The sequence below is a fragment of the Oreochromis aureus genome, linkage group 16, assembly GCF_013358895.1.
Source record: "Oreochromis aureus strain Israel breed Guangdong linkage group 16, ZZ_aureus, whole genome shotgun sequence".
NCBI classification, from domain to species: Eukaryota; Metazoa; Chordata; class Actinopteri; order Cichliformes; family Cichlidae; genus Oreochromis; species Oreochromis aureus.
In genome coordinates, this window is record NC_052957.1 from 27,038,173 (window position 1) to 27,303,827 (window position 265,655).

The window sequence follows — 265,655 nt, forward strand, 5'->3', positions numbered from 1 at the left end:
AAGATCATCAACAGCTGATGATAGTTTTCAAACCTAACTCTGAAGGATACTGTGGCTCATTCATATTTTCTCCCTTATGCCACTCTTAACCTTCAATTACAAAATCATTCATAAGTGTCTTTTTTTTTCTTTTTGATTTGGGCCAAAAGCATTCATGACACAGCGTAGATTTACATAGATTTAGGTTAAGTGAACATTAAATACTTTTAAGATTTTTGTGATATAATGTGGATAAGTGTAACTGCTGTGTGATCATCATCTTTGATACAGAGAAGTTTTCTAAAGCCTAAACACTTAAATCATACCTTCTGCTCACCATCCAAAATCTCCACTGCTCAGCCAGTGCCACCATCTAGTGGATATAATCAAAAAATAAAGACTATAACTTTGCTTGTAATCATTAATTCCCCTTTTTTGACAAAAGCATCTGCATGTATTTAAAGTGAAGTCTGAAAACCCGATTTAACAAAATTAACTGAGATGAACTAAGGAGCGAAAGAAAAGCGTCTGGACTTTAAGTTGCTTGAAGACGTTTCACCTCTCATCCGAGAAGACGCTTTTCTTTCCAAGCTCCTTAGACAACGATGACCAGGATGACTGAGAACCAACACAGACAAAAGAGATGAACCTATGTTTGAGGAGTCCCTTCATATTTTCAATTTACAGTACTGAATCCATGTTGGGCTAATGTGGTCAAAGACAAGGATTATAAATCGTACGGTTGGTTACAGATCAGGAAACTGTGATCTGGAAAGACACACGCACAGATATGTGTCTTTTAAGTAAAGATTTAAGTGAATGTGGTAGGTGTTTACATTTGATGCTTGGTGGGAGTCTTTGGTTTCAGAATGGACCTTTATTATGGGTAACTAGCACCTGAGCACAACCCGTCTTCATACCATAAAGGTCATTTTAGATTGTGTCTCCTGTTTTACAGAAACCTGTGCATTTTCCTGTGATATCTGCCTGCATCACAAACAAATCAAATCAAATCAAAATTTATTTATATAGCACATATTAAAAACAACAATGTTGACCATAGTGCTTCACAGTCAGTAAAAGCATGAGACAATTAAGACAAAACAATAAGACAGGACAACAAACAATAGGTAACAACACAACAAGCTAGAACAACCAACTAGTTAGAATCAAAAGCCAAAGTAAAAAGATAGGTTTTAAGACGTGATTTAAAAGACTGGATAGACTCGGTGGTACGAATATGAACAGGGAGGAGGAGCATGTGATTGGACGATCTAAGTGCTCTCTTGGGATTGTATAAGTGGAGGAGTTCAGAAAGATAGCTGGGCGCTAAATTATTCAGAATTTTAAAAGTGAACAAAAGAATTTTAAAATCTATGCGATATTTAACAGGGAGCCAATGTAATTTGGCTAAAATTGGAGTTATGTGTTCATAGATTCTCGTACCCGTTAAAAGACGCGCAGCTGCATTCTGAACTAACTGAAGCTGATAAAGAGAAAAGAGCTGGAGGCCCGAGTAGAGGGAGTTAACAGTAGTCCAATCTGGATGTGATAAATGCGTGGATAAGCTTTTCAAGGGCCTTTAAAGGAAGGAACAGCTTTGCTTTGGCCAAGGGCATCAGCTAACTGGTCTAGCGGAGTGTCAAATATCTATTGTCCTTGCGTAAATGTGAACCTGATTAACAGAACTGCAAAAGGGCACAAAAAGAAAAGACAATTCTGGAGGTTTTATTAACATGTGATTGACCCTGAATATTTCACTTTGAGTTGTTATACTGGATGCTGGGAGCTGGCTGCTTCCCTTTCCTCTGTTCTAGGTAATACAGAGGTGTTAAGTTTGAATGTACACTGAGAAAACATCCGCTGCCACTTCATCTTCTAGATTCAGGGCTCCAAAGACCAGCAGCAGCTCCTGATGAAATTTCAAGCGTGAAGAGGAACGAGGACACTCGTGCATGATCATACTATGACATTTGGGGCACAAAGGGAGCTTTTGTATTCAGTTTAAACTCTTCTTGTCTGTTTTAACCACCCAAGCAGATCAAACTTCTCTAATATTGACAGACATAGCTGTTGTCTTTCTGCTGGTTAGAAAACTGTAAACAAGTACTGAGCGTGTCTGATGTGTGATTTTGAACTTTGATAACCCCTGCTCTAGATAATTACTGAAAAACACACTCGTTATTAAACCAAAAGTGTGGAGGCGTATAATTTTACCCTTATCTTGGCTGCACAATAAAAAGGAAATGTTTCATAGCTGATATCTTATGTGCTGACATGTTTTTAAAACAGGTTTTGGCATGAAGCTTTTCTGCTTTTTCTTTTTTTTTTAAAAAAAGGCCAAGAGTGGTGTAAGGTTACAGTGTCATAAACATCATTTATTTTCTTAAAAAGTCTCCCTTGTTTTACAATACCCTATCAGACACGTGCAATCACAGGAAGTTGTATTGAGCATATAGAACTGCTTCGTGGTGCTTCGGGGGTTGAGTCACAGAGGCTTACACAATCCCTATTCAACTTTAAACTTAGAAAATTCTCAAGAGGCAATTCTTTCTTCGGTTTGCTATAAACCAACAATATTATATGCTACGTGGTTCTTTTCTGCACAGTGCTGACTGTGTCATCACTTCATTTTTTTCTGATAAATGTGTAGAAGGAAACATGATCAACAATTTATCCAGCTATGGTAAAAGCTCTTTGGGAAATGTGTCAGCTTCAGCGTCAGTGTTATCATTAGGATTATCTGATCCGCAAGGTGATGCGGATCTTTGACGCAACGATGGAAAAGTGATATCAGGATAGATGTGCAAATCAGCTTTTTATGTAAAGTAGTCTAAGTTAGTCTGATTTTACTGCATAATGATTTATTACAAAGCGTGGGTTTTTATTTAAAGGTTCATAACAGTTCAGGAACTGTGGATGTGGTAAGTTATGAGAATATTTATGAACCAGACTTAGATCAACATGTGTTGTTTTTAAACCACGTACCCTCGCTGCGAGACAATCCAACTTTTGCACAATCATTGTATGTGACCCTGACCGCGATGACTACAATAAACCAGCCTGTGATGGCATTGTGACTCACACTGCTGCTGTCAAACAACAGCTTAGACAGTTGTTACACATGTGACATTTACAGCTTCAAGTTTGTTTCACTAAAATCCCAACAGGGAATATTTTCTTGTGTATTTCTACTTATGTTTAGTCCATGCGTTTATTTCAAAAGGTGGACTACTGTGATCAATTATGATCAGGTTATCTTAAAAACTCCCAGAAAAGCCTTCACTTGATCCAAGAAAAAAAATCCTTATCATCACATATAAGATCTTGAATATCTTTAAGATAAGCCCCATCTTATCTTAAAGACCACATAGTACCGTATCACTCCATTAGAGCTCTTTGCTCTCAGACTGCGGGCTTGCTTTTGGTTCCCAGAGTATTTAAAAGTAGAATGGGAGGCAGAGCCCTCAGCTTTCAGGCCCCTGGGCTAAATCAGGTGACCCTGAACCCTCCCTTAGTTATGCTGCAACCAGCCTAGGCTGCTGGGGGCTTTCCCATGATGGACTAAGTATTTCTTCTACACTGCCTTCTTTTGACTTTCTGTGTTTATACACCGCTTTGCATTTAAGCATTAGTTATTATTCATCTCTAGATCTCTTCCACAGTGTGTCTTTTAACCAGTCTATCCCAACCAGTTGTTGAAGATGGCCGCCCCTCCCTGAGCCTGGTTCTGCCGGAGGTTTCTTCCTGTTAAAAGGGAGTTTTTTCTTCCCACAGTTGCCAAGTACTTGCTCATAGCTGGTCATCTGATTGTTGGGGTTTTCTCTCTATTATCGTAGGTATTTACTTTACAATATAAAGCACCATGAGGGGACTGTTGTTGCAGTACGGTGCTATATAAATAAATTTTAATTGAAACAATTCCTTGCAAACAGAAAATCTTTCATTTACCTACATTTTCAAATATTTGTTTTTCCTTGTCTGAAACAGAAAAGAATATAACTGAGTCTGTGCTGTTTCAGAACATACAGCATATTTCCAGCAACAGTCTGGGTTTCTCTGGATAATGCACAGACATTAATAGTGATCATTAGAAATACATCTTATATCATCTTCTCTTTTCTCTTTCCAGGGTCTCGTTTTCTGGAGGAAAATGACACCAATATTTTAAGTAGATGTTTTTAGTATTCTGAGCTGAACAAACATAATCCCATTTACTTTGATTTTGTTAGATAGAAGCAGAAAACTCACTGTCTACATAACATAATACACTGAGGACGAATAAAGGAGCTGAAACTCTTGAATCTCACATGTAGAGACAGTTTATAGGACACTGTCCCCAAACTGAAAATCAGCAGTATCATACAAGCTGTACTCAATATGCTGACATAGAACTTGTTCCAAATATTTCCATCTGTGTCCATCTTTTTAAAGAGTATATAACTTGTCCCCTTTCACCTGTTTTTTTCACTTTGCATGTTATTTGTGACACATTTTCATATCTAACTCTAGAAAGTAAATAGACAATAATATGCGCAGAGTTATGGTGGTTAGTGCACACATGTTGAATACAACTGATTTAGCACTAAACAACTTACAAACATGTTTTGGTGTTAGTTTTATTAATTGTTCCTGTAGGTATCTCAGCCCTGTCCATTAACAACACACCCAAAACGAAATAAATGTTGACATGCTACATTTGGTATACAGGAAGTAACTGGGGCACACGTTTTTCAACTAGGTCGTTTAATTTTGGTAGGTGGAGCAGACAGGTTGGATTTGTGTTTGGAATGCAAACCAAGCTTAAGACCTAATTTTTCGTGTATGTCTCATCCACTGATAATCATTTACCTCGTTTCTCCCTGTGTGTATGAGGAAGGTAAAAACAAAACAAAACAAAACAAAGGTTACAAATTAAGTTTGCTTATCGTTATATATTTGATATATTATATAAACCCAATGCACCTACAGCTGTTGGAGACCCTCTTGGCCGTGTCCCTGTGCATATACTTAGCAGCAGAGTCTGTACAACCTTTCTTTCGTTTAAAAGAATTCGGCCTTGTGTGGATTCCCATTACCTAAATTGGGTCACAGCTTTATGGAGTATTTAACAGCACAACAAAAGCTTTACTTGATCCAAAAGATAAGGTCGTAGGCTACACCAGACTTTTTCCCCCTTTGGCTTAAAGCAATAGCTCTTAACTATAACATGTCTTTCACATTTTAAATCCAAAACCAGACTTGACACACTGCTTATATAAAGCATTACATAAAACAATGAATCAGCTCCCACAGATGAAACTATAAGTTAAAGGGCATAAAGTAACTCAACCAGAACCGAAAACTGCGATCTCTTGTTTTACTCGAGGCTATTTTTGTAATATCATGTGTGAGACCTCGTTTAAATTTAAAAAACGTGAAGTGTCTTTTTGGTAAAGCACACAGACACTCATTCAGCGTTGTCTGCAAAGGTTATACAATATCATTGAGTTATATAAGTGAGCCACATAAAGGGCCAATAGGAGCTTGTCTCGTGTGTCACGTGTCGCCATGCGTCTGCTTCGGCGAATTGTATGCGAAATCCCAAAGCAGAACCTTTAGCAGCTCAAAGCTAGCTGGCTAACAACCAAGATGGATTCCTTCGGTGAGGGCTTTGTTTTTGTTTGGGTTTCCTCGCCGTAAAAGACGAAGAAATGACTTTCGAGGTCTTGTAAACGCACATTTTTTGGGGATATCGGTTCGGAAAGAGTTCCGGAGTTTAACAAACTGCGAAGTGGCAGTATATGTTGACCAGTTAACCAGTAGTAACGTTAGCTGGCTCCCCCGGACTTAACTGCTCCCGGGCTCTCTTATATAAACGCGGCCGATCCGCTGTGACTTCTTGGAGAAACGATGAGCTTGTGGGTCTGTGGCTAGCATTTATCCGCTCTATATGGGACTTCTCAGGCTCGAAACTTTACCTTTATTGCGGATATTTACCATCGTAACTACGAGTTAGCACGATCCATGGAAATTAAGCTGCTTATTTACTTAGCTCTTTGGATTTTACCCACCGGTTCGTACCTAAACATGCCGTAGATTCATTTTGTGTTTTTCTTTTTTCTTCTTCTAAAGAAGTTTCTGTCTTTAGACGGGACATAAATAAAACTACCTCCGCTATGTAAAGGGAGCGCTGAGGTCCCCGATACGCTGAAAGTTTGTGTAATAAATAACCCCGACCTTCAACCTCCAGGTGTTTGCAGTGAATCTACATCAGATACTGGGACTTATCGGGGACCAGCCATGCTACACAGGCGCCCCGTTTTATCTGGGTTGAGGTCTTATGCATCGGACTTATGGCCATCACTGAGAGTTGGACACAACTGGAAGTCTGGGTTGACATTTAAAAACGCAAAAGATGGTGTGCATTAACTCGGGGGAATTATTTCTTGTGGTGGAGAGTTTGTGTGCTTGTGCCATGTTCTCAGTGACTCTTATAGTCTTCTAAGCGTCTGATTTTCCAGTCGGGAGAAGAAGATGGAGACCGGACTAAGGTCTCACCAGGGCGAAGTGTTCGTCCACTCGCTCTCCAATCCCGGAGCTGCGGGGATCTGCCCTGAAATGTTGGAGGTAGCAGAAGAGGCCAGCCGGGCCGGGGACTTCAACTTGGCCGTGGAGATCTATAGCTCCCAACTCGCAGATCTCCAGCAGCCTGACAGGGGCTTGTGTTTGAGGAAGGCCGACTCGCTATCCCGTGCTGGCCGGATATCTGAAGCGCTGGACTCGTACTGTACAGCGGCCAACCTTGGCAAGCTACGCCCGGAGGAGCTTCAACTCCTGGTGGAAACCATTGCTCGAACTCTGCGTGAGAAAGAGCTGGGCATCCACGCCACGGTAAACGGGAGCAATAAACGCAGCAGTGGGGAAGACGGGTTTCAAAGTAGTGGGGAGTGTGAGGATGAAGAAGCCCTGGACTTGTTTTCCTGTCGTCTCTGCAAGTGTTTGCTCCACGAGCCCACAACGGTGGAGTGTGGACACACTTTCTGCAAACGCTGCACGGATGACGACTCTGTCACAAACTGTGTACACTGCAAACAAAATCTGAGCAGGAAAGAAGGACTGCCGAACGGCCGGAGAATAAACGTTGTACTCAGTGGCCTCTTGGACAAACTGTTTGCAACTGAGAGTAAAGCTAGGAAATTATGGATCGAAGGAGAGGATTCGTGGAAAAAGCAGAATCTTTCAGAGGCTCTGGAGAAGTACAACGGAGCAGTGGATCTAGGTAAGACTGCACACAGCCTCTACATGCGCACCGAGAGAGATCCATGCGCTAATTCCAGTGCTTAACTTGACAGATTGCAATTAAAAGTGTAAAGTTTTTGTGCAGATGACCTACTTCTTTCAGTCTTAACTTCTCAGTGTCACCAATGAGGGGCGCCACCCCCTCCTATCTAGATTGTACCGAGGTGTGGTGTTACGTGACGCGCCGTCCCTCGTTACCAAAGCCAGTACACAGCCTACCCGTGCACATAAAGAAACAGCAAAGCGGTTGTTTAGTGCTGCTTTTCCCTTTATACTTGGCAGGGCTGTGCTGTTTTCACAGAGCTGCAGAGGGGACGTCTCTATGTAGTTCTCTGGACTTGATGCCCCACTTAGTTTTTCCACTGTTATGTGATCTCCGTTATGTAAACCGAAAATTTTATTTGCTCAGTCGCTGCTGTATGAATACATTCATCAGATTTGTCTGGTCGGGTTGGGCCAGTCTCCTTCTAGAAGAAGGCCATCGTATTGTCTCTGGTTTGACATAACCTTTAACTCCTCCCCTTATATATGGTGTTGGATAAGCAGTGTTGGGTAACGTTTGGGTGAACGGTAGTTGGTCATTAATTGTACTTAAACAGAAAAACAACAGCCTATTTTAACACCCTCATTTGCTTCATCTTTATTTATTCATTTATTTTTTTAATTTTTTTGGTCACTTTAAGGACAGGTTGTCCCAAACATTATAAAACTGAGTGTTCTGTTATGTTGGCACATTACATAAAGGCTGCCAGTGTGTTTCATTAATCATGGGCCATGGCAAGTCTCATGTTGCACAGTTTGAATCCTCAGAAGTTAAAACTGACTCCTCCTTCCCCTCCCACATCTGGTCTACTTATTAAAGCAACTTTTAACTGTAATTCTTTTTTCAGACTCATCTTTAGTTTTCTCTGCTGTTCTCGCTTTAATGGCATTTTATAAAACTGATCAGCCTGATTCAGCTGAAAATCCCGAATTCACAGCTGAGATAAAAGGTCTATGCACCGTCCCTGTGGCATCCTTTCAGACATTTCTCTCCCCAGATCAATACTGATTCATGCCTTCTGTCTTGTGAATGACTCTGGGTGATGGGAGGACAGAGTGCTTTCACAGTTTTGTCACTGCCAGCCAGTGTTTTCCCAACAAAGACAGGAGGAGGCCGTCTGGTATCTGTCATTTGGATTGCATGTAATTGAATTATAAATTTAGCACATAATATGTCCTGATATGTGTGGTTTGCAAGGGTACGGCATGTAAAGCGTAGTCTTAAATTTTTGCAAATGGTCTCCATCTGGTTAAAGAGATGGAGAAAATGCAGAGTCAGATAAATGATGAGAAGTCTCAAAAAATGTTATTAGTTGCAGTTTTTATGGTAATGGAGCCATGTAGTTCTTTCTATACTATACTTTCCCCCAACTATTATGTCACACATATTGATGATAGGCTGGTCCTGTTGTTTGTTTACTGTCATACTTTGGTTGATTGTCCTTATCCTATGGGGAAAGTTTGCCCAAGAGGTTCAGACACCAGATTTCTGAACCCCTTATTAAGCTACACGGAAACTGTAGACACTGCATTGCTTTTTCTGCACTGAAACATTGGCTCTGTTGTGTACACATACACACACTTAGTAATGAAACTAACACTAGAAGACGGTAGCAACTGAGCATCTAAACTTCTGCAAACCTTTCTTCCTGTTTCTTTAAAACCATGTGCCATTTTTAGCTGTTCCACAAATGTCTTTGTTTCTTTCTGAATACCTGTTTAACTTGTATATTATGTTATGAACTAACTATCAGGTTGCTTTGAAATCTAAGATGACAGCGAGTGTTATTTCGCTTATCAAACAACTAAAAACTATGCAGACAAAGTGGGTTAAATACATTTAGGCTGGAACTTTTTCATCCTTCTCAAAGAAACCAGTGATGACAGTTTGGTTAAGTAATGCACGGCAAGTCCAACTTGGGTACAGTGTGTACTTTATCTGATCATTAGTAAAGTGCATAATTTGCGTACGTGATGCATGAAGCAGTGTGTTTATGTAGGCATGCATTCCAAGCAGATGAGACTAAATGTTAATGTCCGCTGGTGTGGCTGATGTCAGTTATTAGAGTTGCTACGTAAGTTACATGGTGTTCTAACACGTGAAACTGGTCTCATGCCACATGTTACATTATTGCCCTACTTCTGCTAGACCTAGAAAAACCATTCTATTGCCTGGAGACCTATCCAATGAACTGATGTCTGTTCATCCCTGTGTATACAGTGCCCTCTTCAGGCAGACTGTTGCATCAGCGGGCTGAGTTGCACCTGGAGATGCAGAATTTCAGCCAGGCAGTGCAGGATGCCAGCAGCCTCTGCAGGCTAAAAACCCTGTGGACAGAGGTAAGATGAAAAATTTGAAATGGGAAAAGTTTGAAGTGATTTATAGGACAAAATTAAATGTACCCGAGTGAGAATAAAGACCAAGACAAAAGATAATGGTCACATTTCATATTAGGTACTGCAGCATCTCAAATGTGACCAAAGTTGCAAAAGCAAACTTGCTTATATTTGCTATTTCATACTATCAATCCCTTTTTATACATTCTCATTGTTGTTAGTTATTGTGTAACCGTTTGTTCACAAGCATCACTCCCAACAGTCAGGCCTCTTATGATGAAATACAAATGGGCAAATTCTGAATAGGAAGCCAGCAAGATTGCAGCATTGCAATGTTTGTTGCAATTTCCTAATCTACAATTATTATACAAATGCTCACATAATCAGCTGTGACTTTGTCCTCCTGTTCGAGGTTTGGCTTCAGTAACGTGCAGCACATCTGTTAGAAACTGCAGGGCACAGAAATCATTTTGGCAAATGGCATTTTTCTATTTGTCTTATTAACATGTGGAACTACTAGCTTACAGGACTCAAACTAGAACCTGATTGAGATCATTATAAACTTAAACTAAAACAGTTTTTAAAGATGAATTGGGCATGCAGTCATGCTTCTTTTATTTTACCTTACTTTATTATACTGCAGTCTCTGCCCCGTGCTGTTGGTGTCTATAATTTGTTGTTTAAGTTTTGTTTTGTGTAGTTATTTTATTGATGTATGGAGAGTTTTGTGTTTGTTTTAAAAGCCCATCTAGGAACAGGTAATGCAAACTAGCTTAGGTTATAAATGCTGTGGTGTGTGGCATGGTTTGCTTAACCTTGTTCTCTGTATAAAAATAAACCGTGAATAAATATTCTGCTTCCTGTATTACCAGTCATTATTTCTGGCAATAAAAAGATGCTGAAACTAACAATGGTGCAATGATGTTCTTGACGACCTGTGACATGCAGGTTCTCTGCTATAGTCAGATAGCCTGGACCAGTGTCTAACCACTCAACACACATTATCGTGTGGTGAGATTTTTAGAATTTGCGTGTCACAAGGAGGAAAAAATGTTCCTATTTATTACTTTATTCAAGGGGTCAGTGCGTGTACCAGTAATAGTTGTGTATCTGGGTCACTAATTCACTAAGCTGTAGATTTGAAAATGTCATAAAGAAGGGACATTTGGTTTAAACTTGTTATTAATAGAAATGTCATTATCGCAGCCCATGCCTCAAAAATCAAACTCGTTTTTTTTGTCATTTTTAGGCTCACTATCTGAAAGCTACAGCACTGAGTAAAGCAGGCCGGAACGATGAGGCCTTACAAGAGTATTTCCTGTGTGTGGCACTAAAGCCCGACTGGGCCAAAGTGAAACTGGAGGCTCAGAAGGTAAGAGAATCATTTGTTGGTGTGAAATATGTAATTTGATACAGACTAAAACATGTCATAATTCTCAGAACCTCTTATCAAACTACAGTCGGGTAAGCTTTTAAATAAACTTGCATGTCTTGGGAGCGTGAGAGGAAACTGGGGATCCTGGAGAAAACTGGCACAGGGAGATCATGCTGTGACCAGTGTTGGGAAGGTTACTTTTAAAATGTATTCCACTACAGAATACTGAATACATGCCCCAAAATGTATTCTGTAACGTATTCCGTTACGTTACTCAATGACAGTAACGTATTCTGAATACTTTGGAATACTTAATATATTATCATGCTGTTTACAACTACGTGAATGTACTATTGCTGTGATTTATTACTGTTACTGAAGGTCCGAAACGTAGTAAAGGGACCTCGGCTAATACGTCGGGTTCGTGTCGGGCTGGTAGCCGAAAACTAGCTTTACTTTGTTGTCTGGGTCAACTTTGCTTGCGGAGAGAGAGAGGCGTTGAAAGGCTGCTCCAACGGAACTTATTTTCCCGGAGGAAAACACGAACACAGTGTACAGTTGAGTCTTAATAGCTTACTTACAAATGGGCTCCTCAGGCTCTCTTCTTGGCTGCTGTGGTTATTATTATATTTACATGCTTCCAGCTCCCGTTTTTGCTCCGTGACAGCTCGGACTTTTCCTTTCTCTCCTCCCTCGCTCACAGACACATAACGGGTATGGTAGTCCATTCTCCCTGCAGCACGGACTACACTGCCCATGAGGCTACATTCTTTAGAGCTATGCCTGTAGCAGTCTGCCTATTAGCTTAGCACAACAACAACAACACAAAGGCGCTCTCTCACCCAGGAAACACGCAGAGAGAGAGCGTCACCCTGTAACCATGGCAACCGTAACGCTGCCGCCTGGAACAACAGAACGTAGCTGTCAAACAAACCCAAACAATCCTGACCCGCGACAATATGAAACAGGGAAGTACCGCCGTGTATTCCATTTATTTCACCAAAGTAACTGTATTCTGAATACCACCTTTTTAAACGGTAACTGTAACGGAATACAGTTACTCATATTTTGTATTCTGAATACGTAACGGCGGTACATGTATTCCGTTACTCCCCAACACTGGCTGTGACACAACAGCGCTAACCATGTGCTGCCCACATAACTACATGATAGAATAATTAGTTTTGCTGATTCTCAATTTTGCAGCTGAAAGAGAAGGTTTCTCATTTGTAAATTCTGCTGTTGCCAGCGTCATTATAAAGCCTCTCTGGATTTGGCTCCACCCTTTAAAGGAAATGGGAATAATATAGATTGGGTTTTGTTTAGTTTTTTTCAAAATATGATTTAAGAAAGTGTAAATGCTTTAATCTAAAGCCTGGTTTCTTCAGTCTTCCTGAGAGTGACACAAATGAGTATACAGCTGTCTTTGACCCTGTTTTTGGTGACTTTCTTATGGTAAATTCTCCTGTGCTTGCTTCTTTGCGATTGTTAATTAGCCCCCTGTTTTGTTTCACCTTGAAGGTTCTGGGCGAGCTGTTCTCCTCTGTTTTTGAGAACGAGGATCTTCCAACGCCGTTGCACCCTCTGCAGGGAGGCCTGGCTACGCGTCTCATCAAACCTCCTGCCTTGCTCAGTTCATTGAGGCCACTCCCACAGAAACCAGGCTCATCCTCCTCACAGGTAACTGTATACGTATAAGAATCTGCCAAATCAAACATGCAGAAATACTCGCTCCGGTTTCGCTTGTGAATAAGGAAGAAGGCAAAAGTAGCTATTTATAAGGTGTTTGACGGTATCTTGATACATGGATATACAAGTGGTCTTAACAAATACATCTGTTGCAACCAACCCCATAACTACTCGAGTGACAGTTGTTGTAGTAGCATCTAATACAATATATAATATATAATGTATATAATTCTGAATATGTATAGATCTTCCACAAAGGCGCTTTTGAACTAATCATACTTTTTCTTTTTTTTTTTAATCCACCTGATATGCTAACGTATTTCTGTCTGTGTGTGTTTGTGTTTCCAGGACTCAGAGTTCACTGTGACTAAAAGCCCTCCAGTGGACGACTCATCCTCCAGACTCTGTGCTCTGTCTGCTGGTAAATCGGACCCTTCTCCAGGGGAGGGCAGCACTAAGAGCCTGGCTGATGTTTTGGCTGCACTACCAGCACCCCCTGGTGGCCTTAAGAGGAAACACAAGAGTGATGGACCTTCAGCAACCTTCAGCCCTCCCTCTAAACTTCTCAGAGCTGGTATGAAACCAAAATAATTCAGTTAAATATAATGTAATTTCTTTATATTGACCCCTGTATTGGAAAAGGGTAAAATATCTATAAAATATACATATAGATAGATATAAAAAAACACTAAACTGCAGTGACCCGATTCTGTTGTTACTTACCATAATGACCTTGCGTCGATAATTCTCAAATCTTGCCAATTTGACAGGACAAAAATACAGTATGTGTAGGAAAAGAAAATGGATTTAACAGACTGACAAAAAGCCTGCTAACTGCAAATTACACTTGGGTAAAATTAAACAAGGTAACAGGATCAGCAACAGAGTCATTCAGTCCTACTTATTGGTTTGAAATCACTGAACGTCACATCCCCTCTGAAACCTGCACTGCAGAACAGTTTTTGCATACATAAAGACATGAATAGCAATGATGTTTTGGAGAATTTCTCTGGTTTCTTTGAAAGATATCAGATATTGAAGGATTCTAAAAATTTCTTAAGGAGTCCTTAATGGGGTTTTTAGGATTCTGACTCAGCCTCCAGTAACTTGAGATATTCTGACTACTCAGGACCAAAATGTCTAATTTCCTAATTTAGTGTATTCATTGACATTGTGAAATACTGAATAGTTCAGTTAAACTGATGAGTTTATATTATGTTTTTCTTATTGTTATATTGATCATGGATTAGGACAGCAGGTTGCTGGCATTTTGTTGTTTCTTCTCCCTCTTTTCTGAGCAGTGCAGAGGCGTTAAATTTGAACGTACACTGAGAAATCCTTAGTCGTCACATCTGTCCAGATAATTTGTGAAAAGCTGGTTTCTATTTCAAGTGTAACAGCAAAATACGAGGGCGTAATTTTACCCAAATCTTGGCTGCATAATGAAAGGAAAATGAGTCACAGTCATGTAATTTTCCAAATAGCATTAGCATGTAGTGTTACTATTTAAAACAAGATCTGTGTCAAGAAAATGAAAAACGGATGTTCAGAATGTAGGTCACGCAAATCGGGTTCGTTAGGTAATGGACTAGAAAGCTATGTTGGTCTTGAACGTTAAGATGCTCAATCATCATCAGCCACGCACAGCTGTTCCATGAGGCTCACATGTATCTACAGATACCTGCGTTACTATGCAGTATAGCTCATCTAGATGGGCATTTTATTAAATCCCCATCTTTGGTGCAATGCCCCCAAAACACACATCTTGCAGGGGTATGTTGAATTTATGACAGCTTTATGATATGGGATTTATGGTGTGTACGATTAGGTTGGATGCTTACATAATCATTATACAACACCACAGCTGAGAAATTCCTCAGAGGGAGTTTTTTGGTCATATAATCACTATTAAACAGTATTTTCTGCTGCACAGTTCTTTTCTACACCGCGTTTTACACATTTGAGTTCATTAACATTTTCACAGTGTTTGATTGTCCTGCAGAGTTAGACTTTCAGCATAACACTTGCCTCTGAGCGTAACATTTAAGACACATTAGACATGCAGCGTGCTAACACTAATGATTTGCCTACTGCTGTGAAGAGATTGGCTTCAAAATAAGTGTCTCTTTGTCTCAGTTCCTCATATAGCAGGAGTGCATTGTGTTTGCTCTTGGTAACAACAGAGCTTTTTTTTTTTTCCTCTCTTCTTGAGATGTTTTAGTTTTGGTGTTAGCAGAAGCTGCTCTAGAGGGTATGACGATGGTGGACTGCAGCTGTTCTGTTTACCAGCCAGGGGCCGTTCTTATTCAGTAGATGAGGCATTAAATTTGATCGGCTCATTTAGAAACAGTTTCTCATCTCTACAGAAATAAGTTTTGGTCTTTTAGTTTTGTTTGAAAACAACGAAAAGCAAATTTTGCATTTTCCATATTAATTAAAATGATTTATTTCAATAAATCATTTTATTCCACTATTGAAGAAAACTCCCCGAGCCTACTTTTGCCAACAATACACATGTTAAAGTTTGTACTTGATGTGCTGCTGAGGTAAAGAGGAATCTTGCTGTGCTCAAAAACTTGCTGAGGATGATGATTTATTGTGCAGATGAGGCGGAGACCTGTCAGACGACTGCTGCTTGTGGCGGGAGATCAGTTCCTGCTGAGCTGTTGGACAGTGGAGACCTGGAGTGTTCACTCTGCATGAGGTGAGCTCACCCAGTTCAGTTTCAGCATTTGCAGTTTAAGCTTAAGATCTGTTAAATTAGTGTGTGCAAGTTTGTCATGTTGGCATTCTGCCGGGTGCTTTTGCTCATTTGTCGTCCAGATTGTTTTACGAGCCTGTGGCCACTCCCTGTGGACACACCTTCTGCCTCAAATGTCTGGAACGCTGTCTGGACCACAACCCCAACTGTCCTCTGTGCAAGGAGAATCTGTCTGAGGTACATTTGTTCGTAGAGGGTAGTGATGTCAGTGTGACTCCTGTGTAGTGTTTTCTTTTCTGTGTTCATAATGTTTAATGTGTTGTGAATGTGATGGAAGGTGTTGCAGGTTTCACTCATTCAGGAAAAGAATGAATGAATAAAATTGACGGTAATATTTTTCTTTGTAATGCTCATGTGCAGGCAATAGCAAACCAATGTGCTATTGTGTATTTTTACAGTATCTAGCTAGCAGGGGTTACAACAAGACCCTGCTGATGGAGGAAGTCCTGCAGCGTTACCTAGGAGATGAGCTGGCAGAGAGGAAGAAAATCCATGAAGAGGAGATGAAGGAGCTGTCCAAGTCAGTTGTACTAACACACCCGTGCACACATTCACAAATGTTCTACAAAATTCTTCAAAGCTATTGATTATTCAAACACATGCACAAAAAGTAACAGTTTCTTCACTGTGTCTCTTGCAGTTTAAACCAGGAAGTGCCCATCTTTGTGTGTACCATGGCCTTCCCCACCATCCCCTGCCCTCTGCACGTATTTGAGCCACGCTACCGCCTGATGATTCGCCGCTCAATGGAAACTGGTACCAAGCAGTTTGGCATGTGCATCACTGATGAGCTCAAAGGCTTTGCTGACTATGGCTGTATGCTGCAGGTATGACTTCCCTCACAGATTTTCTTGTGCGTCTCCGTGAGCAGTCAAATAGAAATCATATCAGTGCTGATATGAAATGCTGTGTTTCAGGTGAGAGATGTGAAGTTCTTTCCCGATGGCCGTTCAGTGGTTGACACCATTGGCGTGTCACGGTTCAAGGTCCTCAGCCATGGCCAGAGAGATGGTTACAACACTGCTAAGATTGAGTACCTGGAAGACAAGAAGGTGGGCGTGAGGAATGATGTGCTGGTGTTCTGTCAGTAGAATCATTTCAGACACTTTACATCACAATACTGACAATCACAGAGTGGCACAAAGCAGAGCTCGGGGGTTTTGCCTGTCACTGTTCAGCAGTGCAAAGAAAAACAAACTTGAGTCCCTGCTAGTGTGCCACTGGCAAATGTAGTCCTTTCATATGAAAGGAGAAAAAAACCATGTCATTGTTTATTGTTTTTTCTAAAACGCATATAAAATATGTCTGTCTGATCAGGTGGAGGGGGAAGAGCTGACAGAGCTTCTGAAGCTGCACGACTCGGTGTATGATCAGGCCAACGGCTGGTTCACATCTCTGAAAGACAACATGAAGAGTCAGATACTCAGCCACTTTGGACACCTTCCCAGCAAAGACCCGGACCCACAGGTCTGAAAGTGTAGTGTAGACTCACAGATTTTCATTTATAAATAAAAGCACAGTTTAATGAACACCGTGATGGCAGGAAAGAAAAGAAATCAGCAACATCTCAGGAATAGCCGCACAAAATTTTTTTGCTTTTGAATGAATTAGTGCATTTTATATTTGGCAAGGTTTCCAGTGTTTGCATGATATTAAATCCTGAAGATGCACCTCATTGCAAAGAAGGATGAATGAAAACAGAAGTCAGCAGACACATATTTGCCCTGTGGGTGACAAATTCAATTCAGTTTAGGTCAGTGTGACATCAGGCAAGATTCAGATCAAGACTCCTTGATACAAACCATCATTTGATTGCTTACAGCTTACATATGTGTGATTTATACTTATAATTGATATAGGTATGATTTTATATTTAAATAGCATTACCAATAACCTTTTTAATACCCTACACGAGTAACTGTTTTGGCTGCAGATGGCAGCCAAAGTCACATAAAATGACTCCATTAGAAAACTAGGCCTTTGCTAAGTCATGTGACCACTGAAGGTTTTTCTAATCAGTGTAAACTGTTTCTAAATTGAACAAATCTTTGTTGTACTACAGGCCAGTCCCAGTGGTCCAGCCTGGTCCTGGTGGCTGCTCGCTGTTCTTCCCTTGGAAAACCGTGCCCAGCTCACAATCCTGGCCATGACCTCCCTCAAGGATCGCCTCATTGCCGTCCGAAGAGTCCTCATCTTTGTCACTCGCAAGAGGCCACGGTGATGGAGGAGCTGCTTGGAAGAACCGCTCTGGCATCTATGCAGTTCAGAAACGTGTTCGGTCATTCGTCCGTTCGTCGGGTCTCTTCTTGACTGGTTCATTCACTTTGTACATGTGTTTACTCGTTCATTCTCTCATCTACTCCTGCGTCAGTTTACTCTCAGATGCTCATTCCTGTGTCACGTAGCCTTCCTGAACGCCCGTGTCAGTTCTGCTGAGAGCATCAGCTGGGTCACAGCACTGGCATGAGGGTGTTCCTGCTTTCTCTTTCTTCATCCAGCATCTCCCAACCAGCTTCACTACTCACGAGTGACCCAGACCACAACACACTTCTAAACCAGTGATATTTGACGTGGCGTTCTCAGTCTTGTTGGAGGAAAAATCGATCGGGCTGAGCAGGGATGCTTTCATTAGGGTCAAGATGGGCTCTCTCTATGAAGGAACAAAAACCTGTTCTCACATAAGCAGTGTGATCAGGTTCAAGAGGAATTTTTCCTACACATTTTAAGCAGTGTTTAACAAAATGGGAACAGAGCTGTGCAGTCTTCAGGATTCACAACTGGGAACCAAAAAACGGAAGAAACCCCAGTGATGTGACAGAATCGGCTTTCTGTGTTTTTTTTTTTTTTTTTTTTTTTTTTTTATATTATACAGATTTCATCTGGCTTGCTTGTGACATTTAGGAAAACACTCCTACAATGCAGTATTTATCATGAAAGGTGTAGCTTATTTTCTAATGAAGACAGCATGGTGGACTAGGAACAACTCGGGCAGACCAACACCCTGAAAAAGCATCATAAAGCAGGAGAGACAAATCCACACTTCCTCTCAGAGCTTTCAGAATAAAAGCAGTGTGTCTTATATTTATAATTTGGCCGTTTACCCTGGAGTTAAATTACTCTGGAGTCAGATTCAGGGTTGTGATTCCATCCACCCTTCAATAAAAAGACAGATACGGGGGTTTCTGCCAGGTTGCCCGGCCCACTTGGTAAGGATTTAAAAAAGCAAAAAAAAGATGTCCAGTAAGCGGACAAGCAGCTGATGCCTCGCTTGAAATCTTCCTGAGCCGAAACTTGTGCATAAGCATCAGTACCTCAGATTGTGTGAAAGGAAGGAATGAATGCCATGAAAGCCTTTGTGTTGAGATTGTGATTTCACTCATGCTAACACTAAAAACCACCACAGACTACAGTGTGTACGATCAAGTGCAACTCTACATCTGCACTACTCGTTCTGAAGAGCGATTGAGCGTAAGACTAAAGCTTAAACCTCCATCACTCAAGTTGTGCTAGTGTTTAGGAAAGAGCAGATAACAATGCATCCTGATAATGTTGATCTGGATATTTTTTAATTATTTTTTTTTTTTTTTAAATGTCCTAAATGTAGCATATCTTTGGGACTTCAAGTACAGATGTAGTTATAGGGGCTGATTGTGTATTTTTGTTTGTTTCTCTCCCTCTGCTATGCCCTTAGGTGTACGTATATGTTCAAAATTTAATTTGGGTGAATTTCTGTGTGTATAAATGTAACTCTGAGGCCTTTTTAATGTTTTATTTAAGGAACGTTTCAACAACCTTTCTCTCTCATCCTCTTCCTGTTCATTTACATGCACACTGTAATGCAATTCCTGGATTTTTCTAATGAGCTGTTGGATATGTTGATATGAAGTCACCCAAGCACTTTATATGTATCTCTGATGCCTGACAGACATGCCAATGTGAACATTTGCAAAGAGTTTATTTTTTTCTTCTTTTGTAAACGTTTTTGCTGCTACAGATCTGTTTCTGTTGGCACTTGACATCAACAGTTGTTGATTTGAAAATCCTGAAATCGGCGCACAATAATGATCCTATAAGCCAAATTTTCATAATGTATAAAGTTTTTTGTTTTGTTTGTGTTTTTTTTGTTTGTTTTGTTTTTAAATTGGCCTTGAATTTCTTTGTATCTGGTTGTTAAATTTGGGTTTATACCCACAATTTCAAGCTCTCACAGTGTCTGTTAGCAATAACATATGAAGCATGCCAAAAAGGGGGGAAGAAAACAAGAGCAATGGAGGTTTTTAAAAATTCACGACATAATTTTGCACGTGTGGATTTTCTTAGTGAGAAAATGAATGTAAATGAGAAAATTCTACTTAAATGTCTGAAAGGAGATTTCTATATATTTATCCTACGGATGGAATTCAGCAGTTCTCAATAATAAAGAGCGTTCTGTGTCTCTTTATGCAGACTTTTAAGCAGATTAGGTCGTGGCTATAATTGCATTGTCAGTGTGCATATAAATGCATATTCTCTCTGTGTTGCTGTTTCCTTTTCAAATGTTTGTGACTCCACTGCAGTCACGTGCTCTCTGCATGGGAGCAGTGTTCACAATGTGCTGCATTTCCCTGGCGTATTTGTAAAGGGAGCTCTTATACCTATTTTTTATTGCAAATAAAGGAAAGCACATTCAGTCGTGTCCACCTGTTTTGTAGCCGTTTCTGAGTTTGTTATCTCATAAAAGTAAGGTAGAGAGGCATGTAGTTTATGTACGCCTACGATGGTGATTTTTTTTTCTACTTGATATTATCAGTTGTCATATAAGATGTGGCCTATTTGATGGTTAACAGCCAGGCAACAACCATAGATGTTGCAGGTATGTTGTTTATACGGTCATGATGAAAAGCAAGTGCACCATTTTTTAGGTATAAGGTTTTATCAGGGAACGGTTAGGGAACTGAAGGAGAAAAATTATTCATGAATGAATAAAATTGAAACCATTTAAGATGTTTGACCGCTTTCCCAGGAGTGGGCTTCCCGGCAGCTTCCCCCCAATGTCAGACTGTGCAATGCTCAGAGAAAGTGCAAAACACAGAAGCACTACCCAGAATCTCAGACTCTACAGGCCTCAGCGTTTTGCATGTTAAAGTTTATGGCAGTATAATTAGAAAAAGACTGAACAAGTATGGCTTTTTTGGAAAGATTGCCAGAAGAAAGCCTCTTCTCTCTAAATAGAAGGTGGCTCACAGCTAATGTTTGCAAAGTCACATCTGAACAAACCTCAAGACTTCTGTCCTGAAGTTCTTTGTGCATCTGCAGGATCCGGGGACCTTGCACTTACTGATTCTTAACTAAATCCATAATCCAAAATTCTTCCACAATTCACAAGTCATTAAGAACATTTCAAGTTTTTGCCTTTAAAGGTGGTTCTACATTGGCTCCTGGGATGTGCTTAGTTTTTCACACACTGCCTTTGCGTCTTGGTTCAATTTTTTGTTAAATAAATGACATGATGTAATATGACATGTGCTCTTGTTCATATGAAGATGACCCAATTTCAACTCCTCCTACGAACAAGATCATTTTTGTATTATGCCCTGATATTTAAAACCTTAGAGGGTGTAGTTTATCTGCACTTTATCCCATTAGGTTCCTGAGAATCCCAGTTTCTAGTCGTAACAGGGAATGAGGCCTGAGACATCCAATGTGAGCTCATCAGACTAGGCAAGGAGAGAGGGAACATGCTGGTGTGGTGCTGCCTTCCTCCTCCCTCAGTGAGACTGCAGATTTGGCTCACTCAGCCAGTGTAATCCAAACAACAAGCATCTACCTGTTTCATTCTCCTCTTAGGCTCCACTGGTGTTTTATATAGTCTGTTCAGTGTGACTGTTACTGGGCAAAATGAATTGTGGATGTGTTTGGGTCTAGCAGCTGTGCGCCACAGGGGGGCAGTGTTTGCTGGAAGATAGCAGGTGAGCTGAATCATGGGGGCATTGAGTTCATACAGGCCTCCAGCTGAGAGGAGGCAGAAGAATATGGTAACATCATCATCACATCCATGTAGAACATCCATCATGTTCTGACACGTCTTTGGTGTTACACAAAGTGCATGTTGTCAACATTACAAAAGCATCCTGACAGCACTGCCATCCGATAAACAGCATCGTTTACAGCCACACAAATAACCACAGTATGCACACAGCTTTTGGTATTTTCAAGAGATGTGGATGAACTTCATTTTCAATCTTTCTCTTGTGCTATCTTCAGGACAAAGGGATCAAAAGTGCACATATGAATCATCATACAGAGACTGAACACACATTTTCCTTTAAAGGAAAAATTAAGTACAACATTTTAGAAGAAAACTAGGTGTGCCTCCCACTTTCTGCTAAAAAAGATAAATATGCTTAGCAAACTGATTTTTGTCCAGATATGTAATTTCTGCCTCCTGTTTTTTAGGTCCAAAGAGCACGAGGTGTTTTTTCTTCCCACCCCAGGCATCTTTTTCATCCATACACCAACACGCCTTTAGTGGTGGGAAGCCATGCTAGCATTTCCAACAGTTACATGTCCTGCTTCAGGTAATCAGTGGGACTGAGGCCTAGGCTGAGGAAGAACTAGTCACTCACAATCCTGCTTTTACCATCGAATGCGACAAAATGGCAAATCTTGCAAATCCAGCTTCATCGACATGCTGACATGCAGTCACACATCACAGCTTCAACGTCACACAAGATGAAGGAGGAAGCTGTGGTAGATCAAACACAAGCAGAGTGTTAGCTCAGTGTTTGACCCATCCGAGTACACAGCCAAACTAAACACACACACAAATACAAATACAATGAAATTCATACTCATACTCAAAATGTGGTTTTAGTGTCAGGGTTACAATTGAGTTATGGTTAGGTTTAGGGTAAGGGTCAGGGTTAGGCATTCATCTTTGATTATTAGGGTTAGGGTAAGCGGCTAGGGAAAGCATTATGTCAATGGGAGGTCTCCACAAAGATAGCAAACCAGACGTGTGTGTGTGTGCCATTATGTACATAATGTGTGACAGACAAGTTTAAAAATATCAGTGTGATGATTGGTGTTAAAGATATTTAATAGCTATCGCTCCGTGAATGGAGTTATGGTTGTGCCTCACCCTATAATAAAACTTGGAAAACCTGCTTACAATTGCAATTTGTTCTTACTCTTATTCTCATCTTATAAACTATTTTTACTTTCTGAACAGTTAAAACTGTTCAGGCTAAAACTGAGATCTTTTTAAAAAGCTACAGACACACACAAAAGGAAAATATCTGGATCAAAGCCTTTTCTGTAATCTAGCTCTTGGTCCCTGTTTGACCTGATTAACAGCCACAGGTGTTGAGTCACTGTGTGTGAGTACCATCTAATGACATTAGAAACACAAACATGAATGTCCAGTGACAAAAGCCACTTCCTCCACCTCCAAGGTGTGGATCAGTGGCAGTGGGTGTGTTTGTCACAGGGATTAAATGGTATTGTTTGTTATTTCAGGTTCAGCCCGGTCGTGCGCGTCGTTAGAAACTTCTCCTTCTGACTTCCCCTCCACGGCGCTGTTTTTGATTTCATCATCATGTTTCATAGCAAGACAAAACTCAGATACAGATGATACTGATGAGTAACCTGACACATGGAAAATTACCTTGTGAGAAGAGCTTGCTAAAAAAGCACACAGACACACGTCTTTGATGCGATCTGACAAGCTCTTTGGTGAAGAACCGTCTGAGATAAACATGCATTATGAAAACCTAAGAGAGAAAAATGAAAAAGAAAATACCTGCAAATGGGCAAACACTGAGGAGCCGAGCTTCAGCGAACACTGAGCGGTGCCCCCCATGAGTCACTCTGGGCAGGCTCACGAAGAGTCTGAGTATATTTTCCAGGTCTAGAATAAACTAAGCAGCCTAATTTACATGTCCAGCCTGGAATCTCCAAAATATCCCTTCTATAGATAACACATGAAAGCAGGGCACACCCAGTGGTTGATACTTTGATGTCTTTGGGTCATCCCCCATCATCACCTTCAAAGGAAAGACTCAATCAAGCGGGCAAGACCATAAGTTTTAGGGCACAGTGCAAAATTATTTTTATCCCCAACAGGATGTGAAACAGCAGCTCTTACAATAAAGACATATGACCCAATTCTTGCCTTCTGATGTCTTCATACTTTGTCCTTGCTACTCCATTATGTTCCTTCCCATATAGTCCTTTTTTCCCCAAATGTAATTGTTGTAAAAATCTGTGAACCTCATTTTCTTATAATGATACAATCAAAGTTGTGTTTTTTGCTTTTTTATTTAAAGTGCCCCTTTTCACAATGGCAATAATATTATACTGAAGGTATGTTTATATATGTTTACTTGTACTCCAGATTCCCGTGGTTTAGTTCCATGTGGGCTGACTGATGTTCTTTTTTTCTTTGTTTTCCTTTTTTTTGGTGTACGTGGATTGACAGTTTAAAGTGAGCGAGGCAAAGCTTTAGCATCTGGATTACCAGAGAAATGTAAAACTGTAGCATAGTGATGGGCATGGATACAGAAAAGAGAACAAAAGTAGCAATCAAACAAACAAACTGTGAATTTGCTGCAGAAAACAGACTGAGGACAAATTGCAGAACAAGAATCAGGAAACAGTAAATACTGAACTGACTGGCTGAAGAGCTGCGGATGGATAAAAACAACAGATGTAAATAGAGGGCTACAATTTAAAAAATACAAAAAGTTTGAATTGTCTTATCCAAACTTGCAAATAAAGTTGTCATTATTGGGACTCTGTTGGTGGCTCGTGAAGACACAACAGTGCATCTACCAAGTTTTGTCATTAAATTTCAGCCTACTAGTGTGTTCTTCCAAGTGCTAAATGGTAAACTTATACACTGAGTGAACTTCGACCTGATTGAGCTAAGGTTATAGATTCAGCATGTGTCTTTAAGGTCTAGCAAATTTCATAGCAATTAGCCACAAAACTGTTAAGATATTTCACCTAAATGTAAAGGTATTAACCTAAGAAGGTGCAGGAAAAGTCCCAGAGTCACCAAGTAAGTAGCATCCATGCCAAAAGGACTATAAACTCACTGGTCATTTGTACATCCTTGTCAAGAATCTCCCATTCTACCACCATATCCTAAATGTGCTGTGTTGGATTGACATCTAGTAATTTTTCAGGCCATTTGACTACAGTGAACTCTCTGTCTTGTTCATGAAACCAGTTAGAGATTATCTGGGCTTTGTGACATGGCACATTATCCCACTGGAAGCAGCCCTCAGAGGAGCACACAGTGGTAAAAAGTGGATAGACATGATCACCAATAATACTCAGACAGGTCATCACCTTTAAATGATGCTCTCCTGGTATTAAGGGGCCAAAAGTGTGCAAAAAGAATATCCTCCACACCATTAGACCATCAGCTGCTTGTTCTGATGACCTCAAAGCAGGATGGATCCATGGTTTCATGTTGTTTACACCCACCATCCAAGTGTCACAGCAGAAACTAAGACTAACCTGGCTACATTTTTGTTTTGGTGTAGCCTCAGTTTCCTGTTCTTAGCTGGCAGGAGTGGTACCAATTGCGGCCTTCTGCTGCTGTAGCCCATCTCCTTCAAGGTTTGACGTCTTGTGCATTCAGAGATGCTCTTCTGCATACGCTGATTGTGGTGGGTGGTTATTTGAGTTATTGATGCTTTCCTATTAGCTTGAAGCAGTCCAACCACTCACCATCAGCAGTGCATTTCACCCAGAGAACTACCACAAACAGGATATTTTTCTCTTTATTGTCTCTAGTGCATTTTTCGTGGTAATATCAATTGTTGAGTTGACCCATTTCAGCCTGGACTGAAGCCGTAAAACAGCAGACCTTTACTTCAGACATTAGTATCCACATCACATCCAGCATTAGTCATCAGGGATGCTGGAGGACAAATTATACAACATGACTTGTAAAAGAGGATGCTGATATCATCGTGATGTGATATGTTATCAGTATGCAGCTAACAAGAGACATGGCTGCTGACAGGTACTGTAAGAGGGATGGCAGCAGGAAATAATGCAGCCCGTCTGCAGAGCAGTGACAGCAGTACTGAAATATTTATCACTGTTTCCATTTCACATGCTCTAATTGCCCTGTATCCCTGTCTGAGAAGTGGGGGGATACAAACAAAAGCTGGAAGAAAAGAAGAAAGTAGGAAAACTGTTTGCGTAAAGGCAATAAACTAGACTTCCCAATAGGTACGCATTTACAATTACTTACATTGTAACTACTGACTAGATTTGTCATTTATCTGATTGCTCTGATTAGTTGTGCTTTTCGCATAAGGGTCCAAAAAGCTATGTTTTGCATGGACTAACCATGTGTGATTAGTTTGTGTCTACTTACTTGATAGGTGCGTGCTAGCTTCTGCATAGCAATAACGGTTATCAGCCATGCTAGTATCAACTCCATCCTCATTCTAGCAAACTTGAATATACACAAGAGTTATTTTAGTTTTGTATTTTCTAGTTATTTTTATTTAATTTAAGTTTTTTTTTTAATTCGGTTAGTTTCAGTGAGTTTCCAGAGTGGATTTTCTTGTTCAAGTATAGTTTTTATTGTTTAAAAATGTTTCTGTTTTATTTTGGTTTTTATTACAATTTAAGTATTATTGCATGTAATGCATATGTCAGAAGCTAAACTAACAACTAAAATGTTTTTTCACATCTAGTTTTTCTCAGGAGGTGCACGTCGGGTTACGAGGAAGCATAAGGAGCAAGGTTAAAAGGCATTTCCTGCAGAGATTTAAATCAGGCAGTGCTCCAGCGCTAATGTTTAGTAAGGTGGGAGCAAGAAGAAATAAGTAATCCTATGAGTTGGGTTGTGTTTGTAACTGCTATATATTGTTGAACGCACTTGTGTGAATGCGCATGTGCAGAAATGTTTCGGGGTGGTGAGGAGGGGGTGAGTTTGGTTCCGGGCCCCAGAAAATCTAGTGCTGTCCCTGGGACAAAGGGGCGGGGAATGAGGAGAAAGAGAGGCAGAGAGACATAGGGACTGACTGCGAGAGAGAGAGGGCGGAGAGAAGCGAGAGAGAGAGAGAGAGAGAGAGAGAGAGAGAGAGAGAGAGAGAGAGCGCGCAGCAGGCAGCGGTCCGGCACTTGGTCGGTATGTTGCAGCAGCAGCGGAGCTTCTGTCTGGGACTATAGCGAGAGAAAAACGCGCCTTGGGTTGAAAATATTAGTAAGGGGATTAAAATTAAAACTACCCGAGGATGAGACATACGGCGTTCGCCTGAAGGAGACTAAAACACGCCGTTATTCCGCTAATTTACCACCTTTTTTAAACGAAAATGGCGAACGACTCTCCGGCTAAAAGTCTGGTGGACATAGACCTGGCATCCCTGAGGGTGAGTGTGTTTCACAGTGACATTTTCACGCTCGCGTTTACCCTCTTTCTCCATCTGTTCTTTTTACAAAAAAATACAATCACACAGCGAGGCAGTGCTGTTGTTGACACAGCCCTACGGCAGCTTTTCTTTGTCTATATCCGCTGGCATGAGAAGCGAACCGGGCGCAGCCGGCTCCTGCATCGAACGAACCCGCTTGTAATTGCTACGGGGAATCAATTAATCCGCTTCTGCTGTTTGTCTTTTTCTTTTAAATCCAGGATCCTGCTGGGATTTTCGAGCTGGTGGAAGTGGTCGGAAATGGTACATATGGACAAGTCTACAAGGTTGGTCTGAGCCTCCATCTCTCTCCCTGTTTCTCCCAGTGTGTGTGTGTGTGTGTGTGTGTGTGTTTAAGTACCATCTGAGAACAAACTGGCGGCGGAAACTGGAGCACAAACATGCATTTATGTATTTTTTCCTCTCTCACGGTCTCAGGAACACGTTTATTATAACATTACCCCCTCCCCTCCTTCACTTGGGACCAGTGCGGTCTGGACTGGATTATCTCTGATAGCGTTTTGACCTCTCTCTCTGCTTTACATCCATTTATTTATTTTAATTATTTCATCTTAATGTTATTCAACGATGCTAACAGCATCCCGGTAACGTTAGGCCTATTTTGGTCCTGAAGAGATCCCTCCTCCCTCTTCTCCTCCTCTCCTCATCCACACCCCAGTGAAATATTCCTTGCACAGTGCACGCGTTGCCTCGCACTGACAGGGCCAACCCAATCCGTGCATGACAGGCTTCACCACGCTGACCGACTTGTGCGCCATTGGGTGGGCGGTGTTTCATTGCGCATTTGTGCACACCGTTGCCCGGCAGGCCCTTCTGCTGGAGCGGCCCTGTGCTGCATTAATGGAAGGGGGGGAGGCGGTAGGCCTGTTCATCCCATCACACTTAGCGGAAAAGGCATTTGACGGAGACCTGGTGCTCTTGCAGCCCAGTTTTCCACCTCCATAGCCTGGCAGAGATGAGCAGCAGAGCAGCGACATCACCCTGTTGTTGTTATTTGGCAAAACTGAGAGCACACGGGAAAAAAAGGAGGAATGGGTTACAGCTGATGGATCTGCCAGAGCTTCTGTTGAGCTGGCTCCTGGAAAATAGTGTGTCACACACATGCAGCTTTGTATCGTATAAAGCTTTTGCGTTTCTGAATGTTGCTGTGGTTTGTTTTCAAAAGATGTCACATGAATATCATGTAAAACACAAAGCAGGTAAGGCTTGGGTGGCTGTGACCTGCAGTCATTTTCAACATCCAATACTTGTGTAGCACAAATTGCAAGTCAAATCTGTGACCCACTCTTATATTCCTGAAGCTAGAAAATAGTCCCCGTATGTTTGTGTGTTTTTCCCCTTCTGTGCTGCATTCTAGCAATGGCATTGGCCCAGCCCAAATCCTTTTGGAATAACTCCAACTGAATTTCACTGAACAACAAACACCTTGACTGAGATTTGTGGTGCACATGCTCTCGCCAATAGTTTTTTTTTGTAGGATTAATTGAAACACTGACTTTAGGTTTTGTCGAGCTCTTTTCACACGTGAACACACATGACATTGTCTGAAGTTGTTCTTTCCTATATGTCACGCACAGTGGGAGGAGTGCGTGCCGGCGCTGTGATTTCAGTGCTGCAAGTACACCGTTAATTTAAGTGTGTTGCCTCTCTGGTACGTGCAGGAGGCATGACTTTACTTGCTAGCTGTGAACAAACCAGTCTTATCACATGAACTGTTCTTAAATCTGCGCATCTGGACGTCACACAGATTTTATAGTAGAGAACTAGGAGGTTATAGTGTGATGGGTGAATGTCTGGGAAAAGTTCGGGGCTGCTATGCATAAGGTAAGCTAGGCAGGGGTTTAATACAGTCAGCTAGCTTAATCAGCTCTTACTAAGCATTAAATCGTGATTTAATTTGGATGACAGAATTGTTTTTGGACAGTACACAGAGGGAGGGAGTAATTCTGTCATTTAAGTATGACTGCAGCTGTCAGCCAGTGTTTTTGAACTGGATAGCAGCAATATCTCAAATGACAAAACTAAATTTTTAGAGTTTGCCTTTATTCCGGTGCCCAAAAGACTTTAACAAAGAGTTACATCAGCCTCATAATATGTTTAGTACTGCTGTTATGGAGGTTGTAACATGTGGTAGAAATCGTGACATGAAGAAGATTGAAAATAGATTAAAGTTATACATAAATATGTTCATATAAGACAGCTGGAACAGGCTCCAATCGTAGACAGTATAAAAAATGGAGGCTGCCTCCCTATCGCAAAAATGAAATTGATACATAAGTGCCTTAAACCTGCAAGGCCACCTGATGGCGATAGCTGTGGTTGCCACAAAGGCTTCTGGTCCTGTAGATGTCTGCGGGAAAATGTCTTTTTACTTGACCTCCATAAATGTTTCCTCCTGAATTTATCGGCTCAGTCACTCATTTCAAATTGAACGGAATAAGTCTATTTTATAAATCTTGGTCAAGCCTGTGTTTTAAAATTAAGGACTGCGTGCTCATTGGCTAATAAGTTGTCAGTCATTAGCCACTTGGCTACTAAGATAAAGAAATGCTTATCTCAAGGCTTCAGTCGGAACTTCAGAATCTAGTGGGTGACATTATTGTAGCCATGTCCATCTTTTATACTGTCCACACCACCTAGTGGTCCTGCAGTCCTGAAGTGGATAAGTAGGAAAAAATAATGGATGGATATATGCTATGTTGTTTATGTATAGCTGGTTAACATGGTCCATATGGTAGCAATGGTATGAGATCGTCTTAAAGCATCGATAGAGTCCATATGGAACAGTTACTGTGGACAAAGATTCGCTTTGGCTCTACTAGTGTCTACAGTCCTAAAGTGTGAATGGAGACCCATAATAAAGGTTTCTTAAGCCTGATTTTAATAAAATCCAATATTCCCATATATTTATATATTATTATCAATTTTCACTTATCGGCCATTATAAATGTCAATAAGGACACATCAGCAAAAGGCTAATATCACCCAATAATATTGGCTGGGGTCTAATCCAGTCTTATGCAAGCATATATCATGAGCTTATGTTCGTCTGACTTCTTGAATTTACACGTTTACGTTAGGCGTTGGTGTTCACAGAAGAGTACAAGGCTCTACTGCATCTTTGCTTTTGGGGATTACACAAGTCACTGGCAGCACCGAGCGATTCCTCTTATTGAGAGGAGCGTCACTTTGAATTTCTAGTCGTGGATGGCGAGGCCGGCCCTGAGGCGAGCCTCTGTAAATGCACGCTCGGTGTGTACAGCGAAACTTCTCCTTGTAATTATACACAGTGGGTGTGTTTGTTTGGCTGTTTTTGTTTTTTCGATGCTGCAAGAAAAACAAGACTGAATGAGATCTCGATTTACTTTGAATTATTATTATTATTTTGTTTGTTTCTTTGTGGTTGGCGGGGAGTGGACGGCAACGGTGGCTGTAAACGTTTCATTAGAGCAGGGGACAAGTGGTTTTGGAAATGCTCTGATGCACTGAAGCACAAATTAACCTTGACATTTTGAGTTTAGTTCCTCAGGATTCAATGAATCATAATTACGTGTGCCAACCAGGGTTCGAGTGAAGCTGAGGCTTTTTTTTTTTTCCCTGTGCTTGTCTGTGCCGCCTGCCTCGCTAACATCTGACCCCAAAACTTACGTGTGTCTGCATGTGTGTATGTGTTTGGGTCTGCACATGTGCACTTGATCCTCCACACTTGGCGATTGGTCAGGTTTCCCAGGCTGGCGAGTAGCTGCAGAGCATGACAGAGTGAGGAGTGTTGCAGCTGTGTGCACCGACAACAGCTGTTGGGACAGAGAAATAAAAACAGGAGAGGGAGTAGAGGGGTTGGGGAGAGAGAGACAGAGAAGATGAAATACGCAAGAGAGAAGATTTCACCATTGAGGTACCAAAGTGTTTTAATTTGCTTGTAGAAAATAAAGACGAAGGCCTCAGTGCATCACTCACACCGCTGTGCGAGCCACGTATTAAATCGAACATCCCAGACGACAAGCTTGCCTCCACACGATGGGGTTTCGAGTTTAGCGTAATGTGTAGGTTTCACTGGATTTCCTTGAAATGAAAAGCTGAAACATCTGCAGAAAACATGAAAAGAAACAAATGAATATGTAGAGGTCACAATGTTTCTGTTTCCATTTAAACAGTGGGAGGTAAGGGAAAAATTCAATCAAAGCTGAAGAGAGGGGCTGGAGGAAAGTTTTTAAACTCCGGGGTAAGGCCGCACTCAGCATGTGGGGCTGGGAATCCCCCTCTCTCTGAGGAAATGGTTTAACCCATTTATAACTTGCTGAGCTTTCGCTGCGCTTCTTTCCTTTACTCACTGTTTCAGGCTCACCGGCTCACACCGTCGTATAAAGTTGTAACAAAGTATCCGAGTCGAGTAAACGAATAAGCTTTTTGGCTTTACTCCCAAAAGATGAAGCTTGTTACCTCACTTGTAGAGTGAATGGAAATTTGTGAGGAAGCAGTGAAACGGCGGAAGTCATCAGCATGGTGAGGAGAAGTTGGTGGCTGTGCTCTGATGGCTAGATTAGAAAAACCACAGCCCTGTTCCTGTTGTTCTGTCATGTATCCACACAATGTATATCAGAGGTTTCTAACATGAGATTTAAAATGGAGTAGGAGACCACACTGTGGATCATGTTCAGCTTATTATCAACATGCTAGAGGGAGTACAAAATATCAGTTGAAATAACATAATTTCCACAAATGTGGAAAGCCTGGAAATATCCAGTTTTTACATGAGCAATTAGAATTTATACTCTTTAAGGCCTTTACACACCCTGAAGTATTCATTAAAAAGTACAGATGGGCCACAAGATTAAAATGCCTGACAGGCACAGTGGGTAACTTGGCTCATCTTGTTATGGTGCCGTGTTCTGTTGGGAAACCTGGCATTCATGCAGGTGCCACCTTAAGTCATAAATCAAAAAGCAAATTAAACACCCCGCCTCAGTGTGCCTCAAAAATACTGCAAAAACTGCAGGAGGTATACACCATGCAAATGGAGCAGGATACGCTGGGACAGGCCTGATCCATGGAAGACCTGCCCAGCATCCCAACCTCAGAGGATCCAGTGCCCATGAGCCTGGTGTCAGCAGACAGCATAGGATGGATTACCACCACCTCGATGGGTCAGAGCTTATTTAGAGGCACTTAGGGGACCTGCAAACTGTTAGACAAGTGTGAGTTTAAAAAAAAAGGAGTATTTATTTATTTATTTTATTTTAATTTTTTTTATTGTTGTGGCTGATCATTGGAAAATGAGTAAAAACCTAAGGTAATTAGACTTTTATGTTAAAAAAACCCACTTGAACTCTAAGTGAATAATTAGAAAGAGATGTGAATAAAATGAAAGCCAGATTGCACGGCAGGCTGTTCTCCTCATATCAGAGGTGGAATATGTACCGCCTCACCCTGGTGCAGTGTTTTGTAATCATCGTTCTCTAACCTGCCATTTCTGTGGTATGTGAGGATTTTATCTGTAGTGCTTCCAATATATAGTGTACCAGTGGAACTCCAGTGAGAGAGATTCTGTGCAGCTAACAAGACCAAGTGTTCCCTGTATTCTGTTTTTGGACGTAGAAGCATCAGCACTAAGTTTCTCCATTTCATCTGCAGTTTTCACCTGCATCTTGTCACCACGTTATGGGGAAAGATGAAGCGGATTTAAAGTTCTAACATTGATTTATCTCCCAGTAGGAACCATCATGAATGCTGCTACTTGTTTTATAATTTGGTTTATTTCACAGGAAGCCAGTGAAAAGAAGTAAGTGTAGATGTGATAACACCTTTAGACTTGATTAAATGTTAGGTTGCAGCAATTTTAACAGCTGCTGTCAGCAAAAATCAATCCTTTTTTTGATTTGTTGCATTTTGATAATAAATCTCTCTGGAGTTTAAGATAATGCCTGCAAAATGTGCAATACTATGATATAAAACACTAAACCATCTCATTAAAGGCTGGAAATAAAAAAAAAAATCTGTTTAGATAGATCAGATAATAAACAGCCCGTCAAAGCAGTTTCACTTCTTGTGCAAGTTTTCATCCTGACTTTCTAACAGGAAAGGTGCTTGTTTTTCTCTTTGCTGATAAAGTGAAGCTGGGTGTGGCTCTCTATCAGCTGCCTGTCATCTGATGGGTAGAGCACCATTACTGCTAGTGCCTCAGAGGAGATGCACCTCAGCGTATGACTGAATGCATAGCTGATCTGTCAGATACATGGATGTCTAAGTACTCAGGCTGTTTCAGGTTTCCTTCAACCTGCTGCAAGTCTACATCAGCATCTGCATCTTCCAGGAGGTTCAGTATGTTTCAATGAACTGACTGCAGTGCTGTTTTTGAATACTAAATATTGCCCCACTGCTTTTAGTAATGCACACAGCTGCAGAACAATTGGATTTTCTTTAAATGTTTTTAAAGTAATTCATTAAAAAAAAAAAAACCCAGTTCATTTGAGTCACCATACCTCATAGGTAGCTGGTATATCTGGCTTTTTTTGTCACTGAAATAATATCAAGAATCTTGACTTTTAGTATCCAGTAGTGCTACAAACTAGGACTGTGACTTATGAGTATACAGAGTACTTGACCTACAGTGAATCCACAGATTTTACAAACTGAAACCAAAAATAATTGGACTGACAATATAAATTTTTTATCAACTAACAACTCAAAGTGATGATTAATCCAAGTGGAAACTTCCACTGATGTGTCTTTTCGTCACTACAATCTTCAATCTTGACAAAAGCCACTTCCTTAAAGAAGGCTGGATGTTTAAATGTGTTGGAAAATAAATATCTTCATTTCAGTGACTCAAAATATCCACAGAAATAATGGTGTATGAGCTTAAACCTGTTAAAAAAAGGTTACATCAGGAGCATGTTATTATTATTATTATTACAACACTCCTCCTTAATTTCTTTTGTTTTCTAACTTATACGCGTGAAGCTATTTATAGCCGGGGCCCCGGCTCTGTAAAGTGGAGGAACTACAAAGCTGTCAGAAGGAATAGGCTCATGCAAAGCTGGCTCACCGGCCTTCCGGCTATTCAAACTGGAATGTTAGTCTTGTCTGCCGCGACCTTTCTCAGCACAGGAAGTGAAGCAGCAAAAGCCTGCCACCTCTCTATGGGGAACTTTCTTTACAGTCAGAGCTGCGCTTATCTGCTGTGACCTTTCCAGACAGAAGAAGTGGAAGCTGTGCCACTGATAGCAGTAACAGGAACCCAACTCTGTCACCGTATTTCATGGAGAAGTTGCACCTGATGGAACTGCTCCTGAGCCTTTCAGTGTAAAGGTTTCCATAAAAGTGCTTCAACACACCAACATGTAGGTGACTTTCTCTGTTAGACGCACTTTTCTTTTTTATTTGACACAAAGGTGACACTGTTACTGTTGTTAATGAATCTGTTAGCAGTAGCCAACCGTGCCTGCTAGCTAAAGTTAAGCTAAAAATAAGCCACAAGCCTCAGACAGTATCTGGGTCATGTTCTTTGATGCTCGCACTTGTGTGGACTGATGCAGTGACTGTACTGCTGCTGCTTCTGCTGGCGAATCTCCGAGGATCCTTTCATCCATCAGCAGAAAGATTTTGTTTTTTCTTTTGTATTTGAAGAGGTTTTGACATGGATGACATTTGCTTCCATTTGTTGCGTTCATTTTTACACCATTGTCACCAGAACAAGATTGACACTTTTAACTCTGCTGGAGATTGAATCTCTAGTCGCAGTTTACCTCACTGCTTTTATTGATCTTTATTTTTTTTGTGTGTGTTCTCTTGAGTACAGCATTGATTGCAGTTTAACTGATCATTAAAACCAACAATATAAAAGATGAGATCGCTGTCTGTGCTAAAAAATATTGATTTTTCACCGAAAATAAACACAAAGCAATAAATCAAAGTAAAATGTAACCAAAATATAAAAATAAAAGGCTTATTCGTTCAAATAATTGATCATTAAGGGAAATGTGCTTGTTACAAATTGAATTTATACCAATCAAGTAAATCAAATTTGACCAGATTCTATTAAATATATTGTATCCATTTTACTTACATGGGAAATTTAGATGTAATCAAATTACATAAAGTCAGCTTCTTTTTGAGCGTACAGTATTCAGACAGAAAGTGGTTTATTCAAGAGTCAAGATTCTTTAGTGTCTTTGTAAAAGAAATATATAATGGAATTAAGTTGCCTTCAAGAATTGTACTTAATGAATCTGAAAATAAAATATAGTTATAAATAGAAATAATAAAATAATAATAATATTATATGATCATTATCATAATTGTCAGTGATTATTTAAAGTATTTAATGTTATTATTATTTAAATAGTTTGAAATACATTTATCAGTTGAGAGAACTTCATTGTAAAATATCTGACTAATTTCAGTTCTTTATCATATTAGTTTTGAAAAAAATTTCAAGCACATAACTCATCTGACCCCACAGGTGAATATTGGTAACTGCCTTCAGTCAATTTCCTCTTACTTGCTGATGTGAGTCAACCGGGGGACCATTGCGACCGATGTGTTGGTTGACCCAAAACTGGAAAACCTTGGCGTGATTACCTCGTAATCCTTCAGCATGAGATGGCATGGAGGAAAGAGAGTGAGAATTAAGTTTAGGACTGATCAGGATAAACAGAAAAAAAGGGGCTACACTTGCTGCTGTTCATCTCTTAGTTATAGTTTTTGAGATGTAATTGTGTATCAGTCCCTTTGTGCCTTTAAGTACATATTTTATGTTTCTGTTAAAAGGTTTTTCACAAAGCAAAAGTTTCTTTTCTCATGAAATCACCTGAAATTTCTGAAGTGCTATTATCAGTTAGTCTGTGGAAAAAAAGGTGGTTCCTTGTTTGTGTGTGTGTATGCTTTTTAAGTCGAGACAAATACCCATCAAAGATGCCATCTTTTGGCCCACGTGGGTCCACAGTGAGCAGTCCACAGTGGGCCCCTCTACTGGTTTGAAATTTAGAGCACATCTGGGCCCCGCACTGCACATTAAGCAGAGCCCCCACAATGGAGCCATGTTCACACTCTTGGTGCGGGACTGTGGTGGGGGAAGCTTTGTATCTGTGTTTTGGCTTTTCGTCCACACGTAAACGAGCGTTTTGGATCACTGGAAAAAAAAAAAAACCTCCTTCCAACTCCGTTTCTGTGTTTACAGAGATTTCATTTTGCAACATCACAGGTGTGCAGCTCCTCTTTTTTTTGTCTTTTTTTAAAACATTGGAGTCTACAACTATTGTTTGTAAGCTTTTGATTGGGCAATATTTCTGTCTGGTTAGGGTCATATTGCCTCCTGTTTCTTTAACTTGCCCTTGACAGTGCTTGAGATGGTTTCTTGCCTTTTCATGTGGACAGAGATATTTTTCAAAAAATTTTCATAATTAGGGCATGAGGGGTTTCTACTGGTAAATCCATCATTCCTGAAGTGAGTAACCAAATACACTCAGACTGACATTAATAGACCCATGAGTGGCCTGACAATGTAAAATCTTGTGTTGATTCATATTTTAATGCCTCTGAGGAGGATCTTTGATATATTAGATGGATTAAACTATATTTAAACTCCCCATTTGTTCCTCTGGCTCAGCTAAATGTCTGAGATGTCACATGTAAATCCAGACAGTAGCATCAGCTGTGTTTGTTTCACTTATGCATGTCTATAAAAACCCATCTTAGTTAACAAATAGCCCTCTTTTATTTTTTTGGTTTTGTGTCTGCTGGCTCCTGGAAAGGTTGTTATATAATACACTCAGCTACAGTGTGTATGCGGTGTTAGGTGGATGGATGCAAGCGTGCAGACAGTGCAAACAGATGGCTTGTCGAGAGCATTAGCTCTGCCTGTGTGCCGTGTCAAACTGTAGATGGTACATTTCCGAAAATGAGTAACAAAAGAAATGAGCCTTTGTATTGTAAATGAGTGCACCGTGGCAGCATTTGGTATGGACTGAAATATCTGTTGCATTAAAGATTGAAAACTGCCATGTACTGAAATCTGACATGGAGCTACTAGCCAGGCTTAAAGTTCTCTGTAATCACATTTTTATTTTGTAATTTGTTTTTTATAGATATGGTAACGTCTCAGAGTGCATCATTGTGTTATTGAAAGTCAGGTTTTGGCATAAGCATGGGGTTTGGCAAAGTCCCCAATTATTATTTTCACTGACGTTCAGCGTGGATCCCAGAGAGGCCAGGCAGTCTCCACGCATGCTATTAACAGGTTGCATCGGGTTCCAGTTAGTATAAAAAAAAAAAAAAAATCAAAGCATAATTTGAATATTTAAATATAAAAAGATTCCATGTGGGTATGTAAACTCTGAGCCTCAAGCTTTATTTAAATATCTCCACCTGTTTGACACGAGGTTTAATCTTTACTTCTTCTTTTTCTTCCCCTTCCTCTTTTTCTTCCTCCTCTGCTCTCCCTTAGTGTAATATGTTTTATTTGCTGATATATATTGCTGCAGTGTTCTGTTACACCTCTGTCTACAGAGGGTTTGAACTACTTTACCCCTTCATTAGTTTGTATTATTTTCAGTCAAACTCGAATTGTTGTTCCAGCCTTAAAAAGAAAAACATCCACTTAATCTCTTGTATGTGCTTCTCTTGGCCTGTGCTGTGTTGTTTCTCTTCTCAGCGTTGGAGTCAGTGAGCCTCAGTTGTCCTTACTGTAAGTATCTACGGATGAGAGCGATAAGAAGGCCAAATGTAATTTAAAAGCTGAGGTGGTGCGGTTGTTTGTCAGTGTGAGGAGGCTGATTAGGTCTTGTTGTGAACAGATATCCCTTTGTGTTTGTTCCTCTGTTCTCAGTTATAGTCACGCTGACAAACTGATAGACACACGATAGGCACAAGAATCCATTTTTCTATGATCCAGCCCATAAAATACGTCACATGCTAGGACTGGCAAGTGATGAGATGTTATTAGTAGCCTTGCTTACTTCAGCTTCACCTTGCTTAATGTTTCCTGTGTGTTATATCAGTCATATTTGCGTAACTGCCAGTGATCTTCATCCTTTAAAACTCAACAACCACAGGGCTAAAGCTAAAATCCAGATGGAAAATCTGCAGGAAAAGCTCACTTTTAGGAAAAGTTATTGCTCGACAAAAGATAACAGCAGATCCATTTTGTTTTATAGAGCAGGCATCAAATGGAATTCTTGGCTTTTCTTCTTTTTTGTGGAAGTTTTTAAGTAAATGACATTATGTTCAAATCCTCTGGTGTTGGGGATTTATAAAAGAAAATTCTCTAAAATATTCAGTCTCATGGGTAAATGCCAATGTGGTAATAACACTGCTAGTGTTGCCCTGATTCTGGTTTTTCTGTTTTGATACTGATAACTTGGCTTTGGGGGAAATTACCATCATATATTTATCTTAATTATCTCACTTACATGGATTTCAGCTTAACCTCCTAAGACCTGGCGTCCACATATGTGGGTTGTCTAGACAACAGTACTAAATTTTGCTCTACAAAGGCCTGATATACACTCACGAGGACATTATTTTACCACTGTTCTATTGAAATTTAAAACGAATGTCCTCATAGGTGGATACCCTTGTAAAGCAAAATCAGGTAAAAAGATTATTCTTTGTTTTTACATTCATCAGGTCCCAATCAGCCCAAATAGCAAGGAGAAATTAAAAATGCATGCCGTGAAAGAGTTCAGGTCTTAGGAGGTTAATGTGAGAGTCTTGTTGTGTTGTTGTTTTTTTGCTAAGTTTCTCCTCTCCCTGCCCTCAGTTTGACTGTCAGCCACACATTTTAGTGACTTTACAAAACTCATAATGTTAGCATGAGCGAACTATAATAATATATTACCATCAAGCCTTAAACTGAACATAATAAGAGTTGGAGTGAAAAGGCGAGCGAGAGAAGTGTTGGTGTAGAGCCTTTAAGAGTTTGTGCTTAAGTGAAATTTTTTTTTACAAACACAAGAAGAAAAGCTGCTGTGTTTAAAATCCTGCCAAACTGATGTTTGCTTCTTTCATACAGTATTCGCCCTCTTATGAGTGCTTGTGTACTGCTGCCGACCCATGACATCGTAAACACAGAAAAACATTGAAGAGAACAGACTTGACACCAATATATGATCAAGCTTTTTGAGTCAGGATCAGACTGATATCTGAGCAGCTTAGTCACCATTGCCTCGATTTACAATTTGCATCAATTCACCATTACAGACTTTCTATTTCCCAGAAATATTTTGATGTTGCTGCAATTATTCACACTGTTAATATCACAATAGGTGTCGTTTATGTGTGTGAAAAATCAACAGGAGCATTTTTTTCATCACAGTCTTTTAGTTTTTTCCCACCTTCAGGTTGGAGCTCAGCTAAACTGTCGTGAGTACAAACACGTACACACAGTCATATTTCCAAGGTCGGAGGATCTGTCACGTTTCTAGATGGGTTTCATGCCCCCCCCCCCTTCCTAGGACTCCACCTTTATTGATTTCCACATAGCACTAGCTTGCATCTTGTACAAAGGCCCCTTCATTATGTTATCTGTGACCTGTTTCTGCCTGATAACTCTGACTAAAAGCCTCTGTTTACAGCCAAAATGGCCACTACCTAGGTAGTGCAGCAGTTGTGGGATCTTTTAGATTTGCTTTGCATTATTTTGAACCTGGTGTACTGCCTCTCAGTGTGGTGACCTACAGGTCATATAACCATCTTTACTGATTATTATGAGGTGCTGCTTTATAATGCCAACAAATGAAAGGCTGTTTAAAAGTTGGATGAGTTGGATATTCACTCAGGTTTTCCACATCTTTGTTGACAACGGACCGCTAATGCTTTTAGATCAGATCTGAGTTTTTGGAATTTGAAATTTTGGTAGATTTTTTTACTTTATTTTATGCATTTGCAAAATAATATTAATAAGCATTTAATATGCTAATGTCATAAGGGAAGTTTCTCATAAGGTCTTGTCCTGATTTTTATAACTATGTTTTCTGAGAAAGCTACCATAAACACAAAGACAGTCAAGACAACAGCTTTGCTGTAATTTCGGCTATATTAGCCCATAATATCTGCTAAGAAGGAGCATTGGATGCTCTAAAAGCCTTAATTTTTTCTCTTTTATACAGAATGCATCTATGTCAGGAAATCAAACCACAAGAATCAGACCTGTGTACGTGCACAGCGCTTGCACACGGGTCTCTAATTGGCATGCAAGGAAAGAAAGGTGTGCCTGTGGCAAGAGAGCAAGATCTCAACTTTACCGTGTAATGCTGTTGACTGTTAGTCGAAAAACTTCACTGAACTACTGAACTAGATTCCCTGTTAAATTCACACTTTAACCAGTGGCCAAAAAAATTGGCAGAGGACATTAATGAACTTGGGAAATTGCTCTGACGGTAAATGATGAGCTTCAGTCTACAGACGTTCCTGAAATCGTGTTTGGAGAGGAAGTAATTCAATTTAAAGGCTTGAGATGCATCCTCGGCTTGGTTTTGACTGGATAAGAAGGGAACTAACTGCACCTCCGGATAAAGCAGAACCCAGTGGCCCTCCTGTTGGCTTATCATAGCCCCCCATCGAAACACACGCGCCATCTAACTCTCAGTGTCTGGTCGCGGCTCTTAATGACAGTTGTTGGACTGTCTGAGCTTCTGTGGTTTAAACGGGTGCACACGGTGAACTTTGTGTGAATGTGTGTGTAGTGTTGAGGTGGGGGTTGAGTGTATGAGTGACCATCTGGAGGGGTGGGTGTGTGTCAAAGCTGCTCTTGGGTTGGCGGGAGGGATGTTTGTCCTGGGTTACAAGCTTAAGAGAAGTCTTAGAGGGCAGACTGATGAAGAAGAACTTTAAAAACTCCAATTAGAAACTTTTCTTCTTTTATGTAGATGAGTGTGTGAACCTGCGATATCACCAGCTTTAAACCTGGAAAAAAAACATGGCAACTGTTCTGGAAGTTATGCAACATTCAATCAACCAAGATCAGCATCTAATTAGACTTGAGGTGCAAAAAAGTCGGTGCATTTGCAAAGTCATGCATGTATTTTATTTTATTTTATCATTTTATTCAATAGTTTTTGCCTGCCTTGCTTGCTTTAAGTGTATAGGTCAGGCTCTTAGCCACACACACACACACACTCACTTGTTGCCGCAGTTATAATAAACCCTGTTTTTGTTTAATCGAGTTCTGTAGCTCCTTTCAGCCCTGCACACAGTGAGGCAGCTGGCTGGCCGGCTGACAGCAACATTAGCTTTTGTTTTCATCTGCTTCAAAACACCGTGAGCCGGTCTGATCTGTCACCTGACCACAAACTTTGCCTCATGATTGGACCACAGCGCTGAGCCTCAGCCAGCTGACCAGAAGCCAGGCCTCTGATTGGGCTAGAGCCTCTCAAAGCACTTCCTCCTGTAGCCGGGCAGACTGCGAGTTCCCATGAGGACTGAAGGGTTTCAAAACACATATACAGGCTGCAGTGAAGAGAGACAGTTACTGATGCAACTATGTAGAGGGAACCTCTGACAGCCATATAAGAAAACATAGATGCCTTACTGTTAAGTAAAAATATCAGTATATCAGGAGCAACGAAGAGCATCTTTAGTTATGAACTCAGCCTGAGTGAAAACCTGAAAATGATGTAACCAGAGGATACGATTTTTTTCATCTCATCGTGCCAGAACCTGGGAAAACAAAAACCTAATTAATGCAGGCGATGTTGTCGTGACTCTAAGTCTGTTTGTGTTACTAGGCAGATACAAATAAATGCATTTCTTGCTCACGCGGGGAGGGAGAAACTGCTGGAACAGAGTTTGAACAGCAGATCAATCTCAGTGTCACATCTGTGCATGCACTCCAAGCATAGGACAGCTCAGCTCATTAGTTTTAGTCGGCAGTGTCAGAGGAAATACAGATAGGAAATGAGAGTGAGGGTGGTAGCACATACTCCTCTAATTCTCAAATTGATGACTGATAATCATATTTCCCAAAGTGCTTTGCTCCTAGGGAAAAAAAATATTTATACGATAAATCACTTTCTGCCCTTAGATTTCATCTTTAGTTCTTCTTATCAATACAATTATGTAATCCAACTTTATTGGAGAAAGGAGAAGCCAGCCCTGCATGCATTTTTACACTCATCCCTGTCACTGGCTTTTTCCTGTATTTGTCTTTCTCTTTGTTATCTTGTCATTGGAAACAAACATGTCACTCACAGTTGGCACCGATGTGTCACACACCATTCTCATCTGCAAGCACTGCGCAGACACACACATTCTCGTTTTGATATCTTAGTGAGGACATCTAATTGACATAATGCTTTCCCTAGCCGCTAGGGCTGCCACGATTAGTCGACATAGTCACGATTCACCACGTCGACTATCAAAATCGTCTTTCCTCGCCCGACGCACTGATTTAATAGTCGACGCGTCCATCGTTTGAAGCTTTGTAAGATCACAAAAGACGCATGGATGGAATAAGTAGTAGGATTTAAGAGTGTAATAACGGACTGAAACAGAAGATGGCAGCACTGCATGTACAAGGATGCCAGCTGCGTTACACTGGGAAGAAGAAGAAGAAGCAGTGTCCCAGAATTCATAGCTGCGGCCCTGCTCAGTTTTCAACAATGGCGGCAGCTAGTTAGTTTTAATATTACTCTTATTAATCTTTCTGGGTCACAAAATAAACGCTTAACATATTTTCAGGAGAGAATGTAGCTGTGTAAACCTCAAATATCTGCTCAGTTTATCAAGACAACGCATATTTTCAAAAGCGCTGACATCCGACGAATAATGTATTTTGGAGACGTCCCTGTTACCCACTAGCTCGATAGCTAGCCTTCACCGGGGCAAGGCTCACTAGAGCCCGTGAGAACACCGGACTCCCGGCAAATACACTAAATATTTATTTCTTTTCTAACCCACCACCGTCTTTTTTCGCTCACTTCTCTCAGGTTAAACATATATAAGTCACTTAGATAACAGGAAAAAATGTTATTGTTTGGCCTTTTTAGTATTTTATTTGTTCCTGAGTAAATCGGTTTGGCTGAGATTAAAGTTATAGTTTATAACTATTTACGGCTGAATAAACGCTCAAGCAGACAACTGATTATCAGAAGTGTGAGATGCTCGAGAATATACTCCGGTGTCCGTTATATTTTAGATAGCAAGGAGTTTATTAAACTTTACCGAAAAAACAATCTGTAAATCTCATTAAATTTAATAAACTATCATCTTGTCTTTATTTTTAGTTAGCACATACCCTAAACACTTAAAACTGTATTAAGCTAATGTTATATAAGAGCAGATGCTGCTGGTGCAATAAGCTGCACGTTTACACGTCCAATGGATGCATGATCCGAGTTTAGTCGACTAATTGCAAAAAAAATAATCGGTGACTAGTCGACTATCAAAATAATCGTTTTTTTGTGGCAGCCCTACTAGCCGCTTACCCTAACCCTTAGTCTAAACCTAACCATAACCTAATTGTAACCCGGACACTAAAACCACATTTTGAGTCTCAAATATGTCTTCAAACTGGTGAAGACAGGCACCTTTGTCCTCATAAGTGACTGTTGGTCCCCACAAGTATAGTACCGTTACCAATTTTTGGTCCCGACAAAGATGTCTAAACAGGTACACACACAGATACACATACAAAATGTGTTAAGAAGCTTTTTTCTGGTTGTTGTGGGAATGTTGGATGCTTTTTGTTGTGCCCTCACTGTGTTGAGCTGGCACACAGGTTACTGTAGGGTCAGCTCTATACACTGTTTTCCTACTAGCCTTTATGACCCTTACTACACACACATACACACACACACACACACACACACACACACACACACACACAGACCTTCATCGTACTATCCAAAGTCAACTAGGTTGCCTTGGAGACGGGTTTGGAAAGTGTTCGGCAGACTGGTGCTTGGTGTAAATGAGGAGGGGGGTATCTGGCAAAAATGAATTGCTGTGTGTGATGCTGAAAAGATGGGATTTTTATGCCGATTTTACATATAAACTAACCAAAATAAGGTGTTAATGGGGAACATTTCTAATGCTTTTTAATGTTCATAATACTGCCTTACAGTATCGTTACTTTTTAAGCCGTCGATGATGGCAATCCATCTTAACCAAAAGCTCAGGCCTTCAGACTAGCTGTTAGCATAGCTCCACCCACTTTCTGTTTCTCAGACCTTCTGGTTTCAGCGGGCAGCCAATCAAAACAAAGCTGGCTTAAATTAAAGGTGGCCTTAAATCAGGGATATCAAACTTATTTTAGATCAGAGGCAACATACAGCCTAGTTTGACTTTAAGTGGGCTGAACCAGTGAAACTCTCTTTTCTATCAGTATGAAGTTTAAATGCACATTTAATGCCTGAGATGATAACGTGATGATCTACATGATAAAAAAATGCTGCTTTAGTAAACAAACCCCCCCCCCCAACTTTTTGGGCTTAAACTGGAAGAAATAAATTGCTCATTGCCCAGACTGTCCTGTAATTATAAAACCGAAAAACTGAGTTTTTCTTTTAGTCTTTTTAAAAAATTTTATATGTTTATTTTTTACTGTGACTCAAAAACAGTAGATGATGAAAGAAACAGGCACTGTTCTAATTTAAATATTGATCTATTACTTATTTACATTGGTGTAGTTTGGATGCTCATGGGAGAGGTCTTGCAAAAGCTGCAAAACATTAAATACAGTTAAAATTCCAAAGTTTATGCTCTCCTTAACATTTTCCAAAGCTGTCCAGTGTGCCACATTGCTGAAGTAAGATTACTGGAAAGTAATAATATGTTTTATGTAGGGATGGGTATCGAAAACCGGTTCTTGTTGAGAACCGGTTCCCACTGTTTCAATTTTGCCATTTTTGCAAACGATTCCCTTATCGATTCCAGTCGCCCCGAATGACGTCACCGCGTTGCGGAGCGTCATTTACCTGGCAGGAAACATGGCGGCTCAAACGCTAAAAAGTTTGGTCATACTTTACGAGAACGGATGACAACAGGGCAACTTGCAATACTTGCAAAGTAGATATTTCATTTAAGGGAGGAAACACTACGAATATGCAAAAGCATTTGCTCACAAAACACGCGATAACCCCAAATGAATGTCGTGTTTTTAATTTCGCTCCGGACTCGTGAATCTCAACCCAGCAGCAGCGGTAACGTTTGCACGTCCTCTCCCGTTAATGCAGCAGGTAAATAATCAACTAACAGTGCATATTATGTTAGCGCGATCTGCCTTATTACAAAACCTGCCATTACTGTGCGCTGCATTTAGGTGACCGTGATGAGAGAGACAGACAGAGTCTGGCTGGTGCTCGCTGGCAGTTCTCGCTGCAGTCTACCGGTAGCGTCTCCTTTCAGGCCAGGATAGATGAATGTCACCGAGCAGTGACTAAGTTTGTGGTAAAAGGCTTGCACCGATTTTCGGTAAGTGAATGTGTTTAATTGTAGGCAGGGACATTACTGGATATTCTTGTGTAATTGCTACAGAATAATTTATGTTATACTTTGTTATTGCTACAGAAGAATATTTATTTTATTATTTTACATTTACAATTTTTTTCCCCTGGGGACCCTGTGACACCCCATTGAAGAGCCGTAGGCTGGATCTCTTAAGATCTCACTGTTGGGTTTGTAAGGCCATGTTACTCCTAAATTTATATCTTGTTCAAAGAGAAGATATAAAACAAAGTTCTAAGCTAATCGACCTTAGTGTTCTCCTTTTTTAAAAAAAAAAAGAATCGATAAGAGAATCGATAAAGAATCGAATCGTTAAACAGAATCGAAAATGGAATCGGAATCGTTAAAATCTTATCAATACCCATCCCTAGTTTTATGCACTTTGCATGGAGCAATTTTGCCCCCTGGGCCTTATGTTTGACACCGTTGACTTAAATAGAGAGAAGCTACTGTCAGATAAATCTAGCTACTCAGGAATTTATTATTTTTTGTTACCATTTATTATGCAGTTTACGTTAAATACGTTGCATTTAACTAGTCTTTCAGTATGTCAGAAGCAAAACACCAGAGCTTTAAAGCAGCATGGTTTAACAATAGCAGCAGCAGCAGTTTGCAGACATCTGAAAAAACTGTAAAAGCTTTTTTGAAACATTTAGCTTCTTAATGTATAAGTTAATGATCCTTTTTTTAATTACATTATACAGTTGCCATTTAATTCCCACAGTCTTACACAGTCTGGGATTCATTGCAAGGCTGTTGGTTTAGAGTACACTGATTTTAGCTAGTTTTGCCTAGTAATTATCAAATGAGTGTTTGTTTCAGTGATTTACGTATTAAAACATTTCTAACTGGTTGCATTGTTTTCTGACATGCTCTTCTGTTATAGAATACTTCCTCAAATCAAAAGTGGGTCAATAGGAACTTTCAGGCACATCACCTGTCTAGGCGCAGGTGTGGTTGCAATTTAAAAGCACTTTCATTGTTCAGTGACCTGTAAGAAAGAGTTGGCTTCAGCTACTTAGAAACACATGATCCATAACTAAGTCTTTTCGTTCTCATCAAACCTCACTGACACACCACAGGCTTCCAGAACAAGCCTGGACATGTCAGTGGATAGCACAGACTGCTACACCTGCGTGCATAACCAGTGGCCCTGCTGCATACTTACCCTTAATTACACCACACATCTATAGTCAGTATAGTTTCTTCTTTTCCTAACATGCCTAAAAGCATATATTGTATACTTTACAAAAAGTAAAATAATGATATATTTTATGTGGTTTTTATCTGAATATTTTGTGTTATGCCCACTATTGTTTTTGAATTTCTGGCATTCCTATCAAGGTGTTATTTTGACCATTTTAAATGATGAGAAAGCTGATATTTTACCTGCATTTATGTGTGTATATTGTGGTTTATTCTGTTCGGTACCCTTTGGAGAAAATTTCACCTCCTGATCTGTGTTGGTGGATTCCCTATTTTCTGTAAAATATCAGATCTGAGAGTTTCTTTAGTTTTTCTGAGATGATATCTGAAGTTTTTCACACAGGTGTTTTAGCACTTTTTACTAACTGGCATGACTGCAGCATTACTGGCATTGCTGGCCTGCACATTAAAATAATTACATAAAAAAGCGCTTAGACACTGAAGAGTGTGCGATAATTTAGAAAAACAAAGACTTGCAATTATTCACCCCAGTTTCTACCCACTGTCAACAATCCCCTGAAACAGATTTGATTAATGTGAAATTAATTTTTTTTAAATGTCATCAGCTTTGACATTTTGAACACTGCTCTCTGTCATGTACTTTCCTCTCTTTGGAGTGGTGTTTGTGGAAGGTGCTGATGGATGTTAAAGGCTTCGCTCTGTGTACTCTGCCCCACATAACTTGGCCTACTTCTGACCGGCTGCTGCTGCACAGCAGTTCAAGGATCCTTCATGCTTAACAGAGTCATAAAAAGCCATGTAAACACTCAGAGGAACACTTCACTGATTACCTGTGCGTGTTTTGTTATGAAAGGTAGCACCTTTTATAGCACACAGCAAACAATCTATAAGTTTTTGATACTTATCTACTTCATTTTGTTAGGTGACAAAAAGGCCAGATTGATAAAATAGTTAATTTTTTTTCTTATCTAAGTCAAATGTATTAGACTGAGGTGGCTCGTGTTTTTCGGCTCTCTAAAGAACCTTGACTCGAATGTAAAGGAATGATTGTGCATGCGTGTGTTTCTCTGTGCGTTTGAAACGTGTGTGTGTGTGCATGAAAACTTACAAGCAACGAAAACATCTGCGTACATCTGGCACTTTTTCAACAATAGAAAGGACAAAATAAATAGAAGATCTGCCTAGCTATAAAACGCCGTTGTCACGTGGACACACACAGGCACACACATGCACACACACTCCCAGTAAATCTCTCAGTTAAGCCAAAGGGCTTATTGTTTATCTTTTATCATCTTGGCATTGCTCTGCAGTGAAATCACTCTGTAATCACCCTCATTCCCCTCTTTCTCCCACTGTCTCTTGTCTTGTCTAACTGCCACCATCCCCTTCTCCTCCTCTTCCTCTGCCACCATGTGATTAAAACAAACGCTTGATGTCCACCCCTCCGCCCTGATCCTATGGCAACTTCTGGGCCTGGTTTGCTGGTTATTTTTGGCTACTCGTGATGAGTTCTGCAGGCCTCAGAGAAGAAATACTTTATGTGGAGGTGCTAACAGCAAAGTGATGCTGAGACACTGTAGAACTTTACATTTTAATGGTATAACCTCTATTACGTTTTATTTGTTTTTATGGCAGTACAGGTTTGGTTGTTGGGGCTCACCTTCTGATCTGATCAAAGTGTGACCTTTAGTCTGATCCAGGAGTAATTAGTATGTTTGTTTTTTAATGAGCATGTGTAAATGCGTTCACGCTTGTCTGCATATGTTCTATCTATCCATCCTTTCGCTGAAGCTGAACCACTCCCAGACCTACTGGGAGGTAAGCTCTCCAATGCATCCTAAGCCACCCTCTGGATCTCGTCCCAGCTGGGTGTGCCTGGTGTGCCTGGTAGACCTCCATCATCTCAACTTGCTCTTCTTATTGCAGCAGAGTAGCAGCTCTAGTCTGAGGTCCTTCTGGACAGCTAAATTCCACAAGTTGTCAAGGAAGAATGAGAAGGGATTGTGTGACGTAAAATGATTAACTACTCTTATCAGTGATGGGCTAAGGGTAGACATTTGAAGCAAAAGGACTGGGAACTATTTGACAAATTTTTTCAAAGATTTGCATTTCTGAAAGCCTGTCATGTAGAGTCTGACTAATATATGACTTATAAGACCAATATTGATGCCGATATTTGGTGATTTAAAAATCTGATATATCGTGCAATATTTTTCTTAAGACATATGAAACAAACAAATTTCCCAAACATTCGATATGTGTAGTTATTTTTGCTCTGCCCGACTCTGCTCGGGTCATCTTGATGTTGTGTTTGTGGCGTTCCGAAAACATTTTTTGCCAACAGGGGAGTTGCAGAGGGCCCTCTGGTGGACGATTATGCAATGTCAACACTTATCAGATTATAGAATGCTGTTCTCCTGTCTCTTCTTTACTGTTTTAACTTAAATTTGTCAGCTGGTATAAATGCCAATACTAATGGTATGGTAAATAGCTACTGATGATATCAGTCTGCTGAGCAATGGGTCAAGTGCTACTCTCAAATTTTCAAATATGATTCAGTATTTATCCAACACCCAGCATGAAAATACTCAATTCACCCTTTTAACATCAACTGGGACTTAGTAGGCTGGACAAAGCTTTGGAGTCCTTTGACTTGAAGATTTAGTTGTATTCAGTTTGGCAGTTTGATTTGTTCAAAAACCAGAATTCAGGAAAAGACAGTGAAGTTTGAGTGGAGATGTGACAAGACGCCAGGAGGCATAACGGATCGTTAATGGCTTCTTTCAAAACGACAACCCGGAAATAAACCCTACACGAATCTGCAGTAAGTAAATAAACTGCAGTAATTATGAAACATGAAATGGGATTGTTGCTGCTAGTTACTTCCTGATGTTTCAGGTGTGTGGGAGCTCGCATTGTGTTATTTTTCTCTCAGAAAAAATGAAGTCTTCCAAATGCAATACTTTTCTTTTAATTAGCATTTCTTTGGTGTAAATGTTGTTACCAAATTCCTTTTGAAAAAGGCAAGAATACTGTGGCACACTTAATATCTTTGAAGTGTTCCTTTTGTATTTGGCCTTCAAGTTTGCAGGGTTTCAGAACAAGCATTTTTAGATTTGCTTTCCCCTGTTTACACCCATGATGACTCAGCCTGTCCTGGGATCACAGTCTAGATGAAAGGCCCTTCGGCAGGGAGCGCGTCTGTTGTTGGACGCGACGGTTGTCTTGCTGCCAGCCAGGACGTCCTACTGTCACATCATTCTTTCAAGGCAGGAGAATACGAAGCAAGTGGGTGACATCTTTCCTGAGGTTAAAACTGAGCCAGAGGCAGATGTAGAACAGATGATGCAAACCTGCGTCAAGCCCACCTGAGTACAAAGACGAAAACCTGATGAGAATTTATTGTCACTCTGTCAGTTTAAGATTCAGGCTCTTGCAGTCTGTCCCATCCTCCTCTCCTCAGGTGTAATCCCAGCTCTCCCCTTACTTGCTAAATAAATCATACTAGGCTTTCCTGTGTTGGACTAGGCGAGGGTTGTCAGATGAGAGGAGCCAGGCTATGGGGATTATCAACCAGAGCAGAACAGAGGGGCTTAACAGTTTTTGCTCTGCTATGGTTGCGTTCACACTGCAGGCCCTAAATCTTGTTTGATTCTTCTTTACAAGAGTGGCACAGGAGTCTTTTTCGACGGGGTGGGGTTGCTTTTTTAGCTGTGAGCTTCAATGTTGTTAACTATATAGTATTTTTGTAGTTTGGAGTATTAAATTGTATCTGAATTCTGGTGCAGACATTTCAAAGCATGAGTAATATGGAAACCTACCACCTATCGTCTGTTGACTTCACCTCAGTGGCAGCGGCCAGGCTTGGCCAAGACTTCCTGTTTAGGTACCAGTTATTGTTCACAGAAGCAAAGACATTTTACAAAGCTAGGTAGTCTGTCACCCAATCACACAATAGCCAGTTTTTTTCTTTTTAAAGATGTTGCATTTTGGCAAATGTCCTTCCTTTTTTATACTTTGCATGGGCTGCTTAAACATGTTCAGTAGTTCAGACTGTAAACAGACTGAAAAAGGGAGGGGAAATTCTACTGGCAGCCATGTGAAACTCACGATTCGTCTCCTTCTAACAGCGCATGCTTGGATTGTTACTGGTGAACGGCCAAGTAACGGATTTTAATCAATTTATAAATGGATGATGGACTTTGTATGTGGTGAAAGATATTCCCAAGGGACAATCCAGACAATAAAATGTAACTAAATCAAAATGAAAATGTTGATGTTTCAGTAGTTTAAAATTTAAGTGAATTAATCAGCATAATTATTTAATAGATCAGTGATTAATGAGAATATTTAATTAGTTCTGGGCAGCGTTGTTGAATCCCTCTTTGCTTTATGCATCATTTAACCTTGACGCAGACGTTTTTTTCCCTTTCATGTCGCCGTGCTTTGGGTTTGTCCTAGTTTTGACTGCGTGCTTTAGAAGACAGAACGCTCACTGCTCTGTTGGCAAGCCTCTACCCCTCACTGTTGCTGTCTGTCTGCAGTCACCTGTATTATGAAGTGCAAAGGCCACAGAAGCCACAACTCTGACTAATGTGTCTGGGGGGGAAAAATAGACTTCTGTGACTTCCTGTGGTTGCTGATTGCTTACAGGTCTTTTCAAACTCGCCGGCACCTCATGTTATCATCAGATATGAGTTATATCTGCAGGAAGAAGATCTCTGTGCTCATATTTGTTTCTGCCCTCATCCCTCTTTATCTTGCTGCACTGCACTGCCCTTTTATTCTCTCCCTCCCTCCCTCTCTCCCTCGCTGTAGGTTAAATCTCTTTCTATTTATAGTGAGCAGCAGCAGCAGTGGAGCTGGATTGTGGGTCAGTATGTTGAGAGGGAGGAGGAGGAGCTGTTTGTGCTGCGTGGTGCATTACAACTTGCTTTATGTCTTGAAAAGAAGAAAAAAGGGGCCCTGTCATGTTATGAATAAGAGGAGAAAAGTCTGTGGAATTTGCCTTTTGTCTTTGGACCAATACTTTCCTTAATTGTTTCTGCTCATGCTTTTGCTGTATAATGCACTGTTGTCCATGCACAATTGCCAACTGTATTTGTCAAATAGCTGGTTGCTAGTGTGTTGATGTTGACAGAAGGAAGGGGTTGGGTGGAGCTCAATCCAGGTCAGCAGGCAACTCACTGTTATTAACAGTGCCACCCACTGACATCGGTCTGCTGAACACAAAGGCAGCACAGTATGGCTTTAAAAACATACCGTAAATTATTAAATATCTGGCATGCATATGGACGTACTACACCTCTACGTAACACCATAAGTTTATTAGTTATATTTCGATGGAGGGTATTTTCTTTGCTGTGTCCCACGGCTAAAAATATTGTCATTTCCAAGTTTCTTCAGGCTGTTTTCACACCACATGATGTTTTGGACATGTGGGTTTATGATGCTAGCCAAGCTAAGCCAAATCAGCCTCCCTCCCCTCAGCAGCACAGCTCATCAAGAAGTGAACCAGCTTTTGTATGGTTACTGTTGACTTTAGGATTTGACTGAATTACTCCTAATTTCTCATAAGCCCACAGCTCTGTGCATAACAGCTCTATATTGCTGTGAAGGAACATTTTTACCCACTAAACTGAACCCTTGACAGTTTCAGCTGTGTGGCCTTTTATTGCTCTCAATAGTCAGTTATGTGGTAATAATTCCTTCTTTTCAATGCATAGAGATTTCAAACAACAGAGCCCTGGAAAAGCAGTAATAACGTTTGTGACATAACTGAGAATGGAGCCAGAAAAGTGGCCGTTGTGGATAAGGTTGACACGCTTGTATAGGGGAGGGTGTAAAGCTATCTGACTTACAGAAAGTGATACAGAATGGAGCTTTTAGATCTGCAGGAAAATTAAAAGGATCTGGCATCGGTATTATGTTCTTAATTTAAATCCATCGTTGTTGACAAGTTGGTATGTGGGGGCACTTTGAAGAGAGAAATTACACACCATTATTACTTTGACCTTTGGCGTCTGTATGTCGACCTTCACTAATGGTTGCCACACAGACCACACTGGAGACAGCCTTCTTTGTGTTTCTAAGGAGCTTGGAAAGAAAAGTGACTTCTTTACGTTTCTTGAAGACGTTTGACCTCTCATCCGAGAAGCTTCTGGGATGAAAGAAGTCCACTCGCTTTTCTTTCCAAGCTCATAGATTTGTATGACCTGGATGACTGAGAACCTACATCAACCTTCCTCGTGTTGATTTGTTCCTTCTTTAATCTTTCAAAGCTAGATTTTTAGACTGCTTCCAGCCAAACAAAGTTTTTTATTTTTGATTAATCTGAAGCTTTGATTGGTTCTGCTAACCAAAAATTGTGAAAAGATCACATTTGAACCAAATTTTCTTTGGCTGTGAGGTATCTAGATTATAGACTTTTTGAAAATGTACAGTTATCAGTGTGGTATCGTTTAGGATGAATAGCTTGGTCATTTGGAAGGGGCTCAGAATAAAGCTGTGGCTCATTTGTACTGAAGGGAGCCAATTATTAGGCATCTGAACTAGGATGTCTTCTGAATGCCTCCTAGGAGAGGTGTTTCAGGCATGTCCAGTCCAAAGAAGACCCCATGGCAGACTCAAGTTATGCCTCATTGCTGGCTTGAGAAAGCTTTGCTGTCTTCCTGAAAGAGCAGGAAGTGGGAGGCTGCTCGGACTGCTGCCTCAGCTACCCATTCACTGTCTTGGACCTGGATCAATTAGTATCCCTGACACTGCAAAAAGGACAGTGTAGTGTTTTTTTGTTTGTTTGTGTTTTTTTTAAATAAAATGCTGAGTAAGATCTGAACTAAATTCATCTAACGTTGTAGCTAATCTTGTTTTTTTAATCTGTGAATCTCCTGAGTGTCAAGCTTCCGGCCAAGTAATTGATATTAGTTATTGAGATTTTGATGTCATCAGTGGACATTTCAAGTTGAACTTCCCACTTTGAGGTAAAATACTTCCATAAGCCCTTTGAGGATTTTATTGCTCTGTCATGTGCATAACTGCAGCAGAACTGAAAAACATGGACCACAGAAGAGACGGCTCTCCGATGACAAATATCCAGTGTCGGCCTACCCTCAGTCTAAAATTTCTCCTGTCTCCTGCGGCCGCCACCCCATTTTTATTTTTTTTCAGCTGTGTGTTTTCACAGGCGGTTAAAACATCTCTGTCTTAATTAAGTGCGCCTCACCCTTCCTTGCACTGAAAAAAAAAGAGCCGCTCTCTTTTATTACAGCCCACTGTGAATAAAACCGCCTTCAGACCTCACTCCTCGCTATTGTAAAGCCCTGTATTTAGTAGAGAGGGGAGAGCCAGAGCCCCCCTAGCTTGCCCCCTCCAAGAAAAACCCCTTCATTACTCTTGCAGGCCCTTTGAAGGGGTGATAAAAAATGCCAGGGTAGAAAGTTCCAGTGGTTTGGAAATCGCCCTGCCCTTGTGTCTGAAAATGGAGGGTGTAGTTAGCATCAGTGGCTGCAACCTTGAAGTCATTGCAGGAAACACCAAATCTACAGGTTGCACAAAATGCTACTCATGGCAGCATTATACAACAAACCACAAATAGCTTCCTGTCTGGAGGCAGGCGATGTCGAAGCTGAGCATGACTAGGAACTGGGCTGAAGGGATGTTTCAGAGGGTCACACGGTCCAGACTTGTGCTTTAAATGACAGAGCAGGAAAAGAAGAAGAGGATTCATGGAGAGGCGCGATCGCTCTCTTTGGTCCTGTTTAAAAAAAAGAAAAAAAAAACTTGGCACACTTCACACTTTCTTCTTTGAAGATACCCTCCCGTCTTTCTTTCTTTGTTTCTTCCTTCCTTTCCTTCCGCTTGTACGTTCAGAGGATTTTGTTTATATGCCAGCTCTTCCAGCACACTAAACACTGCAGTACCCTATGCACCATCTATCAAAGGGCCGAATCTCCAGGAGAGCCAAGGTTTGGTTTGGACCTGGGCCTAGCTGCTTTGCCCAGTCAGATGCATCTATATATTACACACTGCAGGGACACAGCCCTCCCTCCCTGTCGTTTCCTGTGTCTTGTTGTGTATCATTAGTATCAGGGGTTTTTCCTGGCTCAGAATGGGGCCTTTGGGGATGACGCTGCAATAAGTATGATTGTGCTAGCTACAGTAAAGGGAGTGATTTTGTTACCATTTTTGAAAGAAATCTGCATTTCTTGTTATTTCTGTTTGGTAGCAACTTCCTAGGGGGTCTTGAAAATTCCTCTTTGCGGGAAAAAATGAGGTCACCATCCTAAAATGTTTAGGAAAGACATTTTAATGGTGTGAATCATAGGTGCTTAAAAGTCCACAGCCTGACTTTTGAAGCAGCGTAGACCTGAGCAGTGTTTGTCTGGTGAGACTGAGAGGTTTTTAGGGCAAGATACACACAACAGAGAGTGTTAGGCACATCTAAGAACATGTTTATTTGGACAGCAAGTAAACTATTGTCACAATAAGGTGGGTGTTTTGTATTGTGAATGAGCAGCGGGGTGGAACTGTGTGGCCACTTGCAATTACACCCAGTCCTGCTAACAACCCGCACTGTATACATGATGTAATGTGGCTACACGGAGAAGCTTGGAACATAAACTTGACACAGTTGATACACAAAGCATTGGTGAGTAGTATAATCAACATTATTGGCCCAGAAAGGATCATCAGACTCAGGGACTGATATTGACTGCTGTGCTACCAGTAAAGAAAACTATGTTTAGATGCAAATGTCCTTCAGATGCACCTTTTTTTTTTTTAGAAAATCTAACATTGATCCCACGATCATAGCCATGCTTCTGATTTTCTTGGTGTGTGGATGTTTTTTCTTCTTCTTCTTCTAGCCATTGATGTTTCTGCATAGGTGAGAACATGTTGTTGACCTTTGACCCATCTTTAAATTACATTGTTGCCTTCTCATTGTCACAGTTTGCTCTGTTTCCATGGTGACGCCATGTGCTACAGCTGATGGAAAGGCTGCTGCATCATGGGAATGAGCACATTAGTTCCCTGCCACGTGTACACACACACACACACACACACACACACACACGCAGGTACTAAAGCAAATGCCCTACAGCTTTTTCCATACTGGTAAAAGCTAAAACATACACAGCAGTAACACTGCTGTTGGATTTTCATCAATACAAAATACCCACATTACCTCTTCCCAGTTATGTTACATTTCAGTGCACCTCCAGGCTAGACTAAGCTTTTACTATAGTCTTCATGCCAATGTTATATTTTACCTAGAAAAATCATTATGTGGATTTTTGATTTATTTATTTTTTGTCAGAGTCAGTGGACTTTCTCATGGCATGCTCCCGTATTGCTGTGCATGCGCAAGAAAATGTGGAAATATTCACACACAAAAGCAGTCCAATCTCACACTTTTACTTTGTGTTTCACTCATGAACTATTTGAATTGTAATCATTGTTAAAAATAACTCATGTAAATACTGCAGTGTTCTCTAATTAGTCTATAATACACGTACATATTTGCAGGTCTTTGTGCCTAAGTTGCTGGACTGAATCTAAATAGAGCGCTGTAGCAGTGCCCAAATTGCATCAGTGGCAGTGGAAAGTAGGCCACCGGCCTCTTTCGCACAGCACAAACAGGGACACACAGCTGATCACCACAGCACACGCGTGCCATCAAAACGAGCCTTGTCTGACATGGCTGATCGGATGCACATGCTGCACTTCCAATTGCGCTCTGTTTCCCCCTCAGATGGAGCTGAGTGAGCAGCTGAGTGAGCAGCTCGGCTCTGTGTGATGTATGTCAGTCCTTTTGATACTCAATACAGACGTTTTGCAATTGGCTGATTTGTTGCAGAGATGATTTTTACATGGGCAAATTGCACAGATTTCAGTTGTTTCTGTTATTTATTCCATTATTTTTTATCTTGACGATGCAATTTTCTCTTGTTTTTCTTTTTAAACAGCAGTAGTGGTACTTGAAGTATGTATAACCACAATCAGATTAAAGCTAAAAAACATTACGAAATGCAAAATATCTACATATTTTTAGTATGTTACAATCTAATGCTACGCATCTTGGTTAATGTACTTCATAAGTAAACACAGCAATCTTATTAATGCCAAATATAAATATAACAGAATAACTTTACATGGGTGGTAGCTTAGCTGTTAGCACCCCCCCCATTTCAGAGGGTAACCAGACTTAAAGCACCTTCAGCTGTGAGCTAATTGAGTTTGCACTTTAGACTTCCCTGCCCTGCTCTCGTTAGGCTCAGCATTGTCTTCCAGGCTGAATTTTAGCAGCTTCTGGCCTGTGCGGATTAGTCGGCCTTGCTTCAACAAGGTTTAGAGTCAGTTATTATCCTCTTGTTCCATAGCACATTTTCATTCACATCATTTGCATTTTGAAGTGTTTTAGGCTGAAATTAGGCTGGGAGCCCACTGTGGGACACGAGAGCATTTAAATCCCCAAACTACGTAAAAGAAATTAATAGTTTAAGCTGCCGAAGCCCACACAGACTCCCTGCATTAGAATGAGCTGTTTGATTTTCAGAAACCATTAGATACCCAATCTATGGAGATTACTGTTACTTAATATTACAGAGTCGTAATGGTTACGATTGTCATCCGTATTTTTTTCCCCTCCTCTTTCACTGCAACATATGAACATGTGAAAAATCCTGGTTTAATTTTGCTGACTAAAGCTGTGTGAAAATATTTAAAAAGGTTTGAGTCAGTAGCTCTCTGTGTCCCTTATATGAACTCCTGTTCTAGTTTGTAAGCAAAACGTAAACAGCCACAGTCTCTCGTCTGATGTCGGCTTGGTGGGTGGAGGTTTTGTTAAGCCTGGGAGGAGATAAGAAAGATTGTGGGAGTTATGGGTCACCAAGGGAGCTGCAGAGGGCAGTGAGCCAAGCAAAGGATAAAAACAGATGCTGTAGTTTACATTACCTAGATCACTCTAACTGGTCACTCTGTATAAAACCCCCATCAGTCCTCTGTTTTTCAATCACTGCTATTGTTGTTAGCCAAGGAGTGTCTGTGTGTTTGTGAAAGTACTGTAAAGGAGATTTTAAATATGGATAGATGGGTGTTTACCTTTTACAAACTTTACAACATGGCCTGACTGTCCTAAAAGTGTCTCACAGCAGTTACAAGAGAGCTTTAATTCAAAAGGCAGAATATAATTTGAGACTAGACTATTTAGGGCAGCCAACCTGCTTCCTTTAAATTAGTCCAGAAGTCGAGAGTCAAATTGACCCAGTGGAAACAAAACTCCTCCTGAGTAGCTAAGAAAACAGCTCATAACTGACTTTGAATAATAAAACCAATCTTGAACTGGGATTTCCCTAAAATATCATTTGTGACGTTAGGAACAACTGATCCAGTCAACATGCAGCATGTGAACAGGGCTCTCTTTAGAGTTGCAGGCAAAGATGATAATAGCTGGTTATGCAGTTTTTGAGAAAAAGAAGCTTTGTTTTAACATTAAAAAGACCCGGCCATGGCTTTCCTTAGTGACCACAGTGGCGATTTGAAGCAAATACTATGATGCTAAAAATAACAAAGTATTCTGAAAAAAAATGATCATGATTCTGTCCTCGTGATAGTGCCAGGGGCCAGGTGACAACAAAGTCATGTGGAAAAGTCTCCTGGAGACTTTCTGTACAAAAGTCCACAGCAGTCCAGTACTTGCTGAGATCTTCCAAGTCTACCTTTATCTACCATGTTTGTTATATATACATTTTTTAAATGTTTTTTATGGTATTGTTTACGTGCTACTGTAAGGTGACCTTGAGGGTCTGAAAGGTGCCTATAAATAAAATGTATTATTATTATTATTATTATTAAGTCTTAGCTCAAAGCGGGGGTCGGTCAGATTGTCATGCATGAAGCCAGTTAGAAGATAATTGAATCCCATTGTAGAACACGTTCCTAGATGAACATGTACAGGAACAGTATACCCATGTATTAGATCGTCTTTTAAAGGCAGTTGAACTGTGAACTCTGGTATTATCAGTGCTTTATTCAGCTAAACTGGAAGAAGTTGTCACCCACTTCTCCATTTATTCCCTCTTTTCTGCTGAATTTAATTTCCAGTAAGGATGCTCCGATGAGGAGTATTATCTTCTTTCCTGCAAACATTGTGCCATCAGTTTATTAAGCTTCATGCGAGGCCTCCGAGCAGGCCTCTCTAACAGGATTTGTTTAATAGTGTGCTATTCCCCGATTCATATCTCTGCAACCCTCAGTCAGCCAAGATCAACACTAATGAGCCTTTGAGAGAGAATAATAAGCTTCCAGCGGTCGCTCTACTGTGTCCTCTTTGGGCGAGGGAGGACAGCGTGTGGAGGCGGAGTCAGTGGCATATCTCAGTAACAACGGGGGTAATGGTGTCCGACAGTTAGCTAATTCCTCCAGTGTGCTCGGCCGCTTCATTGGACTCCGTCCACAGGCTTCAGACCTGGAGACAGAGTTTGATGAAGCAAAGAGAAGGTGGTTCCCTGTTTTTAAGGCATTTTTACAAAATTAAATGTTGATATAATATCTGAGAGTTGCCTCAGCAGACACGCTCTAAACTCAGTTTCACATGTTACATTTAAACAGTCGTTGTGGGCATTTGTATCAGTTTGGTCCTTATATGCATGTAGGTCTTCGTTAGTGCAGGAGACCACCAAAACATTGGTGTCTTGGGAAGTGCCTTCATGTGCTCATCTTCCAGTGTTTATCACGTCTTCATACCAAATCTGCCTCTCCTCCGCCCTCCATGCCGTGCTCTCTGCCTTTGTCTCCTCTGTATCGGTGTGTTTTTCCTGCTGATCCTCCAGGCTCAGAGGAGCTGCTAGAGGAATGTCGTGATGAAAAGGATGCTAAGCCATCTTGTGTTTAGACGTCCTCAGCCTTCACAATCACAAAATTCTCCAACACCTCCACTCATCTTCATCACTTTGAAGCGTCAAGTGAAGCTGTCTGTCTTTTGTTTGTTTTTTGAGACGTGGAGCCTAATTACCATAGGGTACTTAAATTTAATGTGTCTTTTGGAGCAGTAGGAAGCAATGTTTTTCTAATGTCATTAGCACTAAAATTTGGAAGTTTTTGAGGTGTCAATAGATTTGGGCTCATGAAAAATTACCTCCACTATACTGCTCGTCTTCAGGTGCAGGGGTAAAATTTTTGAGGCACTCAGCACTTTCCCAGCTGCCTGTGAACGGCTTTGGAAAAGCCCTGATGTTGTGGTTTGTCGGCCTGGTCATAAGTGATATCCATTTCAATGACCGTCAGTCCTCCTTGTGTGTCTAAAAATGGGGTGATAGCACATTACGTTATGGAAAGTTGCAGCAGTGCCCAGAATGTAACCCCCTTACTACCACTAGATCTAATTACAGCAGCTATGCAGCGCTGGCCAACCCCCCCACCCCTCAACTGTCTCCCCCACCTATCTGTCCACTTTTCACCGTCTGTCTTTCTGTAATTCTTTAATGTCCTCACTCCTTTCTGTTTTCGTTTATTTCTTTTTTAATGTCTGAAACTTTAAAGATTTGTGGTATCTGTATGTGTGTAGAGATCAAAAGGATAGTGTCAGTCTCTCTGTAAGTGTGTGTGGTCATCATTACTGCAGGTGCAGACACTCTTTGAATTTTAGCTGGATCACAGCAATCAATGGAGATTTATTACTGACCAGCCTCTCTCTCTCTCCCCCTCTCCGTGTCTTTGTGTTGCTCCCCAGAGTGAGACTGTTTTCTTGGCCTACTTACACAGAGCTCCCTGTTTAAACACTAAGGCAGAGCAAAGGAGAAGCAGAAACTGAGCTTAACATCTTATCAAGTCTCTCATTGTTTTCCTTTTTTTGGGAGAAGCAACAAACTGATAAATAGTGATTTTTGTAGATCCAGAAATGATAGAAACAGACATACATTAGACAAAGGAGAAGACAAAGGCGGGAGCCTGGTAGGTACTGTAGATTCATGAGAATCCTCCAGTCTGGATTGCCATAGGAAAAGCAAAAGTGCAGCTCATTCCCCATCTGTGAAGGTGGAGTTTAAGATAAGGGAGTAAAAAGAGGAGGGGAATGAATGGGTCACAAACAAACAAAGCACCACCAAAGTTTTTGGTCTTATCAGGTATGACTCAGCTCTGTGAGATTTGACACTGGTTGGTTGTCTGCTTTCAGACAGAAGGATGTCTTTAGTTTTAAAAAAAATCTCTTCTGACTGTCATTATTCTTGTTTCTTTCCATTAAACATGGCAGCTGTAGTCTACCTCAGGGGGCGCTGTTAAAAATAGCTCAAAAATACAAGCTTTCTGCATTAACTGGGTGTTTGTCACAAAGCAGTAGATCAACACAAGTGACGTCTTCTTCATTTGCACGGTACCCTGTCATAACCAGGAGGAAGTGATGCAGATGAGCTCCTCTGCCTGAGCCACACAACCAAACCTTTGAGTGAATCGTGAATGTCAGATTACAGCGTTGGGAGACACTCTGGGTGCTATAATGGCCAAAATAAGAAGTAACAACTGAGCTTTATCTAGGCTTTAAGGGATAACAAAAAGGATTTTTAAAAACGTTTTGCCTGAAGAATAATATCATTTACTAATAAGACAGTAAATGGTATGAAATGCAGGCTGCTCATCTGCATGTTTAATGCGAGCTGATTGGGTGGATTTTCTGAAATAGCTGCTTGATGTTTTACAGCTTAAAACAGGTGTCAGTTTGTACTGATGGCAGATGGTAGATGGGGAAACTTTGATGTCAAAAATCCAACTGCGACTGTTTGGAGAACAGTTACACACACATACAATATTTTGGTTGTTTTGTGCACTTAATGGACAGATGGATGAGCAGTAGAAATAATCAATTGCCCTGCTTCTAAATAATACACAGTGGTGTGCTTGGAAATTATGTACTGTGACACACACTAACTAAAAAGAGAATTCCTGCCTCATGACACCTTCATAAACTGTGTGTGTATCTGTATTTTTTGTGCATTTCCCACGAGAATAGAAGCACTGTAGGGTTAGTGATCAACACTGTCATTGTTGTTGACAAGAGAACTGAGCAGCAGCTGTGACGTGGAGGCAGCAATAAAAGTTTTAATTCCTCCTCTGGCCCTTGTGTTTTCTTCTTTCTACCTTGTTTTGTGTGTGTGTCTACTGTTATAGCTGTGTTTAGCTTGTGTTTAGCATACAAGAAGCTGCTCATAGGTGTCAAAGCCCATCATTGTCATGATGGTTAAGAGTTCTCAAAACACGCGTTGTTGGTTTGATCAATAAAGACTTGTTAGCGAGATGGTTTTCACACTTGCCGAGCTGCAGAAATAGGAAAGGTGTTTGTCTGTGCACATCTTTCTATATGTGTGTGTTTGTTTTGGGGGTTTATCTGTGCACATGAATGTGTTTGTGAAAGTATTGGTTTGCACTAAAGCTTGCACCTGGCTCCTTCTCTATGCCCTGAAAGCTCAGAGGGGCACAATAAAGGACGCTTTGTCCTGAAACAGATCATGCATGCGCACACACACTCACACTCATGCCCAGTAAAATCAGGTATACATTCAGATTAAAGATAAACATGCACTATGTGTACAGTCGACAACAAATTGTAGTGTGTGTCTGTGTGTGTGTGTGTGTGTGTGTGTGTTGGCTCTAAAATGACTCCACTTCCCTGGCATTTCCTTAAGGGGGAAGTCGCGCAGTTTTTTTGTTTTTTTTTCCCCCCTTGACTTAATTCTATCTGGCTTCTATCTGTAACACACACACACACACACACACACACACACACACACACACACACACACACACACACACCAGCTCATGTTGTTGTTTCTTGTTTTTCCTCATCTTCTAACCCTCTGATTCTCAGCCTTGTCTTGCTCATCTTCGTTCGTCTTTGTATCTCTCCAGACTTCCACTGTTTCCAAGCAGCAGCTGGTTTCCTTTAAAAACCAGGAAATCTGTTTTTTAAAGGAAACCAGCAACACTAAATGTGTTGTCCAAAAAACCAACAGGGGGAAAAAACTAAACAAACAAAAAGTCAGTGAAATAATTGGTGTGTTGAGTTGGTGCTTGGATCGTTAGATTGATTCAACACTGTTGTGGCAAAAGTCACACAGTAGTTGAGCTGCTCACTAATAGTCAAACAGATGTCAATCAATGATAAGAGTTGTCTTTTTATTGGTTATAGGGCAAAAAATATCTTAAACCTGACAGGAAGTGGTAGTGCTCTGTCACAGCCTGCTGGTCCCTGTGGTTCCTAGTTTGTGATAAGCCCACGTATATGAGGCAGGAAATCTAGAGCGTGGTCTTATTTTGCAAGGGTAAAGGGCAGCCACGAGAAAGCAGCATGCACACTCTGCAGTAAAACCTCTTCAGCTTTAAGCTCATTTTGTGTAGGCACTTGTAAAAAATGATACTTTTATGTTTTATTGTAATGTAGCACAGTGAGAACCGTACAATATTCTCTGTTAGGAGGATTACAGGGACCAGTGGGTTGAGAACACATGATTTCTTGCTTACATATAACAGGAAGCCCGTGTGACTTTCCATCTCTCTTGCGTGCACTTTGAACACCTTGAACCTGCAGAAAGTCATTTCAGGGAAGTGAAAATAAGTAACCGTCTGATAAATGATGTCTGTCATTTGTATGTCAGCGTATCCACCAGATAATCGTCGACTTTCTAAACATGACCTGAAGCTTTTTTTTTAAAGCTCAGATTGTATTTATTGTCTGTAAGTAGAGGGGATGTGTGTTGGGACTAAGCACTTGTACAATGAGGATGACCTACAACTGGTTACCTTGCCTTGACACATCATTTGTGGAAACAGATGGAGCAAATGTCCTGTAAACACCAGGCCTTCTATGTGAACATAGCTTTTCACTTCAGTGAAAATCACCTGGATCCCTTGCCCTTGAAGTTGTAGCTTGAGGTCAAAGGTCACACTACCTGAACGATCCTTGTGAACTCTAGGGTCAGGTCCTCATTAAACCGTTGGTGGGATGAACAATGAGTGAAAGAATCCCTAAAGATCAGGCTGTGACTCTTCATCTGTCATGGTGCTCATTCATATTTGATGATTGTTGCTTTAATTACCTACTTTTGTATTTATCAATGAGTATTTGAATGCAAAGCCATTACTGAATGCCTCTTAAATTGTGCAAGCTCTTTTGTCATCCCCAGTATTTGAAGCTGCATAGAACCAGTTTAAGATTGGACACTGGCACCAAAACACCTTTAATGGAAAAGGGGTAACACAGTACATCCATGTAAAAAAGCTTCCAAACCAAGGGTGTATTGTTATCTCAAACTTGCAAAAGTTCCCTTAAGGCTGTCTCAAAAATGTGTTAAGAAAATATGAGCCGAACTTCATTGCTGAAACCAGCTCCTCTCCACTTCCTAAGCCCTGCAGGCTTTTCCATGATGAAGGAAACTCTGGTCCAAACATCCCACACAGAGAATTGACTGAGCGTTGAACGGATAGATCACGGTGCTAGTCATGGGAGAGTCGGATGACAGAAAGATTATATCATGTTTGAATGGGGCATGGAGTCAGCTGGGAGGTGTTAACAGAGAGTTTCAGTAACTGGTACTATTTGCATTCATAGTTAGGCAATAAAGGGCTCTTAAAAAGTCGAATGAAGGCTTGACTGAAGTTTAATGTTTCCCTTTAATCTTCTTTTCTTCTACGAGGAAAAAAAGCAGCAGCAGTCATAATGTTTTTATTTTTTCAGTTTTGATTTAAGTGCTAAAAACCATAAGGTTTATACCCAACGAGTAAATCTTGGTAAATTGTCATCTTTTGTGATAATTTATGTGCTGAAATGAAAAAAACATTGTCTCTAAAGGTCTAAACTGGAAGTTTGGCAAATAAATATATGCCTGAGTGTCTATTAAGGCAGTAATTGATGTTTTAACCCCTAAAATCCAGTGTCATTATTACTGCATCCTACAGGCAGTGATATGAGCAGTCAAACTATATATAAACTGTCTTAACCTCCGGCAGTGATTTTTTTTTCTTTTCTCTTTGAATATGTTACATCTGTGCAGTGACTCAATCTTACCAACACTGAAGATGCTGGGGCTAGCACAAAGCATTTTTCAGTTTTTATCTAAATAAAACAAAACAAAAAACTTAAAGCTCAGACGTCCATGAGTGCTTCCGCTAGGCCTTAAAGACCTGCGTTTGTATGCTGAAGCTGTGGACTGTCAGTAGGGGGCAGTGTTAAAAGTATATAGACTACTCTGAAACATGGGCTACTCATGTTTTCTGTTTTTGACATTGGTGGTTTTTGAGTTTTTCCACTGCTGTGGAAAAGACCATCATCTTTACAGACAAAGAAATGCTTTATAGTGGAGTGAAACTGAGAGTTAAAATCACTGAAACATTTCACTTGTGCTTTTTGAAATGTTGTCCACTTCTTCTTGGACTCTGCCTCAAGAGCTACGTAAATGGACACAACACAGGATCCTTTAAGTAAATCATTTCAGATGGGCCTTACAAGCAGATTTGATTTGAGTCAATTTGGAGGGTCTACTTTTAGAACCACATGTTTAGATATTGTTGCAAAACTGGAGAGCCTGTGTGAACATCTAATTTCTTTTTCTTCCTCTCTGGAAGTCTTTGTTATTTCCAAAGACTGATGATTCTTCCTTCTGGCTTTTTTTCTGTTTTTCATAAAGGCCAGGTGTGTGCGTATATCTGTGTCTCGTTTTTGAACAAAAGAATCGGGGAAGAAGATGATGTCATCTTTTAACCGTTGTATGCTTGTCTGGTGCGGGGGTGAGGGAAGGGGGGGTCTGTAATTATAACAGTCTGTGCTGAGGTCACCTTTCTCACATGCAAAGACGAGTGATGCAGACGCGTAGAAATTTGTTAATAATTTAGTCTGTCTTTTTATTAATTACTTACTTTGAAGAACAGCTTCACCAAATTATTTCATCACGTTATCTTACACACACACACACACACACACACACACACAATTTGTTGTCAACTGTACACACAGTCATAATTATTTTTTTTCACATTTACACATTAACTGTATGCAACAAAAACTCAGGGTGTAAAAAGATGCATATGTTCTCACATATTAGTGTCATGATTTCATCAGTATCTACACAACTTCTATACAATATTTGAGCCTCGGGGTGTGTGAGTGTATGGGGAATGTAAGGTGTGTGTCTGCTTGAGTTTCCATTGTTTGTCAGGGAGTTAATATAAGATGTTTCAGAGTATTTGCTGTGTGTGTGCGTGTGTGTGTGTGTGACACATCCTGCCGCCTTTACAAACTGCATCATCAGCTAAACTGGGCTGGTACTCTACCTACTATTCTCTTTAGGCAGCAAATTGTTAAACACGGCTCGGAGAAAAAGAAATGCAAAGTCTGAAGTGCAGGTGGTGAGGTCAGACTGAGGAGGCAGTAAGCCCGGAGAATAGTGAGGGTTCATATACTTTTGTGTCTGCAAATCTCCTTGGTGAGAGCATTTATTGGTGGCGGTTAGTTTGTGTGCATCGGTACAGAGGGAAAACCTGTAGTGTGGTTGTGTCATGGCTTAGAAACGTTTGACTCAGCAGCGCTGCAGTAAGATAGATACCTAAGCTTGAAGGAGGCTATAATAGAGATGGGTCTGCACTGGCCTTTTGTGGCTAAAATGCAGAAAGATGCTGCACACAGACTTCAAATAAAGAACATTTTCATTCACAGTAAAAGTTTGGACTTTTTGGAAGTTTCTGTATCGCTCAGTTAGTAGTTAACGAGTTTTTGCAGATAAATTCACATCTTCTATGCAAACTACAGGCCACTGCAGCAGCGTGCTAGGACCCAAACATTCACAAGAAAGTTTTTGGTGCATCACAGTATTGGCGATGGATTTAACAAAGTGGCTGACTCGTCACTGTGTTGCAAAATGTAATTTATTTATTTTTTAATGTAACTGATGGTTGAAGTTTATATTCATTTGAGAAAAAAAGTAAACATTTTTATAGTTAATTCGTGTGCTAGAATGTATGTGGGGCTTATTGAACCTAAATTGGGCTACATTTAAGCAACAAAAGTCTTTTTAAAATTATGTCACTTACTTCTGTGAAGCTTGACTGTTTTGACCATTTACATAGGCTCTGCAGTAATGTTTAGTAGCTACTTCATTCTCAGCATTTTCAGTAATGTACTATGTTAATATTCTATCTCCTCTCTGCATTTAAAACATCTGTTTATTTCTCATTTGTTTGTCCTTTATTTCTCTTATGATAATATTTTGTTAAGATTATATAAAGACAAAGGTTTAAGATTTTGAGATAAGAGCCACATTACCACAAGAAGGCATAAAGGTCACAAAATAACAGAATATCGAAATCTAGTACTATAGAAAAGTCAGAGTCCTCCTTTATCCTTTATTGTGTTCCATAGTGTAACTCAATAGTCCCCACCAAAAAGCACCATCAGAGATTTGTTCTCCTGTCAGTTTTGCAGTTTGCTGTCTCCATCAGCCTTGACCTTTGTCGTCAGCCCTACACACAAACACACACAAACACACACTCAGGCAAATACACACACACACGCACACACTCATGCTCACACCCCCCTTGGCTAAACTGAAATGGGTTAATCTCTCATCACTCAGTCGTTGGGGCTAGTGGTTCAGGTGTCACAGCGCCTTTTCTCACATAGGAAACCCGATCGGACGCACACAGACACTACACACATAATACAGTCATAAAGCATTGCATCGTCTCAAATTTTTCCCTTTCTGTGTTTGTCTTTCCTGGAAGAGTTTGTTTATCTCTACACCATTGCTGTATTCAAAAGTGCTTGCTTGTCCAGGCTGTAACAGCTGTGTACCTTTCCTGTAATGCTATGTAGGCTAGTGTGAGAATAAGCTTTGTTCTGTGGGTGTTATTCTGGCATCTGAACACTACTTGAACGGTGTGTTCTTTTGCAAATTTTTTACCTGAAAAATATGTTGGTAATTTTTGTTCTTTTCATGGTGAACTGGAACTTTTAGCTCTCCAAGTGGTTGAAATTTTAATTTTACAGTCTATTTTTTAAACTGCTCGAGTAGCTAGTGCTCCATTAGTATTTGTCAGTGTGAGTATTTATTAGTTGTTTTCTATGGAAGAGGATTAGGGCCACTGAAAAAAAAAGTGGGAATTTTTTTTTTTCTTTTTTCCTGAATTCTGAGAAAAAGTCAGAATTCTGACTTTAATCTCAGAATTCTGGAAAAGAAGAAGAAAAAAAGACATGCCCACTTTTTTTTTTTCTTTCTTTCCCAGTGGCCCTAACGCTGAATTAATTTAGGAGGCTTTGGAGCAAATGCTACCATGTAATGTTAGATTTTTTTTAGGTATACTCAAGTTATTTTTTTAGTCTTTCAAAGAAATTATTTTTGCTTGGCATGAAATATTTAAAAAAGTCTATAAAAAGTGGAGTCTTCACAATATCTTAAAATAAACTATTGGTTTAATTTTCTGAGGGTGTTAAAAAACAAAAACAAAAATTGCTACATGCTAGTTTGCTCCCAAAAGTTATTGTTAGCATATAATCTATTTCCAGCTTCTAGCTCATTTAAAGCCTCCTTCATTTTTCTGTTATATACTTTTGTTGCTGAATTTTACGAAGTCTCAAAGTATTTCTGAAAGCCTCTCAAGAATGAGATAATACTGTTTTGACCACAAGCTTGCGGTTTTCTCAACAATTATTGGCAATAACTTCTTTTCTAAAAAAAAATGGTACTCATGCAACGTTGTGCAAACCTATTGCATGTTTTGTCACATTCATTCTGAAATTATGAAAAACATGCATGCAGTATGGTGGAGCTGCAGGCTAGTTACTCACACATGTAGTGAAGCATGGTATCATTATTGCCTCTTTCAGGTCACATTACTATTTCACGCTATTTATGTCCTTTAAATTTGGAAAAGCTGTTCAGACTGTGTTTGCTCTGCCTGGATAAAATGAGTTTACTGTTTTAATTCTTTGCACCAGTCCATGTTGGAAACACTGTGCTCAGCCTGTTTGGAAATGATAAAGGTTTGGATTATTGCCTGTGATTCTCCACGCTATTGTAGAGACAAATAACTTGTTATAAATGTGGTTTTTATTTTTTGGAACGGCTGAATAAACCTCCATGTGTACTCAGCCTTGGACGCTACCATCGATTTGCATAGTCATATACTTGGCCTTCAATAAAACAGCAACTTTTATTGTCGCATTGTGCTCTTAATTGTCCTATAACCAAGCTTACACTTTAATTACAAACACTGGTAACTGCTGTTTACAATGCAGAAAAATACAGATTTCCACTTTGCTCATCTCTCCTCTCTCCTGTGTTTCTTTGCAGGGTCGACATGTTAAGACGGGACAGCTGGCGGCCATCAAGGTCATGGACGTCACCGAGGTCAGTAACACCTATCAGCATGCGCTTGTAATCTTTTGTTGTCTTTAATCAGGCTTCAATCCCAGCTAAACCACTACTGCACTGTGGGATTGTTAAATCCTGCAGCAAACGCCTGTCACGAGAAGGATTGAATGAAGTAAAATTACTCTGCCATTACAGAAACAGCTATATTCCACTGGAGCAGATACAGTGGCTGTAGGACTATAGGAATACCTGCCTTAGCAATTGTCAACCAATAAATTTTTATATAGATAAAATGATAAAAAGAGTCATTCTGTCAATCCAGAAAACGAATTACACAGGAACACAGATAAACACGTGGGATTTGGTGCTGGAAAGGGGTCTTGTGAGGGAAATTTGATTTGGTTTTAACTGCAAGCAGACACCTGTTTAAAGTTAGTAGGCCCTGATCATGAAACCTGCTGCATGCTGAAGTTGGCACATTAGTACTTTTAGTACTTTGCATATTTGTAATTGATTCCAGGCTAAAATTTATTGCATGTGATGGAATAAATAGCTTTTCTGAAGCATACAAGATAAACACCAAACAGTTTCCCCACTCCACAGCCTCTCTCCATTCCACACCCTCATGTCAATATTTTCTCTCCAAAAATAGTCAGGAATATAATCACATAGCTTCCATCACTCTTAACAGTGTTCTCTGTTCATTAGATGAACTTTGAGGAGGTCACGTTTGAAGCAAACAGATTTTTCACTTCTCTCAGGGCACTTTAGCTAATGATGATTTTAGACTCGTGCATGTAAATGTTTTGAGATCCACAGAGTTAAACTGGGCCCCAGAGGGCTGTTTCTGCCTGTTTAGTTCTGTGTTCCTTAATGTGTATACAAGCAGAAAATGTTATTAAAGTACACCTCATTCTGATATTTTTGGGTTTTTTTACTCATCATTGAATCGATGGCCAAATGAGCCAAGAAGAAAAATATTCCTGCAGATGGCTTAAAGAGGAATGAGTGTACCAACAGAGCTTTAACCTGGGTTAACTGTCATGGTGAAGAGGATTGTACTGTCTGCCTTTCAGGACCCTGCTGGTTTCTTCTGTATAGAAGTCTCTAAAGACTTGCTATCTAATGTGCATCCCACTCTTTAGGCCAGTATCCTTGTTCAAACTGGTCCTCTGTGATAATAAGAGCCCATTTGTAACAAAGAAGGTAGTGCTGTAATCAGCCTCCAGGACTGTTAGAGACATCAGAAATGTTGTAGTATCAGTTAGTTCTGAAGTAGAAAGAAAAGAAAGTGTTTCAGCCACTGATTTTTTTGTTGTTGAGTATTTAATTTTAATGATCTATTCAGTCATTCTGTAACACCTCACAAGTTAACTTCTGGGACCACCTCTGAGTTATGGATGAAAGTGACAGTGTTAAAGTCAGCGTCTTTATGCAGGGCTGTCTAAAACGTGGTTCCACTCAGAATCTGGAAGGCTGTTTACAGGAAAAAGCTTTAAAGCACAACATTATGTGCACTGTAAATGGAAGCAGTGTAGCAGACTGAGATGGTGCAGTTTGACATACTTCAAGAAAATTAGTTTTTCTCGTGTTACAAGAGAGCAATAGGGACATATTGCCAGCATATTTTGATGACCCTTTAGGAGGGTCTTTCAAAGTATTCTTCAGACATGGCCACTCAGACAGAGGTACAACAGTCCAAAAACATGACAGCCTCTGTCATGTTTTTGGACGGCATTTGAGCCAGTGGTGTTGGGAATCTTGTCAACATTGATGGACGTGTGAATGCAGAAAAGTGCAGTCAGATTTTGATCCACTGTGCAATACCATCTGGAAATCATCTGGTTGGCAACAGCTTCATTTTTCAGCATGACAGTGATCCCAAACACACTGTCAATGCAGTGAGTGCAGGTCGTGTTGAAGAATAAAGACGGTCATACCAAATACTGACCTTAAAGTTTATTAGAATTGTAGAAACTATAATAGCGTATTACTATATAATAGAGCTGGGCGATAAAACGATAACGATATGTATTGTGAAATAACTTTTTCTCGATAGAAAAATTAAACTATTGCGATAGACCTCATCTCTCTTGTCCTCTTAAAAAAAAAAAAAAAAAGAACAGCCAATCAAAATTAAGTAGCGCAGAGCCGAACCAATCACAGCCGCAGCGTCACGTCACGTGACTTGTTACGTACAGCACAAGTGCCAAGGCGCATGTGTGTATTTGTTTGGGAAGCAGCCAGCCGGGCTGCCCAGGTAATGGAGGAAATGAGTGCGCCGACTAGAGAAAAATCAACCGAGGCGTGAGCGAAGGTTACCGAAAAAAAACAGATGATGGTTCCAATGCGGAGAGCTTGTCGAACAGAAGGGCCACAGAAGTTCCGTAGTGTGAAGGTATTTCGCTATTTCAAGTCTGACAAAAACAGAGTAGCGCGCACTGTAAATTGTGCCGAAAGCAAGTCTGGAAATACAATAAAGCGGTGCATGCTCGATCTCTGACTGAAAGCGCTAATTCGTCATTCGGCTTTTGTCAGACTAAAGTAACTGTTAAAGCTGTTTGAAAAGCTAAGCTATACAACAAGGAGAGATTGAGAATTTTCTTTTAGTTCTCAGTTTATTTGATATCGACAAAAGTTAGTCAATTTTGTCTGTTCTTCTGTAAAACAAACTAAGATTTATTTTTAGAATTAATATTTTGTTTCTAAGTGGAATTGACAATTTAGTGGTCTGTTTTGTTTGTTCTATTTTGAAACTTAAACGCTTTAGCGGCTGCCTTTTGTGTAGTTTGCAATATTTGCCTTTATTTATCTGAAACTGAAGTCTCATGTTCCTTAAGTACATCTACCCTGTTGAACTTATTATGGGAAATAAATATTAAAATCAAAACAAGCTGCTAATTATTTCACATTTTACTTGTGAGCAACGGCACATTTAAATCTTACAAATATAGTTATTTGGCTTATATCGTGATATATATCGTTATCGCCTGAAATGAAAAAAACATATCGTGATATGAAAAAATGTTATATCGCCCAGCTCTAGTATATAATACACTATACTATATCTAAACAAAAATATAAAGACGGAAATGGTGGCTTAAGACTTTTGTATAGCACTGTTAATAGATTATAAATAGTTATCCTGAAATTCATAAAAAAAATGTTTTTTGTGTTGTTTTTAAAGTCAGATTCGTATTAGTGCAACATTGTTCAAAGTACTCTGGCCTATTTGACAGTTTTGATCAGTAAACAAAAAGATTACAACAAACAATCAAAATTCCTGGCTCTGGATAATCATGACGCAGGAGCAGCTGGAAACCAGTGTCTGGAAGCAGTTTGGGTTATACAGTCAATGGCAGAATTCTCAACAAACATAAGGCTCTTACTCTGCAGCTTCAGCACATCTGGGCTCTCACATGCCGCATATTGGAGTTGCCTTTGAAAAATCTAGTTCACGGTAAAACATTAAAAACGGCAATCACGAGCTCGGGGTGTAACTCTGTAGCCTGCAGGAACAAATCTACATATTCAGCCTCAGAGATCAAAAAGAAGGGAACGAGGAAGGATCAAGAGCATTTGATGGGGACATGTTTATGTATTCATACAAGATGAATCACTGAAGAGAAATACACATGTTGAGGAGTCTTGGCAGTTACTTTTTTTCCTCCAGTTCCACCAAAATGTTTTGAGTGGTCCCTTTTCCACACGGTTTCAGCCATTTTTATAAAATAAACACAGTCTGTTTGGCTGGACACTGGCCAAGAATGACTGTCAGGCAGATGAAGTTGTTTGCATTGGGAAAACTTGAGATACTGCACATGTACGCAAATTCAGTATAACAGTTACTGTCTATATGCATATGCATGTCTGTGTGTGTGTCTGTGAGAGACATGATGGGAACCACAGGAGCTTTCATGCACTCACATGTCATGGATGGAAAACATCCCATTTATACATCTTCTTTCCTATGTGTGTGCGTTTCTGGGGCCGCTCTCGATTCCCTGTGCTCATCTCTGCATATGTGCTCTGACCCACATACCACTTCCTGTTCTGTATAGAGAGTGTGGGAGAGAGAGAGTGGGTGAAAAATGGACACTTAAGAAAACAGTAGGGCTATAGAGTAACAGTGTACAAGGTTGGGCTTTATGATATAAGCAAGTCATTCTGAGCCTCTGTTGCTTTAAAGTTTCTGTTAAACCTTTAAATACCCCATTAAAAGACTGAGAATGTGAAAAAATAGGCTAAAGATGAGTGGTCTAACTGTAAACTAAAATGTTGATTTCATGCAAATTGTCAAAATGTGAAGGTTACAGCAGAGCTAAATTGCCTTTGTAACTCAATAACTTTCATCAGCTCCTTATTGGCACCACGTCTTTTGCAATAAACAGCAACAGCATGGATGATTTCTTGAGGCTAAAACACATTTCCTCAGGCTGTGCTCAGCTGAACTTCCAGGGCTGCATACAGAGATTTTCATATTACTTCATATTTTTTCTGGTTTGATAATTGTATTATTCTTAGACTTTGTTTTTAGCAACATTCACTCATATTTGACTGCTTCAGACAGAATGTAACCTTTTTAAAGTTTTAAAATGTCTGTGTTTTGATTGGTTGGACTATAAAGGCAATTTAAGGGTGCTGATTTGCACTTTAAATATCTGTTATGAGCATTTTTGTTGTTGTTTTACTTCTGCTAACAATAAAGAATATTGAAGAATAAATCAATTATAACTAAATATTTATTTGCAGTACCAATTTTACAAATAGCTTCAACACAGACTTGCAAACCTCTGAAACCCTCAGAAACACTGTCTTTTATTTGGGCTAATGTGGTAGAGCTGGGCAAGCGAAACCAGCGTTTAACACACAGATTCACAGTTGGTTCTGGTTATAACAGGTAAAACTAATTTAACTGAAGCTTTTGTTTTGACTAGAAACATCTGTGTCTTCCTCTCCATCTCCCACAGAGTGAATAAGATGAAAACAGACATTAAAGATTCTTGCTGTTCAGATATAATTGTAGTTCTTTTAAAACCAGTCAAAGTGGCATTAACATAGATTTCTCTTCCTCCTGGCTCCTGCAAGTGGAGCAGTACTCGTGCCTTTTATGTGCACATTTATGCACAACATTGAAATACAGCATCCTTTCTCTCCATAAGGTTGAAACTGTTTACCACAGTTTTTTGTTCATTTAGTTTTGAGGAAATTAGCCTGAGCTTGCTTCCTGTGCTTAAGACTGAGAGAGATGGTGTATGCAGGCTTCTCTGCAACACGCAGTTTGTTGTGATGCTTGTAAAATGCTATTACATCGTTTTAGAAGTGTGGATGTGCTTTTGTTGTAGTGTGCCGTGCTGGAGATAGTACAGTGCGTTGCTTCCCGAGACAGCTGTAATTGCGGTTTCTTTTTTTCTTTTTCTGTTTATGTGTTTTACTGGGTGGTAATGCTTTCAGGTGGCAACTCTGGTGTTTGTTGATCCCTGTTTTCAACAGAGTTAACCTTGTGCTTTACTCAGACCAGTAATGCCACACTGGTGACTTTGTTCATCCAAAGCAACTGGCAGTTTAATGTCTGTCAGTTTAATGTCTCCTGTGCAGGAATCCTTATTTTTGCAGTCTGTTTAAGTTGAGATACAAAAGCAGTACCAATGCTGCGTTTTAGAAATGTCTGTCCCCGTAGTACAGCTGTATGATTAATTGGAAGAAGTATTTTTGGATGTTTGTCGATTAAGTAAGAGAGTAAGCTCAGATAAGGAGAAGAAATCAGTGATAATGCCCCCCCACCTTTCCTCCAGAGAAGGTTCATGTAAAGTGCAGTGGGATTATGGGAGGGGCTATCACTGCTTGCAGGCTCACCCACATCCATTCTCAAGATTCTTTCATCAGTCGTCTCCCTGCATTTTATGTTCTTTTTTTTCTTACATTTGTCATCCTCGCTTGTGTTTTCACCCCTGCTCTTCCAGTTTCTGGCACAAATATCCCCACTGTGTTCTCCCCGTTTCCATCATTCACCATCTTCCACCAGCCACCACCTCTGTTTTGTTTCCAAAATGAGGGAAAGCGTGAGAGAACTGACAGAGGGAGTGAAGTCATCATCATCCGTTATAGGAAATTGGAAAGAAAGCGGAAGAGGTAGAAAGGGAATTGTAGCTGCAGCATGGCTGCATTCTGCATCTCCCACTGCTGCTGTTGACTTGATGTAATACAGCAGGACTCAGAATTTAATGGGGGGAAAAAATCAATCTTGATTAGAGGAAAAACTCCACAGCAAGCATGTTTCTCTCTGCCTTTCGCTTCCCTCGGGAAATAAATTACTATTCTAGACATTTTTCCTCGCATCCTTTTGTCTCTGTAAATTTTGTGTGTGAACTGAAAGACATCACAAGCCAAGAGAGCTCTTTCTCTCTCCTCTCACTCACCTCCCTCTCCCACTGCTCCCTGTACACTCAGAGGTGTGAATGTGGGAAGGTGTGGAAGGCGCAGTAAGAGTGAATGGCATAATAAAACATTTTGAAATGTCTGGCAATATAAAACCTATTACACTGAATTCCAAGTTTGAACTTTTGAGTTTCAGTTTCTGAAATCGTTCCTCCAGTTTGGATGTGTTCAACAAAAGAACTTGATTCTGGGTTGAGAAAACTTCAGAGTAAAACATCAACATCACTGAAGGATTCCCATAAAAACTGATGCAGATATTCATCAGATATTCCCAAGTAGTTAAAACTGAAAACCTTTGAAACGACTTTCAGTGCTACCAAAAGTCAGCATTTTCACTTACTCACTGAAATATCTAGAATATCTTTGGTTAAGACTATTCATGTTCAATCTAGGATCATTTTTAAAGACTTTGATTTATCATATTACATGTTATCAATGTATGTAACTCAATTGTTTCATATATTCTAACATCAAAGACCAGTTTAAAACAGAATTTGTAAAATAAATCCATTTCCAACACAGTTTTAATTTCAGCGAAGCTAAAAGTGAGATGAATCAAATTGGGATCTTTCAACCTTTCAGCCTTTTTAGCTCTTCCTTCTCTCAAAGTGTTTCCTTGCTGAGCCACAGTGATGGGATGGTAGCTTACGCAGAAATTGAAAATGCATTTGTAAGACTTTAATACTGTGGATTTTGTCCCTCTATCACCCTTCTTCATATATGAGGAATCCACATGGGGCATTTTCAGATATGACAGCCAACCCAGTAATGCCTGGAACAAGTCTCTCCATGTTCCCAGTTGTCTGTTAGAGGGATGTCAACCTTTTTTGGCCTCTGAAGAAGTCTCCCTGCTACTCTGCTTCCATTTTCCATTATGCTTCCATTTTGCGGCTGTCTGCTCCCCTGGGTCGGTAGTTCTGTTAGCGCTGCTCAAATTGTGTGCTGTCATACTTTAGAAGCAATATGGCTGCAACAGTCTCCCCACCATTTCATGCCCTGGAATGATAATGAGTAGTTTCAGGACGCCTTGTTTTGAAGGACTGACTACAAATCAGGGAAAGTGAGACAGAGAGCGAGAGATGGCGAGAGTGAAAGAGAGAGGCCGAGGTGAGGCGCGTAATGACGGGATGGATGAACGTGAAAGTAAAGAGTAGAGTCATTATAGAGGACAACTGGAGGTGATGTTGCAAGGAGGACAGAGGGTGGACAGGATAAATGTGCAAACAAGATGGAGAGAAGGAGACACGATGAACATGTGACACAAAGAGAGGGGGTGATGTCATCTGCTCGTTAAAGCAGCTGTGTCCTGACATCCTGGCTACTTTCTGCTTTTCACCCCATCTCCCTCTCTCTCTCTCTCTCTCTCCCCCTCTCCCCCTCGCTCTTTCACACACACACATGCATTTGTTGAGTCCAAACTACGCTTTCTGATTTGGACAAACTGATGATGATGATGATGATGATGATGATGATGCCTATTCATTCATAACTGTATATCAAAGTAATCACCACCAATCTTGACTGTAGATTAATTGTTTTGATCATTTATCAAAGGTTGTAGTAATGTTGTTATGCATTTTGTATATAGTTTAAATAAACAAAAATAATAATGTGTACACTGCACCAAAAATTATATGATAATAATAATAAAATACTTTGGTATTTTAAAGCGTGAGTGCTTAAAGATCGCATGCATTGGATTAGCTGGTTCTGTCAATTCTTTTAAAAAATAAAGTAGAAATTCAGATAATTATTTAAAATTTAAAGTACAGAATCAGAATCCAATCCTGGTGTAAGAAGTAAAAAGTGATTTCAGATTCTCTATTTGAAGTCTTTGCTGTCATGTCTTTGCTGCGTTTTAGTGTACAATAGGTGCGTTTTATAGATGCATTGTTGTATTGAGCTTTTTCTCAGTGCTGCCTGTAACATAAAGAAATGCCACCACTGTTGTGTTTTGTCAGTTTAGGGGATTCTCGTCTTCCTCTCCTTTAACCGCTGTTTGAGCTGTGATTCATGTCCCATATTGGATAATGCTTAAGAATGTTCCTGCTGCGTTCCTCCGCCTTCACTCTGGTCTCCGCATCTGTAATTACTCTCAGTTGTTACAAAAAATGTTCACATGACTGACATTTTGTGGGCGATGGGATGCTCAGTTGACCATAGATGGTACTGGTGTCTGTGTGGAACTTTCTCTGCATCCTTTAGCACCCTTTATAGTTTTGTTTTTATTTTCAAAGTATAATTTACTCATCTAACCGACCGATTGGTTGACTGACAGGTTGGCCGGCTCACCTGCTGGGTGAGTAGCTGGACGGCTGCTGGCTAGCTGCAGGCCTGCTGCTGATGAGTGGATTAACAGAAGGACTAGCTGGCCAGCAGTCTGGTTTGCTGGCTTTCTGACTGATTGGTTGGCTGCCTGCCTAGCCAAATGACCGGCTGCCTGGCTGGAGCAGTAACCAGCGGGCTGCCTGATGGACAGTGACTCAAGGGATTGGCTTGCTGGCTGTCTGACCGACTGACCCCATCATCTTTATGACAGTCAAAGCTCCCGCTGAAGCCCTTAGAAACTCTCAGCATGTTAAAGTAAAAGTAAATATCAGAAAACTTGTCCAGTGGAAGCTAAAAGTAAACTAGCTTTCATGTTTAGCTGCAGGAAGTGACAGAGTATATAGAGCTTTACTTAAAAGCTGCTTAAAGTGCAGAAATATTTAAATAGTTAAAAAAAAAACACTGCTTCTGAAATACTGTCCACATGACTCACAGCATGAAAATGGCTTCTTTTAAAGTGATCACGAACTTGTGCACTGTCAGTTATCCAAACGTGATGTTTACTGGGTGTTCTGTATATCAGAGATAGTGAAACTGAGCTGCTCGCTTTTATTTACCCAATGGGGTCGCCAGTGAACCCATCTCTTATCTTTTAAATGCTGAAGTCTGGCAGAACTGCCCTTTAACTTCTGGGTCTGATTCAGAAATGGTAGCAGCCGTCAGCTGCCTGTCATTTGTTGCTCCTGCAGTTCTCGATAAGACGTGCATGTTTTAATTTCTTTCAGCTCCAACTTATAAGATTGAACCTGCCGTTAAAATAAAAAGCCACTCTTATCCCCTTTGACAAGAAAGTTGAATTTGACAGCCAACAGAGTGAGGTAGCTACCTGCAGGGATAAATATAAAGGTCTTGGCAGTCATCAAGCGGCATTAACTTGCGAGTAGGAAGAAGATTTTTATTATACTTGCAGTAAAAGCAGTGGTGAATTGGCCACTATTCTTGTTTAACTACAGTTAGAAGATTTTCTGTTGGTAGCAAATCATCTGAAAGTGTGAGATGGTGTCTTTAGTACAGAAATGTATTTTATTTGTAAACTACAGGCTCTGGGTTCTTGTTTCTCTTAGTGTTTTTTAATCTAATGAACATACTCATTTCTTCTTTTACTTACCTATTAAACCAAAGCTTTCGTGGTTGAGATCACCATAGTCTGATCTCAAATTTCTTTACCAATTCTTAACTTTAGGCGTCAGTCCATACTAGCTTGTTATTAGCAATGTTAGATTTACAGGTGTTTGGGGAGATTTGATATCCCGGTTGCTGCAGTAAATAGCCTGGGGATTTTTACCTTGAAAGGTTGTTAAACAGGTACTGTAGGGTTCAGGGGAATTTAATATTACGCTCAATTAATGTTGTGCTTGGTACAGACAGAACAGAGGAGCTGTATTGGCCTAAGTGCATCTCTGTGTGTGCAGTGAGTCACTGTGTACAACCTATACCACTGAGAGCCGTGAATCATAGACCTTCATCTACCTATACAGTAATAAGTGACAACATACAATATGCTAAATTATATATTATTAAAGCATATTAGATTTTTTTTTTTTTTTTAAATCCTTGGTACTCCCAGGTTACTTATAATACATTAGAGGAAACCCTGACGGTTATTTGTGGCCTAGCTATAGTTTGCATTGTTACATTTTTTGCTCTTCTCTTGCACAAATTTCAAGTAACGTGCAAGTTTCCACTTTCAAACTCTGCTGTTTTCAAACCGAGGCTGGGTGATCGATATGCAAATGTGCATTACATAATACTTTTTTCCCCCTATCTGCCCATCTCGCTGATGTATGAAGATATTTGGAAAAACTTAAGTAATCAAACAAAGGCAGTGAGTGGTTTAATGAGTAACTGTAATAAGGGCTACTATTTCACAAAGGTCGCTCCACATGTTTGATTTGGAAGATTTCTGACTTGACCCCAAAGAGCAGGGGTTTTTCTCTTGTTAGGTATATTTGTCAACCACTGCATTATGGAATCACTTGCTAAGTAACCGATTGCCAGATTACTCACAGACAATGTAGCATGATTACAGATTAGCTGAAGTTCTTTGGTAAAGAGCATCCAGACACATTGTGCAGAGTGATGAAGTTCTTCTTTACCAGCGAGGGACAACCATTTCTTTCTGGAAAGTCCCCAAACTGTCACCACAAAAATTGTTGTCTAGCACTGTATTATTATAGATGAAATATATGAAGTGGTGGTAGCTTCTGGGTCTAAAAAGTGAACATCATGTGCCTTAAACCTGCATTCTTTCGAACGGCCAGCGGGAGGGACTTTGATGTTTGCAAAAATAGGTCTGCTTGTATGGACGTTTATGGGAAAATCACCCTCGGCTACTTTGATCTGTGTCCTCAGTAGACACTTTCCACATGACTGTATGATCTTAGTTGCTAATTTCTAGTAGCCTAAGCATGATCATCATTTTGTACAATACAGTCTCTATTAGAGTTGTAAACGAGGTTAAGGAAGGGCAGGCCAACCTTGTGATTGACAAGTTTCTACCTTGTATATGTCGTAGTATGAAGATGTACCTGGATTAATGTGTGGAAAAGGATGTCTGCATACATTCTCCATAAAACAGAGCAAATGTCAATCTTATTGAAACACAACCAGAGTGCGACAACAATAAAGAGAGTGGTTAGTAGAGTTGCAACATCAGCAGTGTACATGTTAAAATGTCACCATCTTCGATATGAAAAGCCAAACCGTTTGCCCAGCACTTCCTCGGGGCCTTTCCTCTGTGGACATATGATGCTGCTGCAGTTTACTAAGGAGTCCAGGCTGCAGCTCCTGCTTATCAAGCAGCTGCCATTCGAAAGAAAATGTCACGTCATGTCACTCCCGCTTGGGTCGCTAGATCAAACGCACGTGCTCAGCTGAAGCAAAAACACTCAGGAACAAATGTCACCCAGCTTTGTCACAGTGATTGAGAAATAATCACTTGATCTTGTTATGTGCCTGAACGTGTGTCTGAGCCTGTACTGTAATATCCTGTGAGTGTGACGGGGAGACATGGGGTGGGGGGGTTTGTTTGGCTCAGTTATCATTTTGAATTCAGGCTGTGTCTCCATGTTTGTTTGGAGAGGTATACATTTATTAGATTTTCTTTTGGACACTGTTTGGGTTCTTGCCTGACTTGTCTTTCACAAGCAGATGCCAACAAACAGCAAAATTAGCTTCTCTTTTAGTTTTCACTACCAACACAACAACCAGGTTAGTTACAGCCCATTTTATAAGTTTCCCCACTGAGACCACATTTTCATATCCAAGTATGAAAACCATTGGCCAGTTCTTACATAGCAAAGAATCCTCAAACATAATCAAATGTGTTTCCTACCATTTAAAATAAGGAGTCATATAAAGACTTTGAGAAGTAGAGACTGAGAGCTGTGCAGATCTCAGCTGTAAATCTGCTATGCAGGAACACAGCAAAAGGTGGTGCTGTAAAAGCGCACAGTACAGCTCTGCAAACCTTCAGACAAAAACCCCCCAAACATTTAAGCCTGTACACAATAAGAACTATTTAATTTATGAATACATCAGCTGACACTACTGTCTGGCAAATGATAGTAAATATTCCTCTAGATTGCTTGTTGTTTTGTTTGGCATTTTTACAGCCCAGCTGAGACTTGTAAAGTCTACGCTTTAAATGCCATCAATAGATAAAGCAGTTGCCAGTCAATTTATACACGTTCAAATCATGTCTGTGTTACCGTAGTTCTTTCAAACAGTTGGCACTGATTGGCTGTAAAAAGTGTTACATGTACGTGTTTACAGGTGCTCCTGTTACTTGTGTGTGCAATCTGGCATTCTTTTGCCTCATTAACAATATTTAGCAGTGTATAAGCTGAGCATTTACAGATTCAAGATCATTATCATTATTATCATATGACACTGATACCCCCAGACTCTGCCTGGGGATTGTCCACACTAGGAGAGTGTTGACTGAGCCTGAAGTCTGAGCGTTTTGTCGCCAGCTTGCGACGCTGGAAAGATGATGGTGATGTTTGTGGAGAAAGTGCTGGGAGAGACAGCTGTTGCACAGCATGGCCCTCTCCTCTCCAAGTCTGGGGCCCCAGCTTTGCCCGAGTCCGAAGACAAGGAGTATCTGATCGATGTACCTGCAGTTAGCTGGGCTGACCACATGAAATATGTTGATGTGTTAACCGAAGAAGAGCCGGAACCATGCAGGAGTGCTGACTGGCCGGCAGCCACTAGTAAGATGATGATGTGCTGGACATTGGCCTGGACATGTTTTGTCAGAGGATGAGCAGGAGAGCCCATTGTCAGGAGACCCCGGCCAGCTACGATGATGCGTCTCTTTATCCCTGTTTCGCTACTGGCCCTCTCCTCCACCAGTTTGTGGGATTTTTCCTTCCACCAGAGCCCATGGGGGCCAAAAATTCATCTTCCCATTTACTTAGAATTTGTTTGCAAGCTAACTGCATCATGGAGCAAACCGCCATCCAACCATGTCAGTACATGGAGCTGGGAAGCATGGAGTACATGGATGATACCAATGAGGCTGGCTTAGCTAACACACCTCGTATGGAGCCATCCCTGGCTGCTTATCTGGCACCGTCCCACGACCATGGTGTTGGTGGCCCCACAACTCTGCCGTACAAGCAGTGCAGATTCTCCACATTGCAGCTGGACAGTTTGAAATGCAGGCGGCGTTTCCAAATGACATAATGGTTGTTGGGCATGATGGCATCTCTGATTGCCATAGTGTCACTTGTGATCTGTTGACAATGACAATCTTGATGCCCAGCTGCACCAGGGCTCTCAGATTGGGAGGGTGTTGTTTCACAAGGGTGCCACAGACAGGGAGTGGCGCATGAGAGGTGTCTCACCACCACCACGCTAGCAGTGTTCTTAGCTCTCTTCAGGACCCTGTTACAAAGCAGGAGGGATACGCTCTCTTCCCCTGTTAAAGCGGTCTCGCTCTCTGCTTTTATGGTGCAGTGTTCATTTTCTGTCTCTAAGAGCCACCCATGTTCTAGGCCACCTGAACCTGGGGCCAGACCTTCTCTCCAGGGGGTGTCCCCCTGGTGAGGGATTGGAGGTTGCACCCTTTCATAGTGGCCCAGATTTGGGATCTATTTAGCGAGACGAAATTACATCTTTTTGCCTCCTGGTACAACACAAGGCTGCCCTGTTACGCAGCTTGGCTCGGTGAAGAGCGGCTATCGAAGTCGGGGTTCATTGTGATTACAGGGAGTGAATGTACAGGCGAAAACCATGTCATTACAGGTCATCCGCCTTTAGGGTTTGAATAGAGGTTTCTTCAGCCAGGACACGGGGGGCGTGATATGTACCTCGTTCCCTCCTTCAGATAACAGAACTTATAGACATGACTGTTTGTCTGGATCTACTTTGTTAATTCAAATAATTGCTTCCCAGCTGATCCACAGCCAATGATAGTGTCCTAACTCTGTTTTTCCACTTTTGTTTTTTCATAGGATGAAGAAGAGGAAATTAAGTTGGAAATCAACATGCTGAAGAAGTACTCCCATCACAGAAACATAGCCACCTACTACGGAGCCTTCATCAAGAAAAGTCCACCAGGCCATGATGACCAGCTCTGGGTGAGTTTAACATCCCATTTCTATAATGATCACAGAATTACACACATTACAGGTACAATTTAAACTGGATACAGCAGTCATTCTTCACTCTATCTTGACCAATCACAGAATCTGAATTGTTCATATAACTTAATCAATCAAATCTTGAAGAATCCTAATTGAGAACATTTGTGGAGTTATTGAGCAAAGGGACAGAGTAGGAGTAAATTCATATTCAAGCAGGAACCATAAGACCACTTAATAAGTTTTGATTTTGCATACATTCAGTTTGTTATCATCATACGTTAGAAGGTATTTCGATACTACAATGAAAAGATTTGCCAGGCTAAAAAAAACCCAAACAATATTAGGGGTTCCTGTATAACAGCCAAAGTGTATACTGTTATTTTTAATAAGTTGTTTGAATGTGTGATGACAGATAAGAGAGATATTACATGCCATGAAGTCAGCAAGCTCTCCAGCAGATATGGAGTTGAAGTTGCTTTATGCATTTTCCTCATTACAGCCAATATGCTGTTCTTCATATTTGAAGAGCAGTAAAAGAAATGACAGCAATACAAAAAAACAAAACAGATTTCTAGAAAAGAGCAACAAGACTGTGGAATTAAATAAATGGTGCATAAGTGAGAAACAAAAGGAAGAGAGTCAATCAGAGAAGGGAGAGGTGGGGTGGATCAGGAGGTAGAGAACAGCAGCAGAAGAAATTTACAGCTGGTCGTTTGTCGAAGGCAGGATTACCTCGTTTTATGACCCGGAGGCTCTGCTGTTCCTGGAGAGGAGGAGGGATCTCACTCTCACTTCACAACACAGTCCTGTATTTGTTTTTACAGCTGCTTCCACGGCCCCTTTTTACAGCCTCCACTGTTGTGGATTCATGCTGTCTGCCGTGCGTGGGGGTGACATACAGAGTGTGTGTCTGTTTTATGATATTCATGATCTGTGCTGACCACCACTTAAGACTACTGTCTCAAGAAGATCACTTAATGTGTTTATGAGGCATAAATCCTTTAGTCAGCAAGTAAGAGACATGGTATCAGAGGCTTAGTGACCATTAAGATATAACACACAATAAAGAGGTGAATAAAGCGAGGGGTTGGCCTCAGTGGAGTTCATATTTAACAAATGTGGATCTTAGAGTTTGTCCTGCTTTCATTATGTTTGTCTATATTTGTCCATATAATATCTTCTCTTTTTTCACACATCATCAATAAAAAAAACTTTAGCCTGTTAAGCCCATCTTTAGTAATTATTATTTAATAAAATTGTGTGATTGTATGTTATCAATTGTGTTATGTTATACACAATTATTTTGTGCAGTTTTTGATTAAAAAATCAGTCTTGACATTTTTTTAGGAGTTTTTATGTTTGTCACATATGTAGTACTAAAATTGAATCTGATCAATCCCCCAGGTGGCAGCATGACAGCTGCCACCTGTTGAGGTGCACAGAAAATGCTTTCCAACTTTAAATTTATGGTAAAACAGTGACGAGGGCACTACATGAGATTTAACACATGCACTTCTGTATTTGTATTTGTTTGAGTCTCCAGCTTCCTACACTTGTGGTTTTGCTAATGCTTTTCTCTTTTGCATTAAAACCACATTTCCTAATAGCCGTTGGCTTCCTGTCTCAATCACGGCACAGAGTAAACTAGTAGAAGTGATTGCATTTTTTCCTTCCGCATTCCCTTTTATTCTTTCTGCCGTCTCCTGTTACAATATACTCTGAAGTGCTGCACAGCACTCCAGAAGATTTGCATTCACATGAGGCATGGTGGCTGACAGAAGGAAAATACAAAGTTAACTGGGACCACTGAGTTTCTCAATAATTGCTTTGTTTGCTCAAGGTAGCTCTAATACGATGAGATAAGCTACCTTATTTATTCCCCAAATTTGGGGAATTCCTATATTACACAGGAATTTCCCATTAAACACAACAAGCTGCAAATGTTAAATAAATTAGGATGGATTATTAAAATAAAATACAATATGACAAGATTGTCAGAGCCCAGTAAGCTAGAATAGCTCAATAATGAAAAAAGTAGACAAAATCAAAGGTATGTAATCAAACAGATTAAAGTGAAATAAAAAAGAGAAGATCGTTAAGTAACAAATCTAAATAAAACACAATAAAGCACATTTAAAATCTTAACATTGCATTACAGTAATACATAATAAATGTCTTAATGGTGTATCGATAGTAAAACGCTGCATGGCGTCTTAAGCTGATGGTAGAAGAATGATGTGTGTGTGTGTGTGTGTGTGTGTGTGTGTGTGTGTGTGTGTGTGTGTGTGTGTGTGTGTGTGTTACAAATGCATCTCTTTCTCACCTCCAGCTGGTGATGGAGTTCTGTGGTGCCGGCTCCATCACAGATCTGGTGAAGAACACCAAGGGCAACTCCCTGAAGGAAGACTGGATCGCCTACATCTCCCGAGAGATCCTCAGGGTCAGTTATTTCTCACAGTCTGCTGCCAACATCTTCACTAGATTATATACTTTGTGTCCTAAACATTGCTAAAAGTATGATTTTAAATAATTTAACTTTTGCATTTAATCTAAAAACAAACAAACAAACAAACACTTGTTTGACCGTCTGATACAGCCCATGTTTCTAATAAGTTGTTTTCATTTTTCCTTTATCCCAACAGGGATTAGCTCACCTGCATGCTCATCATGTCATTCACCGCGACATCAAAGGACAAAACGTGCTGCTGACTGAAAATGCTGAAGTCAAGCTGGGTGAGTCGGTTGGCTTTAGACCGGGCCTGTAGACGGGAAGTGCTCCCGCGCTGTGGTTTTGGACCGGTGCATGGAAAAGTGATTGCACCAGCAGATCTGAGTCAGCACTGTGGCGATGCCAACTGGAGCTTTCTCATTGCCAGTGTTTTGTTTTCGAATGTTTCACATGATCAGAGGCCTGTGTAGAAGCCAAATCCTTATGAAACATAATGTCTATATACAGCTCCAAAATTTGTCTTTATTTAGATTTCTTCTGATTACAGTGTCACAATAATTTCTTGCAACTAAACTACCTAAACATTTATTTGATTTCATTTATGATATGTGCACAAAAAGACAGAAGAATCTGTTCTGAGTTTTGGAGCTTTAGTGTCCAGTTGTGGTTTTCTGTAAATAAGCCTCCGCAGTGTTTTTAACTTTCAAAGAAAAGTTTTAACTTCTGCATAAAAATCGCTTCTTTGTTCACCAAACCTTTGTGTGAAACCACTGATTAATGCTGTTTTTATTCCCTTTAATTGTCCACAATTCAGTTACAACTTATAATCAGGCCATCCTGTGTTACCTTGCTTATTAATGTCCCGTGACACAGCATTAAACAAAGTGTCTCCACCGTGGTTAAAATACAGCATCTTGATGCTGCTCTCCTTTTAGCTTTACAATGCTAAAAAGAGAGCAGCACCTTTTACATTCTTTTACTCTCCTTTTACTCTCACAGTTGTAGTTTGCCTTTGTGCAGGATCTGAACGGTTCTAGTCTGTTTTCTTTATTTGAATGCTTCGTGTTTCTTTCAGTGGACTTTGGTGTGAGCGCTCAGCTGGACCGGACGGTAGGTCGAAGAAACACCTTCATCGGGACGCCATACTGGATGGCTCCAGAGGTCATCGCTTGTGATGAAAACCCTGATGCTACCTACGATTACAGGGTGAGCATGCAAAACTGCATCTGGTCCCAGATGTTAGTGGGATTCATGGTGCAGAATGAGTTTGAAACCAGTCAAATAGGAGCATCATCCATTTGATAGAAAAGATTATAGTTTTAATCATTAATATGACCAATGAGAAGACTGCTCTGTCATTTCCATCACGTGTGTTACTCAGAGAAGCACACAGACTTTAATTAATCTTATCTCTTTGTGTTTCAGAGTGATCTGTGGTCCTGTGGAATCACAGCCATTGAAATGGCTGAGGGAGCTCCTCGTAAGTACAATAACTGATTTCAATGATATAATGAGTAGAAACTGGTACTATTACTGTAAACAAATTTACTGGTGTATTTGTGTTTCAAACCTGCATGATCAGAAGAGAACTCTGTTTACTCTGTTAATTGTAGCTTCACTATAGACTTACATTTTCTATCTATACCTCTTATTTTTATGCAGGCAATATAGATGCAAAAAAAACCCATCATCTTAAATGTATGACTTTGACATTTAGATTAGTTTTTTGTCTGATCTCTCATTTGGCTTCTCTTCTGTTGTTTCCTGTAGCTCTGTGTGACATGCATCCAATGAGAGCCCTCTTCCTCATTCCCAGAAACCCACCTCCTCGACTCAAGTCCAAAAAATGGTGAGATGTTTTCCATCTTTTATTCTTGATGTCAGTAAACCATGCCGATCCGAACTCTGTACGTGACAACTAACTGCCATCATAGGTCAAAGAAGTTCTTCAGCTTCATTGAGAGTTGCCTTGTGAAGAATTACACCCAGCGCCCTCCCACTGAGCAGCTGCTGAAACACCCCTTCATTCGGGACCAGCCCAACGAGAGGCAGGTTCGCATCCAGCTCAAAGACCACATCGACCGAACCAAGAAGAAGAGGGGCGAGAAAGGTGAGTCCAGGACGAAGCTCTGTCAGTGTTAATGTGCAAAAATGAATATGGATAAAAATCAGTAATAATTCACAAGCTACTCCATCAAAAGGACATATTTTGTGTCTTTAAAAAAAAATACATATATTATGATGAAGGTTTAATGAGGACTTTAATTTTTAGACTTTATTTTTGTTAACTATCTGCAGATGAGACAGAGTATGAATACAGTGGCAGTGAAGAAGAGGAGGAAGAGTCATCTGAGCAAGAAGGAGAGCCAAGGTATCTATCCATCCATCAAAATAGTTTTACAATTTCCAGTACATAGTTTTAGCTTTTTACTATAAGCTAAACATCATGAAGTGAATTCTGACCGTGTTTTTGGAGTCATCTTAGTGATTCCTTTATATTTAGACACATACATATGCACGCTACACCCTCAGTACTCGTGTAGCACAAGGTCGCATGATTACACCGCTGATATGAAAAGTATTTTATGATGTCATACGGGTCAGTTTCTACATCCTTCTCATCGGGTCATCTGTACAGTTCCATAGTCAACGTGCCGGGCGAGTCGACCCTGCGTCGTGACTTCATACGTCTGCAGCAGGAGAACAAGGAGCGTTCGGAGGCCCTTCGCCGCCAACAGCTCCTCCAGGAGCAGCAGCTCCGTGAGCAGGAGGAATACAAGCGCCAGCTGCTGGCTGAGAGGCAGAAACGTATCGAGCAGCAGAAGGAGCAGCGGAGACGGCTGGAGGAGGTGGAAACCTCATAACAAATTAATAGAATTTTTATGTTAATCGAGTAGACACAGTGCTGTGGTAAGACGGTGTGTTTAGAAGAGGCGATAGACTGCTGTTTGACTGTTGTGTGCCTGTAATGTCATAATCCAGTGTAACTGCTGAGATATAAAGTGGTGATATCACCAGAACAGAATCCAGCAGGACAACCTAACAAAACCTCATATATGTTAAAATGCCCAGCTACACAGCAGAAGTCAGTATATTTACAGCCTGTACCAAAAGGTCTGCATAGCTAACCTGCCTGTTTGTGACCACTGCACAGGAGGTTCAGCTTAATGTGAGTCATGTATTTGAGTGAGTCTTAAGGCTGAAAGTTCGGGCCTGACCACACTGTGTCACAGAGTCAGAAAAATGTTGGCAAAATCTGTGAGGGAAAAAAACTCCTAAAAGAAAATGAAGGATGTAAATTTGCCTAAACACACAAATAAAAACCATATTTTAAATATAAGTTATTTATTATTAATTAAGCATTTACCCTGGAAGTTTCAATAGGACTAAAAATAATCCTGTTGCAGGGAAAGATTTTTAATTATTTATGAAGTTTTGTACACAGAGAGGTTCTCCCATGAAAATGAATGGCATCACTGTTTTTACAAAACCTAAGGTTTTTCAGTAAATTTGGATGTTTTCTGAAGTTTTCTTAAGAGTTACCTTCTATATATTTGTTTAAAATACTAAGAAACTGATGTGGCTCATTTGATGCAGGAAAAAACTTAATATATTTATTATGCTAAATATATTATTTAGATTATGGATAACATGATTCTGTACTCTCAGGCCCAAGAAAAGGACATTTCTAACCCATTTGACTTCATCTGCTTCTCCAATAAATCTTGATTGAGGTTATTATGTGACACAATCCTGACATCATAAAAAGATCAAAAGATCAGTCTTAGATCTTATCATGGCAACAATATCCAAACTACTGCTCACACGTGTACTACTTCTTCTTTTTCTTTTGACTACTCCCATTAGAGGACGCTACATCCTCATCCTCAGCCACACCACCCCTCTGCATGTCCACCTTCACTACATTTGTAAACCACCTCTGTAGTTTTTTTCTCCTTTTCCTCCATTATCCACTGTCCTCCTTCTTCACATGTCCAGACCATCTCAGCCTTTCCTCTCTAACTTTGCCTCTAAACTGCTGAACCTGAGCTGATACAGTCACTTTCACTCACAATCCAAATCTTTACATCTTCAACTCTGCCACATTAAGCTTCACCTGCTGTATGTTTTTTAGTGCCACCATCTCCAAAACCATCCATCGAAGCAGATCCCACTTCTGTCTTGTAAATCTTCCCTTTCATTCTTGACGTTATACTTGTCACACATCACCTCTGACACTCGTGGTTTATTATAAAAGTAATTTGACTTGTGAAAACAAGACTTTTGGCAATGAGAACTGCTAACTGAGTGATCTTTTCGGCTTTGATTCGTGCCATTTTCAATTAAATTTGGAACTGACTGTTGGTCCTTCTTGGGCTTTGAATTATAAATTAAAAAACATAAAATTCAACAGATCTGTAACACTTTGCTGTATTTTCAAAGTGACAAATTCAGCAGAAAGTTAGAATGACTAAGTAGAAAACAGCTCATCTTGTTTGGGCAGTGAACCCTGGGGGGTTAGCCAGTTTGTCTGCTGCAGTTAATATGTGTGTACATTATGTTGGTGTAACAAGATTAAAGCTGTTTTACTCAGGGGGGGATAGCGGTTAGATTTTGTACTTGATAATTTCATATAATGCTCCAAAATCAATTTTTGACTAGAGTGGAAAAAAAAGTTAATTGGTTTCCCCAGAGAATGAATTTGAACACCTTTGCTGTAATTATCTGTTATCTCTTTGAGCTATAATCACTTTTCTGAACCTGGCTTCATCCTCTGTTCTTAAGAGAGAGAAAAATGTTCAGTAACACCGAAGAGGAGTAAAGGAAGTGTAGGGAGGAAGCTTCAAATAGATGATTATAAATTTGGACAGGACTGGACTGAACTAAATTCTCTGGAAGAAAAGGAGAAGAGACAGCTCTAAATGTTAAAAGAGGGACTGGGGAAACACCCCTCACCCACCCAAAAAAATCAAATTTAAACACACTCAAAAATTCACTGAGCACATATAAATTCACTGCACTGCACAAGTGTAAGGCCTCTGTGGGAAGAGAGAGAAAAAAAGTTGTATTTCTGCTCGTGTTTTCCCACTGCACTTACAGCTCAAGGCTCCGTTTTTGATTCATGACGGTGCTTGTGGATGAATCAGACAGCGAGAAGCCGCAGTTGAACGCCAGCCACATCAGTGAAATATCGGCGTACATGTGCTCTCCTGTTCTGATAGATCACCACGTTTGGAAGCTTGAATGCTGAGCACAGAATCTGTGCAAACACGATGCGTCATCGTACGCAATCCGTGAACTGAAGTCCCGCAGCGTTCCCCGCACCCTGTCACAACTCGCTCACAGACAGAAATCAGTGTAATTCCTTCATGTGTCTGCTTAGAGAGCCAAGTTAAAAAAAACACACAAAAAAACACGCTGCCTGTCAGGCCTGAACTTTCACACTGATTAAGATATCCAGTGTTAATGCAGTCCTTGAAATGTTGACATGTTATCGTCTTCTTACTTGTCTGTCCAGCTCATACACCTCTGTAGTATTTATGTTTTCTCTACTCACATAAATAAGACATTTTTGCCATAACCTATACTGATGTCTATCTGTTCAAAAATACTTGCAAACTGAGTTTAAAAGGTCCCCAAAACCCCCAAATAAAAAAACAAAAACAAAAAAAACCACACCACAGTTTGGATCGCTGTTAAAATCCTAACTCTGAGCCACATTCGTAGAGCTGTGTAAATCCTTGACAGCTGTGAATAAAATAGTTAAAGAGATGACCTGCAACAGTGCATTCCAAATTAATCTATAACTCATCCTGTTTTGAACCCAGCAGGGTTAAAATTCATCCTTGATGGCCTCTAAAAAGCTCCTACCCAGCCTTAACCTGCTGGTTCATACTTTCAGATTGCTCTTCTGTCAAATTCATGGTTTTATCTTTGTATATCTGTGTGATAGAGAAATCTTAACATAGCTGAACTCAGAAAATGATTGAAAATTGATTCTCTTGAGCCTCTTGATTGTTTTGCTTTGAAGGGTGTAACTTCTATAAGCAGCCTTCACTATGTATCTCCTTGGTGTGATGAAGCAGACACACTTGTGGAGTCCCATCACAGTGACACCGCAGACTTTATCTAAAACATGAAGATTATCCACTAACCCATTGGTTAGCCTTAGATTAAGCCAAAAGATGCTGTAATGTTGGGCCTTTTAGCATAGGAGTGTGTGAGGTTGAGTGTGAGGTTGAGTGTGTGAGGTTGAGTGTGGCAAAGAACCACTATACACTTTTAGAGCGGCTTCATCTTTCTGCCCCAGACGCTGCCACTCGAGTGGCACCAAAGGCAGTTATCGTTATGGAGGAAAATTCAGAGCAATAACCATGTGCGCTATACAGCAGTGTGCTGAATGTTTGAACAGGGTTTTAACCGTTTCGTGTGAGTCGCACACTTTGTGGTCTCACGTTGCTTCTCTTACCAATCCAGGTCAAATTAAAATATTAATACTGTGCCAGTCATGCAGATTCTAGTTCAGCACTGATTAGGAAACATGAGGTCAGTGTCTCGTATGACTTGACAAAATCAGAACTAGGACAATGAGCAGTTTTTTGCTTTTTTTTTTTTTTTAACTCCTCCAGCAACAACGACGTGAGCGCGAGATGAGGAGGCAGCAGGAGCGTGAGCAGCGCCGGCGCGAGCAGGAGGAGAAGAGGCGCATCGAAGAGATGGAACGACGCCGCAAAGAAGAGGAGGAGCGCAGGAGGGCCGAGGAGGAAAAGAGGAGGGCTGACCGCGAGCAGGTAGGAGGGAATCAACTGGGCAAGACACTGAAAGATTTGTTTTATAAACTTTAATTAGGATTTGGATTAATTTGGATGGATTTTTAAACCTACCTTTCTGATATTTAACTAATGGCTGTGGACTCTGATTGACAGGAGTATATACGTCGACAGCTGGAGGAGGAGCAGAGGCACCTGGAGATCCTGCAACAGCAGCTCCTCCATGAACAGGCCATGCTTCTGGTGAGTCACATTCAACTTCATTTTTTTCCCCCTTTTATCATTTTAAAAAAATCTAAATGAGCTTAATGCTGTTTCTGCTTTCATTCCCCAAGTGGTTATGTTTTAAAGATTCTGCTCCCAGGTTGTTAAATTTCTTAACGCAGGTACTTTATTCCTCCGTTACATGAGTTTTCCTGAGTCCATTTGCCTTCTGTGCTAAACTTCATCAAGTTTTTAGAAATAAATTGTGACTTTTGTGAAGCCGAGGGGAGCCGTTAACGGTTGAGGTCAGAGTATAATGAGCATTCTCAGATTTTGCCGGGGAAGTCAGGATGTTTACGAGCCTCTCAGTGATGGTGATGTCATCAGCAGGAAACTAGTCATCCCACGGAAAGAGAGGGCTTCCCCTCTTCCAGATGTTAAAGGGTCAGGGGAGGCGATACTGATACTCAAACCATGTTGTTATTTTCTTTTTCTTTTTAAAGTATTCTGTTTCTCTTGGGGTTTGGAGCGGATATTCACATAATAAAAGGATATGACCGTTAACATCCTCACTTCCAGTTTCAACCATTACTTAATCTCTGACCATGTGGTTCCTGCATAGTCACCATTCAAAAAGTCAAAAAACAAGCTGACTTCTGTTTAAACTGTGAAACATTTTACTTTGAGCTGTATTATAGGGATGAATGTTACATGTTTGAATTAACAGCCTATATTTAGATGGAGCCTCTGGCAATGGGCACAACTGTCCTACTGCATAAAACTGTATTAATGCTTCACTGGTTTAATTGCTTTTCACCACAGCAGTCTAACAGGCGTGCAGTTGGACATTTTTCCCCCACCAGTATCCATCAGATTGTTTAATTTTTTGTTTTTTTTTGTTTTTTGAGACTGCAGGAAAATCATTAGGGTGAGGTGTAAGATTGAAGAGGGTTGAACAGTTTGTTTAAATTTCAGAGTCTCCTCCCATTTAAATTCTCCACTAAAGCCTGATTCAGCCTGAAACTCAATGTTTTAACAGAGCACATTTTTAAACAGTCAAATCACACTGTGAGTTGAATTAGCAATGTTTCAGTCATAAAGGGTGCATTCAACATTTTTAGGACCTGAGACACTCACCCTAATAGAAACTAGAATATAAAGCTATGTGTGCCATGTTTGTTAACAGCTGTGATGTCACTGCTCACAGTTACAGGATATATAATAAATATTAATATATCCTTAAATATAAGGATAAATAATATGTATTGAAAGTAACAAATGAGTTAAAAGCCTTGCAATATTATAATGCCATTACCACCAAGAGCCTTTCAAAACAAAGTGCTCTCTCCTTCTCTGATGCTAAGTTCTACACAATAGTTTTCATACAGTCGTATTCCTGCAGTCACTGCTGGCATGTGACTCCAAACTGATGGTTGGTGTAACTGTATGGGGTCATCTAAATGGATCCTTAATCCCTTAAAGTACCAAAAATAACTTTTTTGGACATAGTAAGTGTCGACCAGCCTCTGTGTGCTAGCGGTTTTAGTTCAACTTGACCCTCCCTGTACTCAGGAGTACAAATGGCGGGAGCTTGAGGAGCAGCGGCAAGCTCAGAAACTCCAGAGACAGCTGCAGCAGGAGCAGGCCTACCTGCTGTCGCTTCAGCAAAACCAGAACTTGGACAGTAGCAAAACAGCCCAGCAACAGACCCCCAAACCCCCACAGAACCCCGAACCCGACAGGGTAAAGCCTCTGCAAGCCCCTGAGCAGGAAACAACAAAACAACCACAGAACACTGACAGTGAGAAGACACGGCCCAGTCCAGCCTCCAGTCTGGAAAAAACTACAGAAAGCAGGCTACCAGTGGCTGACCTTCAAGGCCCCGCCCCTGACTCTGAGCCAGTCAGAGAGGTGAACCTCGTTAGCTGATCAGTCACAGTGACTGCTTGTAAAATGCTTCCTTTGCTTGTGTATACTCACTCCCGCTGTCTTTAGTGTATCGTGTGTAGATGGTGACGGTGAGCTGATGGTGTGGGATGAATGGCTTTGTAGACGAGCTCTGTAGCTAGACTGTTTCTAAACTCACGTCTAATAATTAAACAGGTCCATGACGCACATACATGCCTGTGTTACAGGACCATCAGCAGTTATTTTATCTATCTAGGTGAACTTAAATATGAAGTTCTAATAATTGAACTCAACTTGAGACAAATCTTTAAAGCAAGTGATGTTATAGATCTTTTCAAGCTGACTTTGGAGAAGCATCAGCTCCTCCAGAGACAGCTGTAGCAGGAACAGGGCTAACTGAGAGAGAGAGAGAGAAACAAAAGGGACAATAATGTTTAACGTAGGTCCAATATGGAGCATGAAACTGATGTGCTGCACATAGAGTTTATAGTATTGCTAATTTCCAATACTTGTGAAATCCTCATAGGAAAAAAAAGCCTGAAAAGGGCTGCCAATGTTGAAGTGCCTTAAATGTGCATTCTTTCTAATGGCCAGCAGAGGGCAACTCCTCTGGTTGCAAGATAAATAAGATTGTACAGAAGCCTGTGAGAAAATGAACCTACTTCTCCCTTTATGCATGAGCTCAGTAACCAGTTTTTTAGGGTCTTGCTTGCCAAGTTCACATTTTATTAAATAAATCTTGATGCTCCCTTTGCAAATGATAGCCCCATTTCAAGTACAGCAGATGATAAATCAGGGTACAACTTAAAATCCCTGGTTTCTCTTTCAGATCCACCCCCTTGCTCCTATCATCTAGTTTCAAAAACACAAGACATTGATAGTGAAAATGACAATCCAAACGTTGGTGTCGTGGTGGCTATGTCAGCGTTCTGTTTACAGTGTATGAGCAGATGTCATTTGAGCTTTTTCTCGTGAGTTTGCAGTGAAATGCTCACTTGGACACAACTGGTCTCTAATTATCCTCACGGTAGTCCTTGTCCCCACATTAATAAAAACGAGCCACCTCATTAGTGCTCAGCGTGACTTACAGCCTCTTTCGTCTTTTTGGCATTTGGTATCCCTTTTTAGTGCCTATTGGGAAGGATAATGACAGAGACGCTAGCCAAATAAAAGCACATCATTGGCCAAAACAGCTCAGACGCCCTAACACTGGTGGAACAAACAGGATAGTCATCTTTTGATAATTCAGCCATCATTTTTGTTGTAATGATAACACTGTAATCACAAAGTTTCTGATAAAGTGGCAACATGAAGAAAAAAATCCACAAATGGAAAAGAGATCCAAATATCCATTTTGAAGAATAACCAAAAAAACCAAAATCTCAAAATCTGACTTTCTATGGTGAACCGTGTCCTGGACCTCAGCGTGTGACCTAACCTTTCCTTTGTGAATGTCTTCTCTCCACATGAAAAATGCATGACAGTCTTGCTGGTCATGGAATTGCTGTCCTCGTAGGGATGTGGGAATTCTGCGGTGCCAATAACACTGCTGCCTTTGAGGAGGTGCTTTGTTGTCCCTGCTGGTGTGCCTGTATCAGCAGATAACTTTCTGATGTGCTTGAACTACTGCCAGAACAAATCACCTCTTCTCTGTTGGAAGAAACTAACAAACTGTAGCGGCTGATGGCTTCTGTCTTTTCTCCTCTTTGTGTACTGACCTGCATCCACCTTTATTCTCAACTTGCTGCTAATACTGCTGTCTGCACGTGTCCTTCTTAGGCTGACGAGCGATATCGGAAGAACATCCAGGGTTCTCCCCAGTCAGCTCAGACCAAACCACAGCAGCCTCCGGTGCCGCCACGATCTGAGTCTTCATACCCCAATGGGAACTCTGCTTCTGAGGCCATGCACCGGCCTGTGGAACCACAGGTAAGAGTGACTTCTTCTCTTAAACTATTCTGCTTTTACATTTACAGCTGTGAGTTGGTGTGGACTAGGAGCAGTCCACTGGTGATTTACATCTTAAAGGATTTTGCTGTGTATGAGCATATTGAGCAGGGGATGGAGTTAAGGATGACAGCACTGAAAAAAATTAAAAAATTTATTGCAGAAACACCAGATTGAGAGACCTGACGTCAGAACATGAAAGTGATCTGATCTCTTATCTGTTCAGCACAGCATGTAGTCCTGCTAAACTGAAAATGTAGCTGCTAAGGCTACAGAGTTCAGAATTTAAAAAAAGATTTATATATATATATATATATATATATATATATAATATATATATATATATATATATATATATATATATATATATATTATTTGATATATATTCATATTGTTTGCATGATACAAGATCTGATTGTAATTTATCAAGTTTCATATTGTTTCATACATGATTGTAATATCAACTTCCCTTTTTCTACATGGAAGTAAGTAATAGCAGAGCTTGGTCGGGCTGAGCATGCCTGAGGACTTTATGGCTGCTAACCTGTCATTCAGTTATGTGAACAAGCCAAATTAGGGCGAGAGTTATTAGTTCTTGGGCCACAGTGTACCGGACGTGATCTGCAGTGGGCGTGATAAGTAAAGTCATAGCGTAATGACTTATTTAGTTTTCCCCTCCTCCTTCCTCCAGTCAGTTCACTGTCACTAAAATGAAACATTACTGTCATAAATCAAAGAGCCGAAGCTTAACCACCTTATGTCACTGTGGTATTGTAACCTATAGTTAACATCTTTGTCTGTAAGAAGGCTGCAAAATTAATAATGACTCAGGTCTCGAGCTTTGATGAACAGTTGAAACACACCCTTTGGAGAGCTAGTTCTGACCCTCTGGGCATGTGTTCGGCACCCCTGGTTTAGAGTATGCTGTCAGCCTTATATTGCCCAATTGCCTTGCCAACTTTGAATGGATTAAGATGCTGAAATGTATTATACACCCTTGCATGCATGCTTTGAAAAGCTCATTTTTCAGAAAATGCTGGTTTACTCGAAAAGTCCATTTACCTTCTTAATAACCTGAATGGCCTCATTGCTTCAAGTTGTTATCTGTGATTTTTTATGTTTTTTCCCCCTGATAATAATTCATTAGGTTTCTCCTTCAGGTGACTCGAGGAAAACCGAAATCTTTGCACTTTGGAAGATTTATTGTTTCTCAGTTTAGGAGTTGTTCTGCTTTTTTTCTCTCCCTTCATGGATTGTGTCTTTAGCTTTGAGGTCGTTTCATCTGAATAATGTATCCAACTGTGTGCTGCTGCTGAACTTCTCATGACTCTTTTCAGCCTCGGGCTTGTTATTACCTCTATTTCATTTCCCTCATTTTAACCAGCTAAAATGTGGAACAGCATAAAACTCTTGACTGATTTGGAAAGAAATCTCCCCTTTTTCACCCAGCTTCCCTGTGGTAATGAAAATCAACCAAGTCCAACCTTCTGCCATAATTAACTCTTTGACTGACAAGTTGTCCTCCCAATATGTAAATGCAAACAAAAGCCCTTTCACCAGATGTGTGTTTACCACAAGGTGTGCAAATGTGTGTGTTTATGGGATTTGCCTGATGCTGTAATGGGGGGTTTGAAGATCTCTGCTCTACATGCTGTAACTCCTTATTGTGTGTTGGTGATTAAAAACATTCATAATTCATGGGCATCCAAATTTTGCAGGGTGACTCAGGCAGTATTAGTCATTTTCCCAGTGAAGGATTGAGCACACTAAGCATGAATAATCACAGTTCATATAAGTCAATCTGTTTTGGATATGTCACACAGATTACATTATATAGAAATGATGCTGTTATTCAGTAGGATGGGGGTTGTGTTGGCCGCGGGTGTGACGATGTAATTCACTAGAGCGTTATTAACCCATAATGTTAAAAGTGGATTACTCTCATTAACAGAGAGCCTATAGAGTATTCACCACACAAAGGTCTCATATCATGATGCCTAAAGACCAACGTAAGGTGTTTGTATTAGCTGCCTTCCTAAAGAAATCTCACTGCTGTCAAATATGGAAACAAAAAACTAGTTAAGGTTAAGATGGTGATTATGAATAAGGTGAAAGGCAGGATGTGCAGTGCCCACTATCAAAGTCACATGTTTTCCTCCACTCCCAGCCATGAATGTGTGCATGCTGCGTGGACCGTTGTGGTTCTGTTGGCACGCCTGTTTGCATGTCAGCCTGTTTTTACTCCTTATTCATGCATCATCTCCATGTTTGATTCATAGATAATTTTTTGAAGGTAATCTAAAAGGACCATGCAGTATATCAAAAGGACTAAAGTGTCCAAAAAAAAAGCCGATTAAAGCCAAGCCAGTAAAAGCATGACTCGATATTTTTTTCCTGGATCAATTCAGCTTAATCTCTCCATTCCCTGTGCATTATGTCTTCTTTTATATTTTGTGTCATTCCCTGATTTATCCAGGCTACCCTTTTTTTTTAAGATAAAAGCTTTTACAGTGAAATTTCTGCTCTCCAAAAAAAGGGTGGCCCAAGTGATAATAGGTATGACATGCAGATATGTCTATTTCACGAGTGCTCTTTCTCCCCTCCTGTTGCACTCTTGGGTTCTTAAGGGGATTTGCAAAGATTCAAGTCATTTAAAGATGTGCCTTTAAAATATCTACAGCTCTTCTTTGATTTTGATTGAACTGAAATCAGCTTCTGTGGCGTTAAAACGATCTAGTATTTCAGAGCAGTGGTTGTTAACATCATGTTGGCCTCTGCCAAGTTGTCAGATCAACTCGCCACGTCAGGTTTCTGACACAGTGTGTTATTATAAATCATAAATGCTCTGTGCACAAATGACCAAGACTGAAAATCCTTGCATCTGAGCTGAAAGAACATTTCCATCTAGAATCCCTGATTGAACTTAATGCCACTGGAAAAAGTGAATACTTTTGCAGCAAAAGGTTTAAATACATGTCATCTTCCATCTACTTTAATAGCAATATAATAAATCTATCATTTAATTATATCCTCTCATTTACATCTTTACCAACTGAATATGCAGCAGAGCTCTTCAGCTGAAGCCTGGCAGCAAACAGGAGCTAAATGACAGCTGCAGTGTATGGATGTGTCATTCTGTTAAGTCATCGCAGCTTTTCTTTGTTGTTTTTTACTTTCTGCTCATTGCTGGATCCTTTTCGTGCTCTAAGACCACTCTCACTGCTCCACATCTAATTATGAATGACCAAAAATAACCTTACAATAACCAGTAGGACCTGCATCGCCCTGATTTCCACATTTGAGAAGTCTAATGTTAGTGTTACTAACATTAGCTCAAATGTGACAAACCCCTTAAGATACCCTGCAGTCCCTGAGCTTGTTCCTTGTCCGAATACCCTGCATGCAGACTGACCTGCGCTCCCCCATTGTGTTCTGTTTTGTGTCGTCCGCAAGGTTCGTTCTCATCTGGCTGCTTTAAAGAGCAGCAGCAGCGTGGCCTCATCAAACTCCTCCACTGCCACTCCGCCTGTTGTGTCGCGATCGCACTCCTTCACAGAGCCGCTCACTCCTAGCTTTGAAAATCTCCACCTTCAAAACAGCCACGAATCCCGCCATCACCTTCCATCATCATCATCACCATTATCATCCTCATCATCAACGCCTGCTCGCACTGACCCACACCCCCATCCCCAGCCTAGGCAATATGAACCAGCCCCTTCAGCGGAGGTCCCACCGAGGGTAAGGACTAGAAGAAAGAAGCCCAGTGTGGTAGCAGTAGTTGAATAAGACAGTCTACTGTAATGATTTCCCACCTTTTGTTTAATACAATATCAGAATTTAAACAGCTGTTATTTTTTTTCCTGGTATGGAGACCAAGAAACACAATATCCGCTGTATGTGAGGAAATCGGATATTGCAGGGCATTTTAGTCCAATTTTTGCACACAATATCTGACAAAAGAGGAAGTTACTCTGTGTGGTGAAATTTCATGTTCATGCAAAAATAGCTGTTAGTTAAAATGCATCACAACATTTAATCTGTGGCCTTTCTATAACTCAACTGTTGTTCCACTTATAGGACGAGTCGAGACAGTCTGCCTCATGTTGCTTTTTTCTTCCCTCACCACACTAATTTAGACTTTTGCTGCACCACCGCAAAACAACATAAAAATAACAAGATGAGGAATGTAAGCCTTAAGAAGACAGTAGTTTCCTAAGAGAATGCACCCTGTCAATGAAACACAATGGGAAAGCTTCAAGTAAACAATGGTGGACCTCACAAGCAGGTTCAGCCTTAAAATAGAGGAAAATGCTACTGAGAAAAGATTGACCAATCAGTAACATCAGTTCATACTGTTCCCATTTTGTCCCTAACTTAAACTCTTAAATAAATAAATGGCTGAAGGTTCTGTTGTGCATGGCTGTGTTGCTCTCCTCTGCGTTGGCTTCACTGAATTTACATGTGACTGATTTAGGGGAAAATGTGCTTCACGTGCGTGACCTGTGACTATGATGAAGGCTTTAGTTGGCCGGGTGGGGCTTGTCCAGAAGATTGTTTTGTGGTTGTGGAAGCGTAATTTAAAAAGTCCCACACTGTCGTACGTACATTTATACATTTCAAGTTAGATACTGTAAGAACACAACAGGCAGTCACGTCAGAGATGCGCAGTTCATGAGCAGCAGAGATGCAGCACGCATAGATCCTGTGTTTTTGTTTCAGTCACGTCATCATCGAAATGTGAGCTTGTTGGTGCCTTGTTTAAACAAACCCAGCTGTTTAATTTAGTCTGGTTTGTTAACAAATTCTAATGTGAACACAGTTATTGTGTATTCTATTAGAAGGCAGTCTACTTCCCCTTACATTAAAAATAATAAGATTACTTCTCCTGACAGTATACCAGAACAAAATTTAAGCTCGTTACAAGATTTGTACCAACTGTCCAGCTTCCAAAGCCTTCCCTGCTACTTTTTTTTTTAACACTTGTGTTTTATGCTGGCTAAACTCATGAATACTAAAACACTTCAGTTACTCACACCTTCCCCCTGATAATTCTGATATCCTTCTAATATGTGACAATTATTACTTGTTGGACATTTTTTGAGCTTTAGGTGTAATTTTACTGCCAAGTCAGACTTTAAATTGACTGACTGGAGCTTTTATCTCTGGGCCTGAATTAATTACACACAATCTGTACTTTTATATCACCGACTGAAAGGTATCTCTACAAAAACAGTAAAGGTTATGAATCTTTTAATATGATTTATTCAATGCCTGCAGAAGCTAACAGATAGTAATTGTGAAAATGTAACTGACGATAATCGGTGCAGTAATTAAGCAAACTATTGAACCCTGGGCAACATCGAGGGATACAAAACTAGAAGTTTTATACCATTTTATTGTTTCTATTTGGGAGTCGTGAGTTATCAGAAAAATCAAAAGGGATCTCTGATGATTAGTCCAGCCAAATAATGTGTTTACCTTAGTCAGCCTGACATGTTGTGGTATAGCTACTAGTTCTGAAGTTTTCCAATGGATTATAATGGTGACACACTCATGTGATGGTGAAGTTTAAAAATATGTTATTTGCATATTTACGGCACATGGCAGTACATCCATGCCTAAAATATGTGTATTTGTAAGCTGGTTACTGTTTTTATCATGAAAAGGTTCCTGTCAGGACTACATCAAGGTCCCCAGTGTTGCCGAGGCGAGATTCGCCTCATCACCTTGGCAACGCCGCACACAGCAGCCAAGCAGCACAACACAATGCTGCCAGGTAAACTTTCGTAACCTGTGTTGTGTGAATGTGTTTCCTTTCTTTGCTTTACTACTGCGTTCTTCTTCTTGCAGTCTTTTTTTTTTCTTTTCCAAAAAAAAAATCAAAATTTGGAAACGTGCCCTTCAAAAGATATGGCTGACATTTGTGAATAATATTCTAGATATGTGATATTTAGAAAAGAAAAGCCAAGCTGGCTATTTTTAAAAAGCATCTGTGTAGTATGACATATGAGACATCTTTGAAATAACAAAAATATAATTCATTAAATGACAGGAACTGGGCCCAGAATAGTACCCTGTGGCACTCCACTAGTGTCTTAAGCAGGAGACTGGATTCAACGTGCTCTGAAGCACATTGAATCCAGTCTCCTGTTTTCAACTCTGCAATTACAAAGACATCCAGAAAGAAAAGACTTTCACAAAGGCTGTGCAAAAACACTTCATTTAGTGATGGATCTGACAAATTAATTCAGCGTCTTCACTGTCTGTGCTGTTACAGTCCCAGTCTGCGGAGTTGTGTGGGAGGCTTTATGTAATAGTTCTAGCTGTCTAACCTTGTTGTCTCTACTTCTGTACTTGTGTGTAAATGTGTGTCTCTCTTTATTTCCAAACCACAAACCTTTTCATGGAGTGTCATCTCTCTTCCTTCCTCTTTACCCTGCAGTGCTGTTTTTAATATCTAAAACTCTTGGCTTTCTGTAATAGGCTTTCAAGTATTTAGCGTTTTTGCACTGCTCATTAAGAACTTTAACTATAATCCAATAACATGTCAGTAATAATTAGCAAATTTAAAAAGTTAAATTAGCTGTGCTCTATTTACAACATTTTAATTTGCTGTTTAAAAGGTTCTGTAGCTATGATAGTTTACCTGACTCTCTTGACTCTGTTGCCTCTGCAGTGCAGCGGAGCCTCGGCTGCTGTGGGAACGAGTGGAGAAACTGGTTCCCAGAACGACCAGTAATAGTGGCAGCGGAGGCTCCAGTTCCTCTAGCAGCTCCAGTAACTCCAGCTCTCAGCCCGGTTCTCACTGTGGCTCAGGAGAGAGGTTCAGGGCCCGCTGTGAGTTCACACATACGTTAACCAAGTCAGCAATTAGAAACATGCAGGAGGTGGACAATATAACTAAAAAATCACCTCAAAACATAGCTGTGCTAAAGTGTGTAATAACATGTAGGTGAAATCACTAACAACATTAGTTAAACGTGTAGATTTTATTCCAACATTTTCCAACATGCTGACCTTATCACCTCCACCTCCTTTAGCCTCTTCTAAATCGGAGGGTTCACCCCTCCAGCGGCCAGAGAATGCTGGGAAAAAACCAGAGGAGAGGAGGGACGTGCTCAGGCCGAACAGATCAGCGGTGAGAGTGGACTCGGAGCTGACTAGCCAGTAGCTCACTAGGCGGGATGGGTTTAGTTAAACTCTGTGTGCGTGGTGACTGTTAAATGTGTTGCTTCCAGTTAGTTGCAGTTAAATAGATGGAGAGTGTGATTATTAACAAATTGTGACAGGGATTTTGCTGCTTCAGTCTTTCTGTGTGTGGGTATATGAATGAAAATAAACTCCACCAAACTGACTGGTCTGATCAGGCTAAGAAATGCTTGTTTTATCTTTGGATTGAGCTCACTGGCTGAAGGGATCTACTGCACGTATTATTTGCATTCTCTTCTCAGCAGTCTCTTCCTCAGCGGTGGTCGTTTTAACTCATGACTTCTCTGAACTTAATAAATTAACCATTTTTCTGAGCTGGTTTAACTTTTCATCTTTGCAGCTCTAACAACTGTTTCATTATTAGAATTAATCCACTAACCTTACCTACTGTAGCTTGAGGAGCACCAGCTGTACTGCTCTGGAGTCATCTCTTTTTTTCTCTTTTCTCTTTTGGCTTTGCTCCTCCGTTGGCTTCTCATCGGCTGGCGCACATCCATAACCATTCTTCTTCTCCAGCAGCTTTCTCTTTCCTGTGTTGCTTAAGAAAGATTAACAGCAAATCTTACGTAGAGCCCCTAGCTATTTGCATGTAATATGCAGTGATGAAGAACGGACAATACATCAGCAGAGGAAGAATGACTGAACACGTTAAAACAAGCGTTCATACACGGTTCACCTTTTATGTCTCGGCTTCTAGGACCTGACGGCTCTGGCCAAAGAACTGCGTGCAGTGGATGATGTTCGCCCCCTAAATAAGGTGACAGATTACCCTTCATCCTCCAGTGAAGAATCGGACACCACTGACGAAGATGACGATGAAGAGGTGGATCAGGAGGCAGGTGAAGAGTCGACCTCTGGCCCGGAGGACTCCAGAGCTGTGTATGTACACAACTTTCCTGCAGGCTTTACACTTTCAGAGCAGAATGCATCGGTTCGGGTTAATGGATGAGATTATGCTCCTGCTTAGCAGAGCTGCATTTTGATTTATCTGAAAGTCTTTTTAGGCAAGTTAAGCCAGACTGCAGCCCTCCTGGTAATGCCTGCAGGCTGACAAGACCAGCCCTGTCTAAATGAATGTGGAGGAGAGGCTTGTGTGCATAAAAGAAAGCAGAAAGTCTACAGTCATCAGTCAAATCACATTTTATTTTTTTAATCAAATGCTGTACTACTATTCAACATTTAAGCTTTAATTATCTCTAAGTCCAGATACCATCTAAAGCACAAGTACACACTGCAGTAGTTGCACACATCCTCTACAAAGAAAACAAATGTATTGATAAGAAGATCACCTCAGTTTTATCTATATGTATTTAATTTGTGTGATATACTGGGATATTTATAATTGGAGCTATTTTTTATATTCTATTATATTTTGTAATATATTGGATTATTTCATTTCATTTAGTTATTGGTCTTACTCTTCAGGAGCAACTGTGACCACATAATTTCCTCTGGGATTAATAAAGTATTCTGATTCTGATTCCCAAGATGATCAAGATGCACTTGCCACAGGACTTAAACTAAAGTCACGCTTAGTCATGTTATGGATGTAGTCAGCATATTCACCTACACCTGTATTACAGCGAGATGTAGAAAGCCTGCTAGAGCACAGTAGAGACTGCTTTGAACCTATGTGCAGAGGACATTTGGCTAATTTGTTGTCAGGCAAGCTGTTTGTTGGCTCTCTGGGTAAAGGCCGGGGCAACCATCACCTTCGTCTCTGCAGAGTACCTTTGAGTGCCGTGTCTGTCTTTTATAAAGCTGCTTTTTCTCATGGCTTGCACGGGTGTGTAAAACCATATTGGAGCCCAAACATGATGTGTTTGTGTTGAACTTCTCCCCACACCTGCAGTTCTTCTCGGCTGAGTAACGGAGAAACGGAGTCAGTGAAAACCATGATCGTCCACGAAGAGGGCGAGAGTGATGCAGGCACAACGCCATGCAAAGACAGCACGCTGATTGTCAGACAGGTACTGGGAGATCGGAAAAAGAATCACCAATTGTTCACCTCATACCTTTTATGCTTTCCCTTTATTTGTACATTTTGTTTGTTCATACCCCGACAGTTTATCCGTTTTGTCTGTATGTTTCGTTGATCATGTTCTCTTACTTTTTGGCCAGTGGATAGCAATTCAGTGTTAAGAAATGAAGCATAAAAGGCTGACAGAGTTTAATAGTGCATACAGAGTATTGTTGAACAATTCCAGACATTTAACTTTTAAAAGCCATTTGATCAGGTGACAGAAAAAGAATCAAGTACGTAAGTGATCTTCACATACATTTAGGACCAATGCAAACTACAAAAGGTCAGTTTAGTAATGCCACAAAATTACTTAAAATATTATCTTACCATGTAATCAACTGCTAACAAGAGTTTTCTTTCCGCCTGTAGAATAGCCGCTCTAGTATACCCTTTGTTCTAGCTAATACCTTCCCTTCCCCTGAACTCATCAGGAACACATCTAGACCCAAAGCTGTGTACCCCTCTTTCTACTTCCAGAGTGCAGGTGACAACAGAAAGCGTACGGGCCCTGGCCCAGGCCAAACGCAGACACCTGGCATGCATGCAGGCTTTGCCCCGAGCCCCGGCTCGGTGTCGCTCCAGGGCCTCGCTCACCACACCCCCAGCCCCCACCACCACCATCATCATCACCATCATCACCCCATACAGCATTCGGAAAGGAATGGCTTTGCTGGTCGCATCCACCATCTCCCAGACTTGATCCAGCAGAGCCACCATTCCTCCCCCTCCTCCTCTGCATCCAACTCCCCTTCCTCTTCCAGCCTTGCCAGTCCCTCGTCTATGTCCCCACAGAGTCCCTTGGACAAGCTTGGCATCCTCACAGAGGTATGTCTTCAAGTCCCAACGCAGACACTGGCTTAGGGTATTCATTTCTTGCACAGGAGTGTCAAAGGGAGCTTTTATAATAATTGCCATCAATAACACTGTAACTCCCCAAAACAACTAAAGTCATTCAAATAAATAAGATGAGTGCTCTTTTTTTTTTTTAGTTTTTCAGCTTTTTAGAATCTCTTTTAACCTCTTCTGGCACTCTGTCTCTACAGAGAGATGCTGGTGTTGGTGGAAGCTTGCATTTTTGTGAATATCTTGTTGATATATTTATTATCGCAACAGATCTGTTAGCTCAGTTTTTTTGGTTGTTTTTTTTTTTTTTTGCCAGAGTGTCCTCTGAGGTTGTCTTTTGTCTTAAAAGCACTCCTCAAAACGTTTAAATCAATTTGTATGCCTTGATGTTGCCTATTTTCAGCAAACAAGCTATATTCTCACATTCTCCAGACAATAGATGGTAGCACACATGGCAGTTAGGAGTGAAACCGCAAGTATGTTTTCCAAGGAAATACTTTTTAAACGGCATTTTTTTCCCTTTTGTGTTATTGTTTTTTATTTGTTTTGTCAACAGTATTCGTATTTTTTTAGCCTTCATCATCATTTTTGCCCATTTCACTGTTTATACGTTTACCTCCTGAATGATTGTCCACTGTATTTGCATGCAACACATACCAAAATCCTCAGTTTGCCTGCCTGTGTTTGCTCTGTGTTGTTAAGTGTTTCCATTTATCTTTGTCCGTAATATCTGCATATGTTTATGGTCTTTGAAAAACAACACTTAAACCTTTACAAAACTCCTTCTTTGCAGAGCCAGTCTAGTAACAACATGCAGAAGCACAAGTCTTCTTCCTCCTTCACTCCGTTCATTGACCCACGACTTCTCCAGGTCTCTCCATCCACCGGCAGTGCCCTCAACAATGTCGGTAAGGTCACTTTGTCTCGGTGCAGTAGTAAAGTTCAGCTGGGGTTAAATTAACACTTCCGTGAGAGATGACACGGGGATAAAGGTCACAATAAAGGTCGGCAGGCTCCAAAGTCAAAGAATTATTAAGCCCACTGATAAGAGCCTAACTACATGTTTTACCGCAGGCAGAAGAGAAATCCAAAAAGCATTTCTGGTTGTTGAATCAAACTTTGAAGAAACTATGAGGAAAAGTTGTCACTCTGGAAAAGCTCAAACACAATGACTTCAATTCTGACACAAGCCAACTTTTTACTCACAACTCAAAGTCACTGAACTGGAATAGAAGCTGCAGTTCTGAGGTTTGACTGTTGTTCAGGAGGGAACAGCCCTTGTGAGTACATCCAAAGAGAAATCCCAGACTGAGCTGCACCACTGATCTCATGCTCACACATGGAGTTCAGGTGTCTCAAAATATGATTGCAAAAATTCTTAGCTGTACAGATTGGGACTTGAGTCTGTGAGCTTTCAAACAGTTGACTCATGTGATGACTGACGGCTGGTTTTCTTTACTTTTCTGACAGTTTACAAATGTTTGGGACATTTTAGTCATTCGGATGAATTTTGGTAAACTATTACTGTAGTTATTAAACAACTGAATCAAGGTAGTAATGAAAAAAATATAATAATAGTTTAGTGAAATTCATCCCAAAACGCTAAATATGAAAGAGGGACAGCTCATGTTGAGCAGTTTGGAGGCAAGGCTGAGATTTTTGGAGATATGCAGAGAAGAAAGAGTGGATATATTGGAGAAATGATGTATCTGCCAGCAGGGGGAGAAAATCAGAGAGAAAGATGTAGTGAAGAACATGCAGAAGGTTGGTGTGACAGAGGATGATGAAAGGGACAGGGTGAGATGATGAGCAGATGATCTGCTTTAATGACCCCTAATGGGAGCAACTGGAAAAAGAAAAAGAAGAAGAACTGAAAGAGGATAAAAAACTGCTGATGAACAGCTTTGCAAAATTGAGGCAGTAGGTATGTGATTGACCATAATCAACTATAATCAACACTAAAGACATTAATACATGGAGATCGGACTGGATTCAGAAATTAAGGCTTTGTTTGAAATAATATAACTGAGTTATTGTAGTTTACAATAAACATTTTGAAGTGCTGTTCTTTCCCTGGATGCTGAATAAGCATTTGGCCAGATGAGCGGTAGTATGAACATATTAATGGTTGGTTGCAATTGGGGTTTGGGAATTAATTAATATTAATATCTTCTTGATGACCAGGTCTCAGACTTTCTCATATTTCCTCCTCCAGAAGTCATAAAAGAGGTTCATGTTGTCCAACACACTTCTTTCAGTAATCATAAGTGAAACAAAGAGATCTTACTTGAATTTTAGTGTGCTAAAAGTCATCGTTAGGAAGCTTTTGGTTGTTTATTTTTGTTGATTTAATTGATGATTATCATTCATCATTATTAACAACCAAGTTTGACACAACTTTCTTCGCCAAGCCACCCCCTGTGATGGCTCTCTGAGAACTGTTCCTTTAGATTAAACCCGCCGCTTCAGTTTTGACTTGTGTCTGAGTAGCCGCCAGTGTCCACAGCTGCACTCAGATACACAGAAGCTCTGAAAAAAACAGCTGCTTCTTTTCAAGGAGTAAAGAGGCTGAGCACGTGAAAATTTCAAATCATTAACAAACAAAAAGAGTTTGTAAGTGTGGACTCTGTTTCACTCAGGTCATAGAGTTCATTAGCTATCGCCATTTACAAACAAAGCTTTCTTATCACCGCAGCCCTGTTCTCTCATCGTCATCGTCAAGGCCAAATCTTAAGCCATTACCTCACCTGATGCAGCTGGTGACCAGCCATTGACCCCCTTAAGTATACTAGATTGTTCAGTCAGCATTTAATCACTGATTTGAGGCAGTTAAGATTTCCTACAGATGCCTGAACCTAGAACCAAATGCATGTAAGAGAGCTGGGATAATGAGTAATCCACTTTACAACAGACACCATAAAAACTCTTGCATTGGCTGCAGAGGCTTTCTGACCTTGCACAGCTTGTTTTTCTGTCCCAGTGTAATCAGCAGCTGAGAACTATTCTGTTATTCTAATAATCTCACAGTCTCTGATGGACGGTTGTCTTTGAACGTCACATCAGCTCCCTTTTTTACTGGTTTGAGTGGAGCAGTAGTGGGAATCATTACATTGATATTTATATTTCTGTATACCATTCCAAACTTTCATACTTACAACATACACAATTATTCATGGTAATATAACATGTACATCAATCACACAATATTGATATTCCATTCTTAAATATCACAGTTCACTACACAGCTTTCTAATGCTGATCATGTGACTGACCCTCACCCTGTCCGGTAAACTCTACAATCCTACGCCATCCTACCTAAGCCCTTCCCTTTGACCTTTTAGGCTATGGGAACGATGCCCGGCTGGCAGAGGCACTGAGAGCAGATCCATCCCGGAAGGGCTCCGTGGTCAACGTCAATCCTGTCAACACCCGCCCTCAGAGTGACACCCCAGAGATCCGCAAATACAAGAAGAGGTTCAACTCTGAGATTCTTTGCGCTGCACTCTGGGGTAAGAACAAAAAGATAGGGCTTAAAAGAAAGGATATTTTAAAATAATTACCCATCAGTTGATCAGACTATGATGTCACCTTGAATGACAGGGTGGGGGTGGGGGGATAATGGTACTTAAAGAAAATGCTACTTATTTAACAAGGATTTTTTGATGTAAATTATTATTAAAGGTAAATTTGTTGTGCCAATGTTTAAGTATTTGTATTAACATTCATCAAAGTCCAGCTTTTTACCAAAAGTTGTAGTTATAAAGGCCTTCACCACATGGTGGCAGCAAAGCTCTAATAAGGCTACATACTAGCGCCGTCAGGCCAAGCAGCAGAGCTCCAGTTGAGGTCAGTGGCTTTTTTGGAGGTTATCCTTATGGGCATGTTTGTTCGTTTGTGTGTAGGAGTGAACTTACTGGTGGGAACAGAAAGTGGCCTGATGCTGTTGGATCGCAGTGGTCAGGGGAAAGTTTACCCTCTGATTAACCGCCGGCGCTTCCAGCAGATGGACGTCCTGGAAGGACTCAATGTCTTGGTCACTATATCAGGTACAAACACAGGCGCACTTTAAGCACCCTGATTAGTGCAACTAGAATTAGGACCCGATGAGAGATGGACTGAAACCAACGTCTAACATTGTTCAGTATAAACAGGGGTGCACATAAGTGGTCCACAGGTGCGCATTCGCTGTCAAAATAAAAGACGCGCACCAGATAAGAAGTTGCAACACGCGTCTGCGTACATAAGATTTTCTGGAGGAGGACAGACATTTCTTTAGAACTCTTAAAGATGTCGAAGAAGCAAGCTCCTTTAAGCAATTACTCCACCTCCAAAGAAATGTTAGAAGGAGTCTCCTCAAAAGAAGCACGTATTCTCGGAAAAGTGGTTGCAGGAGGTGAGTTGGCTTCAAACAAACGATGAACGCACAGAGATGTGGTGCAGAATATGCCGCGAAAATCCCACTCTAGTGGACAAAAACAGGGCCTTTCATATGTACGCAAACGCGCGTTGCAACTTCTTATCTGGTTGCGCGTCTTTTATTTTGACAGCGCATGCGCACCTGCGGACCACTTATGTGCACCCCTGAGTATAAAGCACAAACTTGCACACAGAGTTACCTTGACAGTACAGTGCTCGACAAACACCTTGAGCCACCCCTCACTATATTTTGCTAGGAAAATGAGAAATAGGTGTAATGATAAAAGATGTGAAAACAAAGTATATATGTTTTCAAGTAGCCTTGGAAATTAGTATTGAAGCTCTTCTTTGGCCGCCTCCCTCTCTCAAGTTGATACCACACTGCTTTAATGGTGTTGAGGTGCTATGACTGATAGTGTTTCATTGTGCTTTTTTGTCCAGCTATGCTTTTACTGCATTTGCAGTGTGCTAAAAAGTGAAGCCACTGCCAATAATGTTATACAGATTGCATTGTGGTTGAAAATCTGGTGGTATTTTCATTTTTACCTCAAGTCTTCTGTATGTATGATGATGATTTGGACCAAAATTTATATTTATCTCTCCATCAGACCTGTTTCCACTGATTTTCAGTCCAGGTCTTGTATAATTTGTCCTTAAGAGTGGCTTCTTGACAGCCACACTTCCACTGAGACCACTGGTGAGGCTTCATTGTAGAATAGATGGATTAGCTGGAGGTCCAGATACATCTTTCAGGTCCTGTGTCAGGTTTTGCTGGCCTTTTTTTCCTGTTTCTTAAAGACTTGACTTTCAGCTATCTGCAAATTCTTTTGTTCTCTACTTGTCCAGTTTCACCAAAGTATTTTAAAGATGTACTCCACACTGTGCCGAGATATGTCAGGTTTTCAGGTAATCACTCTTGAGAATCACTTTGTAGAATCAAATATTTTATCAAAGAGGAACAACTTTATTGACTGACCAACATGTTCCGAAACACGTTGGTCAGTCAATAAAGTTGTTCCTCTTTCATTTTAAGTGTTGCTGGAGTTCCTGCGTTGTGAGTTCATTCTCCTCTCCATGCACCTTGGAAGTAGGTGAAGTTGTGCCAGAAATTTCTGCTGTCAAATATTTTATGCCAAACCATTTTATGTTGTGTTTCATTGTATTCATTTTTCCTGGATTCAGCTTCTAGTGACAAAAGATACTATTTAAAATTGAATTTTTGCACAGCTGTCTTTTATGTTTAGACACAACACTGGCACATCCCAGGAGTTAATGCTTTTTTCATGCTTGAATGATTCACAGACCAGTGATGAGTAGCTCAACAAACAAACTCAGCAAAGCAGCAATTTCAAAATCCTACGTTGTCTTGTTTCCAAGTAATTGCATTTGCAAGATTGTCAGAGAACTTGACGTCTGACCACTGACCTTGAGGTCAAGATCACTGAGATTCGAAGTCGTCTGAGAGTTTTAGCAGCTACACCTATGGTAGAGCTGGGCGATAAAACGATAACGATATGTATTGCGAAATAACTTTTTCTCGATAGAAAAATGAAACTATTGCGATAGACCTCATCTCTCTCTCTTCCTGTCTTATAAAAAAAACCAATAGCCAATAAAAATTAAGTAGCGCAGAGCCGAACCAATCACAGCCAAGAAGGCGTCACGTCACGTAACTTGTTACGTACAGCTCAAGTGCCAAGGCGCACATGTGTTTTGTTTGAGAAGCAGCCAGCCGCCGTGCCGGGTTTTGGTGACCAGAATACCGAGGGAACACAGATGATGGTTCCAATGTCGGAGAGATTGTCGAAAGGAAAGGCCAGAGAAGTTCCGTAGTGTGGAGGTATTTCGGCTATTTGAAGTCTGACAAAAAACAGCGTAACGCGCACTGTAAATTGTGCTGAAAACATGTTCCCACAAAGTCTGGAAATACAACAAACCTTTTTATCACCTGAAGCAGTGCCACCCACTGAGCACGCTCAATCTCTGACTGAAAGCGCTAATTAGTCATCGAAAACAACCAGGGGAATCCTGTGAAGCAGCAACAGTCAATTGAGTCGGCTTTCTCCAGCGTCTTACCATATGACAAAAAGGTAAGAGCCATAGCAACATAACGAATGCCATAGCTTACTGTCTTGCTAAAGACATGCTACCAATAAACACGGATCGAAAATGAAGGATTCAAGCAGCTAATTAAGGTAATGGATCCTCGTTACCAACTCCTGGACATAAACATTTCTCTCAGACAGCGCTTCCAAAGCAATATTATGTAAGTTGGTCAATTTTGTCTCTTTTTCTGTAAAATAAACTAAGATTTATTTTTAGAATTAATATTTTGTTTCAAGTGGAACTGACAATTTAGTAGTCTGTTTTGTTTGTTCTATTTTGAAACTTAAACGCTTTAGCGGCTGCCTTTTGTGTAGATTGTAATATTTGCCTTTATTTTGCATAAAACTGGTGGTGGTCAGAGGGCCCGGTGGCGCCAGTGTCCGGCAGCCTCGCCTCTGTCAGTGCACCCCAGGGCAGCTGTGGCTACAACGTAGCTTGCCATTGCCAGTGTGTGAATGTGTGCGTGAATGGGTGAATGACTGAATGTAGTGTAAAAGCGCTTTGGGGTCCTTAGGGACTGAGTAAAGCGCTATACAAATGCAGGCCATTTACCATTTTACCATAAAACTGAAGCCTCATTTTAAGTACATCTGCCCTGTTGAACTTATTATGGAAAATGAATATTTAAATCAAAACAAGCTGCTGATTATTTCACATTTTATTTGTGAGCAACATCACATTTAAATTTTACATATATAGTTATTTGGCTTATATCGTGATATATATCGTTATCGCCTGAAATGAAAAAAGCATATCGTGATATGAAAAAATCTTATATCGCCCAGCTCTAACCTATGGTATACGTTTGAAGCTCCTACTCCTACTTATCTTGAGTTATCGCCTTCACAGACTTGGGTGTCGTTGCTGCCTACCTAGCGGGGTAATGACAATACCCAATCAGCCTTTAACGACTAAGGAGTAAAAGTGAAAAATTTGGCTGCTTGGAAGTAAATTAAAAAATTAGGAGTGGCTCAAGACTTTTGCACAGTACTCTAGTTTGTTTATTATGTGGCCAAAAAAATGTTCACAGACTTAGTCTGCTCAGTATCTGTTTGACCGTCTTTTTCTAGTCTGCTTCCTACTTTCGCACATTGAAAGAGCACCCGCAGTCGTACTTCTCCTTTCACAATTTCCCAAATACACAGAAATGACACAACAGATAATTTGAGTGAAAAGGATATTGAGTAAAACTCTAGCTTGCTGAAACCACGTCATGTATGTGCATGCTATGTAACATTGACACACAATTGAGATTTCCATGATGGACGGAAATGTTCTTCCATGTAACTGATTTGCAGTAGAATTAGATTTCTAGGAGACAGTGTGAAAGAAGAAAATTACCAAGATTTCAGCACTCATTACTCTGAGAAATGTTACTGGGTCTTCATAAATCCACTATTATAAACACATTCTGACTAAACTCATAACACAAACACTTCATAGTAAAAGCTCTTGAGTGATTACTCACAGCTTTGGCTGAAAAAGGGATGTGAATCTTGGATAATGTTCAAGTTATGAGCATAAGATCGGAAGTGTGGATTGTAAAAGTTTGCGCATCCCTATAAATTAAAGCACATTACAGAGCCGTGAAAAAGTACTGGCTCCCTTCCTGATTTGTTATTTTTTTGTATATTTGTCACACTTGCATGTTTCAGATCATCAAACAAATTTTAACGGTAGACAAAATGCAGGTTTTAAATGAAGATTTCATTAATCCTCAATAAGGCAGATTGTCCGAATAATTCAGGGCTACTTCTGCTCTTCCTAAGATCTGGTAAAAAATCAGATCAACAACATAACATGCTGTCCTACAAAAAGGAGAATGAGAACTGGCTCACAGAAATGTTTGGATATTTTATTTTAAATATATATAATCTTTGTTAACTTTACCACAATATAAAACACTGTGCCATTGCTACGTGTCTGAAGCCAGAGATCACTTGTATTGTTCCACAATCAGATAATATGTAAGCTGAACTTTTTGGCAAGAGTGCACAGCACTGTGTTTGGAGGAAAAAAGGGAAAATCCACTGCAAACCAAAGCCAAGGCCTCAGTCCAACATGTTTGAAACTCTAAAACTCTTCCATGCAGACATAAAAGACATGCATGTTCTTGTGTGCTCTGCAAGAATTTGGTCATAAATGAAGTGACACAGATGCAGGAGAAATCTTTCTTAATATCACAGCTGTATTTTACATATATATAATTCTATAATGAGAGAGGCCGCACCCTGAAGTAGAATACGCAAACTTAAGTAAACTGATTAGACAGTTACTTACCTGTGCCATATAAACTGTAACTGAGGTGAAGTTTGCACTCAGTGTTGGGGATATTTTTTATTATGGATTAAAGTAGTTAGTTTGGTTATAACAGATGCAGTTAATGTGCTTTGGGTGGTTTCTGCTGCTGTCTTAACTCAAGATATGTTTCAAAAAGTCAAAACACAGTTTATAGTCATTTCTTCAGAGTCTTATATTATTTGTAGCAGACTTATCTTTATCACTGTACACCTTACCCTAAATTTACCTTTTTATTTAATTAATATTTCAGGTTAGGTTGGTCCGAGCTAGTAATTGGGATATGGGGAAAAGGGACCATAAGTGCTCATATATACAGTAAGGGCAACAGATTTGGATTATGTCTGAGTTTGGGGCTATTTTTTTTACCTCAAATTCTGGAGTCGTTGAGTGAATCATGAATAAATAAATTTAAAAAAGCATTTTACAGGAGAAAATCAGAACCATTGTCCATGACTTGAAACTGAGAAAGGTTAAGTGGTGCAAGATAAACAAACAGAATCGCTTAAAAAGAAGTAAATTGATGTTTTCAAATGGTCAAGTCAAAGGTCAGACCTTAAGGCAACTGAAAAAGGCTGTTCCATCAAGCATCAAGATTTGATGCAGCAATCCTGCCAACCTGAAATTATTTTGTAGGATGGTGCAAAATTCCTCTACACACACACACACACACACACACACACACACACACACACACACACACACACACAGACCACCTCATGAGTTTCAAGCGGCTTCAACAGACATTTCTCAGAGCCTCTGATAAGATCAACCGCATAGCAGTTCTTACATTTTGTTTTTGCTCTTCTTTACTTCGGTGTTTCTCAATCAACTACAGGTAAGAAGAACAAGCTCCGTGTATACTACCTGTCCTGGCTGAGGAATAAGATTCTGCATAATGACCCAGAGGTTGAGAAGAAACAGGGCTGGACAACCGTAGGAGACTTGGAGGGATGCGTCCACTACAAAGTTGGTACGTAATATCACAAAAGGACATGTTACATTTAAGAGTTTGGGAAGATTTCACTGTATTTATGAGCATAAATACTCCTGACAGACTACCAAGGTGGTAAGTTTGAGATGAGGGGCTTCCACAGTGCAAAAGTGCTGAAAAGTGCATGGGGACAGTGTGGGTGGCGATCACAGCAGGGACTGGTGTTGTTTTTTTTACTGACTTCACACCTGGGGGTTACTTGCACACCACTCCTAAATGAAACTATTAACTGACCCCCTCACCAGATTGCAAAATACACAAAGCCACAAAAAGGAAATCAAGAGGGCAACATGCAGTGAACAAAGAGACAATCTGACAAAGACAAAAGGAAGACAGGACTTTGTATACACACACATGGGTGATGTTTGGGATTAGTAGAATCTATAGTTTTTACTGATTGAACAATTACTTGGAAACCTGCTGGCAGCTGTAGACACGATAACTGGTGCCTGATATTGGTCACGGCCACCTCTTAGCTCAGTGCCTGCAAAACAAGCAGCTTCTCCCCACCAGTTTTAACCGGTCAGACAGATGCTCATTCCCATGTAAAACTCTGTGAACTACTAGGAGAGGTTACTCTCTTCTGGGAAGTTGGCTGTAGCTATGCAGCTTTCTGAACAGAAGAGATCCATGTACATGATACCTTTTAAATATTCAGTGCTTTAATAAATAATAAAATAAATAAAGTGAGTCCCAAATTTTTCTGAGACATGAAGACTAAAACTAAATGTCACAGGAGAAATCTCTGACCTGTCTACCTCCCCTCACCCCCAACCACTCACGGGAGATGGCTGCCCCTCCCTGAACCTGGCTCTGCTGGAGGTTTCTTCCTGTTAAAAGGGAGTTTTTCCTTCCCACTGTCGCCAAAGTTCTTGTTCATCTAGTTTTGCGGTTGTCTGATTGTTGGGGTTTTCTTTGTATTATCATAGGGTCTTGGCCTTACAATATAAAGTGCCTTGAAGCAACTGTTATAGTGATTTGGCGCTATATAAATAAAATGGAACTGAATTGAAACTACAAATACAAAGAAACAGAACAAAACAAAAAAAATAAATTAACAGGAAACAAAAGGTCAAGGTCATGTTTATTTATATAGCACAGGGGTGTCCAACTCCAGTCCTGAAGAGCTACTGTCCTGCAGCTTTTAGATGCATCCCTACTCCAACACAGCTGAATTAAATGGTTCAACATGCCATCAAGTTTGGCAAAGGCCTGATAACAAGCCATTGATTTGATTCAGGTGTGTTGGAACAAAGATGCATCTAAAAGCTGCAGGACAGTAGCTCTCAAGATCTGGAGTTGGACACTGATATAGAACAGTCCATGCTGCACAAAGTTCTTAACAATGCAAAACAACAACAAACACATTGCAACAAATTGGGAACAAGGTTGCCGCAATGTCTATCTATCAGTGTCTATGAATATCAGCTTTTAGTTTCTGCTTTGTGCTTTTCATATGTGGGAATTCAAATCGGGTATGTGCTTCAGGAACCTACATGCCATTGATAAATCGGGGAATGAAAACCCTTGATTAAGTAATAATGTGGTAAAAGCATCCGAGTAGACATGCAAGCAGACCGTCCTGTCTAAAATTCAGAATGTCCTTCATGATTTTATTGCCACTGTGCAAAGACTGGCACTTCCTGTTGGAAACTCCTATCTAGTGATCAGAGCAGTTGGCTGAGGAATCCGTTTCCCGTCCAACAGCTTTATTCATGGATGTTCATTATTTTCTTGAATCAGCACTTGTGGAAAGTACAGGCCTTTGCAGCAATGATGAGAAAATCAATATTAAAAGAAGTAACATTGTTGCAAAACACAGTGAGTTTATGTGGACGTAGGGAAAAAGAGCTGAGAGTGCACATTTAACTGTGTTCCTTAGATGATTTGCAAAACGTACGCTTGTACCGGGGTTGGGTTTAGAGGACATTTCTGTTATTCTACATAGATGTTAGCTGAAAGCAGACACTTTCTGTTAATTTAATTCTGCAGGTATTCTGGGCTAACTGTTTTCTTTTTAAGTTGCCAGGACTTGTTGTTTCTGTGGTGCAATACAAACTGCTGTGAATATTTCAGATTAAACCCAAATAAACATCAGTTAAAATAATAACTTTCTCCCTCCATTTTTTGCAATATTAAGTTAGTAAGCAGAGATGAGTCCACACTACTCTCCCGCCCTGTGGTAATCATGCTATTTTCAAGTGATTTATTCAGATTTTTATTTCCCCAGTGAAATATGAGAGGATCAAATTCTTGGTTCTGGCTCTGAAGAACTCTGTGGAGGTCTACGCCTGGGCACCCAAGCCCTACCACAAGTTCATGGCCTTCAAGGTAAATAAACTGACCAGCTAATTGTTGGTGCTATTGCTTGTTCTTTAGAGGACTGTGCTGTTTGTGTTTTTTCTTTTCCAAATGATAGCAATCTATCATCTCCGTGTTGGCAAATATTTACTGATATTAAGCTGAAAGACTAAGATTTCTGATCTGTGTGCGCCTCAGTCTTTCGGTGATCTGGTGCATAAGCCGCTGCTGGTTGACCTGACCGTGGAGGAAGGTCAGAGGTTAAAGGTAATCTATGGCTCGTGCTCAGGCTTTCACGCCGTGGATGTCGACTCTGGGGCCGTTTACGACATCTACCTGCCCACACACGTAAGAACACAGCTGTAAAATAACGCACGTGCTCGTTTGTTGTATGTGTTAAAAGAGGAGTCACTCTTATAATGTGTGTTGTTTTTCCTCCAGATCCAGACGAGCATCCAGTCTCACGCAATCATCATCCTGCCAAACACTGACGGCATTGAACTGCTCGTGTGCTACGAGGACGAGGGTGTTTATGTCAACACCTACGGACGCATCACCAAGGACGTCGTGCTGCAGTGGGGGGAGATGCCCACCTCAGTGGGTGAGTAACTGGGTGAAAAGGTACACAAACACCTGCCCTATAATGTTTTCTTGTCTGTCTAGGTCAGTGTTGCCCTAGACAAGAACTAAAGTGTCCCTGCACAAGTCTATTGTTTTAACTCATTTATGTTTGACACCTCTGGTCTAGGGATTTAAATAAAGTTAGATATCAGTATACTAACTAAAGCATCTTTTCACAGCCTACATTCGGTCTAACCAAATCATGGGTTGGGGCGAGAAGGCCATCGAGATCCGCTCGGTGGAGACCGGTCACCTGGACGGCGTCTTCATGCACAAGAGAGCTCAGCGACTCAAGTTCCTCTGTGAAAGAAATGACAAGGTGAGATTGGCATGTCGGCTTTCTGATGCGCGGCTGTCAGTGACCTAACCAACTCGCATGACTCGTGCACATCTTTGGGATTAGTCAACTTTGTGTTTGCTCAATAAAAATAAAACACAAGAAAACCCTCCTCAGAGCAAATAAGACCAGCTCCTCCAACTTGACTGCAGGCCATCTGAGAAGCATCTTTTAAAATCAAACTGATTTTGGTTACAGATTTTAAGTGATGAAACATGAAAATGGCTCCCCTTATGTCTTCAGTTACATGCAAACACACGGTGACTACATACATCAGATATGCCAGGTTAGCTGTGAAGCTAAATCCTGGCACCAAATTTGTTTGCACAGTTTCTGTTGACTCAGCTGTGAAAGTAACTTAAGGCCGCTCTAGTTTCTCTTCTCTCTTTTTTTGGACTGTTTTTCCTTTTTTGCTTTTTGTGGGTCTGTATGTCTGACAGCATGTGCGGTAAATAATGGGAACTTTCGAGTGCTGGTAATATATGAGAAATGTATGAAGAAACTTTTAACCACTCGAGGTTTGTTTTTGAATTTTAGTGACTCGTGAAATCATTTAAGACCTCCCCAGATAATTTTATTTGAATATTCATATATACAAGTATATATATTTAAAGTTAGGTTTAGGTTTTTAACACTGTATTTAATCACCGGCACTTTCAGTTACAACATCTGTGCTCAGACTGTGCTGAGCAGTAAAGTTTCACTTTGTCTCCTCAGGTGTTTTTCGCCTCTGTACGTTCTGGAGGCTCCAGCCAGGTGTACTTCATGACTCTGGGCCGAAGCAACCTGCTGAGCTGGTAGAGGTCCACGGCCTGCCCTCTTTCTCCTCCTTCTCCTCATCTTCCTCATTGTCCTCCCCCTCTCTCTAACACTGGATCTCAGAAAACCACCATTGATGTCTTGTCAGCCCTCGGACAACCAAACGAGAACAAACACAGCAACCTACCAGCCGTCTGGAGCAGTCGACAGCAACGCCCTGTAGCTGCAGCCTTGCTGGGTCTGCCTGCGACGCAGAGACAGCCGGTCAAGTCGTTGGTCCCTTCCGTAAAATCCGAAGCGACGACTTATAAACGCGCATAATGAAATCAAAGGTTAATAAATGAAAGGAAGTAGTAATACAGTAAATGTGAATTCAAGAAAAGGGAGGGGCAAGCAACGTTTTGTTTCCCTCTCAGTTTTCTTGGTGCTCATCGGATGCATTGCGATGGGATAGATTTTTGTACCTCTGCATCCTTTCCCGGGTTGGTCAGTAAGCTTGAGGTCTTCTACTACTATTGCTACCGCTATTGTTCTTACTACCACTGCTACTACCTTCTGCAGGTCTGCCTCTTGTAAGGGAGTCCCCCCCTCTGCTCCATGTTCCCACCATCCGCCCCTTGTAGTGAGCGTGGGGCTGGTGGGGCTCTAGAGTGTGTTGTATTAATGCTACAGTAGTGTGCGTGTGTGTAAATGTACTTCTGTTTGGTCCGCCTACTGCTAACATGCTGGTTTGTCCAATGAGCTGAAGGCTCAGTGACAAGCATGAGAAAGGGACCTAATATTGAAGGTTTTTACCACAAAGGTCAGGTTGACAGGACTCAAACATGAGGGTGTGTGTGTGTGCGTGTGTGTGTGTGGTTGAAGTATAGTGTTGTATCGGACAGGCGCTTTAAAAAGAAGGGGAGGGCGGAGAGAGAGTTGGTGTAGGTGATGGATTTCAGAATAGTATTTTTTGAATCATTATTATTCCTTGAAGATAAGTGTAACTATGTGGAGTTAAACATGTCTTTTACCTTGTTTTTTTTAATCATTCACACACATCCACCTACACAACTTGCTTGCTCTAAAACCACAGAAGTGTAAGGTGTGTCCGTATGAAAAGAACGCAATGCGGGTGTGATCCAAAATATTAAATAAAGTGTCTATGTACAAATAAAGCTTTGGGAACTTTTGTCGTGTCGGACCGGCGGCGGGGAAGCATGACGACCTGATCTTAACTCGAGAAACTTGAACTGCTGTGAATAAACAGATATAACGTGGAGAGAGGTAAAAAATCGAGTGATAATGTAGATGAGAAAGTTTAGTATGTGTATGTGTGCGCGCGTGCCGTCAACAGTTCGGCATCGCTTCGGCAAATTTGGGTTTAAGTGGCAGAGAGGTAAACACGTGGTCAGCGGGTTTGTTTTGGCACAGGAGGCGGATTTCCATCTTCCATTTCATGATTTCGACTCATTTCATGCTTCATTTAGAACATTTGTATGTATTCAATGCACTAAGTGTCAAGAATGTAGAAAGACTTATTACTATGTGGTGGTCCAAGGCATGAGATGATGTTTTTGCTTTGTATCTTGTCACAAGTGATCAATCCTAGGTGTTCGGTTGCGGAGTCGAAGCTGCGGCGGCGGCAGCAGAGCCTCTGCGTCAGATGTACATATTTCGATTCCGTATTTGTTTTGCAGCCTCCGGCAATCTGTGTGTCAGAGCTGAGGAGCGTTTCTCGCGGCTTTCCCGTTCAAACGAGAACACGCGCGCCTTTATTGATTCAGCACTCAGACTCTGGATTTCAGTGTTACTGTGATGAAGTGTCTCCAAACAGGCAACACTGAGCAGAGATTTTTCCCTCACTCGGCTGTTTGTGAAGAAACTGATGAGAGAATCCCCATTTTTCTTTTTTTTTATAGGAAGGAATAGTTTGTCTATTTTGTGCCCCTCCCCAACCCCCTCATGTCCTGCTCCAGCTGGTATTGAAGTATATGCGAAAGACTGAGCAACAACCTTCAGCATTGACGATCTCTGCCCAGCTGGATTTTTTCCTTCCTTTTTTGCAATGATTCTCATCGTTTGCTCACAGGAAGAGCAAGGGGAGAGTCCGATCTATGACTTCATATCCAAACACACCTTTTGTCAGGACACAAACAAGCTTATCTTGGGTGTTTTCCCTCCTTGACGATAAGGTTACTGTTGGTCACTTAGTTTATGTCTCTGTATGGAGAAGCCGTTCGGGCCCCAGTGCTTTTGTCTGAGGTCTGTGTGTGCAGTAGTGCTCGGTGTGTGTGTCTCTTCTTGCATCAAGGCCTTGATGAGTGGCTGTATTGAATTCATGAAAATAATTTGTGGCTATTATCGATATTCTTATTGATCTAAAGACAGAACGAGCTCTTCAGCCGATTGAGACGAATCAGTCGCTTGCAGGCTCATGTTGGAAAAAGTGCCAAGAAGGCAGCATTTAAAACGTGTAAACCTGTTGTTATAAGAACCACTACTTGGAAATCCTTTCTTTCAAAAATCAAAAACAAAAAAAAACTTAAAAAATCACTCGAAGCATTGTGTATTCTTAAGTTTTAGAGCTAGTTGAGAAGCTTAACAATAGGTTCTGTTGTTTCTGTAAGTCTATGTAAACGTAACTATGCGACTGCGGTGGTTTAATATTATTACACTCACCTTAGGTGGAGAAACTGTTTACAGAGGCAATGTTTTGTTACACTAATGTGCATCATGGTATTTATGTTTGAGAGCATAATGCATCTTCGTTCTTTAACTCATACTTTCTGCTTTTTGAGCCCACTTTTTATTGGATATTTTAAATTTTTTGTTAGTTTTTATTTATTTTTCTTTGTCATTTCTCCCACCCCTGCTAACTTTTTCCACAACAAAGAACACACGTGTTGTTCATTTCAGGTATTCACACAACGCTGCTTCAACATGGAAACATTACAGTAACGTTCCCCGCAGGCTTGGACGTGAGGCAACGTGTTTTTTCCTCTGCTGTTTCTGCCGTGCTACTCTAACTTATGTCCTCTCTGTGTATGACAGGAAGTCATGTATTTTCCTGATTTTTTTTGTTTTTGTTTTCTTTGAATAAACTTTAAAAGTAATTTTAAAACAACAATGTTGTGCCCTTCCGTCTTTGGCCTCTCTGTGATGTTTGCTCACCAAGTACACGCACGCACGTATTGAAAACAGACATGTTGTAACAGGTGTTGGCCAACAGACTAAAATGGAACACATCGGTTGCATGTATGGGGCGATTTCGACAAGTGCTTTGTTTGTGGAAAACTGTTTTCAGACAAAATTACCATTTCCGCTCAGCTACACGATGCAATGCACTAAAAAAAACTCAGATTATATTGATTGTTCCTTTATCCATGACACAGAAAAGTCCAGTTACCTTACTGGCATGTTGTAAATTCTGAATTCTTGTTGAGCTCAGCTAAAAAGGGAAGTAATAAGAAAAGGTAATTTTCTCAGAATATCTTGTGCAAGAAGGCATTCATTCACACGAACAGCTTACTCTCTGAAAGATAACAACTTTTTGAATTATTTATATTCAATTCAATTTTATTTATATAGCACCAAGTTATGACAGTTATGACAGCTGAAGCTGAACATTAGAATGGCAATGTTATTAATGAAGCTTATGCGCAAGTTCAATAAGGAAGATCTGAGTGACTTTCCCACGTATACAACATTCACCCATATACTTTTTTTATGTCTAAGTGCTTACTGCGTCACAGTAAGACACATTCACACTCACCACAATGATGCTAAAAGTCAAAAGCGAATGGCCAGACTGTTTTGAGCTGAAAGGAAGGCATTAATAATAATAATGCACTCCTCTCACAGGTTCACTTAAAAGTTGAAGATTGTAAGAATGCTGGTCGGATGAGTCTGCTGGATGGTAGTCGCATTGGTGTGGGTGGTATTTTCCTGCAACACTTAGCCCATCAGTACTGAGCATTGTTTCAAAGCTGCAGCTCACCTGAGTATTGTTGCTGACCACGTCATGCCTTTATGAGCACAGTGTACTCATCTTCTGATGGCTGCTTTCAGCACAAAGCTCAAATCATCTAAACTTTACTCAGGTTTGGGGTCAGCTGTATGCTCTTGTTGACTCCATGCAACCTGTACTTTGTCACATTGGGTGATGAAACAATGGCATTTATTGTCTGTGTCGTTTCCTGTGAGCAGCAGGTTTTACAGCACATGGGGAGTCGAATCTCCCCTTCTTAGATGTTTTTAATATACAAATGTCAGTATACATACTTTATTCACAGATGGTAGTCCTGTAATAATAAATAATAAAGCTGAAAAAATATGAAATCAATTAAACGTGTTTTTAAGCTCACTTCTTGGTTCTGCATTTTTGTGTGCCCCCAAAAGGAAGTGCTGTTTTCAGTTAAGCACGACATTGTCAATTAATATTCAGCTGATCAACAGGTTCTTAAACAGAAATTGGCCTGTTGCTGGATGTCGACTTGCTAGAAGGTTGATTTCTTGGCACTGGACAACAAAGCCAACGTGTCAAACTGTTTAGTCATCTATCCAGTACTGGCATCTACAGATGCTGAGGCGAACTCGAAAATTCCCAAAACACGCAACATCTTCCGCTTCCTCAATGTCTGGTCTTCAAACGAACGGCATGTTCTGTCTTGGTCACCTTTTAACCTGCATGGGTTAAAGATACTGGCTAATTTGGATATGTGTGTGTGTGTGTGATAAAGGCCTGTGCATAGCTGTGCAGTATCACCCCCGTTCCTGTCTTCTGATACCAAGTGTGTAATAAATATTATTTTTGTTGGATAAACTATTTAGAAAAGGCTATAGCAACCATAAAATGTTTATCTCTGGCGTACATGTCAAAGCTCACACGTTTGCATGTTTATTCATTCCATTTCTCGAATGCATAAATATTACCTTAATGGGAAACTATCGTAGTTTTACACAAACTGTCACATGTGACACAGCTGCTAAAGCAGGTTTTGATAAAGGAGATGGTAGAGGATAATGGGACTCATGAGTTTGCAGGTGGAGGATTATAGGATTACACATATGGATACACTGGGCTAAAGTTCAAAAGGACTGTAACACAAAGTTGCCATTTTCTAGAATGTACTCAAGTACTTTTATTTACATGCGCTGGTCTCCCTTGTAATCAAATACACTGAATCTAAACAGGAACCTTCTCCTGTGTTGCAAACACTACCCTGATATGAGACTTCAGTGTTTTCATGTCATACAGAGGCATATTTCTACACTGGAAAATGTCCAGTCAGGATCAAAGTGAGCAATGCAGGAGTTACGCGCAAGAGATGGACACTGTATTTGCTACGCAAGGAGATGACAGAGCAATGAGTCACTGCGCTACTACGAAGCTGTGTTTTAATAATAATTGCAAAGCTGAATGCCAAGTTTTTCTTCATCCAACACAGTTTATACTTGTGGATTTTGGAAAATCTACTACTATGATATTTCTCCTTATAAGACTAGATGAAATAAAATAAAACTATACTGCAATTGTCTTTTGTTCTAGTTATACGGAGGGCAAGCTTTGTGGACATGTGCAGAACTTATGCATATCATTTTCTAAATGTTTGAGCAAACAAATTTGGCCGAGGGAAACAAAAAACCTCAAAATGGAAAAGTTTGGATCCTTTCTTTTCTTTTCTTTTTTTTTTTTTTAAAACAAATTACACTTTTTAAATGTAAAATAAATGTATAATTTGTAATGCAGGATATAAGTACGTTTCTGTTTTTCAGTAGTATATTGTGTGACCTAATGTAAGCTTATTGTGTTAAATTGCAAATTTATTAGGAAAAAGCCTTTAAAACTATTTCAGTGCTCAATCCAATAACACTGCCTGGCTGATTGTCTGAGGTATCCACCTCTGAGCTAGATTATTCTCTCAAAATACATAATATAAATAAAAAGTAGTACTTTATATCAGTGCCACACTGTTAAGCATTAATAATGTATTAGCGAGTACTTTATTCAGCATTTATATATCATTATGCCTCCTCAGTATGCCATTTATAAAAAACAGATATATTTATCCATCTGTTACTGTTACACTTTGTACAGCCATGAGTGCTACTACATCACTGCTAGTAATAATCATAATCATAGTCATAATAATATATCTGTATTTATAAATGGCATACTGAGGAGTAATGATATATAAATGATGAATGAAGTAGTTGCAAATGTCTTTAGATCCCTCGAAGAAAAGCTTATGTTTCTTATAATAAGAACATTGAAATCCAGAATTCCAGTTATTTTATGACTAAAGGTTTAGATCCCAAATGAGTAACAGTTTCAGCTATGCTAACATTAAATGATTGATCATGTCGACATCAGCAAAACTGCTGCTCCTTTCATTTCTGCTTAATGAAATGTCAAATGCTGCCTGCTTATGTGAAGGTGTGCACGTTCACATACTGTAGAAGGTGTCGCCAGAGCAGGTGAGCTGTCCTACTCCACCAGTTTAATCACAACTGTGAGTAAACAAATTGCCTTATTGTGTCCGAATTGCTTAGAGCTCGTCCATCGAGTGGTAAGAAAGCAGAAAGGCTTGGGTGGAAAAAAGTAGTCCTTTAAATGACAGCTTTTCGATTTACACAATTTAAAAAAATAATTTCAGAACCACAATGAAAGTACAAACCCCTATTATAACGGGGGTGGCTAAAGGCAGCTCAATATCTCAACAGGAGGAACTGCCTGCATGGCTCCACACAGCATTGCTGGCTGTGAGTACATTGTGACGTTCGTGATGATGTGTGTTCATGTGTTAAAACAAACAGAGATGTCCATGCAGACAAAAGCAGCAGCTCGTTCCAGTGAGCGCCTGCTGTAAACAGATGTAAGACAAGAATGCTGCCTTTAGACTCAGGAAACTGTTTGGAAATCATTATAGGTCTTTTCTCATAGTGGATCTGAGTAGGTTTGTGTATATACTGTGTGTTTTGGAGACACCAGACTTGAGTGGTGAGCTGTGCATCACACTGCATTACATTGGGAAACCTGAGAAATTTCCACCTCAGAGGGGTGGGAACATTGAAAAGAGACTGCAGGTTTCCCCTGAGCCAATAGGAAACTGATCATTTGCTGCTTCAGTCCATGCTGTCACCACATCTACCTGTCACCAGTGTCACACTGCCAGGACCACCACCGCCACGCTCGCCTTTACACCGTGAGTATACTGCATTGCTGTGTATGTTATTACAGGAAAGTAAGGTTAAGTACACATGTGCGACGTATTTATATGTACACACATATGGTTGCTTATATAACAATACTGCCTAACTATTATATATAGTATATTTTAACAATAATATGCTTGTTATGTGCTAATAAGTACTGAAAATTCCATATTTTATTCTGTTTTTTATATTTGCAAGCATTTACACTCCCATGCAGGGCTTTACTGTCACAGCATGGTTACTTTAAATATTTCCTTTCTTGCACAAATGTTTAAATCTAGTTAGTTTACAACAAATCGAGACTTTAGAGTTTATCCAAAACTACTAAAATAAAATATTTGTATGGGTGCACTGTAGGGAAAAAAATGTAAATGTTTCTATCTCAGACCGACAGTTCTACTGAATCACAACAATGAAGACGTGCATACTTTTTTTATCCTAAAAAAGTGATTTTCACAATAAATGCAAAGGCATCCACAACTTAATGTCGAATTAAGTCGCCATCATTGTGTTAACAATGTGAGATATATTTTTGAAGTGGAGGTCAAATGCTCTAGTTTCGGCGTAGACTGTGTACTGTGAATACAAAAGGTTCATTTAATTATGAAATATTGAGCTTATCATAAGAACACATGTAGTATTTATAATATAATAAACTGAAAACTGAAGGAAACTACATATAGCACTGTAAGCTTAATATGGGTTTGGCAGTAGCAGTAAAAAAAAATGGTCATAATAAATGAGTTATAAAATTGTTCTCGGCTTTAATCGAAACTCTTAATCCTGGAAAATGTGTCAGTGCATTGTGACTCGTGTATCTATATTCATTTACAACAATGGCACTCCCACACTTTATGGGCCTTCCTTTTAATGACACATGGAAGATTTCAGCGTGGAAAAGACTTATCACATGCGCATGTGTGTGGCACTCGTGTGTGTGTGTGTGTGTGTGTGTGTGTAAGAGAGAGCAAGAAAATGTTCACTTCTGTCAGCTGATCCTTGTAATCGGAGGAGAAAACAGAAGCGAAAATTCACTTGTTTCCACGGAAACAAAACTATGGAAATCTTGCCTAACAAAATGCATTTAAATACAATACGGAAAACTTTGAAAGTACATTATATACTACTATATGTGTGCAAATAGTATACAGTAAACGGACTATATCCAGAAAAAATTAAATACAAGTAGACCTTACACTAACGTTATTATGTAGCACTTTTATATGCCCTTAAATCACAGGTGTCAAACTCCAGGCCTCGAGGGCCGGTGTCCTGCAGGTATTAGATGTGTCCTTGATCCAACACAGCTGATTCAAATGGCTAAATTACCTCCTCAACATGAAATTCTCCAGAGGCCTGGTAATGAACTGATCATGTGATTCAGGTGTGTTGACCCAGGGTGAGATCTAAAAGCTGCAGGACACCGACCCTCGAGGCCTGGAGTTTCCCACCACTGCCTTAAATGAATATTTATTGTTGACTGAATATGCAATATATTACCAAATTGTTGCCCTGATCTTAATAAAAATCACTATAGGTTACACCTGTCCTCACTACTAGTTTAGGTCTTTAGTATTAGAATAAATAGTACACATTTTAATACTACATTCCTATTCCAGTTACTATTGTTATTCATTTTACTGACCTATGATGTGAGTGACTTTAGAAGGTTTAATATGAGTCATCCCATGTGGTGCCATTGGTAAACTCCCTAATTTTGACTCTAGAACGTGGGGGCGAGATGAAGTGGATTGCCAGCATTTTGATGACGATCTGCTGATGTCACAACCAGTACAATCTGAAAAGAGTTTGCATAAAAGCCGATTTGGTTAAAGCTTTATGAGCAGACAGCATTTAAAATACCTCAGTAGCCCAGTGTTTAGAGGCTCCTGTACGGATAACATTTGAAGTTTTTCCTCTGTTATTTTTCTGAGCTTTAATGCCCATTGTTTTATCCTCTCTGGGTTATTTTTCTCTTAAGCCTTTTCTTAAACGTTTTGCTGGTGGATGTTTTATTTCAGACGTTTGTCTCCCTGCAGACTGCCATCATGGTCTTTTTGCCATTAACATGTGCTGTGGTCATCATCAGCTGCGTTTATGGAAGACCTCCATTACCTCCTTTGCCAACGAAAGGTGAGCTTGCAGCAGCTACACTACACACACTGCATACTGTAAGAGGCAGTAGTATACATCACAGAGAGAATGCGTTGTGATCATTACAGTATTATAGTGGGTTGATCTTGCTTTTTAGACCGATATCTTACTACAGCAGACTCCATGATCATCACCCAGTCTACATATGTTTACATGTAGATGCTAGGGAGCGATCTATCTAAAAACCTCATCCCAAGGCCTACAGGTACAGCCCTTACCAAATTTATTAGAACGAGAAAACACAAAGAAGGCTGTCAAAAAGTTCTTTAAAACTAAAAATTATAGTTATTTATTTGGCAAATCATTAGGTACGGCATCTTCATCAAAAAATAATAATGTGCTTTTTTGTAAAACTGTAAAAAAAAAAAATCTGATAATTATATTCTACAATTGAAAAATAGAATTTGGATCTCAGAGCTTGATCATAGTGGTTGCTTAACCATTACAGAAACATAAAAAGTGTTACTGTAATGGTTAAGCAAGACCAACCTTACACCGGGTGGTGGTCTAATAAATGTTGAGCATTGTAGGTGGTGTGTTGGAGGGACTGAAAGGGGTTTTTGCTAATACCGACTTAATGCTCATGTGACAGTGTGACTGTCTTGTGAGAATCACACTTTATGAGTTGCACTGTTGCATGTGTCGTTTCTAATTACTACATGGAACTAATATGTACTATAAGGTACTAATTTTGACGTCAGCTGTTACTGAAGTTTGCTCATATCAGCAAATGGGATGGCACTTACTGATGTCTGTTGCACTAAAACTGAAATGTTAAATGTTAAAAAATAGTCAGAGCTGAAAACAATCTTAAAAAGGTCAGCCACTTTTAGAATGAAGATTTCTTGGTTACCTTGGTAACAATAAACAAATACATACATAGAATTTTAATAGAAGATACTGGGATCATCAAAGTATTCTTCTAATCATTGGTATTGAATTTCTTCATCAGTGCATCCCTAGTCAATAAACTTTGCTGTTCCGAGAAAATGCACATCTTTACACAGTTACTAATTTTGAGTGATGCTTTTGTTGCAGATGGCTGCTACCTGGTCAATCCAGAGGTGGGGATATTCAGAGTGGAGGGTGAAGCAGTTATCCTCTCTTTCCCAATGTTCGGGCGTGCTCTTGAAGTACGCAACATTGCCCCCCCAACCGCCGAGTACTCCATCACCAAGGACAATGAGACGGAGGGCACAAACTATCAGGCTGAAGGCCGTGTTCAGCAGCAGGATAACCAGCTGTGGCTCCTCCCAGCTCTGGCTTCAGACTCAGGGGAATATACCTGCACATACAGGTAGTTAACCAGAGTCAAGAGAAATGATCTCTCCAAGTAACAAGACCATTCATTCCACAGGCGATGCTGGTGAAACTAGCAAAAGCTGATATGTAATCTGATAGGAACAAATGACAACATTGTTTAGTTTTTATGTCCAACACTTAAACATGCAATGATTACCTAAAATAAAAGTATTATTTTTCACATTTACATTTTTACATTTTTACTTGCTGTTTTGTTAGAAATTAAATGGAAAACCGCCCTCCCTCCAACTTACAGGCAGGGTGGCTACAAAGCAACATATCAGAAACTAGCAGAAAGTATGTTTCTTTTTATACTTTCTTCTCCGGATTGAAACTTTCAAACTGGAGAAAACTTTGTCACTTGTAACACTTTTTTTTGTTTCCAGAAATGAGACCTACTGCGTAACTGGAAGTATCAAGCTGCACGTGTACGAGCCCACTTCAGTAGACATGAAAAAGCTGACGTATGAAGTGAGAGCCGCAGTGGGAGAGAAGCTTGAATTGGACTGTCCAATCAAGTTCAACAACATGGACAGCGTGATAGAGTGGTACAAGGTGAGTGAACAAACCTGTCGGCGCTTGGCAAGGAACTTTCTGCCTGATGCGTTTGAAAGTCTTATTTTTTACACTCTTTTAAGGTAATAGGCTAAGGCTGGTAGTGATGAGTCATTTAACCACATGCTGGCTTCTTGCAGGACTCCAACACCACTGCTCCTCCACCAGGCAAAGCAGGGTCCTTCCAACAGAACACAGGCAAACTGATGATCCCAGCTGTGAAGCGAGCCCATGCAGGCATCTACACCTGCAAGCACAGTGTCCGCATTAACAGCCAGCAGTACAAAGTCAGCAGAGTCATTCTTCTCCATGTGCAAGGTTTGTGACCTGCAAAGTCATGCATGTGCTGAGAAATGTGGGTTAAATAACAGTTTTTATCTATAACATAGTTATTACTGCATATATAGTTTTAGATAGTTTATATAGTTTTAAATAACCAATCACTATAGTTTTATGATAATGTGCAACGGTAAAGTACTCTACAATAAAGATCATCAATTTGCGTCTTTACAACTAGAGCATTGCTGTGCACTGCCCTCTACTGGCCCACTACGGACATAGCATGGGCTTAACCGAGCCGCACAGAGAACTCCATTAAACACATTAATGATTATTACTGTGCCAAATAGTCCACTGTTGTTATTATTTAAGGAGCCGTTTGTTTGGATGTGTCTTCCAGGCCCTGATCCTGAGATCACAACCAAATCCACTGTGCCTAACTTCTCCGTGACCTCTGACCCTGGGTTAATCAGCACCAGCACTGTCAACAGTGAGTTTTTTAATATATATATATTTGTAAATTTGATTAATTCAAATTCCCCAGAGGGACTGTTCATGAAGAAATCCCTTGTTTATGTTTTAGCTCCAATAGTTCAGCCACCTGTGATTGTTTCACCACTAAATGGGACCATTTTTGAAAGTCCACATGGTAAGTGATAAAACTTTTTAGTCCTAAAATAAATAATAATGATATAACCTCATTCTTAAATAAACATACAGCCAAACAGACTGTAAATATATATTAAATGTCTCATTTAGATTTGCCTCTGACTTTCTTTAGGTTCAGGACTGGAACTGTTCTGTAAGGTGCTCACCGAATGTCAAACAGCAGATTCTACTGAGGTCACATGGTTGGTAAACAGCCAGACAGTGGAGTCATCGTACCTTGACAAGCGTGCTCTGCAGGGGGGAAGAAGGTAATTTTTGATTTTGTCTGCACTGGTTCTAAAATTACATGTAAACTTTATCTAACTTAAATGTAAGTATTATTACGAGTTCAACTGATGCTACTTTGAATGATTTTAGCTTCTTGGATTTTGACTGCAGGTTAGAGAATAAATGGATGTAACCATTATGAGAAAAATTGCAAAAGAAAATTCAAATGAAAGGCCAACAGACAAACATGTGTATGTGCATGCTAAAGATAAGCCCTGTGCTCCAGGGTCAGAGTGCTCTTCCAAACCCACTTTGCAATCATGCCCATTTCCAACATAACCTTTTGCGCTCCTACAGGATCTGGTCTTTAAAAAACTGTGATGGTGTCTTGCCACTTCCTCTCAGACAAGTTAAATAACACATTTCTGAGAGGTTGTTATGGATATTTTTCAGTATTGAAATAATCTACTACCAGTATGGTGTTGCTAACAGCTCTGACTCTAATGATTACTCTTTATGTGTAATCATTAGAGACACGCCTCGTTCACAGCATTAAAAACAGATGGCTGCTTGTCTTGATGTTTCCAGGGTTACCAGGGTGTCCAAAGGCTGCCAGATTGAGTTGAGGCTAATTGTCGAAGCAATAACAGAAGAAGACGAGAAGTCGGAGTTTAAATGTGTCACTCAGAACAAAGGAGGAAGACGAGAAGTTGTTGCTCAGCTTCGAGTAGAAGGTGAGCTGTTCTTCACATCAGGCTGCGAACTCGCGCAAAATTGACGACACACACAAAGTGTTAAGTTATATTTTTGTCTTTTTTTTGTTGAGACCACCTCAACAAACCAAAGACAGGACAACTAAACCTTAATATGTAAAAACACTAATCTACCTTTGCGTCTCTGTCTACAGACTCCACCTTTACATGGGTGGTTGTGGCTGCAGGGGCTGTGATCGCATTCCTCACAGTGGTCTCTGTGTTTCTCTACGTCCTCTTCAAACCTAGAAGGAAAAAGAACATGGATTACTTTCTGGCTCGGCAGAGCAGCACCTTCTAGCTCTGACGCTGTGCGCGCTCCCTCATCAGAGACCTCCTTTTAAACGTTACATTTTACATCAAATTGTTTTTGTTATGCATTATTTCCGTGTGATATCCAGGAGCAGCACCACATCTTTTTTAGGGTTGTCCATAAAATCCACTGCTAAAGGCTGCTAATCAGCAAATGAATAACTTTATGTTTGTCAATGACGTTATAGTTTTCGGTGGGGATTTACTGGAATGAATGAAACAAATACCTCTCTGACACTCACAGATGAACAATGGTTTTTTTTGTAAGGTTGGAAGCATGTAATAGATGAGCTGTTGTTTTCTAGTTCTTTTACACCGATTCAAGACATGAAATCCAATTTAAGATAACACGCCAGATGTTTGAGATACACACTGGCATCATTGATGCTTTGACACATTTGGATAATGATATATCAAGAAAATGAGTGGAATTTTAACTATTTCCCACCAAAACTGTATTAATGTGTTTGTTCTGATTCAGTTGGCTTCAATTCCTTTTTCCGCAAAGTGTCAAGCATCATGTCCCAGATTTCAGGTCCATCAAAAACACCTTCCTTAATTTTGGTTTCCGTTTTCTCAGGACTAAACTTATTTCTTAAATGCTGAAGTGCTGTTTCTGTCCAGTTATCCTCATTGTCCAATGCTTGGAACATCATCAAATTTGGTATGGGTGAAAAAATTCCAGTAGCAAAATGCTTGTTTACCGGTGTTATTGATGTGTTTATACTGTGTATGTGTTAAAAAGTGCAATAAATGTTCTCAGGGAAGCATCGTGTTCAGTTGAAGAGCTTAATTTTCAAACTTTCATATCTACACATTTAAATGGCAAAACTGACTTGACCTATGTCAAGTATGTTACACATTTTTGTTTATCATATCCATCCATTGCCATGCCTCAAAATGCCTGTGTCTATCTTTTGAAGGGGTGAAACAGAAACTTGCACCATTTCATCGAGATTTTAAGATGCAATATTTGCAAGTGCCATCCATCCATCCATCCATCCATCCATCCATCCATCCATCCATCCATCCATCTTCTTTCGCTTATCCAGGGCCAGCAGAGAAGCCCAGACCTCCCTCTCCCCAGCCACCTCCTCCACCTTGTCTGGGAACACCAAGGCGTTCCCAGACAAGCCAAGAGATATAATCTCTCCAGCGTGTCCTGGGTCTGCCCCGGGGCCTCCTCCCGGTGGGACATGCCCGGAAGGCCTCACCCAGGAGGCATCCTTGTCAGATGCCCGAACCACCTCAACTGACTCCTTTCGATGTGGAGGAGCAGTGGCTCTACTCTGAGCCCCTCCCGGATGGCTGAACTTCTCACCCTATCTCTAAGGGAGAGGCCAGCCACCCATTTCTGCCACTTGTATCTGCGATCTCGTTCTTTCGGTCACTACCCACAGCTTGTGACCATAGGTGAGGGTAGGGACGTAGATCGACCGGTAAATTGAGAGCTTCGCTTTTACACAGCTCTCTTTACCACAACAGACCGATACAGCTTCCGCATCACTGCAGCCACAGCACCAATCCGTCTGTCGATCTCCCGCTCCCTTCTCCCGTCACTCGTGAACAAGACCCCGAGATACTTAAACTCTTCCATATTTGCAAGTGGTTTAATTTAATTCAAAAACAAAAATACATCAGATAAAATATAATTTTACCTTAAGCATTTAAGTTAATTTAAAAACATTTAATGCAGGCAGGACGATGATGCCTCAGTGAAAGAAGGACCTGGGTTCAAACCCTCTGCCTGGCCAGAGCTTTTCCTTGCCTGCTCTCACCATGCCTGTATGGGTTACTGCTGGGTACTCTGGTGTCTCCCATCATTCAAAGACTTGCTTCTTTTTAAGATTAACAGGTGATTCTAAATTGGCTGCAGGTATGAATGATTACCTGGCTCTACCTGCAACTGACTTGACACTTGGGATAAATTCCAGGCTGGAAAAGTGGAAGAAAATGGATGGATGAAATTTAATATATTCCAACAATTCTGTATTTGTGAGTTGTACTGGTGGCAGAGGGGTTAACACTGTTGCCTCAAAGCCTTTTGAATAGGTATTCTGGTTTCCTCATGTAGTCATACTACACTTGTTCTCCTGCGCTCAAACCATTAGGGTACAAATAAGTACCTCCTATCGAGAGTTCAATATTATAGGGTACTCCGATTGAAAGACTAAAAGTACGTTTTCTAAAGGTGGTTGTGGAAGAGTCACAACCAGGGAAAACTGGGACCTGTATATTTACATAGAAAAGACGCAGAAAAGAATAAATATAACAAAGCCAAACTAACTTGGATGGTGCTTGAATTAACAAGGTAACACCATAGTCAGTATATACTTATGAATAAACTGTGTTTTTATTGACAGATCTTACACTTACATGTATAATAAGAACATCTTTACAACATCACAGTCTCCTTGAGACACCCTGCCTACCAGTCATTAAGCAGGAATCGTGACACAGAGCTGAAGGCAAACATACAAAAACATCTCACGGGAACTGTCTTTCACCAGTTATTGTACAGTATCTCTCTGCGTTATTTGATGCAAATATTGTCAGAAATTCATGTATTAACAATAACCTCTTCCAGATACGTACAACTACAGAGATATTACTAAAATTCTATCATATTGGTAAAAAGATTTTTTTTTATTTGTTTTTTGGCCTTTAGCCTTTATTGGATAGAGACAGTGTGGATAGACAGGAAAGTGGGGAGACAGAGAGAGGAAGACATGCAGCAAAGGGCCATGGGTCGGACCGCAACCCGGGCCTACTGCTCTCTGGCCATATGGTCACCTGCTCACTCACTGAGCTAAACCAGCACTAAATGGTCAATGAATTTAAAAGGTAAAGGATCTATATTTTTAGACTTTGTGGTGATGTACCTGTGGTCTGATTGGGGTATCAGAGGTACAGCTGCAGAGGAGTGCCTCGTTTTCTGCAGAGTAAACATGATTCATCTGCAGCGCACAAGAAGATTTAAACATGTCTGAGTACCACAGAGGCCTACAAAAACAAGGCCATGGAAACAGTAACCTAATTTTAAAACCACATCCTTATTTCACATACTGTTTCACATACATCCAGCAAAGGGCCGATACAGACAAACACCGCCACACCAACATCTAACTGCCTGACTGACTTTGGACTGTAACAGGGGAAAGCACACAGACACAGAGAGAAACACGCAGTCCACACAGAAAGTTCTCGATTCATCCTCTCACCAGAAAACAGGCTAAGAAAGCGCTCAAAGTGCAGCAGGACCATTAAAAATCAAAGTTTAGCATCAATTGGAACACATCTAATGGCTAAAGCTCGACTTTCATGTTTGTCAGGGTTTCTCATGTCAGGCCGACTCCCCGTGCAGCCACAAGAGGGCTCACTGTGACTGTCATAACACGCAGAAATGTGGGAGGCAGACACACTCAGGCTGCTGAAACCACTTAATGTGACAGAAAACGGCACACAACAGATACACAATAACGATTCTGGTGACACCTCTGTGTACTGGGGACGCCCAGGCGTCACCTCTGTATAACTACACTTTATGTTTACACTGGTTTTTTTGGAAGAAATGCTATTTAATCAAGAGCCTTTAGTCTGATTAACATTGTGTATTTTTTTTGTTACTTTATTTAAATACTGACAGTCAGGATTGTTTGACTTAATACCCACCAGGGCCCATGCCTCTGTTATTGTTGATAATACTGATTAAGGATCATTTATATATCTACTATAAACTGTTTTCATTTTCTGATCTTATTGTTGTTAGATTGTAATCCATCCATCTATTCGCTTCCGCTTATCCTTTTTCAGGGGCGCTGGAGCCTATCCCAGCTGTCTTAGGGCAAGAGGTTGGGTACACCCTGGACAGGCCACCAGTCTGTCGCAGGGCTAACACGTAGACTATGGGAGGAGGCCAGAGTACCCAAGAAGAACCCATGCAAACACAGGGAGAATATGCAAAATCCATCCCGGCCTGATGGTGGAATTGAACTCAGGACCTTCTTGCTGTGCGGCAACAATGCTAACCACTGTGCCACCCGTAATGATAAAATTTAGTCTTTTATGGGCTCCTAAGATCCTCCTTTGTTAGAGGCATGTGATGGGTTGAACTTCCAACTGCCACAAAAGTAAAAGGACGACCGATTCTAAGATGAAAGCTTCTAAGCTGAGTAACAGAACAGCTTAGAATCTGCATGTTACACATTTGTGGAGTTCTGCACTGATACGTTTCTTGGCTTTCTAAGTGCTCTGATTGCACCTTCTGTCAGGTGATGTTTCACCTGCTCATGGTGATGGGTTGTGAGCCATCATCATGAGCAGTTGTCTCAGCTGGTCCTCGTGTTGTCTCAGCTGGTTTGACTGGCTCAAGTTCATGAAACTTGCACAGGCCGAATGGCGACCACTTTCCAAGATATGAGTCTTGACCACATTGATTGTACATTACCCAAGCACACCTCTCCTATTACTTCCCAACCCAGATTGCAGCGTTGTGTGGTCTATCGAGCTGACCTGAACTACAGACTTCTGTGCAGCTTGTGCTGATGACAGCAACATGAGATGGATTTTCTTCCTCCCTGCCATTCTCTTCTGATGGTGAAGCAGCCTGAGCTCCGTCAGCATCAGGACCAGGATGCATAGCTGTATCATGATAACTGCTATAGCACCCAGAGCACTTCACAGATGACCTGCGATCTTAAGCCATGTGAGAACTTTAAGCACAGTATTTGAAACATATGCCCTTTTGTTTGATGAAGGCTTTTCTTTCATCCAGAGATTTGTTTCTGAATGACCTACACTATTAGTTTTATTTTGGAGAGGATGTGGCTTTGTGTAACAGGCAGGTCTTGCTAGGGTCATCTGTAATGGACGAAACTGTCACGGCTGCGACGCAGACGTGTTGGGTTATGAGTGAGGGCCCAAGATGCAGGCACTGCTGATGTGATCGAGCTTTATTGTGGAGAGGGACATACAACAAAAGGTGAGAGCAGAACTAAGAATTAAACAACAAACCAGAACACAAGGAGACGGAGAGCAGAGGTACATGAAGCATAGAGGAACTCGGGGAGAAAACGCAGACGAACCAGCAACATACAGGAAAAAACACAGGGCTCAAATACACAAAGGAGTAATCAGGGAATGAGAAACAGGAGGGAGACACAGCTGGGGTAAGATGGGCATAACGAGACATGGGGAAGCAAAACTAGACACACTAATGTAGGACTGGGACTATCAAAATAAAACAGGAAACGAGACGATTCACATAGACGCAGACTTGACACCGAACTAAAAGGGACACATGGATAAAACCTAAGAAGAAGAAATCACAGAACAAAGAACTAGAGCACTAGAAATACAGAGAAAGAAACCTAAACACTAGTGATGGCCAAATGAAGCTTTCCTGAAGCATTGAAGCTTGTATTGAAAAACGGTTCATTACTCGAAGCTTTTCAACACAGTCCTCTCTGGTGACATCTTGTGTCCAAAAATATGAAGAGCAGCTTGAATCCACAAAATAAAACCAACTGCTTCATAATGATAGCCCACTCTACAGAGTGGAACTCTGTCTCATATTGGGCTGCTGTTGTGTTGCTTTGAACGCGTATTTTTTGGTGTTTAAAAAATGTAGCTTATTTGTTTAATAAATAGTTTTGCCCAGTAAACTTTCCTTGTGTGAACATGTACCATGGTTTGGTCTTTATTTGCTTGTGACTTCTTGATGTTGGTAAATACAATAAATGAAAAATACCACGTTACATATAACATACATATAATAATGCACATTATGCAGTATGCTTCTGCTGTGAGGTCCTGCCTCCATGTACTTATGCAATTAATCGCTAGACGGGTATATTTAGAAATAATATTATATTAGGGAAATTTTCCTTTACATAATTTTGACCAGGGGGTAGAAATGATTGTGAAATGGAAAGGGAAAATGCTTATGAACTTGCAAATTAAAACCATGATGCATTTAAGGAAACCCTTTTTCATTTTTATTTAAGAAGAGAATTTGTCCCACTGTGCGATGGCCGAACCTCTTCCTTTTCGTGGAGATAATTTCTCCTGCTTTAAGGAAAATCCCTTCACATGGCACTGAAGAGGCTGGAGTGCAGAAAAACCGGTAGAGATGCAGTTATGCAGTCTACCTGGGCCCCACAAACTATCAGCTGAAGGGATTAAATAAATTAAATTGCGGCACATTTTGTAGACTAACGTTTTAAGATTATTTTTTAAAATAAAATATATCTTTTTATAACATTAAATGTTACGAGTCAAATGGAAGTTTTTCTAAAGTTATTTAATGATATTTATATTATGAAAAGCAGATTTTTGACATTTTAAGTTTTTCCCGTTTTCATATAAAATAAACACGCGCAAAACAAAAGCAAACAGCCAGAACACAAAGCTGGAAAACCCACCGACCAAAATCAACTCAAAATACTCCCACACAACAGAACCAAATCTCTCAGTAGCATGATCAGTGGTTCGCTATCTGTCACCATCAAAACACTCCACAAATCCCGCGAATGATTCACTTCCTTCCATTTGAATCAGGTACCGAAGCAGTTACGTGCGTAATGAAGCTTCGGACGTCACTGGTCACGTGACTTTTGCCAAACGAAGCAAGCCTCGACACAGTGCTTCTGAACCAGTGTGTTGTTTTTTTCGACACACGCTCCGGAGCGTCAGCTTCAAGCGGGCCATCACTACTAAACACTAATAGTGAAAATCAAACATCAAATCAGAACACAAGTCATTTACAGCAAAGAAATCATAGAACAATAATAATAACAACAAACAAAACACTGGACCGTGACAGAAACATCTGTTCTGTGCACTCCACTTTGTTGGTGTTGAAATTCTTCACTGGTTTTGTCACTGTTTTAGAGATACCTTGGGTTGTTTCAAGCAAACCTCTTAGTTCACACAGTTTAGAGTTGTCTTAAGTTAAACATAGTTAAACCAGGTCCAGTGAAGACACAGGATCACAGTAAGATTTACTGTACCTTAATATATTCTCACCGACATCTTGGTGAAAACTGGGAATAATACAAATAAACAGCACAAAACAATCAACATCTGCGTTTTTTAACTCTCAGATTAACTGTAGCTACTAGCTTGTACACTACCCTTTGCTTGTTCACCGTCGTGAATTAACCTCTAAACAAAACACTTTCATATTTGAAAGAGTGAGTTCAGCAAATGGTCAGCATGGTTACACTGATTTTCTCAAAATGGGAAGTGATGAAATTTTTTGGACAGGAAGTGATGTCATCACAAGTTTACCCAGACAAATAAAGTTACTTTTAAGTAAAACTAAGGTAAACGATCCAATTCTTCTAGACTTTAAAAAAACCCACAATTATCAAGATGTATTAAACACAAAAAACATTCTCAAATAATTGCCTATAGAGCAGCACAGCCTTAGACAACAGTAGGATTGTAGATCAATTAAACTGACAGCTTTAGGGTCACCTGACGGTGTAAACATACAATAATGGACAGTTGTATTCATCCAAACTAAACTCCTCTCAACTGCTTCATACTGCAAACCAGCTTCAAACCACCCCGGTGCAAGCTGGAGGCCACCACTTGAAGAGCCCAAGAAAACAACAACATCTGCAAGAAGCAGACACTCTCTGGTCCTTGCCTGTGGCAACAAATTCCTGCATTCCTTAAAAGTTATGAACAGATTCTTTGACAAAGGTGGTCTCTGCTAGGACTGCCTTTTATCAAGTATAGAAGACCGTTTGAATTTTTGCTGGCAATGTTAACCAAGCTCTCACTGCAGTTGTGCAGGGACCAGAAACAACTAAAGCTAAACACATACTACAGGCAGTTACAGCACACAGTTTTGCCTCGTGCTATTCTTCAGGTATGCTGGCATGTGATTGGAGAAACAAATATTTACAAAGAGTTCCATTTATCAAACTTAAAACACATCGGATTGGGTGCTTTTGATTGGGGTCCCCTTGGAACCCAAAACATTTGGATTTTTAAAGCACTAATCAAAGTAGAAATGGAAAGCAATGATGTGACATTATTAGGAACAAACTGACTGACAATACTTCAGCGGTCTGTGTTAACCCCAGTCGCCAGGATGAGGGTTAAAATAATAAGTAAAGCAGGTTTTTTTTCTCCAATGCTGACAGAGTTAGGCAGTCACTGACTGCAGTGGAAAAGTGCTGATAACTGGCTTACGGCCATACCACCCTGAACACGCCCGAGCTCGTCTGATCTTGGAAGCTAAGCAGGGTTGGGCTTTGTTAGTACTTGAATGGGAGACTGCCTGGGAATACCAGGTGCTGTAAGGTTAGGGGTGGCTGTGGCTCAGGTGGTAGAGCAGATCAGCTACTGGTTGGAAGGTCAGGTGACACGGTGGTTCAATCTTTGGCTTCCCCAGTCTGCAAGCCAAATATTCTTGGGCAAGATATTAACCCCAAGTTGCCCTCCGATGCGGTCATCGGAGTGTGAACGTTTATTAGTTTGCACTTGAGTTTAGAAGTGCTTGTATGAATGGGTGAATGAGGCATGTTGTATACAGCGCTTTGAGTACTGCGGGAGAGTAGAAAAGCGCTATATAAGAATCAGTCCATTTACCGCTGGAGACTTGGAGACTGTATTTTTCAATTTACACTTGAAACTTTCTCTCTCAGCTGCACTGCAGTTGTGGAGACTTTGCATTGTTAGTTTCAGTCTGCTTTTCTTTACAAGACAGTTTCCTTCTTCCAGTAACGCTTAAAATTGCGAAGTTCTGTTCCTGCTCAAAGAGCATTATGTAGCATTTGAGGTTTATATAAACAACTCCTCAAACGCAAGAGCGCAAGTCATTCATGAGGAATGAGGAGGAGGGAAGCTAGATTGTGAGAGAACAAGAAAGGGAGAAGCAAGCAGAGGAAAAATCTGAGGCAGAGTAAAGTTTGGTCGTTCACTTCTGCTGATCATTGCTGGATTTTAAAGGCTCTGGTAAGTTGTTGCTTCCACTGCCTAAAATTTTCCAGTTGTTACCTGATTTCCATTTTTTGCTGTTTATATATTTTCTAGCATGAACGCTGAGTTGTACATGTTGTGTATCTGTGTGTTTTTCAGCCATGGACTTAAGTCTAGTCCTGGTAAGCTTTGTGTTTTTCTTCAGGCTGTGTGGAAAATGTAGAGGATCTGAAGAGGGTGAGTTGAGTAACACTGTTTTACACAATACACACACACACACACACACACACACACACACACACACACACCAGCACACTGCACACACACCTGCACACACACTTTTACACACACACACACACACACACACACACACACACACACACACACACAGCATGATTTTTATGAGCTACCTTATGGAGCTGCTGGTCAAATGTTGGAAAAGTACAACCACTAAAAGGAAATGTTAACTGTACACTAAAAATTCAAAGTATTTTGATGAGTGATGTTTTTTCTAATCCATGATTAGAAAAAAGAAAACTGATCCTAGGTGAAGGGCCAGAACAAGTGCAATTCAATAGACTTTCATGGAAAAGTCAACATTGGACCAAGTTACCGAGGAGTTAAAGTGGATGACATGGATGATGTTCCAGCACCTTCAGTTAAATAATAATTCAATCTGACACACAGATTAAAGTATATTACTGTGGAGTTAAGTTTTTAGTGTCCTGCAGCTTGGCGTTGTTTCTGGTGATAGCATGGACATACTTATAAGAACGGTTATAAGAAAATAATGACATCCCACGAACCACTCTGTGCATTCATAGTCCACATGACGACTGGTCTTAAATGGATTAACTTTGTGTATTTTCCAGGGAGAGAAAACAAATTTATTACTATGTATATTTAAGGTGATCATGGTGATTTCACTGAAATCCGGCCACCTTTCCATGCTCCTTGTCCCAGCCTACACCCCCTCAGGCTGAAAACAAGGCCCATATTCAAGACTAATAAGACATGGCCTGAACTCTTGCCCAACTCCAAGAATGCTTTGCACTAGCTACATGGCATTGATTTGCATATCAGAACATAGAAATGTCAGATGTCAGATGTCCACAAACTCCTCAGAGCTTGTGATGCTTGCTTCAAGTCAGGTGACACGGCCCTGTACAGCACCGCCACAGCTGAACTGAAGGTAGGCATCAGAGATGCTAAATGTGTTTACACCAAGACAATGGAGGACAGCTTCACAGACCACGATGCAAGGTGAGTATGGCACCTCAAAGCTACCACGTGTTCCAACACAGATGCCTCACTGGAGGAAAGGAGTACAATCGACTCTTTGCCCAGTTTGACAAGAACACACCTGTCCTGAGCACAGCAACAACACCCACACCTGATGCACACACTATGGGCCTCTCTGTGCAGGGATATAAAGCACTCCAGGTGCTAAGGTCAGTAAACAGTGGAAGGCTGCTAGCCCTGATGGAATACCTGGGAGGTCCTGAAGGTGTGCTCCAATCAACGAACGTCTGTCTTTACATTTATCTTTAATTTAGCAAAAGCCAACCACTCAGTGAGCCACTATTATCCAAGTTCTTACAAAGCCTGCTGTGGACTGTCTGAATAATTTCAAAGCTGTTACGCTCACTAATAATGTAGTGTTTTGAAGTGTTTGATAGACTGCCAATGAGGCAAATTAAAATTGACCTTTGTCCCACTTTTGACCCTACATCAGTTTCCATACATCTCAAACAGGTAAACAGGGGACACTGTTACGATCCCTCGCGACCTCGTACCAGTTAATCTAAAACAGAATGGGAAATATGTACCAATGCTCTTCATCCATTATATTTCAACATTCAACATCATCTTTCCAGATATTTTGATCTTACTGGATTTCCACACTCTCACTTGCACCTGGATCAAAGATTTTCTTACAAACTCACAAAGTCAAGCTTGCTCTCCACCTTTCCTCCACCATGTCATGTGTGTGTAATGTGGCTCTTTTGGCTTCAGTCTTGGTGACCTCTAGCTGGAGAAATTTGTGGCCGAGTGTCAAGCATCTACAATGAAAATTAGCACCTCAAACATTGAGGCCATTGTTCTCAGTAAGAAAATGGTGCACTGCTGACTCTGGATCAGGCACAAATTTCAACCCAGCTGGAAGAGTTTAAATATCTCAGGATTTTGTTCATGAGGAGACAGCGGAACGGGAGATCAGCTGAAGGATTGATGCAGTGTCAGCAATGATGTGGACACTGTTGGAGACAGTGGTTTGTTTAGACTGCTGCCCCCGTGACCCAGACCCACATTAGTGGTAGAAAATATATGGGCGGATGGATGTATAGATGGATGAACATTATCTTTGACTTTGAAATGTTTGATTTCTCAGCATTAAAATGTTAAATAACTTTTTTTCTCTATTCCACACTTCCATGTATGTTGCAGAGAACTGTACTGACCACAAACTCCAGTTTGAGTGGGTTTTCTCTGTTCCTGGAGATGTGGCTATGCTGAGAAGCACACTGGTCTCCTCAGACGTCTTTGACTTCAAAACTGTCCCGTACAACATCACGTGGTACAACTCAGTGTCGGGCCAAGAAATCAGCAGTCAGGCTGGTCACATCCTGGTGCACGAGGACACCCTGTGGTTTCTAAAAGTAACCATGAATGACAGTGGGGATTATGTGACCATACTGAGGTAGGAAGCACTAGCGTCATGGTTCTGGGCCTTGGACCCAGTATTTTGAGTTTCCTGTGTTTTTGTGATTGTTTTACAATTTAATGATGATATTTAGGTTCCGCTAGTCTTGAGTCTGTTCTTTTCAAGTTCCCGAGTTCCCAGTTTAGTTTCTTGTCTGTTAGGTTCCTCTTGTGTCTTGGTCACTTTCCCTTTGTTGCCTGTAAGTGTCTGTTGTGTTATCTGTGTTTACGTCTCTTTCCTTCTGTGTCCCTCTCACTCAACACCTTTGTCATGTCTGTGTTCACCTTACCCGTTTCCACGTTCTCCTCCTTGTGGTTGTCTCACCAGTCTGTCTGTGTCCTTGTGTGGGTCTCAGTCTGCATGCCACTTCCTGTTTTATTTTGATGGTCCCTTGTCTCATTGTGTTCAGTTTTGCTTCCCCTGTCTCGTTGTGTTTAATTTGTTCCTGCTGTGCTCCCATGTGTTATCACTTTCCTTATCACCTTTTTGTGTATGTATTGTTTCAGTCTTCTCTTGTCCCTCCTCCGAGTCTCTGCTCACCTCCTCATTCGTCTCATTGTGTTTCATGGTTTCAAGGTTTCCTAGTAGTTTTCACCAGTTTAGGTTATTTCTGCATGCTGGTTTTTCCTTATGTTATATCCTGGTGTTCAGCCCAAAATAAACGGCTCGCTATTTGTTCCTAAGTTCACATTTTCCTGTGTTGTCTGCACATGGGTCCGCACCTCACCTCACATGATCTTCACCCGCAGATCTTGAAATATTAGAAAATAATAGAAAACAGTAAATTACACAACCGATGTGACTGCTTAGTTTTGATTATGAGAACTCGTGCAAGAATTTTGTACACGAAAAATCAATACTGTTAAAAAAGCAAGAGCTACATGCAAAAATATGTAACTCAATTTCAATATAACCTGAAAGATTCTATTATACTATACAGCGGTCCCTCGCTGTTACGCAGTTCACCTTTCGCGGATTTTTTTGTGCAATTTTGCATGCTTTTTAAAATTTTGTACAGCGCATTGTGTTCTGGATCCTGATTGGCTGTAGACCATTGTGAATCAATCTTGTGCCATGTCTCCTGTACAGTACAGAATGCATGCAGCTTGTCAAATTTACATAAATCTTCGATCGCTAGCAGTGTGACTCTGAAGTGCTGTATGTAAGTTTTCTCCCCAACAAACACAACAATGTCGATGAAAATTTTTGCACTGTCAAAGGCTCCTGCGGGTGCCTTTGGTTTCATTCTATAATACTGGACTTATTTTTCTACAAAGGTTTGTGTTTGAGTGTTTAAACAAGAGAGAAAAGCGTGAAAATGTTTCCGCCTGTCTGAGAAAAGTGTATAAAGCGTGTAGTGAGGGGTTTTACAGCCTTAAAACACTATAATAATTGTAAAAAAAATAAAGTTGGCTACTTCCTGGATTTCACCTATCACGGGTTATTTTTAGAACGTAACTCCCGCGATAAACGAGGGACCACTGTATTCTATTTCAGAAGCCTAAAATAAATATAGGTGGTGAACTAGAGACACGATTCTCTGGGGGTTGTGACTAAACAATTAGTGAACTAAACCAATCTAATAAGAATCCAGTATAACCTATTTTAATATTTAGCCTGTAATGTAAGGCAAACATATTGATAGTATTAAAGTTAGATGGCTTTTCCACTACACTGAATTTATATTTAAATGCTGCACTTAAAGTATACATGCATACATGCCCATTACCATACTTTCCAGCTTAGATGTCTTGATATCTACTATAGCAGGTAATAAAGATTTTACACATCATTTCAGATTTATGCAAATTTAAAGCACTTTTTAATTGTCATTTGAGTTTGAGGGTCAAAAATCCCCCTCACTGCTAAGACTAGTGTGCCTAATTATCCATTCATTCATAATATTTCTAATTTTCTAATTTTCCAACAGGACTCCTTCCCACTGCTATAGACAGGCCTGCCGACTGGTGGTGGAGGAAAGACTTCCAGGAGAATGTGGAATGCCAAGGAAAGCTGAGCAGCTACTTACAAAAGGAGTGACTGACAACCTGAGCTGCCCTCTGAGGAACGAAATGAATAAGCTGAACAGCTACAACATCTCTTCCTCCATCAAGTGGTACAGAGTGAGTTCTCCAGAATTCTTGAGTGCTGGCATGAAACTTAATGGTTTTAATGGAGAGAGTGCACAGTAGCTGCAACCTCAACTATTTACTACCACTATTTCAACTTCCATCAATACCAGGAATGTATTGAAACTCTGACACCAGTGTTTAAAATCTACAATTTGACTGAAAGCAGATCCCAGTATCCATGTGTTTTTTGTTGGTATATTTTCATCTTTTGTGCAACTGCAACTGTTTTGAACTTTCACATTTTAAAAGTACTTACTCAAAAGATCAATATCATCCTGCTATCAATAGTAGAAATGTAGTTGGCAATCGCCTAGTGGCACTCAAATGGGATCCCAGCGGCTGTAAACTCACCAACTGCACTGTTTATCATAATTTTGAACAGATACTTGTCTTTTGTTTTGTGAATTTGAAAACAAGACCCATTTGTTTCTCCTTCTAGGGTTGTGACCCCATAGAGGATGGGACAGGCGGCTATGAGTATTGGGGCACCAGACTGAAAATTATCAGTGTGGAACTTCAACACAAAGGCACCTATACCTGTACTCTGACATTCACTCTGGGTGGAATCAAAGGGTCTGTATCAGAGTCTATTAAAGCAGAGGTCAAAGGTGAGATAGTAGAAACAGAAAATGACTGCAGCAGTTTCTTTGTCCATATGTAAAGGTGATTTTTCTAATAACAGTGATGACACAGTAAACATTGTTTAAATTCTTACCATTGTTGCTGCCGCCATTGTTTTTTCTATGGAACATAGCATGGGGCAAATTGGTTTACAAGACAAAATAGCAAAATCAACAACTTGCCAATGACACGTCATTAGCTAAGAAGCATACCGTGAGTAATTACCCTTTCTGAAACTTGTACTGAGTATTTCGAGTAGTATGAACCAAAATGTTAGCTGAACCGATAAACACATCTTTACTAGGGTCAGAGCATTTCCCCCAGGACTCAGAGTTTCTGCAATCACGTGCATTAAACCTCCTTAGCCCAACATGAGAGAGCCATCCACCATCCAGACATCTAGAAGGGAGTCTGTTTATGGGGGTCCAGGTGGTCAGTGATCTTGTGATGGCTTAGGTTTGCTTACTGTAAACTGCATAGTGGAAAATATCATTCCTTTCCAACATATCTTTGTGATTGTCCAACCTCTACTGTAGACTACTGTACTAGAGATGGCACGATACCACTTTTTTATGTCCGATACCGATATCATAAATTTGGATATCTGCCGATACGATATAAATCCAATATAGCGTATTTTATAATCAATAAAACGTTTTGTTTAATATCTTGCTACATTTTTTATAAGTTCATACTCAAGTTTAAAAAAAGAAAACAAAACTAAAGCTATTCTGTTATACCTGTATACAAAAAATACACTGCACCCAAAATATTTCATAGTTCAGCAACACTGATCAATCTAACAAACTTAAACCTACTCCATCCTTCCTTTTCTGGTATTTTAAAGAGTATTTAGCGGAAATATTAAGCAACCTAACAAACAGGGTTGCCAATTCCCAGCAAAAAAAAAACAAAAAACAAAAAAAAAAAAAATAGGGAACCACCCCTCACCCTCCACCTCATAATGCTTAATTGACGTAATAAACTTTAATTTAATGCATGTGTAAAAAAAAAAAAAATGCACAGAAATCAATAATTTTCCCACAATAATTAAATAGATTCAACATCTTTCTTGAACAGAATTGCAGACTGCACACATGGTACCTTCCCAAAGGAAAAAGTACCACAGCTTACTAGGTTATAAATTTGACTTAATAGTTCCTATATACAATAATGGATTTCTATACATTTTACATCTGATGAAAACTTGTGTAAGATTCAGATATTTATTTATTAAAAGCTAGACATGAGAATAAGAAAGAAAAGTATGTCTTTGTGCCCCCTTTTCCCTGTTAATGCCCTATCTGGCCCCCTGGCAAAACTTTGCTAGATCCGCCCCTGCACAGTTACCAGCCGTCAGCTACGTAGAAAAGGATCCTGGTGTAGAAAGTAATATTAAATAAATTCTAACAACAGCTTATCACACTTAAACGCGCTGCTGTTGTTTATCCGCTGGTTTCCTCTTTCTGGCGCAAAGTGGGCGATAAACAAACAAGAGAGACGGACTCGCGACAGAAAAGCCGATCAGCTGATCATTGATCAGTTTCATGAAGTAGCGGCAGGAGAGGGAGGGAGAGGCAGTCGCTCCATATATAGGTTGTTAAGCTTAACGTGGGAATGCTTTACAAACATTCAGAGATGAACTTACACACTTGCTTTACTTCTCTGGGATAACTTTCTGGGAGATGAAATGCCGGTTTGGTAGCGAGGCTCCAAATGCTCAACCAGACCTCCGACAGGTCTCCCACGCCACAGCCGCTCTATCATGTGAGGCATATTCCTCCCACCTGCTAAGGTTATGAGCTTAGTTACGTCATGTCGCAAGTTTTGTGGGGTGTGTTGTGATTTTTGTGATATTTGATGGATCGGATTCCTTTTTTTGTTTTTCTCTGATATCCGATCCAGTAATTTAGGTCAGTATCAGACCGATAGGTAATATCGGATCGGTCCATCTCTATACTGTACACGGTATTTGATGTTTTCTATTTCAGAGAGTTACTCTTTGGTTCCACAAGTGCATGAACCCTCCAATGATGTAATCAAAGCACAGAGAGGTAAGTCTTCTAATCTATGATATTCTGAGAAATTTAATTTAATATTTAATAAATTTAATATTTATGCATCTCAGGCTTCATTTAGGCCAACATGTGTTGAAAGTCAAAGACTTCTTCTTTAATTTTTTCCATAGTGCAGGGAGAGTCCATATTTTAGGATGAACATAACAATGAATATAAAAATGTTTCAATAAATAAATTTTTTGGTTGATAGAGCTTAAAGAAATACAGTTTAATATATATACTGAGTTACTGTTTGTGCATGTTTTCAGGGTACAACTTCAGTAAAAGGTGCCTGGTGTTTGTGCCGGGTGTCGGGAAGCCTTCTGCTTATCTTTATTGGTTGGACAAAGATGGATTCATTGAGACAAACACCTCTCACCGTGTCCACATGTTAGAACAGCGGTCAGTACCTTAAATCTCCATCAATTTGTTTTATGTGGTAACTTTTGAGACTGTTGACACTTTTGGGAATTTTTGAACCATCTCATCTGATTGTCCTCAACAGTTTGCTGCCCCAAGATGGCTCCAGTAAAGGTGCGTGGTTAGAGACCTGGCTGATATTTTCTGAGCTGAAGGAGGAGGACTTCTACATAAACTACACCTGCCGTGCGTACAGTGACAGGGGCTTTCCTGAAGCATATTTCAGTCTGCAACCAGCAGGTAAAAACATTATATCTCACCTTACTTTGCTTACTAACCTTGAGGACTAGTGTATTTTCTCACAATCAGTTAATCAGGTAATCTTTTCTCTAAAATATAAAAAAGAAAGAAGTCAAACTGACTGGTCAGTAGGTGGTGATTTCTCTTATCAAACAGAGCTTTAGAGCATCTTAGGACTGTTACCATGACGATGTACCCCAGTAAGAAGTGAACCACCTTTGTAACAGTGAAAAAAAAAAAAAATTGAGCTTAGTGAAGTTACCTCACTAAGCTATTAACTTCTTTCATTCATGTAGACCAGTTGTATACAATTTCACATGGGATAATTTTATTACCATGACGACAGATGTTCAAGGTAAACAAACTCCCAGTCAGACTAATCCCAGGTCTCAGCACAACAGCATTTAATATTCAATCTTTTAACTACAAAATATTAAAGGAGTCTATATCTAAAACATTATCTGTATAAGATATTTATGAATTGTTACAAACATGCATGAATGACAGATTAAATTGGAGGCAATTTAATTAGAATTAGTTAAAGTGACAGAAATGTGACTGTATAAGAGTTATGATTATTATTTAGGCTTTTTATTTATTTAGCTTATTTCATTATATTTTTAAGATTCAATCACTGTTTTGACATTTAATTATCTTGGTTGTTCATCTCCACAGATTCAAACATCATCGTTGTGATTGGATCTGTACTCGGTGGTGTGATGGTTGTCCTTATTATCACTTTCATTGTCTACTATATTTCTAAGATCAATGGTGTGCTGTGACTCAGACTAGCATTCCCAGTCCTCTTTATCAAACACGGGTAAGTTCAGCTGGATAATTATTAATGTGCTGCTTTATACATCTTAAAATTATAATGATAGTAACGATATTGTGAGTTTATATTAAATACTGTGCTCCACAATGGGATAGGATGTGACCAATGCTTTAACCTTACTTTATAAAATACACAATAACCCCACACTCATGTGCTGGTGTCCTGACACTTCCTCTCAGACCGCTTGAATAACACTTTTCTGAGAGGTTGTTATTAATATTTGATCCAATGGTATTAAAACATGTCACCAAGCTTAAATGTCTGTCTTAATCCACTACCATTATGGTGGTGCTAACAGCTCTGACTCTGCTATATACTCCTCTGTGACACGCCTCGTTCACACAGACAGCTGTTTGTCTCGATGTTTCCAGGGTTACCAGGGTGTCCAAAGGCTGCCAGATTGAGTTGAGGGTAATTGTTGACGCAATAACAGAAGAAGACGAGATGCGGGAGTTAAAATGTGTCACTCAGAACAAAGGAGGAAGACGAGAAGTGTTAAGTTATATTTTTTGTCTTTTGTTTGTTGAGACCACCTCAACAAACCAAAGACAGGACAACCAAACCTTGATATGTAAAAACACTAATCTACCTTTGCGTCTCTGTCTACAGACTCCACCTTTACATGGGCGGTTGTGGCTGCAGGGGCTGTGACCTCATTCCTCACAGTGGTCTCTGTGTTTCTCTACGTCCTCTTCAAACCTAGAAGGAAAAAGAACATGGATTACTTTCTGGCTCGGCAGAGCAGCACCTTCTAGCTCTGATGCTGTGCACGCTCCCTCATCAGAGACCTCCTTTTAAACGTTACCTTTTACATCAAATTGTTTTTGTTATGCATTATTTCCGTGTGATATCCAGGAGCAGCACCACGTCTTTTTTAGAGTCGCCTGTAAAATCCACTGCTAAAGGCTGCTAATCAGCAAATGAATAACTTTATGTTTGTTATTGATGTTATAGTTTGCAGTGGGGATTTACTGGAATGAATGAAACACTGACATCACTGATGTTTTGACACATTTGGATAATGATATGTCAAGACAATGAGTGGAAGTTTAACTATTTCCCACCAAAACTGTATTAATGTGCTTATTTTGAAAACAAACCTGAAGATGATACACGCTGTGTTCCAGCAGATTTCTGTCAATTTAGCTCAAATAAGGTCAGCGTTCTCAAAAATGTTTGAGGCACTTGCTTTTGTGCTTATACTGGACATCCGTCTCTCTCTGTAAGAACCAGCAGTAGTCAGCTGTCATGCTCGGTTTAAATTTTACCTGATATCAGTTTTCCATTACAATGTCACAATTACTCATGTCGCTCAAATTTCGTGGAAAAAAGTCAAGATGAGACTGTAAAAAGTGTATCTTCAGTGACATTGTGACGCTCATTAGTCGATATGCTTTCAACATCTTATCCACAAGATCAAAAGGATCCTCTGCTCCGTGGCTGCCTGCACGAATGCTTCCCACGTGCCGTGATTAAGTTGGCTTCAATTTCCTTTTGCACTCAGTGTCAAGCATCAGGTCCCAGATTTCAGGACGATCAAAAACACCTTCATTTTGACTTGACTTTTTTCCAGACTAAACTTCTTTCTTAAATGCTGAAACTCTGATTCTGTCCAGTCATCTTCATTGTCCAATACTTGGAACATCGTCACAAAAAATTGTGAAGTGTTGTATAAAAATGGGGTTCACATTTGGAGTCAACAAGTCATATTTGTTAAATAAATTCCAGTAGCAAAATGCTCCCTGATGTACTCTGTGAAATGGCTACTGAGTGTTTATACTGTGTATGTGTCCATTTTAAAAAGCGCAATAAATGTTGCAAACTTTCATATTTACACATTTAAATGACAGAACTAGCTATTCTAAAAGAAATTGTTTAAGCAAACCTAAGACAGGTAAAGTGAGTTTTTTACTTATATCAGTACAACATCATTATAACTATAATACACTGCTGTGTATTAGCTTCATTTGCTATCATGCAGTAAGGCTGGATTTTGCCTGCATCAAGTACATTTTGGAAAGTTTTAGGACGAATCAAAGAATCAAATCCCCAGCATTAGAATAAAAATACTGGAAACTGTCAGTGACACCAAACAGTTATATCTTTAACTTCTGTTCCCCAAACAAGAGCAACGAGGTACAACACTTAAGTATGGGATATCACGCCCCTGCGTGTCCTAGCTGAACACACTTATGCTTATGCTAGCATCTTATGCTAGTCAAGAAGCTAAGCATGGGGCACACTTGCTGACGATGCTGTTGCGACAGTGTTTCCAACACTGGGTGCAGCTAATTTGTTGCTTGTTGCCTTCTTTCCAACTATGAAGCATTAAGTGCAACTTTTTTCACCTTGTGTTTTTGTGCCATGTGTTGGAACACGAACTAAACACCTAGTAAAACCAGGTCCAATGATGACGCAGAATCACAGTAAGATTGGCTATTTACTGTATCTTAATACATTCTATACCGACATCTTGGTGAAAAGTGAATAATACAAATAAACAGCACAAAACAATCAACATCTGCATTTTTTAACTCTCAAATTAACTGTAGCTACTAGCTTGTACACTACCCTTAGCTTGTTCAATGTCATGAATTAACCTCTAAACAAAATACTTATTCATGTTTGATTTACAATGTATACATTGTAAGAGGAACTACCTTATGGCATACCATGATGCTTTAACACAATGAAAGCACATGGTCAACATGGCAACCCTGATTTTCTCAAAACAGGAAGAGATGTCATCACATGATACCCAGACAGATGAAGCTACTTTTAACTAAAACTAAGAAAAATGACACATTTCTTCTTTTTTTTTTTACACAAAATATAGCTTTTAAAAAACACAATTATCAAGATGTATTAAACACAAAAAAAACATTCTCAAATAATTGCGTGTAGCGCATACAGCCATAGATAATGGTAGGACTGTAGCTCAATTAAACCGACAGCTCTGGTGTAACCTCCCCACAACAAACATTTTGTTTGTAACATTTACACCAATCTGTATGTCAGGCAACATCACTGCAGACCCATCACACCCCAGTCAGAAGTTGTTCCAACCCCTGTGGTATGCACTACAGAACACTGTACACCAAAACCAGCAGAGATCTGTACAGTTTCTTTTCACAGTTACACTGAAAAACACTAAGGACACTCATATAATGTCTGTACTTAAAACATATATCATACCTGCTGCTGAATCAAAGTGTACTGACGATGTAAACATACAATAATGAACAGTTGTATTCATCCAAACAACAACAAAAAACTCATCTTAACTGCTTCACACTCCAAACCAGCTATGTTGCACTCCGGTGCAAGCTGGAGGCCACACCTTGATAAGGCAAAGACAACAACATCTACAAGAAGCAGACACTCTCTGCTCCTTGGCTGTTTTAAGAAATTCCTACATTTCTTAAAAGTTAAGAATGCATTCCTTGACAAAAGGGGATCGCTGCCTTTCACTGTTAACCAAACTCCCCTTGAACCCCAAAACATTTGGATTTTTTAAAGCACCAATCAGAGTAGAAATGGAAAGCAATAATGTGACATCATTAGGAACAAACTGACTGACAAAGTCATCAAAAATATGATGATGGGGGAAAAAAAGCACCTATGAAAAATATACTTCAGGGGTCTGTGCTAACCCCAGTTGTCAGGATGGGGGTTAAAGTAATTTAAGTAAAGCAGATTTATTTTCCGATGCTGGCAGAGAGTCAGGCAGTGACTCTCTCCAATGCTTTCCAGTCTCTGAAAAAAAAATTGTTCCTGCAGTGGAAAAGTGCTTAAAATCTTTGGGTAGTAGACTTTGTATTTTCCAGTTTACACTTGAAACTTTCTCTCTGAGCTGCACTGCAGTTGAGGAGACTTTGCATTGATAGTTTCAGTCTGCTTTTCTTTACAAGACAGTTTCCTTCTTCCTAAATTGTGAAGTTCTGTTTCCACTTAAAGAGCATTATGTAGCATTTGAGGTTTATATAAACAACTCCTCAAATGCAAGAGCGCAAGTTATTCATGAATAATGAGGAGGAAGGAAGCTAGATTGTGAGAGAACGAGAAAGGGAGAAGCAAGCAGAGGAAAAATCTGAGGCAGAGTAAAGTTCGGTTGTTCATTTCTGCTGATCATTGCTGGATTTTAAAGGCTCTGGTAAGTTGTTGCTTTCACTGCTTAAAATTTTCCAGTTGTTGCCATTTTTTGCTGTTTATATATTTTCTAGCATGAACGCTGAGTTGTAAATGTTGTGTATTTGTGTGTTTTTCAGCCATGGACTTAAGTCTAGTCCTGGCAAGCTTTGTGTTTTTCTTCAGGCTGTGTGGAAAATGTAGAGGATCTGAAGCGGGTGAGTTGAGTAACACTGTTTTACACAATACACACACACAGACACACACGCACACACACACACACACACAATACACACACACAGACACACACGCACACACACACACACAGCATGATTTTTACATGTTTATGCAAGCAGAGCTCCAACCTCAAGGGAAATAGTCCCTTAGCATTATAAACAAGAGGTATATATCATATTACATGTCGTGATCCATGAATTCAATTCAATTGTATTACTGGTGATGAATCATTTTGGAAAAATACTAAGAGTCAATCATGAAATCCTAAGAGTAGTTGTATCTGAGCTACCTTATGGAGCTGCTGGTCAAATGTTGGGAAAGTACAACCACTAAAAGGAAATGTTAACTGTACACTAAAGTATTTTGATGAATGATGTTTTTTCTAATCCATAAAAGAAGAATAAAAAATGCTAAGCAGAGAGCCCAGATCTTTCTTTCTTTCTTTAAATGTTAATGGAAATCAGTAGTTATCAGTTTGCCTTTTACTACCATTAGTGAGTATTAGCCATAAAAAGTTGTATAAATAAGAATTCTTATTATAAATTATCTTTATATAATACTTTTTATGACAAATGCTTACATAAGCAATTTTTGACCCCTACATGTGTCATGTATTTTCGAATTAGATTTAGTGTCATTCATAGTTTTGACTTATGTTATATTTACAGTTTTTAGTGTGTTTTTCCCGTCACCCTGCCTTCCTTGTGTTCCATGTTTCCCGTTTTATTATGTCTCCGTGTTCCATGTGGCCTCTCTGTCTTGCAAATCATGTCCCCATGTCTGTTTCCCTCCTGGTCTCAGTGTTAAGCTTGCGTGTCTTGTCCTCGCCTACATATGTGTCATGCAACCTGTTTTATTTTGATGGTCCTTTGTCCTCTGTCTAGTGTATTTGTGTGTTTTTAAATCCTCAGTCTCCCTCTGTTCACTGTCTTGTCCTCCACATTAGCTGTGTGTTCTTGTATGTGTTCCAAGTTCTCTAGTCATGCCATGTTGGAAGCTCTTAGTTGCCAGATTCTTAGTTTTAGTTTAGCTTTTGTTTGTTTCTTATCATTTTTCTTTGTACAGCCAATAAAGCTGACGCTTTAAGTATTTTGTCTGCGAGTCCTGCGTTTGGGTCCAACCCCTGCCTGCCACACAACTACCTTATCACGGTGGAGGGGTTTGTATGACCTAGTGATCCTAGGAGCTATGTTGTTAGGGGCAATCTGCTCCTGGTAGGGTCTCCCAGGCCAAACTGATCCTAGGTGAAAGGCCACAACAAGTGCAAGTCAATAGACTTTTGCAGAAAAGTCAATATTGGACCAAATTACTGAGGAGTCAAAGTGGATGACATGGAATGACGTTCGAGCACTTTCAGTTAAATAATAATTAAATCTGACAGGAACATTAATGCATATTACTGTGGAGTTATTTTTTTAGTGTCCTGCAGCTTGGCGTTGTTTCCAGTGATAGCACAGACATACTTGCAAAGTAATTAGAAAATAATGACATCCCACGAACCACTTTAACCTTCAAAAATCCCTTTTTTTTCTCATCTCTGTGCATTCATGTAAAGTTGTGGTCATGGTACCTCCTCACACTACACAGGACGACTGGCCTTAAATGGAGTAACTTTGTGGATTTTCCAGGGAGAGAAAACAAATTTATTACTATGTATATTTAAGGTGATCATGGTGATTTCACTGAAATCCGGCCACCTTTCCATGCTCCTTGTCCCAGCCTACACCCCCTCAGGCTGAAAACAAGGCCCATATTCAAGACTAATAAGACATGGCCTGAACTCTTGCCCAACTACAAGAATGCTTTGCACTAGCTACATGGCATTGATTTGCATATCAGAACATAGAAAGATACACACAATCTGGGTCTTTCCTGATGAGAAACGCTGGATGATGTCATGTCCACACACTCCTCAGAGCTTGTGATGCTTGCTTCAAGTCAGGTGACACGGCCCTGTACAGCACCGCCACAGCTGAACTGAAGGTAGGCATCAGAGATGCTAAATGTGTTTACACCAAGACAATGGAGGACAGCTTCACAGACCACAATGCAAGGTGAGTATGGCACCTCAAAGCTACCATGTGTTCCAACACAGATGCCTCACTGGAGAAAAGGAGTACAATCGACTCTTTGCCCAGTTTGACAAGAACACACCTGTCCTGAGCACAGCAACAACACCCACACCTGATGCACACACTATGGCCTTCTCTGTGCAGGGATATAAAGCAATCCAGGTGCTCATGTCAGGAAACAGTGGAAGGCTGCTAACCCTGATGGAATACCTGGGAGGTCCTGAAGGTGTGCTCCAATCAACGAACGTCTGTCTTTACATTTATCTTTAATTTAGCAAAAGCCAACCACTCAGTGAGCCACTATTATCCAAGTTCTTACAAAGCCTGCTGTGGACAGTCTGAATAATTTCAAAGCTGTTACTCTCACTGCCTAATAATGAGACTGGCATGAGGCAAATTAAAACTGACCTTTGTCCCACTTTTGTGCCTTGATCAAGGAATTCCTTACAAACTCACAAAGTCAAGCTCCCACCTTTCTGCACCATGTCATGTGTGTGTAATGTGATTCTGTTGGCTTCATCTCTTGGTGACCTCTAGCTGGGGAAATGTGTGACCGAGTCAAGCATCTACAATAAAAATTAGCACCTTAAACGTTGAGGCCATTGTTTCCAGTGAGAAAAGCGTGGACTGCTGACTCTGGTTCAGACACAAGGTTGAACCCCAGCTGGAAGAGTTTAAATATCTCAGGATCTTGTTCATGAGGAGACAGCGGAACGGGAGATCAGCTGAAGGATTGATGCAGTGTCAGCAATGATGTGGACACTGTTGGAGACAGTGGTTTGTTTAGACTGCTGCCCCCGTGACCCAGACCCACATTAGTGGTAGAAAATATATGGGCGGATGGATGTATAGATGGATGAACATTATCTTTGACTTTGAAATGTTTGATTTCTCAGCATTAAAAGGTTAAATAACTTTTTTTCTCTATTCCACACTTCCATGTATGTTGCAGAGAACTGTACTGACTACAAACTCCAGTTTGAGAGGGTTTTCTCTGTTCCTGGAGATGTGGCTATGCTGAGAAGCACACTGGTCTCCTCAGAGGTCTTTGACTTCAAAACTGTCCCGTACAACATCACGTGGTACAACTCAGTGTCGGGCCAAGAAATCAGCAGTCAGGCTGGTCACATCCTGGTGCACGAGGAGACCCTGTGGTTTCTAAAAGTAACCATGAATGACAGTGGGGATTATGTGACCATACTGAGGTAGGAAGCACTAGTAGAAATAAAAAAAATTTAGAAAATAATAGAAAACAGTAAATCACACAACCTATGTGATTGCTTTTCATTATAAGAACTTTTGCAAGAATCTAGTTAAAAAGTACTGATAAAAAAACAAGAGCTACATGCAAAAATATGTAACCCAATTGCAATATGACCTGACAGATTCTATTATACTATATTCTATTTTAGAAGCCTAACATAAAAATAGATGGTGAAATAGAGACAATTTGTAAACAACAAACATATTGATAGTATTAAAGCTAGATGGCTTTTCCACTACACTGAATTTATATTTAGACTCTGCACTTAAAGTATACATGCCCATTACTATCCTTTCCAGCTTAGATGCCTTCATGATTTACCAGTGAACACATAGACTTCTTAAAATTAAACTTATACTTAATTACCCAACAGGACTCCTTCCCACTGCTATAGAGAGGCCAGCCGACTGGTGGTGGAGGAAAGACTTCCAGGAGAATGTGGAATGCCGAGGAAAGCTTATCAGCCACTTACAAAAGGAGTCACTGACAACCTGAGCTGCCCTCTGAGGAACGAAATGAATAAGCTGAACAGCTACAACATCTCTTCCTCCATCAAGTGGTACAGAGTGAGTTCTCCAGAATTCTTGTTGAGTGCTGGCATGAAACCTAATGGTTTTAATGGAGAGAGTGCACAGTAGCTGCAACCTCAACTATTTACTACCACTATTCCAACTTCCATCAACTTCTATGATGTTAGAGCCAATCCATATAAGAATATTTTTGTACTGTTTGGGTTATTGTGCTACATGTTTGATTTATATAAGATGTTCTGAGGGAAATAGATGCTGCGTGTTTAATTTACAGCGCATCTGTGGTAGCGGGATAGAATGAGCCAGCAAAGCATTGGAAATATGCGCTATAGCAGTAAATGTTTTCTGACCGTGACATCGTGATATGATAGCTTTGGACAGCTCACATTAAGAAGTCGAAGAATTATTTTTTCAAAGCTTGGGACAGAAATTCGCCGCTACACCAGGAATGTATTGAAACTCTGACGCCAGATTTTAAAACTACAGTTTGACTGACAGCAGGTCCCAGCATCCACTTGTTTTCTGTCGGTATATTTTCATAATTTTCATATTTTGTGCAACTGCAACTGTTTTAAAGTTTCACATTTTAAAAGTGCTTACTTAAAAGATCAATATCATCCTGCTATCAAGTGGCACTCAAATGGGATCCCAGTGGCTATAAACTCACCAACTGCACTGCTATCATAATATTGAACAGACTTGTCTTTTGTTTTGTGATTGTGAAAAAGAAATAAAGCTTGCTTATATGTTTTTCCCTCTAGGGTTGTGACTCCATAGAGGACGGGACAGGCGGCTATGAGTATTGGGGCACCAGACTGAAAATTACCAGTGTGGAGCTTCAACACAAAGGCACCTATACCTGTACTCTGACATTCACTCTGGGTGGCATCGAAGGGTCTGTGTCAGAGACTATTAACGCAGAGGTCAAAGGTGAGATTGTAGAAACAGAAAATGACTGCAGCAGTTTCTTTGTCCATATGCAGTAGCGGTTTTTGATAAGGGCGACATGGGCAGTTGCCAAGGGGGGCATCGTTGTGGGGACGGCATCACGGGCATCGGCAAAAAAAAAAAAGTTGCTCGTACTCATGCTGCCCCAACGTCATGGCAGTCTCACACACAACCTGTCGAAAGGGGAGGGGGGGCAGCTGCTTCCAAATAGAGCACATTTCATTCATAATGTTGTAAATCCAAGCCCATTGTGTATTCATGATTTGAATCCTGGGTTGTACGAAATCCCAGAAATAAACCATAGACAAAGTGAATCTGTGAACTAAGGTGTAGGTCTATTAGGTTACGTTGTGGTGATCCTCTGGTTGAGGGATGGGTGTTCATATTGGTGTGCAACATTAAAACCAATGGAAGATGGACAAGAAAAGTTCAAAGCCATCAGGTGCTCAGTTTAGAAAAAAGAGAAAAGAAGAGGAGAAACGAGCAAAAGAAACAGGTAAGCAGATGTGTGATTGGATAATGGCAGGTCATCCTGAAACAATCAGAATCAGAATACTTTATAATCCTTAAGGAAATTATGTGGGTTACAGTTGGTCCAAGAAGAAATTGTAAAAATAGTAACAGTAACAGACTAAACTCCAAACAATACATTATGTTACAAATTTTACACATTTAAGAAATACCACTAATATATACAGATCACTCACTTATAAATATCAAGGATTAACAGAGGTGATTATTAATAAATATCAAGAAAATTGACAAGAATATTACAGAGTAGAAAAGAGTGTGTGTAAAAAGGGTGTAACTATTGCAGTGTTTACAGTGTGTTAGATGGAGTTGTATGGCCACAGGCAGGAATGATTTCCTGTGTCGTTCAGTGGTGCTGTTTGGTAATCTCAGTCTCTCACTGATCTGCTCCTGTGACTGACCAGCACGTCATGGAGTGGGTGGGATCCTGGACAACATCTGCCTCTCAGACACCACCCTGACGGAGTCCAGCTCCATCCCCACAACATTACTGGCCTTGTGGATCAGTTTATTAGTCTGTTGGCATCTGTGACCCTCAACCTGCTGCCCCAGCATGCAACAACATAGAGGATTGCACTGACTGTACAACAAGATAACATTAATTAAGGTTTTACTTAAGGTTTTGTGCAGGCACAAAACCCTGTTTACTCTTTCCCTCCCAGGCTTCTGGGCTTCTGATTGGCCAACATTTCTACCCGGTTAGGATGTGGTATGTTCTTGACAGCGTTTGACTTGATTTTTGGCGTTTACATGCGGATGGAGAATTTTTTTTTAAAAACTGAAAATCTTCATTTTCAAAAATACCCGTGTACATGTGGACGTACCTTATGGTCAGAGGGTTGTTTCCCCTCAGTCTTTCTGCAATCACATGCATCACCCCCTGGTGGCAATCAAAAATAATGCAGGTTTAGGGTACCTCTGCACTCGCTGCACTTCACATCCACATGCTATGTCTGTCTTCTATACTGCCTATGGTGTATACGTACTCACATACAAGTAATAGTAGTAATGATAGGCATCAGGAAAAGGACTGGTAGAATATTTGTGTCTGTCATGGGCTACAAGGACCAGGGTGACTTTTACCACCATCCAGAAACCTGGAAGCGAGTCTATCTATAGAGGTCCAGGTGTTCAGTGATCATGTGACTTCAATAATAAATCCAACTGGAAGAAAAGAAACGAGACCTAGCTTACATCCACCACACTGCTTACCCTCGAGGTTGCCTCTGGTTCTTTTGATACTGGCCAACATATACTGAACAATATGACGACATTACAAAACATATTAACAGTGATTTATTTTTTACGTTGTTTGGCTGCTTGATAAAAATAGTCTATAAACAGCAGAACAACACACACACACAAAAAGAAACAGTAACAATGGCAATAGGCTGGCTAAGGTTTGCTTACTGTAAACTACATAGTGGGAAATGTAATAACATTTCTAACATATCTTTGTGATTATTCAACCTGATCTGTAGACTACTGTACACAGTATTTGATGGTCTGTATTTCAGAGAGTTACTCTTTGGTTCCACAAGTGCATGAACCCTCAAATGAAGTAATCAAAGCACAGAGCGGTAAGTCCTCTAATGTAACATCTTCTGAGAAATGTGGTGTTCTGTTGATTTAATATTTATGCATCTCAGGCTTCATTTAGGCCAACATGTGTTGAAAGTCAAAGACTTCTGCTTTAATTTTTTCCATAGTGCAGGGAGATTCCATATTTTAGGATGAACATAGCAATGAATATAAAAATGTTTCAATAAATACATTTTTTGGTTGATAGAGCTTAAAGAAATACAGTTTGATGTATATACTGAGTTACTGTTTGTGCATGTGTTCAGGGTACAACTTCACTAAAAGGTGCCTGGTGTTTGTGCCGGGTGTCGGGAATCCTTTTGTTGATATTTATTGGTTGGACAAAGATGGATTCATTGAGACAAACACCTCTCACCGTGTCCACATGTTAGAACAGCGGTCAGTACCTTAACTCTCCATCAATTTGTTTTATGTGCTGTGACAGTTTAACAATATTCAGATTTGGTGTTTACTTTTGAGTAAAGACTTTTGGGAATTTTAGGACCATCTCATCTGATTGTCCTCAACAGTTTGCTGCCCCAAGATGGCTCCAGTAAAGGTGCGTGGTTAGAGACCTGGCTGATATTTTCTGAGCTGAAGGAGGAGGACTTCAACATAAACTACACCTGCCGTGCGTACAGTGACAGGGGCTTTCCTGAAGCATATTTCAGTCTGCAACCAGCAGGTAAAAACATTATATCTCACCTTACTTTGCTTACTAACCTTGAGGACTAGTGTATTTTCTCACAATCAGTTAATCAGGTAATCTTTTCTCTAAAATATAAAAAAGAAAGAAGTCAAACTGACTGGTCAGTAGGTGGTGATTTCTCTTATACCAACCATTACCTACTTCAGAGCAGCTTAGGACTGCAGTGCAAGTTACCATGGCGATGTACTCCAGTAAGAAGTGAACCACCTTCGAAACAGTGAAAAACCTGGATTTGAGCTTAGTGAAGTTACCTCACTAAGCTTAAACCGTGCTTTGAGTAACAGTCCTCAAAGAGTGAACAGAGACAATGAAAGAAAGATGTATTAAACACTTTTTGAATAACGTCCAGTCAGTGAAAAAATGATTAATATTTAATCCACCAAAGCATTTCTATTAACTTCTTTTATTCATCTTGACTAGTTTTATATGATTTCACATGGGATAACTTTATTACCATGACGACAGATGTTCAAGGTAAATAAACTCCCAGTCAGACTAATCCCAGGTCTCAGCACAACAAACTTTTAACTACAAAATATTAAAGGAGTCTATATCTAAAGCATTATCTGTAGAAGATATTTATGAATTGTTACAAACTTGCATGAATGACAGATTAAATTGTAGGCAATTTAATTAGAATTAGTTAAAGTGACAGAAATGTGACTGTATAAGAGTTATGATTATTATTTAGGCTTTTTATTTATTTAGCTTATTTCATCACTGCAGTCGGCACGCTTCAAAAGGACCAACCTGAATTGGACTGCAAGCCTTCGTTCAAATTGATAATAAGACAGGAAAAAAGTTAGCATCATTTAAACATTTATTAAACGTCTATTTAATATCAGTAATCACAGCAGGTGCAACATTTTCATTAAGGGAATTGTGCCAGCTGAATGATGATCTTTTTTTAATGAAAACTGAAAAATAAACTAAACTAAAGGGAAAACTGTTGAAAAGTAAATTAAATGTTACATTTTTTAAATTCTCTTGGTTGTATATCTCCACAGATTCGAACATCACCGTTGTAACTGGTGCCTGACTGTAACACACAGTAACCAAACTGATGCATCAGCAAAGTACTCCATCTTTATTAGGTTTGCCTGTAAAATCCACTTGTAATGGCTGCTAATCAGCGAATGAATAATTTTATGTTAATTATTGAGGCTGTAGTTTGCAGTTTGGGGATTTACTGGAATGAATTAACCAAATATAAACAATGTTTTCTTTGTAAAGTGGGAAACATGTAATAGAGCTGTTGTGTTGTACTGCACCAGATATTACTGCTGCAATCAGTGTCCACTGAATATACATATATATATATATGCAATAAATATTCTCAGCATGTTGTTCAGTAGTCGAGTGTTGTGTTAATTTACAAACCTTTATATCTACACATTTAAACGGCAAACCTAGCTATCCTAAAAGAAAGTGGTTTGAGGAAAACCTCCGAGGTGACCTGAATGTTTGACTTACTGCAATGCAGTCATGATGCTTTGTTGCTATAAGTTAAGGTTTTTAAAGGTGGTAGTGAGACAATCCTTCTTATATGTGTAGTCACACCCGAAAAGTCAGTTAAGGGCCCTGCAATGTCTGTGAGGAACTGATATTACAGGGCCATCGTTACATGTGTTACGAAAATTATCACTGAACACTTGGACATTTGCTGGGTTAATGAAGTCCATTGAGCAGGTTGAGGAGGAGAGGATGTTGTCTAAGCTAACATCCATCATGGACAGCCCCTCCCACCCCTGCATGAGACTGTACAAGCACTGAGAAGCTCGTTCAACTTTTACACCCACGGTGCAGGAAGGAGCGCTACCGCAGGTCATTCTTACCAGCAGCTGTCAGACTTTATAATACAGTTTAACATTTTTTTGGTTATCTTACTCATCAGCTTGTTTGTTCACTGTACATTTATATACGTTGCTTATGTGTACAGGACCACTTTGTGTCTTGCATCTATATTTTATATCCCTCTTGCTATAAGATCTGTGTAACCACCAAATTTCTTATTTGTGGGATAATAAAGGTTTATTCTATTCTATTACCAAGGTGAGCTGACTCTGATGTAATATGTATCCTGCTGTCCACATCATCCTCCACATGAGGGACCCTGCAAACCAGTCATCGTTGGGCAGGATGTGACACAGAGCAGTGGGCAAACAGACCCAAACATTTCACAGGAACAGGTTTTCAAGTGGGATCTATGGAAGCTTGTTTTCACCATTTACAAAAAAATTCCAGTCATAATATTTGTGGTTATTAGCTCACAATTCCTTGTTAGGTTAGGTGTCTTACAGTTTTTACTTAACCCCTAGTTAGTAAATTGAAATTTTGAGATACCTAATTTGACATTTTGATGCCAAGTATTTTTTCATTGGCAGAAAAAGGCTTCCATAATGAGCCCTTGTGTACAGTGTACAGTGCAGGCAGTGTCCCTATTCCACAAATGTAAGAGTGCCTTATTTTTTACGGTGTGAATTTCCAGAGAATAAACATGATTCATCTGCAGCGCACAAGAAGATTTAAACAGTTCATTTCTGAGTACCACAGAGGCCTATAAAAACAAGGCCATGGAAACAGTCACCTAATTTTAAAACCACATCCTTATTTGCCCTGTTTCACATACATCCAGCAAAGGGCCGCCACACCAACATCTAACTGCCTGACTGACTTTGGACTGTAACAGGGGAAAGCACACAGACACAGAGAGAAACACGCAGTCCACACAGAAAGTTCTCGATTCATCCTCTCACCAGAAAACAGGCTAAGAAAGCGCTCAAAGTGCAGCAGGACCATTAAAAATCAGTTCAAACACAGCTCGACGTTAATGTCAGGCGGACTCCCCGTGCAGCCACAAGAGGGCTCAGTGTGAGCGTCATAACACGCAGAAATGTGGGAGACAGACGCACCCAGGCTGCTGGAACCACTTAATGTGACAGAAAACGGAAAAAATCAGACACACAACAACGGCACTTAAAATAAAGATTGTTTTAACAAGAACAAAAAAGGTGCTCCACAGTAATTGGTGTAGAAGAGATCAGTGTATGTGTGAATCACCCGAACAGCACGCTCTCCTCCCAAAGATTGCCCAACATGTTAGGACATCATTTGGCTTTCAAAAGATCCCCCAAAAAGGAAATTGCCACATGTGCTTAAGTCCTCACAGAAAGAGGAAGTAGGAGCTGCGAAGGACACGTCTAAGATGAGATTTTTTTGTTTCCACCTTAGGATGTTTTTACAAGACTTTCACATAAACTAAGGAGGCGGTTGCCTTTGCAGAAGGACTGACATAACAGCAGTCTGGTGAGTTTCCTGTGTTGAACAATGGTAACTAACACCATAACATCAAAACCTCTGAACTCTAATCATCCTTGATGTCTCTGCTGCTGCATGTGTGGCACTCAACACCGTCTCTTTTCAAGATCAGCGTCATGTTGACCAAAACAGATTTGGTACAAAGTCCTGTCGGTCACGTAAGCGCCAGACAGACTTTAACACATTTTTTTTCTGTTCCTTCAAGAGACAGATTCAGATGATTTTCCTACTTTCCATGCTTTTACGTACATGTGCCCAGATATTTTACAAAGCATTACTCACTGAAGTAAACCAACAGAAGACTCAGAAATAAAGAAAAAACACATGTTATTTATTTAAGCTACCGGTCTCCTTTCTTCTCACAAGCACACGCCCACAAACACGCTCACAAATGCAGTTGGCATGCTCCCTCTTAACCGCTGTCATTTAAACATGGCAGACCAGTGGCTGGATGAAGGATGGGAGTACAATTTTGCAGAGGTGGCAAAAGTATAGACATTATGTACTTCAGTAGAAGTACAGATACTAGTGCTAAAAAAATACTCCAGTAAGATTTGAAGTACTGATTCAACTTCTTTACTCAAGTAAAAGTAAAAAAGCTCTGAAATGTACAAAGTAATGAAGTAAAAATTAGCTCTTTATAGGACTTTCTACCATCCACCTCTTTTTGGGCAAAGAAAACTGAACCTTGTGCTTTATTAATGTAGTAATAAAATAATATTAAGAGATGGGAATACAAACTTTAGTCTAATTTTGAATTCTAATTGTATTCAGCTTGAATCTGAGGAAAAAGAAGAAGAAAAAATAGCTCTATTTTCTGTTGCCTACATAGTAAGAGGTGTCTTTGTTTCTTAACAGAAAAATTAGTACAGTCAGGGGTTAAAGTGGGATTCAGCAGGTGGTGAAATCTTAAATTGGTTTTAATGGGTCAGTGTGGGGAAAAGAATCATAAGTCACAATAATTTCTATTGAGAGCTCCAGTAGATTTTCTTAGTGTGCAGGCTGTGATCAGCTGATCTGCTGCCCTCTGTGGACAACTGCAAACTAACCTGTTTATCCTGCACTAACCTGTAGAGCAGGGGTGGACAACTCCAGGCCTCGAGGGTGTCCTGCAGGTTTTAGATCTCACCCAGAGGTCAACACACCTGAATCAAATGCTTAGTTCATTATCAGGCCCCTGGAGAACTTCAAGACATGTTGAGGAGGTAATTTAGCCATTTGAATCAACTGTGTTGGATCAAGGACACATCTAAAACCTGCAGGACACCGGGCCTCGAGGCCTGGAGTTGCCCACCCCTGCTGTAGAGGATTGTCATGCAACCTTTAAATAACATAGTTCGTCTACTTCAGTTTGTTTTGCAGCACGTTTCACATATGAAAAAACATAATGTCACATGTACAGACCCAATATCTGATTTAAAAACATGAGGACTTACATGTGATTTTGAAATTTCCAGTTTATGAAATATCACTTAGCAGCCCTTACCTTTACATCTAACCTCTCTCCTTCCTCTCCTCTCTTTCTTATCTTTCTCCATCTCTGAGTGAAGTTAGCTCTCTTTCTTCTCTCTCCCTCTGAAATACAACAGCTGAACCTTTAGCTAGCAACACACTGTGAGACAAACTGCACACAAACTGTTAAAAAGCATTATTTCTTTTATGATCGCTCCTCTTCTGTAGCGCTAGCTAGGCGCTGAAGTAATGATATTTATGTAAATGTAGTGAGCAAAAGCAAAAGGTTGCCAGAAAAATAAATACTCAAGTAAAGTACAGATACCTGAAAATTGTAAAAACAATCACCAACAGTCTACACAGTGAGTAGGCAGAGAAAAAGGGAAAAAAAGGGAAAAAACCTTCAGGTTACTCACTTAAACAGAAAAGAGAACATTTGATGTGTGAGCTCGGGATATGTCTCACTGCTGAATTGTAGCTTTGAATTGGTACACGGGGGACCGCAGCACATCCTGTTTGAAAATGTGACATTTACTCAGGGATTGTACTTGATGTAGGGCTTGACTCATAACTTGATGAATGGCTGTGGCTCATGGGGATTCCTCTATCCACTGGGGAAGCCCGGGTGTGGCTTCACACCTCTGTATAATTGGTTTGGGCTTGACTCAAGAGGCTTTAATTGAATTTCCGGAGGAATTTTTTTCCCCTCATCATTTGTTGCTTTGATGGACTACCTCATCTCAACCTTTTGAATGGGCTCTAGTTAAGACCCAGTATGTCCGGATGCTAGGATGTCTGAGTCAAGTGCCGTATACACAGATATGCTGAGGCATGTCTTAAGGGTGCCTTCCTGTGGTTTGTGTGCTTTGCACTTTTAGTAAATATTAATTATCTAAATCAAGAGTAAGTAGTTTAAGAAATCAAACTTTTATATTTGTGTGCGTGTGTGTGTGTGGGGGGTTACAGTTTCTCTGAGCATCTTGGGATGAATTTGCTGGGACGTCTACTTTAAGATTGGCAGTTGTCTTGAATGTTTTCCATTTCTGAATTATGTTTTCACTGTATAATGATGGACTTCATATCGTTTGGAAATGGCCTTATAACCCTTCCAATGTTGACATTCCTCCTTTGCATTGTGTTGCAATCTGCATCAAGTCAATTAAACCTCTGCGACATTGATCTTGTCCAGTGGCAGAGGGGGGTGTTAATTAGTTTCAGCTGCTTTGGTGTTAAATTAATAACAGGTGCATTAGAGGGGCAACAGTGAAACAATGGCATCTTCCATAGAATACCAGAATTGGTTGGTTCACCAGTGATGCCCTGTGCTTTTCACAGATGAGAGCAGGCTCACCCTCAGCACATATGACAGACACTCAAGTGTCTGGAGAAGAAGGTTTTGCTTGCTGTAACATCATTCAGCATGACTTTAGTGGCGGGTCAGTGATAGTCTGGGACTTGTCCATGAAGGGATACGCAGACCTTTAGAGGATAGGCAACTGCACCCTGACTGCCATTAACATGCCGAGTCCAAGGGTCCCTCTCCACCTGCGCCTCAGCTTGAGTCCATGGATTCGTCTCTGCAAGTGTGTGAGCACAATCCTGAAGAGTTCCAAACAAACAGCCCGAGTACCAGAGTCTCTGTCTTAAATGCAGGACACCTGCTGAGCCTTCTGTGGAGTTCCTACATTGTTCCTACCCCCAAGACTACACCAGGGTCTCCTTTGTTGTCAGCGTCAGCCTTATTGTTGTCAATCACCTGCTAGGACATCTGATTGCTCCATCTCAGCTCCTGGGCTCCCATCCATCTTTCAGCGTATTTCTGTCTCAGTCATCGCTGGCTTCCACCCAAGCCTCTAGAGGAGTCCCGTGTCCTCCTTCAACACAGTCTCTCACCGAACCTCCACTCATGGCCTGTTGTCCAGCCGCCTGATGTGTCCCACCAATGCCTGTCTCCAGTCAAACCATCAGAGGGTTTCAGTCACTGGTCTCTCAGCCAGCCCACAGAGTTGCTTCATCTGCACGATTGGCCACCCGGCCGGCCGTACGAACCGCTGATCCCAGAACTGTGTCTTGTGTGCTTGATTTGGTTCCCTGCTGTTTCTCTTTGTGTTTGTAGTCCTGCTTTGGGGTCTCATCCTCATTAATTCTGACAGTAAGGATATGCACTTTTTCTGTTTTCTGCTTCTTCTGGCTTGATCTTTTCAATTATAACAGTGTGTATTTTCTTTTCCACCACAGTAAAATGAAGCGTTTTAAACATGCTTAGGGTGAGTTTAGTTCTTTTGTTAATTCATTTGTTTCCTTTGAAAACCAAAACTTTTTTTCTTTTGCAGAAAAAAACAACACAAAGATTTCACATTTCTTGCTGAAATCTTTGGAGCTTTAACATTTTTTTCCCTGTTTTGCAACAGTTAAATATCCTATGAATGAAAAGCAAGTTTTCAGTTATATTTAACAACAAATTTTTGCCTCTCTATATAAATGTGTTTATGCTCTTGTAGAGAAAATGAGCAACTGAATATATTGTTTATATTTAACATCCATCTTTATGTTATGGGCGTTTTTTCTGGTTAACAGTTAGTGAACCAGAATAAGTTATTTTTAGTTAACATAACAGTGAGGGATTTGATTTCGGGAAGGTTTAGCTGATTTAACGATGTGTTGAAATGCAAAGGAAGGAGAACAGAGAGCTGAGAGGTGCAATCCAAACACACTCTTCCTCCTCTCTGTCTGTGCGTCGTCCTGTGGAGGTGGAACAAAGCTGTTGAGTCACTGGCTGGGCAGCACGTTTGAGATTCCTCTCTGCATGCAAGGGTCAGAGGTGAGATTTCCTCTCTTAGTTCTGCCGTGTCGAGTAAACTCTCTCATCCTTCCTTCATCTCTGTTGTGCCTCGGTGTCTCTTTTCTCTAGGTGAGTCAATATTTACCACTTACTTGTTCCTAAGCTGTTTATGTTTGTGACAATTTCTGACTTTTCTAGGGCAAACTCTGCCACTGGATGTGGCCTCGGTGCTCAAATTCTAAGAAATATGAGGTCTACCATTCGCCTGTTTACTTTTTCGAAAAAGTGCGTTTGTAATGCTTACCACAAAGGAGGCACACTTCCTTTCACACTATATTAAAGATGCCCACTGCAGCCAACACAAATGTGTGATTTTTGAGCGATGCATAGATCTCATAGAGCAGGAATAGCAATACCGACACCTTTTTTCTTGTATAAAACTGACAGATGATGAGAAGAAAGAGGGACGATTTTCATGCCAAATCAAAAACCTCACATTAAAGGAGTGATTCATTTAGGTGCATTCTGGGTGGTTGTTCAGTGTGGGCTTAGTGCGGTCTTCTCGCAGTTTGTCATTTCCAAAGCTTATGTAGGAGTTGTTCTTCCTGCATTACCGTGAGTGAACTTTGTCAACATTGTATGTGCTTTTTCACATCCTGCAATGCCATGCAGCTGAGTAATTCCAGACCAACAGACTCATCAGGAATATTCTGCCCTAAAATGCCTAGAAATGTCACTTTACAGAATATAATATAATGATGACATGACATTAAGGTCAAATTTCAAATGAATGGATTAATGAATTTTCATTTATTTTCAAGAAAGGTAAAATAATCTTACGTGAACACTTTGCTGTCGGTGCACTCTGGTAACATGTCCCTGTAGCCACAGTGCTGTTTGTTTTGTGTGTTATCAGTACCATGTACCCTGCACAAATATACCCAATGAACGCTTTGATGACACCAGCAGGAATGAGAGATTTGATTTAGGGAAGGTTTTTCTGATTTAACGATGTATTAAAATGCATATTGTTAAATCAGTTCAAGAGTTACACAGAGAGGTATTTGTTTGTCATGCTGCGAGGATATTTCAGCTTCTGTCCTTCCCCTTTAGACCTTTTTACCTCCCTCGGGAGTTTGGACAGTTATTTATAACTGTTATTTGTTTTAATCCAAGAGCAAATGCTCAGGCTGCTGCAGATGTAACATATGCACAGTTTTTTGGTTAGAAAATAAGAAAAAGTTCTGTGGGACTTCAGTCGTTTTTCTGTTGGGTTAAAACAGTTTTTGGCCCATGTTTACATTGACTGTACATTGACTCTCCTGCTAAGAAAGAGGACACTGGATTTATTCTTTAGCGTTATAAATGGTGCATATAGGGATTAGTCAATACACTTGGTCCAGCTCTATAAACAGCAGCTTAAACACCAGCTTGAACTGTGAACAATCCTCCTGCAGATGTATGAGAGGGTGTTCTGGTTGGGATATTTTCATAAACAATAGACTTGGAATACCTTTGTTAATGGCCTATGAATATTTCAGTGTTGAAAGACCAGGGTTATGAAGGATAGGCTAGACTGATGCAGGAGGAAATTAAGCAATTTGTCAGAGGGGGTAAATATTAGTATAGGGAGGAGAAAAGAGGAAATTGAAGCAGGCACAGCTTGCTTAAGGCAGGGATGGCAGGGAGTGTACACAGTGATTTGACAGCAAAGGGAACAAAACAAAACACTTATAGGCTTCAGCTTCTCATGTGGATACGCTGTATAATCCCTGAATGAAATCATGTAATTCTGGAGCATTCGTCTGCATTCCCAAGCCTGCAGTTTGTTCGAGTTTAGACGACTTGGCTCATTCACAGCTGTATGCTACTGCTGCTATTAGAAACTGTGTTTACTTGGAAATTTAGACCCTTCTACATTATGTTCTCTTGCATGTTTAAGAGGAAAAATAACAGAGCCACAATAGAAAAACAACGAGATAAACTACCTGCAATATTGTTTCCACAATGTGAAAAATCACAGTCACACTATTCATGCTCTCAGGCTCGGCTGAAGGAAGGGTAACTCCCGCTGCTTTCCCTTTTTCAGAGCTAAATGAGTCATGTATTTTCATAACCTCCCACAAGCTCCATGTCTTAAACTTAAGCCATTAATCCTTGTTCAAGGATGGCACGGTTTCTGCAGGCTAGTTTTAGAAAACCATTCCATCACTATTTCTGAGATGTCTCCCTTTGCGCTCTTAAGGGCTGAAATGTCATTTATATTAGAAAATTCCCACATTGTTCGTCTCTTATCAGGCCAGCAGGGACGGTCATCCTCACATTTCCGGGAAGGCTCCGTCATACCGCATCTTTAATTTAAAAGAGAATTTCTCTGACATGGTTAAAAATAACTTGGTTTAGCAAACATGAGAACAAGATTCAAAGTGTTCTAAAGGACAGCGTGTTTCCTTTCAGATGCTTAACAATCAAGAGGCTTGAGCATCCTGAATTGGAGTGCAGAAAATTCTCTGGCTGCAAATAAAAACCTAAATACTTAATAAATATAAATAATAGAGATATTTGGTTAAGAAAGGTTATGCAAACCATGAAATTTAGGTGGCGCTTGAGAATGCAAACACTATTTATTGGATTTAAAAGCAGCAACAGAAGGTAGAAACTTGGAGGTGCAAGAACAGGCGCACAGATTCTCTTCCTCTGCAAATTTTAACAAACCCACAGCAACTATGCAAAGAAAAATAATCCAAAAGTCTTAGGCGTTATTTGCAAATGCTAGGCTGTGTGCTCAAAGATAAATAAATCATCTTTATGACTGAACTACAGGGTGTGTCAGTCTTCTGAGCAAGTTGTTACTTTTATTGCTGGTTGATGCGATTCATTGAAGATCCGGGTTTCAATTCTCCATCAGAGTTTGAAATCACATCCTCTTCCCCTTAAAATACAAAAATAATGTTTATTGTTTTAGCTTAGCTAAGGACTTTTCCATCGTTCTAGGAACATTGAAATGTTAAAAAGCTGACATTGGCCATGTTTCCCCAAAGCTTGTCTGTGCTGCTCAAACTATTCACAAGATGGGGTTAAATGAGGTTAAGGGCAAATTGGAGGAAGAGCAAACTGAAATTGAGTGAAGACCAACATTTAAATGGGTTAAAATACTGCTCAGATTTTTTTTAAGGACAAACTTTAGCAACTTAACGTTGGTTTCAACTGATCAGTAAGTCAAAAAGATGAACTCTGAGCAGTGCTTGAGTTTTGTGATATTTCCCTTCCTGAAGTCCAGAGTTCGTCTCCCACAGCTGCGAGTTGTTTGTTAAGAGCAGTCGAAAGAACATTTTGTTGCTGTTGCACGTTTATCTGAATCACAGCCGGAATCTGTATGTTTATGATGACTCATACAAAGTTTGCAACCACTGTTTAAAGCCAATCACTGCTGACCTCACTGCTGTTTGTTTCCACATCATCCTTGATTTTAAAGATTTGACTGCCCTACAGAATGCACTTGTTGTTTCAGGCTCGTGCAGTTTTATGCTTCTACACCAAAACTGCTGACAAAGTAATTTATTACCACGTTTCCAACATAACATGAAATTGAAAGTAAAATCCTGAGCTACGTATGCACGTAAAGTGGCTATCTCTTCCCGAGATGTTCGTGTTATCAGTACCTTGGACCTGTGACCACTCTTCAGTGTATGTGGCAATCGCTGTCCTATAAACAGATGGACAAAGTTCACATGACTGAACAGATTTGTAGACCAAATGAACATTTAACCAAACGCAAACAGAAAACAAACGCTTGTTCCTTTCTGTCAGTTTGCTGTAGCGAAATTTAAACATTGCACAAATTTGGTCTGTTAGCAAGGCCCATTTCCCAACAGCTTCTGTAAGATTTCTGCCATGCAAGCATTTTCAATAACACTGCTGTGGTTTACAACATACAGCTTGACTTTATCCAATGAATGCAAACAGAAACGGTCATGCTGAAGATGATTAGCAGATTTTATAAACTGTAGGTTATTGCTTGAAGATATCTTAAGATAAGAAATGATTTCCAGCAGCCTTGCCCCTCTTGCTTCCTTCCCTAAAGTGGTTATCAACACTATGATAACAATATTATCATCAGCCATTCACTCCTTCCACCATCATCTCTTCCCAGAAGCAGACATCTTTAGTGCTGTTTGCTCTGGAAAAACTGCATCACTCTCTTGTTTTGTGCCTTCACCTAACTTAATCAGGGAGGTTTAGATTCAAAATACTTCCTGGTTAATTCATCCAACACTTTACAGGCTGCATAATATCAATAATATGAAATTACTGTACATGTAACAGAATGTTTATGGATGTTTTTACATTAACAGGCTCGAACCTACAATTTTTTATTAAAAAATTATTAATAATTTGTTAAACCTTTGCGAATATTTCACTCAGAATAAAAACCCACCTTAAAGAAGGCCTTTCATGGGCCTTGGTACAACTCCTTAGTATTGGTATTTTAGCTTCTGTCCCTTTAACTCACTTTTGCTCTGATTGGCTACCCCTTGCAAACGAAAGGTCTGAACAGCAGGCGAGTGGATACACTGTGCTCAAAGCCAGATTTGTGCGCCTCACTCCGGATTCACGGTCCTGTGTTAAATTGACTGAACGACAATAGATCGAATTAAAGAGAAAACTTCACTAGCTAGTGTTTTCGCAGTGAAAATACAAAGTAATGGAGGCGCACGATACACAAAACTATAAATACTGTCATTGTGATCTGTAAAGGCTACATCATATGGGAGGTCTGCGGTGAACTGCGCCTCGTGAAGCTAGCATGTTATGAGTCTGTCATAGCTGTGTGGCCCTTTGTAGATGACTGTGATTTTTGAATAACAGTCAAATAGCTCCCAGTGAATATTAAACAGTTATGAACTATTATGGATGATCCCTTTCTACCTGATCATGAAGATCTTAAAGTAGACCAAAGACTGAAAAAGTGTTTACCTCTACTTTTGTTTCACTGAGAACCATATTTAATATGAGCTTCCACAGTTATTACAGAGTATTTATGAGAAAAAAAGCAAAATAAAGAGCATAAGGTGTCTGCTTGAGGTTTATTATTGACTGTAGCTGTAATAGTGCATGAACTGTAGGTGCCTATGAGAAAAATGACAGAGAATTTCTCTTCCAAAACCCAAATAGTGCTCAAAGTAGGCAGATCTTGGCTGGGAAACCTGCTTCTTTCCTGCCAGGAAGCAATATTTTGAGCTGCACTGATTAGCCATTGTCTGCAGTTAAGGACGTTTCCAGTAATGTGTGAAAGTGGTACCAAGATAAGGTGCTGAAAAGTGTAATATTACACAACTACAAATCTATTTGGAGTTTAGGTGGTACACCGCCATTTTACAAAGAGTGCATGTGTGGCTCTGAGTCATTCAAAAGCACAGAAAGAAAGAAAAAGTTAAGCGTCATCTGACTTTTGGTAAACATGAGCCCAGTCTGAATCCACTGCGCAGCCAACCACTGGGATCCCTGACCTGCCCGCTGGTTTACACCTCCGGTGACTCACTCGGTTCTGCCTTCTTCAGCCTCATGTCTGCAGCGTGACCCGATGAACCAGTTCACTTCTTCCCACGCTCGCTCCTCTCTGCCTGAACTTGTCTAAATAGCTAAACTATGCACTAGAAGCAGACACAGTCTAAAATGAACTCAAATTCAGCTCTCCTTTCATACCATGAAAATACGTTTTTGTTTAAATCTAAAGACCACTTAGCCAACTTTATTTTAAGCTACGCCGTGCTTATTTTCCATTATTTGTTTTGCTTTTATGAACAAAAACTGAGTGAATATAAGCCTTAGATAGATGAAGCCTGCTTTTGCATGCCTGTTTCTCACAGTCAAAATGTTGTGAACCTTTTTTTTCTTAGAAACGAGATTTCTTCAGAAGAGCTTCTGCTCAAAACAAACAACAACCACTTGAAAGTTACACGTCTAATCGGGATCCTGTGTGGTTTTTCATGCAGTGTAAAAAAAACACAAGCCAACAACAACATTCATGTTTTTAATGTACATGTAGAAAAAAGTACATCAAGTGGTAGCTTGTATCAAAAAATGTGAGATGTACCCCATCTAGCAGTAACTAGCTCCCAAAATGTTACTGTAAAAAGACCATTTGTATCATATTTACTTTTTAAAAATATTTTTAGATTATACTGTAATAGCTTTTTCTTAATGAGAGAGCATCACAATCCTCATCAGAAGCTAAAAAATGTGATACATAACCTGCTGTCTGACACTGGAGTATTCTGTAGGCATGCACTAATATTAGCCAAGTCTCGATACTAACCAATATTACCTTTGACGGTTGGCCTGTGAACCCAGGATAACACTTATCGAAGGCATCTTGTTTTTATCTGTGGTGTCACGTTGCATACTGGTTAAATTTTTCCCTGGAAGGTGTGAGAAATTTTGATGAAACAAAACAAAACTAATCAAACCCCACTCAGTTTTAAGATAGGTTCACAGCTTTCACTGGAACCCTCTTTAACCACAAATAATCTCCCATTCGTTATAGTTTTCCCATCAGCAGTAGCTCTTCCTGTATCGTGATGCACAGGTGAGAATTTTGTGGTTTAGATCATTTCCTTTCTTCTTCCCACAGCAGCTGCACACATTTCGTTGCTACTGTGTTCTTCTAAAAGCCTTTGCTTGCCTTGGTGCAGATTGTCAAAACTTACCATATCGATTTGTGATATTATGTACCAATTTATTTCTTTTTACTTAAAATTGAGTCTAATAATTGCAAACGACTCAAGATTTGCTGATAGATTCATCATCGGACCATCACAAAACATCAGGTAGACGATGCAGTGCAATAAAATCATGGTCATATACACTAAAAACCAGTTTCTGCCCCAAAGCTGTTAAAGCATTATAAAAGTTTTTTAATTGCTACTGATGGGAGGGGGAGACAACACACATTTGTTGAATATCTGTCATTTTTTCCATTTATATTTCCTTTTATCTTTTTTTCTATATTTTATTTATCTCCTTTTCAACACAGGAAAGTACTGCACTTGTTTCGTGTGAAGTTTCCACATTATCTGCAGCTACAGACTCTGCGGGTGTGAAGTCACACAATGTTAGAAAAAAAATCAGTCATTATATCTCATCTGAACGTGACCTCATGCAGCGTATTACAGCTGCTGTTTCAACCAGTTCAAGCATGTATGCTAAACTACTATTCATACAGAGTTTCAGAAGATGGGTGGATGAAGTCGGTGTGGGCGATGGAAATTTCTGAAACAATTTAGATTTTATTTTAACTGCTTTTGTACTGTTAATGACAGGTTTCTGTTATATTTAGGAAAGCAATGTTTTGTTTTGTTTTTTCCTCCGGGGCTTTCGAACCACATCCATTCAAATAATTCAATGGGAAGTTAAAACCAGCAGTAACAGTCCTTTCGGATCAAACATGAATGGATCTGAATGCAGTGTTAATTAGTTGTTATTTGAGAAATCAGTAGTTTTGTGTGCATGTTTTTGAAGCTGTTAATCACTCAGTAAATCAGCATGTTTGATTCAGATCCATGTAGAAAACATACTCAGTCAGTCTCTCCTTACTCAGTACACTCATGTCTGCCTTCTGCTTTAGTCATGTACTTTAATTGTAACTGAACCTGATGACTGGACTCATGACTGGACTGATTGCGTACTACCAGTTCTAGTTCAGTGAAAGGCTGGTAATATGTAATTCTAAGGGAAATGCCATTTTTTCTGGTCTTCTATCGGTTTTAATAATTGCCCAGACATATGCGTAAACCACACTGAACCGATGAGAAAACCATGCACATTTACGAAAACTCATGAACTGATGTCAGCCAGAAGAAACAAGGTGCTCAGGTGTGAAAAAACCCAGATGTTGCTACTAACGGCACTAAAAGCTGGTAATGAATTCCTGGGAAATTTTTAAATTTTATTGCTTCTTTATTGGAAAATGTCATATGCTGGGCTTCAACTCAGATTCTCTGGAACTTTCAGTCACAGGAGCTGATTCAGGGAACTAAAAGGTCCCTTTAATCCACTGTTTTTACATGTGGGAACTAGGTTACAGGTCAGCTTTCGTCTTTTCTAATCTCTGCTATTATGTCTCAGTCACACAGCAGGTAAGCTGAAGCCTGTTGGTCGGTTACATTCACACAAAAACTGATGAGGCAAGACCATCCCTCTGGCTTGTTGGGAGGTGTAGGCATGTTTACTTCTGCTTGAAAATGTAACTGCTGGGACCATAACATTTTATTTCTCTGATTCACTGCTGTGGTTGTGACAAGCACCGCACCTTCTTTACATTCAACCTCTCTCTCACTCGACCACACCCTGCCCTTCTGTCTGTGTCCCTGTCGCCTCCAGAATGTTTTCATAGAGGTGGCCATACAGGGGTGACACACCATAAAAACAGAATTTCCAGTTTTAATATGCTGTCGTCAAATATAGTTTACTTGAAAAAGTATGAGAAAGAGCAAAAAGAATGTTATGCCTGGTTAATTGTCGATATCAGTTGATATCACTAAGAATAGGTACATATCAAAACCAAATAAGATTTTGAAATCCATAATAATCTGTTTTAATTGACTGATTGATTGACTGGAAGTTCCATCCATCGCTTTAATGATTCTCAGCAGAGCTGAGCAGAAGCATCGGCTCTCCCAGAGTCACTCATCATATAAGAATTAGAATCATAAATATTAGATCATGCAAGACTGTGCACTGTTGCCTGTCTCTATGTTATGTTATGCCCTGAGATGCACCAGTGATCTGTCCAGTGATTGGCACCAGCTTTTCTGCAACCTTATTACATTATTACCAACATAGGGCAGTCTTGCCCGGGGGCACTAAGGCGGGGCAGCACATTTCGGGGGGTGCCCAGTGGCCCCCTTGACCCCCCTTGGTAGCGCCCATGCCCTGTCGGATGACATTTTGCACCTTTTGAAGACAAACTCTGGTTTATCTGCTTGTAAACACAGTCACTGCTTACATGTTGTTTAAAACTAGATGAAATGCTCACTGCCAAACACAACGGGCTAAACAGCTGCAATCTATCGCAACCTGTCACCAGGTTACCTCACTGTGTGTAAACAACCACATTAAAACTATTGACACATGCAGCTAAATCAAATCGGTCTCAGTGCGCACTTTTTTTTTTTTTTACTACAAGCCACATTCACATTCATATTCATACAATACTTTACCAGTCACGTGCATACTCGCACTCATCACGATGGATGCGATAGGAGCAATATTAAAGTGGCATTTGTTATTTTATTTATTTCAAATTACGGTGCTTTTATTTTGAAGGTCAAGCTTTCCTGCGTAAACAATCATTGCGCTGCACGTGTGTGTAAGTGGGCGTAGGCTACCGATGTGCCAAAAAGTGATCGTCTGCCAAAAACTGATTTCTGGCATTTGCCAAAAAGTAACTGCAAGTATTTAAACTGCTATGAATAAACTTTTGGCCTTTAAACAGTGAAACATATCAGATGTATCTCTCATGAAAAATATAAAATAAGTAATCTCAAGCCACAAAACAACATTGCTATCACAAGCTAGAAGTCAGTTTTTGGCAAAGTGACTAAGTGGCTAAGAGGATAGCAGAAATTGCAACTATATAACAATAGTTCCATCAAGATATTTTAAGTGGCCAAAAGGGGACTGGATTGGTTTTAATATAGGTACAATAACGCAGAGTCATAAAGATTCTTAAAAACAGGTCATTTAAAATATATATATATATATATATATATATATATATATATATATATATATATATAAAAAAATCCTTTGTAAATCCTGTTCACTAAAATCTATTTACCAATATAAGTAAAGACATTACACATAAAACAAAAAAAAAAAAAAAAAAACACACACACACACACGGCAACACTGGAAATCAGTTTTGGCAAACGTTAAAAAGTTAAGGCAACCAAACTGTTCTATAAGCTGATAATTGTAAAGAAACCTCGGAAGAATGCCGACTATCTTTGTTTATTTTACGTGTTGTTGCCAAACTAATGGAGGCTCGAGTTGTGCATTTACTCAGGCCAAATTGACACTTTACTGTCTGGGGGTATGATTTGCATAGCAACAAATCTGATGTTGTCATAAAAATTCACCAGTTTTGAGGGGTTAATACATTCCATGCACAAATGTAGAGGCTGGCCAGGGGAGCAACATTTAACACTGGACTGTTATCAGGAATGCTTGGTCTGCTTCCAGTCATAAAGCATTACGCAGCATTTTGTCAGAGGCTTACACAAGCAGCTCCTCAAATACCAGAGCGCTAGTCATTCACGATCAAGAGAAGGAGCTAGATGGTGTGAGAAAGGAGAAGTGAGCAGGAGAGGAAACATATCAGGCAGTGTACAGTTAGGTCTTTCAGTTTCTCTGGTTATTGCTGGATTTTAAAGGCTCTTGGACTACTCACATTTGCTGGATGTAACTGAAAGACGCAGGAAGACCTGGCCACTAGGTCAGCTGATTTCCATTTCAGGTTTTTGCTGTAACTCTTAGCATGTTCACGCTGGCTTGCAGTAGATGTTCACTTCTAAATGTTCTGTATCTCTGTTTTTCAGCCATGGGTTCAAGTTCAACACTGGCAATCCTTGTGTTTTTCCTTTGGTTGTGTGGAATCTGTAGCGGATTTGAACAGGGTGAGCTGAGTAACACTGCTTTACACACACACACTGAACACATTAACACGTTTTTAAATGTTTCTGTAAATTTATGATATGTCATGTGTTTGCCAAGCTGCAGTGTGAGCCGCTAGTATGATCTGAAGTATTTTATTGCCACCTTGTGGCCAGGGATAGAATTACAACAACACTGATTTTTAACTCTGCATTTTAGTTCAATTCAATTAATTTCAAATGAAAATGATTTATAGCACCGAATTATAGCAACATTTGCCTCAAGGCATATTGTAAAGATGCTACAATAATATAGAGAAAACCCCAACAATCAGATGACCCCTCTGAGTAAGCACTTGGCAACAGAGGACAAGAAAAACTTGTTTTAACAGGAAGAAACTCTAGGAGGGGCAGCCATCTGCTGCAACCATCTGAGGGTGAGGGGAGGAAGATGGGACAAAAGACACTGATGAAGGGCAACAAAGTGGTGTATATACAGAGGCAGTTAAAAAATAAAACAAAGTGGTTTTGATTTCTTAGGCGATGGCAGTATGAGGTCTTTAAGATAAGATGGGGCCTGATTATACGATACATTCTATGTGCCCCTGTGACCCAACCCAGACAAGTGGTAGAAGATAGACAGATGGATGACAAATGTATGGATGAACATTGTCTTTGAATTTGAAAGGTCTGATTTCTCAGCATTAAAAGGTTAAATAACTTTTTTTCTCTATTCCACACTTCCATGTATGTTGCAGAGAACTGTACTGACTACAAACTCCAGTTTGAGAGAGTTTTCTCTGTTCCTGGAGATGTGGCTATGCTGAGAAGCACACTGGTCTCCTCAGACGTCTTTGACTTCAAAACTGTCCCGTACAGCATCACGTGGTACAACTCAGTGTCGGGCCAAGAAATCAGCAGTCAGGCTGGTCACATCATGGTGCACGAGGACACCCTGTGGTTTCCAAAAGTAACCATGAATGACAGTGGGGATTATGTGACCATACTGAGGTAGGAAGCACTAGTAGAAATATTAGAAATGAATAGAACACAGTATTAATTTACACCTTACACAACTCATCTAACTGCCTCCATGATCTATCAGTAATCACAGTGAGCACCGAGTGGTTTATGGCTTTTACTGTATTGGAAATTGTAATAGGAGAATGACGAAACCGCCCACATCTCAGTACTTTCAAACACTTTTATTCCGATTGCCATTCACACACGGGCTGCAGCTTTGCAGCCTGCAGCCACACACTCCAACAACAGCAACAACAACAACAACCGGATGCCGCCTCCCCTGCAGTGGCACTGCTGCAATATTATCTATCCCCGCCACAGAAATATATTTAGATTTCCAGAATCTTTTGAATTACCTTAATGATCCCTTACAATTCAAACAAATTTAATATTAATATTGTTTGATTTTTGACTGTCAAGAAGGTTAAACAATGACCCTCACTGCGAGGGCGAGTGTGCCCAATTATCTATTAATTTATAATATTTCTACTTAATTACCCAACAGGACTCCTTCCCACTGCTATAGACAGGCCAGCCGACTGGTGGTGGAGGAAAGACTTCCAGGAGAATGTGGAAGGCCGAGGAAAGCTTATCAGCCACTTACAAAAGGAGTCACTGACAATCTGAGCTGCCCTCTGAGGAACGAAATGAATAAGCTGAACAGCTACAACATCTCTTCCTCCATCAAGTGGTACAAAGTGAGTTCTCCAGAATTCTTGTTGAGTGCTGGCATGAAACCTAATGGTTTTAATGGAGAGAGTGCACAGTAGCTGCAACCTCAACTATTTACTACCACTATTTCAACTTCCATCAATACCAGGAATGTATTGAAACTCTGGGGAGATACGAGTGTTTAAAAATTATAGTTTGACTGACAGCAGATCCCAGTATCGGTGTGTTTGTGTCCCTGTGTGCTTCAATTTTGTGGAAGGGAAACAAACAGTTTAATAATATTGAAAATAATGGAACTCCTTTAAAGTCTATCTGAACAGATTAGGAGCATCAAAACTATCCCAGTGGCTGTAAACTGTTCTCCATGATAAGTTTATTTTTCTTCATGTATTGTTCATTTGAAAAAAGACTTATGTGTTTCTCTCTCTAGGGTTGTGACCCCATAGAGGACGGGACAGGCGGCTTTTTCTATTGGGGCACCAGACTGAAAATTACCAGTGTGGACCTTCAACACAAAGGCACCTATACCTGTACTCTGACATTCACCCTGGGTGGAATCAAAGGATCTGTGTCAGAGACTATTAGCGCAGAGGTCAAAGGTGAGATTGTAGATTAAGAGAAACACTAAAATTAGCATAATAGACAGACTGAAATGAAGTGAGGGAGCTTTGAAGAGGATGAAGTGTGGAAGGGCAGTCGGTCCAGATGACATACTTTTGTATGCGAGGAGAGGAACTTTGGTAGTGAATGACTTAGTCAGGAATGATGAAGAAGTATGTGAGGGAGGCCATGTATGAGGACAACAAGACAGTGGTGCAGGGCGCATTCGAAGTGATAGATGATGGACAGGCTGAAGATGAGGTCAGGCAGGATTATGATGACATGGATTATGATGTGTGCAGACCTGTAGTGAGAGCAGTGAGCAGGTGGAAGACAACCTAGAGCAATGGACGTATTGACTGGAGGGAAGATAATGATAATGATTGTTTGGAGATAGTGGCAATGATAAAGAGACAGGAAGCCGAGCTGGGGGATTTGAAGATCTATATAGGTTTATATTGGGTGTGACAAAAATGATGAAGATTAGCATTGAACATATCAGAGAGGCTGCTAATGTTAACAGTTTGGAGACAAACGTAAAGAGGCAAGGTTGGGATGGTTTGGACGTATGCAGAGGAGGGACAGGGGCTATGTTAGACATATAATGCTGAGGGTGGAGCTGTCAGGCAGGAGGAAAAGAGGTAGACCACAGAGAAGATTCATGGATGTAGTGAAGGAGGGCATGTGGAGGGTTGGTGCGACAGAGAGGGACACTAGGGAAAGGGCGAGATAGAGGCAGGTGAAGGGAGCAGCTGAAAAAAGAGGAAGAAGACAATAGAGTGATTTTTTGTCCATATGTAAAGATGAATTATCAAATAACAGTGATGATACAATAAGTAACTGCATAGATGTGCACAATGCTCTTCAGTCATAAAGCTGGTATTTCCGAGCACTCAACTTGGTTTTCATTTACTTGGGTTTGACTGTGTCATAATTATCCCCCGCTAAGCTTCATGTAACTTATAGGTTAGCACCTAGATACCTGAAATTATGATTCACAGATTCACTTAGTGAAAATTGTTATGTTATGTCTTGAACAAGCATAAGACGGAGAAATACAAAACCCAAACTGTGTTTGCCGTGGGCTACACAAGATAAAGACCTCGTCAGGAGCCCCCACACAGCTGAGAAGAGCAGCTGTGTCTTTGTTCTGTTATTCAAACAAGGTTTATGTTTGACTGTTAACTGACCATGATTGGTATCCACTTCAGTTATTTAGTCAGGCATAGACAGTAACGCCCTCAAACACAAACAAAACAAAACAGAACAGCACCCGAACACCTGCAAGGGAGCTGAGGTATCGTGACTTCTATACTGAGCGCAGTTGAGAGGACAGAATCAGTGAACTGGCACGGTTGCCCAACACATCCCACCCCAAAGGTCTCAAAGACCATCTTGACACTACTGTAAATTGACAAAAATCCAGTGAAAAAAGCATAATCAGTTCATTTTAATAATAAAAATAATAACAGAAAAAGAAACATCAGTTGTGTTAGTAATAATGGTTTCTTAGGTTTGCTTACTGTAAAACTGTGAAAGAGAAATATGATTCCATTTCCATTATATCTTTGTGATTATTCAACCTCTGCTGTAAGCTACACAGTATTTGATGTTCTCTATTTCAGAGAGTTACTCTTTGGTTCCACAAGTGCATGAACCCTCCAATGACGTGATCAAAGCACAGAGAGGTAAGTCCTCTAATGTAAGATCTTCTGAGAAATGTGTTCTGTTGATTTAATATTTATGTATCTCAGGCTTCATTTAGGCCAACATATTGTGTTGAAAGTCACAGACTTCTGCAGGTTGAGTAAATGCTAAATATACAGTTTCATGTTTATACTGAGTTACTGTTTGTGCATGTTTTCAGGGTACAACTTCAGTAAAAGGTGCCTGGTGTTTGTGCCGGGTGTTGGGAAGCCTTTTGTTGATATTTATTGGCTGGACAAAGATGGATTCATTGATACTAACACCTCTCACCGTGTCCACATGTTAGAACAGCGGTCAGTACCTTTTCACTCTACATCTATTTGTTTTATCTGCTTTATCGGTGAACCAATGTTCAGAGTTGATGTTTTTTGAGACTCCTGCCTTAACAGGCACAGAGCACCACATTTTGTCACATCACCTTTTAACTGTTTCATCTGATTGTCCTCAACAGTTTGTTGCCCCAAAATGGCTCCAGTAAAGGTGCGTGGCTAGAGACCTGGCTGATATTTTCTGAGCTAAGGGAGGAGGACTTCTACGTCAACTACACCTGCCGTGCGTACAGTGACAGGGGCTTTCCTGAAAGATATTTCAGTCTGCAACCAGAAGGTAAAAACAGAGTCTCCCCTAAACATGATACTTTAGTTTGTCAAAGTGGACGTCTCTAACCTTGAGCAATCAAAGCTTTACATTTGAGAATACCACTGCATGTTCTCACAATTAATTAATCAAGTAATCTTTTCATTTAAGTGATTATCTTATACATGAATAAGAATTAGTTAATTACAATAGAGTAAATTTTGCCTTCAATGTAAAAGTTTTGCCTCTTGATAGCTGTTAAACCACCAGCTAAACCAAACAAATTAGCAAACTTTCTACTTAATGAACACAGTTCATAATAGCAATGCAGTCAAATTGCTGTTAGGGTCCCACAGCTGAATAAATAGCTGAATGAACAGTTAATATACAGTAATTGTTATGACTTGGACCTGTTAATAACTAGTATGAAACCTGAGCTGCTTTAGTCAAAAGCACAGCAAAATGAAAATCTGTGAAAATCTTTTGAGGGCAGTCAAATAACAAAATATTAAAGCTTTGATAAATATTTTCACAATTTGACATATTTCAATAAGTCACCATGGCGATGTACCTCACTAAGAAATCACGTGTATAACAGTAAAAACCCAGGATTTGGCGCAGGCCTCAGAGAGCAAAGGTTCATCTAAGAAACATTTATTACCATGACAACAGAGCCATGTTCAAGGTAAATAAAGTCTCTAAGTCTCTAAACTCCAGCATAGCATCTAATATTCAGAAAAACATTTATCTACAAAATAACAAAGGCGTCTATATCTAAAATATTATTTGTAGAGGATTAGAAATTGTTACAAACATGCATGAATTATAGATCTCGGAGGCATTATTAGAACTGTGACCAGCAGAGGGAGCTGTTCAGCCTGCTCAATCTGCTCAATATACATAATTAAACCAGACGCAAAATTTAATGCCAAGGTTTCAAAGATACTGGTGAAAACATGAGCATTACAAAAGAAAGTAGCTGAAAAACAGTTACATTTTTACACTGCTATGTTATGCTGTTATTATTACAGTAATCCTGATATAAATGTTCATTTGACTGAAAAGTAATGTTTTAGACATTTGGAGCCATAATGAATTTGGAGCCAGTGCATGAGCAGCAAATATATAATCTAAAATTTTATGTCTGGTATGTTTGCTGTTCATCTCCACAGATCCAAGTGGCATAGCTATCGGATCTGTGCTTGGTGGTATGATGGTTCTGTTTATCATCACCGTCACCCTGTACTACCTTTTTAAGATTGAAATTGTGCTGTGGTTCAGGAGAGCATTTCCAGTCTTCTACAAAAATAAAGGTAAGTTCACAGCAGCTTTGTAGTTATTAATGTGCAATTGATTTACATATTATAAACAGAGAACAATAGCAACAATAATGTCATCTAACAGTACAGTACTTTGCAATGGAAATACCCCAAGCAATGTTTTCACCCTGCACCTTTACTTCACACACAGTACCCACATATTCACAACAACCTACAGAGTCATGAACTTTACTTGCCTGACACCTCACTGCATGTGTCAGCAGCGAGAGCAAACAAAGGAAACAAGCTAACCACAGGACTGCTTACTCTGCTTCTCATCAAATGTCATTTGCTGATTACGAAAGAAAAGGATATCAAACACTGGACTGCTTTTGCTAAAAGTCGATGATTGTTAAGACTTCAGAAAGCATCCATGGCTGAATCAGTAAGAAAAGTACTGTTTGAAAACCCAAACAAGAAGGAAAACAGCGTTACCCACACAGTTTGACATGTGTGAAATCATATATGCAGATAGCAAAACACAGAAGTACCACTTAGTTTGATGTGGTAACACCTGAAAAAGAAAGTGCCAATGCAGTAGCTACGTTAAACCTTAGCTTTAACACAGGTACTCTTCGCTGTCATCATCGATGAGCATATTAGTAACTTTATTTGTTTATTTATTACACTGTTGCTTGAACAAATTGTTTCACGCTGAATTTATTCAGTGAATTTAAATGTTTTTATACATGTTTGACGTAATGTCTCCAATTTGCTTCCAGTCTAAGAAACACTGCGTGATAGCTGCACATGCTCGGTGAACTCCAGGCGTATCTGCCTGTTTCCAGATAGCTTGGTGTCTTGGGGTCATTTTGCAATAAATTACATGCAGTGTACCTGTCCCTGCCTGCTTGGTAGCAAACTGTCTGACAATATAAATCTAACATCTTGCTGCAAAGCATAAACAGAGCAATAATTAGAATAACCGAGTTTATAGATGACAGCTCTTGGTGTTTAATTGAAAGATCAAATTTTAGTCAAAACTATGCATGTCACAAACTTTTCCTTTTCTTGTGTTAGACTTGGATGGGAAGCTTTACGATGCCTATGTGGCATACCCACAGCCCTGTGACCTCGGATTCAGCAAGGATGTGGAAACATTTGCCCTTCAAACACTGCCTCATGTGTTGGAAAAGGCCTGCGACTACAAACTCTTCATAGCAGGCCGCGACTGCCTGCCTGGGCAAGGTAATTTACCCACAGCAAACAGTACGGAGACATGTGGCCCAGAGCCAGTTTTTAAATCACAGAGCCTAACCTGCACTGTTTGAAGAAGGATTGGCATTTAGTATTTTAAATTATAATAATAACAACAATTTTATGCTTTTCTTTAATTTAATTTGTGATTATTTATTTTATCCAACCCGTTATTGGCAGATCACACAGGCTGTGTTTTACACGTAGCAAGCTTAAAATCTCGAAAGACTATCCAAAAAGCTTCTGTTTGCATTTCGTTTAGCTGTTCATGGTGTATTTTTAAGTAAATACCATGAGCTGTTGGTGGTAAAAGTTAGCCTCTTTTCGTCTTCACTTTCTTCCTTTACGAAACTGCATGACATAGAGTATAAATGAGAAAGGGTCTATATAGGTTGTTTTGTGGTGATCTTGTCTTGCCTTTTCAGGGCAGTCAACAATAGCTGCTAGCTAGAAATGCACAAACACAGATGAATTCTCCAGTGTTGTGCACATCAGCTTGTTTCGTTTTCAAATATTTTGCCAGTTGCTGTGACTTCCTAAGTAGAAAACATGTGGCAAAGCCAAATTAACCATATATTTATTTTTTGTTCGTGCAGTTGAAAAGAAGCATTGCATTAGCTTGTGAAGAAAGGCAATTTTTCTGTCTGATGCGATGATTGCATTTACTTCTTTTCAGTTTAAAAAGGAATAAACTTCTGAATATAACTGTTAGAGCTGCATATAGCTAAGTTTAAGTTCACTTATTTAGCTCCTATTTTCTAACCATGTGTTTTCATTATTTGTTCCTTCCTGCAGCTATGGTAGACTCTGTTGAAGAAAACATACAAGCCAGCCGCCGCGTCCTCCTTCTCTACACTGCTTCCTCTTTTACCACCAAAAGACATACAAGCAGCACCAGCAGTAATAATAACAACATTTCTAAGAGCGGTGAATGCGGCGATGAAAGTCAAAGACATGCCAGTGACAGCTTTAGCATTACGAGCTCTGATGTCAGTGATAAAGTCTGTACAGACACAAGGCAGCAGCTGGAGTGTGTGGCAGCAATGCACCGAGTGCTGATCGAGGGCTCCCTCAAGGTGAGGAAATAGACACTCTTTAGAGGCACGTGTCTGAAAAAACCGCCAGACATCAGACTAATGTCAAACACAGGCAACTGCATATCTTGCTATTAAACGTGAACTCCTACACGATCAGAAGCTGAGGAAAAATTGGCACACAGGTACATATTAGGTCCATTCTTATGTACACTGCCGGTCAAAAGTTTTAGAACACACCAATTTTTCCAGTTTTTTATTGAAAATGATGCTGTTTAATGTTTCATGCACTCTGAAATAAAAGCATAGTAAAAATAAGCAATTGGAGTTAAAAAAAAGAAAGCATGGAATCAATTTATAGACCAAAACTTTTGACTCATCAAAGTTGCCACCTTTGGTAGATGATAGCTGAACACACCCGTGGCATTCTTTCTACAATAAAAATCAAATATTCTACACAAAGTTCTTCCAATATCTGTTGCAGTTCAGTTCACTTGTAGGTTGCTTTGCTTTCACTCTTGTGTGCAGTTCATCCCAAACCAGCTCAATGGGGTTTAAGTCTGGAGACTGTGCTGTCTGCTCCATGTTTTCAAACTTATCATCTCTTTCTTTTTCCCCATGCAGTTCTGGCATAGCTTGGACTTGTGTTTTGGGTCATTATCTACCTGTAGGATAAACCTTGTCCTACTAGGTGCATACCAGAGAGTATTGCATAGCACTGCACAATGGTGTGGTAGTCATTTTGGTTAAGAGGGCCTCTCACTCTGTAAAAGTCACCGACCATGAATTTGGCAAAAAAGCCCCAGACCTTCACACTTCCCCTCCATGTTTGATGCCACACACTTTGGAATCATCCTTTCGCCAATTCGATGTGCGTGAAGATTTCAAATTTTGATTCATCAGTCCATAATGCCTTCTTCCAGTCTTCAGTAGTCCAATGGTGGTGTTTCATGGCCCAGGCAAGCCTCTTTGTCTTATTCTGACGTCATAGCAATGGCTTTCTTTTTGCAACTCATCCAGTCAACCCTGCAGCTCGAACTCTTCAATTGAAATTGCTTACTACGACCACTATTAAGCTGTGCTTGAAGCTGTTGTCCTGTGAGCCGCCTATCACACAAGCTGTTAACTCTCAGAAACTTGCCCTCTGATTCATTTGTGGCATTTCATCTGCCAGACCTCTTCCTGTCAGCATTTGCCCCAGTTTCTAGGTGCCTTTTGATGGTGAAGGAAACTGTACTCACTGAAACCTTTCTTTGTAATTTCTCAGTAGGAAAGACCTACATCTTTAAGTGTTATGATGGTCTGTCTCTCTTCCATTGTTAATTGCCTGTTTTTTTCTCGCCATTTTTGTAGCAACACACCACTATCTGCAGTACAATACTGTTCACAGATGCTCAGGAGGGTTTGGTACCACAGTGTGTTCCAACATTGCTTCTATGCAGAACGAGGGGGTTGTCAGTAATCCAGAAAAACTGGAACACCTGTAGGAATTAGTTGCACTAGCTTAGTTGCACTAAGTTAGCTTGATCAACCTCAATTGCAGCAAAACAGCTTTAAATTGTTAAAATATATTGTGCCCCCTGAAAAAGGCTTTTTTGTATAATTCTGATATGTACATTATATTTCAGTTTTGGTTAACCTTACCTTTGTTTTAAGCCTCTGACAGTTCACCCCTTCCCTTGCACCAGTTCAAGCTATGGGGTGTTCTAAAACTTTTGACTGGTAGTGTATGTCAGATATTATGAGGTCTTTGTGTTGCCTAGAAACCACAAGGAATGGGCTAAAATGACAACAACACATAATTATTCATGTAGAAATGTGAATTTTGTACAAGTTTGTATTATACAGTATCTATCTATCTATCTATACATTATACATACATATATAGATATATATATATATATATATATATATATATATATATATATATATATATATATATATATATATATATATATATATATATATATGTATGTATATGTATATATATAAATAAGGGGAAAGGGAAGGAAAAAATATTACATCATAATGTTGCCTAGCAACAACATAACATGGGCTAAAATCAAACTGTGCTCTAGAAAGGACTTCTAAAAGTTTATCTTAAATTCATCAGGTTAAGACCAGTCCAGTCACATTCAGATTCCTGACTGTGTGAGCTAGATGTGCAAAAATGAACTGCAGATGCCCAAATTAAATTTATATGGCTCTGATCCTGATCAGATTTTTTTTGTATGGATTTCCATTCTTACAACAAGTTGATTGATCAGCTAAAGAGGCAGTTGAGAAATTTATTTCTGTTCTAAATTTTGTGATGTCGAGCATGAGTGTAACAGGAGGACTGATGGGTATTTCATAAGTACTGACTACAGGTTAACAAATTACTTAAGATTGCAGCTTCATATAGTGTACTTCTATCCCAAAATCAAAATATATAATAATAAATGTAAGAAGTGAATGCAGGATTACTGATTAATGTGAAGTTCAGAGCCCAGAGTTTATTTCCTGTATCTGATTCTAACTACAACTCCTTTAAACGGAAAGATACCCTTTTGCTTAATGTGTATCAAATCATTACACCGAGTCTAATCTAAGCTCTGCTTTGCAGGTGGTTCTGGTTGAGCTGGAAGAGATCACGCCAGCTCAACTGGCTCTATTTCCAGAGTCAGTGCGTCATCTGAGGAAGAAGCAGGGTGCCGTGTGTTGGTGGAAGAACCAGAGGACGAGGCAAAGGTGGAAGACGTGCATGAGTGGAGCTGATGTAGAAAAAACAGGAAAAGACTCACAGCTGTCAGCATCCCTCTCCCCTTCCTCTAGGTTTTGGAAGGAACTGAGGTATCACATGCCTGTCCGGGGCAAGAGGGTAGTGTATCCTGAAACGATAGCCTTTCTGTAATTCTAATGGCGATCTGTGTTTGTCAGATATCGAACCAGAGAGTACCTGGTTTCTAATGTAAATGTGTCAGGTGCATTTAGCCACTCACAGGTAGATCGTTATCAGAAGCATTGACACCAGTTTACAGCACAGGCAATTCCCCATGTTCTCTCAGCAGAGATGTCACCTTTACCTTCTGTGGAACTTTCCAAGTCACACATGTGGATAGCATTGGCTTAAGATGACAGCTGGTCATGGACAGATCGTTGCAGTGTCTGGACTGTCCACAGTTTGTATGTGAACTGTTGACAATCAGTAACAGAAGGGGCCTGAAAAATAATGTAGATGAAAAAGGCTTGAATGATCGTACAGTTATTTTATTAACCACAATCCTCAACACCCCAGCTGACACTGAGCGATAGGCATATCAGGAAATGTACATATGTATGATTAAACGTGTAAATATGTAGAAAAAATGTACAAATTAACATGTAAAAACTGTAAAGAGGACCAACCAGAAAAGTATACATTCATGATGATTTTTTTTATTTATGTATATTATTTGTAAAAACAACATCATGAAATGAGGCTGCATAAAAATCTAGGTTAAAATGTATGCGTTAACATTTTTAATCAATGATTTTTTTACTGATGATTCTGGGAAATTGTAAATATTCTCTGTTTTCCATTTGAATTTTGTTTTAAAGTGGAACTATTTTGCAAATAAATAGATTATTTTCAGTTTCTACTCTTTTCCATTCCTCCTCAAGAAACATAAACCATAAAGACATTGGGTCTAGTATTATAGCATGTTGTTTTTTTTTCAATTTACTTCACATTTCTGCTACACAAATTTTTCTTAAATATAAACTTACCTCCCAAAATCTTAAATCCTTGCTTAAACCATGTAACATGTTCTTTGGGAGCACCATACTTTGTGAAATAAAACACAGAAAATAAAAGAAAATGTTTGTCATCTGGCAGCTGTGCATGGATGCTATGTTAAAAATGGCTGAACATTTCAAATAGCAAGACAGGTTAAGTATCATGGGTCAACAAATCTACCTAACTGCAGCGGGTAAATCACACAAAGGGGCTAAAGAAATTATTGGGTACATGTTATAAACACACTTAGGATTGGAAGTGCCTTTAATTTGGTTACAGATCATTTAGAATATTTGGGTTAGTTTGGGTTCATTCACCAACCAACTTCCTGTTAGTTTAAAGAGCAAGCATAATATAAACACTCAGTCGGTCACTCTCAAACACTGGCTCATGTTAATTTCTTCCTTCAGCTTTCAGTCCCTGCACTGCTCTCACCTTGCGTCTCTGGTCAGTCACGAATGGGAAGCGCTAAAGGCCACTATAGTTCAACCCTGTCGTGTCTAGTCCAAGTCTCGTGGGCGTAGTCATTCATTCCCTTTCATCATGCTCAGACATGTTACTGGATCTCACTGGTCATAACCAAAAAGAGAAGGAAACAGACGAGAGTGAAACAGATCCAAAGTTGGATTTTACAACAACGTCAAATATAGGAATTTTTAAAAAACAAACATTTGTTGATTTTTGTTTTAACGGTGCTTTGAAAATCAAACATTTTTGTAAATCTTAGAAGTCATCATTACACTTCCACAACCACAGGATTGTTGTGAACTTAACAGTGACTCATGAGTTACAAATCATTGGAGACCTCAAGGGAAAGAGCAGAAAACTGCATTTTTAGCACTATTGCATGTTGAGAAAACTGTGATTGCTATTTCCTCATTGATGAAAATAGTCTTGTGATGACTGTCTGTAAAATTCTTTGAAACTGAAAAAGAAATTGTGACATTGTAGGATTATTTTTTTAAAGGTTTGGATAAAATCCAATATGTTGAAAGCTGATGTCACAAAGAGCTTTGAGGTTTGAGAGAGTGGATCCTCGGGAACGTTTACAGTTTTGTTTTGAAAATCTGGCTGATGATTTTCACTGCTTGACGAGCAATCAAACTGTGCATTGTAAATGTAATAATCTGAAAACACTGTTCTGATTCAGGCTCCAACAGATTTCTGGGAAGTTTCACAGCTGTATACGGGAATCTTCCGATAACAGATTTGCAGCCGCATCCATGTTTGAACAAAAAAGTGTTTTATCGCTCTTTGAACAACTAACGATTCCCTCGTTTTTATTCATCCTTAAAACTGTCGCACTAAGAAAAAGAATACGAAATACTAGCTTTGAGTTTCACTAAATAAACTTTCTGTTTTTTAGAAGGAAGCATTTTTTAAATAAATAGTATTATGCAGCTGTCTTAATGGAATATTTCCAGGAAATGTACACTGCTTGTTTGTTAAATGCCATTACATTATTACACAAAAACAACTGTCAGTTTCAAATCTTAACCACCAAAAACTTGACCTATATCTTAACCAAAGTGCTACTTAGCTGTGGTTGAATCACTGTGCCGCACCTGTACTGCAAAGCAAGTTGTACTTTTTTTCAGTTGAGAGGAAATTTCATACCGGGGTAGTGGAACAATATAAAATAATGCAAATACAGGAGGAGGAGTAGGAGGACGGAAAATCCAGCAAGTCACTGCAAGTTCACTGTACTGTAAGTGACAGGCAGACTTTCTGTCTCATAATTCATAGTGCAAAGTCAAAATTATCATTAAAACTACAGCTGTACTTGTTCAGCTAGTTCTTTCTGTTTTTGTAGTAACTTCATATACGTCACAGGTGAGTTTCGATTAAGCTTTATGATTACATCTTTTTTAAATACTTGGTGCAGGCTTCTTTGAATTTTATAGTACTGGTTTCAAATTGACGTGGTTTCACTCCGTTGATTTTATCTTTTCTTTCTGTTCAGCAATATTTCTTTTGATTGCTTTTACACAAAATGTATTGGCAGCAGATTTTCAATTTTGGTCTTGACATCTATTTATTTAAGGCATTGAAGTTTAACTGCTCAGCGACTGTGATTTTCACTTGCTTCTCTGAGCTTTGGAAGGTTACCACTTCACAATATTGCAAACTTAAAGAGGGATATCTGAGTAAACTGTGAAATAATATAGGAGGCTGACAACAATTGCCATGTAAAACATATATGAAGTGATGACTGAAGACCATTCAGGGTGGTAAACCCTTACTTTTAGTATTTATCACAGCAGATGTGACATGTAAGGCTTACCCATTTCAAAAATTGCTACAAAGTTTATTATTATGACATTTTTATAGGAATGTCATCATTGCTTTTTCAAAGCCCAGAAAGCCCAAAATTGGCATTATATTTTGGGAAATTTTGATTTTTTATTAATATGAAGTATTTTTGAAGAAATATGTGCTGCAGATTAACTTCGTCATAAATTCCCTTATATATAACCTGACTCCAATCCATTTTATTTTAATCACAAAACTGACTATAATGCAGTGCAATTCATATATGAATTATAACTTTTCGATGACGTAACAAAGACGCATGAATGATTTACATGAGCTCAACAGAGAGTTACTGCAAATGACAAAGAGAATTTTTTTTCTCAACCTTTGACAAAGAAACACCAATCAGTGGAACTTCCTGGGACTTTACTGGGAGTGTTTTGGCTCTGACTTCCTTGTGAGAGCTGAGAACACTCCATCTTTCACTTCCCTTTAAGGGAAGCTGTCCTCCCCAGGAAGTATGTCAAGAAACTTGTATACACTGCGAAGACTACGTTCGCATGAGAGGATGGCTCGTGTTCTCAAGAAAATCACACCGGACTTTACTGAAATGCAGTCTGTCGATTCCCTCAGATAAGAACTATGGCAGCGGCAGGTTGGGTCTGCTTGGTGACTGTTCTGCTGTCTCTGTCATTTGTTGTGGCACGTGGTAAGTACTGATTCTCAAACTTCTTCTGAACATTTAGTTTCAGCTGAGTGACAAGCTCTGTCTGCTTTACGTTAGCTGTCATGGTTTATAACCAGTTTAATGGTTTCTAAACCAGTTAAACTGGTTCTAAACAACAAATGGCACTTGAAAAAAACTGTTGAGATTCTCCTTAACAGACAGGGCAAACTGTTTCCTATAGCTTTACCAAATACATGTATATGTATATATTGTTGGGAAAATACATTTTCTAACGCTATTGTCTATATGTATCCTAACTCAAATGTTACCATAAATTAATCAGTAATCAATGATCAGAATAGATATTGGAATAGAAGCTGATTCTTCAGTGTTCCTGGTAGTGGATTTATCTATTCATACATCTGTGGCAGGGGACTGCACAGAATGCATACGGCAGTACCAATGATAAAATCTCTATTCAGCTGATAGGTTACCTGGGTAGGTTTTGCTATCAAGACAGACAATCAAGACAGAAAAAGATCAACTGTGGTTTGATGAGTAAAAAAAGCGTACCCCTCAACATTCCTCTCACGACAATGAAGTGATTCTGATAGACGATAACGTCAAAAAACTGAAAGGTCTGTGGGTTTTTGATAATTATATAGGTCAAGGAGACCAAACATTTACACTCAGACTTTGATGTGTGAATCTCCAGGAAGCGTCTTAGCTAAAAGATGTCAGCGTTAAAGTTGCACAAATAAAGTTGCAGCACCTGTGCACGTCAGGCTGAACATAAAGGACAAGGTTTTATAAAACGCTCCAGCAAAGCCAAGGATCCCTCGCCAAGTGTGGTGCCAATAATAAAACAGTTGACTGTAATAAGCAGAGCAATAGTCTTTTTACAAACACTACTCTAAATATTCTGGTACACCTGAATACTTTGATACAGGCTAGCTGACATGACTTACCTCTGTATTATTACATGGAGGTAAGTCAAGGAGGTAAGCTATAGACAGATAAGCAGTATTAGTGTAAGACAAACATTAACAGCTATCTGCTAAAATTACAAAGCGTTGCTAAGATACGGCTGCACGTTGCACTTTTGTCAGCTGGGTTTGACTAGCTGTGACGAACGAAATTACCTGAATTTCACAAGGTTCGACGGCGCAGCCTTACAACTTGACTAACAGTGTAATACAAACTGTGTAATACAAATTTCTTCTTCTTCTTACAATAAACTGGCATGATGAGCTGAAAACAGTGTTTATATCTTGTTATTCCTTTAAAGCCTGAAACATAAAATAATTTCCAGAAAATTAAATGTTTTTTAGAGTGTTTGTTGAAAGTTTTGATCAATTAAAATGAAAAAAAGAAATGTGCAAAAGTGCAATTTATTGTTCATAGTAATGTGAAGTACAGTATACGGTTAAAAAAGAGATGATGTTGAGGTCTAAAAAAACCCCGATGAGGGTTATGTCTCATCAGTTAATGCTGTATGAGGTGTTTCACTGATGACAGATTAACAGCTTTGACAGGAAGTGGCAAACAAGACTCTTCCTCACTGTTTGAATAATCTGTGCCCAGGATGCAATCTTGAGCAATACTGGAAAAGGCAGAACATAAATTGCCTACAGTTTTTACAATCCCATAACCTTTTGTCATTAAACAAGCGAAAATGCAAGCATTAGCAGCGGTTTCTATTAACACTAAACGCTTAAACATTTAATGTAAAAAGCACCAATTTAGAACACAACTGCACATTCATGAAAAACACAAAAATTCAGGAAACACAAATCCAGTTTACCTACTGTCCATAGCTGAATACACACAAGCTGTGGCAAGTAGTGTGAACATAGTGTGTAACATTTCAAATCAAATTTGAGATATTTTGATATTTATTTTAATTCTGTTAAATGACGTTCTACCTATCTGTATGAAAAGCTTCAGAAAGCTCCTGCACATTACCATAAACAGGAGGGAGCTTATAGTAATATGTAATGAGTGCCTGTTTGATTGTGTGATTTTAATAATAAAAAATACATCATTGGGCTGATAACCTCGTTTTCAGGTATCGTGTTCTCAGCCCATCCACCAAAAATTCTTTGTGGCTCTTCAACTGTGCCTGAAAACTAAATATGTTAAAACACGTGGGTATTTTCTACCACAGTAACAATCTTGTTAACCACAAACGTCATGTATCTCTGACATTGTGAATAGCAAGAATGGTATTTTAGATAGCTCTAAAAGCGCTGACTAATCAGACCAGTCAGAATATAACTAGATAAAAATAACTTTGCACATATCTGCAACATCCGTTTGACTAAGTAAAACTTAGATAACTAAAAACTAAATAAAAAGGTAGAAATGATATTTTGACTAGTTGGTATAGTTTGTGCAGCAACTGCTCTGTGTCAGAGCAAACATTTAACCACTTCCCACAGGTTGCTGCACATCTCACACTGTTTGCTCAGCACAAAAGTGGCACAAAATACGATCATAGAATTTCATTTATCATATAAAAGTCTCTTGAATATAAACTCAAAATGTATACACCTGTCTTTTACATCCTGTTTCATTTTGACTGTTTTCTGGGTGTTTTCCTGTTTTTAGATGAGCAGATTTTAGATTTAAAGCTGATTGATCCGTTTTTTCTTTATTTCTTCTCATCTTTTCATTTATACTTTGCAGATGACCATACATGTGCAGACAAACACACACAATACACCATCATAGCCTTCTCCTTGTCTCCCGTATGTGCAATACTACAAAGTGTAAATTTCCGATGCAACATACCATTTTATTCTATTTATAAAGTATTATATTCTATTGTTTTTCTTAATTTTGCTGCTTGTAACTTTGTACTGTCCCCTTTCTGCCTTGACCCAACAAATTTCCCACGTGTGTTAATAAAGGTTTATCTTATCTTATTAACAGACGGGGAAGAAAAACGGGAAAGCATCCATAGTTCTGTTTACAGATGGCAAACAGTTACTATTAAATTCAATAATGAAGTGGTGGTGGTGAGATATCTTTGCACACCTGCATGAAAGTGCATAGCCCTTCTCAGTGGTTGATAACCTGCAATATTAGAAGTTAACAAGTTGCATTAGTCATTGATACGAAATGTTTGCTCTTTGACTGTACCGAGACAAACATTTCCAGGAATCCATATTGAGGTTGTTGTACTTTGGACATGGAATTCACAGCTTGCAACAGAACGCAAAAGTCTTTTCATGGAAGTTTGGAAGTTGGCTAACAGCTAGCTAGGTCCACCAAGGTGTGCTTGTCCTAAAAATATCTTCTCTAAACAGTATGAAAGATGGGAGTAGCCACCATCAGGTCACCTATGAGTTTTAAACTTTTGAAACTTCAGTGTCAGCATTTTGGTCCGACACTAGCTGGAGGTATTGCTATGCCTCCAACCAGTCATTTGGAAAACTTTGTTGTATATTTATGGCTTTGGCTGTAATGTTTGATGTCTTCTGTTATGGAAGTTTTTGTCATCATTGTTGTTGTTGTTATTTATCTTTATGAATGACCTAACATTGGTTGTGTCCTTGACATGCCATTAATGAAAAGAAGACCAGAAAAGAACAAACAGTTGTAAACAGAAACTCTTTGATCTTTTCACACATTTATTGTGAGGAGAATTAAATTTGTTACTCACTTAGAGCAGAGGTAAACCTCAGGTGTTATTTGACACCATTACTGGAATTATTACTCCTGCTCCACCTGCTGCACCTATTTCTTCAAATGAAGACATAGTGAAAAGTTTCTTTCTTTCTTACTAGGAAAAAATATTAGTAATGTAAGAAAACATTTTTCCCCATCAGCAGTTCCTACTCCAGCTCGGCCTGTTATTTTAGACAGCTTTTGACCTGTTTCACTAAAATTAGCTAACTCAATGAAAGCATCCTCCTGTTCACTTGACATTTTACCTGCATCGTTACTCAAAAATGTCTCTTGGTCCGTGGGTGCTCACCATAATTAACACTTCACTGGTGTCTGGTAAAGTCCCTGCTTATTTAAAAGATTTTGCCATACACCCCCTTTTTAAAAAACCCAAGTTAGACCCTTCTCTTACTAGCAGTTACAGGACAATCTCAAAATTACCATTAATTGCTATGATTTTAGAAAAGGTTGTTGCTAAGCAGGACAAACACAATATTTTTGACAAATTTCAGTCTGGCTTTCGTAGAGCTCGTTCTACTGAAACAGCCCTTCTTATAGTCTCCAGTGACATTTTGATGCAAAACGATGCAGGAAAATGTTCTGTTTTGCTGATGTTGGACCTGACGTCAGCCTTTGATACAGCTGACCACCAAATTCAGCTTGAAAGGCTGAAATATTGGGCCAGTATATCTGGATCTGCCTCGGAGTGGTTCTCCTCATATTTGTATGAACGATGCTTTTCTGTGGCGGTTTCTAAGTCATCTTCCACTTCCATTACCTATGGTGTGCCAAAGGTTCTGTTTTGGGGCCTTTATTGTTTTTAATATATCTACTTCCTCTCCAGCATATTTTGAGGCCCTTTGAGGACATTTGCTATCACTGCTATGCAGATGATATCCAGCTATGCATTCCTTTTAAGCCCCAAGATCTATCTAAGCTGCAGATTCTGAATGAGTGCTTAGAATCCATTAAAGGTTGGATGGCTGACAACTTCCTCCAACTTAATGAAGGACAGACTGAAGTCCTTGTATGTGCTCCTAACAGACTTGTACCTATGATAATGAATGCTGGTCCCCTTTCGATGTTTGTGAATTCATCTATCAGGAACCTAGGGGTAACCTTTGACCCGGCTCTCACGTTGGATGTTCATGTAAAATCTCTTGTTCAGTCTTGCTTTTATCACTTAAGAAACGTTGCCAAATTAAGTCCTATTGTATCTCGTACTGAACTGGAGATTGTTATTCATGCATTCATTTCATCACATTTGGACTACTGTAATTCACTGTTTACATGTTTAAGCAAAATCTTGCTGGAACGTCTGCAGGTTGTTCAGAACGCTGCAGCAAGGCTCGGTAGTCTCTTTTAAAAACAACTAAAACCACATCTTTTTAGAATTGCATTTCGTTAACTTTTTGTCTGTTTTTGTTTCATACCTTGTTATCTCTGTGTGACGCACTTTGTGATCTTTTGTCTAGAAAGGTGCTATAAAAATAAAATGTTACTTACTTTACTTATTTACTTACTCTGTCTAGTCCAAAACTGTTCTATCTGTTCTTCCTTTGGAGTAACATGTCTTCCATGTAGATTGATAATTTTTTTTTTAACATCTTACATTAAATGACAAATAGTTGGTCTCCTGTTGCACTGTCACCTACAGACCACCGTGGGGAGATAGATACCTTCTATGTGAGTGCTGGCCATTTCTTTTTGCTGAATTGCTACACAGCAGAGGCTCATGACATCGTGATCTGGAGCAGAGGGGAGAGTAAAGACAACCTGAGCCTGCCCACTGGAGTGGAAGTGAGGGACAGGTTACTGTGGTTTCTACCTGTCCAGATGTCCCACAATGGATCTTACACCTGTCAGATAAGGTATAAAAACATCTGTATGACTTCACTTGCATGAGTTCTTCTGATCCCTGCAGACCCATGCTTCTAGTATATTTATAAATGTGCATAAACACACGTGCACAGACAAACACAACCCACTTTATAATAAATAGCTGTAAAACCTAACAGTTGTATGTAGGCTATGATCAAGCTCTGTTGTATTGGAAACCCTTCGTCACTCATCCAAGTGACTTCTTCAGAAGTCTCCACTGAAAATGTTACATCCAGATGAACAAAATCAACCTTTTGGGCCTGTTTTATAAGATATGCCTACTAACCTACTAACTGGATTTTAACATCTGTAAATCTTTGATGTTGCACTTTTAAGAGGCTGTATGGAGGTTGTACTGGGAGGATATGGAGGGAGACCTGATTGGCCATTTCTAAATATGAATGTGTTATTTATCCAGTAAAATTATCAAACTATTAAGAGCAAATGAGCATCTGGATAAATATCCAAGGATATATGAGAGGAGGGATATCAAATCTCCTCAGTTCCAGCCTTCAGGCAGTCTGTGTACGCGTGTGTGCACTAATTTATATTCCTAATGGATGTTATTTTCTTATCTTATATCTAATTAGTGCTGAACAGATATATAACTTCAGCTTATCAGTGGAATAGTGGCATAACTGAAACATCAATTCAGATCTTAATCATATTGTCTGTAACCATTTAGGATAAACAAAAAGCACAGGGATATTTCTTACTGTTGGCTTTACAATTATTTTTTGCTTCTTTTCAGGAATCAGTCCGGAGTATTATTACGGAGGTTAAAGTTTTGGGTGTCAGTGTCTAGTGGAGAGTGTCCTTATACAGTTGAGAGCATTTCCATCACAAAAGGAGTGAGCGACAGTCTTCCTTGTAAGCAGAAAGAAATCTTCAGACTGAATAGCGTGGTGAACGTACGATGGATGAAGGTATAAAGAGGCCCAATACACTTGTTTTACTGCATTGTTATGTTTGCCTTGTTAGCACCTGATTTGGCTGATTTGAGTACAAAGAAAACTGTTGCTCATCAATATTATTTTTCACCTAAAAAAGCTGGCTGAAGGATGTTCTGGCGGTCTGGTCTCTGCCCTCCATATACACCAATCAGGCATAACATTATGACCACCTGGTCGCCCTTTTACTGCCAAAACAGACATTACCCGTCGAGACGTGGACTCCACAAAACCCCGGAAGGTGTGCTGTGGTATCTAAGCAACAGATCCTTTAATCTTATAAGTTGGGAGGTGGAGCCTCCATGGATCAGGCTTCTTTGTCCAACACATCCCACAGATGTTGATTAAATCACAGTTTGGCACTTGTCAAACTCGGCTCAAATCCTTACGCGTGCCCATTTTTCCTGCTTCTAACACATCAACTTTGAGGGAAAAATGTTCACTTGCTCTCTAATATATCCCAGCCAATAACAGGTGCTAATTAATCAGTTTTATTCATTTCACCTGTCAGTGGTCATAATACTATGCTATCGGTGTATAATCCCATTTTATGGAATATAATATCATGAAGAGTGGACAGAAACAATTGCTGATAAACTATCAGTGGAAACAGCAGATATAAACTAGGCTAGTTTATATACAATCGCTCCGCCTAAAGTGCTTAGCGAGGCCAAATCCCAGGCTTCTGTTTTACAACTTCCATAAATGCAACACTGCCCCCTTCTGTGGATATCAGGGAAAAATGTGTGCCAGATCTGCCCCATTGGCAGATAAGGCTGGTTGCCACCCAGGCCAGCAACAATGTAGTACTATTCGTTTCGTCATCTGGAAACTTGCGATCAACACATTTTAAGAAATACACTTATTTTGTGATTTAGATCAATATGCCAGTTTTTTGCTTTTTATTCATATTTTTTTCATTTCTGGCTCTTGTTTGTTGTCTTGAGGCTCAAAAATATGGCACTGCGAAAACTAACTACAGGATTGGTTTCTGTCTGCAGGATTGCCAGCTCATTCAGCGACAAGGGAACCCCATCTCTGTTGATATGAAAGGCAACATGAGGCTTCCTCAAGCCTCAGAGGAGGACAATGGAAAATATACCTGCCTGATAGACATTAACTTGGATGGCAGGAATTATACCGCTTCACGCAGCATCCTGTTGACTGTTAAAGATGGTAAGTACTGTAGAGCTCTCATATTGAATCCTTAATTGTTCTAGTGTCATTTTCAATATATTACTCTGGCTGTACATAATAATTATTATTTTTTGTTTGTTTGTTTTGTTTAATCATAGACTTGAAGTTTTAATTCAGGGGGTTTAACAAAAAAAAAAAATACATTGGATGCTTTGGCTAACGAGCTGTATCTCTCCATTTTCATTATTTTTCTCTTCTCGTCATTCTGGTTTAAGTTAAATATGTCCAAAGATGTTTTTCACCATCTGGTAAACCATCTGTATTTACATTCATAAAGACACTGTTTTTTAGACCACTCTTAATTGTATAGTCTCTAGACTCTGATAACGACACCATATTTCCTTGAGTGTTTACAACTGTGGTTAAATGTTGTTTAGCCTTTTTTTTTCTTAACCACAGGAAGACTATTAAATCATGCACTCTAGCAGTTTTGTGTGGTCTTCTGGGGCCAGATTCATCTCCTTAATTTGCATCAACGTCTCTTTGAATTTCACAAGAAGTTCCAGTGAAATTTTGCTAAATACAAGTTTAGCTATTGAACTCAGATCAAGATCTCTTTGCTTATCATGGAATGATGAGGCAGCAGGCCTCATCTCCCATACTTTTGAGACTCTGAAAATGGGGGATTATGGATAAAAACGAGTGTCATTCCTAAAGAGTTCATGCAAAACTTCGGTTAAACCTCTTGAATTAAAGCTAAACATCTGCACTTCAATCACATCTTGTTTGTCTGATTTAAATTAGCCTGTGATGGTGTACAGAGGCAATATATACAAATGCTTATGGATCTAAATGTATATTGTCCCACTTTCTGTATTTTTCCTTCTTTCTTTCTTTCTTGCAGACCTCCCAGAAAAAGTTTTTGTAGAGCCACAGCTGGTGACCCCTGAAAAGCAAGAGATTACAGTTGAAGTAGGCAAGTACACATATATATATAGTATACACACACACACAATGGTTTCCCATTAAACTGCATTAGAATAAATGTTAGTGGTATGGAAAAAATATTAGAAACACCTTTAAATATCATGTAGTCATTTACACCATTATCCATTTATTGACATTTTTATGAAAGTGCTTATCTGTATGATCTTTATGATACATACTTGACAAACAGGTTTTTTTCAAGTCAAGGCAACAACAAAGTCCTTTAAAACCTTTGCAATGGTGCTTCGTCATCTAGCGACTGAACAGAATTAGTCAGAAGCCTTTTGAAAAGTTTCAGTGACGTTAAACTTAAACATTTGAGCTAACGATATATATTTTTGTTTTATCAAAACCGGAAATATAGACTGAAAGTTTCTTTGTTTTTTAATCTCACTGCTGACCAGGTTTGAGAGTGGAGCTGCAGTGTTTAGCATTCATAGGCTACAGTGAGGATAGCGAGTCTTCAGTGCACTGGACTGTCGGCAAGGATTACGCTGAGGACCTCGAGGAGATTACTGTGTCCCGGAAAACGTGAGGTTTACATTACCATGGATGGGGCTATTAATAGTGAATACAAAACACTGTATTATACTGCACTGAGATTAAATCAAACCAACACCAATGTGTCAGACATTAAACATCACTTGGAGGCAGAACTTCATTTCTGAGTAATAGACTGTAAATGCTGCAACTGTAGCAGTACAAAAAAGTTAACACCTAACATTTTCATATTATTCTTTGATTCCATGATTCATTCTGACTGACTGATTGGTTCTATATCCTTTAGTATTCACAGAGAAGGCAAAGTCTATGAACTGGTCATTCTGTCCATCGCTAAAGTTCATCCCAAGTTCCTGAATTTTGAGTTCGAGTGCCATTTGGAAAGCCTAGCGGGACGAAAAGTCAGTGTGGTGAAGCTTAAAAAAGGTAATAAAGATATATATAGACATATGCATATATATGTGTTCAAGAATTATAGTCGTCTGAGACACTTGCCTTATGTTTGTCTCCTTCCTCTCTCTAGCTGACCGCAGTTCTTTCCACATGAGCTTGGCTGTTTGCTCTTCTGCATCTCTGGCTGTTCTAGCCTTGGCTGCGTGCTTATTCGTCTTTAAAGTAAACCTGATATTGGCTTACAGGAATCTGTTGGCACATTTTCCCAAACAACAAGGTAAGGCTGTTATCAGTTGAACTTAAGTTTTTGTGTGGCATCATCGGACCAGATACTACTAACCTTACAGCACGACTAACACAGTAAAAGTACTTTTAAATGAAAGCTGGATGTTGATTCACATTTTAAAAGGATCAAACTTTATAAAATGAACACAAACAATCATTTAGATTCTGTCAGTTCCAGATGGGAAGCTCTATGATGCCTACGTGAGTTTCATCCATTCCAACGCCATGAGCTCACATGAGGGCGCGAGGTTTGCCATGCAGATCCTGCCTGAGAAGCTGGAGGAACAATATGGCTACTCTCTGTTTATCAGAGGACGGGATGACTGTCCTGGCGAAGGTAAGACGCAGATATCCATAATATGTAAACAGAGGTAGAAAGACTTGTCTTTCTAGATATAGTGTAATTCTTGAGGTTGTTAAGGTCATTCTCCAACCCCCAAAAGATGGGAAAACATACAAAGGCTTTTGAGCTGTTTATTGTCACAAACTGCTGTTCACAGTTTTTATTAAATTAAGACATCAAATACATAACCAACGAATCTAAATCAGTTGCTATGATGCTTTCAGGTAAAAGTCAAGTAGAACTAGTTGCATTTTAAATGTGGTTAAATTAACGTCTTTAATGACTTTATAAAACAAGAACTGGTTGCTTGATTTTCATTTTGATTTTCTCTAACGCACACAGACTCAAACATTCAAACAAACATACATATAATACACTCACTTAAACCTCTAATGAGTGGTGCTGAAGCCTCTACAACAGGGTTCTCAAACTCCAGGCTTCGAGGGCCAGTGTCCTGCAGGTTTTAGATCTCACCCAAATGATTAGTTCATTACCAGGCCTCTGGAGAACTTCAAGACATGTTGCGGAAGTAATTTAGCCATTTAAATCAGCTGTGTTGGATTTAAATGGCTATTAGATTGACCAATACTCAGGTCTCAGTGAAGACCTAAGAAGGACAATTTTAGATTTACAGTTGGGAAGGGAAGGTCTGGAGTTATTTCTAAACAACAGCAAATTCCAAGACCATCAGTTCAGAACTCTAACTACACATAAGTACAAGTTTTTTGGATGCGCCACTGCTTTGCTACTATCTGGAAGACGACCAAAAAATGTTGTCCTCACATCAGAGAACATTAGTTAGGAAAACTTCAGAGGAACCACCAGGACTCAAGCCTGCCATGACCTGGAAGATAAAGTAAAGGCTGCTGAACCAAAGAACACTGTAACAGCTGTCTAGCATGGTGGTGGCAGCGCTATCACATTCATTCTCATGATGTGTGTATATAAACCTTTGACCACAACTGTATCTGTAAGAATTCTGTTTATAGTTGCAAAAAAGAAAGAAAGAGAAGCTTGAAAAGAAAATAAGAGCTTCTTGGTTAAACTCGTATAATAGATGGGAGAAATTGGATAAAAGCCATGTTTATTAAATTACTGGAACACAGTACAGTACAGTTGAAAACAGACTTAATACTTTCTTGAGCTGATGTCTCGCTATCCTCTGTATTTCTGTTTTTCCCTTTTCTTTTTTTGTTCTTCTTATTGTTATAGTTTATTTCCTTTATGTTTGTATTGGTGATACATTGCAATTCAATTCAGTTTTTATGTATATAGTGCCAAATCACAATAACAGCTGCCTCAAGGCACTTACAAGGTTCTTTAATTTTATTAATGCAGACTAAACTGGTAAGTTAAAAAAAGAAGAAATGACTCCCTGGAAGAAGTCGCAGTTCTCCCCAAAAACATATTTTTTGCTGTTGAAACGGGCTGTTTTCAGTTTGCAGAAAGAGTTTTAACCTGCAGTTTTGTGTCTGGCCATGAATCTCTTGCAGCAATACACGATGCAACAGCTGCTGCAATGCACCAGTGCCGCAGACTGCTTATCATCTTATCACCTGAGGGGAAAACAGAGGAAAGCACTTGCATATGTGACAATCAAAGCCAAGTGTGGTATGAGCAGAAAGTTGGCCTTCATGATGCTTTGACGAAGAATGATCCCACAGTTATTCTGGTGGAAATTGGTAAATGATTCCTCATTTTTCAAAAAACTCTAGCCACATGAATTCTGTTAAGTCACGAGTTATATGACTCAGCATTCACGCCCTATTTAGTCATGCATAATGCTTTGCAGGCATCAAGTCCACTTTTTAGAAATTGCGTAAATTTATAGACTGGAGAAAGATGGAAACAATTAAAATTTTCTCTTTCTGACCTTTAAAACTTAGCAATTCAAATTGAATCTTAATATCTTCTTTGTAACAAAAGAACAATTCTCAGAGTCTACTTCCAGCTTTTATGCTAAGCTAACTTGACAAGTACGTTTTGACAAGGAGTAAAGTGTGTTCATCTCTGGACTTGTTGCACTCGGTCAGCACTTCATTTAATAAAAATTAAAATGTCAGCTTATTAAACGTGTTTATTTTCATTTATATTTAAAATGTTTTTCTTTTTTGCCAGATGGTCCAGTGGATTATAGTCACTTGCCAGAGTCTCTGCGTTATATCAAGAGGAAACAAGGAGCCCTGAAATGGAAGAAAGACTTTCTTGAGACACACAAATTCTCAGAATTATACTCAAAGAGAAACTTTTGGACAAATCTCAGGTACCACATGCCCCCAGTACCTGCAAGAAGGCTCCAGACTGTTGTCTAAACGAAATCTTAAAGTTTTATTGATGGGATTCATCCATCAGGCCTGTTTCTTGGAACACTTGACACATGGAAACTTTTACATGTTTACAGCTGTCGTCACCTGTATTTTTAAGACTCACTAGGACTACAATAAGCAAGCCCACACATTCCTCTGCACAATGAATTTCACAACATGTGCAACAAGGATGGAGGGCATCTGCTGGACTTTTCTATTGGTGCATGTTTGCTATTACTTCCTTCATAAGTGATAGCAATACATTTTTTCTACATTTGAATTGTATTTTTTATACACTTATAATATATCATCAGGCGTGATAGCAACTTTTAAAATTGCACCTTTCCTTTATGGAAGGGAGCAGGCTATGTACATATTTGAAAGGATAATTATTTTTTATGTTGACAGCATTGTTTATTTTTGTACTGAATGATGCATTTTTGAATGATACATATTTATATTCTGTTATTTAAGTATTTGTGACTGAGTATAAATGTTTAAGTATTATATATTTTGTATTCTTTTTTTCCAAGTTTCTCTTCCAAGTATTGCTTACTGATTGTGTCTCTTCATCACAACAGTTTAATCAGAATAAAAGATTAAAACTTATTCAGTAGAATAGTTTTAGGCAATGGCATTCCATCAGGACAAGCACCTAGTCAAATTCAAAATTCGACATTAATTAAAACATAGCAAGAGGAAGCGATATCTCTACTTTCATGTCAAACAGTGCTCTGTCATGATGCATGTCGCCTGTTTGCATCCATCCCTACATCACTGGAATCTTGTGGACGCTTTTGGGTATGATTGTTGAAAGCTGCACTTGGCTTGGATCCCAATGGAAGCAGTAGCGTGTCTCCGTTTTATGAGCATGTCTGTGTCCCATGAACGATAGCTGGAGCTTGTCAAGCCAAGAGATCAGCAGCTTTTTCTGACTGATTTTGCATGTTCATTGTGCATAAAGTCCAGTTTTTGATGAGAGACTGATAGAATATTAGCGTACTAGACAAGATGCTGCTGGATCTGCTTCACTGCTGTAAGATCAAGTAACAGCTTTGCTTTGTGTGGAAACACAGCTAGCATTAGCAACTAGAGTCTTCTGTGATAAGTTTCCTCTTACTGGCTATCTTGGACAACATGTGTGATGTAGAGGAATTAGAGTGCTGTATAACGAAGTCTTCATTACTCCTTTAGCACATTAGCAAGGAAAAGCTTGATAATAAAGAGTGGGTGCAAGATCCAGTTTATTTAAACAGAAGAGGTGCAGTCTCATGTTCAGGGACAGCCACTACAAATATGATCAAATAGGGAGTATGAAGCATTTAAAAATTAGCTCAGCCTTAATGACTTTGGCAGTATTTTTAATCTATACAACACAGATGAGGAACATTTCACCACAGTTTTGTTTATAGTGTTTAATTGCCACTTTTGCAAGAAGAATGGTTTTAAAAATTCCCTCCATCCCTCATTGTCACCTAATAGTAAATGAATTTCAGTAATGTAGAAGATATTTAACTATACAGGTAAGAATATTTACAATTTTCAGCCAGGTTTGAATATAAATATGAACATGTCCATGTAACGAGGCTGTTAGCATTTGAAACATTTAGTGCTTTGTATGCTGAAGAACAGGAAACCAGTCATAACTGAATCAGGTCATTTTAAGGGCAATACACCTTAAAAACAAGATATCATGATCTTGAAGTGGAAAAACCTCTAAATGGAACCCCCCCCAAAAAAAACAGTGCGCTAATATTAGCCAACTGATGTTTTGGAACCCTCCAAGATCCTCCATCTGATGGAAAGACACCATCTAAATACGCATAATAACCATAATGCTGTGCTTTTTCTTGTTACCAGTGCTGTGTCCCTTCCAAAGGTCAAATGGAGCTAGGGGAACCAGATAATAATAATAATAATTTAATAAAAATCAGTTTGTGTGTGAAGAGGGCCAGGTTTGTAATTTAGATTTATCCAAAACACAAATATATCCAGATATATGCAATTTAAACACAGTAAAAGTTTGCAGGTTTGACACTGACCCAATCTCCTCCTAAATAAGTACAAAATGCATATGTTACCCTCACTGTATACATGCAGAAAAAGACAAATGAAAAATTAAACATTCAGAAAAGTAAAAGCATCTCTAAAGCTATTATAAAGATTTTATACTGTACTGTCGAAGACTTAAAGACAAAACATAAAAATACATTTAATGACTTAGAAACCAGTGGCATATTTAACAGTTTCTAATTAGTTTCAGACTAATCCTAACTGATACTTTCTGTGCACTTTGTGCAATTTGTTTGAAGTCTTTAACCAAAAAATCCCCTTTTTTATTTATCTTGGTCATTTGATCTCCCTGTACTGGCAACATCCTGTGTTTGTGGTTTTATGCAGGGGGAGTCGTCTCTCTCTTTCTGTTTGTGTTGGCTGTCACCTAGACTTTATTCCTGACAAAACAGATTTTCTCAGAATTTTCCAAGCACTGACTGCTATGAAAGGCAAGAAATGACAGATCAAACCATGTTACCACTGCTTGTCTATATATGGTTTATATATATTGGAGGGGTTCTACTTTTGGCTATCACTGAACCCATTTCCATGTCTTAAATCTGATTGCCCGAAAACAGCAAAACCTAGTGAGTTCACTAATGGGTCACTCATGTAATAAATGTTTCGCAACAGCATATCAACACACTTGAACAATGTAACTCTGCGTAGCATCAGCGTATTACGAGCTTGTATACATGTTATCGTTCTCATAGTGATATTTAGCTCAAGGGATCCAAATTTGGCTTCAGCTTCAGAGCTGCTGTGCGGGCTGAACTTGGTGCTAAATATTGAGTAAAGACTGGTGAGAAAGAAATTAGTCAGTTATGCACAAGTATTACTCATAAATGATTCTCTGACTCTGTAGATGGATGTACTGCTGGAACCCAAGAAAATATAGTGCAACAATTTTGCATCTTCCTGAGAAAGGCTTTCCACCCACATTAACAGACTTTGAGTTCTTAGGGAGTGGGATTCTTTCCCCGTTAAACTCCCATAACACACAGGTCCAGCACACCAACAGTTTCCAATCCAGTCTCTTTTTCCCAACAAATCCACATTAATCCTAAATAAAGTGAATCAACCTCCTGATGTCACTGATTATTTTAAGAGCAAAACCCTCCAGACCAGGTTAAAACTATTTTACTTTAAAATGTTCACTTCTCTCACTGGAGTCTCCAATTTCAACCGGCTTCCCTACTCCAACTGTGTCCTACAGAAAAACAAAGAACATCCTTCCTGTTTTCTCTCCCCTTTATTGAGAAGGGCTCAAATCATCACCAATCAACTACTTTCTGCACTCAACTCTAAATAGCTGGCAGCTGGAGAAGAGCTGCAGAACACAAAGACAAAACACAAAAACACCAAAGCATGCAATAACTGAAATGGAAGATGATACCAACCCAATGTTTAGTGGAGATTCTCTCAATTATTCCACCATGCCACATTCTACAACATATATACAACCTGATGTAAAATCACTTTGAACGCTGTCTTTAATAACCACTGAGCTAACAGTGACTATATCGAAGCACGTGAAGAATGAAGAATGAGTTTCGATTTAATTATTTAGCAGTGGCTCACTTGGCTAGCATTAGCAGAGCTAACAATTTATAGCTGTGGAGACACATTCAATTCTCATACCTGGAACAATTAGATAAATATAACCTGAGATGAACAACAACACACGAGTGTGCCATCATGTGTTGAACAAAAACGAAACCAAAAAGCAGTGTGTGTGAAAAAATAAGTACACCGAGTACTACAGGCCTCGGTTAGCATGTTAAATGTTAAAGCTAACGACAGTACGAATGGAAAAAGTAGCATTAGAGGTAGTAAATAGCTTTTTTGGAAGGGTTGCTAGGAGAAAACTTCACCTCCTTAAAAATAACATGAAAGCACAGATAACGAATGGAAAAAGTAGCATTAGAGGTAGTAAATAGCTTTTTTGGAAGGGTTGCTAGGAGAAAACTTCACCTCCTTAAAAATAACATGACAGCACAGATAACGAATGGAAAAAGTAGCATTAGAGGTAGTAAATAGCTTTTTTGGAAGGGTTGCTAGGAGAAAGCTTCATCTCCTTAAAAATAACATGACAGCACAGCTTAAGTTTGCAAAATTGCACAAGAAGTTTTTAAGAACTGTTATCAACAGTGGGCCAAAATTCCTCGACAAAAATGTGATAGACTGATAAAGTCACAGTGAAAACCATTTCTTCAAATTTGCTGTTCAAGTGGTTTCTATGAGTCATAGGGTGTGCCTAATATTTCACACTATGCAAGATGCCATGTGTTGCCGTTCATGTGAAGCTTTATTTAATTATTTATTTAAATAATTTTATAACCTTGTAAGGACCAGATGATTTTTTATTATGTTCTTAAACATTAAGCCTTAGAATTGAAAGAGGGTGTGCTTCTTTTTTATAAAAAATACATACTATGTCATATTGGTGTTTTAGTAATATTTATTAAGACATTCAGGAGCAATGATGGTGGTAGAAGTAACTTCTAAGTGGGAAAAAAAATTAAGGTCTAATTCTGGGGCAAATTTAAAAAGACCTTTAAAGTAGTTTCGCCGGTTTTTGTTTATATTCTGGTAAAATATCAGTTACAGTGTCAGTTATGGCAGAATGCAGGTCACAGATACATGGGTTGCCACTAATTCATACTAAGTTGTGCTATAAGAAGAATAACTTTATTGATCCCGAAGGGAAATTCCTATGTCTGATATAACTCATCTGCAGTATGATATGAGAATTAAAATATATGAAGTCAGCTACTGGCTGACTGATAGAACATCTGGAGCTGATAGAACATCTGGAGTAATGTTCTATCTGTAGCTGTTCTTGCTAAATAATGCTATGTAAGAATTAAAATCAAAAAAAGCTTTTCATGATTTCTGTGCTTTTGAGGCAGCAAATGTTATTATTTTCAGATTAAGTTTTTCTGACCAACAATTCATTTTTAATTCACTGTCATCATTTTCCTGATAACAACCCAGCCAGTGTACTTCAGGCCCGAATTTTGATCAGTGGGGAGGGTTTATTGACTGGAAGTGGTGAATGTCACATCTGCTTAGGGAATTCCCTAACTGGAAAAACCCACATGCAGTGCTTACTTGAAAGGGCATATTTGCCCATTGTGTGTAGTTTCCAGTCATGGAAAAATGTGATTATAATTCCCAGAGCGGGATAAGCCAAGCATTCCTTGGTGTTTGAGCAGGTCTCACTTTAAGGTGCGTGTATGGGCTCGTGATCCTGTTGTAAAATGAATTTCACAGTGTGAAAAGTGTCTCTGATGTGGTAATGAACTTCACATGTAATTTTTCACCTACAAGAAATGGTAGAAACTGTATATTAGATCAACTGGACTAGAGAACACCAAGCTATCGTTTCAGTGCCACTTTATCTGCTATACCTGAACTAATAATAAAAATATTGCCAGGAGGCGTTACAAGACAATCCACCAAGTGGGGGCTCAAGCATGTGACCCTAACATTACTAAGTCAGAATCTTGGTATCGATACAATCGATATTTGGATCGATCCGTCTGTTCAGATCTGTATAAACAAGCTCCCTGTGCAGCACAATACAGATATATTACACAGGTACACTGCTGAAAGTCTACATAAATGCTACGAACATCTGTCATCCATCCATTCTCTTCTGCTTATCTTTATCTTAAGGATTTGTAACAAATTCTATTATGGCTGAAACACATTTAAATAACAAAAACAAGAAAATGTGCCTAAACGTGTGTGTTCATTTCTAATTTTGATCTGCCGAGTGGCTTTTAGTGATATGGATTTCTATGTTACGTCTACACTATGTCAGCATTAATATGTGGTTGCTTTGTTCAGGTGAATATGTAGTTTTTCAAATGTGCCTGTTGAAGTAACAGTCACACTGCTGTTGTTGTGACTGTTACGTAAGCATGGGCCCACCCCGGGTTCATACGTCACAGGCTCTCATTTGGACAACGTGAGAAAAGAGAAAGAGGCTGGTGACGAAGCGTGTGTGAGAGAGAGAGAGAGAGAGAGAGAGAGAGAGAGAGAGAAACCATGCCAAACAACCATACCGGCAGCATCGAGCTGATTACACTCCAGCGGCCAGCACACACACTTTTGTGAGGTAAGCAAACACTTTCATCACTACTAACAATTTTAACTTCCTTGCTTTAGGATATGCTAAGGTACTAAATAGGTATACTCCAAGTTAAGTGACAGAAAAAAGAACTAGGGTGAGAAGTTAACTTATAAACTTTATAAAGGCTTTACAGATCTTCTCAGATCTCTTCCATAGTTATTTCCACAGCATCTGGAAAACAAAACTGTTAAAGCTAGCAATACTTTAAACTCATAGTGGATCGAATCATTATTCAATTTGAATTATTCAAGAATTATTATAAGAATTATTCATAATTTTAACACTTTGATTTGATATGAGCTCAAGCTTCAAAATTAGGAACTTCCTGTATAGAAGATATGACTCAAAGTGCAACTTGACTGAGCGGTTACAAATATTGGTGAACATTTGTAGCAATTCTATGTAAACAGCCTCTCTACTGAAGATGAATGTGGTGTGTCTCTGTTGCTACAACTAGAAACTCTTGACAGGTTGTTATACTGTCGGCACTGTAACATGATGTGACTTGTGTTCACTATCTCCTTTTGCTGTTTTTTTAACTGTTATTTCTTATTCAGCCACTGAGTCTGTCAAGGACATTGTGAGAAGTGTTGCACCATGCGAAAAGTCCTTAAATGACAAGATGATTAAGTTTGATAACCAGGAATTACTTGATAACAATCTTCACAACTGATTCGTGTTATATTCTGCAATCAGTCATCAATTTCTTCTGCAACTTCTTCCGACAAGTTCCTGTGTTATCAGTCCACTGAAAGGCCGCTAAGGTGATAGCTTTCTCAATCTCCAGCTAACGGCTGGGTCAAAACCAAAGGAAACATGCAAGCCTGAGAAAAACAAAACACACAGCATTCTGTTCTTCTTCATAACTGTCATAATATCTGTGGAACAGACAGGGAGAAGCACTTTGAGCTATTGAGGCTGTGGTAAAAGCTTAAGTGCAGGGCTGAGAGTGTATGAGTAAAGCAAGTTAATAAGTTAGTGTAATTAAATATGAAATATGTCACATGATTCAGAACAGTGTGGTTTAACTTTGAATGTCCTTTGTCTCTCTCTCTCTCAGCTAATGGATGCTTTCCAGCTTCTCTTTCTTGTTGCAGTGGTGACCTCCATATCAGAATGGAAATCAGGTGGTGTATACTGTACATGATTCAGCTGCATGTGCGGTTTAACCTTGCAATGAAACCATGGTGAAGCTGTGGTTTCATTGCAAGTATTAATCAGGCTCATACAGCCACTGATGTGAAATACATATCATGACAATTTTGAGCAAGCTGTAGGAAAAGTCAAATCAAATGTTATCATTGATGGGTTAGCAAAACATCAAAGCCAAGACGCAGAAGGTAAAAATGTATGGCAAGACAGAAAGGCCAAAAAATCTTTAAAAACATTAAGGCGAAAAAGAAAAGGAGCATTTCATAAACTTTTTCATGTCATGGTATGGCATTGTAGCATCTGCAACACACCTTTCACATTTGCATTTGCACTTATCATCACCTCTATCTGCTTCTCCCTCAGTTTCAGATTCCTGCAATTCACAATGTAAGACCATGAATGAGGAGAGCTTTAGAGTTCTTGAAGGGGAGTCTTTTTTTTTTGTACCTTACATTATTTTCAAACCAAACTTCAACAATAAAAATTTTACATGGTACAAATATGTCACCCAAATTCAGAATATTTCCTCTGATAAGAAAGCCCGGGTGCATTACCAAGGCGAAGCACTCTTTCTCTTAAACCTCAGCATTTCTGATTCTGCGTATTACACTGCTTGGTAAGAATCGTCTCTACAAAATATGTTACAAAATTTCTATCTAGCATCTAACATTAGTGATGCTCTGGGTTTTCTTGAACTCTAAAACAAATTTCTTCTTTTGTTGTCTCCTTTTTTGTTAATGTGCTTCCCACTCATTGATTCTCTTTTAGGGAAATCAAGTCTTCAGGACGATGTGTTAACCACGCTGTAAAAATTGAAGTGTACAATGCAAGTTACAAAGGAAGCAAGATGCTCAGCTACGGAGAAATCAAAAACTCTGATCAGAGCAAAACGGTCAATTGTCCAGATCCAGTCCAAAGGGCATGCAGTGAATTCAAAGGAAACATCACCTGGTACAAGGTAGGCCAAAAATCCGAGGTCAGCTTCCTGTTTGTTTGGCAAACTTGCAAACCTGCACCATTGCCTTAAGTGCATCCAGGAAAGTCTACGGGTCATCCACCTCTGCCATTTTAAATAAGGAGACATGAAACACTACACATACAAAGGCTAAGTGACATCATGGAACCCTGCTTTCAAAAACGGACATATGTGACACTGTCTGTGAAGCTGGATTTAAGAAATAAAGTTTTAAAAATCATGTTCCGCGCCATCTTATGCCAGTATAGAAGTTGATACATTAGTTTATGTTAGCTAACTAGGGACAGAATCAAAACTCAAAGGAAAATAACTCCACTAAAACTAAAAAAACAGTTTAACGGAATTACCTTTGTGCTGTCCCTGGCTGCAACAATGAGTTTAAATGTTTAAATGTTACATTTTTAAAAACCGAGGACATACTGTCCACTTGCATCCTCTGTCTCTTTAGCAGTAACTGGCCCTCGTTGTTTGGCTAGCTGCACTCAAATGGAAAAATCTAGCTGTTAGCCGCAACGTTCGGGTTTATAAAGCACTTTTTAAAGCAGGACTCAGAGGAAGAGATGCCACACTTTTTAAAACCCTTTGTGTTTTCCTCACATCATCTCACTGACTGGATTACTTCATATTAAAAGTGAGGAAAAGTGAAGCCCAAATGTAAGTGAAAGAGTCTGTAACATGGGGATTTTTTCCCCTGTGGACATGCTGATGGATGTTAGGATTTCCAATCCTATTGTGTAACAAACAGTTATGTTTTTGGTGTGATACGCATGTAGTAACCTATACTGTAGTAAACTGTTTGGCTGTGTTGGGAAAAGAAAGAATATTTTATTGCATAAAATAGAACTGATCCCATCTTGCCAACATCTGCTTTGCTAGCTGATTGTACCACGTGGTACTGGACCTGATGAGGAAAGGCTTTAGTGTGAACTTCAGCTTGTGAGTCTGGTGACTCAAACAGGCTCTCCTCCACACTGTCCTCATTTACAAACCAGAACAGTATGGCTAACAGCTGGATTTGGCAGCTATTTGGCAGCTAGCCAAACAGCGAATAGCGACTTGCTGCTAAAGACACAGACAATGAACGTATATACCCAGTTTCTTAACAACAAACTCATTGTTGCAGCCCAAATGTGATCCCCATAAACTGATTTTTATCGTCATTTTTAATTTTTAATGTCATTATTTTCCTCTGAGTTATCCATTCTGTCACTAGTTAGCTAACATAAACTAATGTCTATTAGCCACAAACAAACGACCAACCACAGGACATACTGGCAGAAGATAAACATGTTTTTAAAACTTAAATCCAGCTTTTTACAGATAGTGTTACATCTATGTCAGTTTTTGAGAGCAGGGCTCAGTGGTGTAAATTAGCCTTTATATGTGTAGCATTTCATGTCCCCTATAAGGTGTGTGTTTGCCAGTTGTTTGTTACGCTGAATGTTTTGGTGCTTGGTCATTTTGACTACACGTCATGTCTGGATTTTTCTGATCGTTTTTGGATCAACGTCATTGGATTAATTGATGGTATGACCCTGCCTGGTTTATGACTCTGGATACTTTGCTAAAAAGGTGCAAGAGCTAGTTGCCAACCAGCATCAAGCTGCAAAGCTAAGAGGTGCCAGAACGTTGATGACATTAAAATGTTGCTTGACTTCTGAACAAAGGAATTTTATTTAACTTTTTAAACATTGTCAATGTTAATACCAGTGTACATTTTTATGTAAGATAATAGTGTTGGTTTCTTTGCTATAGCAAGAACCTGATTACAAGTTAGTAAAAAGGGAGCTACTTTAATAACCTCCAAACTTTGTTGTATGCAAGAAAACTAAAGATGGAAACAACTTGTTTCACCACTTGGGGCAAAACGATATTGTCCAAAAAACCAGGCTATGAAGGATGTTTATTAACAGACTTGCCAACATGAGGCTTAGCCTATGAAAAACAAAGTTGGCCAGACCTCGTGAAGGCCTCTGTCCCTGAATATAAATCCATAAAGCCCTCACAAAGAGCTTACAGACACTCATGTTTAAGGGAGGAGAAAGGAGAAGAGAATAAGGAGATTTTTTGTTAAAAGAGAGAGTGATAAAAGAAATAAAACACCTCTAATGCTAAAGGAGTGCATCAGAGAGAAAGGTTTTTGTGTGCAAAAGTTGAATTTGGCCTGATGCATCCCTGGAATTGACCCATGTGAACTGGTTGGGGTGTTGACATGAATATCACTGATGCATTTCACTAATGAAAAGGCCAGCAATACCACAGAATGTTTCTTTCAACTCAGCCTAGTGGTTCAAACGGAGGCTGCGAAACTGTGTCTACTACTGGGGATAAATCCCACGTAGGGATGAGCGGAGTCATCGTCCCCCCTTTGTAAAACAACAACCTAGCGGTAGTTGACTCAGTTTTCACAACCGCTCAGATTAATTGCCATATCTGCAGCTCGGTTTAATGGACAAACTTTGAACTGGGATGTTAACACTATTTACATAACGCTATTTATACCAATTCCATGTGCAATAACTCAACTGTACATACATAACACTATTTATTACATATTACTTACGGCTTGTAAATTGTACATTTTATATATATATACACATCTTCTTCCATATGTTAATACTGTCCATATGTATATAGCGCTGCAGAACTGTACCCCCCCAGCATGTTTACACTGAGTAGGAGATGCTCTGTATCTCATTGTACAACTGTATAGTGACAATAAAGGCATTCTATTCTATTCTATTCTATTCTATTATGAGCTCAGGACAGAGGAGGAGGGGCTTTGTATGTGGACAGATCTTTCAAATTTAAGAAGTTACTATGGTAACAGTGATTGATAATGTACCTGAATGCATAACAGCTGCAATCCACAAAAAAATAATTATTAGTTGTATATATATGGAGCTCCAGGTACTAGCACTGAGCTCTTTAAAGACTGGATGAAGGAAACAATTACAAGACTAAGCCACAATGATGTAATTGACAGGGCCACTGTAATGAATTACAAAACAGACCACGTTCTTTTAAGTAAAATGTGTTGCTTTCCCTATTTGTGCCCTTCTCGGTGCAGGACTACACTCTTATAAAAGATCAGCATGAAGTCAAAGTGAGAGTGCATCATGCTACCAAAGACCACGAGGGCCTCTACACCTGTATTTGTACCTGGGCATACAATAACAAGGTGTACAATACGTCAGGTTCCAGAGAACTTGTACTTCAAGGTGAAACAGCATACTTTGGTGTTTAGTTCTGGATACCAACATAACACGTTGCGACACCAACATAAACTTGACTATATAAGTGTAATTGTAATGGTCTGTACATTTAACATGTTTAGTAATGAACCAGAGCTAAAGATTTGTATGCCACAGGTTTTCCTGATTTTTCAAACCAATACCCATATTATAGCATACCAAATGTCCTATCAGATACGGTGGCCCTGAGAGGCCAAATGGACTGCAACTTAAGAAAACACCAGCAATAAGAAAAACGCTGCAAAAGCACACAAAACAACAACGGAAATTGGAAAAAACAAAACACAAATAGGAGATACGACAACAGAAATAGAAAAAAAGAAAATGGAAATAGGAAAAAACAGATTTCCAAAAACACAAGGGAAGTGTTTCTGGGGAGACAATAACCCGACGGACCAGCTGCAGGAACTAAAATATGCTAAGAATTGCGCTGGGAGACACTTAAAAGAAGTGGAGGATCTATCGGTTTTGTGAGGAAAGAAAATATGAGAGGTAAGTGTGTTAGCCTGACTATTAGCCTAAAAATCCGTCATCAGTATTATATTAATCATGATAAAACACACCAAGCATGTTTTGGGTTCCTGCAACTGGTCCGTCGCGTTATTGTCTCCCCAGAAACACTTCCCTTGTGTTTTTTCCTATTTCTGTTTTGTTTTTTCCATTGTCGTTTTTCCTATTCGTGTTGTGTTTTGTGTGCTTTTGCAGCGTTTTTCTTATTGCTGGTGTTTTCTTAAGTTGGAGTCCGTTTGACCTCTCAGGGCCACAGTAATTAGAGGATGAAAAACGGCTTACTCTTTTTGGTTGCTTGCAGAGACAGCTATGCACCACCTAGAAATTCTGACCCCAGCTGATGAGTCGCGGGAGCAGTTTGCTGATGAAGGTAATAAAATCTCATCTTCATGTCAACATGTTGCTGTCATAACACTGCAAATACTTGGTTAATAACAAACACTGATTCTCTGAAAGTTACTCAATTAGCACTTAGTAGGACTCAAGTTGCATCCACACAGGGAGTGACAGACTCATCACTTAAGAAGAGTGGAGGTGGAGCAGTGTGTTTTGGGGACCAGTGCCTGATGAGGAGGGTAGCACACCTGTCTAATTAACCTCTCCTCTGGCAGTAGGTGTGGGGGGCAGAAACAAGACAAAGCCAAATACAGAAAGAGAGAAAGATTGTGTGTAACGCTTTGTGTGAATAAAATTGTTTGTAAAATGCAGCCCTCTATCCTTCCTGGGGAGAACTCACAGTGCTCCTGCAACTGCCACACTGGCGCTTTCTCCAGCACTGTCACCTCCACTCTCTGAGGTGGTCTTATTTAAAATGACAGAGGTGGATGACCCGTAGACTTTCCTGGATGCATTTAAGGCAATGGTGCATGCTTGCAAGTTTGCCACCTTCCATTTAAGGGAGTGTTGCTGCAGTCAGCGCTTACAGGTATCCTATAGTGCCAGTAGAAACTAAATACAGGAATAAACATATAATTAAGGCTGTGTTGCACCCCCTGATGTTTGGTACAGATTGGCTGGGGTTTAATAAACTGGTGGAGGTGTTATCATGACGACTGGTTATTGGGAAAGATTTTCCAGGCGTCCTATTACAACTCCACAGCTGGTCATATGGAATATATAAAAACTCTGGAAAGAATAATGGCCCAGTTTTACTGACTGTGCATTCAGGGGAATGTGCGCCTTTGTCATGCATCTTACCCTGTACTCCAGTGGGTTAACCCGCCCTCTTTCTTTCTTCTTCCTTCCTTCCTTCCCTCCTCCCTTCCTCCCTTCCTTCCATCCTCCTTCCTTCCTTCCTTCCCTCCTCCCTTCCTTCCTTCCTTCCTTCCTTCCTTCCTTCCTTCCTTCCTTCCAGGCTCTGAGATTAAGCTGAATTGCTCAGTTTTGTGTGGGACTAATGTGAAACATGACTGCAATGCCAGCTGGTACATCAACGGAATTCCTTTCAAAAACAGGGATGGTTATAGTCAAACTACCAAAATGTAAGCCTCTTTATACTTTACACAATGTACACTTAATGTTTTGCTAATCCTTTGGGTGGATTTCAACATGTATTTTAAGGTGCTTCTAAGGTATTTTACAGAATAAGTTAACATGATGACCTCTTTGAGGGCTATTGTTTAAGACTCACACTTAAGAGAATCGCAAAGATCTGTTGAAAATATGTTCAATAGTAACTTTTATGTATTTCCTATCCTTTGTCTGCAGCGAGCCTTTCTGCTGAACTTTGTCTCTGACCCTTTGTCTTCTTTAACAAAACAAACTCTTATCTTCTTTGTTAGAGCAATTGCGGAACCTTCGAAGAATACCATTGTCACTGCAATCCTCACCATTAAAAAAGTGTCTGCTAAGGATTTTCAACAGAAGTTTGGGTGCTTTGGCGAGGGCTATTACGGAAAAGATAATACCACTTTAACTCTTAAGCGGAAAGGTCAGTGACAGAGCCACTGATTGTTTTCAGTGAATATGACTGTTCAGCCTTGCTAACAAAGATGTCTGTTGACTTTTAGCGAACCATGGAAATGTTATTTTAAACAGTAATTTTGTGTTTCCTAGAATCCATAATTCCACTTGCCATTGGAGGAGTATGCGTGTTATTCATTGGTGTTTTTGTCGCTGTGTTGGTCAAATACTTTGCCATTGACTTAGCTCTGTTCTTCAGACCCTACTTCCCACTAAGCAGTAGCAATAAAGGTAAGAGAGTAAATATTTTTCTTGGGTGCTTTATTATCTTAGTTCTGTACCAACAGTAAAGAAATGAAGTACAATGTGTTAATTAGTCAGTTTCAGAGGATGGACTGAGCCAGTTTAGCTGCTACTCCTGCTCCCTGGCTTCAGCGCTATACTTTAAGGAAAACTGCACCAGTTTAACACATCCAAGACTTAAAAGAGGAAGATGTTGTTCCCTGGGCCAGGCGTGACTGGGAAGGATGTGGTCATAGACCCTGAATCATTATGTCAAAACAAAGGCTACTTCCTAAAATATTCATCAGCTTGTTTGCTGCAAAACAGTGATATCCAGTGGTATCCAATATGACAAATTAGAAATATAAGAAAAACACAAGAGTAACCTTAGTAAATGTAATTACATGCAAACTGAATCACAAATAAATAAACCTGAAACAAGTGTTCTGGTTCTACCTGAACGTTCAAACAACATAAGAAATGCTGGTTCGCTTTGGCTATGGTGAACAAATAAGCCAAATGCCTTCTGGAGAAAGGTTTTGAGATGGCATGACATAGACTCTATTAATCCCACACTGTGGGAATTCACATATTACAGCAACACAAGGGTCCATAAAGTGCAGTTGGAGCGATAATATATACACAGTTTTTAGCAGCCGTTTATCATGTGTGCATATTCCACAGTCTAAAAACTGGTTTTGGAAAGGTTAAACCAGGCTAATATTAAGTTTCTAGATTGGCCTTCCCAAAGCCCAACCTCAACCGTATTGAAAATTTGTGAGTGACACTTAAAAGCGAGATGATATCACAAATTTAAACCTCTACCAGTTCTGCCAAGAAGGGTGGTCAAACATCCATCCAGAATTGAGTCAGAAACTTGTTGGGGGCAGCTAAAAGCATCTGGTCAAGGTGCAACTTACCAAATATTAGTGGTAGTATTATCATATATTTGAGCCTGTATGCATAATCGTGACTCTGCATTTGTGGGATGTATTAAAACCTGTCCTCCCAATTGTTGTTGTTTTTTTTGTATGTTTTAACTCATTAAAGATGTATGCTGTACAATTGTTCCACCCTGGAAAAAGAAAGGTTCAAAGAAGTTAAAAATCACCATGACATTCATGTCAATGATGAGTGTTTGTAACTTCTGACCACAACTGTTTTACGACAAATGACTCATTATAGTGACAGGGTCACATTACATCACAATGAGCCAATAAGGAAGAAACATTAATAAATAAAAAAAACAACTGAGAAAACCTTGTCAAAGAAAGTACACATCAACTTCCACTGATTTGTTTGTTTGTTTCCCAGACACAAGTTTATATGATGCCTATGTGGTCTACCAGACACCAATGGACAAGATCACTGAGGACAGACTCTCTCAGTTTATCATACAGACTTTGCCCTCTGTCCTTGAGGATAAGTGCGGATATCGGCTCTTTATCCACGGGAGGGATGACATACCAGGGGAAGGTCAGTATTTTGTATGCTTTAATTGTAATTTTGGACATCGAGAACCAATATGTTTTGTATTTGTGATTCAGATTTTATTGTCTGCAGTGTTCTTTGTAGCCCAGCTTATGTGCTAAAGGGATACCAGTGTTGTGCTGCCTAATGTAAAGAGCCATCATATACCTGTTTTTTTTTGTTTTGTTGTTTTTTTACTTTTTGTTGTACCACAACAGATCGTCTGGAGTTGGTGGAGGAATGCATGAATCAGAGCAGGAGGCTCATGGTCATTCTCACACCAGATCTGGGATCAGGCTCCGTGACGACAGAGCGATGGCCTGCCTCACCCCAAACCTCAGTGATGGGAGGGTTTGACTGGCAGGTGAGAACTGAGACAGGGGGGAGTATGCTCATTGGCCTAATGACCTGTGATTGACAAATCATTATTCAAGGACTTGTAAAGCACCCAAATTATGCAAAAGTGCTCATCCAAAGGCTTTAAAATTGGACTTCACAAACCAGTGAGTGGGGTCGAGGTAGCTATGTTCATCTTTCATGCTGTCTGTGAGCCGTCTGTGAACAGTCAAGTTTGAGAAGACTGTACACACACAATCCACACAGAATTCTCTGGCTCACAGAAAGCTGGCAGGTTTGCATACCAAGAGACTCACATAAATATCCAGCAATTCCCACTTTCTCTGTCTGTCTTTCTCTGCTTTGCAGGCAACGTGAGCAGGGGCCTTTGTAGCATCTTTTTTAAATGGGGGTGGGAGTTGTGGAACCAAGAACAAGGCACACAAGGAGGTCCACAAGAAATCGTAGGGCCTTGCGATATAAAGTGCGTTGAGGCAACTGTTGTTGTGATTTGATGCTATATAAATAAAATGTAATTTAATTTCACTCAAACTGGAATATTTAGTCAGAGGTCAATTCAGTGCAGAATAATTTGCTGTAGAAAGCATTAGGCATGCTGTGAGGACCTTGCCAACTGCTCGGCCCTTCTCCTTCTGGCTTTGTAGGAAGCGAGCAGGGCAGGAGGCAGGTGAGAGGAAATACACTTGTTGCCCCTGGTTAATGTTTAAAAGGCTTGGTGCTAACATCCTCTCTATCTTCTTCCCAGTAGGCAAATTTGTTTTGTTTAATTATCTTTCTTTAAAATATGACTGATTTAGCCACTTCACACTTCTTCTCAATTTAATTTAATTACATACATTTTTGTTCTTTCCAAGAATATATATATATTATATTATATATATTTGTCTGTTTGAAATTTTGAGCTGGCTAATGACAAAAGTTTTCAGAAACCTGTGCGGCCCTGTGTCCCATTTCAGATTTATTACATGAAAAGTTGTGTTGCACAAGACTTCAAGTGTAATTTTGTGTTGGATAATTATTTTGCAGTGTGGAAAAAAGTATTGAAAAGTTATACTTCTACTTAATTAGCTTAATGGTGCACAGGTTGTATAATCAATATAACTGCATAATATATTTTAAATACTTATAGTATATACCTATTGTGTGGAATGACACTTCAGATTCTTTTTTATCATTTTAAAAAATACCTACAAGTGGAATCCAAACTGTAATATTTGCATCCAAAATATAGTGGAGCAGAAGCAGAATATGGTACAGCAAAGAAATACTTAAATAAAGTGCAAGTAAAGTAGTCAAGTAAATATAATAAGTTATATTCCTGTACTCTAATTTATTGGTATTGCATGATGTAAGATACTGGTACTCTAGTACAATACCATCGGTGGGAAAAGTACAATATTTTTACAACAAATCTAAGGAAACAGGTGCACAGAGGGAAAACAACCTTGTGGAGAAATGTAGTATAACCTCCGCACACTGTTACCATTATTTAGTCAATTACAACTTTTTGGTCCATGCAAACTTTGTCAGGTACAGAGATAAAGTGTCCATGCAAACATTTGCACCTATGTATGCATTCAGTAAGGTTCGGCCAGTTAAGGATGCCTGGCTATTAGACATATCACACAGACTGAAACATTGGAAATGAATAAACATAATGGTAAACGGGACAATGTGTGGCTGTCATACTATATTTCTCCACAAAGACACTATTTGAAGAAACAGACATTTGAAGAAAATTTGATGATCAGATAAAAAAGAGAGAGGGAGGAGAGAGGGAAAAAATGAAACTGAGTTGCAGCTAAATAAGTACCACTTGGGGACCAGGGCCATGTGCTACAAGTTCAATACATCCACTCCATATGGCTTTGTACGTGATGACCATCAACTTTATTTGCTGGTCCTAGCCCCCAAATGGCTGCCCTTCTTTAATCCTGGTTCTGCTGGCGGTTTCTTCCTGCTAAAAAGGAGTTTTTCCTTCCCACTGTCACATAATCCTTGCTCATAGGAGATTTTCTGAGTGTTGTGGTTTTCTCTCTATTGTCGTAGGATCTTTACCTTAGAATATAAAGCGCCTTGAGGCATCTGTTGCTGTGTTAATAAGGAATAGATTGATTGTTGTGAAAACAAATGATTCTATTTATATGTGTATCATGGCACAATGTTTTTATACTTAAGTTTATTCTAATTGTTCAATATACAGCACTACTTGATAGATAATACTGATGTAAATAAAAATCCAAAGCGTTTAGTGAAGGGGTGACTAAAGTGTTGTTGATCATTTACCAGGTGGGGCTCCACCATGCATTGGTCCAGAGGGAACTGAGTGTGATTTTGATCCAGCTAGGAGACACAGGGCCACAGCAATACACCCACCTCCCCCCGGGCTTGCAGCACCTGATTCGTAAGAGTGCCCCTTTGAAGTGGCCAGAGGGCTCTGGAGGCGCTGCAGCATGGAACTCTCGCTTCTGGAAGAGAGTGAGATACCTGATGCCTGCCACACCTGTCAAAAAATGTGCACAGTCTACTATCGTCTAATACATCTTTTAACACGTTTTGTTAATTTTTTTATACCATTATATTCCTTTTATGCATTATATATTATCATATAGTTTCCATTTCAAAGTCATTTTGTTCTGTGATGTTATTTTATTGAGCTAAGTTGTTTTTCTTGTTTTGGCTCCTAAAACGGTAATTTCCCACCTTGTGAGAAAAGCAAAGAATTTCTTATTCTTTTCTTTTATATAATAAAAGTATTTGTATTTAATTGCTCACATGCTTCTCACTCCATAAGGCTTTGTACATAATGACCATCAACTTTATTTTGGTGTAAGTAAGCAAACAAGCAGTAATAGCAGTTACACATACTTGAATAGTTGGTGCACAATTGAATATTTTGAATTTCATTTTGAATTTTTCCTTTCAGTTCCATTAATGGTGCCATTAATCTATGGTTAATTTTTACTAATTTCATTGTCAGTTTGAACCTTTTTATTAACATAATGTGGGTGACATGTTGAGAAGTTTAGAAAAGGCATTACAATTCCTGGATTGGCTAAAGTCTATCGTCGAAAAGATTTAGTTATTGTTTAAAGCTACTGTTTTTTATTTTTATCCATTTCAAAAGTTGATGAAAACATGAAATTGTTTTCATCAACTGAAGTTCTAAAGTGTTTATCCAGTAGAGGGAGACAAATATCACTGTTACTGTGTGTGAAGTCAATGGTTTCTACCCTGTGTTTAACTTTTTAAGAACACAGGGTTTATCCAGATAGAGGGACAATAGAATCATAGAAGATGACTGCTGCATGCAAACCACAGAAGTCACATGAGTCACATTGTGACTACGTTGCTGTTGCTAAATGTTTGATATGAATGTACTTTTTTCAAAACCACATATAACTTCATTAATAATGTTTATGTCAGGCTGGTGTTCATCGACGTAACTTTGTGCTGAACATCGGGGGGGTCAAGATCTCTGTCTAAATAAATGAATAAATCTGGGTGAATTCCCAGATGATTAAACATGCAGCTATTTTGCTGGTAATACCTGAAGTGAGTGAAGAAAATCAACAGCCTATTTATGCAAGATAATTCATAATTTTATTAGGGGGGGTTATATTGGTTGGGTCTGATTATTGGGGGGGTTATAACGCCCCTAACCCCCCTGGAAATTACGCTCCTGCTGGTGTTGCATATTCTTAGTTTGTTGCTCTTGTCTTTCTTCCAGATGTTTATTTTCTGCTTCTATTCCATTGTCTGCTCTTCTCCTCGAAGCTTCTCTTCTTCAATTTGTTTAATTTTGTTCTGTAAATGTTTCAAATGTTTCTCTGGTCGAACATTTGAAGGCTGCAAAAACAACTGCTGCGAACAAACCGACTAAAAATTGCTGCTTCTCACTCCTGTTTATGCAGAATTTTCAAATGATTTAAGATTCTAAAGGCGTCCTTGTGACATCATCACTCCCTAAGCCAATGGGATTGTCAATTGACATTTTTGAATGGGGATATTTTTTTTTAACCGGTTTTCAAATTTAAGGTAATATTTTAGTGTTTCTTAGTTTTAGATTAGTTGGTTAGTCTATTTTTTGTGCTTAATTTAATGAATAAAAATAACTGCAAGCAAACTAGTGACAAAGATGATGATGAATAATGGAGGGAACATGAATGTCTGCACCCGATGTAACTTGCAGATGTATTGAATGATGTTAAAACTATCCATTAAAAAGCCAGACAACTCCCAGGGTCAGTGGGTTTGCATGCCATACATGCAGTGCTGTGCAAAAGTGTCATTGCTTTGGAACTGAGTGGACTGAGTATTGATCAGAGCAACTAAAACAACTAAAAGAAACTTAACATGAAAGGAACTAATATGGGTTAACTGGTAGTTGATACCAATCAGGATTTAAAACCAAAACTGACCTGGGAAGAAAGAGAAATATATTTTTGTTTTATTTATTTATTTATTTTTAAAATTTGTCTTCTTCTTCCTTCTGGGATTTGGATACAACGAGTAAAGTATGCATATTATACACAAAAATACACTATTACCCATTTCTTGTTTTTATAATTAAGATGAAGACTTGAATGAAGACACTGATCTGACACGTAAAATTTAGACAATTGTGTTTATTGTTTCCCCCCATCTCTCTACCCTGTGGTTTAAAAAGTGAACACAGGGTAGGGAGATGATGGAGGAAATGAAAAGGGGTGGGTGTGGGGGGTAAAGAAGAGGGTAAAGGAAAGGTAGAAGGGGGGGGAAAGAGGGAAAAAGACGGGTTAGAAAGAAGGAAAGAGACAGGGCAGAAAAAATCCCAACAATCCCCTCTGAGCAAGCACTGGGCGACAGTGGGGAGGAAAAACTGCCTTTAAACAGGCAGAAACCTCCGGCAGAACCAGGCTCAGGAGGGGGCAGTCAACTGCCGGGACTGGTTGGGGGGTGAAGGTGAAAAAAGAAAAGGGATGAAGAAGGGAGGGGAGAAAGTAATTGATGGAGAGGTGTTTGGAGAGAAGGGGACAGAGGGCAGAGGAGAGCTGAAAATTTAGATGGAACAGAGGAATTGTGTGAATTGTGTATTGATCTTGAAAGACTGGACTGTTTCTTTTTTTCAAGATTAAAAAAAAGTTGGTAACTAAGTATTGCGTCTGAATGGCTTGGCGATGGCTCTGCCCAGTGCGCAAAAGAACCTGACAATGGCAGAACGCTTCGCTTTTGGTTTTCCCAGACGATCTTTTAAACTTGCCACAATGCATTTTGCAGTTTCACTTTCTTGTAATTCCATTGACACTATAACACGTTCTATAAAGCCCATGGTGTTGCAGAGGTCTTTCAGAAGTTTTTTGTCAATTGTTTTAAAAGTTTTGGATGTAATATAAAGCTCTTCATCTTCCAGTTCTGCCCATACATAATCCAAGAGCCAAGTGAGGATGTGATTTGGGTCTTGATATGTGCAGAGCAGGTTTGCCTCTTTAAAGGTTGTAGAGATGAGCTTGTGCAGGATGAGCTTAAGCTTTGCTTTTTTTTCTGCTTTTCTGGCTATACAATAAAACTCTGCCACTGGGCTGGGTTTTATAGTTTCTGTGGTAACTGATGGCAGTGATAACATGAGTTCCTGCTTATCTAACAGAGCCAGTATGACTCTTTGGCTATGGCTCTCTGCCTGGGTATTTAACCACCATCTGAATAGTCCCAAGAAGCGCCTTGCTTTAGTTTGCAGATCATTATGCAGAATCTTCTGTCTTTCTGCCATGACGACTTGCTCTGGGACAATTTCAGGTCCCGTGCCTTCCGAGGTATATTGGTGCAGAATATCTGTAAGTAATTCTGTAAACACCAGTAATTTACCCTGTGAAAGGCAATCTTGTAATCTTTTGAACTCATTTTTCTCTTTCTCCAGTGTTTCCTTATTTGTAATTAGAGAGTTGACATGTTCAACCAGTTTCTGCACTGACTCACTGCTTTTAGCAGCGGGTGTGCTGTGGCATCTGCTCCACAGTTGTATGGCAGTGCGAAGAATCATTACTTTTGCAAAACGTTTTGCAAAGAATGACTTAATCTTATCAGCAGCTTTTTTCAATGACTGCTGAATTTTCTCTTTGATTTGTGCAAGACTCCAAGAACCACAGGGCCCTTCTGAAATATCTTCAACCACTGAATTAGCAAGACTGGATGTAAAACTCTCATTCTCTTCAGCAATATCAGATAGAAGTGGGCTATATTCGGCGAGTTTAATCAGTTCCTCGTCAATAATCTCACTGAGTTCATTGACAGCCTCATGGATAACTGCACGCACAATTTCAGAGGTTTCAGTCTTTAAGCTGTCCTTGTGGCCAGTTACATGCATTTCTTGTTCTTGTTCTTTGCCTACTACTTTCTCTAGAACATTCTCTAGGTCTACTTTAATGTCCAGATGTCCTACCTGTGTAGAACTATGTGGTTCTTCGTCTGGACTTGTTGTCCGCCTTTTACATGAGGGCATACAGTCTAATTTAGAACAAAACCCTCTGATCATTTGGACGGCAGAATTAACCATTTCCTCCAGTCTTTTTGGAGGAACAATGCGCTGACTTATCCTTTCCTCCCCAGCTGACTCGCTGTCAGCAGACTGAAAACTCTGTACAACCTCTTTTACCATAAGATCAGTTAGTTCCACAGAGCTGCTTGTATGGTCTCCGTCCTTGACTTGCAGAACATTTGCAAAGGCCTGAGAGACGCTGTCAGTAAATAAGGTTAACAGATCCTCCTCTGTCGCTGGAATGTTTGCTTTTTTACATGCATGTACGATATGATTACGTATTATTTCTATTAAGTCCACAATAAACTCGGCCAGGAGAATTTTTGTTGCAAAATCAGGATTTCCTGATCTTAGTGAATTCCACTGTTTACATGTTATCTGATCGAAAAATGACCGGATAAGAGGGAGGACGATTTCCGCTGTCACTTCCTTAATTTCTGTACTATTAGTATTTTCGAGCATGTTGGCTATTTTTATTTGGACTATTATGGCTTATTTTGACTTATCGTATCAGTAACTTTCTGAAATGTATTTAGTTTTTTTCCTCCCTCCCTAAACGTCAGTTCAGTTATGCTGCGCTTAGTCCTATTTAAGACCCTTGAGAACGCTAGGGGCGGGGCCAAATACAAAGGATCAAAGAAAGCCGTTACCGCCCATAGCAATTGTTGCTATATGACGAAACCTTTGATTTCTTGTTGTCGCTGAAACAGCAGCTGAAAAACAAGTCACGGCGGACGGAGTATTTTAACCCTGTGTTTAACCCAGTCAGGTGTGAGGGCGGACCTGCAGGTATAACAGGTCAGAGCAGAGTAGTTCAACCTGCGGAACTCATCGTTGGTTTGGGCTGTGTTGGAAAAAAGGTCACATCAAAACCTGCAGGACACCGCCCTCGAGGCCTATAAGTATTTATCTGAAGTGTATTTTTTGGGATTTGTGTTCGTTATTTTTTTGTGTTCTTGTTTAGTTCTACACTGGAAGATTATTGTGATCTTGAAATGTAAAAATAAAATTATATGTTATTATTTTTCATCGCTCAAAATAAGTGTCATACTCATATAAACCATACCCGCTGAAATGCCGTGCAAGCATTTATCGAGAGTTTCAACCCCAGGCAGGCCAAGTATCTTCGGATCCACATATGTATGTGAGCAGCTATTCTCCACCACGAACTATGGTAAAAACAAACACAGCTCACGCCTCACAGATGACAGCTTACAGTCCTGTGTAAAGATGAAAGTGACTTCGTACAGCCCCGATTTGCAGACGCTGTGCGCAGAGGTTCAGGAGCTGAAGTCCCATTGTAAACATACCACGGCAGACCCGACGATGTTTGCATGAACATGCTTTTCAGCATTTCTTTATTGACCACTTATCACACATGGTTGCTGTACCCACACAGCCGGCTGTAGCTTTCCAACTCACAGCCAGACACACACCAACACAACAGCAGAGAGAGCACAGACTTTAAGCCGGTGAGGCATGATTGCGTCCGCCTCCCCTGCAGCGGCACTGCAGACCACGCCCCGACACGCACATTAACCACGTAAAATAAATATTTATCCAGACATTTTGCAAATATGTATTTTTCATTTTTTAGCAGCATTGTGCTTTTTTCCAATTATTTTTTAAATTCACGTCAAGGCTCCCCTACAGGCTGCGTAATTCCAAAGGCGATATAAGGATGACGGCTCACTACAGTTTTTGTTTGCTATATGAATAATTTAAGTTCAGCTTCAGCTTCATTTAAAAGGGCGTATTTCCTTTTTGTTATATTTTTTAGGAGTTCAAAATGTGTTCATTACATAAATTAAATTTTCTCTGTAGCACTTCATGGATTTCATAAGCAACACAGTTTAGTTGTTTATACAAAGCATAAAGGTAAAAAGCAATAACAGTGTTATCTTCATTTTAGATGTCAAAAAGTATTTGCGGCTCCCAGTGTTTTCTTTTCCATGGAAACTGGGTCCAAATGGCTCTTTGGGTGTTAAAGGTTGCTGACCCCTGGGTCAGAGCAATGTGACGTCACAGGGTTGGTTTGTTTGTTTACATTAGTTTATGCTAGCACAGTGGTTCTCAAACTTTTCACAACGAGTACCACTTAATAAAATATATGGCTCCCAATGTACCACCCTTATTACCCGCATTAAAGTACAGTATAGGCCTTTTAAAACCATATAGAGTTTACACAAGACAATTTTATTTCTTATATGAATGTTATTTATCTTAACTGTCATAAACAGGATGTGATAAGAGATAATAAGAACAACTGTAGTGCATTAAAACATTCACAGCAGGTGGGATATCCGGGCTTTAAGTGATGACGTATGAACAAACTACTCTGCGTTTATCAGGGCTGTTGTGTTTTTAACATGTTTAATGCTTTGTGTCTCAAGATTCACGATTCTTTGGGAAATGTGACCTGATACGCTCCTCAACTGTGCAAAACAGAGAGAGAGAACTTTATATACACCGAATGAGTATATACAAAGAGGACATTATGTGCAAGTGGGTGAGTTATATACATTGTATAAATAAAGATAAAATAGAATACTCTGGAAATTTACAGCTAGTGTATATTGGGTGGAAAGGGTGTTAATGTGTCTTGTGCCATAGTGAAGCCAGAAGGATGAGGATGATATGAGAATGTGGTAATGAGTCCTGTCTCAGTCACTTATGGATGATTGGGATGGCCTCAGGATAAAAGCTTCTCTTGAGCCTCTATGTTTTTGCTCGGATGGTGTGGAACCTTCTGCCTGACTGCAGAAGCTGGAACAGTTTATTGCTGGGATGGGACGGATCCTTCAATATCTGAGCTGCTCTAGTCCAGCATCTCCTGGTGTAAATGTCCGGTATGTAGGGAGGGGAGAGCAGCTCTGCAGCAGCATTCTGCCGTACGGATCAGTCTCTGAAGAGCTTTTTTATCCAGCTGTTCCCATACCAGGATGTGATGTTCTGTGTGTGGATGCTCTCCACAGCGCCTGAGGATAAGTCCTGAGGATCCCTGGAGAGACCCTGAACTTCCTCAGTTGTCGGAGATGATACAGGCGCTGCCTAGCCTTTTTGGACTGGATCTGAATGTGGGCAGACCATGTCAGGTCTGAGGAGATGTGGTCACTGAGATACTTTAAGGACTGGACCCCCTCCGCTGGAGCTCCATTGATGATAATGAGCTTGTAGTCTCTGTGCTTACTCCTTCTGAAATCCACCACCAGCTCCTTCATCTTGCCGACGTTCAGCTGGAGGTGGTTTGTCCTGGCACCACGATGCCAGATTCTTCACTTCATCCATGTAGGCCGCCTTATCGTTGTTGGAGATGGCCCCCAAAACCACTGTGTCATCAGCAAACTTCACAATGGTATTGGAGCCATGGGTGGTCACACAGTCTGAAGAAGCACTATTGTGTTAAACGCTTAACTGTAATCAACAAACAGCAATCTCACATAGTTACCCTGTTTCCTGTCCACGTGGCTAAGGGTGGTGTGCAGGACATGGGCAATGGTATATGTATATATATATGTATATATATGTATATTTTATTAGGTGATACTAATAAAACGTCGGTAGGCGAACTGGAGCGGATCTGTGATGTTTGGGATGGGGGAGGAGATGATGTTCTTCAACAACGTGTTCTATTTAATCTGAACAAGCCACTAAAAAAAGTCAGTCATCACTGTCGGCCTCTCTCGTTTTTTATTACCACTATTCTTTCTAAAGCTCAGTTCCCAGGTAATGCAGCAGTATATTAATGACTAACCTCCCGTTGTGGATGGATTATCTCAGTTGTTCTCTTGACTGAAGTTTATTCTGTTTACAGCATCCTGCCATGCAATTGCATTTGTCCCTAACCATCGAGAACCCTTACGTTAACTTTTATCAATTGGAGAAAGTTAGTGTTCATCCTCCAGCTTCACTGTGTTTATATTATACTAACATAGCTGTGTAGCTAGCCACCACGTAGCACACCATTATATACCAGGGAGCTCAACTTCAGTAACCCTACAAACGCCACTGCTGTTTAGTTTCCTTTCTTAATTTATATCTGATATAAGTGATATCAGAGTTGTATGTTTTAATCAATGTATTTAATATTTCAGCAATCCCTCAGCCAGAACATGGTATATTATTATATGGAGACTTCCCGCATACCACTAGATGGAGCCCAAGTACCACCAGTGGTACGCATACCCCAGTTTGTGAACCACTGTGCTTGCAAACTAGTAAAAGAACCAATAAGTCGGTGGAAAATAAGGACGCTGAAACGAATAACTGGTCTAAGGAGGTCATTTCTGTGCCGTCCCTGGCTGTAATGACTCCCTGCTGTAATATTTGGGTTTGTAACATTATTTAGAAGGCTGACACAATAACATGTTTTTTTCCAAAATGTTCTCTGTCACTGATATAAAAGTAAAGGTTGTGAGAAAACTGAATGCACAGAAACTTCTGTGTTTTCCTACAAATTTCATTACCTAAGAAAAACAAATGAAAATGAAAAATATATATATTTTAAAAGCAAGTACATGCACTGGTGTATCGAGAAAAAAAAAAGTTCTTAATTAAAATTTCATATGTTCGATATTCTTATATGCAAAGCAGAATATTGAGTGTTGTACTTTCATATTTTACAGATTTTCGTCTGATTGGAACGTCCACAGAGATGAAAAGCGGGGTCCTTTAGTGCTGCAGGCAGACACTATCCAGGGACAGAGAGAGAAAATGTGGAGCTGTTGGCGACGCGTAGTACTGCTGCTGAATTTTAGAAAGTGACTCATGTCTAGGCGTAGGTTTTTGTGTTTATGTTTAAAAAATGGGTTAGGGTTAAATGCTACAATAAATAGTTGTATGAGTTTAGCTTGGCACAGTTGACACAGTTTATAGATGTTTATATTCTGGTAAAATTCAACAGTTGGCCTAGATTTAGTCAGGTAACATTGTAGAGTAGAGCAGATAAAGTGGATTATGTAGGCTAGGTATCGTTAAAATATATAGAGTATTTGTAGGAAAACAGCCATTGTAGGCTTTAAAAAGTGAAAATACAACTCATTCATATTATTTCATACATAAAACAGAGCGATAATAACATGTATAAATCTTTATGCCTCTATAAAATGTTTCTCAGCTGTATTATTATTTTCAGTTGGTCACATTTGTTTTGGCTGATTGTTAATTGAGTATTTTAAAATGTAGGTATTGACTTTTTCATTGTTTTTTTATTGCTCATATGACAATTCTTTATAATTAAACATTATGAGAGGTATACAGCAATTTGAAATACACTACTGTTTAGTTTAATTTTCCAAACTCATTGTTTTTGTACAGAGTATCTGCATTGGCCAGTATCGTCAATACTTCATGGGCTTCATGGGAATTTTACTTGGTATCAGATCAGAAAGGAAATCAATGGTATCACACGTTACGTCATATTTAGTATTTGGCTAACTGTAATGCTTAAATTCCCAAACTTTTGAAATAACTTATTTCTTATTCTGTTTTGTATTGTTTTATTTAATACAAATGCAAATATAAACAATAGTAATATAATACAAATATTACAAAGATTGTAAATGGTTTCTTCTGCTTTGTCCTATCCATGTCATTAACATGTAGAAAGTTATACATGTTTTTTTCCTGTAGAGGGAGACAAACATTACTGTTACTGTGTGTTCATCTGCCTTCTTGACAGAATATTTGTCACAAAGTAAAGTTCCTTAAAAGGAAACGGGAGACTGAAAACATCCGATTACTTGTTTTAAGTAATTAGCATTTATGTACATATATATATCTATATATAGATATATATGGAAATTATCTCATATTTAAAAGTAGAGTTATCTGGTTAAATTAAAATGTGGTTTGACAGGAACAAACTATCACTAAATCTAAGTAAAACTAAAATCGTCTTATTTATACATTCCCAAGGGAACTCACAAGTGCAGATTTGTATCAATGGTGTGGAAATTGAAAGAGTTCTTGAACACATGTTTTTTTGTGTGATAATAGATGATAAAATAAGCTGGAAGTCTCATTTAAGTCATACAGATAACAAAGTTTCAAGTTTTCTATATCTTTTGATGTGTTACTGGGGTTATTAAAAAAAATTAAATAAATAAATAATACATGTAACAAATTGTAATGAACAATTTATGATGAACAGCACATAAACAGGAAGAAAAAGTGTAGGCTGGTAGTTACTAAATAGTGGAAAGAGGGTGGGATTAAATAACCTTATGCTTCTTCCTACTCCGTTTTGAACATGTAAGACATTTATAATTATTATTGATTTGTTTTCCTTTTGTTTCGCCTTGTTTGTTTGTCTCTTTTTCTCAGTTCTTCTTGTTATACTTTTTAAACTTGTTCAAAATAAAGATTGTATTCACTTCAGTTATATGGACTTGATTGTCTAAATGGTGGATTCAATAATGAAGTCGTCTGTTTTAAATGAAGAAATATTGGATTAAACTAACCTCGAACTTTAGATAATGTGTGTTTTATTCTTCTAAACACTGCATTAGGATGCATCTCCTTAGTACCGATGACTGTTGTGGAATTCTTCTTCTTATTGTTCCTGTATTTTGCCTTGAGCATTTAAACATCACAAAATCTGTTCAAAGGAATAGATTTCCACTTCCTTTGCAAAAATAAACAACATGACAAAATCCCAGATATAAAACTCCTCTCTCTCAGATGGTCAGTGATGTGTAGTTTATGTGATATCATCGTGTGTGTGATGTCACAGATCTGTCATGGTCCTGGATCTGGTGACCCTTTGTGTATATTTTGATTATCAATATTCTGTGATTTACTGTTTTTTCATGGTTCATCCTTTTATGTTTCTAGCTCCCTTCGTTATTCCTTATTATTTTGTCATTTCTAATCTTTAGGTTTTGTTACTGTGCCTCCCCTGTGTTCCTTGTTTTACATCTAGTCATCCTTGTCTCTATGTTCGTGTATTTCCTGTTTTACTTTGACAGTCCCGTGTCCTGTGTTATTATACTGTTTTGCTTTCCTCCCTGTCTCGTGTGTGTGATTAGTCCCAGCTGTGTTTCCCTCCTGGTCATCATTCCCTCGTTACCCATTTGGATATTTAGTCCTCTGTTCTCCTCTGTCTGTTATCGGTTTGTTCTGTCACATCTGCAGAGGTAGGCGGTGTGGAGAGGAGAGAGTGTGGAAAAATGAGCCTTTATTTTGGCTGAATGAAGCAATAAGCACAGCAGGTAACAATTAAAATTGAGTTAATGAATACTGAAAAAGCTAAACCTGGAACCTGACACATTCAACTAGAAACCTGGAAGAACAGCAGATGAACCGACAACAGATGAGAACAAAACAGTGCACTGCAAATGGGAATCCAGAGGTTTAAGGAGGAACGCAAACACACAAGCGATTTGATTCAGTTTTACGAGTCTGAAAAACAACAAAATATCGCTATTAGAAAGGAAAATGAAAAGTTGACAAAAGACACATTGTGAAGATACAGACAGATGTTATGTGAGTTTCTTTGAGAGATGATTTGGCCTAATCATCCCTCAAAGAAACTTATAATATGGATGACATCTCTTGGGATTTATTTTTATCTTTAAGGCTAATATCTCATAATTAGCATTACATCCTGTTTGTGGCACATAATAAAAAATATTTACAGCCTGGGTGTGGCAGCCTTTTGTCTCTGAGCCAGAGAGAGGAGGTCAATGGCGCCATGCAAAAATAATTTGAAATTCTAACAGTTTTGATAATAAATTTTGAAAACTTATAATTGGCGCATATTTGTCTTCTCTCTCACAAAAAACCCTAAACATCGCGATTTTAACCTCTCAAGGCTCTCAAACTGACTTGTATGAGAAAACTGAAAAAAGAAAATGAGAAATTGAAAGCTCAAATACGTGAGCTAAATAATCGTATAGAAATGAGAAAAGCTTTAAGAGCACTGGAAAATGAAGAAAAAGGCATGCTGATGTCTCCAAACAGGTTGTTCTTGAAGAAGATTGGAGGCAAAATTATACCATAATAAACTGAAAGAAAGAAAGAAGAAAATAACAAAATGTCTAAAGAAATTGATACTGTTCATGAAAATCGATGGATGGATTATACGATCTAAAGGCTGTTAAGGCAAATTATAATACTCTGTGTGCAGAGTGGTATCTTGGCTGGTAAGAGACTTTTTCTCTTTGTTCACAGCTTGAGGGGCCGTGGTCAAAGCTTGTTAAGGAACAGACTTTGCATCAGCAGAATAGTGAACACTAGAGCAGAGATCGACAGCCTCAGGATTTCGACTTCTGCTCTCCAAGCTGAAATTGCAGAACTCCAGAAAAGCCTACAAGGGGAAAGAGTTTCTAACCTCGAGTACAATTGACTGAAATTTTTTTTTTAAAAAGAACATTACACAGCACAACAATGTCCGGCAAAAATAAGTGAATAAACCAAAAAAGAAAATGAGAAAAGAAAAGGCTCTGCAAGAGCAATGAGAGTGCAAAAAGAGAATGTATGCAGACAATGATATACTCTAAAAACAGAACTCAGCAATTTCACAGACTCAGTAAGTTCAGACTCAGAAAGCACCTTTTATGAGCAACTGCTCAAAGAAATCACATAGATCTCTGATTTTGAATCTGGGCAACATGGTAACAAACCTAAACTTCATACAAGAAGGTTAGCATGTCAGTCTACTGTGTGAAGTCTGGCTTTATTATGTTGCATTTGCTTTATACCAGGTGCTCTATTTTACCCCTAATCTCAAAAATTAACTTAAATTTGCATTTAATTCAAATTACAGTTACGCAAAACCTCAACCAGTCCTGGCAGATGGCTGCCCCAACCTGAGCATGGTTCTGCTGGAGGTTTCTTCCTGTTAAACCAGAGTTTTTTCTTCCCACTGTTGCCAAGTGCTTGGTCACGGGGATCATTTGATCGTTGGGTTTCCCCCCCAACGATAGTATTAGGGGGGAAACGTAGTCATGTTTTTAGTCAGAATTTAGGTATTGAAAGGTTTTCCAAATAATGGTTGAAGTGACCTCCCTAGTAGTGAGTCAAGTCTGTCTGAAACTCCTTCATAGGGTTCTGACTATCCCTGTAAGGAGTGTTGTTTTTCTTTTTGTCTGTGTTAAATTAAAGAAGAAATTCAAACATTTTGCTCATTTTTTTTTTCAAGAACACCCTTTACATGTAATAACAAAGCAGTTCAAATTTTTAAGCACTTAATATTGAGATCATCACTGAAAAGTACAACACATCGTCAGTAAGAATAGACTTATTTAGGGTCTGATGTGCAAATAGTGTGAAATTATTCAATGCACAAACTGGAGCATAAAGTGACATATTTTGTGAATATGCTTTCACAATAGACTGCGAGGCATAGCAATATTGTCTCTAGAGCAAAGTGCAAGAAACAGATTTCATGCAGATGCAGATCATGGCCGCTAGGTGGAGACTCTCAGGCAGTCACGAGGAAACGCTCACTGCTCGGCTGTTGTGTAGATTTCCTCTCTGACAACCACGAGATCCCGACAGCAGCAGCAGCAGCGTCAGCATGCAAACTTTGCACTACCACGAGAGTTTTTACCAGGACACTTGTCGTAACATGTGATGGAGAAGGAATTCAACACGGGAGGATGCTACGATAAAGTAAGCGGACATTTTTTGTTTTTCACAAGATTTACAGTAATGAATAGTCATCGTTAACGACAGGCATAAGAAATGAAATACTATATCATGAAGTACTACATATAATAAGGATCATATATGAATCTTTTCACACTGCCTGAACACAAATGCACCGAAAGATTCCTTACTGATTCCCGGCACAGTTTACATTTAGGGAAACCAGAAAGTTTGCTATTAATAAACTAAATCATTATAAAAACTGGAACCAAGAATACAGTATGCACAGGACATATTTTAACTAAAGTAAAATCAATATGAAGTCGGTGTAGCAGCACAGACATATCCAAAGATCGTTAATAGATTATATGGGACAAGTATATAGTTATTCTATGTTTTTTTTAAAAAAACCAAATTAATATTTCTTTAAAGTGATAGTGCTGAATGAACTCATGCTGAGTGCAGCTTATAGTCTGCAGACATCAGTGCAGTATACAATATAATTAGCTAATGTTGGGATAAAATTTGCTTACTAAAACAATTCCTCATTAAATATATTCAGTTTCCTTGTTCTTGAACACATACAAACACACTGTCGCTCACTTTCTCACTAAGCCCTTTGTGCTCAAGCATGTCATCTAAGCTGGGAGCTTGATGAATTGAGCAGGAACAGGAAAAACTGATCGGTGACATCATACAGTGGCACAAAGGCAAACCGTTGTGAAGAGGTCATTGATTTTCTACACATTTTGTAGCATAATTTTAAGATTCTTCTAGTTGTTTATTTGAGGTATAATCATGTTGGGCATTTGCACCATACACTGCAGATGGTCACAGCAAACGTTAATAAACGAATGAATGAAGGAAGGAAGCCTGAATTATTAGGTTTTGGTGAGTGCTGTGTTTTGCGACAAATGGCCATATTTAGACATTATCAGCTAATAATGTCATGTCAGCCATAAACTGCATGAGTGCAACATATGTGTAAAATATTAGAATTTATAAAGCAACTGAAGCACAAATTTCATGGGTGGGATGTACCACACAGCAGACCATAACATTTTTCAGGTATTGCAGTTAAAAATGCTCCAGAAGGCACCAACACCACAAGTAAAGAGATGTAGCTCAGTGATTTGAATTAGCTGCTTGTGTTGCTTGTGTAAATATAATAACTGTGCATGAGATGATTTTATGAAGGGCAGAATAGACTATAGAGAGTTTTATATCACACCGTTAAGCATGGCTGATGCTGAATTATGAAGACTGACTAATTTTTGGAGGCAGACTCGTGTGACTTTTAGAGAAACTTCACTTTTTTTTGCACTTCAGTGATGTCTTCACTTTTTCAGCCACAGAGGTTTACACTTGATTTGCACCCATACATCCTCTGCATTTGTCCCCATATGACCTTTTACCTCCTTCGCCTGCTGCACTGAGCTCCAGACATGACTGTGGCCCGCCAGGCAGAGCATGTGTGTGTCTGTGTAAATATGCATGTGTTAGCAGAAGTAGGACCACGGCACGCTCCCATTGAAAAGAAAGGGTGATGGTAAGGCCAGAGGTCTCTGTGGATGACGTTTGGCCCTGCAGCTGCTGGAGCTGCTCCATGCTTTTGTTTCTCTGTGACCCTTCTGACCCGGCACTCGCCCTGATGTCAAACACACACACACGCACTTTCGCACACCTGCACATAGTCAGACACATGACCCCGCATACACACACACACATGCAAGGATGTGCAGGCATATATGTAAATTTGAATATTTGCTAAAGCGCCCTGTAGACACATACACACACAACGGTGCTCAATAGGCCAGGCCCTGTGGGGACGATCCATCATGACTTAATCAGAGAGCTGTGAATTTATGTGTGAAACACCATGTACATGTGTCTGATTCACTTTATGTAGCATTACGAAAATCATTTAAAAACAAACTCACTTCCTGCTTCAGATCATTCCCATATTTCTTTGTTCTAATTCTCAAAAAAAGTGAAAAAGAACTCCTCAAAATCCCGCTGGCATTACCATAAACATCAAAAGACTTGGAACATTGAAATAGTTCTGCAGGTCTGAAAATTGCCACAGGTAACTGGCAATACAGAAATATGGATGTTGTAGCACTCTTATCGCTTTCAGTTCTTTAGAAACAGGGGTGCACTGACAGCCCCTGTCGACTGTTTGACTGATATTAGCCTGCGGGCAAAAAGGACCTGTATCAGTGTCAGTCGCTGATGTTTCTCTGTCGAGTCCTGGCGAGCTTTGCTGGTAGCCAAGTCGTGTGCTGTTTGCCATTATAATTTGGTTTGTAATTTCCCAGCAAACAGTTCAATCTGATGCAGTAATACGTTGCCAGTGTATGTTTCAGTTACCAAATCCTGCAAAAAGGGACATACAGAATTTGCGATGCTTTATGTGGACCAGGGATGAAACTCTTTAACCGCTTGCTGCCAAACCACCAGTGAAAATTATCCTCAGTTACGGCCCTAATGTGCTTTTTGAAAACTACAATTCCAAAGATGCTGGCCAAGTTGCCATGGAGGTTTTATTGGCCTCAGTTATGTGGTAAATCTCAGTAATGTGTGGCTGCAGAATCACTCCATCTCCATTACACCAAATACAAGCCTGCAGGAAACAGCAGGTGGTGTGTGTGCGCACTAACATGTTTTCATGCTGCCTCCTTAAGTGACCCGGAGGGCACTGGCCTGAAGGCCAAGCTATTGTTCTTTCAAAGTCCTGAGTGACCCCATCCCCCTCCACACCCCACACACACACCCGACACACACTGGTCTGGTTTGTTTGACTTCCCTCTTCAAGGTAGGAGCATGTGTAGAGCCTGTTAGCATAGTATTGTATGTGTGTGTGTGTGTGCGCGTGTGTGTCGTTGATACCAGCTGGACTACCTCTTCCCCTGCCTGTTTCCACCCCTCGGGCCTTGTTAAAGGGCTGGAGTAATCCTTGCAGCCTGGATCAGTATTTATCCAGTGTACTGTTTGAAGATCTGCTGCAGACGCTGCTCCTGGCACTTACTCAGCCCTCAGTGTGGATTACCTTTACACCCACACTTATTTCTATCCTTTTTGCTCTGTCCTTATTTGTTTTAATCACTTAGATCATTGATTTTAGAATTAAAAAGACTCAACTGGATATTCACTGTTCACGGACATTAAAATAACCTTTAAATGGACGTACTCTGGGTGGTGTAGACAGGTTAAAGGCTATTTAATGTAATCTGCAATCTGAGCTCCAGAACTCTGAAGTGAAACGCACACGACACAGACCTGCATGTTTGGTGCAAACAGCATCAGAGACAATAACAGCCATCTCTAAAAGTTTAAATTTACCCAGTTGTTGAAGTTTTAATTTTCCTGTTGGAACTCATTTGATACTGCAGATATCCTAGGTTTTTAAATAGGGACATGTATTAATCCCATGCAGTTATATTTATCAATCAGTTGTTATTGTTTCCAGATATATTGGACATGTTTCCCATAGTTACATCCAGTTGCTGGGAGTTTAAATGTTTAAATCTCTCTTGTCTGTATTTCCTCATATGAATTTTGAATTCAACAAGACCCAGTGCAAACTAACCATAGACATCCTTTGTAGAGGAACCACTTTGTAGTGACCCACTATCAGACATGAGTGAGATCCTGTTCCACAGCTGGGTAGAATATAGATGAGAAATATAAATGTGCATTTTCTGGATTATGGACACAATATAGGAAACGCTTATTAAAACACAAAACCCTAATTTTCAAAATGCTTTTAAGAACAGATGCATCAACCAAACAAAAAGAGAGCAACTCTGACTCAGACGTGCAGTAACAGGCTTTACTGTCATGGCTGTGATCTTTCTGTCAGATTAGGTAGCACATCCATATGCTTCCTCCTTTGTCTGAGGCAGAAATGCTGCTCAGGTCAAACAAAACTACTCGGATTTATCTTGTGTACACAGCGGTGGCGGCGGCGGCTACTACACCGCGCAGCACTGTGCCGCGCTACGTTTCGACAGGGTTGGCAAGGTGCGGGCAGGCAGCCGGGAGCAGGACACCTGTTCATCCTGCGACTAGAAGCAGATGGTCCACATGGCGCCTGCTCCCCCGAGGGGAAACACTGTCAGCTGAGCCCCAATTAAGAAGTCACTGCAAGTCATAAGGGAGCGGGGAGTGGGGGTGGATGATAGAGACTAGAGAGGAAAATCAGTCTGATAATCAAATAACTGTGACGTGATAATTGAACAAATCAGACTGTGGAATTAAAAGACATGATACTGCTGCTTAAGTTAGGAGCCCTTCTTTACTTTACTAATTACTAACCCCGACACATGTGAGTCATCCAATCAGCATACACAGATATATGATATACTTAGCTATGCTTTTGCTGTAAAGCACTCTGTTACTTGAAACTAAGCAGTTTGTTTTTCCAAGTAAAAAAGTTTCAGATAATTTAATCGGACGTTTTTCTTTATGGTGAATTGGAAAAACTTGTGTGAGAAAAATGTGCCGTATTGATGTCCTCTTAAGTAAATCTGTGCAGTCACTTTCAAATGTTTTATGTGCAAAGATTCAAAAGGGAAAAACCAAAAGGTGTAGTCACAGTGTATTCATATCTGCAGTAAATAGTCACTTTGCAGTGTGACATGTCATAAGTTCTGCTTTTGATTGCTTTTCTCTGAGCCTGTTTGAGTCAGTTATTTTTGCTGGCACACATCAGGCTTAAATTCCCTTCTCAAACAGTTTCACATAATCCAGGTCACAGTTATGTTGCCTTTTGTCCAGATGCAGCATCTTTTTATCTGAAGGGATGTTTGTTGTGTTTTTTTAAAAATGCTTCTTTAGTTTGTTGTGAAGGTTAGAGTTCGCCAACTGTCCCCAAGTGGCTAAACAGAGCTTTGCAGAGGCGTGAACTGTCACTTGTTTCAGAAATGGGTGAAACAGCCGGTCTCGTCTGCCGTTGGTTTTTTAGCTTGGCACTTGTTGCAGGGAACACAGAGGCAATAACAGACAAAAAACTTTGCTGAAGTGAAACCTTGTTAAAAACAATCAAGCCATTGTCATCGGTGGAGGTTTCTTCCTTTCCCCTGTGCAAGCCAAACATCTAGCATCCAGCTTAGGCATAAAGTTAATGCTGTCAGGGAATGTTCCTTTTGGAGGGCGGCACATCTCAGTAGCCTCTGGATTGGTTGAATTATTATTTTCCCACAAAAATGTGGGAGGATAAATCTCAGATTTCAATTTAGTTTTATTTTATAGCTCCAAATCACAACAACACTCCAAGGCGCTTAAAGTTACAATAATACAGAGATTTCTCGGCGTAGGGGCTGTTGACATCCCTAGACTAGCTGTACTGTAAGACACGTTGCCTTTGTGATACTTTTTCTCTTTTCTAAAGGTCACCGCCAATCATCTGTGCTGGTGAATCATGATGGCTAACGCCGCATAAGATCCTTGCTGTCATTCAGGGCCTTTGAATTTCCCATCATCCAGGAACCATGCAAAGGGACCGGGGCTCTCTTTGACAGACTTTTTTTGTTTTTTGAGGAAATGAGTGTGTTCAAAGTGTGTACACAGTAGACAGTACAGTAACAATTCACACCATAAGGGAACCAACGGCTTAGACAATGGATAATACAATGAAGCATTTCTTTAGCAGAAGAAGTCCACATTTCATACTATAACTACCACTTATGTAGATATCAGCACATAACACACCTTCAACCTGAGGTTTCAGTCATCATTGGCGATGACTCCATCTCAAATCAGTCGAAGGAAATAATCAGTCTAACTGACACACATTTAAAAAATAAAATAAAATCCACACGGTTCCCAGAAAAAAATTTTTTTTTCAACTTTGTCCAAAATATGGATTTATTTAAGGGATAGGTGCAGGGTTAACGCCTATGATGACTCAGAGGGTTCTTGCTTTAAAACTTTAACAAACTCCGCACCTACATCTTTTTAAAGTCTTCCCTGTAGAGGGAGAGACACCATTATGCTGCCTGTGTTTATCATGGGCGTACACAGAACAGGTATTACTGCTTGATGTGGTCAAATTTGCATGTAAAGAACCAGTGATGCCTACTGTAAAAACATAGTGAGTGCTCAACCCTGAGGGATAAATTCTGAGGCTTTAGACAACAATGGGAACAGGCCAACAGTTTTGCATGGCCTGGACTTTCCAGGTGAGCCAGGTTTGGCTGCTTTTCATGCTAAGTAATTTAAAGTAATTTTCCTGGATTAAGAACCATGTTTACCACATGTAAAGTTGTTTACCATGGGTTTTTCCTAAGCAAGCAGAGGGCGGCCTTATATATTTTTTCTCTTTTTGTTTTTGGAAGACAAAAGACAGAAGATTAACTGGCCAACCGAAAAGTAAAACAAAGAATAAGGGTCACTTAGAAAAGTTGAGACAAAGAATGAGGGGGATGCACGTTGTGGTTGTTGTTGGTAAGAAGTATGTGAGATGGGGGAAGACAGACGAACTAGAAACAGCTACGGGAAAGCATTGTCTTTGTAATAATTGTCGTCATTTTATTTATTAAGAGAATTAAGAAAATGAAAGGAGATTCATTTTTACTTTTGGGCTCTGATAAAATAAAGTTCAAAGTAATCTTTATTTATCTTGTATTGGTGGAGCGTGGGTGTCGAACATAAGGTCCGGGGTCCAGAATTGGTCTGGGGTTAGAATTGGCCAGGCAAAGACTCGAATCTGGTGCAATGGACACTTTGGAAAATGTGAAGGAGGGCATAAAGTTTTGGACATTTTAACGTATTTTAGTTACGTTTTTCAGCATTTTCTCCTTACAGAGACATGATCATTCATATTGCACCACAGTATTTAAGTAAGATAAACAATTAAATAACAGAAAAGTTCCTGTTTTTTCACTGTTGACTATAGAAATTTTTTTCACAATGGGTGTCCAAATAACAACATTTTCTGTGAATCAATGGAAACTTTCTGTTTTATAGTTACGGGACAATCTGAGCAATGAGCTACTGCAATTTTTTCTGTAATTTTTCACATCTCTTAAAAGCGTCATATTGAAAATTTCTTATATTATGTGGAAAATCTAGGACATAATGTTGGAGTTGCACTTCCTTTTCTTATATTAAGCTGTCTCAAAGATTAAATATGTGGTTAAACTTCTTCACACTGTTAGAAATGGGAAGTTCAGTGGTCCAGCGCCTTGAAGATCAAAGTGGACTGTATTTGACCCCTAATATGAAATAAGTTTGACATCGCCGGTGTAGAGGTTGAAGCCCCTCAGTCCTAACGCCCCACCCTTTGAGCCAGCTTTCTTCTAATTGGCTGCCCCACAAAAACAGTTTGAACAGCAGGTGGCTGCTGTGCATCCACAAAATTAGCCAAAGGGCTACTTTTCATTTTTAGTCCCCAATCAGACAAAAACAACAACTAAGAACACAGAGGTACACACCAGATCGCAATTCAATAGCGCACTTCTGGGATCTGAGGAATATTTCCCACATTCTCACACACATTTGACAAGAATTCAATTTGCAGAGTCATGAACAATTAATGAAGTCCTGAAAGCAAAATAGGATCAAACCTGGGACTAGTAGTATGCACCTAACCAAGTGTTGTTAGTGTAGCTTTATGAGTGGCATGCCACATAAATCACTTTCCACTGAGACTGTGTGGGCTTTGCTGGAACATCTTCCTGACTGTCGTCCGCTGGCAATATTGACGGCATTTCAAATGGAAACATGACACATATCACTCTACACGAGACAAGACAGATGTTATCAAAGAGCCATTAAAGGTCAAAGCTCCACTACATGAGGTTCAGTTTGGATTTAAAGACCTGAGATTTGGTATTGAGATTTTTTTTTCCAAAGAATTTCAGAAATTCGATTATGAAATGTCTCAAATCTCAACAACAAAGCTACTTTCAGCTGCTCCCTTATTTACAAGGGCTTGCCAGCAGGTAGCTCCACCATGTTTGATTTGGCAGAGTTTTTTTTATATCGGATGCCCTTCCTGTCTACTCCCAGGATCTAACTGAGATCTTTTGCTTTTTGCTAACCAGATGTGTATATAGAGCACGCGTAAAAAGTGTGATGTGAAAATAGCACTTGAGCCCATAAAATGTTCAGTAATGTTTAAACCAAGGTCGCTGATGAACAGAGCTGAGGGGTCTTTTTTCTAACCTAGACTTCTACGCAATTGGAAGTCTTTTTGCAACTATAACAGTCGCCCCCTGCTGGTCATTAAGAATACCTCCAGTTTGCTTCACTTTTCAGATTTTGACTCTGGTATACAGTCTGTTATTTATATGTCAATCAACCTTCCCTCGCTGACATCTACATTTAGATTAAAGGAATTTAATCTGCTCAGGAAGGTGGAGCACAGTCTTCCCCTTAGGTGTTTGGAAGCCTCACACAGAAATTGATAAAAGATTAAGTTTGTTCACAGAATGTTTTAAAATGTGTTTTTATTATTCTCAGGAAAAATAAAATCATAAATCTTTTTCTATCTAAATGTGAAATGACTGGTTACCTTGAGCTGTTCAAGTCCAGCCCGACCTCCTTTGAGACTGAAAAATTCCTCCTAATTGTAATGGCTGGGGATTTTTTTTGTTTTTTTACTGCGTTAGTTTGGTGTCTTTTGCTCACTGCAGCTTCCTTCCCCACCTGCTAACTTTCCATCAGAGAGATGCATACGCACTCGTAGGCGATCACACTCCTGACACCCATTTTGGGAAGCACACACTACTTTTAACATAATTGTCTCATTGTCTGAGTCAAGCCAGTCCTCCCACCATGAAACAAAGATGTAGAAGGCAACAGCCGTCTCCACCGAGCCAGGTGTTACGCAGGGCTCAATTCTGGGTGCTGTTTTTTTCTTTCTTTCTTTTTTTTTTACTCATTCTTTCTTGTTGTGTATCTGTTTGTGTGTGTGTGTGTGTTTGTGAGTGCATGTGCGTGTGTGTCTGGGTGTAATAGCTCTAAGGACGGTGTGTCCGCGTGCAGCTGCCCGCTGAGGGCCCTCCTTTGTGTCCCCCTCCCCTCTATTGTCAACTCATGCCTTCTCGTCCATTCATGGCTGATGGTCGGCGGATGGTCTGGTGATGTGTGCGTGTGTCTGTGAGGTTTGGGAGGGGTTGGGAAGGGGTGGAGTTACCCTACTACAGCTCACAGTCCCTTTTTTATTGGTGGAGAGGGGGATGATTGGCGTGTTTACAGAAGGAGATTTGGTGAAGAGAGGAAAGTGAGCTGTGTGAGGAGATTTGTGCTCGTATTGGTGGGCAGACTCACAGTGAGGAGGGGACAGTAGGTGCCTTAAACTCCATCTGCTGTCAGTAACACTGCTAGCCCTGCAGCTTCAGGACACATCACTCTGTTTTGCAACAACAAAAAGAAAAAAAAAAGGAGAACTTCATGGTTGATCACTTAAGACTGCTGCCAGACTCGACCAGGAAACTCATTTTTTGCTCACCCCCACTTGGACTGGCAGCTTTCTCCAGTTCTCTAGTGGATACAAGACATTTAACTTCCTTTTTTTCCATTAAAAGGAAATCGGGCCATACTCCTGGGCTTACTCCTCACCACTTTACTGGGTCATTTTCTTTTTTAAAATTTTTCCCACTTTGAGCTTTGTTGCTGATATGATCCAGAGTAGCATGTCAGGAGACACCTTGTAGGAGTTCTTGGTTCTTCTGTGCTTTACTGCCTTGCTGTTTCTCGTGGAACTGTTCGGTAAGTCTTACTAAGCTACTTTTGTGCGTTTAGCTTGGATTCGCGTTTGCCCGTTAAAGATGCTGATAACACTGCTGTCATACTTTATCCTGGATTATCTGCAGTATTTTGATGTTTTTCACTCTTTTTTTTATCATGAAATCTCTGTAACCATATAACCTAATGATAAACATATGTGACCAGTGAACAGACGTGCTGTCATACTACAACAGTTAAAGCTGCACATTCTTTGTTGCTGTAACGCTCAAACGGGGACATTTATAGACAAATAATACCTGTTAGTTACTGAGTGTGATTTTTACGACAGCGCAGTTCACTCTGGAAGGTTGTCGTATACATAAGCATCACAGTCTGAGCTCACCAGTGAAATTAAGACAAGGCCGTTTGTGGTTTTAAATCAGGGCTCTTTGGGGGATTCCTTGGGTTTCCCCCCTCGACGGGTCATTGGTTAAGTTTCACTTCAATTAAATTAATGTAAACAAATTATAGATTATCATATGTACTGACGAACGTTAGCAGGGTCTGGACCACTAAATGTCTCGGTATGATGGGCTTTAGTTGAGCAGCGAGGGAGGCAGAATCAGACTCTGCACAGCTTAGAGGTGAAACCGAGTGCCACCCACTACCAAAAAGCGCCACATGACAGACAGTGGTGACATGTATCAATGAGGATGAATCTGGACACCACCAGTTGCAGTCAGGGAGGGTGTAGGAACAGGATGCTTTCAGGGAGGTCCCCTGTGGCTTCAGCAGGCATCTGTTGTCCCCACCACTCCCCCCAATCCTATATGCACCCCCACCCCCACTCTCCGCACCCTCTTTGTCCCCCTCCCAGCCGGTCGCTGGCGTGGCAGACTGGGTCACTGCCGTACTCAGCCGGCAAATGGCAGCCGTGCGGTGGCCCTGAGGGACTGGTCGGGGTCTTTCCTCAGGGGAGCTCATCCTTCCACCCCACACCCAAGGGGGCTAACCCGGGATCACGACACATATAATGATACGCACAGACCACTGTCAGGATGGGCAGGGTAGGTCAACGAAGTGCAGACTGCAGCATCTGCTCAGTATGGAAAGACTCTCAGCTTCCCCTCGACGAAACACTGACTCACCGAAGTTTGGTAGACAAGTTATTCTTTCCAATAAAATATACACTCGTAATTGAAACTCATGGTAGCTGGCAGTTTGTGAGACTCTTTCTTTCTTTATTTTATCCAAAGGGACTTAAAGGATCGTTACAGTTCTTTGAGATTTTGATGCATGTAATTAAGTTTTTTAGGAGACTAATCAAAGGCTATGCATGCTCAGCTAAAAGGTTCAATCTGATCTGTCACTGCAGCTCATCTTGTAATATATGGCTGCTCAGAAAATCAACAGTATCAACCAGGAATTGCATTTTTTTTCACCTGTCTCTGATATTTCATACTGAAAAGAGCAAAAAGGTTGGTGATTTGACACTGTGTGGTGGCAGAAGCTAACAAACTCACCCTGTAACCAAATATAAACTATGTAAACTCTCCCAGTGTATATTAACACTATACAGTCATCTAATAGGCTGAGCTTCCTCTCTGCAACCAAGTCCACGTTTAACCAGGAGACAATTGCTCGTTTTCTGTACTTCAAGATGGGCTATTCCGGACACACAGCAGTGAACAGAAAGTTCATTCAAAACTAAAGTTTAGCATGTGTAGGGATCACGCCAACTCTGAAACCACTAAGCTGTTGGAAGGCACCCACTCTTATTTTCATGTCGGCTGCACACCTGTGAATTATCGCGACTGCATCTTGCATTGTGGTGACGTTGTCATGTTACCAAAGACTGACAGATATACAAACACCTGCCAACGTACTCAAAAGTCTCCTTTGTAGCACTTCTTGCTGCTGTACAGGACTATTGAAATGCATTCTTCGTTTATGATCCACACCCACAGCATCAACACGTATAAAACTAAATGAAGCAGTAGATGCTGCTGTTCAGTGCTTCAAAGTTTAACTGGAAATTTTTAGATATTGTACAAATCCAACAGCGATATTATTTATTTATGTATTTAGTATGTTTGAAACACAAACTATAATAGCTTAATTGTAATCCAGGTCTTTGTGTAGTAATAAGTTAAAATGGAACTGAAATATTATAAGAAATATTACAAGGCACAGCTAATGGCATTCCTCATGAGTTATTGGAGTTTCTTTTTTCCCCCTTGGTTTTCCCAAGAACTTCCATGCAGATACATTTGTGTATTCACACTCCTTCATATGGCACACGTATATAGTGCAGAGATCACACCACATGTCACCGGACTGCCTTATGAGTGGGTTTTCACACTTGCTGTGTCACTCTCACATTTCTGCTGACTCCTCAGAGATTCCGTCTGGCAACCTGCGACTGAAGTCCGCGCGGCTGATGCATTAGCAGGCATGCTCTGCATGTTGATGTGTTGGTGTGGGGGGTGGGGGAGTGAATGGGTTTAAAAAAAAAAAGCCCCAGCCTCCGTCTGTGCATGCTGCTCGGGCCGAGAGAACAATACTCCCATCACAGGAGGACAGATTGGGTGGCAGCTGCATTGTTGAAGGACGGCACGCCAGACACACTTCTTCCCCCCCCCCGACACACACACAAACTCACTCTCGCTCCTTTCCCCTTTGTGCCTCTTTTGTTTTTTTTTTCAGGTTTTTTTTGCTGGACTAAATTATTCCGGCTCTCTTGTGGCATTCAGGATGAAAAACAGCGGCGGTGCAGCTTAGACGTCGGGGGTCGGGACATTAAGAGACCCCTGCTTTCCGGTGCTTTAGCGTGCAATCCGACAGATTCTTCTTTAAATTATAACAATAAATAGGAGCGCATACAGAGTGCAGAAGTAGCTCTTTTGAAGTGATTTGCAAACAACTGGTGAAAAAATGTATCTACCAGCCTTTTGAAATAAATGTTCCGTCTTGTATGACGAGCAGCTTCATGAAGTAAACTTAAGTCTTCAAATACTACCAGACAGTATTTGTTCACCTTGTGTCAGCGCATAAAAAAATCTGCATCATTAGTCCAGAGGAGCATAACAGAGTAGTTTTCTTTCACAGAAATCTTTTTTTTTTTGACATCGTACTTTGTTGCATCATCTTCAAATGTTGTTCTTCAGACTTGTAAATAACATTCCCGTTCACTTGTCACAGATCTCAAGGCAGTTTCATGCACTGGAAGTACCCTCTGTGGGTATTTCCACAGATAAACAAGCTTACATGCAAACACACAGTTGTTGGTATTTGTTTGTGATGTGAACCGTTGTCACTAAAAACTGAAGCAGGCCCACTCTGTCCACATCATACCAGTTACAGGTGGGGTGTTGAAGCAAGTCATCATATGACTGGTTTTCAACTGCCACTTCCTTTTTGTATGCCTCTGTTTGAAGATCAATTTTTTTGTACCTTCTCGAGCAGAGGTACCTAAAAGAAGGATCTTGGCTCTGTCTGTCCTTTTTATGCATGAAGCCAACAAGACTAAACTAGGTTAACGGGTAACTTGTATACGATGCTTTTTCTTGCTTTCCTTCATATATATGTTCAGCTAGAACAGTGGATGTTCATATTCAATATGAACCAAGCATGAAGCTTCACGCTCCGATTCACAGAATTTTGATCTACTTTTGGATCTGTATGTCAGTGAGAGTGGATATTATTGAAATAGTCATCTCTGGCATGCAGCTTGGGCTGAAGAAGCCCCTCCCACCCGGTGTGCAAACCTGCTGTTTATGAAGGGCAGGAACTAAGCCGAGCATAAATAATAGATTTTATCTTTCTTGACTGGTTCAGTTTTGAATTTTATTTATTTTATTTTATTTTGTGATCTGCTGATACAAACAAACACCATTTTTTAATGTAAAATATTAAACTTTACTCGATAAAACTTATTTCCCCCCAATCTTGAGTAAGTTGGAGCATTTTTTTCTCGCTTAAACATTTAAAAACTACGTGCTCTGCTACTGGAAAGAGGTGTAAAAATGAAAGCGAGTTGCTTTAAACCACCTTAATCCAACATATTTTACCTTACCAAACAAAAGCTGGTGCAGCAGATTCACTTAAGAAAACTAATGTCAGGGACTTTGTATGTATTTATAACCTTTTTCTCTTTTTCAATCTCTATAATGTTTCCCTTGCCTCTGTTGCTCATACCGAGGCTGCTAGCAGCTAGCTGGTGGCTTGCTCTGAGCGCTGGACAGCTTTATTTCTTATTTTTTTCAAATGTTCATGTTTAGCTGAGGGTGATGTAAGTGTGATTTAAGAATATTAAATATCCAGCACTATCAAATAAAAGTACTATTTTGAACTTTAAAATATGCCAGGCTTATTTAGTATGCTAACAAAAAATATGGAACTAGACATATAGTATTTCTGAGGAAATGAGCAACATTTAAAGTCAACTTAAAAAGAGGTTACAGCAACCAAAAGCATCGGTAATTTAGTGGATGTTTTGTGTCAATACACTGGAAGTAAACAAAGACATTTAATTTCTTTTTTTAAAAGTGGTCACTGAACAATTTACAGATCACTCTTTGTTTCAGCCAGTCTGTGCAGCCCCACACAACCAGCAGGCCACACTCAGAGGAGAGACTGAGGCTTTGAGCAGCATTAGGGGTTTCTCTCGTTTGCTACCACAGAGGGAACTGAGAAACATTCAGGAAGGCCACATAAACACAAACACTGACTGCAGTGTTAGCTGTTCTATCACTGACTGAACTTCATAAACATTACTTAAGATTTTATTTTGTTGATTTAAATAGAAGTACAACTTTATGTAATGTAGTTTATGTCCAACTGTGAGGATTTCTTCTGGGCTTTCAGTGATCAGTAAACTAACTGGAAAACATAAAACATGTACTGTGTTTGTGTTAATGGGCAGTTTGTAATTTTTCTTTGTCATGGTAGCTCACACAGCTGTAACAGCAACGTTTGTTTGTGTCAGAAAGAGACGTCTTTTTATGATTTTGATAGGACACCCCACCCAGGTAGTGGCAGGAAATTTGAAATAAGTGGAAAATTTGTGTTTTAACGCAAATACCACTTTTTCTGACTTATGTCACAGCCTGCACCTCCTTCCTCTTAACATTAGCTTTGTCCAGTCAAAATGAATTTAATTTATCATACATGTATCCATGGCTTTTTTCATAAATTATTCTTAATTATACTTAATCTCCTTTTCTAGGGTGTTGATCATTTTCCTAAATCCCTCGCTGCTCATGTGATAAGTAATAGCCTCCGTGAAAATGTCATTGATGTTTGGGTGGTTGACCTTATTTTCTCCTGTCACTTTCTCGTCATCCCTGACGCGTGTTCTTGCCAATGCATGTTTAGATTTTGAACGTGGATCAAAATGTGCCAAATCGTTGTCATTTGAAATGAGTTAAAAGATCGTGATTTTCTAACGATTAATCGATTGTCACAGCCCGCACCTCCTGCCTCTTAACATTAGCTTTGTTCAAAATTTTAATTCATCATACATGTACTGGCTTTTTCATAAGGATTCTTAATTATACTTTTAGTCTCCTTTTGGCTGCTCATGCGCCAAACAGGGCTTTTGAACGTGCAAAATGTGCCAACAATAAAAAAATCACGTTTATAGTGGCTTTTCTCTCACTTACTCTGAGGATACAGATTGAGACAGAATAGTTAACACTTACTCATTGAGACAGAAAGTTAACACACTCTGTCGAGTTATCACACAATACGTGTCCAATGACTTGCCACAAACTTTGTAGATCTTTGTACTTACTATAACGTCGTATCGCCACGTTCATTTCGGTTTCCATTAGTGAATGCAATCACTAAACACATATGAATGAATTTTGCTCATATTTGTTTTGGAATGATGTATCAAAAAGAAGCGCTTTTCTATGTTTGAGTATGAAGTCAATGCACCACAATATGAGGAGACAAACAATGTCAAACCCATTTTAGAAGTTACAGCTAGTGCATGCATTGATTAGGTAGCGGAGAATCTGGCTGTTGGGCGAAAAAGCTTCAAAAAGACTTTTATTTTATTTTATTTGTATTACTGGTATGAAGCAGCAATGAAGTGTTGCATATGACAAGATTGTTGGCCTATTTCTCACTGAGCTGTTGTTTCAAAACGTAAAGTATTTCACAAAATAAAATGCATATTTTATTAAGAATAAGAATGCCTGCATATGCCAGAGTCAAGTTTGGTTCTTTAAATATATAAAATGAGGTGCTTTAAATCGTAAAGTATCACACTAAACAATTAAAAATGCCTTAAGTAGAGGACTGGATGTTGATTTAACAGTGTTTCTGACAGTGCTGCTGTTCTTTAGCAGATCAAAATTGCCCGTGCTGTACAGTTATTACGTCTGTGCTGGCTTCCCATCACTTGCTCGGTGCTCGGGTGTTTAGCGTTTTGTCCCTGAGCTGTTATTTCTTTGACAACGCAGCCCATCAATGTTAAAATGCAAATCAGTAGAAGTTGGTAAAGATAGTTTTCAGCCTGCATGTTTTGAGCATCATAAAGCGTGTACCATCAGCAGTCTTCTCATTTGAATCTTGCAGTCAGAACTTAATACGCAAATTAGCTAAGTGGAGCAGACAGACTCTGTCAAGACACATCCCAGGGCAGAGGAGGTGTTGCTGCTCTGGGCTCTGCGTTTTTTTGTTTTTTTTCTTTTGATGAAGAAGAGGCGTGCTTGAGATGGGAGGAAGAAGCAGAATAAAAAGGCCCTTATAGCTGCTGGGGAGAATTTTTTTATTATCATTGGGCCATACTTTAGATAAACAGATTTTTGGGGGTTTTTAATGTATATGACATTTTAATTGTTTTCTATGTAGAAGTTAATGGAGTACTGACCAGGAGTGTTTCTGTATTTGATCATAAACACAGTGTAATGTGTAACCCTGTGTCCTCATGTGATGGTATCACATGACAACTGAGTACATATGGAGAATTTAACCAGTTCCTTTTTATGTCTTAATTTCCAGGTACTCTCACAGGACTAGTTAGTGAGTTAAGTATCAGCAGTAACAGTGGGGTCAGTCAGGTGTTTGGGAGGTCACGGAGGTAGTGGAGCTGGATGTATGAGAAGGATTCATGGGCCTGAAGGACCATCTGGAGGATGGGACAGGCCACATCCTCAGCCCAGGGCTGGATCTGGACTACCTACACGTGGAAGGTGCTGAACGGCAGGCTGGGAATTTAGGAGCGGGTGTCACTGTTAAAAGCAGCAATACTGTTGGTAGCAGAGGCATTAGCTCTATCATTCATTCAAGCAGCAGTAGCAGTTGCAGTAACTTTTCTGAAGAGAGTGCTATCTCTGACAGTGAAGATGAAAGGCTCCAGACTGGGCCTGGTTCTGACTCTAAAACACCGCACCACGATCAGCTTCACCTACACCAAAGGGAGGAGTCCTCAGTCTTTCAGCCAGTCAGGCTGGACCTGGCACCAAATACGTCTCCTGGAGACCCCCCGGAAAGATTTTTGACTGACCCCATCACACACTGCCGCACGAAGGTGGAGTTTGCTCTCAAACTAGGCTACCCCGAAGAGCTAGTGTTGCTGGTCCTGAGGAAACTAGGCCCTGACGCACTTATCAATGATATACTGGGAGAGCTGGTTAAACTGGGAACCAAAATAGAGATGGATCAGCAAGGAGGTCAAGCTGTCTCACAGTCTCCATCGTCCTCTTTGTCCTCCTCGGTGGCCTCCAACTCCTCTCTGGATTCTTCTCGGCTACTGTGTCCATCCCACCTGCTAGAAGACAAAGAAAACCTGCGACCTGTTGTTGTGGATGGAAGCAATGTAGCCATGAGGTGAGGAAGACCATCTTTGGGAAATACTAGGGTTTTGTTCTGCTTTCATGTATCTACCTCTTTACCTCACAAAGAGTGTAGCTTTATTACTTTATATTAGCTATTATCTGGCTTAAGAGCCAACATATATGGCTAAGCTGGAAGCCATATAACACACATTAGAGAAATACTTGTGCTGAAAACATGCATTAGTTTAGTTTTCTAAATTTTTGTAAATCCAGTTTTTGCCAAAACCATTTAAGAAGATATCAGTTTAAAACTATCAAGGTTAGTTACATGTTACATCCTATACATGCTGAGAGAAGCATCAAGATCCCAGCATGCAATAGAGGAGACATCGGTGAAAACAGGTGTAAGACTGATTTAATCAGATTTACTAAGAAAGGAGTTGGAATATAGATGGGTTGCAAAGTGGCTTGCAGTGCTTTATATTGCCAATTGGATGCATAGAAGGGTATGAGCTAATTCTAGCTGAGATTGTGGCCTGTGTGAACTAATGCTATGCCTTTGTAATTTGTATCACTGGTTTGTAATTAGTGACACAAAGTGAAACCATTGTTCATTGTGGGAAAATTTAATAAGATTATGTAATTTTTGTTTCTGTTAAATTGTTTTTCAAAGTCAGTGAAAACATTTTTTGGACAACTATTTAAACAAAACCGTTGTCTTTCTCTGAGGGTTAGATTTACCACCTTAAACCTCAGAGGGTTAAAATAATTGGTAAAATGCAAAAGACATCGTTATCAACAATGTCAACCTGAGGATACTCTACATTCAGATGCCTAATTCAGGAGTTGGACTTCTAAGCTTTTACATGCAAAACCTGCTGTATTAACAATATGACTATGACAAGGAAACAGGTGAAGATTGTTTAATCCTAGCTGTGGGGCTGATGCTTGCCTTCTGTTTGTGCAGTCATGGGAACAAGGAAGTTTTTTCCTGCCAAGGTATTAAGCTAGCAGTTGATTGGTTCTTGGAGCGAGGCCACCGTGACATCACAGTTTTTGTCCCTGCTTGGAGAAAGGAGCAGTCGCGACCTGATGCTCTTATCACAGGTAACAATTACAGTCGCTGTCACAGTTGAAAGTCCCAGAATAACAGCAGTGTAAAGGATGCGATTAAATATCCTGCTCTTGGAAGCATTTCTTATTACTCTATAACTCTATAACTCTAGTCTTTCGCTCTATATTTAACTATTGCACCTCTCCTTGTTCAGACCAAGAGATCCTGCGGCGTCTGGAGAAAGAAAAGATCTTGGTTTTCACTCCATCGCGACGTGTTCAGGGACGTCGTGTGGTTTGCTACGATGACAGATTCATCGTCAAACTGGCCTACGAGTCAGACGGTATAATTGTTTCAAACGACAACTACCGTGACTTAGCGAATGAAAAGCCAGAGTGGAAGAAATTTATAGATGAGCGCCTGCTGATGTACTCGTTTGTAAATGACAAGTAAGGAAATCGCACCAACACAAGAAGCAAATCTGTTGGATTTCCTTTTAACTTCTTTATTTCACTGCACCTTTGAACATACTAAATAATATATTGTTTAATTGTAATAAAAAAGGGAGAATTTCAACTTATGTCTGGTTTTGAAAGAACTCATAATTTGCATCTAATTTCAGTCTGTTAACTGTATATTTAGATTCATGCCACCTGATGACCCGCTGGGACGCCATGGACCTAGTCTTGAGAATTTCTTGAGAAAGAGGCCTGTTATTCCTGAGCATAGAAAGCAGCCATGTCCTTATGGTAATAAAGAAATGTTTATGTATGTTTCTTATCAAATGTATGCTTATCAGCTATGCCGCAGAAGATGTATGCTCTTGCATAGTGAAATTAGATAATTTGTACGAGAATAAATGCTTTTTATTCCAGTACAATGTTGCCGCAAAAAGGTCTGAGTTCAATTCCAACATCAGGCCAGGGTTTTCTGTGTGGAGTTTGCATGTTCTCCATTTGGTGGGTTCCCTCCGGTAAAACCGTCCAAAGACATGCACTTGTGGGGATAGGTTAATTGGATAATCAAATTGCCACTAGGTGTGAATGTGTGAGTGAGTTTGGTTGTCTGTCCCTGTGTGTTGGCCCTGCGACAGACTGGCGACCTGTCAGCCCCCTCTCGCCCTATGACAGCTGTCCAGCGCCCCAGCGACCAGGATGAACTGGATGCTTTTTATTCCAGTACAATAACAAAAAAATCTTCATATTTTTTCTTCCATTAGGAAAAAAGTGCACATATGGCCACAAGTGCAAGTTTTATCACCCTGAAGAGGCCTGCTGTGGCACATGCCCTGCCATTTCATCAGTAGCTTCAAGAGGCCTGCTGGAACATGCCCTGATGGTGAAGAGCCAAAAGAATGGTCAATCAGAAGGAATGGCTGAAGCCCAGCTGATTCGGGATACCGGAAAAAAACAGCCAAATCGGAGCCTTCAGAGCTCCTTCAGTGAGCTCTTGGAGGACAAACCTCAAGTCAGTTCCAAAGTGGAGGAACAGAGGAGAAACTGCAGCAGTAGTGGCAGCTGTAGCAATAACATTGTAGGACATCCTGCTCCAGGGGGACCGCCTTCATCGGGACATCTGGAAAGATGGGAACACCCTGACGGAAGTACTGGAGGCAGCTCCAGTATTGCCGGGGCTTCAGGACCAAACAAAGTCGAATCTTATTACAGATGCAGTTCTCCAGAGGTGGGCTACAACTCTCTGGTAAAGGCTTATTCAGGACTCAGTCTTGTAGTGCCACAGACTCCTGAATGCTTCTTTCCAGGTGAGCTCCGCACAAGTTCACTGGCTTCAGATTGTAGCAGTGAAGGCAGTGTCAGCTCAGATTCTTTCTCTCCTGACCCCGTGTTAGATGATAGCCCCAAATGCCATCACCATCATCCACACCACCATCATCATCACTACTCTGGCCAGTACCCCCACCAGGCAAGCCGTGTGTCTCCTAGACTGAGCCAGCATTCTCCTCGTGGCTATGTCCATCCTCAAGGACTTTGGAGACAACGTGATTTTGGCATAGAAGATACTCCAGCATCCGCCACCTCTCACGTTTCGCCACGTCACGTCAACACCGCTTCCGTCTACATCCAACCCCAGCTACAGCTGCTCACCAATTTTCCAGGGGACCCACCTCATCCACAACATCCACCCCAAACACCCACTGCTCACGCCCGGTCTCAGAGCTTCCCTCGCAGCCACAATACGGTGGGCTCCCTTTGGCCGGAACACGGGCTTCAGGACAGAGTGTGTGAAGGTTCACCAGTTCATTCTAGAAGAAACTACTCTGTGCTAACCCAACAACCTCAGCACCAGCAGAACTGGGACCCTAATTATGAGCCACCCCCTAAGCCTTACTATGATCTGTTTTCCTATAAGAGTTTTCCACAAGTCCATGGACACTCTCCTTGGGGCCAGCAAGTTCATTCATCACCACATGGCCTTTTAATACCAGGTCTTCCATCGCTTTCGCAGCAGTCTCTTCCATCTGTCCCTACCCACAAGAGCCACATGCCCTCAGCAACCCAGCACGCAAAGCCAACTGCCTTGGGTCGATACCAGGACCTTAGGGAGAGGGTGTTTGTTAACTTGTGCGGCATCTTCCCTCCAGATTTGGTGAGGATGGTAATGACCAGGAACCCACACGTGACGGATGCTCAAGAGCTTGCAGCTGCCATTTTAATGGAGAAGTCACAGCACAGTTCTTGAATAAAGACAGTAAAGTTTTCATCTTAACTAAACTCGTATTTGCGGGTATATCCTCTGTAAGCTTAATAAAAAAGTCAGGTTGGGCATACAGAAACCAAAATCACAAGATACGAGACTCCTTCAGCTGTTAACACACTGCCTTTTTGAACTCATTTATTTTAATGCTATTATTGTACAGGGAAATACCAAAATTGAACGTAACATAGGAAAAGGTAGGGGTGCATTTGCATGTTTCATCTTTTTTTGGTTATGAGTCAAAACAGCACTGTATTTAGGGAAGCTTTTAAGGTGTTTCAAGGGTGGCAGTATTGTTGATTTTAAACTTATTTATTTGTTACATTTAAGTTATTTATATAATTTTAACATGATTTTAGTTTTGTGGCACTTTTTGTTCATTTTTCTTGCTTTCTTTAGATCATTTCTTTTGGCAATCATATTAGGGTATAATTATAGCCGTTTGCGCTGTTTCTCTGTTTCTTATTTTTTTAGTCACTGAGATGACAACATCGGGTATGTAGCTCTAACATTTTCAGCATTAATGTGCCACGCACGTATTTGCCACATTGCAAATACAGCCCGACCATAGTTGACGCTCAAGTAAGCCCAACAAACGGCTTTCTTTCTGTGCTGACAGGTGGCAGATCAGTTGTTGCGAGATTTTGTGGATTTCCCCCAACAAGGAAGTGAAACTCAACCAGCACCCACAAAAGAAGATAGCAAAAACTCCACTTGAAAACCCCAAGCTGTTGTTCACTTTTGAATGAGAGTTGTTTCCTCTGTTAGGATAGCCCTGTCAGCTGACTTCACGGTTCATCACGCGCTGTTCCTTTCCATCGCTAAACAATATCAGTGTGCTAAATCAGGTTCAAAGTGTGGCAACTGGAAATGTTTATGAGGAACAGAGATTGTTGGTATTGTTTTAATTTAAATTATGTGTTAATTTATTATCCTTAACGTGTGTGAATGTGAGACATGGGGTCTTCTTTATCAGTGGTGGAGGGTTTATCTGCCTCTAATGCTTTTCATACAGTTGTGTTAACTGCACAGAGATCCAGTTTTTTTTTTTTTTTTAGTTTATGGGATATTGAAAACAAACAGGCAAGCACCGGGTAAAAATCATAACCTTAAAATCACTACATCACCACTAAACTACATGTTGGACCATGGTAGTTTTTTTACTTTGCAGTTTTTTTTTTCTCAGGAGATATTCATGTTTGACCATCACTGTTAGACATTAAAAATAAATAACTCAACTGGGCCTGACCATCACAGACCTCCTGAAATGTCAGCAGGGCTTGTATAGGTTTCCAGTGGTTGTTCAGCTATTTAAGCATCATTTGTCAGTCTAAAATAAGTTATCCTTACTTTTTTAACCATATTTTTTATTTATATATTTATACTCATAATTTTGCAGTGCCCAAGGTGACTTCTGTGAATTGCCTGTTTTCTCCCAAAAATCGGGGGCGGGGGGGATTTAAAATATATTTTTAGTGTTTTAAAATTATTTTTAAGTTGTGTCTTCTTAATGCAGCTTGATTGGAGCTGTGTGTTTTTGAATGAAATTACGATAATTTATTTTTACTATCTCTGCCAGTGAGGTTATTTTTATTACCTGAGGAACTGTTTGGAAAGCTAACTCTCTCGCCTGGTTAGCTTAATTTCAAGTAGCCCGATGACACCTCTCTTAGTTGATACAAATTGTATCCTATAAGGTTAAAAAAAACATTGTTTTATATGAAAATGTGAGAACAAGTTTTCAGTTGAATATTTTTATGTGGCAAAATATGTCGCCCGTGGTAGTTCGGCTGTAAGGGGGATTCTTGTTCCCTGTTTCCGAGTGCAGTAAAGTCTCAAGCGCACTTTTTGGATATAGTTGTGTGTATTGTCGGTGAACTGAAAGCAAGGTGGAGTTTAGCTCAGAAATGATTAAACCTCTAACACTGGTTGGCTAGAGGCTAAGTTGGCACACGCTCATAAAACAGTAAAAGTGATCAGGGTTAAATGTGTTATAACAGAAAGAGCTTGTTAAAGTTGTTTTGTGATGTGATTGGCCGTTATTAAAGTTTCCTAGCATCACACTCCATGGGAGAAGCAAACGCTGTAGCTAGCTTGAATGTTCCAAATGTTTCTTAAACACTTTACAGAAAATGTATTTATTTATTTCTGTGGAGCTTTCTAACATCAAGAAACTTTATTCTCAAAACCTGGACGGTCATATGCGAGGCATGAACAAATGTGAGTAACAGTCTGTCAGTTTTTTTTACATTTTTTCTCTTATCATTACATTGTTATCCGCTATGATGCTAAAGGCTAAGTCTGTCGTAACCCTGCTAGTCTGGCACTATGTGCTAGTGTTTGCTAAATGGGTTAAGACACCCTACAGCAGGGGTGTCGAACTCCAGGCCTCGAGGGCCGGTGTCCTGCAGGTTTTAGATCTCACCCTGGGTCAACACACCTGAATCAAATCATTAGTTCATTACCAGGCCTCTGGAGAACTTCAAGACACGTTGAGGAGGTCATTTAGCCATTTAAATCAGCTGTGTTGGATCAAGGACGCATCTAAAACCTGCAGGACACCGGCCCTCGAGGCCTGGAGTTAGACACCTGTGCCCTACAGTATAATTTAACAAACTTCTAAAGTTATTGTGTTTACATTCTGATAAATATTAACAACTTTATTCAGTGTACAAATGCATATTTTTCTATTACTACAAACTTTTTTAAAAAGGTATTTTTCTAAATGTATTTTTTTTTTCTCAAAAAAAAAAAAAATCCTAAGTATGTGTTGCTAGATAACGGGATAAATCATGTCCTGACATCATGCTGTGAATGGATTTCTTCTTAGCTGTTGCTTGAAAAATTGAATTCCGACTGAACATGAAGCAAATTTCTGTCTTGAATTTTATACTTAAATTTAAGTATAGCTAATGTGCTGACTACATAGATGTAAATGTTCATTAGCTAGCAACATACAGGCCACATTTGGACTGACTA

General features: G+C 39.8%; 9 protein-coding genes, 1 long non-coding RNA gene and 1 pseudogene across 26 annotated transcripts; 10 read left to right on the plus strand and 1 right to left on the minus strand.

Moving 5' to 3' along the window:
• The first annotated feature begins 5,535 nt into the window (after positions 1 to 5,535).
• Positions 5,536 to 20,143, plus strand: lonrf2 (LON peptidase N-terminal domain and ring finger 2). The gene is made up of 12 exons (XM_031732902.2): positions 5,536 to 7,240; positions 9,524 to 9,642; positions 10,889 to 11,011; positions 12,536 to 12,694; positions 13,052 to 13,277; positions 15,308 to 15,407; positions 15,527 to 15,641; positions 15,863 to 15,984; positions 16,105 to 16,291; positions 16,382 to 16,516; positions 16,782 to 16,931; positions 17,527 to 20,143. Exons 1-12 carry the CDS (start codon positions 6,496 to 6,498, stop codon positions 17,683 to 17,685), a joined length of 2,340 nt encoding a protein of 779 aa, XP_031588762.1. The 5' UTR covers positions 5,536 to 6,495; the 3' UTR covers positions 17,686 to 20,143.
• Positions 20,144 to 26,562: 6,419 nt separating this feature from the next.
• Positions 26,563 to 123,513, plus strand: LOC116314764 (mitogen-activated protein kinase kinase kinase kinase 4-like). 7 transcript variants are annotated; one of them, XM_039599699.1, is made up of 32 exons: positions 26,563 to 26,842; positions 27,103 to 27,168; positions 68,842 to 68,898; positions 83,088 to 83,213; positions 85,549 to 85,659; positions 85,862 to 85,952; positions 86,744 to 86,874; positions 87,094 to 87,148; positions 87,439 to 87,517; positions 87,603 to 87,778; positions 87,967 to 88,039; positions 88,307 to 88,517; positions 92,298 to 92,459; positions 92,595 to 92,681; positions 94,215 to 94,553; positions 96,330 to 96,479; positions 99,951 to 100,235; positions 102,164 to 102,273; positions 103,174 to 103,334; positions 103,538 to 103,635; positions 104,404 to 104,585; positions 105,559 to 105,676; positions 106,207 to 106,554; positions 107,366 to 107,480; positions 109,914 to 110,081; positions 110,475 to 110,618; positions 116,231 to 116,365; positions 118,617 to 118,717; positions 118,886 to 119,035; positions 119,129 to 119,288; positions 119,488 to 119,627; positions 120,363 to 123,513. In XM_039599699.1, exons 1-32 carry the CDS (start codon positions 26,786 to 26,788, stop codon positions 120,444 to 120,446), a joined length of 4,470 nt encoding a protein of 1,489 aa, XP_039455633.1. In that variant the 5' UTR covers positions 26,563 to 26,785; the 3' UTR covers positions 120,447 to 123,513. The 7 variants fall into 7 exon arrangements, with proteins under 7 accessions (XP_039455633.1, XP_039455635.1, XP_039455634.1 ...); XM_039599701.1 differs by lacking the exon at positions 106,207 to 106,554; XM_039599700.1 differs by lacking the exon at positions 99,951 to 100,235.
• Positions 123,514 to 126,865: 3,352 nt separating this feature from the next.
• Positions 126,866 to 134,599, plus strand: LOC116314763 (interleukin-1 receptor type 2). Of its 3 annotated transcripts, none has more exons than XM_031732894.2 (10): positions 126,866 to 127,591; positions 129,623 to 129,734; positions 130,794 to 131,052; positions 131,444 to 131,612; positions 131,753 to 131,930; positions 132,292 to 132,381; positions 132,475 to 132,540; positions 132,673 to 132,808; positions 133,356 to 133,501; positions 133,675 to 134,599. In XM_031732894.2, exons 2-10 carry the CDS (start codon positions 129,650 to 129,652, stop codon positions 133,818 to 133,820), a joined length of 1,275 nt encoding a protein of 424 aa, XP_031588754.1. In that variant the 5' UTR covers positions 126,866 to 127,591; positions 129,623 to 129,649; the 3' UTR covers positions 133,821 to 134,599. The 3 variants fall into 3 exon arrangements, with proteins under 3 accessions (XP_031588754.1, XP_031588752.1, XP_031588753.1); XM_031732892.2 differs by having other exon boundaries at positions 129,641 to 129,734; XM_031732893.2 differs by lacking the exon at positions 126,866 to 127,591 and having other exon boundaries at positions 129,291 to 129,734.
• On the minus strand, positions 130,907 to 145,800 carry LOC120433624. Its single transcript, XR_005608671.1, has 5 exons — positions 145,759 to 145,800; positions 133,655 to 133,764; positions 132,707 to 132,791; positions 131,627 to 131,859; positions 130,907 to 131,040 (listed from the first exon to the last, which is right to left on the minus strand). It is a non-coding gene; the product is annotated as an uncharacterized LOC120433624 (long non-coding RNA).
• On the plus strand, positions 142,031 to 142,149 carry LOC116314810 (annotated as a pseudogene).
• LOC116314761 (interleukin-1 receptor type 2-like) lies at positions 142,675 to 152,525 on the plus strand. Of its 3 annotated transcripts, none has more exons than XR_005608669.1 (11): positions 142,675 to 142,801; positions 142,925 to 143,002; positions 145,214 to 145,466; positions 147,400 to 147,592; positions 148,041 to 148,209; positions 150,214 to 150,276; positions 150,549 to 150,681; positions 150,785 to 150,939; positions 151,615 to 151,759; positions 152,146 to 152,268; positions 152,384 to 152,525. XR_005608669.1 is itself a non-coding variant. In XM_031732887.2 (10 exons), the coding sequence occupies exons 2-9, from the start codon at positions 142,927 to 142,929 to the stop codon at positions 151,719 to 151,721; spliced, it is 1,149 nt and encodes a 382-aa protein (XP_031588747.2). In that variant the 5' UTR covers positions 142,675 to 142,801; positions 142,925 to 142,926; the 3' UTR covers positions 151,722 to 151,759; positions 152,146 to 152,525. The 3 variants fall into 3 exon arrangements, 1 of the variants encoding a protein (XP_031588747.2); XR_005608670.1 differs by having other exon boundaries at positions 152,146 to 152,185; positions 152,384 to 152,520; XM_031732887.2 differs by having other exon boundaries at positions 152,146 to 152,525.
• A 3,108-nt stretch (positions 152,526 to 155,633) lies between these two features.
• LOC116314762 (interleukin-1 receptor type 2-like) lies at positions 155,634 to 165,121 on the plus strand. Its single transcript, XM_031732891.2, has 9 exons — positions 155,634 to 155,927; positions 156,043 to 156,120; positions 159,164 to 159,416; positions 159,849 to 160,041; positions 160,767 to 160,935; positions 163,002 to 163,064; positions 163,332 to 163,464; positions 163,596 to 163,750; positions 164,782 to 165,121. The coding sequence occupies exons 2-9, from the start codon at positions 156,045 to 156,047 to the stop codon at positions 164,811 to 164,813; spliced, it is 1,074 nt and encodes a 357-aa protein (XP_031588751.2). The 5' UTR covers positions 155,634 to 155,927; positions 156,043 to 156,044; the 3' UTR covers positions 164,814 to 165,121.
• A 1,808-nt stretch (positions 165,122 to 166,929) lies between these two features.
• LOC116314759 (interleukin-1 receptor type 1-like) lies at positions 166,930 to 193,725 on the plus strand. 4 transcript variants are annotated; one of them, XM_039600169.1, is made up of 12 exons: positions 166,930 to 167,080; positions 181,928 to 182,005; positions 182,740 to 182,992; positions 183,510 to 183,702; positions 184,107 to 184,275; positions 185,902 to 185,964; positions 186,144 to 186,276; positions 186,435 to 186,589; positions 187,732 to 187,872; positions 188,899 to 189,066; positions 189,871 to 190,151; positions 192,715 to 193,725. In XM_039600169.1, the coding sequence occupies exons 2-12, from the start codon at positions 181,930 to 181,932 to the stop codon at positions 193,000 to 193,002; spliced, it is 1,920 nt and encodes a 639-aa protein (XP_039456103.1). In that variant the 5' UTR covers positions 166,930 to 167,080; positions 181,928 to 181,929; the 3' UTR covers positions 193,003 to 193,725. The 4 variants fall into 4 exon arrangements, with proteins under 4 accessions (XP_039456103.1, XP_039456106.1, XP_039456104.1 ...); XM_039600172.1 differs by lacking the exon at positions 166,930 to 167,080 and adding an exon at positions 171,302 to 171,365; XM_039600170.1 differs by lacking the exon at positions 166,930 to 167,080 and adding an exon at positions 171,309 to 171,455.
• A 1,774-nt stretch (positions 193,726 to 195,499) lies between these two features.
• Positions 195,500 to 209,731, plus strand: LOC116314797 (interleukin-1 receptor type 1-like). 3 transcript variants are annotated; one of them, XM_039600173.1, is made up of 12 exons: positions 195,500 to 195,699; positions 196,753 to 196,828; positions 202,116 to 202,329; positions 203,091 to 203,265; positions 204,291 to 204,465; positions 205,331 to 205,402; positions 205,818 to 205,944; positions 206,201 to 206,340; positions 206,438 to 206,584; positions 206,765 to 206,929; positions 208,429 to 208,617; positions 209,054 to 209,731. In XM_039600173.1, the coding sequence occupies exons 2-12, from the start codon at positions 196,762 to 196,764 to the stop codon at positions 209,245 to 209,247; spliced, it is 1,665 nt and encodes a 554-aa protein (XP_039456107.1). In that variant the 5' UTR covers positions 195,500 to 195,699; positions 196,753 to 196,761; the 3' UTR covers positions 209,248 to 209,731. The 3 variants fall into 3 exon arrangements, with proteins under 3 accessions (XP_039456107.1, XP_039456108.1, XP_031588806.2); XM_039600174.1 differs by lacking the exon at positions 195,500 to 195,699 and having other exon boundaries at positions 196,575 to 196,828; positions 206,771 to 206,929; XM_031732946.2 differs by lacking the exon at positions 195,500 to 195,699 and having other exon boundaries at positions 196,577 to 196,828.
• Positions 209,732 to 215,296: 5,565 nt separating this feature from the next.
• Positions 215,297 to 228,299, plus strand: LOC116314795 (interleukin-1 receptor-like 1). 2 transcript variants are annotated; one of them, XM_031732944.2, is made up of 12 exons: positions 215,297 to 215,422; positions 216,498 to 216,564; positions 216,953 to 217,205; positions 217,358 to 217,547; positions 220,636 to 220,786; positions 221,631 to 221,699; positions 222,684 to 222,810; positions 223,111 to 223,259; positions 223,385 to 223,522; positions 224,828 to 224,989; positions 225,202 to 225,347; positions 227,630 to 228,299. In XM_031732944.2, exons 2-12 carry the CDS (start codon positions 216,501 to 216,503, stop codon positions 227,876 to 227,878), a joined length of 1,698 nt encoding a protein of 565 aa, XP_031588804.1. In that variant the 5' UTR covers positions 215,297 to 215,422; positions 216,498 to 216,500; the 3' UTR covers positions 227,879 to 228,299. The 2 variants fall into 2 exon arrangements, with proteins under 2 accessions (XP_031588804.1, XP_039455515.1); XM_039599581.1 differs by lacking the exon at positions 216,953 to 217,205 and having other exon boundaries at positions 215,370 to 215,422.
• Positions 228,300 to 241,348: 13,049 nt separating this feature from the next.
• On the plus strand, positions 241,349 to 263,866 carry LOC116332588 (probable ribonuclease ZC3H12C). Its single transcript, XM_031755600.2, has 6 exons — positions 241,349 to 241,469; positions 258,132 to 258,959; positions 259,875 to 260,014; positions 260,176 to 260,410; positions 260,604 to 260,710; positions 261,181 to 263,866. The coding sequence occupies exons 2-6, from the start codon at positions 258,241 to 258,243 to the stop codon at positions 262,659 to 262,661; spliced, it is 2,682 nt and encodes an 893-aa protein (XP_031611460.2). The 5' UTR covers positions 241,349 to 241,469; positions 258,132 to 258,240; the 3' UTR covers positions 262,662 to 263,866.
• Positions 263,867 to 265,655: the final 1,789 nt, after the last annotated feature.

Coding starts and splice junctions, on each gene's coding strand:
- lonrf2 (XM_031732902.2), top strand. CDS start 6,496: ATGGAGACCGGACTAAGGTCTCACCAGGGCGAAGTGTTCGTCCACTCG. Junction 15,642..15,862: donor GCAAGGAGAATCTGTCTGAG/GTACATTTGTTC, acceptor GTATTTTTACAG/TATCTAGCTAGCAGGGGTTA. Junction 16,932..17,526: donor GCAAAGACCCGGACCCACAG/GTCTGAAAGTGT, acceptor GTTGTACTACAG/GCCAGTCCCAGTGGTCCAGC.
- LOC116314764 (XM_039599699.1), top strand. CDS start 26,786: ATGGCGAACGACTCTCCGGCTAAAAGTCTGGTGGACATAGACCTGGCA. Junction 83,214..85,548: donor GCCATGATGACCAGCTCTGG/GTGAGTTTAACA, acceptor TCTCACCTCCAG/CTGGTGATGGAGTTCTGTGG. Junction 107,481..109,913: donor CAGTGCCCTCAACAATGTCG/GTAAGGTCACTT, acceptor TTGACCTTTTAG/GCTATGGGAACGATGCCCGG.
- LOC116314763 (XM_031732894.2), top strand. CDS start 129,650: ATGGTCTTTTTGCCATTAACATGTGCTGTGGTCATCATCAGCTGCGTT. Junction 131,613..131,752: donor GCGTGATAGAGTGGTACAAG/GTGAGTGAACAA, acceptor GGCTTCTTGCAG/GACTCCAACACCACTGCTCC. Junction 133,502..133,674: donor TGCTCAGCTTCGAGTAGAAG/GTGAGCTGTTCT, acceptor CTCTGTCTACAG/ACTCCACCTTTACATGGGTG.
- LOC116314761 (XM_031732887.2), top strand. CDS start 142,927: ATGGACTTAAGTCTAGTCCTGGTAAGCTTTGTGTTTTTCTTCAGGCTG. Junction 147,593..148,040: donor CCTCCATCAAGTGGTACAGA/GTGAGTTCTCCA, acceptor TTCTCCTTCTAG/GGTTGTGACCCCATAGAGGA. Junction 150,940..151,614: donor TTTCAGTCTGCAACCAGCAG/GTAAAAACATTA, acceptor TCATCTCCACAG/ATTCAAACATCATCGTTGTG.
- LOC116314762 (XM_031732891.2), top strand. CDS start 156,045: ATGGACTTAAGTCTAGTCCTGGCAAGCTTTGTGTTTTTCTTCAGGCTG. Junction 160,936..163,001: donor TATTAACGCAGAGGTCAAAG/GTGAGATTGTAG, acceptor TCTGTATTTCAG/AGAGTTACTCTTTGGTTCCA. Junction 163,065..163,331: donor AGTAATCAAAGCACAGAGCG/GTAAGTCCTCTA, acceptor GCATGTGTTCAG/GGTACAACTTCACTAAAAGG.
- LOC116314759 (XM_039600169.1), top strand. CDS start 181,930: ATGGGTTCAAGTTCAACACTGGCAATCCTTGTGTTTTTCCTTTGGTTG. Junction 183,703..184,106: donor CCTCCATCAAGTGGTACAAA/GTGAGTTCTCCA, acceptor TTCTCTCTCTAG/GGTTGTGACCCCATAGAGGA. Junction 184,276..185,901: donor TATTAGCGCAGAGGTCAAAG/GTGAGATTGTAG, acceptor TCTCTATTTCAG/AGAGTTACTCTTTGGTTCCA.
- LOC116314797 (XM_039600173.1), top strand. CDS start 196,762: ATGGCAGCGGCAGGTTGGGTCTGCTTGGTGACTGTTCTGCTGTCTCTG. Junction 202,330..203,090: donor TCTTACACCTGTCAGATAAG/GTATAAAAACAT, acceptor GCTTCTTTTCAG/GAATCAGTCCGGAGTATTAT. Junction 204,466..205,330: donor CCTGTTGACTGTTAAAGATG/GTAAGTACTGTA, acceptor TCTTTCTTGCAG/ACCTCCCAGAAAAAGTTTTT.
- LOC116314795 (XM_031732944.2), top strand. CDS start 216,501: ATGGATGCTTTCCAGCTTCTCTTTCTTGTTGCAGTGGTGACCTCCATA. Junction 223,260..223,384: donor TTTAACTCTTAAGCGGAAAG/GTCAGTGACAGA, acceptor TGTGTTTCCTAG/AATCCATAATTCCACTTGCC. Junction 225,348..227,629: donor TGGGAGGGTTTGACTGGCAG/GTGAGAACTGAG, acceptor ATCATTTACCAG/GTGGGGCTCCACCATGCATT.
- LOC116332588 (XM_031755600.2), top strand. CDS start 258,241: ATGGGCCTGAAGGACCATCTGGAGGATGGGACAGGCCACATCCTCAGC. Junction 260,015..260,175: donor ACCTGATGCTCTTATCACAG/GTAACAATTACA, acceptor CTCCTTGTTCAG/ACCAAGAGATCCTGCGGCGT. Junction 260,411..260,603: donor TACTCGTTTGTAAATGACAA/GTAAGGAAATCG, acceptor CTGTATATTTAG/ATTCATGCCACCTGATGACC.